Below are 288,358 nucleotides of genomic sequence, written 5' to 3'. Positions count from 1 at the left end.
TGCAATTTGGCTGGGGCTGCAAGAGTATATGCTGCAGCGCGCTGCTGGGAAAGAATGTGCGCTCTGTATCATTTTATCCCTCTAGCTCTTGCCTATATTTGAACCTGAAGACATCTACTGAGGCGAAACAGATGCTTTGTTCAGAGTTCAAAGAGGAGGCTGTTATTAGCTGGGCCCAGTGATAAAGCACTGGAGAAGGAATATGGACTGTACATCTCAGTTCTCTCACCACCACAGCCCAGTCTCAACTGACCTCCATCTGGTAGTGCTGCCAAGAGCTGTGGTCTGTGTGTGAGTTAGAGACATGAGCACTTATACTGATCTGATGCTACAAGGGACAAATGTCACATTTAAGAGCTGAACAGTAAGTCATTGAGATTTAAGAGTGGAAATCCTCAATGCAAGTTTTGCTTTGTACAAATGTGTGGTATGTGTGAATCTCTAAATGAGTAGGAACATTATAGAATATTACATTATACAGTTGGAAAGAAAAGAATGACAATACGGTACTGCAATGGCAACAACTTACTGTAACAGTCATCAATTTGTATGCTCTCCAGTTGCAGGGTGGCGTAGTGTGTGAAACTCTGTGTCGTGACACCATGGGCATTACAATAATCACACTTCACATCCTCTTGCTCACCACATAACCACAATACTAAGTTTGAATGTCTTACCTAGGTGGTTTCAGAGGTACTGCTTATTGTCCTGAGATAGTATGATGAAGTTATATAACTGAATGGAAAGACATAATAAAACTGTCACACAATTTGTCCAGCTGTATTTATTTCTCTTTCTTTCCCATCTCTCTCATTTTCCATCTATAGTCATGTGTACAGAGGGAGAGGGAGTTCGCTGGGCCTGGGTCCAGGGAGAGTGTGTTAACTGTGAGCCCCAGTCCTCTCCACAAACGTGACCTCCCTCACGAAGCATTCCAACCTTTTGTGCTGTTGAAAAAGGCCTCCTTCAACCATGCAAAGAGCGACACTGCAGGTTGAGGAATGAGTTTCACATATCTCCATCTGCTACGCTAGCAGAAACAAACTGTAGATGTATTAACACACACACACACTGAATCAGCCAGCTGAAAATGGTTAGTAGTGTATTATAATAATAATATTAATATTTCATAATATATAATAACAGTAATATTATCACATTCCCGTTGCATATGCATAGAGAGCGTTTATGCAATTCATGCATTTCAATGATATGTTGTTGTTATTCTTGCTGTACTTTCTGGGACCTATTTTGGGGCTTTCGTTCAAAGAGGGGTTAATCAATCAATCACATTTATTTATAAAGCCTTTTTTACATCAGCAGAAGTCACAAAGTGCTGTACAAATAAAATCTTAAAACTCCACACAGCAAGCAATGGAGAAGAACTCCCTAGAAAGGCAAGAACCTAGAGTAAGAAGACATCTAGAGAGGAACCAGACTCTGAGGGGTGGCCTGTTCTGGCTGTGCCGGGTGGTGATTATAAGAGTACATTCCCATTAATGTGTGTGTATTTTTTCTCTACATGCAGTCAGTAGGGTATCAGTTTGTTCCTAGCCTAGCGTTGACAGAGGGGACTCACAAGCCCCTGGCTTGCATCACAGGGCACCCATCTCCCTCCTTATGTCCCAAACAACTTATCCCGCCTCCTCCCTCCCCATCCTCCCCCCTCCATTAGCCCCTCAGCCCATCTCTCTGGTATATGCTCTCTGCAGGTAGCCAACAGTGGGCTACAGGAGGCTCCAGACCCCCTCGCCAACATAAACATAGTAGTGGAGCTCACACACAGAGACAGGTTGGGTCAGAGTTAACACTGGACTGATATGGCTGCTCTGCTGTAGTACTGTTGTACTTGGTGAAAAGCAGTGGCAGTCTTCAGCTTTTGCCTCTTTTGTGTTTATTGACACTCCATCTCCATGACAGTGGAGACAGCATGTACAGCATGCTATTGATTTATTCAATACAAACATGAATGCTGTATGTCTTGCTGTATGTGATACTAATGGGTTATGTCAGGGTGTATGTCAGGGGGTCCACTCTGGGTGTTGTTCAGGAGACATGCAGTAGTGGTAGGTGAGAGAGGTGAGGAGGGGTAGACCAGTTCTCTGACTTGCCCCTCCAGCTAGCTTGCAATCTGTTGCCAATTATCCTGATTGGACGGCTGCTGGCCTACAGACAGCCTGCAGTGTGAGCGTGATTAGCTCTCTCCCAATGCTACAGATACACCATCAGGTGTGAGGACCACATGGAGCAACGGTAATGAGAGATGGGTAGGAGCCATTTGGTGAGGTCCAGCTGTGTTCCACTCAGGCACTTTGGTCAAATAAGATTCCGGTGTTCACCACAGTTAAATCAATTTGGCTACACAATTAAAGGGATGTTCCACTCAAAATACAACCTTACTTTAAAGCTAATTTTGTAAGGCAAAAGGCTCATTGTGCATGAATTGATGGGAAAGAGAGGGGAAAGAACAGCAGGTCTGGTGGTGTAACATAAGAAGAGACCGGGTACTGAATGGAATAAGTCCTTAGAAAACAGTTTGAATAGCTTCCAGAATATTCAATTTTCACCATGGCCAAGTGCTATGTCTTTAATGATGAAGTATTTCACCATTGTTTTTAACGCATATTTGGAACACTTCCAGAAGGTTAGTCCATAGATTCTTACTGAATTTTATAGATGTTTTGATTGCTGTAGCTATATTTGTATTGGTTTGGTTAAGATTAAGATAATTTTATTGTACACAAGGTCCAACTGAAATTTGACTTCCTCTTTATCCCAACTCCTCCGAAAGACACATACATGTTGGAAAGGTTGGAGCAGTGGGCTGCCACACTGGGCAGTTGTTGTGGGGGGTTAAATACCTTGCTCAAGGGCACAGCGGTAGGCAATGGCAGCTAGGATTTGATACCAACACCCCTTGAGTTGCTAGCTCACTTCAACAGATTTCTCCCATCCGACCCGGGATTCGAACTGGCAACCCTCCAGTTTCTGGCTCGCCACTCTAACCGCTAGCCTACCTGCTGCCAATTTGGCAATATTTTATGCACATTATTAACTAATGTTAAGATGCATGATGATGTTAAGATGTCATAATATTTATGGTATGGTGTGGTTACAAGAAGCAGCATATGTAACCAAACATGATATTTGATGTAGAATAGAATATACTGTAGCTTCCTCTCCGTTTCCACCTCCCATGCTATTGTTTGGACAGGCCATTGTAAACATCTCCATCTCTGGGGAGGGCTATTAGTAAATTGAGTTTGTTGATATTCACTCATGACACTAAGGCTGCTCAAGACAAGAGCAGTATCCTTATATAGACTTGGAGCATCAGTCTGTCTGACTGCAGTAAACATCCTCCTCAACCACAGACTGTCCCATTCAGCCCCATACCTTCTCACTGATATCAGCCTGCTCTCCTCAGCCCCATACCTTCTCACTGATATCAGCCTACTCTCCTCAGCCCCATACCTTCTCACTGATATCAGCCTGCTCTCCTCAGCCCCATACCTTCTCACTGATATCAGCCTGCTCTCCTCAGCCCCATACCTTCTCACTGATATCAGCCTGCTCTCCTCAGCCCCATACCTTCTCACTGATATCAACCTACTCTCCTCAGCCCCATACCTTCTCACTGATATCAACCTACTCTCCTCAGCCCCATACCTTCTCACTGATATCAGCCTGCTCTCCTCAGCCCCATACCTTCTCACTGATATCAACCTACTCTCCTCAGCCCCATACCTTCTCACTGATATCAGCCTGCTCTCCTCAGCCCCATACCTTCTCACTGATATCAACCTACTCTCCTCAGCCCCATACCTTCCCACTGATATCAACCTACTCTCCTCAGCCCCATACCTTCTCACTGATATCAACCTACTCTCCTCAGCCCCATACCTTCTCACTGATATCAGCCTGCTCTCCTCAGCCCCATACCTTCTCACTGATATCAGCCTGCTCTCCTCAGCCCCATACCTTCTCACTGATATCAACCTACTCTCCTCAGCCCCATACCTTCTCACTGATATCAACCTGCTCTCCTCAGCCCCATACCTTCTCACTGATATCAGCCTGCTCTCCTCAGCCCCATACCTTCTCACTGATATCAGCCTGCTCTCCTCAGCCCCATACCTTCTCACTGATATCAGCCTGCTCTCCTCAGCCCCATACCTTCTCACTGATATCAGCCTGCTCTCCTCAGCCCCATACCTTCTCACTGATATCAACCTACTCTCCTCAGCCCCATACCTTCTCACTGATATCAGCCTGCTCTCCTCAGCCCCATACCTTCTCATTGATATCAGCCTGCTCTCCTCAGCCCCATACCTTCTCATTGATATCAACCTACTCTCCTCAGCCCCATACCTTCTCACTGATATCAGCCTGCTCTCCTCAGCCCCATACCTTCTCATTGATATCAGCCTGCTCTCCTCAGCCCCATACCTTCTCATTGATATCAACCTACTCTCCTCAGCCCCATACCTTCTCACTGATATCAACCTACTCTCCTCAGCCCCATACCTTCTCACTGATATCAGCCTGCTCTCCTCAGCCCCATACCTTCTCACTGATATCAACCTACTCTCCTCAGCACCATACCTTCTCACTGATATCAACCTGCTCTCCTCAGCCCCATACCTTCTCACTGATATCAACCTGCTCTCCTCAGCCCCATAACATTCTCACTGATATCAACCTACTCTCCTCAGCCCCATACCTTCTCACTGATATCAGCCTGCTCTCCTCAGCCCCATACCTTCTCACTGATATCAGCCTGCTCTCCTCAGCCCCATACCTTCTCACTGATATCAACCTGCTCTCCTCAGCCCCATACCTTCTCACTGATATCAACCTGCTCTCCTCAGCCCCATACCTTCTCACTGATATCAACCTACTCTCCTCAGCCCCATACCTTCTCACTGATATCAACCTACTCTCCTCAGCCCCATACCTTCTCACTGATATCAGCCTGCTCTCCTCAGCCCCATACCTTCTCACTGATATCAGCCTGCTCTCCTCAGCCCCATACCTTCTCACTGATATCAACCTACTCTCCTCAGCCCCATACCTTCTCACTGATATCAGCCTGCTCTCCTCGGCCCCATACCTTCTCATTGATATCAGCCTGCTCTCCTCAGCCCCATACCTTCTCATTGATATCAACCTACTCTCCTCAGCCCCATACCTTCTCACTGATGTCAGCCTGCTCTCCTCGGCCCCATACCTTCTCATTGATATCAGCCTGCTCTCCTCAGCCCCATACCTTCTCATTGATATCAACCTGCTCTCCTCGGCCCCATACCTTCTCACTGATATCAGCCTGCTCTCCTCAGCCCCATACCTTCTCATTGATATCAACCTACTCTCCTCAGCCCCATACCTTCTCACTGATATCAACCTACTCTCCTCAGCCCCATACCTTCTCACTGATATCAGCCTGCTCTCCTCAGCCCCATACCTTCTCACTGATATCAACCTACACTCCTCAGCCCCATACCTTCTCACTGATATCAACCTACTCTCCTCAGCCCCATACCTTCTCACTGATATCAGCCTGCTCTCCTCAGCCCCATACCTTCTCACTGATATCAGCCTGCTCTCCTCAGCCCCATACCTTCTCACTGATATCAGCCTGCTCTCCTCAGCCCCATACCTTCTCACTGATATCAACCTACTCTCCTCAGCCCCATACCTTCTCACTGATATCAGCCTGCTCTCCTCAGCCCCATACCTTCTCACTGATATCAGCCTGCTCTCCTCAGCCCCATACCTTCTCACTGATATCAGCCTGCTCTCCTCAGCCCCATACCTTCTCACTGATATCAGCCTGCTCTCCTCAGCCCCATACCTTCTCACTGATATCAGCCTGCTCTCCTCAGCCCCATACCTTCTCACTGATATCAGCCTGCTCTCCTCGGCCCCATACCTTCTCATTGATATCAGCCTGCTCTCCTCAGCCCCATACCTTCTCATTGATATCAACCTACTCTCCTCAGCCCCATACCTTCTCACTGATATCAGCCTGCTCTCCTCGGCCCCATACCTTCTCATTGATATCAGCCTGCTCTCCTCAGCCCCATACCTTCTCATTGATATCAACCTACTCTCCTCAGCCCCATACCTTCTCACTGATATCAGCCTGCTCTCCTCAGCCCCATACCTTCTCACTGATATCAGCCTGCTCTCCTCAGCCCCATACCTTCTCACTGATATCAACCTACACTCCTCAGCCCCATACCTTCTCACTGATATCAACCTACTCTCCTCAGCCCCATACCTTCTCACTGATATCAGCCTGCTCTCCTCAGCCCCATACCTTCTCACTGATATCAACCTACACTCCTCAGCCCCATACCTTCTCACTGATATCAACCTACTCTCCTCAGCCCCATACCTTCTCACTGATATCAACCTACTCTCCTCAGCCCCATACCTTCTCACTGATATCAGCCTGCTCTCCTCAGCCCCATACCTTCTCACTGATATCAACCTACTCTCCTCAGCCCCATACCTTCTCACTGATATCAGCCTGCTCTCCTCAGCCCCATACCTTCTCACTGATATCAGCCTGCTCTCCTCAGCCCCATACCTTCTCACTGATATCAGCCTGCTCTCCTCAGCCCCATACCTTCTCACTGATATCAACCTACTCTCCTCAGCCCCATACCTTCTCACTGATATCAACCTACTCTCCTCAGCCCCATACCTTCTCACTGATATCAACCTACTCTCCTCAGCCCCATACCTTCTCACTGATATCAACCTACTCTCCTCAGCCCCATACCTTCTCACTGATATCAGCCTGCTCTCCTCCGCCCCATACCTTCTCACTGATATCAACCTACTCTCCTCAGCCCCATACCTTCTCACTGATATCAGCCTGCTCTCCTCAGCCCCATACCTTCTCACTGATATCAGCCTGCTCTCCTCAGCCCCATACCTTCTCACTGATATCAGCCTGCTCTCCTCGGCCCCATACCTTCTCACTGATATCAACCTACTCTCCTCAGCCCCATACCTTCTCACTGATATCAACCTACTCTCCTCAGCACCATACCTTCTCACTGATATCAGCCTGCTCTCCTCAGCCCCAAAGCTTCTCACTGATATCAACCTACTCTCCTCAGCCCCATACCTTCTCACTGATATCAGCCTGCTCTCCTCAGCCCCATACCTTCTCACTGATATCAACCTACTCTCCTCCGCCCCATACCTTCTCACTGATATCAACCTACTCTCCTCAGCCCCATACCTTCTCACTGATATCAACCTACTCTCCTCAGCCCCATACCTTCTCACTGATATCAACCTACTCTCCTCAGCCCCATACCTTCTCACTGATATCAACCTACTCTCCTCAGCCACATAACTTCTCATTGATATCAGTATGCTCTCCTCTCCAGACAATCCCAGAGGCTTACTCTCTCTCTCACACCAGAACCTAACCCATGCTGGCCTTTGTGTCATAATGGGTCCCATTGTTTTTAAGAGTGTGATTGAGTCTCTCTACAGTGGTCACTTCTAGCCAAACGTCCAGTTAGGAGCAAACAATAATAAGCTACTGTCCCTTTGACCAGCAACAGAGGCTGACCCATTGTTTTAAAACTGCAGGCCACATTGATGCTCAGTCTGTCACAAGTGACCCTATTGACAACTTCAACTACTGGGACATCTGCTCTGTGCTAATTTACAGAGTTCTCATCTACAGGACAGACTGCTGCCAGGCTAATTTTCTCTCAAGTGTTAACTGACAGACCCAGAGGAAGAAGGAAGAGTGTCTCCCTTCACATTGTTCTCCTAACAGACACAATCTGAAGGGGTATTCTCTACATTTAATTTGCCACTGCACACCATTGTTCTGTCTCTATCACTGGTATTGAATTGTGAATTAGTGCATGATTTGTTGCAATGAAAATATACTCTCTGATTCAATACAATTGTCATAAAAAATGCACACTGTAACGCTAATCTATCTCTGTTGATCGTAGCTCCTGTGTGGGAAAACATAGGTGATGATGTCAGCTGTTCTGTGAGTGACCCAGGTTTGTGAGAGTGGGCTCTGCTCTGTGTTTAGCTCCTGAGGGTGGGACATAGTCGTTTCCGGGGTGGTGAGGACCTTCAGAGTGTCCATGGAAAAAGAGAGTGAGCAGATCACTGGGATTGAATGGATTCTTTCATACCTGGTATAAATGTCCAGTTGAGCAGAGTGTTAAGGGTGTGTTGATGGATTGTGGGTGCGGCCAGTACTCTGTGCCACATGTGGGCGGATCGGCTCCCGCCCCTCAGAGAGCAGACAGAGGGGCACACATCACCTCAGGGGTCAAGAGGAGTCACACTTCCTGTGGTCCGGGTCGACCGGTCGTCAGACCCCTGCTGTCAGACTCCTTTACTGGCTCCCTGATTGTTCTGATTTATCATCAGGCTCATTGATGTGGTGCCTGTTGAACACCAAAGAGTTTCACCCCAAACCAGATGTAGCACCAAACGACCTCTCTGCAGGTCATCACTGAGACTGATAAAACACAAGGAGGAGTGATGGCTCATATACCTTCACTTAGTCTATATGTACTAGGAACTATTTAATCTATAACGAGGTAAATCTCTAACTGTCCAGGCTGAGGTCAAATATAGCATTAGTCGTCACTCACCCCCAGTTTCAATGCATCATCTGAACTGTCAGAGCGAAACTGCACGGCTCATTTCTGGAGTTATTTTGGAGGGTAAATACCGGCCTGTAGCGTAGTTTAATGTTTGTGGTAGGGAGGAGTAGTCTGTCCCCAGAGGGAGAGAGACCAGCAGGGTGACGTGGCCCTGATCAGGGACTGGAGAAGGAGAAGTGGCCACCATGGTCCTGTGTTTATATGTCTGTGCTGATGGTACATGAAAGCCTACCGCCTCACTAAGGACCAGAGAAAGGATCACCGCCCTGCAACCCTGCTGCGCTCCAGAGAGAGGCAGGTAGTGGAGGCGGCCAGGGACTAATGTGATCACATCAACCCCATTAGGAGGGTCCCACGTGTGGCAGGGCCGAGTGGTAGAGGGAGTGCACACAAAGGGGTGCACTGTCCCCCCACCCTCCCCCACCATCGGCTGGGTGGAGGAACTGCCTCTTGCTAATGTGAAAATGAACATAGAGGCTAATCAGAGACAGCAGACCCGTGCACTTAACCACTGAAGTACAGATGATGATGCATATTTAAAGTATGAGGCCAGTGACGGTGGTTTCCTTTGGTGTAATGCAATAAGAGAGGGAGTGAGGCACATCTGCAGCCAGGGGAGAGAAGAGAGGCCTGGAGCTAAAGCTGTGGTGGGAAACCAGAGGAAAATTCTCTCCTTGTACATCACTGGGATTGTGTTCACATACTAACTATGTTCAGGGACATAGTGTTCCACAAACACAAGGCACAATAGCACACAGTTTTTCTACAAAAACTCTGTCTTTGGATTTATGGACCTTCAGAGTAGACCTACTACTTTATTTCCAATAGGCTTCCTTGATTAAATAAGAAAGATGAGTATAATTTATCTTTCACGGTTATTCTGGCTAAACATGATAATTTCCTCAAGGAAAAGGCACTGTTGTCGATCAATCAGTTATAGGTAAATGCAGCAATCAACACCTACATTACAGCAATTACATAGTCTATAGTGAGAGTAAGTAAACACTGACATAAAAACCCAATCAACAGAACCAGCCAGCTATTAACTAGCAACCAGCTACCAAACAACTATCATAGCAGCAATGCTCAGTGTCATATTTGGGCTTTTATAGGTTTTATTGCTGCCTTCCCTTCACAAAACATGTAAATAGATCATCTACAAGTCAATACTGCTGGTAATATAAAAAGTCTGGGAAAGACACAGCCTGGTCTCATAGACTAGATGTAACATAGTAAACGTAAATCCAGGACATTAGTATGATATGTTCCATTTGGTATGGTTACATGAGACAGAAGGTTACTTAAGGCAAAAACGGAAGGTAGGTGGTTGGTCGATGGATGGATGGATGGATGGATAGGCATTAAATGTGAACGTCTAGCATGGATGTATGGTTGGGCGTATAACACAAATTGTTATACGTCCATCAAATTGTAATTCGTAACATATCATACACAATGGATGATGGACATCCACAAATTAATGCATACCATACGAAATGTAACATATTAAATGGAGGGAGACAGATTTACATGTACTCTGTTACGTCTACCCAGTGCCTCGGTTGCAGTACCACACGCTAAGAGAATTAATGACTTCTGTAGACTCGACTGTTTACTGAGGTGAATTTATCAAACCCGAGTCTAAACCAATCCATCTTGACAAGTCACAGAGAAGATTGCCAAATTGCTGCAATAACACAGCATTGGACCGAAAACCAACGCGTGTTATTTTTAAGTGTAATTTAAAAGAGGATGAAAAGCATAGCTTTTCTGGAATAGCTTCTCTGGTTGTTAGGCTCAGGTTTAACACTCAGCAGGAATGTGAAAGTGAGGATCTTAACTGCAATCAGGCGTGTGTGTGTGTGTGTATGTTTTTGATCTGCACTGAGCAACACCATTAGTCACAATGACACATTCCCTGAAAACCAGCCAAGAAACCAGCCTGACTTCCACTGCGTAAACACTAGTATTATCAGGGTTTATTAAGCCTGGTTGGCCTGATGTATGTATGTGTGTGTATATATAAGCATATAAGGGTCATTCTACAGAAGTGATGCAAATTGGGGGTTGGAAAAAAATAAAATTTGTATTCTATTTTTCTCAAACTTTTAGCACATGTCTTCAAACATATGTCAGGTAGATATACTATATATACTACTCACACACTTTGTTTGTATTGCATATTTAAAATATTTACCTGAATTCCTTACCATTCCACGAAATTTGGCACTACCCAAACATAGAGGTAGAACAATGAATGTAGAACAATGATTTAGACATTGTTCATCGTTTTGATTAACCTTCTATTACAGATTACTTTTAGAAAATGTATTTGCATACCATATAAAACAAATTTTAAAACTTAATTTTAACCAGATTTTCAAAAACTAACATTTAATTTAGAAAAATATAATCTCTATTCTTCTCTGTAAAATGTTCAATGTTGGTTGTATGAATCTGAAAATAAACTAGTTGATTGATTGAATTACTTATAAATCTAATTAATGAGTGTTAGATGTTTAAATTATCACTTTACCTATCTTTATTTTGGTGTTTTCGGTGTCAAGTGTCAATCATAGAGATAAGTAGAAGACCAATATTTATACCAGGACATTGGTCCCAAGATCCAGACCCAGACCCAGTGAGTTGAGATCAAGACAAGTTAAAGACCGAATTTATGTTGTCCAAGACCACTAGATCGATAATTTGTAGGCCCTTTCTTCAATTGAAAGAAGCTCAAGTAAACTTGAGTACAGTACGATACATTATATTACAGTATTGCGCATTATAAACATCTACAGTATGTTTTGGCCAAAAACATGTTTGGGCTCTTGGAGGGTTGGAGCCCCTCTGCTGGCTATGGATCTCAAGACTCTACACTTTTCCCTGACGTGTGCAATTGACCCTTACCCACATGGTGGTCCTCTGTAACTTAGTTGGTAGAGCATGGCACATGCCACTTTAAAATGGAGATGCCCCCTATTAGATGTTCTGTAGGGACACTTCTTAAAAATACATGAAGATTTACCAACTTGCTCACTTATTTTCTCCAAAATGTTTGCAGACTACTCACCATGTGCCATGCTGGAGAGGGGTGCAATCTCATCACCTGGTGATATTTGTCGGGTGTGACATCAAAAGTTGTGACAGCATTTTTTTGGGAAAAGGTTTTAAAAATGTATCAAATATACTAATTAGATCAGTATCTTTCAATGTAATAATTTGCAACTTAAGATGTTCTATTGAAATAATGGTGTTAAAAAACGACTTTCACGTTTGGAGAACGTTGATGAACGTCTAATTCTGCTGTGAGACCGTGAGAGCTTGTTGAGTTTGCTACAGCAGGAAAATAATCCTGCAGCAACAGGATGTTAATTACTGTTGCAGTCAGAAGTTTACATACACTTAGGTTAGAGTCATTAAAACTCGTTGTTCAACATTTCCACAAATTTCTTGTTAACAAGCTAACGTGCTCTGTCTCCTAGAGATGAACATACTTTGGTCGAAAAGTGCAAATTCCCAGAACATGCTCTCCATCAGTGAAGAACAACCTCACTGAGCAAGCAAGGAGGCCTACAAACCTGACTCAGTTTCACCAGCTCTGTCAGGAGGAATGGGCCAAAATTTACCCAACTTATTGTGGGAAGCTTGTGTAAGTCTACCTGGACCGTTTGACTGGGTTAAACAATTTAAAGGCAATGCTACCAAATACTAATTGAGTGTATGTAAAATTTGACCCACTGGTAATGACTGTATTATGGGGTTATAATTAATGGACAATGTGATGAAAGAATTAACATTTCAGCTTCAAACTGATATAAAAATAATTGGGACACAATCATGAAGTGGAACAACATTTATTGGATATTTATTCTGAAAAACATTTCACATTTTTAAATTACAAAGTCACTTGGGGTATGTCTCTATCAGTTTTGCACATCGAGAGACTGAAATTTTTTCCCATTCCTCCTTGCAAACAGACAGTGAGGTTGGATGGAGTAGCATTTGTGAACAGCAGGTTCATTCAGGTCTGGACTTTGACTTGGCCATTCTCGATTGGAACCATTCCATTGTATTGGTCTCTTTTGACTGAGTACAAAAGTATCTATATCCACAGTAAAAATTAGTCCTATTTGACAACCTGGAAAGGCCGCAGCAGGAAGAAGGCTCCAAAACATAGAAAAGCCAGACTACGGTTTGCAACTGCACATGGGGACATAGATATACTTTTTTGGAGAAATGTCCTCTGGTCTGATGAAACAAAAATAGAACTGTTTGGCCATAATGACCATCATTATGTTTTGCAAGCCGAAGAACAACATCCCAACAGTGAAGAACGAGGGGAGGAATGGGGGTGGCTGCAGGTGGGACTGGTGCACTTCACAAAAAAAATTATGTGGATTCAGTCATCAGTCAGGAAGTTCTCGATGTGCAAAACTGAAAATCTGTGCACAGAATAGAGACTGTGCTATTATTCTGACATTTCACATTCTTAAAATACAAGGATTAACCCTTAAACTGTATTATGGGGTTATAATTAATGGACATTTTTGTAGGTGTTTTTGTAGAGTGCCTTGCGAAAGTATTCGGCCCCCTTGAACTTTGACTTAGGCTTCAAACATGAAGATATAAAGCTGTATTTTTTTGTGAAGAATCAACAACAAGTGGGACACAATCATGAAGTGGAACAACATTTATTGGATATTTCAAACTTTTTAACAAATCAAAAAGCAAAATTATTCAGCCCCCTTAAGTTAATACTTTGTAGCGCCAACAGCTGTAAGTCACTTGGGGTATGTCTCTATCAGTTTTGCACATCGAGAGACTGAAATTTTTTCCCATTCCTCCTTGCAAAACAGCTAGCTCAGTGAAAGTGAACAGCAGTTTTCAGTTCATTTATTCAGGTCTGGACTTTGACTTGGCCATTCTAACACCTGGATATGTTTATATTTGAACCATTCCATTGTAGATTGTCTTGTTGGAAGACAAATCTCCGTCCCAGTATCAGGTCTTTTGCAGACTCCATCAGGTTTTCTTCCAGAATGGTCCTGTATTTGGCTCCATTCATCTTCCCATCAATTTTCATCTTCCCTGTCCCTGCTGAAGAAAAGCATCAAATCATGATGCTGCCACCACCATTTTACGTTTTGGCCAAAAAGTTTCATTTGGTTTCATCTGACCACTTTGATTACACCCATCATTTTCAGTTTTTGATTTGTATGAGCTGAAAGTTTAGAGGGAAGTTTAGATTTGCAGTGGTCTGATACTCCTTCCATTTCAATATTATTGCTTGCACAGTGCTCCTTGGGATGTTTAAAGCTTGGGGAATCTTTTTGTATCCAAATCCAGCTTTAAACTTCAGAGACCTCTGAAATCCGGAGACTTGATTCAGGTGGATTGTATTTATCATCATTAGTCATTTGAATTGGATCATTCAGAGATCCTCACTGAACTTCTGGAGAGAGTTTGCTGCACTGTAAATGGCTTTCTTCTTGGGCCTGAATAATTTTGCACAGAGCGTCAGCTGTAATCTCTGCAGTTTTTCAGTTTTTGATTTGTTAGGGAAAAAGTTCTGATACTCCTTCCATTTCAATATCCAATAAATGTTGTTCCACTTCATGATTGTGTCCCACTTGTTGTTGATTCTTCACAAAAAATACAGTTTTATATCTTTATGTTATAAGCCTGAAATGTGGCAAAAGGTCGCAAAGTTCAAGGGGGCCGAATACTTTCGCAAGGCACTGTACATGTTTTGTTAAGACAAATCAAGTCTGACATTTTAAAGTGGCAATTACAAACTTTAGAAGCCTTGTTAAACCTCAAATACTCCGTTTGCATTTCTCTGCTGTGCAGGAAAATTCTCAGCAACAAAAGAGTGATCAAAATAAGGGCCTTTTTTCATAGACAAAAGTTTAAGGAGAGGAACCGCGATGACATTTCAATTGACATAACATATACGGAAACGTTTCAATTTACATTAGCAATGGAATGTTATGTGCCGAGAGAGGGTTTGGGCTTTGCAACTGACATTTACCATGAATATCCTAGTATATCCACTAGCCAGCAGCCTAACCATATTACATGTTTGACTAATGGAACCAAACCACATCACACTTTGGAATAATGCATTAATTCCCAAGCAAATGCAGACAATTAAAAAACATATATTTAAAAAATTAAGGGATTTATTTTCTCATCCGTACACTCATTACAATTTCGCTTCAAGATAAAAGTTCCTGCTAGCTAGCTAAAGTTAACAGCATGTCTTCATTAAGTAACATAGTCGATTAAAATTGAATGATTACCCCTCTCATTCGAATATATAAGTAGGCCACAGTAGGACTACCTTACAACTAAGGCTTTGTTTTTATCATTATCATGCAAATCATTACATGTGGTAAAAGCAAATTGCCACTGAAAAAGTGTGTAAGTTAATTAACTTGGAAGTTGCAACGATCTGTTTTGTATGGAAGCCGTTTTTTATGTCAATAGCTACACCAACAGAACAATTAGATAATACATCATTCATATAGGTTATGCTTCTTCATTTATGGCATTTTGTGGCAATTTCCATCTATCCACATTGCAGAGATCAGCACAGCAGGGCAACCGGCAAACGTATGGTGAACTGGCATTTACCCCATGAGTTTAGATTTTGGTTTAATAAAAGATCTAACACAAAAGCGTTGAAAAGATGGACAAAATACTTTTGTTTAGACTGATTTCTCGTGCACAAGTAATCTTTGCTTCAGTCTGATCAACTGTAGGCTATTCGGACAAAACAGAGATGATAGTTCTAGATGGCAAGAAACCCATCTCATCCAAATAGTTGACTCAAGGGCTTCCTGAGTGGAGCAGCGGTCTAAGGCACTGCATCACAGTGCTAGAGGTATCCCCACAGACCCGGGTTCAATCCCGGGTTGCACACTCGCAACTCCTTGTGGTGGGCCGGGCACCTGCAGGTTGAACCGTGTGTCTTCTGACACATTGGTACGGCTGACTTCCGGGTTAAGCAGGCGGGTGTTGTTTCCGGGGGACGCATGATTCAATCTTTGCTTCCTGACCCTGTTGGGGAGTTGCAGACAAGATCAAAATTGAAGAGAAAAAGTGTGTAAAATACAAGTTTGTCAAAAAGCACCTGGATGATTATCAAGAATCTTTGAAGAATGTTCTATGGACCGATGAGTCAAAATTAGAACATTTAGGATGAGATGGGTCCCATTATGTCTGGCGAAGCCCAAACACTACATTCCACAGTAAGAACCTTATACCAACGGTCAAGCATGGTTGTGGTATTGTGATGCTTTGCTGCCTCATGACCTGGACGACTTGCCTTAACAGAAGGAACCATGAATTCTGTTCTTTATCAGATAATTATACAGGGGAATATTAGGCCATCCTTCTGTGAGCTGAAGCTGAAGGGCAAATGTATTTGTTTTCTGAGAAAATGTAAATGTGGTGAAATTATATTTTTATTCAAACTTCTGGTGGCTAGGCTACCTACGCATTTTAAATCCAAAACTATTGACTGGAATTAATCAATCAACACAATAGTGATGACATAATGTGTGAGCTACTTTTTGAAATATAATTATTATGAACAAGTACAAGGTTGCTGCAGTTTGACAGGGTTTAAATATTTTCATCCTTAGAGCCAGGAGATTTTCCAGGAGTTTCTTTTTAACCATTACACCTGATTAGAAAAAAATCTGGTCCCATCATAGCCCATATAAAACAGTGTTTTACCTGGTTAGGTTAGCCTATCAGATCAGAAAACTATATATAAAAAAATAACTGGGTACTTGTGGTACCACCTTTGAAATCACCACACAATGTTACAAATGAAAAAACATATCCTATTTGTGTGATCTAATTTCTCTTTGAGATAGTGGAGCTCCTTTTTCTACATTTTGGTGTGTTACAGCCTGAATTTAAAATTGATTCAATTCAAATGATGTGTCACTGATCTACATACATTACCCCATAATGTGAAAGTCGAATTTGTTTGTAGAACATTTTAGAAAGTTATAAAAAAATAAACACTTTTGAATGAATACCTCATCTCTATACCCCACACATAAAATTACACATAAAATGATCTGTAAGGTCCCTCAATCGAGTAGTGGATAAAGAGTTTAATGGCGGTGATAGGAGTAAACAGAGGATGGATCAACAACTTTGTAGTTACTCCACAATACTAACCTAAATGAAAGAGTGAAAAGAAGGAAGCCTGTACAGAACGTTTGCAATAAGGCACTAAAGTAAAACTGCAAAAAATGTGGCAAAGAAATTTATGTCCTGAATACAAAGTGTTATGTTTGGGGCAAGTCAATCACAACACATCACTGAGTACCACTCTTGATAAGCATGGTGGTGGCTGCATCATGTTATAGGTATGCTTATGTGTATCATTGGCAAGGACTAGGGAGTTTTTTTGGATCAAAATAAACGGAATAGAGCTAAGCATAGGTACAATCCTAGAGGAAAACCTGGTTCAGTCCGCTCAGAGACAAATTCACCTTTCAGCAGGACAATAACCTAAAACACAAAGCCAAATAAACACTGGAGTTGCTTACCAAGAAGACATTTGATTTTCCTTAGTGGCATATTTACAGTTTTGACTTGAATCGGCTGGAAATCTCTGGCAAGACTTGAAAATGACTATTTAGCAATGATCTACAGTCAACTTGACAGAGCTTGAATATTTTTTAAAGAATAATGTGCAAATACTGTACAACCCAGGTGGACAAAGCTCTTAGAAAAGTACCCAGAAAGACTCACAGCTGTCACCGCTGCCAAAGGTGATTATAACATGTATTGACTCAGGGCTGTGAATACTCAAGACTGTGTAAATTAGATATTTCAGTATTTCATTTTTTTTATATAAATTTGCAAACATTTCTTATTTTTATTTATTTTTAGCATCGGCACCTGGTATTCCCAGGTGGTCTCCTGTCCCTGTAATACCAGGCCCTGAACAGGCGTATTCAGGGTGGCATGGCCGTAAATGTATTTTTTAATTCGGTCCCTTGGCTCTTGTCTGCAACTCCTCAATGGGAGAGGCGAAGGACGAGTCATGCGTCCTCCGAAACATGACCCGGCTGGCCGCCTACTTCTTATCACACTGCTCATTTAACCCGGATGTCAGCCGCACCAATGTGTCGGAGGAAACAGTTCGACTGACGACAGGAGTCAGCTTGCAGGCGCCCAGCCCTGTCACAAGGAGTCATTAGAGCATGATGAGCCAAGGAAAGCCCCACCGGCCAACCCTCCCGGACGGCGCTGGGCCAATTGTGCTCCGTCCTATTGGGCTCATAGTTACAGCCGGTAGTGGTGCCTCAGTACTGCAGTGCAGTGCTTTGACTGCAATGCACCCAGGACCCCTTGAAATTTGCTAACATTTCTAAAAACAGGTTTTCACTTTATAATTATGGGGTATTGTGTGAAGATGGGTGAGAATTCCATTTTGAATTCAAGGCATTATATCACTTTGTGGTGGCGGAAATGAGCTTCCATAGTTTTAAGTAGCTACTGTAATTGCAGCCGGCAGCTACTGTAACAATTTTGGGATGTAACAGGCTGTTACTCCAATTTCAGGAAAGAAATATATCAAATAAGTCTCAAATATAAGGAAAAAGAATATACATTTCAGCTTGTTGATAAACATTGCTCTGCTATTCCCATTTATACTGTAGTGTTGAGCTCAACGAGACAATTCTGTTTCCACCAACTGTCGGGCGTGTGTCATACGCTTCCTCTGGAGGTAGGGGTCGAGATGTAATAAGTTCACAAGGTTACATTATAGTAAAAAGTCTAACCGAGGAAATGACCTCAAAACCTCTAGAGAATCTGTTGTAGAGTGAAGACCTGCTAGAATCCTACATCTGTAGTGCATGGGACCACAAAGTGAGCTAATAGTACAGACTGAACTCACTAAAGAAGCAGTGCGTCCATCTGTCTGAAGATTGTTGAATTTTGAGGCAATGTCTTTTGAGGCAACATCTTGTTTCTGAGAACCAGGAGTTATTTTTGCTGTACTGTTTAAATTGCAGCTCAGGCCCTAGTCAGAATCTCAGCTGGGCTAGGGCATGTCTCACCCGCACAGCCACAAACTCTCATTCCAATCTAATATAAATACAAATGCAGTTGGAAATTGACTAAATGAAAGGCAGATTCCATGCTGGATGTGTTTGCAGTTGAAAGAGGACCTCTACTTTCACTTCTGTCACGAGTACAGTGGGGAGGGATGGTGGCTGTATAGTGGCTGGATGGTGACCATCAACAGGGGGTCATTGCCCTGTGGTCAGGGTGATTAGTCAGACAGTGGTCAGTCTGTGTGGTCAGATGTGAAGACTTGTCAAGTCCTGCCCTGCAGCATCACTGGTGCTGTGCGCTGAGGGACATGGCATCGTAGGTCAAAGATGTCCAGCACGGTCATCAAAGACAAAACAGCCATTCACTACCTCCATTATTCTCACCCTCTTTCGATGCCTGTGTGTGTGTGTGCATGTGTATCTGTATGCATGTGCATGCATGCGTGAGCAGTAACAATCATGCATGCCTTACCAGTTTTTACAACCAACGTTGAAAAGCTACATTGTTGAGGTGACAGTAAAGGTTATGACACCGTTTCACAGTTTCCCACGCTGCATCACGTTTGTCACTTCTCTCCGTCATGCTAAACAGCTGGACTGGTTCTGCCAGTCGGCCGTCTGAGGAGAGTTCCCATGTAGAGTGCCATGCCTCCCTGCCGTGCCTTGTGGCGTAGAGAGCTCACTGCCTTGTGGTGCTGCCTGCAATGACTGCTCTCACCGAGCAGTCTGGCCTTTTCCTTGACTCAGTCTTACTCACCTAGTTAGCCTCCGTTCACACAACCAAGTGACCCACTGACAGTTCATACACATATATTGTGTCCCTTACAGCTGAGAATCAAGATATCCCCTCAGTCAGTAAGGTGGTTTTCCTTGGGCCATGGATGGTTCCTGGGACAACTAGGCATAGGAAGGTTTGACAGCCTGGTGTGATTATATCTGAAAACAGGCTTGTGGCTATTGTGTGCCATGTGTGCTGTGTACTGTATTGTACTGTGCTGTGTGGCGTGTGAGGGGTTGGTTGAGGCTGGCTGGGCCTGGCAGGGCAGGGTTGACCTCTACATCAGACTAGGCCACAGCAGTCATTAACTCTAATCTATTTTCAGATCATGTCATCAGATGAGCTCAATCAGAAAGCATCATTAGATAATCAAAAGGACAACAATAACCACCCCATGACTGGCTAATAATCATGAACTGGCATGGGTCTCTTTATACAAAGATGTGATCTCCGTTAGGTGTTTCCCCTGTTTCACTTTAGCTTCAACCGTTGACTTCACATTGCCGATAAACAGTAACTGGCATCTTAAACCGAGAATAAACATAGGACCTGAAATTCAGGTCAAGAGTTTGACACTGCCATTGAGGTGGAATTTGTCCTGATAACTCATGTGTACTGCTGAGATAAACACCAAGAAAATCTAAGCATAGGCCTACTATAACATAATCAACCAAAGTAATGAATTGTGGTTCTTTTGCTTGTTATCTTGAAACTACTCAATAGGGCCTTTTAGTGTAGTAACTTATTATCCTAACTTTAAAAGTAGTATAGGTTAGTCACTTGTATTTAGCACTGTAGTTTTGGGGTCTGGGAGAGTGTGTTTGAACTGTGTGTGTGAGTTTAATATTTTACTTTAATATCAGTGACGCTGGGCTAGTCTCTTAGTTATACAGTCTCCATTACGATCTGAAACCTCTGTTAAAAATCAAGAGCGGTCCAGGAGCGTGGGCTCGGGGGCAGTGTCGTCATGCCAATAGGGGGCACAGGGGCATGTGCGCCCTCAGATTTGTCCTGTTTAAAAAATATATACAGGACCAGACAAACGTTTGGACACACCAACTCATTCAAGGGTTTTTCTTTAAGTTTTACTCTTTTTTTACATTGTAAAACTATGAAATAACACATATGGAATCATGTAGTAACCCACTTTTATATTTGATGACAGCTTTGCACACTCTTGGCATTCTCTCAACCAGATGTGTCTGTTACTTGAACTCTGTTAAGCATTTATTTGGGTTGCAATTTCTGAGGTTGGTAACTCTCATGAATGTATCCTCTGCAGCAGAGGTAACTCTGTGTCTTCCATTCCTGTGGAGGTCCTCATGAGAGCCAGTTTCATCATAGTGCTTGATGGTTTTTGCGACTGTACTTGAAGAAACTTTCAAAGTTCTTGAAATGTTCCAGTTTGACTGACCTTCATGTCTTAAAGTGATGATGGACTGTCATTTCTCTTTGCTTATTTGAGCTGTTCTTGCCATAATACAAACTTGGTATTTTACCAAATAGGGCTATCTTCTGTAAACACAACTGATTAGCTCAAACGCAATCGGAAGGAAAGAAATTCCACAAATTAACTTTTAACAAGGCACACCTGTTAATTGAAATGCATTCCAGGTGACTACCTCATGAACCGATTGGCAGGAGCCCGGACACGCTGGTTGAGAGAAGAGTGTGCAAAGCTGTCATCAAGGCAAAGGGTGGCTACTTTGAAGAATGTCAAATATAAAATATACTTTGATTTGTTGAACACTGTTTTGGTTCCATATGTGTTATTTCATAGTATTGATGTCTTCACTATTATTCTACAATGTAGAAAATAGTCAAAATAAAGAATAACCCTTGTAGGTGTGTCTAAACTTTTGACTGGTACTGTATATAATAATATTACTTTTGTTGCTGTTGTTGTTGTTTTGCTGTAATACTACTAGCCACCTAGCAATTTTATGAAGTTGGCTTTAGCTAGCCCAGATAGGTTCCCAATCTTCCAACCTCATAACTAGCTACCAAGAAGAATTTCATGGTATCAATCAAATTAGAGTAGCTAACTTGTCTAACTATCTTAGCTGGCATACCTGCTGGCAAGGTTCAGTAAAATAACTAAATGTACTGAAGAAGACTCACATTTCTTTGAAATTCTTGACTTGATTTTCCCTAACAAAAAATACATCAACTCGTACAGAAATGCCCATAAATTATAATACACATAAGAATTCACATTTCCTGTTGCTGCACTCTGTAGCCATACAGCCTGCTACGCACTATGAACACACCAGCCAGGCCATCAGCAAACCACTCTCTGATTAGGGGCCTTTTCTAGGATTTCACACTGTTGCCCTGTGGGGCTGGGCGATATGCATTATTGCACATTAGACAACCTACATTTCTTCTGATAGAGGATGGTTATTTAACCCATATTGACTTCTCATTAACCAATTGCCAGTAATTACACTGGAAGGGTAGAATTAAAGGCCGCCGTAGGCAGACATGGATCTCAAGAGAAGACAGGCTATGTGCTCACTGCCCACAAAATGAGGTGGAAACTGAGCTGCACTTCCTAACCTCCTGCCCAATGTATGACCATATTAGAGAGACCTATTTCCCTCAGATTACAAAGATCCACAAAGAATTCGAAAACAAATCCAATTTTGAAAAACTCCCATATCTACTGGGTGAAATTCCACAGTGTGCCATCAGAGCAGCAAGATTTGTGACCTGTTGCCACGAGAAAAGGGCAACCAGTGAAGAACACGCACCATTGTAAATACAACCCATATCTATGCTTATTTATTTTATATTGTGTCCTTTACCATTTGCACATTGTAAAAACACTGTATATATATATATAATACGACATTTGTAATGTCTTTATTGTTTTGAAACTTCTGTATGTGTGATGTCTACTGTTAATTTTTATTGTTTATTTCACTTTATATATTATATACCTTACTTGCTTTGGCAATGTTAACACATGTTTCCCATGCCAATAAAGCCCCTTGAATTGAATTGAATTATACAGCACTAGAATGATGCGCATGATCAGTGATCACGAAGTGAAACGGAGGAGAGGAACATCCAGTATTGTGGAAAACAATAATAATTGCAGGACATTTTCTGCTGTTCTATCTCACATGCAATAACGTCTGAAGGGAAAAAAAGTGTTTGTTTGAAGTAACTTCTTTGTTGTAATATGCCAAGCGGACATGGCAGTTTCATTAAGTATGGATTCCAGCATTAACTGGTCCATCATGTGATAAGTTGACCATTGAAATCAAGAGAAGGGTGCAATTGAGGCCTGCAATTTGGGGCGTGCCTGCATGTGGTCCTTCCTGCATCTGCAGGAACCCCTCTTTGAACTTACAGTGCATTCAGAAAGTATTCAGACCCCTTCACTTTTTCCACCTTTTGTTACATCACAGCGTTATTTTAAAATTGATTAAATAAATACAAATCCTCATCAATGTACATACAATAACTAATAATGACAAAGCAAAAACTGTTTTTTATAAACTTGTGCAAATGTATAAAAAAATATGCATAATTTACATAAGTATTCAAACTCTTTGCTATGAGACTAGAAAAACCAAGCCATGAGGTCGAAGGAATTGTCCGTAGAGCTCAGAGATTGGATTGTGTCAAGGCACAGATCTGGGGAAGTGTACCAAAACATTTCTCCAACATTGAAGGTCCCCAAGACCACAGTGGCCTGCATCATTCTTAAATTGAAGAAGTTTGGAACCACCAAGACTCTTTCTTGAGCTGACCACCCGGCCAAACTGAGCAATTGGGGGAGAATGGCCTTGTCTGGGAGGTGACCAAGAAACCGAGTTCCTTTGTGGAGATGGGAGAACCTTCCAGAAGGACAATCATCTCTGCAGCACCCCACCAATCAGGTCTCTATGGTAGAGTGGCCAGACGGAAGCCACTCCTCAGTAAAAGGCACATGACAGCCTGCTTGGAGTTTCCCAAAAGGCACGTAAAGGACTCTCAGACCATGAGAAACAAGATTCTTAGGTCTGATGAAACCAAGATTGAACACTTTGGCCTGAATGCCAAGCGTCACGTCTGGAGGAAACCTGGCACCATCCCTACGGTGAAGCATGGTGGCAGCATCATGCTATGTGGATTTTTTTCAGTGGCAGTCTGGATCGGGCGACTAGTCTGGATCGAGGGAAAGATGAACGAAGCAAAGTACAGAGAGATCCTTAATGAAAACCTGCTCCTGCTCTCAGGACCTCAGACTGGGGTGAAGGTTCACCTTCCAACAGGACAACGACCCTAAGCATACAGCCAAAACAACGCACGAGTAGCTTCGGGACGAGTCTCTGAATGTCCTTTAGTGGCCCAGCCAGAGCCCAGACTTGAACCCGATCAAACTTCTCTGGAGAGACCTGAAAATAGCCACTCCTCATTCAACCTGACAGAGCTTGAGAGGATCTGTAGAGAAGAATGGGATAAACTCCCCAAATACAGGTGTGTCAAGCTTGTGGCGAGGCTATATTCACTGCCAAAGGTACTTCAACAAAGTTCTGAGTAAACGGTCTGAATAGTTATGTAAATGTCATATTTCTATTTTTTATTTGTTAATACATTTGCAAAAATGTCTAAAACCTGTTTTTGCTTTGTAATTATGGGGTATTGTGTGTAGATCTAGGGGGAAAAAACAAATTAATCAATTTTAGAATAAGGCTTTAATGTAACACAATGTGGAAAAAGTGAAGGGGTCTGAATAGTTTCTGAATACATTGGTCCAATACATTGGTCCATTTGTAATGCTAACAATAAGGATAAACCCCACTTGGTACAACAGGTGGGAGGTAGACAGTGTCCTTTGCCCCTGAAAAACTCTAATAATTTAATTTCCCTTTTGGCCAACATTTTAATTACATAGACAATCAGTGGAAGGTGGCGGTAATGTACCATAACAATAAGCACCATAACCACCGATAAACCTCACTTAAGAAGAAGAGGTGGCGCCGACAACAGTAGCTAGCTAGCTAGGACACAGGTAGACAGTGTCCTTTGCCCCTGAAAAACTCTAATAGTTTTATTTCCCTTTTGGCCATCATTTTAATTGCATAGACAATCAGGGGAATCCAAAATATCAAGTGACACACAAGCATGAAGATGTTAACCTCGAGGGGGCGTTCATGCAGGAACCAATGGGATGCTTTAGCGGGGGCAGTCATGCAGGAACCAATGGGATGCTTGGGGGGTACAATTCCTGCAAATTCAGGGGCAAAAAGGCTGTGTGAAACCAAATGTTTCTTCACTGCAAAAGGCAGCGTGACAGCCTTGTAATTAGTTCTGTAAACCCTCTGTGTCATGTCATTGTTTGGAAAGAGGAAAAAAATAATCTCCTGTTTTTTTGTTGCATAACAAGGATGAATCTAATGATATCTTTAGTCCTAGCTGCTGGCTCTGCTGACTGATTTAAAGACAGTAACTGTCAGTAGGTCAGGCCGAGGAGTCTGATTTGTGTGTCTGACCCCACATACCCGCCTTCACCACCATATTCTCACTACATCAACATCTGCTTGTGTTCCCACCATTTATATGTACAGCTACTCAGCTCTGCTCTAGATCAAGACAGGAGGTCATTTAACAGATTCTGCCCTCATACAACAAACTATGCTCCAACACTGACAGACCAAGGATAAAACAGCAGCCAGTCGCACAAGTCTAATGGAACATTAGGAAAAATATAGTGATGAATATTCTCTGAACTGCAAGTCTGAGAACCAACCATGCATTTGCCAGGAACAAAGATAATAATAATTTGACAATTTAGGTTATATTGTAACCAATAGTTTCAACTGTTTGATAGGATGATGAAATGTTGTAGGAAGTCAGGATGACACAGGGAACAGAGCAGGAGGAAGTGGGTCAGTGAGAGCACATTGACCACATTGAGACAAACACTGCCTGTCCTCTCTATGGCTGTCTCCTCAACACAGTGCCTGTCCACTGCTTGTCCACTCAACACAACGTGTCTGGGTCTGGAAAATGGCCCCTTTGTTGTAGACTGAAGACTGTGGGAGGGCCTTCTCTATGGAGCCATGGAGGGGACAATTTGTGACACAGCCATGCTGGGTTCCACTGTGGTCCGCGACAGGAAGACAACTTATCAAGGTCACTGTTCTGACCTCAGCTTCCTGCCTGCCAGAATGACCCATTGTGCAGCTCGTAGACTGACTTCATCACTGCAGTTTGCCCACACTGCTGTAACAGCCTGGTCCAAGTCAGTGGGTTCAACATTTGTATTTAATCCTCACGTCTAACTAACGCTGTCAGGCAGGCCATACATAAGAACAACAGTTAGAGCAGTTGATTCAACTTTAAGCATTACTGATCTCAGACCAGGATACAATTTCTCTCTTTCACACATCCCTGTGGTGTTTCACCATCATACAGCTTTTCCTCCTCAGCTCAAACAACCCACACTCCCCCTCTCTTCTCCTCACAGAGCTGGCTTTGTGTTCATCCTCGGAGCCTCTCCTTATCTCCCCAGACCTTGGGTTCATCTGACCACGAGCCAGAAGTTGCTCCGTCCCTCCTCACTCCCCCAGTCCAAGACATTTCCTGTGTCTCGAAACATTTGTAGAGCTGCGGTTATTGCTCTCCCACACACCCATGTATATTCTAATATAGTCGCCACAGTGGTTAAAGGTGATGTATGTCATGCTTACATGCCACGCTTGCTCTCTGATGTTGTGTTAAATGGGAAATAGAATTTCAATGGATGTATAGTTGCATATGGTTGTCAGTAAGGCTTTATATGTTGTAGGGATGGGCATTTTACATTTTTTTATTGTCCGAGTACTCGCATATATATTTTTTTGAGCACTCGAATGAAAAAAATATGTACATTTTTAGAACACAAGGCCCACACTGGAACAAAAATGTATGCATTTATCTATATGTCAACAGATCGCAACAATGCGTAGTTTATCATAGATTTGACAGATAACAAATCCTAATTGCTAAATGCCCCATATCAGCCTGGTCTCATAGACCTCATTGTGCTATTGTGTTTTGTTTTTCGTTATTTGTAACTTATTTTGTCCATAATGTTTCTGCCACTGTCTCTTATGACCAAAAAGAGCTTCTGGATATCAGGACAGCGATTACTCACCTCGTACTGGACAAAGATTTTTTATTTAACAAGTCGGACGCGAAGTATTTACTTCAGACACCCGACAAGGCCCAAATCCCCGTCATTCGCATGAAGAAGAGACAGAGATATTGGGGACATAGGTCAGGGGGCCTTGTAAGAATCCACCGGCAAGTGAGTAATCCCCTTCTACCATCAGTCCTATTATTCAGATAACAAAATCATTGGATAACAAAATGGATGAGTTCCAATCAAGACTATCCTGGGACATTAAAAACTGTAATATCTCATGTTTCACCAAGTCAAGGCTGAACTACAACATGGATAAGTGGCTGGCTGAGTTTTCAGTCCATCGGCAAGATAGAACAGCTGCCTCTGGTAAGACAAGGGGTGGCAGACTGTGTCTATTTGTAAATAACAGCTGGTGCACAAAATCTAATATTAAGGAAGTCTCAAGGTATCTCATGACCATACCACACTATTTACGAAGAGAGTTTTCATCTATATTTTTCATAGCTGTCTATTTACCACCACAAACCGATGCTGGCACTAAGACGCAACTCAACGAGCTGTATAAGGCCATAAGCAAACAAGAAAATGCTAATCCAGAGGCGGCACTCCTAAATGCCAGGGACTTTAATGCAGAGAAGCTTAAATCCGTTTTTCCTCATTTCTACCAGCATGTTAAATGTGCAACCAGAAGAAATAAAACTCTTGACCACCATTACTCCTCACACAGAGCTCTCCCTCGCCCTCCATTTGGCAAATCTGACCATAACTATATCCTCCTGATTCCTGCAAAAACTAAAGCAGGAAGCACAAGTGACACACTCAATAAGGAAGTGGTCAGATGACGCTGATGCTAAGCTACAGGACTGTTTTGCTAGCACAGACTGGAATACTTTCCGGGATTCTTCCAATGGCATTGAGGAATAAACCACATCAGTCACTGGCTTCATCAATAAGTGCATCGATGACGTCGTCCCCACAATGTCCGTATGTACATACCCCAACCAGATGCCATGGATTACAGGCAACATCCGCACTGAGCTACCCGGACCCTTATAGAAATTCCGCTATGCCCTCCGTCAAACAGGCAAAGCGTCAATACAGGACTAAGATTGAATTGTACTACACTGGCTCCGATGCTCATCGGATGTGTCAGGGCTTGCAAACTATTACGGACTACAAAGGGAAGCACAGCCACGAGCTGCCCAGTGACATGAGCCTACCACACGAGCTAAATAACTTCTATGCTCGCTTCGAGGCAAGCAACACTGAAGCATGCATGAGAGCATCAGCTGTTACGGACAACTGTGTGATCACGCTCTCCGTATCCGATGTGAGTAAGATCTTTAACAGGTCACCATTCACAAGGCCGCAGGGCCAGATGGATTACCATGATGAGTACTCCGAGCATACGCTGACCAACTGGCAAGTGTCTTCATTGACATTTTCAACCTGTCCCTGACCAAGTCTATAATACCAACATGTCAAATCAAATCATATTATATTGGTCACATACACATGGTTAGCAGATGTTAACGCGAGTGTAGCAAAATGCTTGTGCTTCTAATTCCGACCGTACAGTAATATCTAGCAAGTAATCTAACAATTTCACAACAACTACCTTATACACACTAGTGTAAAGGCATGAATAAGAATATGTACATATAAATATATGGATGAGCGATGGCCGAACGGCATAGGCAAGATGCAGTCGATGGTATAGAGTACAGTATATACAGTGGGGCAAAAAGGTATTTAGTCAACCACCAATTGTGCAAGTTCTCCCACTTAAAAAGATGAGAGGCCTGTAATTTTCATCATAGGTACACTTCAACTATGACAGACAAAATCAGGGGGAAATATCCAGAAAATCACATTGTAGGATTTTTTATGAATTTATTTGCAAATTATGGTGGAAAATAACTATTTGGTCACCTACAAACAAGCAAGATTTCTGACTCTCACAGACCTGTAACTTCTTCTTTAAGAGGCTCCTCTGTCCTCCACTCGTTACCTGTATTAATGGCACCTGTTTGAACTTGTTATCAGTATAAAAGACACCTGTCCACAACCTCAAACAGTCACACTCCAAACTCCACTATGGCCAAGACCAAAGAGCTGTCAAAGGACACCAGAAACAAAATTGTAGAGCTGCACCAGGCTGGGAAGACTGAATCTGCAATAGGTAAGCAGCTTGGTTTGAAGAAATCAACTGTGGGAGCAATTATTAGGAAATGGAAGACATACAAGACCACTGATAATCTCCCTCGATCTGGGGCTCCACGCAAGATCTCACCCCGTGGGGTCAAAATGATCACAAGAATGGTGAGCAAAAATCCGAGAACCACACGGGGGGACCTATTGAATGACCTGCAGAGAGCTGGGACCAAAGTAAGAAAGCCTACCATCAGTAACACACTACGCCACCAGGGACTCAAATCCTGCAGTGCCAGACTTGTCCCCCTGCTTAAGCCAGTACATGTCCAGGCCCGTCTGAAGTTTGCTAGAGAGCATTTGGATGATCCAGAAGAAGATTGGGAGAATGTCATATGGTCAGATGAAACCAAAATATAACTTTTTGGTAAAAACTCAACTCGTCGTGTTTGGAGGACAAAGAATGCTGAGTTGCATCCAAAGAACACCATACCTACTGTGTAGCACGGGGGTGGAAACATCATGCTTTGGGGCTGTTTTTCTGCAAAGGGACCAGGACGACTGATCCGTGTAAAGGAAAGAATGAATGGGGCCATGTATCGTGAGATTTTGAGTGAAAACCTCCTTCCATCAGCAAGGGCATTGAAGATAAAAAGGGCTGGGTCTTTCAGCATGACAATGATCCCAAACACACCGCCTGGGCAACGAAGGAGTGGCTTCGTAAGAAGCATTTCAAGGTCCTGGAGTGGCCTAGCCAGTCTCCAAATCTCAACCCCATAGAAAATCTTTGGAGGGAGTTGAAAGTCCGTGTTGCCCAGCAACAGCCCCAAAACATCACTGCTCTAGAGGAGTTTTGCATGGAGGAATGGGACAACATACCAGCAACAGTGTGTGAAAACCTTGTGAAGACTTACAGAAAACGTTTGACCTCTGTCATTGCCAACAAAGGGTAGATAACAAAGTATTGAGATAAACTTTTGTTATTGACCAAATGCTTATTTTCCACCATAATTTGCAAATTGATTCATTATAAATCCTACAATGTGATTTTCTGGATTTTCTTTCCTCATTTTGTCTGTCATAGTTGAAGTGTACCTATGATGAAAATTACAGGCCTCTCTCATCTTTTTAAGTGGGAGAACTTGCACAATTGGTGGCTGACTAAATACTTTTTTGCCCCACTGCCCCACATAATGTAGGGTATGTAAACATTAAAGTGGCATTGTTTAAAGTGACCAGTGATATATTTAGTACATCCAATTTTTAATTATTAAAGTGGCTAGAGATTTGAGTCAGTATGTTGGCAGCAGCCACTCAATGTTAGTGATGGCTGTTTAACAGTCTGATGGCCTTGAGATAGAATCTGTTTTTCAGTCTCTAGGTCCCAGCTTTGATGTACCTGTACTGACCACGCCTTCTGGATGATAGCAGGGTGAACAGGCAGTGGCTCAGGTGGTTGTTATACTTGATTATATTTTTGGCCTTCCTGTGATATCCGGTGATGTAGGTGTCCTGGAGGGCAGATAGTTTGTCCCCAGTGATGCGTTGTGCAGACCTCACTACCCTCTGGAGAGCCTTACGGTTGTGGGTCGGAGCAGTTGCCATACCAGGTGGTGATACAGCCCGACCGGATGCTCTCGATTGTGCATCTGTAAAGGTTTGTGTGTGTTTTTGGTGACAAGCCAAACATCTTCAGCCTCCTGAGGTTTAAGAGGCGATGCTGCGCTTTCTTCACCACGCTGTCTGTGTGGGTGGACCCTTTGAGTTTGTCCGTGATGTGTACGCCGAGGAACTTAAAACTTTCCATCTTCAAGCAGACCACCATAGTCCCTGTGCCCGAGTACAACAGGGTACTGTAACCTGCCTAAGTGACTACCGACCCGTAGCACTCACGTCTGTAACCATGAAGTGCTTTGAAAGGCTGGTCATGGCTCACATCAATACCATTATCCCAGAAACCCTAGACCCACTCCATTTTGCATACCGCCCCAACAGATCCACAGATGATGCCATCTCTATTGCACCCCACACTGCCCTTTCCCACCTGTACAAAAGGAAGACCTACGTGAGAATGCTAATCATCACTAAGCTAAGGAGCCTGAGACTAAACACCTCTGTCTGGACTTCCTGACGGGCCGCCCCAGATGGTAAGGGTAGGTTACAACACATCTGCCAAGCTGATCCTCAACACAGTGGCCCCTCAGGGGTGCGTGCTCAGTCCCCTCCTGTACTCCTTGTTCACCCATGACTGCATGGCCAAGCACGACTCCAAAACCATCATTAAGCTTAGCAGATGACACAACAGGGGTATGCCTGATCATCGACAACGATGAGTCAGCCTATAGGGAGTAACGGTACAGAGAGGTCAGAGACCTGGCAGTGTGGTGCCAGGATAACAATCTTTCCCTCAACGAGATCAAGACAAAGGAGATGATTCTGGACTACAGAAAAAGGAGGACTGAGCATGCCCCCATTCTCATCAACAGGGCTGTAGTGGAGAAGGTTGAAAGCTTCAAGTTCCTTGTTGTCCACATCACCAACAAACTATCATCAGTCATGAAGAGGGTACGACAACGCCTATTCCCCCTCAGGAGACTGAAAAGATTTGCCGTGGGTCCTCAGATCCTCAAAAGGTTCTACAGCTGCACCATCGAGAGCATCACCGCCTGGTATGGCAACTGCTCGGCCTCCGACTGCAAGGCACTACAGAGGGTAGTGCGTACGGCTCAGTACATCACAAGCTTCCTGCCATCCAGGACCTCTATACCAGGCGGTGTCAGAGGAAGGCCCAAAATATTGCCAAAGACTCCAGCCACCCCAGTCATAGACTGTTCTCTCTGCTACCATGCAACAAGCGGTACCGGAGCGCCAAGTCTAGGTACAAAAGGCTTCTTAACAGCTTCAACCCCCAAGCCATAAGACTCCTGAACAGCTAATCAAATGACCATCCGGACTATTTGCATTGTCCCTATCCCACCTCCATTGTTACTCTGCTGCTACTCACGGTTTATTGTCCATGCATAGTCACTTTACCTCTACCTACACGTACATATTACCTCAATTACCTCGACTAACCGGTGCTTCTGCACATTGACTCTGTCACACCCTGGTCTAAGTATTTTGTGTTTTTCTTCATTTATTTGGTCAGGCCAGGGTGTGTCATGGGTTTTTGTATGTGGTGTGTTTTGTATTGGGATTGTAGCTTAGTGGGGTGTTCTAGATAAGTCTATGGCTGTCTGAAGTGGTTCTCAATCAGAGGCAGGTGTTTATCGTTGTCTCTGATTGGGAACCATATTTAGGCAGTCATATTCTTTGAGTGTTTCGTGGGTGATTGTCCTTATGTCCGTTTGTCTGTCGTGTATTAGTTTGCACCAGTATTAGGCTGTTTCGGTTTTTGTTACGTTCATTGTTTTTGTAGTGTTTGTATTTTGATTCGTGTTTCTTCAGTTCATTAAACATGGATCGTAATCTACACGCTGCATTTTGGTCCAACTCTCCTTCACACCTAGAAAACCGTAACAGACTCTGTACCGGTAATCCCTGTATATAGCCTCGCTACTGTTATTTTATTGTTGCTGAATTGTGATTTATTTTCTGTTTAATTTTTTCCCCCAGTTAAGTTATGTTAATACTTTAACACTTTTTTTCTTAAAACTACACCTGTTGTATTCGGCGCATGTGACCAATCAAATTTGATTTGATTTAACCTAGCTCCTAACCCTAACCTCATGCTAGCTAACCTTAGCTACCTAAGAAAACGTTAGCAACCGAGCCACCTATCTAACTTTAGCCACAACAAATTGGAGGTCGTAACATATCATACGTTTTGCAAATTCGTACCATATTGTACATAATACAATTTGTAACATACACTGAGTGTAAAAAACATTAGGAACACCTTTCTAATATTGAGTTGCCCATGTTGACGCTAATGCTTCCCACGGTTGTGCCAAGTTGACAGGATGTCCTTTGAACCATTCTTGATTCACACAGGAAACTGTTGAAAGTTTTAAAAAAACAGGAGCGTTGCAGTTCTTGATACACGCAAACTGGTGCGCTAGGCACCTACTACCATACCACGTTCAAAGGCACGTACATTTTTGTCTTGCCCATTCACCCTATAACTGGCACACATACACAATCCATGTCTCAATTGTCTCATAGGTTAAAGATGGATTTTAAGCCAGTCTCCCCCCTTCATCTACATTGATTTGAAGTGGATATAACTAGTGACATCATTAAGGGATCATAGCTTTCACCTGGAATCACATGGTCAGTCATTTAATGTTTTGTACACTCAGTGTATTGTACGAATTGCAATTCGTAACATACATACAAAATGGATGATGGACATCCACAAATTAATACATACCATACGAACCTTAACATATCAAACTAATTGAAATATACCGGATTTACATGAACAATGTTACAATTTTCAAAATGGATGAACTATTCCACAATGAACACTGCATGGTGATGAATTACGGCCATGGCATCTGTTTGGTGACAAACTAATGTTTTTGCATATTTTCAGTGTGGAACCTGTATGTTTAGGGGGGTTATAGCGTAGGCTAACCAATTCTAAACGGTACTAGCAGTTTGCAAAGTACCTTCAGCGGAAAATAGATTGGACACAATTATTCAAAAATTGCAGTTCATTGTTGGATCACATATTTTCTTACTTCAATCAACCAGTGCACATAGAATTTGTAATAAAACTGTCGTCATTTAGGCAAGGAATGTTGCTTGTGTATCCCATCAGTTAAATATGTTTTTATAGGCATTTATTTCTGGAGCTTGTGTGCTCACTTAGCAAACATGATCGAATGAAACAAAGAAGGGAAAGGGAATTTAGGAAGAAAAATGGTGTGATACTCGACTTGGTTTCCTTTTTGTTGTACCCTGCAAATGCACATATACAAATGGAACACTAGAGTCAAAGCAAATGAACGGTGTCTTCAAGACAATTTAACTTGCCCGTTGGGGCAGCCACAAATCACATTCCACCAAATAGTTTTACAGTATTATTATTATCGTTTAAATCTCTGGTTAAAAGATCGAGCTTTGATGTCCGTTCGAGTACCTGATTACTCCTGCCCATATGTTGTGATTGGAGAGGGAATGTTTATAGTGGTATGGTGGCTGCAATAATACAACATATTCTGGAGCTCAGTTCTACAGGTCCTGCTGGGTATAAAGACAAGAACTAGGGAGAAGAGGCTGATTTATTGATTTTACCCCTCAGAGTCTGTGTGTTTTGGAGAGAGAAAGCATGTGAGGATTCTGGTGACTCTGTTTGTGTGACTAAGAGAATGTGGACATTTGTGTTTGGCAGTGAGAGTGTGTCTCTCCAAACAGTATGTCTTACAGTTTGGTCCTTTCCTGTTTGAGCACACACACAGAGCGACACACAGACAGCAGCTTCTTCTTATAGCAGGGGCATGGAGGAATGCATAGAACTTCTCTCCATATGTGTTTCACAGCTTTCCATGCTTGGGTTGAGGTCTCTTTGTGACTCTCATTATGTTACTGCAGTTGATCATTGTATAAAATGCACCGAATTCCTACATGTCAAACTGTGATTTCTTACTATATTCAATGGTCATTTGGCATTGATACTGCATGGGCCAATTGCCGTCAATAAGCTTCCCTTTACAAACAAACAAAAGCAGACGATGTGATATGTTCTGCTTGTGCCATTGTTTCCAGCAATCATCTATTATTGCATGACAGTCTTACTTGGACGTCTCTTTTCTTAGACAAAGGGGAACTGGGCTCTGTTTTATGCAAGTTTAGAAACAAGAGATCGAGCGGGAAACAGAAAGGGCATTAATTGTCTCCAGAGAAGTTCATGTTTTTCCGTTCTCCTCTATTGTGGTGTTTTTTTTCTCTTTTTCCGATGCTTGGAGACGTCGCGGTTGTGGCTGGCAGCGGCTGTGCTTTAGTCTCTGTTCGTGACTGCTGGGGTTTTTGGAGAAGAGCGGCCCACATCTAAAAATCTAAATAAAATCAAATTGTATTGGTCACATACGCCGAATACAACAGGTGTACACTTTAGAGTGAAGAGTGTGAAAGTGAGCATGTGTTGATCCTGAGTAAATCTGACCATTCTCACACTGCTAATTAAGCATCTACTGTAAATCAGAGGAGGCTGGTGGGATGAGCTATAGGAGGATGGGCTCATTGTAATGGCTGGAATGGAATAAACAAACATCAAACTTATGGAAACCACTTGTTTTACTCCGTTCCATTAATTCCATTCCAGCCATTACATTGAGCCTGTCCTCCTATAACTCCTCCCACCAGCCTCCACTGTTGTACATGCAAACATATTATAATGTCCATCATGCAAGTGTTCCTACATGAATCTACTCACTATAACACAAAAAAACACTGCACTGCATGAAAACACACAACCTTCACCTGATTTATAGATTCCTACATCAACTGTGATTCGACCTTTTGCACGGCTGTACATGCAGAGGTCGTATTTATACTGAGCCATGTCTTATTTGCCTGTGAAAGAACCTGTTTGGCCCAGCAGAGGAAGAGGGGTTTGACCCCAGGGGTCATGTTTGGCCTTCATTGCGTTACGACCATGAGAACCCAGGCAGGCTGGCCGGGCTCCGTGCAAGCCAAGGCCTTGTGGGATGCTCCCTCTCTCTGTGTGTGTCAGCCCCTCTTACGTTTCCCATGAACCTCATAGTTAAGGTTTAAGACACATCATGACATGTAGAGGAGTACAGCTGTGTGTTGTCACGAGATCATAAAAGTAGAACATATTAAAAAGTCTGCTCTTTTACAAATGGATTAGGGCTATTTCATTATGCAACATTTAATCCTCATGAATAAGATAACGTTTTTTCTTATTTGATGGCAAGAAAAATAACCATTTACATGATTTAAGACTATATAATAAAACTAAAGGCACAATTTCAGGCTGAAAATTAGATATACCACACTCCTCTAGTCCTCCTGACAATGCTGTGAAGGCTGTGTCTGTGAATATGTGGAGTGATTACTGTGTGCTGAGTGAGGACTCATTGCTGACTGCACCTTCTGATTGATTTTATTTACCCAGTCCTCTCATAGAGAGAGATGGGCATTAATCATTTTCAGCTTTTGTCATCCTTTCTCAGACTCCAGCCTTGACTGACTCCACCCACACACACACCCCCCTCCCCTGCTCCCCCTCCACTTCCTGCCTACCACGCTCTCTCCGTGGAAGATTAGCTAGTGAAGGAGTTGTGTGTGTGTGTGTGTGTGTGTGTGTGTGTGTGTGTGTGTGTGTGTGTGTGTGTGTGTGTGTGTGTGTGTGTGTGTGTGTGTGTGTGTGTGTGTGTGTGTGTGTTTAGGTGTGCTCGCTTGCATGTGTTTTTAGGTGTGTGTGTCACTGTGTGTGTGCACTTCTTCTCATGTGGCACCAAGACAGAAGGGAGCGAGAGAGGGAGAAAGAGTTGATTATACCTTCTATCAGAGACAGAAGTGGTCTAGCCCAGTGGCAGATATATGCTTAATCCTCAGTCTGTCTGAGTCTGGGTCTGATAGTGGGAAGCTCACCACTGGGCAGGGCTCCAACACATTTTTTATCCTTATATTGCTTTAGAGTCTGCAAGCCCACTGTGGTCATCATTATTTTCTAGCATTCAAAAGCTAACTCTTCAACTACGTTGTCCTCAGTGACTTTTTCTCTAATATAACAGACATCCTGTGAGATCATTACTGTACATATGGTGTTGTTGTTGTCCACATGTTTGGCCACAGGATGTTTTTTGACCCTCCTGAGTTCACTGAACGATAATGATTCTCACTGAGGAACACTGCTGCTACACTTGGCTGATTCATTTCCATTCCAGAGGGACGTTTATGAACGGTTGGTTAAGGGGTAGATAATGAATTTAATAGAAGCATAGACAGTAGGATCAGACTTTCTATAGATAAGTATTCTGGAGAAAGAGCACGACAAACAGCCAGGCTCATGTTATTATTTAATTGTAAATGTAACCTTCATTTAACTAGGCAAGTCAGTCAAGAACTAATTCTTATTTACAATTTACCGGGGAACTGCCTTGTTCAGGGGCAGAATGACAGAATTTTACCTTGTCAGCTTGGGGATTCAATCCAGCAACCTAGACACTAGGCTACCTGCCACCCCAATGTTGAGACAACTGCTTAGCCTAGCTCTAGTTTGTTGACACCCAGTAGCCAGCACAGTGGGATGAGTTCAGACATGCTCCTTTATCCCCCTCATGTTCCCTCTATCTCTGATCCTGACACCAAGCCACATTCCCTGGAAGTGGTAAGGAAAACCAGGGCTTCTGACAAAAAATGTTACCACCATTATGTTTTTTTTGGCCAGTCAGACTTCTAGGTGACATATTTTAATAATGTGCATAAAATCAATAATCTTCGGTGTAATCAGCATCTGCAGCTTCCAATGTACGGTGAAATGTAAATACACCATGACTGAACTGTTTTATTACTTCTTTCCACTCTCATTTGGAAATCGAGAAAGAAACGGCGGTCCCTGTCTTCACAAGATATCAACTGCTGTTTTGAAACCCTTCCTGGGGTGTGATATTAACCACGGCAGAGCATTTAGAGCGTTGGGCCAGTAACCAAAAGGTCGCTCGTTTGAAGCCCCGAGCCAACAAGGTGAAAAATGTGTTGATGGGATCTTGAGCAAGGCACTTAACCCTCATTGTGCCGGGGTCACCGCTGATAATAGGACACCCTCGCCATAATTCTCAGGGGGAGTTGGGATATTCAAAAAAAGAAAAGAAATACAATACACACTTGTACATGTGTTAAATATAATCACCCTCTAAATTATTATATTGGTTTTCTATGAAAACCACACATAGCGAGTAGAATCTAAATGTTGTGTTTTGAATTGAGTTTCGAACTAGGCAAAATCCTGAGCACACGACATAGACTGCACAGATGTATGAGACAAAGGTATGCTAAATGCTGACTATGGCCTGACTACGGCCTTCACACCTTTATCCCAGCCTACAAGTGGTAACAATCATTACCATGGCTGAGCAGCTCTAGGGCTGATTGGAGGGGCTGTTTGGCAGGTACGCTACAAAGTTCTTTGTCACCATCCACCCCAACTCCTCTCTTCTCATTTCTAGTCTCTCTGTGAAGAGCATGACCAGTGCTTGAATTGAGCGGGTACAAACTGTTTTATACTGCCTGACTTCCGGCTCCTCTTATAGAATACTGACTCTACCCGCACCTAACTACATAAAGAGTACCAGCACCCACAACGAATATCAGTACCTATTTCAGTCCACTTTAAGCACTGCACATCTCCATTCCCTTTGTAGTAGTTAGCCCCCTGCCCAGTAGTTACCCCCCTGCTGCTCACACCTCTCATCTGAGCCCCCATCCACTCTGCGACATTTGTCCACTTGATGTCACAAAGACAATTCGTCCACCCCCTGCTCAGATAGCCCCTATTGAAGCCATTCAAATACAGAGCCCGTTTAGGATCCGGTCTGTGTCTATACTGTTCCCAGAGTGTTGGTGCATTTCAGGTTTGGGGGTTACTGATTATACCTGGCTTTCACCCTTTTCTCTAAACTGATCTACTGCAGTTTAGAAAAGCTCTGCGTGAAATAGGTCTACCAAGACACTGTAAAGCCACAAGAATGAGGAACATGCCAAACTTTAACAGAGGTCTGTCTATTTGTCTGATTCAGGCTTGCTGCCTCAGATCATCTACCCGAGTTGATTGCTCACTGCCCTCATCCTCTCACCTGAATGGCATCGAATGATCTCTAAACCATCACACCTCCGGCATCCACACGCCTTTCTGTCTGCCCGCCTGGCTGTCTCACTGACAGTCCTCAGAACCCCAGTAATGATAAAGCTGTGTAGAGAAGCTAGAGTTGACCGCTCATAAGTCTTCTTAGGATTACTATGATATTACTATTGTAATCACAGATCTCTAGGGTCTTATTAGGGCAGCAGGTTCTAGTAGTTAAGAGCGTTGGGCCAGTAACCGAAAAGCAGACTAGGTGAAAAATCGATAAACGTCCTTGAGCAAGGCACTTAACCACAGGAGGTTGGGGGCACCTTATTTGGGGAGAACGGCTCGTGGTAATGGCTGGAGCGGAATAGGTGGAATGGTTTCAAATACATCCAAAAATTGGTTTCCATGTGTTTGATGCCATTCCATTTGCGCAGTTCCAGCCGTAAATATGAGCCGTCCTCCCCTCAGCAACTTCCACTGCACTTAACCCTAATTGCTCCTTAAGTTACCCTGGATAAGAGTGTCTGCTAAATTACTCAAATGTAAATGTTATTAAAGATATTCAAGGATAATTTAATGGTGTATTGTTGAAATGATTGCATTTGAACTACATTGGATACTACTATTCATTGGACCAGAGTTCATACAGTAGAGTAGACGCCTCTGGTTGTTACCCAACCCCGGTGTGAGGGAGACACGACACGACAGCTTCATCTCAGTTTAGTAGTTGTCATCCACTCCTGTGTGAGCCCCCTGTGCAGCATGGCACTATAAGGACTGGGATAAGAGGACCAGGCTCATTAGAGGCACCTTTAATGACTTCTACAATCAGCACATAACACTTTTTTATTCTGAATGAGCAAAAAACACAACACCTCAAGCATCTACCTACTCAAACTATGATCTATAGACCAAGTCAAGTGGAGGAACAAAGAACAACTTTTTGGAACCTGTATGTTGGTGTAAAGTATGCTCAGTAAAATGTGCTTGCTCCACAACTCTACAGCTTTGTCTCTCTATATCTCTTATCCCTCTATAAATGATTCCCAGAGTTGGAGACAGATTGATGCACTTAGTAGCCGGTGTACCCAATATTTCTAAAAAGTAAGCTATACGCACTCAGAATACTTCCATACAAACTTCTAAGTTCAAACCCTCATTTCTTCAAATACGAGACAAACCACTCTCATCCAGCCTGTTCTTTGTTGAGCATGTTTCTATAAAAATATTTTCTTAGCCATCATAAGTTTTTCCGTACTCTTTTTCAATGTAGAAACTTAAGGCATTGGAGGATAAGGGTTCACCTCATCACAGCTGCCTCAGGTAGAATGGGCCTGGCTGGCTTTCTTGTAGGAAACCTAGATAAACAGGCAAAGATAAACGACACCCTGAGAGAGTCATCTCTCTTCTCTAATCCCCCGAGTCCTCCTTATCACATGTGATTGGTGGAGCTGTTTGCCCCTATGGAACTCTGGGAGAATGTGTGAGAATCTATGCTGGAAGCTCTTTTCGTCTTTACTTCTTAATGCTGTCAATGTACTTTTATCATTCAACTGGACATAATAATTATAGAGGAAACCCTAAATTAGTGTATATCTTATTTTGGTGTAGATTTCCTCTCTCTGTATCCTGTCTGAGTGAGTTAGTATTTTCTACTGAATGAGTGGAAACAAATGGTACCTTCCATTAGCCAATGACTGTGGATGAGTGGTCACTACCTGTCCAGCAGCCAAGTGACTATTAGAGCTGGATAAAGGAGGTGGTGGGCTGTTAGTTTGCTAGTGAGAGCCCTGTTTAGTAAAGCGAGGGATGAGGAGAAGAGTAAACTTATGCTCAATCTGAACACAGCTGCTCTGCTCAACTTCTCCTCACATAGCTCTGTTTAGACATATGAGACATTTGCTCATAAGACAGATGCAGCTGGGGCTGAGGCAGGCAGATATGTGTTAATACTCCCCACAGTCTGTAAATAACTTGGTCCTCTTTACGCTCTCTGGGATATATTCAGATATATTCAGTCCCTGTGGGTAGGGTAATATAGTGGAGTGGAGCAGTGAGACACAGGAGGTTGGTGGCACCTTACTTGGGGAGAACTGGCTTCTGCTAATGGCTGGAGCAGAATGAGTAGAATGGTATTAAATACATCAAACTCCGTTATCAGCCTTCCTCCCCTCAGCAGACTCCACTTATGTGAGGACATTGTGTTTAAACTGAGTCAAATATATGCCCTGATGGAATACATGAAAAATATATATATGCAGTGAAATGTGTGGTTTTACAAGGTTAGCCATAGCAGTACAGCACCCCAGGAGAAAATCAAGGTTAAGTGTCTTGCTCAAGGGCACATCAACAGATTATTCACCTTGTAGGCTCAGGTATTCTAATCAGCAACATATTGGTTACTGGCCCAACACTCTAACCGCTAGGCTACCTGCCACCCTACAAATGAGGGCAAATTAGATGAGAAAATATAATTTATTCCAACTTTTGTAAAGAAATCTTTGTGGTCTTTCATTTTATCATTCAATTATTTGATAACGGGAATGATGAAAACGGTTTAAAAAAACAGTATTCTGGTGACTAAATGGTCCAAATGGTTACTCAAGCTGACATGATTTCTACCACTCTTGATGCAACTTGCCTTGAGTTCTAGATGTTTCTAATTAACAACATAGGGTTGTTCAATTTGATTTCAATCTTTTTTTGACCGCACCCTTTTTATTTGAACAAAACTTTCTATACATATTTTTCCATGGTAGAAGTGTTCAGAAAGTAACTTTTTGGACCTGAATGCCAAAACATTTAGGAGATAGAGGTGCTCCAAGTTTTGCATACCCCACCCTACCATGAGACGTTCATGTCTTCATCACTGGAAAAGATAAATGGTTGAGGATGATATAATTTAAAAGCTTAAAAACAGGTTTGGCAAACTATTTATAATTTCTAAAATATTATATTTTTTTAACTGTCACTTTTTAACCATTAACGCTAATTATCTAAAAACACGTAAACACAGATTTTGTTTGTGTGCCTTTGACTATATTTCACATAATCGGAGGTGTTTGTGTGCCTTTGACCATATTTCACATAATCGGAGGTGTTTGTGTGCCTTTGACCATATTTCACATAATCGTGGTGTTTGTGTTGTGCCTGCCATCGGTTGAGACAACATGTTCTTGAAAACAGGGTGGGTGTCATGTTTTGGCTGATAAATGTACTGAAATGGGAATACATTTTTAATTTCCTCTTTCAAATGGTAGCAACTTGGTTGACATAGCTTTTATTAAAAAACATTTATTTCAAGAAATGACTAAATAGTTTGACAACCCTGTTTGTAAGCTTTTCAACTATATCCAACTCAACCATTTATATTTTTCAGTGATGAAAACAAGGATGTCTCACAGTAGTGTAGGGTATGCAAAATGGGGTAACTTTCAGCACCTCTATCTCCTGAATGTTTTGGCACCAAAAAGTAACTTTCTGACCTCTTCTACTATGGGCAAATGTGTTTGGAAAGTGTCATTCAAATCAAAAGGGGTTCGGTCAAAACGTGAAATCTTTGACATCAAATGGAACAACCCAGTAATTAAACCCTGCTGTGCGTTCAAAGTGGAATTATATGTTTTTGTTGTTGAAATTTTAACTAATTAATTAAAAACAAAAAACTGAAATGTCTTGAGTCAATAAGTATTTCACCCATGTTTTAGGGAAAGCTCAGTTCAGGAGTGAAAAATATTCTTAACAAGTTATGTAACCGATGTGAAATGGCTAGCTAGTTAGCGGTGTGCGGGCTAATAGCGTTTTAATCGGTGACGTCACTCGCTCTGAGACCTTGAAGTAGTTGTTCCCCTTGCTCTGCAAGGGCTGCGGCTTTTGTGGAGCGATGGGTAACGATGCTTCGTAGGAGGCAGTTATTGATGTGGGCAGAGAGTCCCTGGTTCGAGCCCAGGTAGGGGCGAGGCGAGGGGCGGAAGCTAAACTGTTACATTGATGCTGTTGACCTGGATCACCGGTTGCTGCGGAAAAGGAGGAGGTCAAATGGGTGGTGAGTGTAACGGATGTGAAACGGCTAGCTAGTTAGCGTGGTGCGTGCTAATAGTGTTTCAATCGGTGACGTCACTCGCTCTGAGACCTTGAAGTAGCTGGTCCCCTTGCTCTGCAAGGGCCGCGGCTTTTGTGGAGCGATGGGTAACGATGCTTTGAAGGTGAATGTAGTCTGTGTGCAGAGGGTCCCTGGGACGAGGAGAGGGATGGATAGCTATACTGTGACAGTTACATAATAAGTTGCATTGACTCCGTGTGCAATAACAGTGTTTAAAATGATTTTTGAATGTCCCCCAGTCGAGCAGTGAATTCAAACACACATTCAACCACAAAGACCATGGGGGGTTTCCAATGCCTCGCAAAGAAGGGCACCTATTGGTAGATGGGTAAAAATAAAATAAAAAGACATTGACTATTTTGAGCATAGTGAAGTTATTAATTACACTTGGGATGGTGTATTACACCCAGTCACTACAACGATACAGGCATCCTTCCTAACGTTGCGGGAGAGGATTCACCTTCCAGCAGGACAATAACCTTAAACACAAGGCCAAGTCTACACTGGAGTTGCTTACCAAGAAGACAGTGAATGTTCCTGAGTGTCCGAGTTAAAGTTTTTACTTAAATATACTTGAAAAATCTATGGCAAGACCTGAAAATGGTTGTCTAGCGATGATCAACAGCCAATTTGACAGAGCTTAAAATTAATATTTGGGCAAATGTTGCACAATCCAGGTGACTTAGACTTACTCAGAAAAACTCACAGCTGTAATCACTGCCAAAGGTGCTTCTACAAATTATTGACTCAGGGTTGTGAAATACTTATGTAAATTAGATATTTCTGCATTTCATTTTCAGTAAATTGCACAAAAATGTAAATACATGTTTTCACTTTGTCTTTATGGAGCATTGTCTGAAGATGGCTAAAAAACAACAGCAATTTCATCCACTGTAAGTCAAAGGGATATGAATACATTCTAAAGGCAATGTATTTTCTATGAAAGAAAATCGATGGAAAAGTTGATGGAAACATAGCTAATGACACAACAAATATTTCCAATTTCAAATAATACAATGTTTTATTTTTGGCAGCTTATAGTCAGAACATAGTGATAACAATAAAAAAATTGTGAAACATTGTCTATTGTTCAGAATGAGAGTCTGTTAGTGGCTGACCTGGAGTCAGATGTAGCCAATGATGTCATTACAGATAATAGGCTGTCTGCTGCCAGTCTGCATGAGGGCAGTGAATTGATAGAAGTCTGTGTCTAGATCATGAAGGCCAGAGTGGGACTGGTGGAAGAAGGGGGACTGGCGTGGGGCAGGGGCCTGCACCCCTAGGGGGCAGGAGAGTCGTTTGGGGGCCATAGCTGTCCTACTCACACGAGAAGAAGAATCTGAGGACCTCATCCTCACCCTCTCCTCTACACTCTTTGACATGCCAGCTATTTTCCGCCTCATGTTGACCAAGAAGCCTCGAGCCAGTCTGCACCCAGAGCTGGGCTTCAGTTCTGCTGGTTTGGGGAAGTCCGGTAGGTCCATCCAGTTCTGTATGAGGTCAGCAAAGCTGTTGTCCCCCAGTACCAGAGGTTGTCTGTTCCGTCCCCGCGTCAGCAGCGATGTGGTCCAGTCCTCAGGGTCATTGGCCTCGAATGAGGTCCAACTCTCCAGGGATGCGTCTGATGTGGATTTGGGTCGGACCCGGCCACTGGGGGCCAGGTTGGTGCGGAGGCAGGCAGAGGAGGACACCCGTACATTCCTGGTCCTCCTGAGCACTACGCCCTCATCCTGCCAGGAGGCCTCAGAGTAGCCAGAGTCAAACTCCAGACTTTTCTCACTACTGGGGGTGGTCAGACCCAGGCCAAGGCCCAGACCCAGCCGGCTGCCTGCATCCTCCTCCTCCTCCAGAGGACTGGCCAGACAGCAGGCTGAGTCGTAGGTGCTGGCCGTACTGGCGTCAGAGATGCGCAGGCGGGTACGGCGCTCCAGCTGAAGTGCCCTCTGATAGCAGGCTCGTGCCACTGCAGAGCGGTGGGCAGGGGTGATTGCAGGGGCAGCAGCAGGGCAGGTCCTTCTAAAGTACTTCAGGTCCTGCAGGGACCTCATCATGTAGTGCATCTGGTCCCGCAGGCAGCCTCCAGAATCACGCAGACACAGCTGGAAGGAAAAGAGAGTACACAGAGTCAGACACAGGCTGGTACACACACACTATGACACATTACCATGTTCACTTAAAGAAAACAAAGTTAGAGGTTGAGTGCTATTCTTTTGTTGTTGCAAATATTTTTTATTAAGCCGGTGAATACAAAATGATATAATGCATGTTGTAAATAATGTCCAGCCTGCAGCAGATGTTTGATAGACTGAACATTCTTTATGAAGTCTGGTGAACTCTTTCTAATAAGCACACTGCATTTGTTGGTGACTATAATAGAGACCGGCTCTGTCGGACAGGCTCAGACTTGCTGATTGGGTGACTGCTGCTACGTTTCAACTGTATGAAAGAGCGACACCTCTTCTCTAATGTTGAACTTTCACATCAACACACAGCCACAATAAAACATGCCCTACCTGTCCTGCTGTATCACACCACACTTGACCAGTTTTCATATAGATCCACCCACACCAAATGTAATATCAAAGTTACCTCCCACCACACCTACTGTATGTTCATTTACTTCACCACACCTGTGCCTAAATGTGTGTAACACAACCATCACCCGCCCACACCATAATGTATTTGAGGTTTCATTTTAACAATATTAAACAACAAGTCTCCCTTCTTCCTAACACTGCAATATAAAGGCTGAAGTCTTGTGGAAATGATGGCTACTTTTCTGTAGGGGGATCTTCAGGGGGATTGAGGTTTCTCTGATGTAGTTCAAGGCACAGGATGTAGGTATAATGGTGTGTGTCTCTTTAAGAGTGCTGTGTGCCTGCATATGAAAGTCAGCTGTGACATACTAAAGACCATATGCTCTAAATTCCTCTCCCTCTGATTCACAGGGACCCACTCTGATTGGTCCAAACCAACCAGTGAGCAGCGTCAGCTTACACTCAAAATCAAACAGGGTTGACCGAGCATAAAAGTGTGTGAACCACACAACATTACCTCTGAAGGAATAAGGTGGGCTACAAAACATACACAACAAAACACACACACTGATACTTAAAGTGGGATCGAAGAGTAAATCATGTGGCCCTGGAAGAGATTGTAACTGTTAGTTAAAAATAAAACATTGAGAGGATCCATTAACTCTTTTTCATGTCAGTGATAATACCATATGACAGTACCAAATGGCATTAAAATTGTCATGATCGCATGTGACCTTCACCTTCAAGCCCTTTATTGGGGGGGGGGGGGGGGGGGGGGCTGATCTGACAATGAGGTGAGAAATGTTTAGCAGACCAGAGGAGGAGAGACATGAAGCCCCCTGAGACACAGGTTAATGTGCCAAGACCTTCAGCCTCTGTTTGCTCTCATGACAACACTATTAGCTGCAACAGGACCTGGAGTCCGCAGCCACAACACAGGTTGTGTGGTACTCTCATAAAGACACACCACTGCCTTTAAAAGTCAGACTTAGATGAAACATTGTAATTTAGCTATAGTATAATAAACTTCCTGCAGGGATGCAAAAACGTGTGTCCAAAAAGGACAAAGTGATTAAACACCATATCTACTTTCAAGAGTAAAGTTAAATACAACTAGGAAGGAAATGATGATGGAGCCCTTTCCATACAGAGAACGTTTAAATCATCTCTAGCAAATTCAACAACCATATGCCTCCTAAATTTAGAACACATTTACAAACTGCTATTTCTTTGTTTACCCGACACATGGCATAGCCAGCAGCGGATAGCACCACTCAGCAGAGGCATTTGGGCATGGGCATCTATAGTCATTATGCGGGACAACGTCGTCTGTGGACAGAGCGTTGCCCTGCAGATGTTGTGTCCGTATGCTGGTGTATAACGCCATTATTTCAGGGACTGACAGTTAATTTAGCATTTATAAATTCATTGCGCCTATTTAATTTAAGATGTGGCAAGCCTGTAGTTTATATAATTCATTGTCGTTTTACGCACAGAATAATGTCAATTTGATAAGACTGTGCATAAAACAATTAAAATGGCATTGTCCACTACTGTACTGTATTGCATGATAATATATGCTTAGGTTACAGAAGGGAAAAATACTTACCATTTTATTTATTTCAGCATCACCGTGACAATTAACTTCTAAAATAGGAAAAAGAGGATATTAATTTCTGTACGTTTTAGTCTTGAAGTATAGTAAGAGCAAACTCCTTCAGAATTGTATAATTAGTCTGTTGATACTCACATTTGATATGGCACGTTGAATCCAGTTTGACATTAATCCCTGAAGGGTTGATGTCTTCCCATAAAGTAAATTTTGCGCACAGCTGTTGGTATGAATCCTCGTGACTGAAGGCGCACGGTAAAGTTGTAGTGATTTTATCTGTTTCGTTTTCTCCAGCGTGCGCTCTCCAGCCAGTTATAGAGCGTCGCATCTCTGAAGCAGTGAAGCAGCCAATCAGAGTTTGAAATCTGATCAAGTGAATAGTTTGCTCGTCGCCACCTCTTTGCTACACACATCTGTATCATAATCTTCGAGACATTCACACACCATGCGCTTGTCATCGGTGGCCTAAATTTAATTTAAAATGGACTTTGTGTCACTGTTCTACACACACTACCCCACATTTAAAAAAAAATACTTTGTCATAAAAATGGAGCCTATGCATTTACTAAAACAATGTTTTTATCAATGACAGATGTGTATACATATTTGTGTCATGTTTTGGTACTAAACATGCCCGTTTTTTTTTTATTTTTTTTGTTTTTTTACCCCTACTATAAATATAGATTGAGAAATTCTTCGGGCGTCTCTGAGGTCACGAGTTCAATTTGTCACGACGATTATTCTCTGGAAGACCCCTGTGGAACCAGCAATCCCAAATGGGAAACTGTTCAATCTTTAAAGTATGTGAGGCTGCAATGTGCTTTTGCCGATTATTTTAGCTTGAAGGTATACAAAGCTTTTACGGTATTCCAGCAAATGGAACACAATTCGCTGGTAAAAATTAAATCAGCCCTAAATTAAATGTCAAATCTGGCCTATATGTTGTGGAGGATCCAACGGAATGTAATCTATAGTCTAAGTACATTAAATACATAGCTAAGTGCTTTAAGTATATTGCGTACAAACATGACTGAAATGATTAAAATTACAGATTAATTAAATGTTTGAAAATTAAAGCACGAGGGCTGCCACAGGGATAGAAATGTATAGGGCCACATTTGTCGCCATCTAGTGAGATATATGCTGAAAGCCACTGAGCAGGTGATAATCACCTACAGTCAATGGTTCGTCACCCATTTGCACCATTTTGTCATGTATTGTTATTCATGTCCGTGTGAAGGTTCCTGATGTACAACTGTTCACTGTTAATTGGACAAATCCAAATTTGATGGTCTACTATTCATGTGCAGATGTTTTCCTCTCCTCAACCATGATGTGACCAGATCTGTGTAGGTGCATCATATTCCCTTGACATGTCTCAACCTGCTTCTACAACTTATCCTTTTTCTGGAAGTGAGTAGTTCAACACATTTATTTAGTCCACACATATTTTTTCATATGGTGCAAAATCCAATGTATAACCTAGTTCTCCAGATGCCCAACAATTCCGTCCTCTAATGCTTATTCTAATGTACTAAAACCAGCCACAGCTACCTCAATGACATCTTGTAATGTCCATGGGGCTGATTTTATAATGATGTGCCATGTTTTAATTAAGTAATTCCATCATCATCATTTAATGTCTCTGAAAAAATGTCCATTAACAACTGTACACTTCAATTATAAACGTTTTTACCTGTGTAATAGCAGCTGTAAATGCCACTGCATCTACATTTTGGATCAATTATGTCTGTTTTCTTTAAATGTATTAGGCCTAAGTAATTACACTGTTCCACTTCTTTTGAATGGGTTTGTGGCCATTACTGCATTATGACCGATCGAAATGTGAATTCATTTTAGGAACATCCAGGCCTTTCTTTCTAATGGATTATATATACAGTATACATGAATTAATATGCAGTTTTCATGTTCCCAATCTCTTTCCTGTTCATGTGATTGTTAGATAATAGAACATGTTATCAGTTAATCTTGATTTTAGGATCATAAATGTGGCAAGACCAGGCAGAGTTGATGTGGTCCTGTACTGTATATCTGAGGTGGAGTACAGTGCATTCAGAAAGTATTCAGACCCCTCGACTTTTTTTTCACATTTTGTTACATTACAGCGTTATTCTAAAATAGATTAAATCATTTTTTTCCATCAACCTACACACAATAAACACCCCATAATAACAAAGCAAACTGGTTTTTAGACATTTTTGCAAATGTATTAAAAATAAAAAACAGAAATAACTTACATTTGTATTCAGACCCTTTGCTATGAGACTCAAAATTGAGCTCAGGTGCATCCTGCTTCTATTGATCATCCTTGAGATGTTTCTACAATTTGATTGGAGTCCACCAGAGGTAAATTCAATGGATTGGACATTATTTGGAAAGGCACACACCTGTCTATATCAGTGGCGATTTTAGCATGTAAATCTTGGTGGGGCAAACACTTTTTTTTTGGGGGGGGGGGGGGGGGGAGGTGCATGCCAGAAAAGCCACTACACTACACAGCACAACACTAAACAATACATTAATTGCACTATAACGGTGACAAACGGTGCGCACAAACTGTTGGGGCTTACATAAAACTGTCCCAACAGCAGTCCCAACACCTTACCAGTGCTACACCTGGCTACCAGCGGAGCCTTGTCTGGCAGCGGAACAGTTCATTCAGCCTCATTTAAATCAAATCAAATGAAATAAAATTGTATTGGTCACATACACATGGTTAGCAGATGTTATTGCGAGTGTAGCGAAATGCTTGTGCTTCCAGTTCTGACAGTATCTAACAAGGGATATCTAACAATTCAACAACAACTACCTAATATACACAAATCTCAGCAAGGAATGGAATAAGAATATATAAATATATGGATGATATAATATAATGCCTTTAAAAAACATAGCTCATATGGCTGACTTGCTTCAACAAATGTGGTTTCTACTGACAATTGAGATGTGCAAACTATGGCATAAGGGGACGACAAGCAGATAAGAGGCAATCCGTAATTTCAATTAAGACATTCACGAGGGAACTAGGACAGATGTAGTCAATATAGCTATTTGTTCAACACTTTTAAAATGTACAGCGACAGAATTCAGAACATGGGCAGTTCTCGCAGTGTTCTCCCTGTACACCATGTCCAAACCGTAGGATAAATCAAGGGGGCATATAAGCAGACAATGAAAGCTCTTACAATATTCAATGATTATATTTATATTTAGGTTATAGGCTACATGTGCACCACCAAGTCAGAACAGTAGGCAAAATTAATAGGGATTCCGATGAGGCACATGGGTTACTAACATCTTACTACACAAAATACACTTAGTATTACTTTCTTAGCTACAGTATACATATCTCCCTGGCATATTCCATAATTTATGCAGCAGCATACAAGACATTTTTGGACTCACCTTGTTGTGCTGTGCTGACTTGAACAGGAAGGTGGTGCGGCTGTAACGGCGTTCTTCTTTTGTTGAAGGAGAGTCGGACCGAAATGCAGCGTGTAGGTTACTCATGTTTATTTAGTGAAGACAAACAAACAAACTATACATGAACAACTAAATAATACAAAACAACAAACGGAATGTGAAACCTATTACAGCCTGACTGGTGAAACTAACACAAAGACAGGAACAATCACCCACAAAATGTAAAGCGAAACCCAGGCTACCTAAATACGGTTCCCAATCAGAGACAACGAGAATCACCTGACTCTGATTGAGAACCGCCTCAGGCAGCCAAACCTATTAAACACACACCCCTAATCAGCTACAATCCCAACTACTACAAACTCCAATATGAAACTACAATACAAAATAAACCCATGTCACACCCTGGTCTGACTAACTAATAAACTAAAACACAAAATACTAAGACCAAGGCGTGACAGCGGCAGTCCTTGAGGGCACATTTTGTCATCAAACATTGTCATCAAAGTCTGTCATTCTCTGGATTTATGGTGCTTTCAAGACAACTGGTAACTCTGGAAAACACTAGGTCGAATCATGATGACGTCAGTGATCTTCAGGTCGTAGCTCTAGAAGGAGGCTAGATTTCCAGACTTACAATTCCGAGTTGGATGACGGTTCTAAACATATTTCCCAGTCAGATCTAGTTTTTTCCTGAGTTACCAGTTGTCTTGAACTTGCTGAAGTCAGATTTCAGTTATTTTGAGCACGGTAGAAATTATGCTGGATTGACAGCAAAAAATATGCACACTGAAAATAATTGTATAGATTTGCCTGCAACATTTTATACCTGAATCACATGGCACTTCGAAATAACTATTTTAGTCTTCACATTTATCCAGAGATATTAGAGAGTAATCAGATATTTAGCATTTTGCTTCTAACAACGATCACACTCACAACCACCACAACCACCACTCCCACCACACAGGGGCGGATTTGGAACAGAAATCGGCCCTGGCATTTCTCCAACACTGGCAAAAAAAATTCCATGATGCCCCCACACTGGCCCATTTTTCTCGAGGCCCTGACACCGGCCCATTTTTTCCGTGTCCCCCCATTAACCAAATGAGCAAATCCTCCTCCCAAGTTAGACAGGCTCCCTGGGCCAAAAAGGGTCCAGTCCATCTGACATTTGCCAGAAATGCCAGATAGCCAGTCCACCCCTGCCACCGCACCACAAGCCATAACACTCAGCCCAGGTGAACAAGAAGAGTATGTTACGCTTTTTACTCCTCACGTTCTAAAATCACACATATAATATGCCAGTATAATATATCAGTAGCCCTGCCCTATGTATTTCTGTTCTGTGCAATAACCTCGTGCTGTATTGTCGACACAAGCTCTGAATGTTCTGTTTAGTATTTAGAGCAGTGGTCACTGTGCTGTGGCTCCCTCTAGGGTTCATAGACCTCCCTGCCTCTGTGTCTGTGTCAGAAAAGTACCCCCTCCAGGAGTGTGGTGGTAGAGTTTCTGGTGCAGAGCTCCAGTTTTCTCCCTACAGTCAACATCCTCTCTTTTCACTCCAGAGTTAGCAGTGTTTGAGACGCCCATCGTCAACCCTATTAACGTCTCTGGTATCTTCAATGTCCAGGTCAGAACAGACAATTTAGTCAAATATCAGTTTTCATGTCTCTTCAACCCTAACTTTAAACCTAGCCTCTAATCCCCACCCCTGCTTAACCCTAACCCCTGTTATCCACATGAACAAATGAGACATTAGTGAAGAGAAATATTTTGTGACTAATATTGTGTACGTATAGATAGTGTTGAACGGTTCTCTGGACTATGAGAAGGCCAGCAGGGTGAGTGTTTGTCTGGGCCTGGTCACTGCATCAGGCCATGTAGAGCAGACCTTCCATATCAGTGTGTTGGATGAGAACACGTCACAGTGTGAACCTCTTTTCCAGCTGCCTGGTAACACACCCTCACCTCAATCACTACACATACATTATACACAGTGTTTACATGGCTATCACATGTTTATTGCAATGTTATTACAAGGGTATAAGGTTAATGTATTGTTAAGAGGGACATTGTAATTTATTGATGGTCTGATGAGTGTTTGTGTACAGTTGAGGTTCATGTCCCAGAGAACCTGCTCCTGTGACTCTCTACACTGTCCTGGCCTCCGGCCCAGTCCGCAATGACACACTCTCTGTAATATACACACAACTGTATTACTGTACCAATACATAGTCCTATTTGAATGAATGCATTCAGCTGTGTAACTGACTAGGTGTCCCCTTTCCCTTCAGTACAGGTTTAGACAGTGAGTGTTGATACCTTTTCCGGTTTGTGTGTTTGTGCTGCAGTTTTCTATCAGTCCTAACCAACTCCAAAGAACCGTTCCACATCACTGGAGATGGCAACATCATCTCTATCAAACCCTTTAACTACCGCAGAGGGCCAAGGGTGAGGGAGTGACATGGTTGATCTTTACGTTATAATGGCAGGTTTTAAAAGTTTGTTTTATCAAAATGATTTCCTCCTCGTGTGATGTTGTTGAACAGAAGTTGATGCTGTCTATGATTGTGAGAGACAGACAAGGGGCTAACTACACCGGAACAGTAAGGATCAAGACCTTGCCTTCTGAATGCTTATCTATTATTTTTTTAACCTTTATTTAACTAGGCAAGTCAGTTAAGAACAAATTGTTATTTACAATGACGGCCTACCCCGGTCAAACCCAGATGACGCTGGGACAATTGTGAGCCTCCCTATGGTACTCACAATCATGGCCTGTTGTGATACAGCCTGGGATCAAACCAGGATGTCTGTAGTGACGCCTCAAGCACTGAGATGCAGTGCCTTAGACCTCTGCTCCATTTCAGAAGCCCTATCACTCCCATTTATATGTACATTTACATCATTTAGCAGAAGCTCTTAGCCAGAGCGACTTACAGGAACAATTAGGGTGAAGTGCCTTTCACCTTGTCGGCTCAGGAATTTGAACCAGCAACCTTTTGATGACTGGCCCAACGCTTTAACCGCTAGGCTACCCGCCGCCCAGTCTTAAGAAGTTTCATTTCTAGGGTTTATGATACAATTTTGAGTTCGTCAGATGTAGAAGTTGTAGAAAGTGTGTTTAACCAAAATCTCTTATGTCTAGTTGTAACGGTTGTCTTGGGTGGAAGAAGGAGAGGACCAAAGCACAGCGTGGTTAGTGTTCATCTTATTTAATAATAATCAAAACTGAACAACAAAAACAACAAAGTAACAACCAAAACAGTTCTGTCTGGTGCAGACACACAAAGACTGAAAATAACCACCCACAAAACACAATGGAAAACAGGCTACCTAAATATGGTTCTCAATCAGGGACAATGATAGACAGCTGCCTCTGATTGAGAACCATATCAGGCCAAACACAGAAATAGAAAATATAGAAAAACTAACAGACAACCCACCCAACTCACGCTCTGACCATACTAAACAAAAACAAAACAAAGGAACTAAGGTCAGAACGTGACACTAGTTTCACAGAATCTTTGAAAACCAAGGACCCTATATAGGATATTATAGCCACTGTCAGTACTAACCTCACCAACCCTGATGTACTCTATAGTTTTGTGAAAGATCTAACTTTCAAGATTAGATTTGTCAAATTTTTATCTCTCCGATATTATGTCATGAAAATCAATGTTTTATAATATCCTCGATGCTTTGAAAAAAAGAAAGAGCTGAATCCTAAATTACGTTCTCCATGTTTAACTGACATTTTCACTTAAATCCGTCTCTCTTCCTGTCTCTTGTCCTATCAGAGGATGGTACCATATTTAAGCTATGGTATTATACTGTATGTCTGAAGGATGTATTCTGTTATACTGTACTAGATAAATGTACAAGGGTGCATTAGCTCTTTGCCCATTCATCACCTCCACTTGTGGTTGGTACGGTCCACACCCTTGTCATCGTCCTCAGCCTGAACCCCCACTACATACACCTGTTGCTGCTCAAAGTCCAGCTCTCCACCCAGATACAGCTCTCCTGGAGAGAGAGAATAGGTCACTCTACAGGTTGGTACATGCAACATATGGATGGATGTTAACTGTTGGACTGTTTCTATGGAACCTAAGAATCTTAGGTTATGGTCCATGTGTGCTCAGCTGTAGCCTCACCTCCCTCAGGGTCCATAGTGAACATGGCCTCTCCTGAAGTGATGGAGTAGCGGATTATGTCAAAGGGCCAGTCTGTCTCTGGCCCCCACCATCCCCTCTGCCATACCAGGCCCGGTGCCATCTGAGACACTGAAACACAGTCAGAAACCCTGGGTCAAACTTATTGAGTGGGGTCACAGTCACCAGCACCTGGGCTGGATACAGATGAAAGGACTGGGTTACATCATTGCCATCATATGACCTTGATGTAACCTTCCACATAGATGATGGAGTACTGTGTACAAGACACACCCAGGGATCATGCGAGAGGAGGGGTGCCTGTGTCTATAGCCAAGATGGTGGCCTCATACTGGAAGTTATTGGCGTAGTCTAGAGTGTTGTTCACCTGGCAGGAAGATTCACTTGATTTATCAAGACACAACATATTTTAAAAGCACAACAATACACACCAATAGTCATAGAACATCAAATGTTATGCATTGTGTCATTATCAGGTTTACCTGGAGCTGTCCACTGATTCAAAGCAGTTCTAAAGTAATTCAGCTAAGACCATAGGTCCCAATTATCCCCAACCTTTGTCCAATAACACAGATCATTGATAATTAGGTTGTGGTCTGACAGGGATATTGATGGTGGGTATGATGTAGACCATACAGACTCTGGGTGGTCATTCATCTGTAGTGAAGGAGATCAGACTGTATGAAGTAGACCATACAGACTCTGGGTGGTCATTCATCTGTAGTGAAGGAGGTCAGACTGTATACATAAGAAACATAAGGGTTATTTGGCTAAGTCTAGTGCCCAGTGATCCAGTGAAGTCGTGTTACTTAAACAAATACTTAGGGGGAGTAGAAAGGTGGGAACTCATTGGTGTCCAGTATATTGACCGTGACGCTGGCTGTAGCGGAGTGTTCCAGGTTCTGACCAATAGAACACTGTGGGCCAGGGCGAGCTCCGCCTCCAGATCTAAGTTATCAGCTGTTCTGATGATAATGTAGTTTTGGATGTAAACTGTGAAATCTACTGTGTATTCATTTTCTCCTCACCTGCCAGAATGTAAATGATAATGCTACATTGTGTGACCCAGTGTCTACACTGCTCCCCATGCACTCACTCAGCTGCACTGATGCAGACAACAACTTTCTAAACCACCATCACTAACGGTACACAGTGTGCGTATGTAACTACAGAAGCGTCATGTTCATACGTGTCACAGGGGCACATCCCCCCCCCTTCAGATTTGTCTTGAAAAAATTAATTATATATATTTTTTTGTTTTGTTTGTTTTTTCTCTCTCTGTAATGCTTCTAGTCACTTAGCAATTTTATGAAGCCCAGATAAGTTCCCAGTCTCCCAGCCTCATAACTAGATACCAAGAAGCCATTTCAGGGTATCAGTCAAGTTAGAGTAGCTAGCTTGTCTAATTATCTTAGCTGGCATACCTGCTGGCAAGTCTGGTAGACTTTAGAAAAGCAAGCAATAGCTAAACACATTGAATTAGGCTCACATTTCTTTCAAACTTTTACTCAGATTATAGTAGAGTTGCAAAGAAGAATTATTAGTTTCTTTAAAAACAAAAAACCGTCAGGTGGACAGACAGCTCAAGAGGTGTGCTTAAATATGCAGAAAAAAAATAAAAAAATTAAGCACAATGGTCCTTTCTCTAGATTGCAGGAAATCTGTTTCATGTGTTTGAAAAATGGAACATTTCTCCCCGTCCAGACCACCCTCCAGCCACTCACATACTTTGTGCCCACTCATATTTTTGGGTTACATGATGCCCCTGTGTACGGAGTTTACTGTTTACACCAACATTCCCCAGTACACTCTCAGGCTAAATCAGTTTCAAATTTTTTGTTAATCTAAAGTATATTATTTGTTTGCATATCTGAGCATGTATGATCGCATTCATCACAGATGCTGCAGTGGACCGTTTTCTGATGACTGGGATGAGTCTGTTCTCCAGGAATGTGTTCTCCTATGTGGTGGATGGGTTCTATGACCACACCATGTTTGAGATCACACTCTCTGTGTCAGATGGCAGCATCACACGGAGGCTGTGGCCTACATCTATGTAGTCCCCTGGACCAAACAGTGTTCCTACTGCTACAGTAAGATCAGCCCTGTGGAGACATGGTACACACCACTGTAACAGAGCTGTATGTGAAGGAAAACATTTTACAATAGGAGACCCATAAGAGACTATCATCTCTCTGCTGTCCCTCCTCAATGTAGAGTTCACAAGATCTGCTCTCCCATGGAAGCATCAAGGTTTTCCGCAGGTCCATGATAAGTATATTATGTTAATACCTATGGTTAGGGACCAAAGGAGACAGACGTAAGTGCCATTAGAGAACCAAGTTGTGAATTACAAGACATACTTGTTAAAAAGCAACGTTTACCACTAACTCACACCTTACTGTGTATTATGTTATCTGAGCATGGAAGATATGAACAAACTGAGCACAGAAGGGAGTCAAAATGGAGCCAAAGAGAAGACCAGGTACATTTGGGTCGATGGTTTCCAATTGCATTCAACCAAAGATTATCTATTATATTGACAAGATAGCCAAGTGACCGCTCTAACAATGGAAATGTCCTTAATGATTGAAGGCAAGTGAGATCAGGTGAGACCATTCTAGCCAATAAGAGGGCAGATACACGTGTGAACAACAGGCACAACTAAGTAGTTTTTCTCAAAGTTGCCAGAATGCCATGTGCATCCACTTATATCAGTACATTTGTAACAGACTAAACATTACAAAACTTCTATTATATCAAATAAGCCTCATTTGATTCAACATTCTCACATAGACCTCCATACAAAAAAAGGGTTTCTCACACGGAGAGATTTTGGGCAGAGTAAATCCTCTCACTTCGCCTCTTCCTCTCTGACCCTACTAAGGATGTGGAGCAGCATGGGCTTACTTTTGAAAGTGTTTCTCCTAGGCCTCACTAGATGGCACCCTCGGTCTGTCTAAAGTCAGCATACAAGACAAGCTGATGGTTCATTGCTTTGGAAAACTCTATAATGGGTTACAGTATAGTCTCAGCATAAGGCACAGGCTTGATAGAGATGTAACCCGTCAATTCTGTTCTCTCAGAGATTTGATGGGAAGGCACAAGATCCAAGAAAAAGCTGTGCTTTAATATTCATATTAAACAAATAATCTTGTAAAATTAATGAAAATATATTAATTCACCCAATGTTTTCAGGCCTAAATGTGAAGTAAATCTAAAACATGTTTTTGGTTAGTTTCAGGCTGCTGTTAACTGTTCAACTCTACCACAGGATAACAGTTGGCTGTAGGGGACGTCCACCATCAACGACCTGCAGTCATCTATCTGCTGTTTACACCATCTGGTCCTGCCTGAAGAGGATTCATATGTTTGCAGTCAGGCATTTTAGCATCATTTTGATTTCAATTACAGGTCAATGTGAAGTTTGTAATATTTGAAAATATATACCGTATTGAATACATAATCATGCTGACATCCTGTGTTGGAGGCTAAAGGACTATTCCTTGCGTAATTGGTCAGTTGCTCGATTAAGTTCTGGGCCCATACATGTTAAGAGAAGGGATCAAGAATTGCTAGAACGAGGTGCGGAACAATAACCAGTTTGTCCAAATAACCAGTGACGGAAAACCCAAACACCGGAACTATTGCTGCTCATTATCCTAAGCATCACGTTCAGTCAGATTCTCCGTTATGTTTGTGTAGACCTCTCCACAAGAGATTACTGTGTGTATTCATGTAGCTCTGCTCAGCAAGTTGTTTTGTCTCTCTTCCTTTCTGCTGCTTTTTTCTCCATTGTGGGTTAAGGATTTATTTTGGTTGTATTACACCAATAGTTCAAACATGCCTTTAATGATCTGGTTTGGTGGAATAAAACTATATTTGTAGTGTTATATGAACAACTTGTCCATTAGTATGTGAAAATTAATTAAACAATGTGTAGGAAAACACAAGCAAGTGTGTCAGGTGCTATTTTTATTTAAATTAAATAATCATAAGGACTTTTAAAGCATTTAAAATTTGACCAAAAACCCTAACCTATCTCTCAATTAGATTTTGTCTTTCCTTATGACCTATTTATCCTTAAGATGGTTTGATGAAAATGGAAGAAAAATGTATGCATACAGTCGGTCAAACAGTACTGATAAAAGTATATCTAAGAATCAGTTGTAAACTGAAGTGTAGGCACAAACATACTGCAAAAGACATGTAAATGGTACTATAAAAAAATACAATGTTAAGTACATATTTTAACTATCAGTTAGAATTTTTGCTATTCTTTCCCATGGTTGTGAAGATTTTTTTTCGTTTTACTTTTCTATATTTTTTTTATTTCGATTTTCTAAAAGGAATGTTAAAATATTCTGCGCAGATTACAGAGCTAATATATCTTATGTCATGTATGAATATGCGGTTCGGCTATGAATGAGGAACATATGTAAACATTATTTTAAAAAGCACTCCTTTTTCGATTGATATTCTCTATTCATGCCTGTGCTTCTTAAAAAAAATGCCTTATGTGATTAAAAGTTTAATGGAATTTGCACATTAGATTTTGTAAAGTAACATGAAAGCATTTAATAAAAACTTTTCCATTTTCTCCTCGAATAATTGAAAATAAACAAAGAAAAACAAAACAAAAAAAGACAATAAATGTTTGATTCAAGGTCTTGGCTGAAAGAGTTAACAATTATGAGCAACTGGATCAGCAATCGTTGAAATTCTGCAAGGCTCTCCAAGTTCTCAGTCTCTTAGGTGTCTTTAAAAAAAGCAGATAAAAGCATAAATGGTGGTTGGCCAGTGCAGTCTGTCTTCCCCATCCTTCCTTCTGGTCATCAGAGCTGTTCAAGTAATCTGAGGGAAGACTGAGAAAGGGAGAGGTTAATGTATACAAGACTCACCTTTAAGTTGCATTCAAAGAACATTAAGTGGTGCTTTTTGTACATTTACGAACACATATATATCCATGTGTGCATGCGTGTGTGTGAATGTGTAGTCCATGAGCATGTGTTTGTAAAATGTGTGTGCTCTATTCTATGTGTAGCAGCTCACCTTGACTCTTCCTCAGGCTTCGCTCTAGAAGAGACCACAGTCCTTCAGGTTGTTCTTGATGATGACGTCGGTGACGGCGTCGAAGACAAACTGAACGTTCTTGGTGTCGGTGGCTTGGGTGAAGTGGCTGTAGATCTCCTTGGTGTCCTTCTTCTTGTTCAGGTCCTCAAACTTGGTCTGGATGTAGGCCTGTGCCTCTTCAAATTTGTTGGGACCTGGGTATAGGAGAGGAGGTTAAGACAGGAGTGTTGTGCCCATAGAATTAGATAGGTTGTTCTACTGAGTCTGCACGAGTCATGCAAGGAGAAAACTAGTTTCAGGTGGAGAAGTGGACCTGCTCTACCGATGGGATTCATGGGGTTTGTCAAGCTACACTATATATACAAAAGTATGGACACTACTTCAAATGAGTGGATTCGGCTATTTCAGTCTCACCAGTTGCTGATAGGTGTATAAAATCGAGTACACAGCCATGCAATCTCCATAGACAAACATTGGTAGTAGAATGGCCTTACTGAAGAGCTCAGTGACTTTCAACGTGGCACCGTCAAAGGATGCCACCTTTCCAACAAGTTAGTTCATACAATTTCTGCCCTGCTAGAGTTGCCCTGGCTAGAGCCCCCCCGTGCTGTTATTGTGAAGTGAAAACGTCTAGGAGCAACAACGGCTCAGCCGCGAAGTGGTAGGCCACACAAACTCCCAGAATGGGACCGGTGGGTGCTGATGCACATAGCGCATAAAAATAATCTGTCCTCCGTTGCAACACTCACTACCAAGTTCCAACCAGCTCTAGAAGAAGCAACTTGATGAAATGGGTTTCCATGGCCGAGCAGCCGCACACGGACAAAATCGGGTTTGGCGGAAGTCAGGAGAACGCTACCAAAATGCATAATGTCTACTGTAAAGTTTGGTGGAGGAGGAATGATGGTCTGGGGCTGTTTTTCATGGTTCGATCTAGGCCCCTTAGTTCCAGTGGAGGGAAAGCTTAACACTAAAACATAAAATGACATACAGTGCCTTGCGAAAGTATTCGGCCCCCTTGAATTTTGCGAACTTTTGCCACATTTCAGGCTTCAAACATAAAGATATAAAACTGTATTTTTTGTGAAGAATCAACAACAAGTGGGACACAATCATGAAGTGGAACGACATTTATTGGATATTTCAAACTTTTTTAACAAATCAAAAACTGAAAAATTGGGCGTGCAAAATTATTCAGACCCTTTACTTTCAGTGCAGCAAACTCTCTCCAGAAGTTCAGTAAGGATCTCTGAATGATCCAATGTTGACCTAAATGACTAATGATCATAAATACAATCCACCTGTGTGTAATCAAGTCTCCGTATAAATGCACCTGCACTGTGATAGTCTCAGAGGTCCGTTAAAAGCACAGAGAGCATCATGAAGAACAAGGAACACACCAGGCAGGTCCGAGATACTGTTGTGAAGTTTAAAGACGGATTTGGATACAAAAAGATTTCCCAAGCTTTAAACATCCCAAGGAGCACTGTGCAAGCGATAGTATTGAAATGGAAGGAGTATCAGACCACTGCAAATCTACCAAGACCTGGCCGTCCCTCTAAACTTTCAGCTCATACAAGGAGAAGACTGATCAGAGATTCAGCCAAGAGGCCCATGATCACTCTGGATGAACTGCAGAGATCTACAGCTGAGGTGGGAGACTCTGTCCATAGGACAACAATCAGTAGTATGTTATGGAAGAGTGGCAAGAAGAAAGCCATTTCTTAAAGATATCCATAGAAAGTGTCGTTTAAAGTTTGCCACAAGCCATCTGGGAGACACACCAAACATGTGAAAGAAGGTGCTCTGGTCAGATGAAACCAAAATTGAACTTTTTGGCAACAATGCAAAACGTTATGTTTGGCGTTAAAGCAACACAGATCATCACCCTGAACACACCATCTCCACTGTCAAACATGGTGGTGGCAGCATCATGGTTTGGGCCTGCTTTTCTTCAGCAGGGACAGGGAAAATGGTTAAAATTGATGGGAAGATGGATGGAGCCAAATACAGGACCATTCTGGAAGAAAACCTGATGGAGTCTGCAAAAGACCTGAGACTGGGACGGAGATTTGTCTTCCAACAAGACAATGATCCAAAACAAAAAGCAAAATCTACAATGGAATGGTTCAAAAATAAACATATCCAGGTGTTAGAATTGCCAAGTCAAAGTCCAGACCTGAATCCAATCGAGAATCTGTGGAAAGAACTGAAAACTGCTGTTCACAAATGCTCTCCATCCAACCTCACTGAGATCGAGCTGTTTTGCAAGGAGGAATGGGAAAAAATTTCAGTCTCTCCATGTGCAAAACTGATAGAGACATACCCCAAGTGACTTACAGCTGTAATCGCAGCAAAAGGTGGCGCTACAAAGTATTAACTTCAGGGGGCTGAATAATTTTGCACGCCCAATTTTTCAGTTTTTGATTTGTTAAAAAAGTTTCACTTCATGATTGTGTCCCACTTGTTGTTGATTCTTCACAAAAAAATACAGTTTTATATCTTTATGTTTGAAGCCTGAAATGTGGCAAAAGGTCGCAAAGTTCAAGGGGGCCGAATACTTTCGCAAGGCACTGTACTAGACGATTCTGTGCTTCTAATCTACTGGCAACAGTTTGGGGAAGGCCCTTTCCTGTTTCATCATGACAATGCCGCCGTGCACAAAGTGAGGTCCATACAGAACTGGTTTGTCGAGACCGGTGTGGAAGAACTTGACTGGTCTGCACAGAAGCCTGATCAATACTCCACCGAACACCTTTGGGATGAATTGGAACGCCGACTGCAAGCCAGGGCTAATCACCCAACATCAGTGCCCGACCTGACTAATGTTCTTGTGCCTGAATGGAAGTCCCCGCAGCAATGTTCCAACATCTAGTGGAAAGCCTTCCCAGATGAGTAGAGACTATTATTGAGGCAAAGGGGGGACCAACTCCATATTAATGTCCATTATTTTTGGAATGAGATGTTTGATGAGCAGGTGTCCACATACGTTTGGTATTGTAGTGTATACATCTTGCCACTAGATTTCTTCTACTGGTAAAAACTATTCCTCCTCGTCTAACATGAGAATGTCAACATACAAACACTGCCAACTACAAGAGAATATGGAACATTCAGGGGATGCAGAGTTGTGTTACGGTCATACCAGAGTACTCTGGGAAGCAGATGGTCAGGGGACTGTGGGTGATCTTCTTCTCAAACAAGTCCTTCTTGTTGAGGAACAGGATGATGGAGGTCTCTGTGAACCACTTGTTGTTGCAGATGGAGTCAAATAACTTCATGCTCTCGTGCATCCGGTTCTATGGAGAGATGGAAAGAGAGAGAGAGAGCAAGGGAGGGAGGGAATGAAAACATTATTTAATTCCAGTTGATCCAGACAAAATCAAAATGAATGTGAAGCAATTTCCTTTCGAAATAAAATATAATTTAAAGTGATAAGAGAGATCTAGTTAGTGGCACTTAAAGGACAACCGTGTTCTGCCTCCTCACCATCTCCTCATCCTCAGCCAGCACCAGATCATAGGCACTCATGGCCACACAGAAGATGATGGCTGTGACTCCCTCAAAGCAGTGGATCCACTTCTTCCTCTCAGAACGCTGGCCACCCACGTCAAACATCCTGCAGGAACACAAGGACACAGTTAGGGTCACCCTTTTACTGCTGTTTACTAGTGGTGCTGTATGCCCACCCCCAAATCAACCTCTCGTCTAGCCCTGTCACTCCTTTGATGTGTGCAGATTTGGAATAAGTGGATAGGTGTAAACAATATGGTGCTGGCTCCCCCTACATTTTTTACGGGAGCCTCCCCAATGTTGCTTAAACCTATTTGGTCTATTTGGATCTGGAAACACAGGAGGGGATGTTTTCTGCAGGGCCATTCATGACCTCCGTATTGGGATCTATAATTATACCAAAAACATGTAAGCACCATGATGATTTGACATTCCTGGAGGATCTCCCACTCTCCATTAACTCAGGCTGGGCCTGAGGGTATCTCTGTAGTCCGATCAGCTAGCCTTCCTCTGGCAACCTTCTCTCTCCATGTGCACTGCATTCAGTCTGCCTCCTCTGTCTCTACCGCAGGCTGCAGACGGATGGGTCTGAGGCGCTGAGAGAGGCAATCTAGTAATGTTTGTTTGTTGACACGATTGAGCCCTGCATTACTTTTCATGAGGACATTGACCAACCCACCGACCGGGCATGTGGGCGAGATGAGAGGATGCCCACTTCCCAGTTCCAGTCTGGGTTGTGGAACCCATCTGAGATATTTACTAATCACCACCACCAAGGCATTTCAAAACATGGAGAATAATAATAAATACTGAGACAGTGGCATGGAAGTCTGATGTTTGTCAAATAGCAGACAGACTGTCAGTTTAGTTGTTGTACCATCAGCCCTGCTAGAAATTCAGCTGATATTTGTGTGAAGTTCCTATGTAATGGAGTGCTACTATGCTATGTGTTGGCAGGCTGAGTAAGTACAGCTCATTACCACAGGGCTGTAATGTTCAGGGCTGTAATGAGTAGTACTCACCTCAACAGGGCTCTCATCAGCTTTAATATCACTCACTGTAACCTGATTCATCAGACCAGATAAACACTAGCTAACACTGCTGCAGGGCAGGCAGCGGAACATTCTGTTATTTGTGTTTGTGTAAAAACACACCCAAATACCGTCTGTCTCGACAGACAGACGGACAGACAGACACGCAGCCTTGTGCACGCACACGTTTTGATTTCCAGTGCTTTGAAAATAGTGTATCCTGACTCCATTTGGAAGCTTATATTCCATTTGATGTGTAAAGGTGGTGGGGGTATTGAGATTTAAACAGGAATTTCCTCAGTATTTTATAATTAAGACATGGATAGAGGACTGAGAAATAGTTCTGTTATCAAGGATAAGGAGTAATGGAGGCATGGATCCAATTCCCACATTCAAATAAACATGGATTTCTGAAGCCACTGCCAGTGAATACATCAACCAGTCCATCAACACTCACACAACCTCCCCACCGATGCACACACAAACTAACAGCACACACAGAGACACACAACCTTCCCACCATACACACCGATACACACACAAACTAACAGCACACACAGAGACACACAACCTTCCCACCATACACACACAAACTAACAGCACACACAGAGACACACAACCTTCCCACCATACACACCAATGCACACACAAACTAACAGCACACAGAGACACACAACCTTCCCACCATACACACCGATGCACACACAAACTAACAGCACACAGAGACACACAACCTTCCCACCATACACACCGATGCACACACAAACTAACAGCACACACAGAGACACACAACCTTCCCACCATACACACACAAACCAACAGCACACACAGAAATACAGAGACAGAGACACACAGAGACACACAACCTTCCCACCATACACACCGATGCACACACAAACTAACAGCACACACAGAAATACAGAGACAGAGACACACAGAGACGGAGACACACAGAGACGGAGACACACAGAGACGGAGACACACAGAGACGGAGACACACAGAGACGGAGACACACAGAGACGGAGACACACAGAGACGGAGACACACCGATGCACACACAAACCAACAGCACACACAGAAATAGAGACAGAGACACACAGAGACAGAGACACACAGATACAGAGACACACAGAGACACAGAAAAGACAGAGAGAGAGAGAACCAGACAGGGTTTAGTCAGATGGAAATTGTCTTTTCAAAGTAACAACCAGACAAAATGGTGCTTTGGAGGAATGAACATCGCTACCTTCACTCCGAAAGACAGAGAGGAAAGAAGAAACAGAGAGGTTATTTTGCGTTTGGGCAATGGTACGAGCAGGGGGTTCAAAATGAATCACGCACACACTAGTACGTCAGCGGTCCACTCACTTAAAGTGCAGGTCTTTGAAGGTGAAGTGTGTCTCCACGATGCCGGTGGTCTTGACTCTGGTCCGCAACACATCCTGCTGTGTGGGGATGTAGTCTGCTTTGGCTATCCTCTCTAGATCATTCAGGTAGCTGACAGGGACAACACACACACGTCAGAATACAGATACACACAACTGTCAGATTAAAAACCAGGTGGACCCTCACAAAGCCTAGGGTTACAGGGTTTCAGGGCTCCAACTCTGCACCACTGGTGTGGCCATGTTGTTAATGGTATTGGTGCTATCTGTTTATTTAACCATCATCAATATAAACTCACCACTAAGTGGATAGAGACTCATCAGTTTCTATTTGCTTGACTATCTGAATTGCCCAATCTATAGTGGATATGATACACATCAGCACTCAATCTGCCAGGAGATGCCGACAGCCTTACTCAACACATTTACACACACAAATGATAATGGCATTTGATCCCTGGAAAACCATCTGATTGCGCCTGTTGAGAGAGAAAACAATTGTGCTCGTCATGGCGCTGCAGACAGCCAGGGCAGCGGGCCCTGTCAGATACTGTCAGATTCCTCTCATGTGGTGTCAGCCAGTCAGCCAGAAGGTAATTCAATCTTTTTTAAGGCCTTAAATTCATGGCAATAAATCTTTGTTTGGAAACAGCTGTCTGTTCATTTATTTCGCAGCAGCGGCCCGTTATGTTATTTGAATATAGAGGACACTTCCTGGCTGTCTGACGCCACTTCCTGGCCCTCTGACACCTCTTTCTGAATGGCTGGGTGGAGATGAGGGATGGGAGGCTGGGACTAGTGGGTGATATTGGCTTCACAATTTGGATCAAATCAATGGCTCAACATTTTAATCACACAGTTATTCTTCTGCCTTACAAAGATGTTCTGGATGGTGTGCCTTGTCACTGTATGGTACCATCAGACTGACACGATTTACCACCCTCAGATTCTCATGTTCCCTCTCTGTGTTTATACCTGCAGAGGTTGAGTTCTAGAGACTGTTCTATAAACTGTGTGCCCTGAGCTGAAGTTTACACAGAAGATTGTACATCAATATCGTGGCACAGCGTTTCATCACAAAACAAAGTGTTCGTGTTCGCTATAATCCTGCCTAAAACAAGTCTGTGCGTATATTAAAAGTGTTCTCCACACACACTCCTTCCTTCATCACAAACCAACGTCTCTGATTGAAGGATTCTAATCCCACGCCACACAGAGAAAGGCCTCCTTTGTTGTGAGGGATTCACTTATTGAAACATTGCTTAATATTGTGCTTTCGATTTCTAGTATCCAGAGCTTAATTGAATCCTGTGGGCTTACAGTTACAATTTACAAACCCTCCTTCTTCCCCTGTACCTCCTCCCTCTAGCAATGGTTAAACATTATTGTGGTTATTAGCTCTATGCTTTGATTCATTTGCTCATGGATTTGGCCTTTGGAGAGGAGGTGAGTTACAGTAGTGGAGCTGTAGGAGTGATTCTAGCCTGCCGAGAGGGGATCGGGCCTCTCCCTGTGCTCTGAGATAGATGACAGTCTGGAGGCTGATATTGTTGAAGCACACAGGAAGTTTCTCTAACTACAGTAGTCAAAGTGCTCTGGAGAGGCCTGATAAAATAATGTAAATCCTCATCACCGCCTTCACAACCTCTTGGGGGTCATCACAACAGTACGCTTGCCAGAAAGCCAGAGCTTTAATAAGAGCAGAGCGAGTGAGCGAGCGAGGGATTAAAAAGTTATGATTAGATTGGTAATACAAAAAGGGGGAGAGAACAATATCGCTCCCTCTGCTCGTTTAATATTTAGTGGATGCCAGGCAATCATTTTGTGACACACTATCCTGTTGTGCATTTTAGAGCCCATTTCCCTGGCACCATGCAATCTCACCAAGAGGCCTTGTGTCTAATGGACACGCCTAAGAAGAAGTACAACACTCTCCCTCTGTTGCAGGTGGGGATACATGCACAAGTGGTTTTCCAGTCACATAGATGGTGTATCAGGAATCGTGGAATCAGGAGATGTGTTGTGTTTGCTCAAAACTTCAATATAGAGTGATTGAGGGGCCCTATGGGGCCCGGTGATAAGGGACTCTAACCTACACCACGCTACAGCAGCACTGGGGAGAGAGAGCCTTGCAGTATTAGTGTGTTTTCTTTCATCATTAGGCCAACAACTTAGCACTACATTACACTGACGGAGCACTACATTACATTGACTCAGTTAAAGGCCTCAATGTTAATGAGCGGCTCTGTGGAGAGGCTCCAGAGAGAGCTGACAGCCTGCGGCATGCAGAATGGCTGTGTTGGGGTCAGACATTAGAAGCATGACTAGACCTAAATGGAAGTGACATGAGACCTGTTGTTGTTCTACATAGAGGAATACTTACAATGGGAGTCACTATAAAGGACTAACCTGGGACAATAGCCTTACACTGTAGCATCTGTTGACTGGTCGCTGGGAGAACCAGAGCACAGAACCTTGAATCTGGGCGCAAAGATGCATAGCGCTGCTGGTTTCAGGGACAGAGTCAGAGCTGGGACACCAGGTGAGTGATCTCTCTGGCCAATCAATGACGTCAATCAAGAGCCAGGTAGAGTAGAAAAGAAAAGCAGCAGTACTGCAGACCCCGAGCCAGGATTTTAATAGCCCTGGACTAAAGGCTGCACCCAGGCGTGACATGGTCAGTGCCAACCACAAACTGCCACCAATCCCTGGAAACCCCAGTGACTCCCTCATTCAGGCTACATTTTCCTGATGGCTGCCTCATGGCCAGCCGAGAGGGAGGAGGAGGAGGGAAAGAGGGAGTGACTGCATATGTGAGCAGTCACTGTGAAACCACACTGTCCTCCACCCTGACTTCAGAGCTCCCGCTGCTATTCGGTGGCATTTCCATGCTATTTCCACACACAGTGGGACAGGACAGGACAGCTCTACTAGTGTGGGAGCTGAGCAGGCTGTCCCAATGCAGTCAGACTTTGGACACAGAGAACTACACAGAGGTTTCAGAACAGAACTAAAACTACATTCAGACCCATCTCCAGAAATATTGTTGGTAAGCTAAATCAAAGGAAAGACATTTTAGAACAACAAATTTAACTATTAAATGAACACTAGCGGCAGTTAGACAATAGCATTTCCTTGTCTGTTATCACCTCTAATTTGTCTTGGCCATAAAAAAAACCTTACAGGAAAACAACAACATAGAAAACATATTCAGGCTGGGGACTATACAGGTGAATTAAAAACCGCTCTCTAAACAAGCGAAAGTCATCTGTTTGTAAACAACATGTTGGTTGTTTCTTAACTCCCATCATCAAAGTGGATTGATCCAATCTATTATGTCAGGAACTGGTCCTCTCTTCAGAAATTGATTCGGGGGAAATTAGGTTTGTGAAAATTCCTGGAAGTTCAGAGTCAGACTAACCCCCATTAATAAACCAATTGGTTCCTAAACAAAGTGATAACACATAACGCATGCAGCCTTGATCTCTTAATCCCCTTAAGATAGAGATGGGAGACCGAGGGGGGACGGGAGGAGGGAATTTTGGAGTCACTGTGGTGTGAAGCCATTAGAATCAGAGCCTGCTGATCTAGTGTGATGCTGCTGCTTCTCCAAAACTCCCCCTGATTGCTTTGCCCCAGATTCAGAAGGTAAATCCAGTAAAATCACAGCCCAGCCTACTTTAACAGAACCCATTAAGTTTTGTGATCTAGGAGGGGGACATGGAGAGTGGCTGAGCTAATGGTACTATGGCATTGAGGAGCACACCACATCAGTCACTGCCTTTATCAATAAGTGTATCGAGGACGTTGCACCCACAGTGACCGTACGTACATACCCCAACCAGAAGCCAAGGATTACAGGCAACATTTGCACTGAGCTAAAGGGTAGAGCTGCCGCTTTCAAGGTGCAGGACTCTAACCCAGAAGCTTATAAGAAATCCTGCTATGCCCTCTGACGAACCATCAAACAGGCAAAGCACCAATACAGGACTAAGATTGAATTGTACTACACTGGCTCCGATGCTTGTCGGATGTAGCAGGGCCTGTAAACTATTACAGACTACAAAAGGGAAGCACAGCCGCGAGCTGCCCAGTGACATGATCCTACCAGACGAGCTAAATCACTTCTATGCTTGTGTCCAGGCAAGTAACACTGAAACATGCATGAGAGCATCAGCTGTTCCGGACGACTGTGTGATCAAGCTCTCAGTAGCCAACATGAGTAAGACCTCTAAATAAGTTAACATTCACAAGGCCGCTGGGCCAGATGGATTACCAGGACATGTGCTCCGGGCATGTGCTGACCAACTGGCAGGTGTCTTCATTGAAATGTTCAACATGTCCCTAATTGAGTCTGTAATACCAACATGTTTCAAGCAGACCACCATAGTGCCTGTGCCCAAGAGCACTAAGGTAACCTTCCTAAATGACTACAAACCCGTAGCACTCACGTCCGTAGCCATGAAGTCCTTTGAAAGGCTGGTAATGGCCCACATTATAACCATTATCCCAGAAACCCAAAACTCCCTAATTTGCATACCGCTCAAACAGATCCTCAGATGATGAAATCTCTATTGCACTGCACACTGCCCTTTCCTACCTGGACAAAAGGAACACCTATGTGAGAATGCTATTCATTGACTACAGCTCAGAGTTCAACACCATAGTATCCTCAGCTCATCACTAAGCTAAGGATCCTGGGACAAAACAATTCCCTCTGCAACTGGATCCTGGACTTCCTGACGAGCTGCCCCCAGGTGGTGTGGGTAGGTTGCAACACATCTACCACGCTGATCCTCAACACTGGAGACCCTCAGGGGTGCGTGCTCAGTCCCCTCCTGTACTCCCTGTTCACCCACGCCTGAATGGCCAGGCACGACTGCAATACCATCATTAAGTTTGCAGACGACAGTGGGAGGCCTGATCACCAACAACGATGAGACAACCTATAGGGAGGACATCAGAGACCTGGCAGTGTGGTGCCAGAATAACAACATATCCCTCAACGTGATCAAGACAAAGGAGATGATTGTGGACTACAGGAAAAGGAGGACCGAGCACACCCCCATTCTCATCGACGGGGCTGTAGTGGAGCAGGTTGAGAGCTTCAGGTTTCTTGGTGTCCACATCACCAACAAACTAGCATGGTCCAAACACACCAAGACAGTCGTGAAGAGGACACAACAAAACCTATTCCACCTCAGGAGACTGAAAAGATTTGTCATGGGTCCTCAGATCCTCAAAAGTTTCTACAGCTGCAACATCAAGAGCATGGTTGCATCACTGCCTGGTAAGGCAACTGCTCGGCCTCCGACCACAAGGTACTACAGAGGGTAGTGCGTACAGCCCGGTACATCATTGGTGCTAAGCTGCCTGCCATCCAGTTCCTCTACACCAGGTGGTGTCAGCAGAAGGCCCTAAAAATTGCCAAAGACAAAATGCTTCTCAAAAGCTTTTATCTCTGAGCCATAAGACTCCTGAACAGGTAATCAAATGGCTACCTGGACTATTTGCATTACGCTGCTGCTACTCTGCTCATCATCTATGCAGTGTCACCTTAACTATACATTCATGTACATACAGTTGAAGTCGGAAGTTTACATACACTTAGGTTGGAGTCATTAAAACTCATTGTTCAACCATTCCACAAATTTCTTGTTAACAAACTATAGTTTTGGCAAGTCGGTTAGGACATCTACTTTGTGCATGACAAGTAATTTTCCCAACAATTGTTTACAGACAGATTATTTCACTTATAATTCATTGTATCACAATTCCAGTGGGTCAGAAATTTACATACACTAAGTTGACTGTGCCTTTAAACAGCTTGGATAATTCCATAAAATTATGTCATCGCTTTAGAAGCTTCTGATAGGCTAATTGACATCATTTGTGTCAATTGGAAGTGTACCTATGGATGTATTTTAAGGCCTACCTTCAAACTCATTGCCTCTTTGATTGACATGATGGGAAAATCAAAAGAACTCAGTCCAAAACAATTGCAGACCTCCACAAGCCTGGTTCATCATTGGGAGCAATTTCCAAACGCCTGAAGGTACCACGTTCATCTGTACAAACAATAGTACGCAAGTATAAACACCATGGGACCACGCAGCCGTCATATCGCTCAGGAAAGAGATGTGTTCTGTCTCCGAGAGAAGAACGTACTTTGGTGCGAAAAGTGCAAATCAATCCTAGAAAAGCAGCAAAGGACCTTGTGAAGATTCTGGAGGAAACAGGTACAAAAGTATCTATATCCACAGTAAAACAAGTCCTATGTCAACATAAGCTGAAAGGCCGCTCAGCAAGGAAGAAGACACTGCTCCAAAACCGCCATAAAAAAGCCAGGCTACTGTCACACCCTGACCATAGTTTGCTTTGTATGTTTCTATTTTTTGGTTGGTCAGGGTGTAATCTGAGTGGGCATTCTATGTTAAATGTCTAGTTTGTCTATTTCTATGTTTGGCCTGATATGGTTCTCAATCAGAGGCAGGTGTTAGTCATTGTCTCTGATTGGGAACCATATTTAGGTAGCCTGTTTGGTGTTGGGTTTTGTGGGTGATTGTTCAGGTCTTTGTGTTTGTTGCACCAGAGAGGACTGTTTTGGTTTTTTGCATTTATTGTTTTATATTATGTTCATGTTTGAGTTTTTCCTTTATTAAAAAACATGAACAACAACTACGCCGCATTTTGGTCCGATCCTTGCTACACCTCCTCTTCAGAGGTGGAGGAAGAAGAGAACCGTTACAGCTACGGTTTGCAACTGCACATGGGGACAAATATCGCACTTTTTGGAGAAATGTCCTCTGGTCTGATGAAACAAAAATAGAACTGTTTGGCCATAATGACCATTGTTATGTTTGGAAGAAAATGGGGGAGGCTTGCAAGCCGAAGAACACCATCCCAGCCATGAAGCACGGGGGTGGCAGCATCATGTTGTGGGGGTGCTTTGCTGCAGGAGGGAGTGGTGCACTTCACAAAATAGATGGCATTATGAGGAAGTAAAATTATGTGGATATATTGAAGGAACATCTCAAGACATCAGTCAGGATGTTAAAGCTTGGTCGCAAATGGGTCTTTCAAATGGACAATGACCACAAGCATACTTCCAAAGTTGTGGAAAAATGGCTTAAGGACAACAAAGTCAATGTATTGGAGTGGCCATCACATATCCCTGACCTCAATCCCATAGAAAATGTGTAGGCAGAACTGAAAAAGCGTGTGTGAGCAAGGAGGCCTACAAACCTGACTCAGTTACACCAGCTTTGTCAGGAGGAATGGGCCAAAATTCACCCAAGTTATTGTGGGAAGCTTGTGGAAGACTACCCGAAACGTCTGACCCCAGTTAAACAGTTTAAAGGCAAAGATACCAAATACTAATTGAGTGTATGTAAAGTTCTGACCCACTGGGAATGTGATGAAAGAAATAAAAGATGAAATAAATCATTATCTCTACTATATCATTCTGACATTTCACATTCTTAAAATAAAGTGGTGATCCTAACTGACAGGGAATTTTTACTTGGATTAAATGTCAGGAATTGTGAAAAACTGAGTTTAAATGTATTTGGCTAAGGTGTATGTAAACTTCCGACTTTATCTGTAATCCCTCAATTAGCACGACTAACCGGTGCCCCCCGCACATGACTCTGTACCGGTCCCACCTGAAAATATAGACTCGCTACTGTTATTTTAACTGTCATTTATCTTTAAAAAAAAACATTTTAAAAAGTTCTTTACCTATCTAATATTCACCTAATACCTATTTTTTCCTAAAAAATTGCACTGTTGGTTAGGGCTTGTAAGTAAGCATTTCACTGTAAGGTCTACACCTGTTGTATTCGGCGCACATGACAAATAAACTTTGATTCAATGGTCTTCCAAAAGTTCCATTCTACAGAGTGTGAGTAAGTTACAGGCAGGCCATTTATGTTTTTGTAGTTTCCCAAAAATGTTTTAAAAGTTAGAAATCACACATCAAAATTGCATATCTTGCATATCTTTGGGTACAGCCTTACAGGTACTATATGGTAACATGGTAAAGAGTAGGACCATGACAAAGTAGACTATGAGCCTGGCAGAGGTACGTAGCCAAGTGGGCAGAGTGGTGTTGGTCGTTACTCACTAGGCAGCCGAGTCGTTGAGCTGGTACTCGCGGGCGCGCGTAAAGCAACCCTGCACCCCTCCGTCGCCCCACAGCCTCTGCATGGCGTTGGACAGGTCGTCTGGCAGGATGCCCTGCTCCTCAGCAGCCCCTGAGAGGGCAAACAGCTGGCGGGCATCATCCTGGAGGCGACACAGACACACACAGGGTTAGGAATGAGTCAGACCAAGTGGAACAGACAAGAGACCTTGACTAATCAACTTTAATAAACTTGGCCATGGTAAAGCAGACAGTAATAGATCAGGTCTCACAAGGTCAATTAGACTGGAGGACACAATTAGACAGTCTGCACTACAAACAGAAGAACCATTAAACACAGTAATCATACCTATCCACTGGAGAGACTGTCCTCACTTTTCTCAGAGCTCTGTGTGTGCGCGTGTGTGTCTGTGTGTTCGGGCCAGCCATACAGGTGACTCATCATTCAGAGTAGCCACAGGGGAGCACCCCAGGGCACAGCACCCCTCTGGAAGGGTCCATGAGAACAGGATGACTGAGGTAATTATACCTGTAGACACAGGCAGGTTTCCGCCAGGTCTCAGCCCTGAGTTACACACAGAATGTGGTGTATAGCTTTCCCCTAGCATGGTCCCACGCTGACTTACGCAAGTATGTACACACAAACACACAGAGCATCAGAAGGGCCGATTACACAGCTCCCACATCACCTTAGTGCACTGCCCACAAAACCCTCTTGACCATCCCTCCATGCATCGATGCTTCCCAGGGAAAAGATGGACAAACTCCTAAAGCTGCATTGACATGACCGAATACAAACAGTGCAGCTATTCCCTCCGGAAGGCTATCAAACAAGCTAAGCGTCAGTATAGAGACAAAGTAGAATCTCAGTTCAACGGCTCAGACACAAGAGGTATGTGGCAGGGTCTACAGTCAATCACGGACTACAAAAAGAAAACCAGCCCAGTCATGGACCAGGATGTCTTGCTCACAGGCAGACTAAATAACTTTTTTGCCCGCTTTGAGGACAATACAGTGCCACTGACACGGCCTGCAACGAAAACATGCGGACTCTATTTCACGCAGCCGAGGTGAGTAAAACATTCAAACGTGTTAACCCTCGCAAGGCTGCAGGCCCAGACGGCATCCCCAGCCACGCCCTCAGAGCATGCGCAGACCAGCTGGCTGGTGTGTTTACGGACATATTCAATCAATCCCTATCTCAGTCTGCTGTTCCCACATGCTTCAAGAGGGCCACCATTGTTCCTGTTCCCAAGAAAGCTAAGGTAACTGAGCTAAACGACTACCGCCCCGTAGCACTCACTTCCGTCATCATGAAGTGCTTTGAGAGACTAGTCAAGGACCATATCACCTCCACCCTACCTGACACCCTAGACCCACTCCAATTTGCTTACCGCCCAAATAGGTCCACAGACGATGCAATCTCAACCACACTGCACACTGTTCACTGGTCACGATGGCAACACCCATCCGTAGCACGTGCTCCAGCAGGTGTATCTCACTGATCATCCCTAAAGCCAACACCTCATTCGGCCGCCTTTTGTTCCAGTACTCTGCTGCCTGTGACTGGAACGAATTGCAAAAATCGCTGAAGTTGGAGACCTTTATCTCCCTCACCAACTTCAAACATCAGCTATCTGAGCAGCTAACCGATCGCTGCAGCTGTACATAATCTATTGGTAAATAGCCCACCCATTTTCACCTACCTCATCCCCACAGTTTTTATTTATTTACTTTTCTGCTCTTTTGCACACCAATATCTCTACCTGTACATGATCATTTATCAATCCAGTGTTAATCTGCAATATTGTAATTATTCGCCTACCTCCTCATGCCTTTTGCACACATTGTATATAGACTCCCCTTTTTTTCCTACTGTGTTATTGACTTGTTAATTGTTTACTTCATGTGTAACTCTGTGTTGTCTGTTCACACTGCTATGCTTTATCTTGGCCAGGTCGCAGTTGTAAATGAGAACTTGTTCTCAACTAGCCTACCTGGTTAAATAAAGGTGAAATGAAATAAAAAATAAACTGCCCTAACCCATCTGGACAAGAGGAATACCTAAGTGAGAATGCTGTTCATCGACTACAGCTCGGCATTTAACACCATAGTACCGTCCAAGCTCGTCATCAAGCTCGAGACCCTGGGTCTCGACCCCGCCCTGTGCAACTGGGTACTGGACTTCCTGACGGGCCGCCCCCAGGTGGTGAGGGTAGGCAACAACATCTCCACCCCGCTGATCCTCAACACTGGGGCCCCACAAGGGTGCGTTCTGAGCCCTCTCCTGTACTCCCTGTTCACCCACGACTGCGTGGCCACGCACGCCTCCAACTCAATCATCAAGTTTGCGGACGACACAACAGTGGTAGGCTTGATTACCAACAACGACGAGACGGCCTACAGGGAGGAGGTGAGGGCCCTCGGAGTGTAGTGTCAGGAAAATAACCTCACACTCAACGTCAACAAAACTAAGGAGATGATTGTGGACTTCAGGAAACAGCAGAGAGAACACCCCCCTATCCACATCGATGGAACAGTAGTGGAGAGAGTAGCAAGTTTTAAGTTCCTCGGCATACACATCACAGACAAACTGAATTGGTCCACCCACACAGACAGCATCGTGAAGAAGGCGCAGCAGCGCCTCTTCAACCTCAGGAGGCTGAAGAAATTCGGCTTGTCACCAAAAGCACTCACAAACTTCTACAGATGCACAATCGAGAGCATCCTGGCGGGCTGTATCACCGCCTGGTACGGCAACTGCTCCACCCACAACCGCAAGGCTCTCCAGAGGGTAGTGAGGTCTGCACAACGCATCACCGGGGGCAAACTATCTGCCCTCCAGGACACCTACACCACCCGATGTTACAGGAAGGCCATAAAGATCATCAAGGACAACAACCACCCGAGCCACTGCCTGTTCACCCCGCTATCATCCAGAAGGCGAGGTCAGTACAGGTGCATCAAAGCTGGGACCGAGAGACTGAAAAACAGCTTCTATCTCAAGGCCATCAGACTGTTAAACAGCAACCACTAACATTGACTGGCTGCTGCCAACACACTGACTCAACTCCAGCTCACTTTAATAATGGAAATTGATGGGAAATGATGTGAAATATATCACTAGCCACTTTAAACAATGCTACCTAATATAATGTTTACTTACCCTACATTATTCATCTCATATGCATACGTATATACTGTACTCTATATCATCGACTGCATCCTTATGTAATACATGTATCACTAGCCACTTTAAATATGCCAATTTGTTTACATACTCATCTCATATGTATATACTGTACTCGATACCATCTACTGTATCTTGCCTATGCTGCTCTGTACCATCACTCATTCATATATCTTTATGTACATATTCTTTATCCCCTTATACTTGTGTATAAGACAGTAGTTTTGGAATTGTTAGTTAGATTACTTGTTGGTTATTACTGCATTGTCGGAACTAGAAGCACAAGCATTTCGCTACACTCGCATTAACATCTGCTAACCATGTGTATGTGACAAATAAAATCTGATTTGATTTGACTGAGAGGAGACATGCTGGCCTAAGTTCCATGCAGCTGGTTAACCTGTGTCTGCCCAGTCCACCCCCAGTCTAACCCAGTCCAACCCATGAACTGGTTAATAAGTGATGGAGGCAGTTCTAAGAAGAGGAATCAAAACAAATACACCAGGTGATCAAGGCCTCTTTAAAGTAGCTCACAGGAATAGAGTGAGTGCATTGTGTTGTAATTAAAGTCTGTGATAAACAGACTAGTTTTATGGCGACTGAAGGAGGATGACCTGTATCGTGTCAAGACTATGTCACCTGAGCCCACCTCCTCCCTTCAAGAGCCCTTAAGGTGTGCACAATAAGAGAGAACAGTATGGTGTGAATAGGTGGCAAAATTACATTCCCTGGTTTTCCAGTAATCCTGGTTGGAGGATTAAGGTTTTCCGGATTATTCCCTCCTCATTGCGGAAATCCCCCTATCCGGATTTCTGGAAAACCTGGGAATTTTTAAAAACGTGACCGGAATTTTGCAACACTATGTGTGTAAAATGAAAACTAGCACAGATCTCTGTTGTTACATTAAGTCAAATACTTTAAACAGCCAATCTACAGAACATGTAATACATTAAACTATCTGTCACAACCTGACCATAGTTTGCTTTGTATGTTTCTATGTTTTGTTTGGTCAGGGTGTGATCTGAGTGGGCATTCTATGTTACATGTCTAGTTTGTCTATTTCTATGTTTGGCCTGATATGGTTCTCAATCAGAGGCAGGTGTTAGTCATCGTCTCTGATTCGGAACCATATTTAGGTAGCCTGTTTGGTGTTGGGTTTTGTGGGTGATTGTTCCGGTCTCTGTGTTTGCACCAGATAGGGCTGTTTTGGTTTTGCACATTTCTTGGTTTTGTTAGTCTATTCATGTATAGTTTCTTTATTAAAGAACCATGAATAATCACCACGCTGCGTTTTGGTCCGCCTCTCCTTCGACACAAGAAAACCGTTACACTATCAGGCCAAGGGAGTAAGACACCAGAACATTTTGAGTAGCACTCCCTCTTACAGTCTCACCCCTGGGGAGCTGCTTTGTAAGCATGGCTGAATTAGCCGCTGCAGCAGTGAATACACCTGATAGATATACTGCAGTGGGGGACTATAGAGAGAGCCCTGCCCCCTTCAGCACTACAGTCACTGGGAGTGGTATTAGATGAGCAAGCGTGTGTGTGTGTACAGATAGTTCTGAGACAGGAATAAGCCTACAGCTTATTCCTACTCCATCATTATTAACACCTAAATGACTTAACAAAAGGCCTCAATAGGCATGGGTGCTGTACATTGGTAGTGAATGAGATGCATTAGTCCCATACAATGTAAATCACTTTATCAACCACCATGTATAGTGGGGCAAAAAAGTATTTCGTCAGCCACCAATTGTGCAAGTTCTCCCACTTAAAAAGACTGAGGCCTGTAATTTTCATAGGTACACTTCAACTATGACAGACACAATTAGATTTTTTTCTTCTTCAGAAAATCACATAGTAGGATTTTTAACCATGGCTCTGTTAAGAGCTAGTAAAGCAGCATAATCCACAAAGCCCATTGTTGGAGAATGTAGCCCGTCTTACGGTGTACAACATCATCATTACGAATTCATTATGTCAAATCAGGTTAGGTTATAATATAACACTGGTATAGTTTCACAGCTGTGAAGTTCTGATTTCTGTTTTTTTTATCATTTTGAGAGACACCGACAGACCTGCAGAGATTTGTAGCAGGAATATGTCTTGCAGAGCAAGTTACCTCCAATAAACCAACTGTGACACATACCAGCGGGAGAACACTCTTCCCTCTCCATACCTCCTCTGCACAGGAAGTAGTACAAAATTAGGTCTTTATCTCAACACTTGATCAAATCCAAAATTGGACTTGGTCGAGAGAGTGAGCAGATCGCTCACTTAATAATACTTCTGTTTGGTTGGTAATATGAAGAACAGGAAAATATTTCATAAGATTCCTATTTGCATAGAGAGGAACTGTAAATCTTGTTTGGGAGAGACATGGGGGGCATGACTATAAATGGCTCTTACTAGGAACACATGGATAGTTTTTTATTGTTGTGTCATATCTCTCAGTAGTTCCCACTGGGGAGACAGGATGGAACTCACTCACTCCGCCTCATACAAGGTCTGGGAGGCTAAACTACTCGAAACTCTAATCTGTCTGGAGGCAATTGTCACATAGCACTTCAGGAAGAAGAGATACTTGAGCATTGATCATTTCCCCATCTCACTTCAGACAGATTAGAGCTGGACTAGAGAAGATGGATAAAGTGGAGAAGTCTGTTTTGTGAGAAGAGTGGGAGCGGTTCAAGGGCTGGTTGGCTTTTAGAGCAGCAGTGGGTGGTATGCAGAGAGAACAGTGGCTGCTCAGGTGGATGCACTCAGAGGCGCGTGTGTGTGTGTCTTACCGCTCGAGCGGCCTCTTCGTAGTCGATCTTGAGGTTAGCCATTGCCTTGATGATGGCCATGATTGACTGGATGGTGTTGCTGTAGACCACAGCTCTGTACTGTTTACACTCTTCTTCTGAGTAGCCATCCTCATGGATGATCCTGACAGACACAGGAGAGAGAGAGTCGGAGGGTCATTTAAACAGGAGGGAGAGAGGAGTTGGGTCATTTAAACAGGAGGGAGAGAGGGGTGGGTCATGCAATCTCCATAGCCAAGCGTCAGCTGGAGTGGTGTGGAAGAACTTGACTGGCCTGCACAGAGCCCTGACCTCAACCCCAATGAACACCTTTGGGATGAATTGGTGGAGGCTCTTATAGCAGCAAAGTGGGGACAAACTCCATATTAACGCCCATGATTTTAGAATGAGATGTGCAACGAGCAGGTGTCCATATACCTTTGGTATCTAGTGTATGTGCAGATATTTGCACCATGTCATTGCTCGCTCTCTCGCTCTACTGTGAGTGCATAATGAGCCTCTTGCTAGGTTTCACTCATATGGCGAGGGGTTGAAGCTTATTGGCTGAAACTCAAATTGCTAAGGGGCTGGGCCCACATGTGGGAAAATGTAGGGGAAATGGTGCATCACAGCTTCCAGAAAACAGTCACTTTTAAACTAGGGATTTCGTGGCTAATTGAGGTTAAACAGTAATTCTGCTCATATATTATGCATGTGTGAAAGCTGGAGGTTTACTTGTCGCCAAAGTTCCGGAGCATGTATTTAATAATTGAAACAAGTACTATCTACTTTAATCATTGGCTGTACTATGCATACTAAATACTTCATTCCAGACTGATGTTACTGGTCTGTGGGGGAAGATCCAGTCTCTGCTGAGAGAACACTACAACTAAAACAAATAGACTATAGTATATGGAGGAGGGAGATGGAACAAATATGTTGATAGTAAAAAGTGGCCAGGCCAAGACAGGAGCTCCTACGCTATGAAACAAATATTTTACCCCGTCGAGTCACACCAATTCCCTCTGGGAGCATGGATTGGGCCCTGCGGTGAGGCATTCTCAATCAAACTAATTGGATAAAAGGGAGCCTGCTAGGATGAAGGCCAAATGGGACTGAAAGAATTAATTGAATGTTTTTACCTTTATTTAACTAGGCAAGTCAATTAAGAACAAAATCTTATTTTCAATGGCGGCCTAGGAACAATGGGCTAACTGCCTTGTTGAGGGGCAGAACAGCTGATTTTTACCTTGTCAGCTCGTGGATTTGATCTTGCAGACCTTTCAGTTACTAGTCCAAATCTCTAACCACTAGGCTACCTGCCGCCCCATGAGCTCATAAAGTGTTTATTCTCAATCACAATTCAGTGAAGACAACACACCAAAGAGCCACGCTGGCTGGGGAGGTTGGAGGTGAACCAGGGAGACTTGTTTGAAGTCATGTTCAATTTCCCCAAAATGTAAAAAATAATTAGATTTCATGCCGAAACAGACATTTTCCTAGATGAGACCAGATGAGACTGCAAATTCATAATAGTAATAGTCAAGAAGAACCATAGATTTCAGAATTAAAATTTATTCTGCTAAGTTAAATTTTTTAATTCAGAGCAAATCATGATGAAGCCTTTTCCTTGTTAGTGGAGCCCTCAAGTTATTTATACTAAAGACAATTATACTGATTTAAAGTTCATATAAGGAAATCAACTGAAATTAATGAATTAATTAGGCCCTAATTTATGGATTTCACATGACTGGGCAGGGCATAGGCCCACCCACTTCTGAGCGAGACCCACACACTGGGTAGCCAGACCCAGCCAATCAGAATCTTTTTTTCCCCAACAAAAGGATGTTATTGCAGTCAGAAAATCCCGCAAGTGAAGAAGCCGGATGTGGAGGTCCTGGGCTGGCGTGGTTACACGTGGTCTGCGGTTATAAGGCCGGTTCTCTAAAAAGATGTTAGAGGTGGCTCATGGTAGAGAAATGAACATTAAATGATCTGGCAACTGCTCTGGTGGACGTTCCTGCAGCCAGCATGCCAATTGCATGCTCCCTTAAAACTTGAGACATCTGTGGCATTGTATTGTGTGACAAAACAACACATTTTAAAGTGGCCTTTTATTTTCCCCAACACAAGGTGCACCTGTGTAATGACCATGCAGTTCAATCAGCTTCTTGATATGCCACACCTGTCAGGTGGATGGATTATCTTGGCAAAGGAGAAATGCTCACTAACAGGGATGTAAACAATGTGTGTCACGCCCTGGTCGAAATATATTATGTTTATTCTTCATTTATTCGGTCAGGCCAGGGTGTGACATGGGTTATTGTGGTGTGTTTTTGTCTTGGGGTTTTGTGGGATGTCTAGCGTTAGTCTATGGCTGCCTGAGGCGGTTCTTAATCAGAGTCAGGTGATTATCGTTGTCTCTGATTGGGAACCATATTTAGGCAGCCATATTCTTTGTGTGTTTCGTGGGTGATTGTCCTTAGTGTCCTTGTTCCAGTCGCTGTGTTAGTTTACATAAGTATAGGCTGTTTCGGTTTTCGTTACGTTCATTACGTTCTTGTTTTTGTAGTATTTGTATTTAGATTCGTGTTACGTTTTTTGATTAAACATGGATCGCAATCTACACGCTGCATTTTGGTCCTACTCTCCTTCACCTCATGAAAACCATTACAGAATCACCCACCACAAACGGACCAAGCAGTGTGTTAACAGGCAGGTGCAGCGAAAGGAGGAATGGACATGGGAAGACGTTTTGGATGGCAAAGGTTGTTACACTTGGGAGGAGATACTGGCTGGAAGAGATCGCCTCCCATGGGAACAGGTGGAGGCACTTAGGAGAGCAGAGGCAGCCGGAGAGAGGAGCCAGCGATATGAGGGAACACGGTTGGCAAGGAAGCCCGAGAGTCAGCCCCAAAACCTTCTTGGGGGGAGGCTCACAGGGAGTAGGGCTACGCCAGGTAGGAGACCTGTGCAAACTCCCTGTGCTTACCGGGGGGCTAGAGAGACCGGGCAGGCACCGTGTTATGCAGTGGTGCGCACGGTGACCCCAGTGCGGGTGCATAGACCGGTGGGGTATATTCCAGCTCCTCGTATCGGCCGGGCTAGAGTGGGCATCGAGCCAGGTAAAGTTGGGCAGGCTCGGTGCTCAAGAGCTCCAGTGCGCCTGCACGGTCCAGTCTACCCAGTACCACCTTCACACCCCAGCCCTCCGGTGGCAGCTCCCCGCACCAGGCTTCCTGTGCGTGTCCTCGGCCCAGTACCACCAGTGCCAGCACCACGCATCAGACCTACTGTGCGCCTCGCCTGTTCAGCGCAGCCAGAGCCTTCCTCCTATCCTGCGCTGCTGGAGTCTCCCGCCTGTTTAGCGCAGCCCGAGCTGTCAGTCTGCATGGAGCAGCCAGAGCTGTCAGTCTGCAAGGAGCTGTCAGTCTGCATGGAGCAGCCAGAGTTGTCAGTCTGCAAGGAGCTGTCAGTCTGCAAGGAGCTGTCAGTCTGCATGGAGCTGTCAGTCTGCATGGAGCTGTCAGTCTACATGGAGCAGCCAGATCCGCCAGTCAGCCAGACTCTTCCGGATCCGCCAGTCAGCCAGACTCTTCCGGATCCGCCAGTCAGCCAGACTCTTCCGGATCCGCCAGTCAGCCAGACTCTTCCGGATCCGCCAGTCAGCCAGACTCTTCCGGATCCGCCAGTCAGCCAGACTCTTCCGGATCCGCCAGTCAGCCAGACTCTTCCGGATCCGCCAGTCAGCCAGACTCTTCCGGATCCGCCAGTCAGCCAGACTCTTCCGGATCCGCCAGTCAGCCAGACTCTTCCGGATCCGCCAGTCAGCCAGATCCGCCAGTCAGCCAGACTCTTCCAGATCCGCCAGTCCGCCAGTCAGCCAGACTCTTCCAGATCTGCCAGTCAGCCAGATCTGCCAGAACCGTCAACCAACCAGGATCTGCCGGATCCAACTACCTGGCTGAGCTTCATCTCAGTGCTGAGCTTCCTCTCAGTGCTGAGCTTCCTCTCAGTGCTGGGCTTCCTCTCAGTCCCGGGCTTCCTCTCAGTCCCGAGCTGCCCCCCAGTCCCGAGCTGCCCCCCAGTCCCGAGCTGCCCCCCAGTCCCGAGCTGCCCCCCTGTCCCGAGCTGCCCCCCTGTCCCGAGCTGCCCCCCTGTCCCGAGCTGCCCCCCTGTCCCGAGCTGCCCCCTGTCCCGAGCTGCCCCCTGTCCCGAGCTGCCCCCTGTCCCGAGCTGCCCCCTGTCCCGAGCTGCCCCCTGTCCCGAGCTGCCCCCTGTCCCGAGCTGCCCCCCTGTCCCGAGCTGCCCCCCTGTCCCGAGCTGCCCCGCTGTCCCGAGCTGCCCCCTGTCCCGAGCTGCCCCCTGTCCCGAGCTGCCCCCTTGTCCCGAGCTGCCCCCTGTCCCGAGCTGCCCCCCTGTCCCGAGCTGCCCCTCTGTCCCGAGCTGCCCCTCTGTCCCGAGCTGCCCCTCTGTCCCGAGCTGCCCCTCTGTCCCGAGCTGCCCCTCAGTCCAGTGGGGTTCTGGGTGGGGACTACTAGGCCATGGTCGGCGGCGAAGGTGGACTATCCTAGGACGCGAGGAGGGGGGACTAAGACATTTATAGAGTGGGTTCCACTTCCCGCGCCGGAGCCGCCACCATGGACAGACGCCCACCCGGACCCTCCCTATTGTTTTGATGTGCGTCCGGGAGTCCGCACCTTAGGGAGGGGGGGAAACATTGAAACATTGGACCAACACTTTACACGTTTTGTTCATATTTTTGTTCAGTATAATACAAATCATTTAAGTCAAAACAAGTTACTGGCTAATGGGTGACGTAGAAAGAGATTTCATCATCAGGATGGTTTTGACAGTGTTTCGCCCATGTATTACAGGGGTGTGTGTGTGGTGTGTATGTGTTATTAATCCAGTGTGAAATGGTTTAATAGCGTCAGTTGAATTGATCTGTGTGAGTGGATGAAAAAGGGATTGAAAGCATGGCACGACGAGAATGTGGAGGAATAATTCAACCATTGAAGAGTGTGTGTGTGAGTGTGTGTGTGAATATATAAAGGATAATTGTGTGTGCTTGCATTGATGTGTATGTGGGGGGAAGGTGTGTGTGTGTTTCGTTATTCCAGGCAGTAACGTCTGTGTTTGTCTTCAAGAATGTCTGTGAGAGGGATTGAGGGTTTAAATGTGCGTGTGTTTTCATTTGTGAGATTGAGCAGTGGGGTTATACAGAGACAACATTGCCTCCAGAGCCAAGGTGCTCATAACCATCAGCTTAAGTCCTACAGATTTACCCCAGCGCTCCTCAAAACACTGCATGGTTCAAGAACAGGTGAAGTAGGTGTTATAGTACACCCAGCCAGAGGCCACACAAAACAGGGGTGTGTGTTTGGCTGGATATTCAGATGCACAGGGCACCAACCAGTAACTAACCTATTCAATGTACTTTCCAGTTTGTGCATACATGTTTGGCATGAAAAACATGACAAAAGAGTAATGTGCTACAGAACATACAGGTCCAGATCTGCTACCAGGTTAACCTGTATCTTCTCTATATGTTTTAAATGATCCAGCGTGTCTAGTAGGAAGCATCCTGTACAGCGTAGACTTAAGATAACTGTATACTCTATTGTCAGAGTAGCTCCTTGGAATATGAGCTAGCAGGGACGGAGTCAATGCATTAATCATGGTGAGAAAAACTCCTCTGGTCCATACTTTTTTGTGTGTGTGTGTGTGTGTCCATTCCCGGGGAGACCTCAAACCCATTAAGTAACAGTTGAGAAAGAAACAGGCTTATGACTGTAAGTATAGGAAGTATTATGCACTTTATAGATCAAATCAAATCTTAGCTTAAAAATCACAAATGATCTTATCTTAAATCACATGCTTCGTAAACAACAGCCGTAGACTAACAGTGATCTGCTTACTTACAGGCCCTTCCCAACAATGCAGAGAGAAAAATTATAACACGAAAAATAAATACACAATGAGTAACAATAACTTGGCTATATACATGAGGTACCAGTACAGAGTCAATGTGCAGGGGTATGAGGTAATTGAGGTAGATATGTACATATATAGGTAGGAGAAAAGTGACTAGGTAACAGATGGAGAATAAACAGGAGCAGCAGCGTATGTGATGAGTCAAAAAGGTTAGTGCAAGATGGGTCAATGCAGATAGGGTTCTGCAATAGGCAGCCCGCAGGCCAAATGATTGGATTTGGCCCCCCAAGTTTTCTGAGATTGTTCGGGGAGGGGACATTAAAGACTGTAAAATGACCAGGAAATCAGCTCAAAGTGATTTTAAATGAGAAAATCTATTCCCAAGTATTCCCATGCATAGATAACGAGGCATATGTGATCGTATCCCAATGTAATCAAGGTTTTAAATTATTATGTTTTTGTCAAATGTGACATCTGTTTGGGCTTCTTGTGGTCAATTTGTAGTGTAAAAATGATTTCTAATTATGTTCCGGCCCCCCTATCATCCGCTGAAGAATAAAATTGGCGGAATATAATTGGGGACACCTTGTATAGATTATAGCATGAGAAAGGATATGTAGAGGATTCTGGGTAACTAGTTTAAGAATGTACTGTCCCTGTCTGCTTGTGTTGACAATGACATCAGAGTCAGGTTGTGATATTGGGTTAATTGCTCATGCTTGACGGGAACAGCAGCAAAACAAAACAATGCGGAGACAGCCAGACAGGCATGGAACTTACTTCATCTGTTTCACAATGGTGCTCTTCCCTGACTCTCCAGCACCTGCACAAAGAACAAAAACAGCCAGAGGTTAAAAATACACTCCCGTTAGTGGAGAAATGTAAACAGGCAGCAAGCAAGGCCACCTCACATATAAACCCCCTCCTCTTCCTCAGGCCTTAACGCTTACATGTATCTCTCCCTCTCCTTCCTTTCTGAGTAAATCCATCTCTTTTCATATTCCTTCCAGTCGCCCCCTATCCAGTTACAGCCTAACAGTCATGTCAATCTACAGTAGTGCATAATATAAACGGTAGTATCGTTATGCCTGGAGGCCCCCTCTCCACTCAGTGGGTGCCTCACTCTGTCTCATAGGGGTTCACAGAGTTTCCTACACCCAATAACTCCTGCGTCAACAGCACGGCCTGTGTGTTAACTTCAGAGGAAGCCGTCGTATTGTAACCCTCCCTCTCCACAGCCGCTGAGACAAGGCACTTCATCATCATTAGCGTTAAATTAAAACGTTGGAGTGCTTTCACAAACAGGATATGGGCCTGTTCTTTCAGATGACGTCATGTTGCTTGTTTCATGTTCAGGGTCCATAAGAAACTCATTGGGATATATTCCACTGCTGTACTGTTATGTTAAATAGTTGGCTGTCTGGATTAGAGGACAGCAGCACTGAGCAGTTAACTAATCACACAGCGCTAAATGACCCGCAGTCCACCACTAGGGTCATGGTCACTCTGACCCAACAACACTCACTGTTTATATGAAGTGTGTGTCTGTGTGTCAGATCGCACGTTACCCAACAGCAACCATAATCTTCCACCAACAACACACGCCACTGACATTCTACATTCCATCACAACAGTGATGTGAATTCAGAGCACAGAGCAGACACACAGTCAGACTGGGTGAATTCTCTCCATTTAAAACCTCCTTATAGTCCCCATGCTAACCGGCCAATCTAAGAGACGCATCCTCTGCTCCGTTACCCATTCTAAAGAAGCCACTCTCTCAGCTCCCAACAGTTAGAAAGTCACCCTGCACTGATCTGCTCCAGTAGGTGGGCTGAGTTGATAAGCTGAAATAAAGAAAGATGAGGGGAAATGGAGGCTTCAAGCCTTGAGCGAGAATTGAAATTGTAATTTTATTCCTAACTGAACACAGAGGGAAGTGACTCAGAGACACAGTGGAAAGTGTGTGTGTATACACGTTTGGGCACTTGCCCATTGTGTGTGTACACTCTATACTGATTCATATCTGTATTTTCTCAAGTGCATGGTGGGGTTGAAGCAATAATACGTTATGAATAAATCATATGAGATGTGAGCCTAATAACCCATGGTTCTGTCTGAGCATGTTCACAATCCTTCAACAATAACATATTGTCTAGAGTAGATTAGAGCCACAGGCTTTGTACACAGGCAGGCACTATACAATCCACTGTAAGGAAACTTTATAAAAAGCCGATTCCAATGTTGATTTTTTGACAGGATATTCTATAGAAATAAATGGGGGGGACAGAGAGACAGAATGCTACCAGGTTGCCTATAGAGAGTCCTACAGACTGTGGGTCCAGTGGTTACATAGAGCCAAGCTGGAAACACACTCCCAGAGAGTTCATAGACCTGTTAACATAGAGGCGTGATGTGACTGAACCCAGCTAGGCCTCCCCCCCCCCCCACCCACACACACACACACATATACACACAACATATTTTTCGCCCTTCACTTGCTCTTGCCCCATTTCTTTCTCTCACGCTGTCCCTCTCCCTCCCGCCATGTTGACGATGGTAAATAGAACCTTTGGAGTTTGTCCAGTAAAGCGGAGAACATTATGAGCTGTAATGACAGTACAACACTGAGGTTTATGACAACAAGAGAGGATATCTATTGACTGGACACACAAGTATCTCCTATAGACGGATACCTTCCATACTGACCTCTGAAAACCAGATTAGTGTATATGAGTACGAGGTTAGTAAGTGTGTGTGTGGGTTTGATAGATGAAAAATGTGTGTGCCCTCCTGCTATAATACCCCTGCATTGCTTGCTGTTTGGGGTTTTAGTCCATCAAGGTCACTTGGCATACAGGCTCTATAAACTGACATAAAACAACAACTGACACATCAATCGGTTCTTTCCAATTTAAGCTATTCTATGTGGGGCATTGAACAGTCAGCCTTGTGCAGACTCTGCCGCTAGGAAACAGAATCAATAGAACATATTTTCTGGTACTGTCCATCAGTTGCTTGCTTTTTATGTCACAATATCAGGGTTCAGATCTGCAAACTGTATTGTTAGGGGATCTTAAAAACCATGATCAGTCAATGGGAAATATCATTATACTCTTGGGTCAATTATTTCTTTTTAGGGCAATATCAGCAGAAATGTTACGAATAGGGAGGTTCAGGATCCTCATAACACATCATAGTAAAATGGGGGGATGTATTGCAAAAGGAAATAGCAAAATGGCACTATACTGGGGAAGATGGGTTCATCTGTGGACATCAGAGGGTTGTAGTTAAGATCACAATGAATGGTGTATTGGCCGCAGTGGGTGGAAATCCAGAACTTGAAGAGGAAATTATGAATATGTCAATTCTTTAACGACAGGTACTGTAGATGTGAGCCAAAATAGCTGTAAGCAGCAGTAGAAGTATTGTCGTCTGTTAGCTTACTCCAATCTGGGTAGGGGTGGTAGTGTAAAGGAAAAAAGTTTGAGAAACATTAAAGCCCCCCCCCCCCCAAAAAAACACTCAACGTTTACGTTGCCTTACTTGCTTATGTGGAAAAACAGCAAAATTGCCTACAGGGAATGCCAGTTGATGACAATGTAAACTGCCTAACTGGTTAAGCTGGAGGTAGCTAGTTCCTGCACACACACTCTCAGACATGGTGGTGTGTTATCACACTGCTGCTCCTGAACCATTCCTCTGCATTAATAATGTACGGACGCATGCGCAGGCGAGCCAGCGCTGCACTGAAGACCTTGAATATTTCATGTACCTGCCAACATGCAAAAGACCACTATGATGTTCACAGCACATCGTTGCATGCACACATGCAGTTGAGTCATACACAGGCATCCGTGCAAGCACATAATGTACACACAAACAAAACATTACATTAGACTAGTGCAAACACACACACTTAACCAAAGTAATTTGTGCTTCATTGTAAGCCACATCAACCTATTCAAGCCTTGTGGTATCTGATTTTTCAACTAGAACAGGTCTTTTGAATGGTAAAATGTAATAGAATTCAATTGCATCAAATTCAACAGATTCAAGTGTGGGTTTCTATCAGCACGGACTCTCAGAGCTGTGTTATGGCTGTTGTTGAAGACTGGCCTGCAGATATCATTGCTCTACCCATCTCTCTCTCTCTCTCCCACCCTCCCCCTCCCCCTCCCTCTCTCCAGATGGAATGCCAGGGACAGCCCCAATAGGGGACTACTCCCTCTCTCTAACACAACAAACACCCTTAATCCCATTCCGACTATATTCACTTTCACTCTACAAAGAGGAAACAATCTGAGCCTGGGTTCTGACCGCCTCTTTTCGACACAGCAGCCTTTGGTATTTGAGCAGATTAAAGCTGTGCAGAGGGAAGCCATTATGAGGAGGATGTTTAGTCTTCCTGCCTGACAGAGGAACTCAGACTGGAGGATAAGTGTGAGTGGATATAGGGCCATTGAGAGCGTCCCTCCACTGTAATAAAAGCATGATGACAGTAGCACAGACACACACTGTATCCCCCATATGGTGCTTCCACAGCCCAGAATCCTTCCAGACACAGTGTGGAAACTCTCCCTGCAGGACAGCACAATTGTTCACTGTGTGCTGAGTGTAAGACTGGGAGTGTGTGTTTGGGAGGGTGGGGGTGGGGGTGCATCGCTTGACCTCACATACTGACAGGGAAAACCTCCTATGGTGTGATATTGAGATGTACTGTATCACTATAAACAGTCCATTCATCCACTGCTCTAATGAAGATTTTCAAGAGCGAGGGGAGCTGACACACCTGTAGGGTTTCTGAGCCGCAGGGGGACAAACCCCTAACCAGAGGTGACAGCATTCCCTCCATTGTAATACTGAAGTTGTAAACTTGGCAGTAGAAAACCTGAACAGTATATTTGACCTCTCAGCTTCCCTATCAAACCTAAAAATGTCAAGCAGACAACCTCAGAAAATGAACAGCAATGACAAATGAGACCCAATTCGGGAAACTAGGCGCAAGTCACGACTTCACAGGAGAGATGTTTGAACGGGAAAAAATGTTTGTTTTTTTATCAAAATGCTTTTTTTGGGCAGAAATGCCTTCTTGAATAACTAACTTGTATGCCATCTGTAAATACAAATATGATTGTTAAATTATGAACCTTCTTGGTTAATAAGGCACAGAAAAAGCTAGCAACCTTCCCACTAGTCATGATTGGCTGAGATAATGAGTGGGCTGGACATGCCGAGAGAGGAGTTCGGTTTGGTCTACCATATTGAAGGCTGCTGTTTATTTCAGCTGATATATATATCAACAAATTGGTGGGGGCACTAGAACAGTCTACAGCACCCTACTAGAATTTGAAGTCAAACGTCTACTGTTTGTTGATAATATGATGCTTCTGTCCACAAGCAAGGAGGGCCTATAGTAGCACCTCGATCTTCTGCACAGATTCTGTCAGACCTGGGCCCTGACAGTAAATCTCAGTTAGACAGAAATAATGGTGTCCCTAAACATCAGCACCTCAGGTAACTTCCACAAAGCTGTAAACGATCTGCGAGACAAGGCAAAAAGGCCCTCCTATGCAATCAAAAGGAATATAAAATTTGACATACCAATTAGGTAAAGAAACCGCCGTAGGCAGACCAGGAAGACTGGGCAGTGTGTGTAAAATTCTGTATTTATTTTCTTAGTCAACCTTGAGTTCTGTTTCGTTGTGAACTTGATCGTAGCCCCGTCTTTCATTATTGTTCATTGATTTCACCTGTGTTGGTTACTCACCTGGTCTCATCAGCTCCTTAATTAGTTCAGTTCATTCTGTTAGTTCAGTTCACTTTGTTTGTGTCTTTCCTAGCTCGTTTGTGAGAACCAGTTATAGCCTTCAGTCCAAGTTGAATCACCTGCCTGTTTGCCTACCTGTGTATGAACATTGCCTGTGCCCATGGTTCCTGCCTTCTGCGAAGGTGAAATAAACACCTGCCGCGCTCTGCACGTGAATAACACCTTTTTCTCCCTGAGTATTCATTACAGTGTGCACAGACTGTAGCCTCAAAATGAGGTGGAAACTGAGCTGCACTTCCTAACCTCCTGCCAAATGTATGACCGTATTAGAGACACATATTTCCCTCAGATTACACAGACCCCAAAAAATGTAAAAACAAATCCAATATCTATTGGGTGAAATACCACAGTGTGCAATCACAGCAGCAAGACGTGTGACCTGTTGCCACAGGAAAAGGGCAACCAGTGAAGAACAAACACCACTGTAAATACAACCAATATTTATGTTTATTTATTTTCCCTTTTTACTTTAACTATTTGCACATTGTTAAAACTCTGTATAGACATATGCCATTTGAAATGTCTTTACACTCACAAAAGTTCCAAAATAATGTTTGCTGTTCATGTTTTATTGTTTATTACAGTGAGGGAAAAAAGTATTTGATCCCCTGCTGATTATGTACGTTTGCCCACTGATGAAGAAATTATCCGTCTATAATTTTAATGGTAGGTGTATTTGAACAGTGAGAGACAGAATAACAACAACAAAATTGTTGGCAATCACAGAGGTCAGACATTTCTTGTTGTTGGCCACCAGGTTTGCACACATCTCTGGGGGGATTTTGTCCCACTCCTCTTTGCAGATCTTCTCCAAGTCATTAAGGTTTCGAGGCTGACGTTTGGCAACTCGAACCTTCAGCTCCCTCCACAGATTTTCTATGGGATTAAGGTCTGGAGACTGGCCTTGCCACTCCAGGACCTTAATGTGCTTCTTCTTGAGCCACTCCTTTGTTGCCTTGGCCGTGTGTTTTGGGTTATTGTCATGCTGGAATACCCATCCATGACCCATTTTCTAATCCAAGATTTGACGGTACATGGCCCCGTCCATCGTCCCTTTGATGCGGTGAAGTTGTCCTGTCCCCTTAGCAGAAAAACAACCCCTTATCATAATGTTTCCACCTCCATGTTTGACGGTGAGGATGGTGTTCTTGGCGTCATAGGCAGCATTCCTCCTTTTCCAAACACGGCGAGTTGAGTTGATGCCAAAGAGTTCCATTTTGGTCTCATCTGACCACAACACTTTCACCCAGTTGTCCTCTGAATCATTCAGATGTTCATTGGCAAACTTCAGATGGGCCGTGCTTTCTTGAGCAGGGGGACCTTGCAGGCCTTCACGGTGGAGTGTGTTACCAATTGTTTTCTTGGTGACTATGGTCCCAGCTGCCTTGAGATCATTGACAGATCCTCCCGTGTAGTTCTGGGCTGATTCCTCACCGTTCTCATGATAATTGCAACTCCACGAGGTGAGATCTTGCATGAAGCCCCAGGCCGAGGGAGATTGACAGTTATTTTGTGTTTCTTCCATTTGCGAATAATCGCACCAACTGTTGTCACCTTCTCACCAAGCTGCTTGGCAATGGTGGAGAGTTTGGAATCTGATTGATTGATTGCTTCTGTGGACAGGTGTCTTTGATACAGGTAACAAACTGAGATTAGGAGCACTCCCTTTAAGAGTGTGCTCCTAATCTCAGTTTGTTAACTGTATAAAAAGACACCTGGGAGCCAGAAATCTTTCTGATTGAGAGGGGGTCAAATACCTATTTCCCTCATTAAAATGCAAATCAATTTATAACATTTTTGACATGCGTTTTTCGGGATTCTTTTGTTGTTATTCTGTTTCTCACTGTTCAAATAAACCTGTCATTAAAATTATAGACTGATAATTTCTTTGTCAGTGGCAAATGTACTTTTTTCCCTCACTGTATCTATTTCACATGCTCTGGCAATGTAAACATAAGTTTCCCATGGGGGGGGAGAGAACAGTGGGATCAAGCTCCACTTACAGAGGCCAGAAAATTCCAGGGATATGAGCAAAACAAATACTGCCCGCTGCCTAGCAACCAGGCAATGGAGGAGATAGTTGTGGTTACATCCATTGACTGAAGCTGAGTAGGGAGGCCCTTTTCCAAAAAGCATGAAAGAGGGGAAAAAAGAGTTGGGGGTGAGGGAAAAGGACCAGGACCCAGGAAATTGCCTCATTATCAATCAGGCCCAGTGTGGACTGGCAGGAGAGGAGGGTGCAGAGGCAGAAGCAGAGAGCACAACCAACAGAGGAGAATGTGCCAGGGGTGGATGTGCTATGCCAGGGGTGGCTGCGCCAGGGTGCCCACTGGAATAAATGAGACCCAGCTGCAGCAGTACAAACCCAGGGCCAGATCTATGAAGGGTAGAGAGAAAACAACACGGAACACTGACATTACCACAGCAGCCAGGGAGAGGCAGCTCACCAGTTTCAATCACATTTCATTCTGAAAATATTAGTCTAGCTAGGAGCTGTTCTACAGAACATGGGTACAATCCAGACATACAAACAGCCCCACCACACAGAAACAAACAAACAAGCTCATACTCACACACCCACTTAAATCATCTGTCCTGGGGGGGGGGGGGGGAACTAATATTGTATACTTTTCAAAACAAATATCCATGTCTTATGAGAAGAACTTGAGCTGTCTGTATATAGGAGATGTTTAAATCACGAGGTACCTGATAGCACACAGGTCCCCTATGAGCACCCAGCCCACAGAGCTACACCACTAATCGCAAAATAAGGGGAGAACGCATTGATCCCGAGTAGAGCTGGTGCGGTGACAGTATTACCGCCACACTGGCGGTCACGAGTCATGAAGGCAGTCAAATTCCACGTGACCGTTTAGTTACGGTAATTAGGCTTCTCCAAGCTCTGATGCTGCTGCTGGTCAATAGCAGCCTACCAAACTTGCTAACTGCCTGGTACTCAGCACTCTATTGTCCCTCTAATCACGCTGACATAAATGCAAATGTTTTCAAAAATCTGATCAAACACTTAATGAGAGCCCATGAGCTCATGTTGCGCAACATTTCTATAGGATATGCAACTGCGTGAGCAAACAGAGTGATGGCCAGAGTGATCCCATCAGCTTTTTAAAGCTCGGCCTACTATATTTTTACTCAACTTTCCTAATATTAGGCACATTGCTTATATTTACAACAGGATTATAGCCCACCTGGCTGGCATGAAAATGAACCACGGAAAAAGCATCCTCCATTTGCTATTTAAGTGCATAGATTATGCATTTTTTCCACTGCCCCTGTTTCGATACAGCTGTATGTATATGTAAAGGTATATGTAAAGTATATATGTAATGACAAGATTAAATCAAGAATAGTCTGATGGGTGTTAATATTAGCACATCACTTATATAGGTCTTGTGAATGATGCCCAGCATAAGAAACAACAACATTTGCGAATCATTATTGCACACCTCATCTAGCCTAGCACATAGGCCTATTTGTTTTGATAAGGTTCATATCACAACTACAGTGAACAAATAACTTCTTAAAATGAAGCACATTAATCCGCTTTACAAGGGGTGTAGAACCTAACTGGTACACATAAACAGCACAAGTTTCAATTTTGGGGAAGATTATTTTCACCATAAAAATTCACCTTTATAATAAAAGCATTACATGCATAATCACATTTGCGGTCACTTTTGATAATGGTGTTTTTCCTCTAATGGAACCACTTATAGCCTATAGTGCACATTGCTGCACTTATAATGTGAATAAATAGCCTACTAGTTTATCAACATTTTAAGCTAAACATTCTGATCTGTTGCGTCAGCCACATTTCATACATTTTTGTGGGGATGCTAGTGGTTGTATTAATTTGGGATCCATCGCATCCCACAACTGTCCCAGACTATGTTTGGAATATTTATTTCTTGCACAGAATATAATAGGTTGACTTTTGTACTATGGGGGATAGTAGATTAACATAGGCTAGTGTTTTTCTTGTTCATTAGGCCTACCCATCTTGTTGGCTGGTGAAAAGTAAAATGTGGACAGTTCTTCCAATATCTTCAATATGCACCTTGGAATTGGATAATGTGTCTGTCTTCACTTGTAGCCTGTGAGAAAGACCCGATCATGTGATGGAAAGCCATGTGAGAGAGGTGCTTCCAAGCATGCCGCACTCAGGGAGAAGGGCACAATGGCCACAAAAGGCATGGATTCTTTTAGGGTCCATTACGGCCACACAAAGAGGATTCCTCCATGAAAGTGCTTGTGAATGAGAGACTGATGAAGTGTGTACAGCCTGCGCAAAAAAAAACAAAGCAGAGCTCATGCCTTTTAAACAACTTTTTTCAAATCATTAGAGTCGCATCATACAGCCTTACAATGTATTAACATTTGTAGAACAACTAAAGTTACATTAATATCTATAAATTAAGCATATAGGAATACCTATTTCTTTGTTAACCTCTCAACACATAATAGCTACATGTGCGCACTCACTCAAATCATTTGGAGAAAATATCCTTCTATTTTATTCAGCTATGTTCAATTGTATTCTTTGTACTTTAAAATAATGCCACAGAATTCTAAGCAAATCTTGTCTGCTAAAATAACTAGTGTAGCCCACAGCCATATGGCATAGCCAGATCAGGACCTCACATAAGGACAACTCAGAGTATGCTATTCTGTTCTTCTGAAATAGACTACATTTTCTTCATATCATGCTTCTTTAGACCTGTCTAAAATAAATAATGGATTTATTGTGATGGTGTAGGCTATATTACATGGATTTATTAGACTTTTTCAAATGTAGATGTTCCAAAGGTCTGCATTCATGTCTTGTAGGCAAGGAGAAGCTAAATGTGTTTATGTTAATTAACGGTCAATTACCGTGAGACTGACAGTTATGTGCTTGACAATCACCGACTGATGAGATTTCGTGACACCCGCAGCCCTATCCCTGAGGTAGAGGAAGAAATCAACAACAATCTATGTATTTGACCCAAGGGAGGGAGGAAGCAGGCTTTCATTAATTAAACTGTTTCTACTGGGTGGTTAGGAAGAGGCTACGGTCCTTATTATTGGCCTACATGGGACTCATTGATTAGTGCTCTGATGATGCTGAATAACAGTAATTGGCCATGAACAGCAATAAGAGCAGGGCTGATGAGGCCTCAGGTCTTGGTAAATAAGGATTATATCATAGGATCAACTGTAGCTAGAAAAGTCAAGAAAAATATGGCCACTTGTGTTGCCATCCTGTGGTTCGCTACTGCCAACAGGCTGCCGGTATAACCAATAGGTTGACCGTTGTAATTAATGACAAGTTGCCAGTAATGCTAAAAGGTTGCTGGTATTTCTGACAAGTTGCTAGTAATGCCAACAGGTTGCTGGTATTGCTAACTGACTGCTGGTATTGCTAACTGACTGCTGGTATTACCAACAGGCTGCTTTTGTTCTGTTACAAATCATCCAGCGTTGGATTAATTTCAGAATATCCATATCCACAAGGTTTCTAATAATAGTTCATTGCTATGGGTGTTAATAGAGGGCAGTGAATTACTCAACAGCACTTAAAATCAATTCACAGGTTTGATGAAAGGAGGAATAATAGCAGTGATGTAGTTTCAATGCCAGATGTACCAAGGAGACACGGTCTGTCCTGCTTGTCTGTTCAGTCCAGTGAACTTACCAGGAGCTAACAGACAAATGATTGTGGGGGAAAGTATTGTATTGATGGTGACCTTCCTCAAGCTCTGAGCAAAGTGTTTTTCAAAGACTTGTTCAACATTATACTGCACCTGCAAGTACTACTATAGTTATTTATCGCATCCAACAATATGCCTGGGAAAAGGTTTTCACTTCGAGGCAGCGAGAATGTGATCGAGTTGTTCATCTCTCAGATCTTTCAGGGGAGGGTCATTCAGATTGACTCGCTATTCCATTGATATAGCAGAGAGCATCTCAGATGGAAAGATGGTTGTGATTGAGTCAGCAGGAGAGGAGCTGATAAGGGATTCATTTGTTCTGTACAGAACTCTGTAGTGGACTGGGTTGAACCCCCTCTTGGCACTGCCTGTGAATGAAGCCTATACTAGGCTTTAACTGTGGGTCTGTTAGCCTAGCATTTCACTAGCTCTGTGAATGAAGCCTATACTAGGCTTTAACTGTGGGTCTGTTAGCCTAGCATTTCACTAGCTCAGTGAATGATGCCTATATGCCGGTGGGTGATGTTGGCATGTAGCTAGCTCTGCAGCATGATGACAATTGGAGCTGAACACCTTCACATCTGCCACAGGGTAGCCAGGTTCCCTCAATACTCTTGTACTGTGACTGGTCCCATGCATCCTCTGTCTGTTGTTTAGTGTGACACAGCATTATACTCTGTCTAAACAGCACATTACTACATGAATAGGGCAGGAAAAGCTCCAAGCCTTTTTTTTTGGTCAAGTCAGGTTGTCAGGAGAGAAAAAAAAAACTCTGGGCCCTCTTATATGTAACCCAGAGAGTTGTGTTTAGTATGGCCTGGCATTAGGAGTTAAGTGCCAGAGCTTCCGTTTATTTACAGAGGGATGATGTAACACAGGGCATGGGCACAAAGGAAACAAAAAAGCTCTTCCCTTTTTGTCCCACTATTCCAAGGCAAGAGGATTTAGAGTTGTGCTTAACACCAACTGCTTTCTCTCATATCTGTATCACCATCCTAAACTCAGCAAAAAAAGAAACTTCCCTCTTTCAGGACCCTGTTATTCAAAGATAATTTGTAAAAATACAAATAAAATTTACAGATCTTCATTGTAAAGGGTTTAAACAGTGTTTCCCATGCTTGTTCAATGAACCATAAACAATTAATGAATATGCACCTGTGGAACGGTCGTTAACACACTAACAGCTTACAGATGGTAGGCAATTAAGGTCACAGTTATGACAACTTTGGACACTAAAATAGGCCTTTCTACTGACTCTGAAAAACACCAAAAGAAAGACGCCCGGGGTTCCTGCTCATCTGTGTGAACATGCCTTTGGCATGCTGCAAGGAGGCATGGGGACTGCAGATGTGGCCAGGGCAATAAATTGCAATGTCCGGACTGTGAGACGCCTAAGACAGCGCTACAGGGAGACGGGAGAGACAGCTGATCATCCTCGCAGTGGCAGACCACGTGTAACAACACCTACACAGGATCGGTACATCCGAACATCCCACCTGCAGGACAGGTACAGGATGGCAACAACAACTGCCCGAGTTACACCAGGAACGCACAATCCCTTCATCAGTGCTCAGACTGTCCGCAATAGGCTGAGAGAGGCTGGACTGAAGGCTTGTAGGCCTGTTGTAAAGCAGGTCCTCACCAGACATCACCGGCTACAACGTCGCCTTTTGGCACAAACCCACTGTCGCTGGACCAGACAGGACTGGCAAAAAGCGTTCTTCACTGACGAGTCACGGTTTTGTCTCAACAGGAGTGATTGTCAGATTCGTGTTTATCGTCGAAGGAATGAGCGTTACACCGAGGCCTGTACTCTGGAGCGGGATCGATTTGGAGGTGGAGGGTCCATCATGGTCTGGGGCGGTGTTTCACAGCATCATTGGACTGAGCTTGTTGTCATTGCAGGCAATTTCAATGCTGTGCGTTACAGGGAAGACATTCTCCTCCCTCATGTGGTACCCTTCCTGCAGGTTCATCCTGACATGAACCTCCAGCATGACAATGTCACCAGCCATACTGCTCATTCTGTGCGTGATTTCCTGCAAGACAGGAATGTCAGTGTTCTGCCATGGCCAGCGAATCTCAATCCCATTGATTGATCTCAATCCCATTGAGCACGTTTGGGACCTATTGGATCAGAGGGTGAGGGCTAGGGCCATTCCCCCCAGAAATGTCTGGGAACTTGCAGGTGCCTTGGTGGAAGACTGGGGTAACATATCACAGCAGGAACGGGCAAATCTGGTGCAGTCCATGAGGAGGAGATGCACTGCCGTACATAATGCAGCTGGTGGCCACACCAGATACTGACTGTTACTTTTGACTGTTACCCCCTTTGTTCAGGGACACATTATTACATTTATGTTAGTCACATGTCTGTGGAACATGTTCAGTTTATGTCTCAGTTGTTGAATCTTATGTTCATACAAATATTTACACATGTTAAGTTTGCTGAAAATAAACACAGTTGACAGTGAGAGGACGTTTCTTTTTTTTCTGAGTTTATATCCTCCAACATTCAAATGATGCCTTGGTTGAGTGCGTTTGCTTCCCATGGCAGGATGTTGGTGTTGGCTCTGGCCTGTGTGTCCTGTGGGAACTGAGAGGGACATACAAATGCAGTAGTGTGGGGACCCATGCTACTGTTGATTGTCATTTAGGCCAACGCCTTTACTAATAAAGCCGCCTCGCCGAATGACTCTGCATCACTTAGTGGCCGACACAGAGGTGGACAAAACATATTAGTTATTTACAAGTCTGGAACAGGGAGCGCAATGAGTTGACTTTGGGCCAGTTTCCCCAGACATAGATTAAGCCTAGTCCTGGACTAAAAAGCTATTTCAATAGAGAATCTCCATTTAGTATGCTTTGTAGTCCTAGGCTTTTTTTAAATGTATTTTTCCTTCAGTTAAGAACAAATTCTTATTTTCAATGGCAGCCTAGGAACGGTGGGTTAACTGCCTTGTTCAGGGGCAGAACGACAGATTTTTACCTTTTACCTCGTCAGCTCGGGGATTTGATCTAGCAACATTTCAGTTATTAGTCCAACACTCTAACTACTAGGCTACCTGCCACCCCAAATCAATGTCAGGGACACCGGTCCTAAAATGAAGCAGCATTATAATCTGAATGGCATTGGAAGGAGAAGCACTACAGCACATATGTCAGAGTCAAGGCCCGCGGGCCACATCCGGCCCGCGAGAAGGTTTTTTACGGCCCCTGGGATGATCTTGATTTATTATTAGAACCGGCCCGCAGACCGCAGCAAGCCGGCAGCCCGCAGATCTTTTACACGCACCAATACTACATTTCCCACAATGCAACGGTGACGCACCGAGCAGTAGGCTGCTTCATTTCAATATTTATTGGCACAGCAGTCGTCAGCATCACAGTAAAATTAACTTTCAGATACCCATCAAAAATGGCAAAACGGAAGGTGGACACTGAGAACCGGGGGTTTCAAACAAGGTGGGAGTCGGAGTATATGTTCACGGAGGTAGCTGGAAAACAAGAATATGGACATGGAACAAAGGCTACAAAAGGCAGAGGAATTAAAACGAGGCCTCAAATCTCGACAGGCTCTGTTCAAAAAAGCCAAATCACAAGGCCAGGCTGCTGTCAAGGCCAGTTTTATTTTGGCAGAAGAGATCGCTAAATCAGCCCGGCCATTTACGGAGGGGGATTTCATCAAAAACTGCATGATTAAAGTTTGTGACGAAGTTTGCCCAGAAAAAGGCAACTCTTTTTAAATGTGAGTCTGAGCAGAAACACCATTGCCGAGAGAGTAGACCAGTTGTCCATCAATCTAAAAGAGCAGCTTGTGAAAAAGGGAAAAGATTTCATTGCATATTCCTTGGCTGTGGATGAGAGCACCGACATTTCTGACATTGCCCAGTTGTCAATTTTCATCCACGGAGTGGACTCCAGCCTAAGCGTGACAGAGGAGTTTTTGGCTTTACGTCCTATGCATGGCACAACTACGGGGCATGATTTGTATGAAGAGGTGTCAAGATGTGTAAATGAGATGGAGCTGCCTTGGGAAAACTCGTGGGTTTGACAACCGACGGAGCACCTGCGATGTGTGGACACAGGAGCGGACTGGTGGCGAAGATACGGGAAAAGATGCAAGAGGAAAACGCGACAGGTGAGCTGACAGCTTATCATTGTATCATACACCAGGAAGCGTTGTGCGGTAAAGCCTTGAAAATGGAGCATGTAATGAGCATCATCACGCGCACAGTTAACTTTATCAGAGCCAAAGGTTTGAATCACCGCCAGTTCAAGGCATTTCTGACGGAGTTAGAAACGGAGCATGGTGATTTGCCTTATCACACAGAGGTGCGATGGCTAAGCCAGGGAAAGGTGCTTCAAAGATGTTTCGAGCTTCGTGAGGAGATTTGTCTGTTCTTGGACAGCAAAGGGAAAGACACAACACAACTCCGAGACGAAATGTTTCTGTGTGAAATGGCTTTTCTGTGTGACATTACGAGTCATCTGAATGCAATGAACTTGCAGCTGCAGGGTCGGGATCATGTCATCTCTGATATGTACAGTACAGTGAAGGCATTTAAAACCAAACTGACTCTGTGGGAGACGCAGATGCGGAAAGAAAATTTGAGCCACTTTCCCAGCTGCCAGACCATGAAAGAGAAGCTCTCTACCAGTGCGTTCCCGAGCGCACAGTTGGCTGATAAAATAGGTATGCTTGCCGCTGACTTTCGACGCCGATTTGCTGACTTTGAAGCACAAAAAAGCAGGTTGGAACTGCTCGGTAACCCATTTGCTGTTGACGTGGAAAGCTCACCACCAAACCTCCAAATGGAGTTGATTGACCTCCAATGCAATGATGCACTGAGGGCAAAATATGCGGCAGTGGGTGCTGCGGAGTTCGCCCGTTTCCTCCCCGACACAATGCCCCAGCTGCGCATCCAGGCTGCTCAAACGTTGTCTATGTTTGGCAGCACATACCTGTGTGAACAACTTTTTCTTTGATGAACCTGAACAAAACATCACACAGAAGTCGACTTACTGCTGAACACCTCCACTCAATTCTGAGGATTTCCTCAGCTCAGAGCCTTACCCCGAACATTGATGAACTTGTGGAAAAGATGGGACACCACCAAGTATCACCCTCAACCTCAAACAAGTGAACATTACTGTGCAATCACATATTTAGAGTTTTTACTCAGTTCAAGTTTAAAAGTTAAAGTTTAATATTTGTTTTCACTGCATGTTACTTCTCCTTAAACAAAGTGTTGTTTTTGATTAATAGATTTTTGCACTTTATTTTATTGTATTTCAATCCAATTATATTTTAAAAATATTTCAGTTGAGTGGATGATAGAAAATTGCTATTATTGTTTTTTTCTTTGAAGTAAATTTAGCCCACTTTTGCTAAAATAGAAAATATAGGCTACTGATGGTGCCTTGAATACCGGTTTCTTTCATTTAATGTTCATGTTATGGGGATTTTTATATAAAGGAAATTTGTCTTTTGTGTCTGTTGAAAATTAAAGATTACTGACAGAGCCATAAGAAAATATTGCTTTATTTATCTGATCATATTGGAATATATTTGTTAGGTTTTCAGTAGGTTCAATTAGGTTCACTAGACTATATGCGTCATTTAAAAATTTTTCAATGAACATTCGAACAGTCCGGCCCTCGGCTTGTAGCTACATTTTTTATTTGGCCCTCCGTCCATTTGACTTTGACACCCCTGCACTACAGTTTTTGTTGATTGCTTCGGTCTTTCTTGTTACAGCTCTCCCTTGTGAAACGTTTTCAGTGGGATCACCTGTATAAACAAAGAATAAATACAAATACAAAACAAACCATGAACATGAACTGTACTACTGTGATAGCACTCTAATATAATCTGTTTTCATCTCACACTATCCAAGTTTATGCGATTAAACCAATTTCCCATTGTTGATTGAATAACTTCTAAGAGGACAATTTATTTAATTTTTTTAAACTTTATTTAACTAGGCAAGTCAGTTAAGAGCAAAATCTTATTTTCAATGGCGGCCTAGGAACAGTGGGTTAACTGCCTGTTCAGGGGCAGAATGACAGATTTGTACCTTGTCAGCTTGGGGATTTGAACTTGCAACCTTTCGGTTACTAGTCCAACACTCTAACCCTCCCGCCCACAATACTTTCAGTTCAGAGTCATTTTCTAATTCTGATTTGATCAGTTATTCGATCAGGCTTTTCTGTGAATTCAGTCAAATGATCCAATATACTAAATAGTAAAAGCTTTTTATGCAGCAATACTGTTAGGCTTGGGATATATAATGTGTTTGTTATCCCTATGGATGTGAACAATAAACAGTTGGATTTCAAAATTCCACAACACTCTCTGGACATGCCCAAACATGTTAAGCCTAATGTTGTTGTAACCACTTTACCTGAGTAATATTTACTAGGTCGCCTTACTGCAAACAAGAGCTAACCTTCTCAAACTGACAATTTATTGAACAAAAGAGCTGCTTGTCTCTCATCCTTAGCGCATACTGTGGTATTGTGTAAATGATCGTGATATGGGATCCTTTTTACCCAGCCCTTTAAATACACTGTGATGGTTCTTCCATTTACAGTATTTAAACTATCTTCATACTGTCTGACAGGACTAGCCAGCTGAGCGGAGTGTGTTATTGAGGTGATGTCTGGCTTGTTATTGTAGTAGCAGTAGAGATGAGTTCTGCAGTGCTCGGGGACAGTGGATTGGATAGTTAATAAAAGCTAGACTCTTGTTGGTCAAATAATTAGTGCCACAAGGAAGGAAGGCTGGATGGAGGCAGTTATTCAATCTTCATGTTTAATATGACATCGACCTTTGTTATTACTGACACACAGTAAGGCAATAGCTGAAAACAGACTTGAATATTGACGAGCCACTCTTTTGCTATTTCCTTTGAATCCACTATGGGATGAAGGTTCCCTTCGGTCCTATCATTTCTGTCTCAGAACTGGGGGTGAATTTACAGGTTCTGGTTGTAAAGAAGCCCAGCACTCCTAAAGGAGATTACTCTAATGTGAAAACTAAAGGATGGGTAATGATCTGGTGATTAGATCTAAAGGATGGTGAATACAATATCTGACCTGCAGCATCTAAAGGATGGGTAATGAGATTAGATCTGGTGAATACAATATCTGACCTGCAGCATCTAAAGGATGGGTAAAGGATGGGAATACAATAATGAGATTAGATCTGGTGAATACAATATCTGACCTGCAGCATCTAAAGGATGGGTAATGAGATTAGATCTGGTGAATACAATATCTGACCTGCAGCATCTAAAGGATGGGTAATGAGATTAGATCTGGTGAATACAATATCTGACCTGCAGCATCTAAAGGATGGGTAATGAGATTAGATCTGGTGAATACAATATCTGACCTGCAGCATCTAAAGGATGGGTAATGAGATTAGATCTGGTGAATACAATATCTGACCTGCAGCATCTAAAGGATGGGTAATGAGATTAGATCTGGTGAATACAATATCTGACCTGCAGCATCTAGCTGACCCATGGAACACCTCCAATGATATTTTATAGCTACTTTCAAATGCCCTGTGATTCAAAGAACCAATCAATCAGAGGGATGAGGAGAGAAAGAAAGCCCCAGGGTTATGAAGTGTTACCTCGATATCCACGCGAGAGAGGACTGAATGCTGTTAGGCTCATCTGAGGCCCATTTATTGTGCCTCTCTAAAGCGCTGACTGGTGAATACTGGCGTCTCTGCGGAGAGTGAAATTTGAATGTCATATTTTACTTACCAAGCGCTGTGTTATGTAAGGATGTAACGATTCACCAATATCGGGCCCAGGTTCAAACGTTTAACGCGGGAACCCAATCCGATCCAAATGAAGCATGCATCCGTAAGAAAACCGATTCAAACTTTACGAATCGCCGGTTCACTAATTATTTTGTCCTATTATATTTTTCTGCTTTATTCCGAAAATACCTCTAATATGTTGTGGCTGAATTGACGCGTCTTCTCCTTCAACCTACCAAACTATTATATCGGTAACTGCATATGACATTGATCTACAAGTCAGATAACTGTGTGCACACTGCGGGAAATGCAGCTGTTTACGCCAACGAGAGGTACAGTAGGCCTACCCCCTATCCCTGTTCTAATATTCATAGGCTACATCTGCACGGCACCTTCAGCATTCAGTTGCTTGTAAAATGGCTTTGCAATATTAAATCATAGGCTTTATTAATTGATGGACAACCAATATAATTTGCTGTGTCATTGTTATCAAATGAGCTGTATTTTACCAGTGGAGCTGTGTAGGGCAGGTTACCGGAGTGGACACAACTCACATCTTGCTGATTGCACATCTATCTGCTGATTGGGTCTTTTCGATTGCCATGTTCACAGTACTAAATATTTTGGGTAGTTCTGCTTTAAACAAAATCTGTGCATTTAGTCATTTTTACATGAACAGGGTAAAGGTGTAATTTCTTAACAAGGACAGCAATAATATTTGCTCCCTGGTCAGAACGGGAGAAGAGAGCAGCTCTCCAGTAAAGTTCCAAACAGGCTTTTGAGACAGGTTGAAATCCAAAGCTGTGTTATATTAATTGGCTATGCATGTCATTGATAATTTTTTTGAATAAAATAATAATGACATGAATAGCTCAAAATATTTTAATCTGTTATATGATAAGTTAGTCAGTGGGTGATGAGAATTTCTGATAAAAAGTGAGGGGACAAAAATAGAAATTGCACACATACACAGCCATTCAGCTTAGAGAATTCAGCTCAGACAGACCTAGATCAGCTCCAAAATCCATCAGTATCAGATATTCACTTAGAATGGAAAATGAATTGGTTCATGCAATAATTGTTAGTGCATTGAGTCATATAGAACCGCATCGATACGTTGGACTAATCAAATCGAACCCACAGTAGAAACTAGTAAGTTCCTCTCTCTAGCACAGGCTGTGTACCTTCCTGCCCAGAGTGGACGGAGGTCTGTGAAGTCACCGGAGGCATACAGCAGCAGCAGACCTGTGAGGGAGACATTTTCTCTCCCTGCTTCCCTCCCCTCCTGGATGGATGGCTCAGTGCCACTTCCTACTCCAGGCTGCAGGGAGGGAGGAAATGGAGGGAGGGAGATCCTTTGTTGAATCTATGCTGTAGGCCATCAATACACACACACACACAGGGCTGGGGCGTGGCTGCTGTGACCCTTCTGAGGGCCAGAAGGAGGGAGACGTTCTCTCTCCTCCGATGGCTACAACACCCCGGGCCAGCAGAGAGCAAGTCTGGACAGCACACTGACAACTGCTGCTGGAAAGGATGACAGGAGAGGGACTGGAAATGGGTGTAAATGAGAGTAAGCAAGAAGAGAGAGAAAGATGATGTATATGTGACTGTACATGCAACACTCCTGACAGTAATGTTTGGTCATCAACAGGAAGTCAAACACAGACAACCCACAAACATCGTCCTCCCTCACAACTCTGGAGCAGTCAAAACACGACATCCACCCATCACCCATCTCATAAAGTCCACAAGATTTACAGACAGGGCCGGCTCTAGGCTTTTAGTGGCCCCCTTCTTGACGGCGGAGGGAAACATTTAAGTTTTAAAGTTCATTTCCTGTAATTCTACACATATTGCCATGGGGGTGTAGGGAAAATGTTGCCGTTTTAAAGCAAGTTTTCCCCGTGTGTGAGTTGGAGTGTCCCCGTGTGTGAGTTAGAGTGTCACTGTGTGTGAGTTGGAGTGTCCCTGTGTGTGAGTTGGAGTGTCACTGTGTGTGAGTTGGAGTGTCACTGTGTGTGAGTTGGAGTGTCACTGTGTGTGAGTTGGAGTGTCACTGTGTGTGAGTTGGAGTGTCACCATGTGAGTTGAGTGTCCCTGTGTGTGAGTTGGAGTGTCCCTGTGTGTGAGTTGGAGTGTCACTGTGTGTGAGTTGGAGTGTCACTGTGTGTGAGTTGGAGTGTCACTGTGTGTGAGTTGGAGTGTCACTGTGTGTGAGTGTGTAGGGTCCTGTGACTGTACATAGAGAAAATAAGGCTCAACTCAAGGGTCTGTGTAGAGATTTTGTTCGCTATTTAGCGGCTTTATGGTTTAGGGATAGAAGCTATTGGTATCAGACTTAATGCACCGGGACCACTTGCCGTGCGGAAGCAGGGAGAACAGTCTATGATTTGAGTGGCTGGAGTTTAACGATTTTCCGGGCCTTCCATTCACACCGCCTGATATAGAGGTCCTGGATGGCAGGGAGCTTGCCCCGAGTGATATACAGGGCTGTCCGCACCACCCGCTGTAGAGTCATGTGATCAGGGGTTGTGCTGTTGCCATACAAAGCAGTGAACTTTTGGAGGATTTGAGGGCTCATGCCAAACCTTTTCAACCTCCTAAAATGTGGGGATTACAGATTGGGACAAGGAAAGGTTGAAAATGACAGTGAATATGCCTGCCAGCTGTTCTGCGCATTCTCAGAATGCACCCTGGGATATAGTCTGGCCCCGTGGCCTTGCAAGTGTTGACCTGATTAAAGACTCCTTGTCGGCCTCGTGGGGCGAGATCACCCAGTCTGTGTTGGTGGGGGCCCTCCCACAAGGCATGGTGTTATTGTCAAAGCGCCCATAAAATGCATTGAGTTGGTCTGGTAGAGAGCCATCGTTGGGCAGATCACCGCTGGGTCTTCCTTTGTAATCTGTAATGGACTGTAGCCCCTGCCACATGAGTCGGTGGTGGAGCCTGTGTAATATGATTCCACCTTATTCCAATATTGTCCTTTTGCTTATTTGGTGAGTCTGCGGAGGTCCATGGCTTTTAATTGGGGAAGCAGCGAACCTTCACTGTGGGGACAAAGTCGAAGATGCATTTCCTAATGAAGCCGGTGACTGAGGTGGTTAGCTCATCAATGTTACCCCATCCTGGCTCCACCACTCTCTGCCTGATACATCCTGCCTGCCTCCTACACACTAAACTAGCACTACTGTAAATGTACAGTACAAACATCAACACTATAATTACTCTATAATCACCATTATATAGGCTGCTGTTGGCTCAGGAAAAATAGTACTACTTAGTCGGTGTTAAACAAAAATTGTATTTTCATTATCTACATCATATTTTAAGCTCTCTATACTGATGTGTCAAAGTTAAGAGTTTTTCCTGACGACGTGAAAACAGAAGCAAGAACAACTCTGGAACCTACTCATACGGAGTGTTTTGAAGTGACTGACTTAAACATAGACCTAATCTCATGTCTCATGTCTAATCTACCATCCTGCCCCTGTGCTAGAGATAATTAAAACAATTTACATAAGCCGACATTGCCTTCGAATGCAATTTTTCTTCTGTCGGTAACTTTGGTGATTAGGCTACCCAACGTTCCTGCAGATTTTTTGGGTTCTAAATTTTTTATTTGGTCAACAGTAATGTGCATTAACTGGCTTCCTGCAATGAAAGTATTTGCCCTGTCCATTCTTCGCTTCAGGATCACTCCCGCTCGCCCCTTTCACAGAGTGAGGGGAGAGAGTTCTGATAAGCGCAAGCATTTCAAAATGTAATTGCAGGAAAGACACTATTTTTGGAACAACTACTGTTACTATTGTTAGCAAAGAGGAGAGTCAACTTTATATGAGTAGAAATGTTTTTTCTCAACTGTCAAATGGAGTATGTAAATGAGATGTATCATATTTAGAGTTAGCAATATTGATCATGTGTTTTATGTTCCTACTTCCTCTGTGTTAAATTATGTAACATATATCCTAGGCCAATATGCACAAAAAAGCATGCAGGCAAATGAATCTCTAAAGAGCCAAAAAGAGAGATGATTATTCCAGATCCTATTGTGACATGTTGTACATAAAAATATTCATCATGCAATCCATGAACATTTACATGAAATAGCTAACTTTTTTAAATGTATTACTTGGTACTAGAAAAAGTCTGTCTAGAGCCCTTCCACTAATGGGCGGCAGGTAGCCTAGCGGTTAAAGCATTGGGCCAGTAACCAAAAGGTCTCTGGTTTGAATAACCGAGCTGACAAGGTGAAAAACAAATCTGTCGAGGTGCCCTTGAGCAAGACACTTAATCCTAACTTTCTCCAAGGGTACTCCAACCGTACTGACCTTGTCTGACCTTGTTAAAACCACACATTTCACTGCACCATACCGGTGTATGTGACAAAACATATGTATTTATATTTAAAGAAAAATTTGTCAATTTATCGCAATGTAACTTTTTGTCCATATCGCCCAGCTCTACCCTGTGCCCTCAGGTCTAATGTTAAGTACGATATAACTTCTACAGCGATCTCAGTGCTGTAGCTTCATCAATAAGTGCATTGATGACGTAGTCCCCACAGTGACCGTACGTACATATCCCAACCAGAAGCCATGGATTACAGGCAACATCCGCATCAAGCTAAAGGCTAGAGCTGCCACTTTCAAGGAGCGGGACACTAATCTGGACACCTATAAGAAATCCCGCTATGCCCTCAGACGAACCATCAAACAAGCAAAGCGACAATAAAGGATTAAGATTGAATCCTACTACTCCGGCTCTGACGCATGTAGGATAGGGAAGGGCTTGAAAACTATTACGGACTACAAAGGGAAACCCAGACGCATGCCGCCCAGTGACGTGAGCCTACCAGATGAGCTAAATGTCTTTTATGCTCGCTTCGAGGCAATCAACACTGAAGCATGCACGAGAGACTGTGTGATAATGCTCTCGGTAGCCGATGTGAGCAAGACATTTTAAACAGGTCAACATTCCCAAAGCCGCGGGACCAGATGGACTACCAGGACATGTACTCGAGGTGGTAGGTAGCCTAGTGGTTAGAGCGTTGGACTAGTAACCGAAAAGTTGCAAGATCAAATCCCAAGCTGTCAAGGTACAAATCTGCCTTCTGCCCCTGAACAAGGCAGTTAACCCACTGTTCCAAGGCCGTCATTGAAAATAAGAATTTGTTCTTAACTGCCTTGCCTAGTTAAATACATTTAAAAAACTGAAAGCATGCGTGGACCAACTGGCATGTGTCTTACCTTGACATTTTCAACCTCTCTGAGTCCAATACCGACATGTTTCAAGCAGACAACCATAGTCCCTGTGCCCAAGGAAGCGTAGGTAACCTGCCTAAGCACAAGTGCTTCGAAAGGCTGGTCATGGCTCACATCAACAGCATCCTCCCGGATACCATAGACCCACTCAAATTCACATACAGCCCCAACAGATCCACAGATGACGCAATTTCAATCGCACCCCACACTGCCTTTTCCCACCTGGACAAAAGGAACACCTATGTAAGAATTCTGTTCATTGACTACCTCTCAGAGTTCAACACCATAGTGCCCACGAAGCTCATCACTAACCTAAGGACCCTTGGACTAAACACCTCCCTCTGAAACTGGATTCTGGACTTCCTGATGGGCCGTCCCTAGGTGGCAAGGGTAGGCAACAACACATCTGCCACGCTGATCCTCAACACTGGGGCCCCTCAGGGGTGTGTACTTAGTCCCCTCCTGTACTCACCGACAATGATGATACAGCCTATAGGGTGGAGGTCAGAGAACTGGCAGTGTGGTGTCAGGACAACATCCTCTCCTTCAATGTGAGCAAGACAAAGGAGCTGATCGTGGACTACAGGAAGAGGCGGGCTGAACAGGCCCCCATTAACATCAATGGGGCTGTAGTGGAGCGGGTCAAGAGTTTCAAGTTCATTAGTGTCCACATCACCAACAATCTATTGTGGTCCAAACACAAGACAGTGGGCACAACAAAACCTTATCCCCCTCAGGAGTCTGAAAAGATTCAGCATGGGTCCCCAGATCCTCAAAAAGTTCTACAGCTGCACCATCGAGAGCATCCTGATCGGTTGCATCACCGCCTGGTATGGCAACTGCTTGGCATCTGACCATAAGGCTCTACAGATAGTAGTGCGTACGGCTCAGTACGTCTCTGGGGCCAAGCTTCCTGCAATCCAGGACCTATATAATAGGCGGTGTCAGAGGAAAGCCCATAAAATTGTCAGAGACTCCAGTCACCCAAGTCATAGACTGTTCTCTCTGCTATTGCACGGCAAGCGGTACCGGAGCACCAAGTCTAGGACCAAAAGGCTCCTGAACAGCTTCTACCCCCAAACCATAAGACTGCTGATGGCCACTGGATTATTTACATTGACCCCCCTCCCATTTGTTATGTGCACTGCTGCTACTCGCTGTTTATTATCTATGCATAGTCACTTCACCCATACCTACATGTACAAATGACCTCTAACCTGTACCCCCGCACACTGACTCGGTACCGGTAGACTCATTATTGTTATGTTATTGTGTTACTTTTGATTATTTTTTACTTTAGTTTATTTGGTAAATATTTTCTTAACTCTTCTTGAACTGCACTGTTGGTTAAGGGCTTGTCAGTAAGCGTTTCACTTTAGGGTCTACACTTGTTGTATTTGGCACATGTGACAAATAAAGTGTGATGTGATTTATTAAGACCACACCGCTAATTAGAGAGAAACAGATGGAAAAGATTCATCCATAATGGATGCTGACTAGCTCAATGTTTGTTTGTGAGACCGGACCTGTCGGAGTAATAACATAAACATCTGGAGCAGGCATTTCAGGCCAACGTCGGCTCTGGAGACCTGCTACAGCAAATAGACAACTTTCATCTCAGGGTAAAGTGTTACTACCAAATACAGTGGGGACGACATGTTCCGGCACAGAACCCAAGAACCCAGCACAACATGTCACAATCACAACAAAGAAGGCGTTAGTGTGTACGTGCATGCTTTTGTAAAAGACCACTGTGCTTTCTGTGACATTCACAATCATGAGATCCCAAAAACCTTTAATCAATTGTGAGTGCTGGGCTTTAAAAAAAAAAGTGCATACCTTGAGATTGTTCCCTCGCTTATAGAAGCCTTTTAACGATAGTTCATTGAAGAAAATAAGGGTTGAACATGTTCCACTGTCCTCTATGCATCAGGAGTGATCTGACTTTGAGCTTCCTCTTTCTGTCTGGTCTGGGAGGGGTGGACAGGTAACGCTACTGTAACAACACTGCACATCAACTGACATGAGAGAGAGGAAGGAGATGATACACTATGCTCTGGATAAGAGCATCTGCTAAATGACTCAAATGTAATGTAAATGGGGAGAGAGAGAGACAGAGGAAAAGAGAAATGCATTCACTGGAGGCTGCTGATGCATGATGGGCCACTGCAAATGTACAACTGATACATACCTCCATTAGCAGTCTCTCTCTTTTTCTCTCTCAAGAGACCATCATGGGTATAGCTCTTCAAAAGGCAATGATCTATGGTGATTACACTTGGCTCATATGACAACATTTCCCATCAAAACACATATAACCTGTCCTACAGTACAGTGTAACCAGTTCAAATTAATCTAGAGCTCAGATAAGCTATCTGATAATCAGTCAATCAACTGTGTAATACCTTGACGTTAGAGTGCGTAGTAATGGTGAACACTGAACTGAACTCCCCAAGACCCTGCAGTTCTGTAACTAGCACAATAATGAAGAAGAAAGCAAAAGCTGCCATGGCTGATCTCTGAGGACAAACTCCGGAATAGTCCAACGACATATAGTATGAAGTGCTTATTAAACATTATGGCCCACTGACGTCTGTGATTAGTGAAACCAAAAGGTTACACATATCAGAAAACTAAAACAAAAGATAGGCATTCTGGCAGTACTCAGACTGTGGATCATAAGTGGCTAAATTTTGACTGTTTACTGTCCTCGTTTCTATAATGTTGTTGCCTGTCTCCAGATTCACAGACACCCAAATATCACCCATGTATATTTTGACATGGCCTATTGATTAACCAGACACGCTATTTATCTTATTATAAATATTATTGTGTGCTATAATTTGGAATTTACCTATTTACATATCATTATTATTTTCTTACATTGTTGCGTCTCAATGGGACACTACACTCTGAGGCAGATGTCAGCTTGGAGTTGAAACGTCAGTTGCCTGTTTGCATCCTGTATAATGGATTAAAGTGAGCTTTTGTTGAGAGCTCCAACTCCCTTTTTAGCTCAAACTAGTCCTTCTGGGAGTTTTTCTTGGTAAGCACTTCTCATGATTTTTGTCATTTGTCTGTTCAAGTTTGAAGGCCCACCTGAACACATATCAGAAATTGTTGCTACTTTAATGCAAGGTAGTTCCAGAAATGTGATCTGACATTAAAGTGGTAACCGGTATGTTGTCTTATGTTAGGACAACATCTACCAGAAGAGGCAAAATCTGACGTATGGTGAAAACTGACATGCCTTTGAGACTGGGGGAATCCTGTCAGCAATAATAAGAGCTCGCCTTCCTTTACTCCACTTAGGTAGACAGGTGGCAGCTGAGAAGGTGAAAAGCTTCAAGTCTCTCGGCGTACACATCACTGACAATCTGAAATGGTCCACCCACACAGTGTAGAGGCTGAAGAAATGTGGCTTTGCCCCTAAGACACAAACTTTTACAGATGCTCCATTGAGAGCATCCTGTCAGACTGTATCACTGCCTGGTATGGCAACTGCACCGCCCTTAACCGCAGGGCTCTCCAGAGGGTGGTGCAGTCTGTTCAACGCATCACCGGGGGTGCACAGCCTGCCCTACTAGCCGGCTACCACCCGGTTACTCAACCCTGCATATTAGAGACTGCTGCCCTATGTACATAGACATGGAACACTTGTCACATTAATCATTTTTACATACTGTTTTACCCATGTCATATGTATATACTGTATTCTAGTCAATGCCACTCCAACATTGCTCATCCTAATATTTATATATTTCTTAATTCCATTAGTTTACTTTGAGATGTGTGTATTGTTGTGAATTGTTAGATATTGCTGCACTATTGCTAAATATGTGTATGTGACCAATAACCTGTTATTTTATTTGATAACAGGAGCGGACCATGTGTTAAGAATTTTGTGTAACAGCAGACATTGTGTTCGGTACTAAGTTGTGTTACAGTAGGTTTGTATATGCTGACAGTCAGAGTAGGCTTAGTGGGAGGCGATATCATCTGTTTACCAGACATACACCATGGTTGTCTCTGTCAGGAAAGAGGTCAGATGAGATTAAGGACCCGTCTGTATGATATAAAGACTGGAGTTAAGCTATTAGGAAAGACCACACCTCTACCCGCTCACATTCGCCATATAAAACTCTTCATAATCCCTAACTCAATTATATCCATAAACCTTTTCATGGCCATTGTGGAGGGAAAGTTCAAATCAACATGTTAATTAAATATCCCACAGGACTCTGCTTTAAGCAACAGCTGTAAGGGCAGGGCATTGACTAAAACATTCCCTGCAGATTCCCTTCAGGTCTTCCTTAGTAATGACTGTATGCCGTCATTGTAAATAAGAATTTGTTCTTAATTGACTTGCCTCGTTAAATAAAGGTTCAATTTAAAAAATAGTCCACAATGCCTTACCGACAGATGTCACTTTGGGCACTCAATCGGACCTCTCTTCCTCCATCATCGTCATTCCTGTTATTTCTCAGATTAAATCGGCTAGCTAGAGCTAGGTGTTTATTTTTTTTACCTCTGTCAAAGTACTGTGTGACATTGTGCCTGACATTGGGAGTGGTTTAAAGCAGTGCAGTGGCCAGTGTTCACTGCTGTAAACTGTCAGGAAGAGGGAAGCAGGGCGGCAGGATTAAATTCATGGAAAATGAAAAAGTCTAATGGTCTATTTTTAGATAAGACACTCAGCATGCCCACACATTGTGGCCCTTTTTGAAACAGGAAAGTTGTACTGGCAGTGCTTAACATAACGCTCTCGGTCATATCATAAAGTCTCATACTGGAGAAATAACAGTGGGAAGTGGCCTGGTGACAAAGCTGAGTGAGACGACCTGTGATGTATAAAAAAAGGCTTGTTTGTTAACAGAAAGACTACATCAGAAAAGCCCCCTCCATCGCTGTAGCCCAAGAAAATACTCTGAAAAGTAGAGATCATTTATCTTCTGCAGGCGTTTAACTCTAGGCTACCACCATGAAATTAAATAGAGCTATATGAAAAGAAGGTCAAGCTGTCTTACTGGTACTGACCTTGGGGTCATGAACAAGAGCGAATCTATCCATTTGATACTCATCAAAAGCAAAACACAAGAGAGTCTAACCAATGCATTCGGCACAGTGCACATTCACTGTGAGGCAGAAGTATGTAGCATAATCATAACATAAGCACACACTAGACAGAGGATGGAGATGCTGATGAGCCATACAGTGTGAAATCAATGTTAGAAGAGTACAATGACGCTTCTGAGAAGGATCACAAGAGGAGAGGAGCAGTCAACCACAGGGTAGGGCAGTGGTGGTCATTACATTTTGTCAGCTGGTGATTGTCAAGCAAATAACTGCCCGTCTCACAGTAATTGACCGTTAATTAACAAACACATTTAGCATCTCCTGGCTTCCACACATAGCCCACAAACCATTGATGACTGATGCATACCTTTGGAACATCTACATTTTAAAAAGTCTAACAAATCCATTTAATATAGCCTACACCATCACAATAAATCCATTATTTATTTTAGACAGGTCTAAAGAAACATGATATGAAGAAAATGTAGTCTATTTCAGAATCATTTTGGACTATTTATTTTCTTACTGCACACAAGCTGGGCATCCTTCACAAGTGATAGGCTAATATTGTCACCCATCAGACTATTCTTGATTTAATATGGTCTTTACATATACTAAATAATGTGTGTGAAATTTGTTTTCATTTAGAATGGACCATTATCATGCACCGGTGTCGAAACAGGGGCAGGGGGAAAAAAATAAGTCATCTATGCACCTAATTAGCGAATGGAGGACACTTTTCCTGTGGTTCATTTTCATGCCAGCCAGGTAGGCTATACTCCTGTTGTAAATATAAGCAATGTGCTTAATATTAGGAATGTTGAAAAATAAATATAGTAGGCGTAGTTTATAAATAGCTGATGAGATCCTCCTCTTTTTAATAGAGGCCATCACTCTGTTTGCTCACGCAGTTGCATAGCCTATAGAAATGTTGTGCAACATGAGCTCATGGGCTCTCATAAAGGGTTTGATTTGATTTTTGATACATTTGCACTGATGTCAGAGTGATTAGAGGGACAATAGAGTGCTGAGTACCAGGCAGTTCACACGTTTGGTAGGCTGCTAATGACCATCAGCAGCATCAGAGCTTAGAGATGCCTAGTTACAGTGACTAAACGGTCACGTGGAATTTGACTGCAGTCATGACTCGTAACCTCTGGTGTGGCGGTAATACGATCACCGTAACAGCCCTACCACAGACAGGAAGTTGATTTTTTACTGCGTGTTGCTGTGGTAACACCCTCCATGTGAAGTCGGTTGAAAAAAAAAAAACACAGGAAATAAAAAGAGGTTGGGAAGATTTTCAAATGGCTCAAATATCTCCCTCAGAGTATACAGGACTGAGGTGGCTCACTAACACATTTTGTTGAATTAAATAATTCATTGTTGAGACGTGTCAACATCATGAAAGCTGCGCAGGGCCAGCCAAAGCCACTGAATGAAAAAGCATAAGTCTGGTCAATAAATCACGAGGTCAAATTGAACTGACAGAGGAGTTAGATATTTCTCTCTGCAGTATCTATCCTCCGGGGCTGTTTCAGTGAGTTTTCGTTTGAGTGGGTTTGAAACCCTCTATCCCTCCTTCATCATGTGTCATGTTCAGGAGGGTGCAGTGTTCACAACTTTGCAGATAGACATGTCAAGGAGAGAGCTTGTCTACACACAGAGCAATATGCTCTTATCTGAACTTTCTATGATGCCGTTTCCTTCTGAACACGACCCTGACTTAAACACACATCATGACCACTTTGTTTCAAAGAAGCATAAAACACTTGTCATGGTGGTAAATATGACTAAAATGTCATTAGTGTTAGAAAACAGCTTCTCAGAGTTCACAATTTCAATGTCACAGAACCCAACTGGATCATGGCACAGCTCTTCAGCATGCACAACCATCACAGTTGACCCTTACATGTACATGTATCCGAATGGACACCCTCCAAGATCAGATCTGTGCGTGACTGCAGACAGCATTGCAGGACAAAGCAGCGAGGTGTGTGACTGCAGTCCCAGACTGTTGGACTGTCTCCCCTGCCTGCTCCGTCACATTGGCTGGGGGTTGAGAATAAAAGGTCCATTCCACCTATGAGGCTACTGGGCACACGGCTCAGTCACACTGCTGGGGTGCCCTGTTTTGCCTCGCTTTGTCCCCTCAGGCCAGGCCACTCTGCCTGCCTCATCCCCTTTCCCTTCCTGGGCCCAGGCCCACACTTGGCTCCACAACAACAGCAGTAACACCATATGCTCCACTCCCACTCCTATTTTCACTGGGTCAACTGCACAGCACTAAACCCCTGACAACACAACCGTGATGCAACACATTCCAACGGCAACCAATCCTCTCGCAGACAGAAAGTCCATTTCATTTCACCCCACGGATGTGGTTCAAGATATAAAACTGCACCTTTAAGTCATCTTCTCAGCCTTAGAGAAAAGTTTGTTTTGTGAACTTGGTGAGTTGTTTCTGAGGCAGTCTCCTGGCTGGTGTTTTCCTGGTCATTAGTTGGTGTATACCTTCCCTCTGGGCCCAGCAGAGGCTTAGTGGTTGGAGTAATAAAGCAGAGTGGAATAAAACAAACGTTGGTAGCAGGTTAGTGTTTATGGATATAAGCCCCCGTTACTGTTCCCTCCGGTCCATGAGAGCGAGAGAGAGAGAGAGAGAGAGCAATTAAGTGCTCAAAGAGGAGCCCCGAGGGGGCAGGATAGAGATACTACTGATCCTGGATCTGCTATAGTTGTATAGTCCTCTCTCTTCCCAGCTTGGCAGGATGACGCAGAGCTTTAGCATGTGTGCTGTGTGAAAGCCTAGCCACCTGCATCAACAATACTAGGAGTTACTGGTGGATTCCCCAGCAGTAGGGAGGAAGGGAGAGCCAGTCCAGGGCTAGAGAGGAACTTAGCTCAGCAGAGCGGCATATTAGGCTAACAGAAGCCAGGGTGTAATTCAGCTTAGGTTAAGTTTGGGGCCTTTATTACAGCTGTGTTCATGGAAACAAGCTGCCCATAAAGGAAGTAACAACTTATCAGTGTTAAAAGAGTAATAACACTTAAAGTAGCCTGACGGTAAGTGTGTTGCTAATGGACAGGGGGAGAGATGTCAATTAAGAAGTATAAGAAGCTGTGTTGGTCATTCAGATAATCCACCCCCAGAAATACAAATCATGAAATCCCTGTCAATTTGGTGAAAGCCTATGTTCTATCAGTGATTTAACTTCTAAGTGTCTGTCTGTGAAATCGGGAAATCCTGTAGGAACGCGTCATAGATACATGGTTCTCGTCACTGGAGATAACACATTTCATAACACTTTTAAAACAATTACCTGCACTCCAGATCACCAAATCAGTGAATAGACGGTATGCGCATAAATGTCGAGAACACATTCATCCCTTCATAACAAAGTATATATTTTACTTAGATGAACTCAATCTAAACATTGTACCAAATTATTCAACGTACTCGCCACTCGCTCTTGGCAGAGAGGAACTGCAACTTGAACCCGGTGAGATGAACTGAACTATCAATTTAGGAGTCTGTTTAGGCAATTCTACAGCTAGCTAGCTACTACACGTGCTGATATTGACTATGGTATTATTATGTGTAGCTAAGTTTGCTAACTAGCTAACCAGCCCAGAGAGAGCAATGCATTGTGGGGTTTGAAGTCGACTTGCGCTGCAACAGATTTCCACAACGATGTTCACCTTGTCATAATGACAAAATTAAACATTTGTTCATCAAAAAATATAGTTCACATATTAGTGATATGTAACACTGAAACACAAATATCTTTCACCGTGCTCATCTCTGGTTACTCAATGTTTAATTTCATGTCTGTGTGTGTGAGAGAGCAAGTGAATAAGTGTGTGTGTAAGCCCTGCGGCGTGTGTGAGTACTCTACAGGAATACGGAGCGGGTTGTGCCACCACTTTGACAGAGAGCTCTTTGTGTTGAGCACACTGCCCCTGAACCGCCTGGACCTCTAAAGCCTCACAACTAGCTGCATCTTTGTTTGATTTGCTTTTGTTCATTCCACTTACTTTAGACATCCCTCTCTACCTGCAGCTGTAACGCCGGCCCTGGCCTCAGACAGAGTCAGAGACAGAGATGGACTCCGTAGAAAAGCCAAGGCAGTGAACACACAGTCCATGGTGAATTCTAACGCACACCAAAGTTTAGGACAGTGGTTCACTACAAAAGACACCACAGCACTAGGACTACGGTGGAATACATGAAGTGTAAAAATATCCCAAATGCAGGTCAGATCTCAGCGCAAGTAACCATGGGCTCTTTGAAGCTCCAGACCATTAGGCTTTTATATAGCTGTTAGCTACTGCCTGCTCTCCACACAACTAATACCAGATGTGTTCTGGGCTGAGGAGCAGATGGGGACTCTACACTTTAACTACAAAGGCCAAGGGCTGAGAGGATAGTATGGCCCATTCTTACACACATCCTGCAGCTGACCTTTAGTGGCTGTGTGACTCAGTGTGAGCACAAGGGTACATCTTGAAATGTTATGAGGAAGTGGAACAGGCATGGATATGAAATGTCACGTGGCAAAAGTAAAGCTACGACATTCTACAAAAAAAATGATTGTGTGTGTGTGTTGTGTTTATAAGCCTATCAGCTGCGACAACAGTAAGTTGTATCAGAATAACCTTTATTTGCCAAGTGCATTTACACATACCCAGAACTTGCCTTCGTGAAAGGTGCTGCCTGCAATAGACAATACAAAAAACAGAATACAGTCCACATAGACATCATATAGAATAGACAATATCGAAACAGTAAACATACAATTCTGGAGCCTTCAGAAAGCATTCACACCCGTTGACCTGTTCCACATTCTGTTGTGTTACAGCTGGAATTCAAAATGGGTTAAAGAAAAAATAAATACATTCTCACCCATCAACACACAATACCCCATAAGGACAAAGTCAAAACATGGTTTTAGATATTTTTGCAAATGTATTGAAAATGTAAATATTCTCACCCCCTAAGTCAATACTTTTTCAACGTTTCTTTAGCAGCGATTACAGCTGTGAGTCTGAGAAACCCACTAAGAGCTTTCCACACCTGAATTGTGCAACATTTGAACAGTATTCTTTTCTGGAATCTTCAAGCTCTCAAATTGGTTGTTGATCATTGCTAGACAACCTTTTTCAGGGCTTGTCAGATTCAGCCACTCAGGAACATTCACTGTCTTCTTGGTAAGCAACTCCAGTGTAGATTTGGCCTTGTGTTTTAGGTTATTGTTCTGCTGAATGGTGAATTCATCTCCCAGTGTCTGGTGGAAAGCAGACAACCAGGGTTTCCTCTAGGATTTTGCCTGTGCTTAGCCCCATACCTTTTATTTCTTAACCTGAATAACTACCAATACCTTAACAACTACCAGCATTTCCATTACTTTATGCAACCTCCACTATGCTTGAAAATATGGAGTGTGGTACTCCGTAATGTGCTGTATTGGATTTGCCCAAACATAACACTTTGTATCCAGGACAAAAAGTGAATCGCTTTGCCACATGTTTTGCAGTATTACTTTAGTGCCTTGTTGCAAACAGGATGCATGTTCTGTACACACTTTCTCCTTTCACTATGTCAATTAGTTTAGTATTGTGGAGTAACTACAATGTTGTTGATACATCCTCAGTTTTCTCCTATCCCAGCCATTAAACTCTAACTGTTAAAAAGTCACCATTGGCCTCATGGTGAAATCCCTGAGCGGTTTCCTTCCTGTTCGGCAACAGAGTAAGGAAGGACGCCTGTATCTTTGTAGTGACTGGGTGCATTGATACACCATTCAAGGTGTAATTAATAACTTCACCATGTTCAAAGGGATACTCAATGTTTTTTTACCCATCTACCAATAGGTGGCCTTCTTTGCAAAACATTGGAAAAACTCCCTGGTCTTTGTGTTTGAATCTGTTTTTAAAATTCACTGCTCCACTGCGGGACTTTACAGATAATTGTATGTGTGGGGTACAGAGATGAGGTAGTTATTCAAAAATAATGTTAAATACTATTATTGCACACAGAGTGAGTCCATGCAACTTATCATGTCATTTGTTAAGCACATGTTCACTCCTGAACTTATTTAGGCTTGCCATGACAACGGGGTTGAATTGACTGAAGACAATTCATCTTTATATTTTTTATTTAAAAAAAAATGTAAAAGTTCAAAAACATAATTCCACTTTGACATTATGGGGTATTGTGTGTAGGCCAATAACACAACGTCTCAATATAGTCCATTTTAAAAGGCTGTAACACAACAAAATGTGGAAAAAGTCAAGAGGTGTGAATACTTTCTGAAGGCTGCTGCTACTGCTTATTATCTACCCTGTTACCTCAAATCAAATTCATTTGTCACATACACATGGTCAGCAGATGTTAATGCGAGTGTAGCGAAATGCTTGTGCTTCTAGTTCCGACAATGCAGTAATAACCAAAGAGTAATCTATCTAACCTAACAATTCCACAACTACTACCTTATACACACAAGTGTAAAGGGATAAAGAATATGTACATAAAGATATATGAATGAGTGATGGTACAGGACGGAATAGGCAAGATGCAGTAGATGGTAGAGTACAGTATATACATATGAGATGAGTAATGTAGGGTATGTAAACATATAAAAGTGGAATTGTTTAAAGTGGCTAGTGATACATGTATTACATAAAGATGGCAAGATGCAGTAGACGGTATAGAGTACAGTATATACATATGAGATGAGTAATATACGGTATATAAACATTATATTAAATGGCATTGTTTAAAGTGGCGAGTGATATTTTTTACATCAATTTTTCCAATAATAAAGTGGCTGGAGTTGAGTCAGTATGTTGGCAGCAGCCACTCAATGTTAGTGGTGGCTGTTTAACAGTCTGATGGCCTTAAGATAGAAGCTGTTTTTCAGTCTCTCGGTCCCCGCTTTGATGCACCTGTACTGACCTCGCCTTCTGGATGATAGTGGGGTGAACAGGCAGTGGCTTGGGTGGTTGTTGTCCTTGATGATCTTTATGGCCTTCCTGTGACATTGGGTGGTGTAGGTGTCCTGGAGGGCAGGTAGTTTGCCCCCGGTGATGCGTTGTGCAGACCTCACTACCCCCTGGAGAGCCTTACGGTTGTGGGCGGAGCAGTTGCCGTAACAGGCTGTGATACAGCCCGACAGAATTCTCTCGATTGTGTATCTGTAAAAGTTTGTGAGCGCTTTTGGTGACAAGCCGAATTTCTTCAGCCTCCTGAGGTTGAAGAGGTGCTGCTGCGCCTTCTTCGCCATGCTGTCTGTGTGGGTGGACCAATTCAGTTTGTGTACGCCGAAGAACTTAAAACCTACTACCCTCTCTATTACTGTTCCATCGATGTGGATAGGGGGGTGTTCCCTCTGCTGTTTCCTGAAGTCCACAATCATCTCCTTTGTTTTGTTGACGTTGAGTGTGAGGTTATTTTCCTGACACCACACTCCGAGGGCCCTCACCTCCTCCCTGTAGGCCGTCTCGTCGTTGTTGGTAATCAAGTCTACTGTAGTGTTGCTTCCTCCTAGTCACTTTACTCCTACCTATATGTACATATCTACCTCAATTACCTCATACCCCTGCATATCGACTCAGCATCATTACTCATTGTGTATTTATTCCTCCTGTTATTATCCTTCTATTATGTTTCTCTCTGCATTGTTGGGAAGAGTCGTAAGTAACAATTCACTGTTAGTCTACACCTGTTGTTTACCAAGCATGTGACAAATACAATTGGATTTGACAGACAGAGACAGACATCTTCATGAAACAACTGTCCCACTGTCACCTTCTTACCCTTCAGCTGGTAAGGGCCAAAACAGACCTGTTTGCTTTCAAAACACAAATCAGTCACAGTGATAAATGCCATGGCAACCACATGGAGTGAAACCCATTGGTGCCAAAGCCTTTCCACACCTCCAGAATAACACCCCACTGAATAGGAGACTGCACACAGGCACTGTCAGCTAGCACTCTAATATTGAAGAACAGATGGGCGGACAAAGCAGATGTATTCTTCCTTGACAACCTGTACTATGAGCATTCTGGACACATGGAGGGGAACATGTAAGAGAAAGGCTGTGATAAGAGACATCTTTGTTGTCCTTAACTGACAGCCTTATCAATACTGTTCATCAGTGTTCCTAATGAGCTGCACAGCCCAGAGGTTCCATAGGCCTGATACTGTGTCGGACAAAGGAGTGAGTGAACTGTACAGTAGTCTCAAAGAGAGAGAAGATAGGAAAGTGAACAAAGACAAGTGAAGTACTCATCTCAATTGTCTCTGGTTTTACATGAAGATACTGTTATACACACAGGTACAACACTCAAGAAGTCAACGCGTTCTGCCAGCTCTGAACTACTCACTCAGCCCACTTTATTTTTCAGAACAACACCTCAGTGGCCCCAAACAAACTTATCCGAGAGGCTTAATTCAGTTGAGAGTTTGTCATAGAGGCTCTAGTCTATGTAGTTCTACATCCTCTAAAGTTGGTGTTGTGTCTCTTCAAGAGGAACACAGACCAGTCTGTAGTGCTGGCCTGGCACACTGTATCTCACTGCTGAGGGGAAGTGGAGGTTGGAAAAGAAATAACACAGAAGTAAAATAAATACATTTTTGGCAAAATCTTGAAACTATGCCTGGATAGAGCACAGTTCAGAATGTATCAGAAGCCTGGACATAAAGCACATGCCAACATCAATCTAAAGATTTGACTTATGGAAATTTCAGAACATCTAATATATTGTACCTGTACACAGCCCATCTGTAAATAGCACACCCAACTACCTCATCCCCATATTGTTATTTATTTATTTTGCTCTTTTGCACCCCAGTATATCAACTTGCACACCATCATCTGCAAATCTATCACTCCAGTGTTAATGCTAAAATGTAAGTATTTCGCCTCTGTGGCCTATTTATTGCCTTACCCCCCCCAATCTTACTATATTTGCACAAACTGTACATATACTTTTTCTATTGTGTTATTGACTGTATGTTTGTTTATCCCATGTGTAACCCTGTGCTGTTGTTTTTGTCGCACTGCTTTGCTTTTATCTTGTCCAGGTCGCAGTTGTAAATGAAAAATGGTCTCAACTGGCCTACCTGGTTAAATAAAGGTCAAATAAAAAATAAAATAATATGACATTCTAATAATGAGCTGGCTTACAATAGGCTTGTGTGAGACCGATGAATTGGAGAAGAAATTATAAGACAAGCTTGTGTCGTTCTGAGTGATATGGAGTTTTAAGACACACTCTCCAACCGTCCCCTCCCTTTTCTGGCATAGTCAACAGGAAGCAGAGTACACTGCAGTAGCAGTCCCTCTGTGGGACTTTAAATTGGGCATTGCTTAAACACCTACACAACAGACAGCAAGAGCATGATACAACTGCAACCCCTCACAACATTCATGGAGAGCTCTTAAAAGGTTTTACCCCATATTAGTTTAGAAAATATTCAGCTCTCAGAAAGGGAGTAGAGAAGTAGGTTGTCCAAAATAAATAAGGGAATATATGTCTAAAATACAGTAAGTATCTATACTCCAGATCTCTCGCAACAATGTAATTGTCCTGGGAAAAATGGGGGAAAAGAAGTCAAACTTATCTTATATCTATCACTCCCACCTTGTAAATGACACATGCTAAGGCAACGTTGAGATCACCGTTTCGATTGACAAACTTCATGTAAAACACAAAACAGTGCATGAAGCTATTGAGCCAAGGCACACATATTCCCAAAACATACTCCAGTTCTCAGCACATAATCTCTCTGTCAGACTCAGACACACACTTGTTCTGGTCTGGTGTGTGTGTCTGTCCCTCTCATTTAATGTCAAGTAAGCATCTGAGTCCCAAGCATCGGAGTAATCTCTGCTCTCTTCCTTCCTTCCTCCTCCTTTCTCCCTCCTCCTCTCCTTTCATTCAGAAGGTCACAGACAGCTTGATCCGCCAACAAACTAATGTCAAGTTAGATCCCTACTGACAGTGTCATTTCTGTCAAAAGGTGGTGAAATGTTAATGTGGTAGGCCTAACGTGAGCACACTGGAATGAATACATAAATTGTATTTGTGTTGCCAAATGAAATCAGTGTGCCACTGCCACCCCTAGATGTGTGGTGTAAACCTGGCATCATCCAGGCTCAGCCTATTGATTAATATCACTCCTAATAGACACTGGGTCTCAGTGGGATGCCATACTGTTGCATCATTGTGGCTTCCCGTCAGAATCAAGTGAACTCAGCAGTACGTACAATCAAAGGGAATGTGTCGAACCACTTTAAGGTGAACAAACATTTGAAGTAATATTGTTTAATATGAATGGCTTCAGTCTCTCCGTGTGCTCATTTCCCTCCCCTTTCTTTGGGTTCAGTCAGTGTTTAAGTCAAGTGTGAGTGATGGGTCAAGCGTCAGCAGGGTGTCAAGGGATAACTTACAATTCAAAGGGTTTTATTGGCTTGGGAAACATATTTACATTATCCACTTCACTTCGGCACTCTCTCTCTCGGCTCAGCCCTGCTCTTCCTGCCCCACGGCTCAGTCAGACACCACTGTCATACTTGTCTCGCTTCATCTTTCTTTCCTCTCTCTCACGTTCTCTCCTAGTTCCCTCAATTTCTCTGCAATCTACATTAGTTCTTTCTACTTTCACTCCTGTATCATTAACAGTTGTGAACACTATATACTGTAGCCTTCTCTCTGGTCTACTTATCGAGGTAGGATCCAGCCCAACACCACAGCCCCCTAGCCTTGGTAGTTAAAACAGGACTCTAGCCCCTTGCTTCCCTTGCCTTCGGGCATCCAATTCCCAACCACCTAGCCTTGGCTGCTAAACCACCGAGACACGTGGCTCATCTCATCTTCTGAAATTCTGAGGCAGACAGAGCATTGAAAAACATCAGGGTTACACATTGCCTGGGTGGAACTTCATGCACAGGGCTGTAATTGCATGGTGACAATGTTAACAAACACTCCGTCTGTAGGGAGGAGGCGGCCTGTATTTAGAAGCTGGGGGAGACGAGGAAGGGAGGAGATGATGATTGGGGAGGTGGAGAAGAGAGGGAGGGAGAGGCACTCCCTAACTCTAGTATAGCTTTAACTCAATTGTCTCAATGGTACATTTCTCAGTCTTTAAATCAACCTCCAGTGCAAAGAGCAGTTAATTTGTCATCCTGTGTGTCTGGCCTAACGCAGGGTTCTGTTCTGGTGGGGTCGGAGTCTGACACTGCACGGCTGTGTGTCTCCATCACATAGAATCAATGATAACCGCACATCAGCACTTCAGAAAATGTACTATCATCTACTCTAAAGAAATAAACCACATCACCGGCTGTGAAGTAGTGCACATTTGTGTGTCTGTGTGTGCGTTTAGCAGAAGGTCTCACGCAACAGCAATAAGTTGGAAAGTTTAGTATAACAGAGAAAACAGACACTTCAATCACTGTCTGAAAAGTTCAAAACAGGTACGATAGGCACTACAACCACAGAACTGAAGAAAAACAAGAAATCAAACATCTATAACTGCCAGGGGTTGGCAGACAGACTACACTACACTCAATGCATACTACTGCATCTGTCTGGACTTTGCTTTATTATCGAATCCAGACGTTTACATGGAGGCTATTCACATCAGATTATCAGTTTACCTTTGACGCACTCACTAGCTGAATGAATGGCTTTGTTGTAGGATACAACACTGCCTCACAGACTGATACAATACTGCAGTTGAATATATGATGGAGGTCAGTGGGACTTCAGACCACAGAGCCAGTCCAGAGCAGAACAAATGGAGCAGCTATCCAGAACCTATAGGACATTTTGGCTATGAAGCCCAGCAGACCACAATTACACTGGCATGAGTGGACTTGAAGCCAGAGACAGTACTTTGGAAAAGTCCATGGAGACCAGCTGTCCACTTGCCTCAAAACAGCTAGCAGCACTGACAGACAGACCAACAAAAAGACAGACCACACCACAAGAAACCAGCATTCCGCAAGCCATATGGCCCCTCCTCCACTCCCCTCCCGTCTTTCCTCCACCCTTTCTATTTCCTGTTTATTTGCAGTTGGGGAACATTGATTTGGCCCCTCTTTCCCTCCCCATCTTTCTTGCTCTCTCTCAACCCCTCAGTCGCTCTCTCGCAGGATGGTAAGGCGATGCCTGTGTGGGTCTCCTAAGGAAGTACAGAATGAAAGAGCCATTTCTCAGTCAGCATGGGCCCGGGAAACCAGAGCCTTTGGCCAGTGCACTTCCATCAGTCAAACAAACAGTCACAGACAGCACAAGACCTGACCCACTCAGTTCAATGTCCTGCCTCACACACATGCACCCACACACAAATGCATGCAAATTAATACAAATCTATTCAGACACATACATGTAGATATGCAAATAAATAAACAGAAAACATTCCAAGAACACCAAAAATGTCACTCAAACAGAAGAGGGAACTAACAGTCACTGACCAACAACCAAAACATGTGGGGAGTATTAAGAGGGGTTCTGAAAGACACTCATGGGGGTGTCCTCTGAAAGTTCACTAGCAACAACAACTGGAACCTGAAAGACACCCACCATGAGCGCCCACTAAATATGCCCAAGAAGAAGTAAACAAAAGAAAAACCAACACCAAACTTAAAGACAGGAAGCAAAACAAAAAGGTGGAGCAAAACAGAAAACAGGGAAATCCAAATAAAGGATTGTTGTTCTAGAAATCAAAATAGGGAAAGCCAACTCAAGGTGTTACCCTCCACAAACCTCAAGACAACTGGAGCACTGTGCCAGCTGGACCATCACAGGTGTAACACATACTGACTAACAAGGTGACACCAGTCAGTGTGCTCTACATGCTAACGAGCTGTACGTGCTAAAGTCCAACCTAAAAAAATAAATGAAAAAAAACCTGCAACCCCTTCCCCCTTTAAGACAACAAATATATCCTATATTTGGAGAGAGAAAAAACTAAGCCTGTAACAAAACACACAAACAGTAAGCAATGTGGTCGTTAAGATGGCTAATGATGTGTGTTGATATCAGGTGTCAGCCCATAGTCCTACAGTCCCGATGGGGAGAATGCAGCAGATTTACCAAGCATAGCAGGAGATCTATAGTACTCAGTGGGGCCATCCGGCTCTACACATTCAATAAAACATACAAGTCATACAGCACGTGTCTGTGCTTATGGACAGGAGAACCAATTTAACTGAATGCCAACATAATTCATAACCTTCATATATGACTTCATCACAACCAGTGGGTGACAAATCTATTCTGTCCTCTAAACTAAACCTTGGTACCCCATGTCCCTTCACTCACACACTCAGATGCTGAATTCCAAATGTACCCCTAACCTTACCCACTAACCCTAGGTACTTCATGAAAGAGGTTGGATAGGTAATATCAGCAACATATCAATACATAGTTCCACCTTGCCCCCTGATAAGGTAGTTGGGATAAACCGGCCTCTACACAACAGGCTAGAGGTCCATTTGGAATTCAAAAAAAGGCTCTGTAGTGTTCTCTAAGGGTGAAGCTGCCTGGGAGAGTTAAAGCCACCTCCCTCCTCGCTCTTCCTTTCTCTTTCTCTCAGTTCCCCCCTTCTTTGGGTTTCCCAGTATCCTCCTGCTAAAAATAGCCCGTGTGGGAGAGCAGCAAACAGTAAAACCACATGATTACAAATCACAATAAAGCCCACGGTGCTGTGTGCCTGCCTGGCCCAGAAGCTCAGCTGCACCCTACCCCGCACCAACACTTGCCCCCTTTATCCCTCCTCTCCCCTCCTTTCTCTCTCTCTTCCATTCGCAAATGCTGCCTCTCTCTCGTCTCAATGTGAGCCAAGGCTGGTGCCGGTTAATTTTTTTTCACCTTCATTTAACCAGGTAAGCTAGTTGAGAACAAGTTTTCATTTACAACTGCGACATGGCCAAGATAAAGCAAAGCAGTGTGACGCAAACAACAACACAGAGTTACACATGGAATAAACAAGCGTACAGTCAATAACACAATAGAAAAAAAAGTCTATATACAGTGTGTGTAAATGGCGTGAGGAGGTAGGCAATAAATAGGCCATAGTAGCAAAGTAATTACAATTTAGCAGATTAACACTGGAGTGATAAATGAGCAGCTGATGATGTGCAAGTAGATATACTGTGTGCAAAAGAGCAGAAAAGTAAATAAAAACAATATGGGGATGAGGTAGGTAGATTGGGTGGCAATTTACAGATGGACTATGTATAGCTGCAGCGATTGGTTAGCTGCTCAGATAGCTGATGTTTAAAGTTAGTGAGGGAAATATAAGTCTCCAGCTTCAGCGATTTTTGCAATTCGTTCCAGTCACTGGCAGCAGAGAACTGGAAGGAAAGGAGGCCAAAGAGGTGACCACAGAGTCCTTCAATTTAATTTCAACAAGCCATGACAGCCACCAGATTGTTCTGAAATTGTTTCTGTAGTTAGAAACATAAGATAAGTATTCAGAATATATATATTTTTTTTGGGGGGGGGAATATAATTTGATCTCTGAGAAATTAAGTTAATTGCTTGCACTCAAATTGTCCATTTTAAATTTATAGGGTTCATATAATATTCAATCATTATATTATTTGGACCAAATAATATTATTATTACTACAACAACAACAACAACAACAACAACAGAGTAAGACATGAGGAATCCAAAGAAATGGTCAAAAGCCATCCACAGAACCCCCACACCAATCCCACCCCAACAACAACTACATAGTATAACTTCTATGTCTGACAAGTAGTATGAAACTGTGGCTTGGAGTATTGTTTCTTCATCCTATGTAGCGTATTCTCAGTGAATTTGGTGATGTTTCCCCCCCTGTTCAAATACATTTGGCATGGAAGTTGTTGGGTTTATGTCCACTAGATTGTGCTGTTCCTGCTATTAGGTGATTTTTGTTAAAGGGATTGTCCTCCCAAATTACATATTGGTTTCCTTACCCTGTAAGCAGTCTATGGACCAAGTATCAGAAACCCATGCTTATTTTATATTTTTTTACTTGGCCACTGTGTAAAAATGCTAACTTTTTTGCATTTGTGGCACAAATCCAATGCAAGACAATGGTACCTATATTAGCAACTTATCTATAAGTAACATCATTGAGTTAAACAATACATTTTTGTTTCTTTAGGATGAATTGGACATGTGTGAAAAATGCTAATATAGGTTCCATTGACTTGTATTGGATTTGTGACAAATGCAAACAAGTTAGTATTTGAAACAGTGGCCAGGTAAACAAAACCAAAGCATGGGTTTCTGTAATACCTGGGCCATAGACTGCTTACAGGGTAAGAAAACTAATATATAATTGTGTAATTTGTGCAACTATCCCTTTAACAATTGGGGGGATTCTTTAAAAAAATGATCACCTAACAGCAGGAACAGCACCATCTAGTGGTCAGAACCTGGTAAAATCAGAATGTAGGACAGGACAAAAACCCATTATTCATCTGTTATTTTACCAGGTAAGTTGACTGAGAACACGTTCTCATTTTCAGCAACGACCTGGGGAATAGTTAAAGGGGAGAGGAGGGGGATTAATGAGGAGATTATTAGGTGACCGTGATGGTTTGAGGGCCAGATTGGGAATTTAGCCAGGACACCGGGGTTAAAACCCCTACTCTTACGATAAGTGCCATGGGATCTTTAATGACCTCAGAGACTCAGGACACCAGTTTAACTTCCATCTGAAAGACGGCACCCTACACAGGGCAGTGTCCCAAATCACTGCCCTGGGGCATTGGGATATTTTTTTAGACCAGAGGAAAGAGACCACGTTCATTCCTTAGTTCATCACGTTCATTCCTTAGTGACGTGGACAAAGAGGAAATGAACACTCTCAACCCTCCCCACTACAGTGGGGATGGGGGTGTGCTTGGCTCTCTGTTTTCTGGAGTCCTCCATCAGCTCCTTCATCTTGCTGACATTGAGGGAGAGGTTGTTCTGGCACTACACTGCCAGGTCACTGACCTCCTCCTAATAGAGTGTCTCATCGTCATCAGTAATCAGACCTACCAACATCATGTCGTCATTAATGATGGTGTTGGAGTCGTACGCGGCCACGCAGTTGTGGGTGAACAGTGAGTACAGGAGCAGACTAAGCATGCCCCTGAGGGGCCCCTGTGTTGAGGGTCAGGGTGGTGGATGTGTTGTTGTCTACCCCCACCACCTGGGGGCGTCCCAGTTACAGAGGGAGGTGTTCAGTCCAAGGGGTCCTGAGCTAGGAGGGAACTATGGTGTTGAACGTTGAGCTGTAATCAATGAACAGCATTCTCACATAGGTGTTCCTTTTGTCCAGGTGGGAAAGGGCAGTGTGGAGTGCAATAGAGACGGCATCATCTGTGGATCTGTTGGGGCGGTATGCAAATTGGAGTGAGTCTAGGGTTTCTGGGATGATGGTGTTGATGTGAGCCATGACCAGCTTTTGAAAGCATTTCATGGCTACAGACGTGAGTGCTATGGGTCGGTAGTCATTTAGGCAGGTTACCTTAGTGTTTTTGGGCACAGGCATTATGGTGGTCTGCTTAAAACATGTTGTTATTACAGACTCGGACAGGGAGAGTTTGAAAATGTCAGTGAAGACACTTACTAGTTGGTCAGCGCATGCTCGCGGTACACGTCCTGGTAATCCGTCTGGCCTTGCGGCCTTGTGAATGTTGACCTGTCTAAAAATGTTAGTTCCAAGTGATGACCCGTCGTTTAGTAACATCTCCTTAGAACAAGTAGAGACAGAGCTATGTGTAGAGAGAGACGTCATACTTTAAAGTCTGCTCAATGGGGGTAACTAGTCTGGAGAAGCCTGGGGGACGATGATGTATATGCTGGCTGGGTTAGAATAAGCGAGCAGAGAGGAGAGTGGTGAATGAGTATGATGGCACTTAAAAGCCCAATTCTGATATTTTTTTCACTAATTGACCAATCAGATCAGCTCTGAAAAAGATCTGATGTGTAGAAAACAATTAGTGGAAAAAAATAATCAGATTTGAGCTGCCTGTGTAAACACACACACACACGGCCTGCCTGGCATGGCTCAATACTGAGTTGTTACCAAAATCTGTGTAACTTAAAGCGGTGTGTTCACAGTAAATGCACGTCGAAAGTTGCACAGATTTTTCACAACTTTCAACAATGGCCAAGTAGGCGACTGTGGCTATGTGATAATAATGTAGGCCTACCAGAGAGAGCTACCATAAAAAACAAGGGAGAAAATGCATTGCATAACATTTTAACATGGAAATATACAGTCGAAGTCGGAAGTTTACATACACATTAGCCAAATACATTTAAACTCATTTATTCACAATTTCTGATGATTAATCCTAGTAATAATTTACTGTTTTAGGTCAGTTACGATCACCACTTTATTTTAAGAATGTGAAATGTCAGAATAACAGAAGAGAGAAAAGAAAATACAGATTTTATTTCATTCATCACATTCCCAGTGGGCCAGAAGTTTACATACACTCAATTAGTATTTGGTAGCATTTGCTTTAAATTGTTTAACTTGGGTCAAACATCTCGGGTAGCCTTCCACAAGCTTCCCACAATAAGTTGGGGAAATTTTGTCCCATTACCCCTGACAGAGCTGGTGTAACTGAGTCAGGTTTGTAAGCCTCCTTGCTCGCACACGCTTTTTCAGTTCTGCCCACAAATTTCCTATGGGATTGAGGTCAGGGCTTTGTAATGCCCATTCCAATACCGTGACTTTATTGTCCTTAAGCTATTTTGCCACGACTTTGGAAGTTTGCTTGGGGTCATTGTCCATTTGGAAGACCCATTTGCGACTAAGCTTTAACTTCCTGACTGATGTCTTGGGATGTTGCTTCAATATATCCACATCATTTTCCCCCTCATGATGCCATCTATTTTGTTTAGTGCACCAGTCCCTCCTGCAGCAAAGCACCCCCACAAAATGATGCTGCCACTTATAATTCGCTGCATCACAATTCCAGTGGGACAGAAGTTTACATACACTAAGTTGACTGTGCCTTTAAACAGCTTGGAAAATTCCAGAAAATTAGGTCACTGCTTTAGAAGCTTCTGCTAATTGACATAATTTGAGTAAATTGGAGGTGTACATGTGGCTGTATTTCAAGGCCTACCTTCAAACTCACTGCCTCTTTGGTCGAGATAATGGGAAAATCAAAAGGAATCAGCCAAAGACCTCAGAAAAAAATGTGAGACCTCCACAAGTCTAGTTCATCCTTGGGAACAATTTCCAAATGCCTCAAGGTACCACGTTCAATAGGTACCACAAACAATTGTATGCAAGTATAAACACTATGGGACCACGCAGCCATCATACCGCTCAGGAAAGAGATGCGTTCTGTGTCCTAGAGATGAATGTAATTTGGTGCAAAAAGTGCAAAACAATCCCAGAACAACAGCTAGGGACCTTGTGAAGATGCTGGAGGAAACAGGTACAAAAGTATCTATATCCACAGTAAAACGAGTCCTATATCGACATAACCTGAAAGGCCGCTCAGCAAGGAAGAAGACACTGCTCCAAAACTGCCATAAAAAAGCCAGACCACGGTTTGCAACTGCACATGGGGACAAAGATCGTTCTTTTTGGAGAAATGTCCTCTTGTCTGATGAAACAAAAATAGAACTGTTTGGCTATAATATCCATTGTTATATTTGGAGGAAAAAGGGGAGGCTTGCAAGATGTTACTCAACGATGTTAGTCAACTCCTGCAGTATAATGAGTAAGTGAGAGAGAGACATTTCATGGTTGGTTGTAATCCTGAAACGCCAACATCTAGATTAAAGAAGAAAAGCAAGTGTAAAGTCCAGATTCAAAGAGCTCAGCTACTTTAAAGGATGACGCATAGTTTTCATGACATGTAGTGGATCACATTTCTGTAGCTCTCAACTGTTTTGGAGGGAGTGAGTACTAGTAGTGATCTGTGCTCAGAGTCAGAGTCAATCTCCAGTGGACTTCCCATCGCAGTTCTGACCCCTTCACCTCCTATCCATGGCAAACGAGAAAAAGTGGGTTAGGTTTCAACCTGGGGCCTATAGGACAGGGGCCCAGCCTGGGTTGGAAGGTTTCTGTGTGTGTCCATTTGAGGCTGAGATCAAAGAGGAGACATTACCGATAAACCGGAGCACACAGAAAAGGGGTTTGTCTGTGTGGCCCTTACACACCTCTGGGTGGCCCTTACACACCTCTGTGCGGCCCTTACACACCTCTGGGTGGCCCTTACACACCTCTGGGTGGCGCTAGCGGGGGACAGGCACGCACACAGCTGGGTTGGCAGAGTACCTGTAGCCCCCTGCCTGCCAGCTCGTCTAATTAAAGCCTTCCTAGGACGACACATAATCTGTGTAGATAACGCTGCTATTCAGACACAGATTCAGCCTTTTCTACCTCTCTCTTCACCACCAAAACTCAGGCAATAACACACAATTATCAGCAGTGCTTCTCCTTAAAAATGTCTCTCTAACCAACTCAACATCATCCAACAAAAGTGTGTGTGTGTGTGTGTGTGTGTGTGTGTGTGTGTGTGTGTTACACAAGGCATCACATGCTTCAGACTCAGAGAGACTCTTCTGTTGCATCTCCAGATGTCCAGAACTCAGGCCAATACTGACCATGCAATGTGTGGAGGAGTTTTGACTGTCTGGATCAGTCACTGTCAGACTGCCATCCGACCCTCCCAAACACACACTACACACTCTGGGCTGGGCCAAATGGGGGAGCAGGCCCAGCATGGGGCCCTCCCACGCAGCTCCCTACAGGCTCCCCACCGTTTTAAGAGCTGCTTTTATGGGGTGGAAAACAAAAGAGCAAACCCAAGGACAAAAACTCTTAGGGTCCCAACATTCTTTCCTAAATCATCAATAGCCTGGGGGGAGTTCTCATTAAAGGAACTAAAGACTAAGCTCTCAATTTTGGGCAAAAGAAGATTTGTTAGTAGACTTCTCACTTGTCAAACTACATGTTAGGTTCTATACACAAAATGACTGGAGAAGCCTATACATACAGTACTGCCCACAGCCCTGGCTATATATGACATAGTTCATGAATCATGAGCGAGCGCATGGAGGCAATGGAAAACAATTAGTGCAAAAGACCAGGGGACAGGAGAGTTCTGTGTGACCTCAGGGTCAAGAGTTTAGCAAAGCACATCTAGGAAGTTTATCCAGCTGTGGTCCGGCCATTGACCCTAAGTAATACACACACATATTAACACTGGAAACGAGACAGGCGGGCAGTGACAACGCTGACAAAGAGGAAGAGATGTTTGGGGTTGACATGTCAAATGTGAGTCTACTCCAAAGATGGGAGAATAGAAACAACTAAAGCAGACACTAAGGAAGAGAAGCCAGACAGCTGTTTCAGACTGGATAGAGTCATTGGGTGTTTTATGTGAGTGCTAAAAAGCTAATGGCTCTTAAAACACTCTTTCTCCTTTTAATTGTAGTTGTGTCTGTCAGTCAGAGCCAGCCTGTAGCTCTGCATGGCTCAGCCAACAGACACAGGATGGGTGTGCTGGTTTCCTGAGCCAGCGGAACAAAGGATAAGCATCTACTTCTCTTACTGCAGCCAGCCGAAAGAGGAAGTCAGACATGGGGGAGGGGGGTTGGGACAGGAAATGACATCACTCCACTGGCTCCACAAAATACTCTGCTTTGGGCTATAGCCTTTAAATCTCATGTGGAACAGAGAGAGAGTGAAAAGCCTTGAAGGTGGTATGCAAGGCTGATAAAGAACATAATCCAAATGAAGGGGGGATGTAGAGGAAGCTTACTACTTGAGATTAATATTCAGGTAATAAAGCAGAGTGCTTTCTTATCGGCATCTGGCCTGGGAAGATATTTCAACAACCTTAATTAAGAGTTTAAAATAGCTTCCATGTGAGTCAAGGCGAACAGAAAAAGAACGTAGTGAAAAGATGTGCTCATGCATGCGGATGGTTTGGGGCTTCTTTTCCTCTCCATATGTGCACATCTTACTCTACAACCATGACATTGAAAAGTATCCAGGGAGGACCTTAATTCACAGTGCAAAGGGGAGCTCCTTTTGGAAGGCCAACATAATGTTTGGATGTAGCAAGTCATTTACACATAGAAAATCCCATATTTAATTTCAACCAAAGTAAAATGTTGTGCCCTTAAATCGATGTATTGCAGCCTCAGTGGAATATTTATAATGATTAGGTCATTTGGCAGGGGTGCATAACCAGTGGGTGTTTAGCACAAGGAGGGAAACACTGGCCAGAGCACACACAGCCCCACAGATCTAGTGTCCTATACTATAATCTTCTAAACAGAAGAAAGTGACAAGTCAGGAAAGTGATTCTTCTGGTTAACATGAGCTGGAAGGAAAGGTATGATGAGCGGCTAACATTAAAATGCTCCCTCAGAGGGGGTTGAGGGGAAGGAGGAGAGAGAGCACATTACGAACTCCTCTGTTAGGTTTCTGACAGGTTCATCAACATCATGGGCCCACCAAGACAGTAGAGGGGAAAGAACAGATATACACTCACAGTAAGACATGTTTTAAAATGTTTCCAGAGGTTATCTAAGTGAGCTGTTCTGCTCCATTATAAAGTCGACAGACAGAACGCAGCCTGGCGGCTACTTAAACTTTCTCTCCAACCTCCCCTCCCTCTAGCCCTCTCTGACACAGAACACACACACATTTAAAGGAGTTTCAGAATGATTGTGTTGGAGGGGGAAAAGACAACACTAGAGGAGATCAGATTAGGCCAGAGCTGTGAACAATGGCAGCAGTTTGACAAAGCCACCCTGCTGATAAAACAGTGCAGCTCACACCCCGGGCCCAGGAGCTATACACAGGAATACTGACCACTCCTCTCATTCTCCTCTTCCTCCTCACCTACCCTTTCCTCCTCTCCTTTTCCATCCTCTCCTCTATTTCTCAGTTGGTAGAGCATGGCACTTGCAATGCTAGGATTGTGGGTTTGATTCCCATGGCCACCCATACGTGAAATGTATGCACTGTAAATCCTGTGACTGTAAATCGCTTTGGATAAAAGGTGTCTGCCTAGTGGCATTATCCTACCCCATTCACTCCCATCCTGTACCAATGGTCTCCTGAAGACAGTGTTCTTATCAGCCTGACAATTGGCAGAACATATGTGGGCTGATTCCCACTTGTACTTCTACAGGCATGGAGGAGCACACAGAGGGCAGTGTGACCTGAGGGGAACCCAGGACCACATTAAACATCCTACATCATATCTCCATGCAGGAAATCAAACTGTGATGATATGAGTCCAATGAGGGGAGGAAGTGGAGGGAGCTTATGTCATTTGGGGGTTTCTACATGTGTTTAATGGCATGGACACACATGCAGAGAGAGCGACAGAATGTAAACAATCTGATGAGGAAACGTTTGCTGTGACGCTAAAGAGGTCTTGGACTTGGGATTCAATGGTGGTTTGCAGCTATTGGCAAATCTGTTTTGATTTCAGAGTGGTCGGCAGATTGAAAGAGTCATGCTAGTTTATGGTGGCAGGCAGGGCAGCCAGGGATATATCTGGAACAGACAAATGCTTATTTCGTCCTAGGGCCAATGACAGAACACAGAACAGTGAGTAAAGCAAAGTTTTAGTAGAGTGTTGCCTATGGGCCAAGCTAAATCTATTCTTCTTGCTCTTGTAACAGATGTGATCTTTACTCTCCCTTGCGTTGTGTAATATATAAGAATGCCAACCAGCGGTCCCAGTTGATTGCTAGTTTATTTTCTGACAATAGAAAACAGCACATTACATGGGAAGAATTGACATTCACAAGCTCCCCCTCTCTGTAAGCATGACCAAGTAAATTCATCCAACCAATAGAAATACATAAATGTCCAATACATATCTCTGCAGTGGTAAGTGGACATAACCACTCTCCCACACAAATGCACGCATGAATTAATTGCATTTCCGTGTCAAATTGCCAGTTAGCAACCCCTCCTTTACGGGATTAACTGACAAACAAATAAACATTGCAATAATTCAGTGATAATTCATCCAGTGTTCAGCACATAAAGAATGAAAAATAACTTAATACATAATAGTAAAAAAGGTTATCCAAGCAATAATAATAACCCCAGAGCAGTCAAAATATTAATACAAATAAATACAGACAAATACAGAAACACTTTACGGAAGGCATTTGAACCCAGTCTGACACAAAGAGAAGATTCAAGATGTGTAATTACTCAACTTGAACCTGTACAGGCTTGTCTGTGTGTGCCCTCACACACAGACAGTATTAGAGATAAAGGGCATTGCCCTGTGATCTGTCTCTGCTTGTTCCTTCCTCTCACACCACCTCACATACCAGTGTGACCAGAGTGTGTGTTTAGTACAGATCCTGCTGCTGCTTTCCCACGTCTTTGCATAGTGGCTAAACAGCAAGCCCAAATTGTCCCAGTGGCCTATTCTCATAACTGAAATAGTGAGGATGGTATTCTGGTGTTCTTATGAAGCAGCCAGGGAGACCAGTGAGGATATGGTGTAAGTTGAGGCAGAGAGAGGGAAGGAGAAGTTGAGGGTGAAGGAGGAGAAGAGAGTAGGGGATTCAGCTGTAATGTATCCATCCTGTTATCAGTGCTCTTAGAGGGAGCAGGGTGGATGGTGCTGCCTGCGAGATCCTAGTGGACCCACACTGAGACCTAGTGTTTGCAGGACCAGGCTTTATTCTTACAGCTTGCACTGTATCCCTTCTGGAGCTTATTTGATGGTGAACAGGTCTTCCCCTAAAGCATTATAATTTCAGCGCCTGGCTGTGAACAGTAATAATGTAACATTAGATTAGACTGATTTCACTAGATCTTTATTGTCATCTCTGCTGGTGCTCGCAGTCATGGCTGAGTCGCTGAGAGCAGCAGACATACTGAGGGACTTTTGTTGATGTCGGCAAATAGAGTCCGACCGACTCCTTCCAGAGAAATACTGCTCCATCTGTGTAATCAGTGTCCTGTAATTACGCTCCAGCCCACAGAACTCTGCTACCAACTGTAATGAGGGGGACTAACCTGGTTATGAAGGGCTCTAACAGGTTCAGTGCCTTCAGAAAGTATTCAGACCCCTTGACTTTTTCCACATGTTATGTTACAGCCTTATTCTAAAATTGATTAAAAGTTTTTTCTCCCATCAATCTACACACAATGACAAAGTAAAAACAGTTTAGACATCTATATAAGTATTCAGACCCTACACTCAGTACTTTCTTGAAGCTCCTTTGGCAGCGATTACAGCATTGAGCCTTCTTGGGTATGACGCTACAAGCTTGGCACACCTGTATTTGGGGAGTTTCACCCATTCTTCTCAGCAAATCCTCTCAAGCTCTGTCGGGGTGGATGGGGAGCATCGCTGCACAGCTATTTTCAGGTCTCTTCAGAGATGTTCGATCGGGATCAAGTCCAGGCTCTGGCTGGGCCACTCAAGGACATTCAGAGACTTGTCCCAAAGCCACTCCTGTGTTGTCTTGGCTGTGTGCTTAGAGTCATTGTCCTGTTGGAAGGAGAACCTTCGGCCCAGTCTGAGGTCCTGTGCGCTCTGGAGCAGGTTTTCATCAAGGATCTCTCTGTACTGCTCCGTTCATATTTTCCTCTATCCTGACTAGTCTCCCAGTCCCTGCTGCTGAAAAACATCCCCAAAACATGATGCTGCCACCAGCATGCTTCAGTCTTTCGGTGCCTTTTGGCAAACTCCAAGCGGGCGGTCATGGGCCTTTTACTGAGGAGTGGCTTCTGTCTGGCCACTCTACCATAAAGGCCTGATTGGTGGAGTGCTGCAGAGATGGTTGTCCTTCTGGAAGGTTCTCCCATCTCTACAGAGGAACACTGGAGCTCTGTCAGAGTGACCATCGGGTTCTTGGTCACCTCCCTGACCAAGGACCTTCTCCCCGGATTGCTCAGCTTGGCCGGGCGGCCAGGTCTAGGAAAAGTCTTGTTGGTTCCAAACACCACTGTGTTCTTGGGGATCTTTAAAGCTGCAGACATGTTTGTTTAAATCTGACATGCACTGTTAACTGTGGGACCTTACATAGACAGGTGTGTGCCTTTCCAAATCATGTCCAATCAATTGAATTTACCACAGGTGGACTCCAATCAAGTTGTAGAAATATCTCAAGGATGATCAATGAAAACAGGATGCACCTGAGCTCAATTTCAAGTCTCATAGAAAAGGGTCTGACTACTTATGTAAAGACGGTATGTTTGTTATTTTTAATACATTTGCTTAAAAATTAAAAACCTGCTGATGAGGAAATACATTTCAGAATAAGGAAGTAACATAACAAAATGTGGAAAAAGTCAAGGATTCTGAACACTTTCTGAAGACTCTGTATAATACATACACAATAATCTGCAGGTTTATGGTCAAAATGAGGATGGCAGCCATGCCTCGGAGTCGCTACCAGTCTGCTCAAAAGATCACACCAATGTCGTTTCTCAGATTTTTGGTACTTGGCTGGTGTAGTGTTTTCACAGCGATAGATAAGGGAGTGCACAGACTTGGTCATAGATAGGGAAATAAGCCACATGCAAATGTCAGCTCAAGCTGTCAATCAGTTTGAGGGCAGAAATCAATGCCTGCTGAGGCATGGAAAGTGGCAACTATTTCTGGTATTAGGCTTGAGGGATTTCCTCTAGGTTGTCGAGGGTTGTCCTTAGATTACTTTGATCAGTGATCTGGAATTCCAAGATGTAGGCTAGTTTTACACCGTTCTGCATTCTATAAATATCAGTTCTTGCAATCTAGAAAAACACCAAACTATCAGGCCCACCCACTGGGGAGCCAGGCCCAGCCAGCCCGAATGAGTTTTTCCCCACAAAAGGGCGATCCCGCAGGTGAAGAAGCCAGATGTGGAGGTCCTGGGCTGGCCTGGTTACACATGGTCTGCGGTTGTGAGGATGGTTGGACGTACGGCCAAATTCTCTAAAACAACGTTCTCTGGCAACAGCTTTGGTGGACATTCCTGCAGTCAGCATGCCAATTGCATGCTCCCTCATAATTTGAGACATCTGTGGCCATTTATAGTCCTCAGCACAAGGTGCACCTGTGTAATAATCATGTTTAATCAGCTTCTTGATATGCCACACCTGTCAGGTGGATGGATTATCATGCCAAAGAATAAATTGTTAAGAAACAGGGGTGTTATCAAATTTGTGCACAATTTTCTTAAATAAGCTTTTTGTGTGTATGGAACAGTTTTGGGATCTTTTATTTCAGCTCATGAAACATGAGACCAACACTTTACATGTTGCATGTATATTTTTGTTCAACGTAGATGCCCTGGCCTCTTAAGAGCCCATAGAGAGCCCATGAATCCACATTGTTTACAGCACAGAGGTTTACCTGAGTGAGGTCAGACCATGCAGGAATCCACATTGTCCATTTCAAAGCCCCAACTACGGCTTCCTTAGAAATCAATTACTTAGTGGTTCTCAATTGTTTACAGCACAGAGGTTTACCTGATGGGTTGGTTGAGTCCATTTCAAAGCCCCAACTGGACAGTGCTTCCTTGAAATCAATTACTTAGTGGTTCTCAATTGTTTACACTGTTTACCTCAGACAGGGTTAGTCCATTTAATAATAAGTCCATTTCAAAGCCCCCACTGGATCATCAGGCTTCCTTAGAAATCAATTACTTAGTGGTTCTCAAACTTTTAAAACTCCCCAAAAAGGAATTTTTCAAAGCTTGTGACCCCCTACTCAAGCAAGTGGAAGCACACACAACTGTAGCCTGTCTTTACAGACGTAAATAGGGATGCATTTTCAAAATGCAAGATACTGAAATAAACTGTGTTTTACACCTGCATTTTAGCAGGAAGCCATCCATGTTAACAGCCAATATCAACTATGGATATCATGCTACATCTCTGGAGTCCAGAGCAAGCAGGAGATTAAGAGATCAGATTAAGATCATTTTATTCGTCAATTGTACACGAGGGCCAACTGAAATCTGACTTCTGCTTTTAACCTAAACCCTACAGAAGACACACACATACATAAACATTGTTTTTTTGGAGAGGTGCCACATTGGGCACGCAGTGGAGGTTCTGTTGTGAGGGGTTAAGTGCCTTGCTCAAGGGCACAATGGCATCTAGGATTTGATATCAGCAACCCTTCGGTTGCCTGCTCAGTTCCCACCAGAGTTTTTCACATCAGACCCGGGATTCAAACAAATAACCCTCCAGTTGATGGCTCACCTCTCTAACAGCTAGGCTACCTGCCACAGTGTGATGTTATATCTATCTTTTGAAATAGCCAGTAGCCACCCAAACTAGGCTTATCTGAAATATGAAAAATGATCAATGAAATCGCCTGGCAGCCTATTGTTCTGGCACAGATGTGTCCGTTGCAGTTTACTAAACTGGATAAAATGAAACAAGTGCTTTTTGATCACTAATTGGGATATTCGCAACAGTCATTGGTCTAAAGTCAAGACGCACAACTTTATGGTTCTGAAGCACAGATTGGATGTTGAGGCAAGAATGTGGTGCAATAGCATAGGCCTATGTTAGTAACCAGATCGAATAGGCAAAGCTATACATATAAAACAGAAATGGTATGTATTATCATGTTTTTTCCCCTAATCAGAAAGCCTCAGAAACCCAGAGATGTTGTAAAAGGCTGGATAAAAATAGGAAGAGAGAATGAATGCTGACTTGGTGTCATGTGTTTTTTCCCTGTCTGTGGGCAGGAGAGTCAGGGCTGGGGAGGAAGAGAGAAGTAATTGCTGCTTGAAGCAAGCTTACATCAGATGTCCCCCCCCCTTCTTGAGCAGCAACGGTGGCCTGTAAAAAAATCTCAGCACCGGTGCATATACTCACATCTCTAAAACATGGACGATCAGCGCTGCAGCATAAATTGAGTCCCATCACCACAGAACTCGCACACAGAACAGAAGGCCTGATACATTTGGCCTAGAAGCACAAAAGCCCGGTCAAGTTAGTTTCAGTCCTTATGGTGTACTATAACTAATGAGCACTGAGTCACGTAGTGTCATTGCAGAGGCAATACAGTATAGCAACCTTACATTGTTACTATTAGTTGCCATGTTAACGTGTATCATGTCATAAAAGTAACAATCCTTTCAAAAAATAACAGGGCTGCCTATCAGTTTTTCTTCCCAACTCTAAATAGACAAGGTTTCTGCCTCGAGAACGTGATCTGCATTCCTCGTCCAGAGTCCAATAAAACAACTTTTGTCATTCCCTGTAAAGAAGCCATCCTTTGTTTCTGCCCTGTTTCATTTATCATATCATCCCTGTTAAGCAGACAGCTGGGGAGGAACGTGGATGTACACAGCACACAACTTCAGACCTGCATCTTTCTCTGACGTACACAAACACACACTTTTTAAACATTCTTCAGCATTAAATACACATGACATAACATCACTTACTATGCCCTACACATATGGTGTGGGCATGCAACCATGTGTCTGTGTTTTTACATAAATTCATGGCTAAGCATGCCTATAAGCAATGTGTGTGTGTGTGTGTTATATATATATATATATATATAAATAAATAAAAAGAGAGAGAGAGAGAGAACCGTGTTTGTGTCTACAGTCAAACCAGTGAATTGTACAGATGTTCACGAAGACCAAGCTGCTGCTCTCACACACAATTTAAGGGAGAGGAAGAATCTGTCAAGGGAAATGTCCATCCCAGTTGAAATGAAAATGTGAGGTTAGAAAAATCGAAGTACAAGAAAAATAAACAGAGAGAGAATGACAGAATTCACAGAGACTCATGTTGCTGGAGGGAGGAGATTGAACGTCGATCAAAGTCCAAAATCTGAAGGGAAGTCATTAAATGTGTACTTCCTGTTAATGAACACTGGAGCGGCATAAACTCTCTCTGTTGCATTAAATCATGCATGCGAACACCCATGTCACAGCTGAGGTTATTTAGTAACGTAGTAGTGTCTGGTTAACGCTCCCTGCTTCCTCCACAGCCCTTATGCCCAGTTCTAGCAGGAAAGAGATCCATAATTCTGTTCTATCTGCCATAGGTCCAAAAATAGCAGCTGGCTCCATCCATCTCCAGCCCCACAGCTCTCCTAATCTCAAAAAGTTTGCTTTGGGGGACGGGAAGGGATGGGATAGACGGGGGGAGGGTAGTTCAGAAGACATATCACGGACAGACAGGCGGAAGAGGTTTCTCCCTGGCGTCTTCAAGCAAACAGGCTTATCTCAGCTGTTCTGTAAGTTACCACGGCAGCAGATTTGGGAACTAAAAAGGGCTTCTTGGAGGGTGACGAGATGTTGCACTTCTGAGAGGATGCCACACATATTCCTCACTGACAGGCCAACTGCACACTGCCTTTAATTTATAAGTCCAAGCCGAGGAGGGAATGTGTGATTGTAACCTGTCAAGAATTGATCCAACACACTTTATCCTGCAGATTCATTTAGCAATATCTCTTGAATAAAGACAACCTTACATACTTTGGGACCGGGATTCAATCTGATCGCGCTTTGTCAGCAATGCACCTTTTAAAAAGGCAATGTTCCCGCGTACACAGAGATCGCATTCATGGTAAACGTTGCATATGTCAGCTCAATTAGAAATTACCTTTAAATGCTGCATTGTCCACAAAGTAAAATTGTATCGAACCCCATCCTAGAACTCTATTCGATCAGGTCCAGTACCTCATATTTGGGATTAGGTCAGATATAGCATTCTTCCTCTACAGCTAGAATGGATGTTTAAATTAACATTTAGCCAAGTTAATTTTTTTAACATTGTAAACATTGCTTCGTTAAAAGCATTCATCCAAAGAACACAGGTAGTGTGTTTAATAATACAATTGACAGGGCCCTTGACCATGATCTCCCTGAAGTGATTCAATCTCAAATCTGCTAAATATTCACCTCTCTAGTCTCACACGGTGCAACAGATTTTTACATTGGATAAAAATACAAACTCATATACTACAGTTGAATAGAGGATATACCACTGTGTGCGTGCGACTGTGTGCGTGCGTGAGACTGCGTGCGTGCGTGAGACTGCGTGCGTGCGTGAGACTGCGTGCGTGCGTGAGACTGCGTGCGTGCGTGCGTGAGACTGCATGCGTGCGACTGCGTGCGTGAGACTGCGTGCGTGCTACTGCGACTGCGTGTGAGACTGCGTGTGAGACTGCGTGCGTGCGTGCGAATGCGTGCGAGACTGCGTGCGAGACTGCGTGCGACTGCGTGCGTGCGACTGCGTGTGTATGCGACTGCGTGTGTGAGACTGCGTGCGTGCTAGTGCGACTGCGTGTGAGACTGCGTGTGAGACTGCGACTGCGTGCGCGCGACTGCGTGTGAGACTGCGTGCGTGCGACTGCGTGCGTGCGACTGCGTGCGTGCGACTGCGTGTGAGACTGTGTGCGTGCGACTGCGTGCGTGCGAATGCGTGTGAGACTGCGTGCGTGCGACTGCGTGGGTGCGTGCGAGACTGACTGCGTGCGAGACTGACTGCGTGCGAGACTGACTGCGAGAGACTGCGTGCGAGACTGACTGCGTGCGAGACTGACTGCGTGCGAGACTGACTGCGTGTGAGACTGCGTGCGTGCGACTGCGTGTGAGACTGCGTGCGTGCGACTGCGTGGGTGCGACTGCGACTGCGTGGGTGCGAGACCGCGAGACTGCGTGCGTCTGAGACTGCGTGCCTGTGGGTCTGCACGTGTGTGTGTGTCTGTCTGTGGGTCTGCACGCGTGTGTGTCTGTCTGTGGGTCTCCACGTGTGTGTGTCTGTCTGTGGGTCTCCACGTGTGTGTGTGTGTCTGTCTGTGGGTCTGCACTTGTGTGTGGGTCTGCACGTGTGTGTGGGTCTGCACATGTGTCTGTCTGTGGGTCTGCACGTGTCTGTCTGGGGGTCTGCACGTGTGTGTCTGTCTGGGGGTCTGCACGTGTGTGTCTGTCTGGGGGTCTGCACGTGTGTGTGTGTCTCTCTGTGGGTCTCCACGTGTGTGTCTCTCTCTGTGGGTCTGTGTGTGTCTCTCTGTGGGTCTCTGTGGGTCCACGTGTGTCTCTCTCTGTGGGTCTCCACGTGTGTGTCTCTCTGTGGGTCTCCACGTGTGTGTCTCTCTGTGGGTCTCCACGTGTGTGTCTCTCTGTGGGTCTCCACGTGTGTGTCTCTCTGTGGGTCTGCACGTGTGTGTCTCTCTGTGGGTCTGCACGTGTGTTGGGGCTACAGTCAGTGCTGGGAACAGTGTACAAACAGCAGCCCACTCAGTCATAATCAGGGCAGTCATTATCATCCAGGCACACACAGCCATGTCTTATACAACAGCACTGTTGCCCATGCCCTGTGGCAGTTAGCCACACATCCACCGACAATTAATGGACTGATTTGACACAAGGTTCATATGTAGATTATATGTCATTTATAAACATGGTTACAAATATTTGTTGAAATCTATGAATTCATGGAGGGCGGGATCCCATCTGTGATGATGGTCCTATGATCTAAAGACATGCCTTATATCAATAATAACACATTGCAAACGGTTCATGTTTATGATAAGCACACACACTACCGTTAAGTTTGGGGTCACTTAGAAATGTCCTTGTTTTCGATAAAAAAAAAAAAATTGTTGGCCATTAACATCAAATTGATCAGAAATACAGTGTAGACATTGTTAATGTTGTAAATGACTATTGTAGCTGTAAATGGCAGATTTTTTATGGAATATCTACATAGGCATACAGAGGCCCATTATCAGCAACCACCTGTGTTCCGAAGGCATGTTGTGTTAGCTAATCCAAGTTTATCATTTTAAAAGTCTAATTGATCATAAGAAAACCCCTTTGCAATTATGAAAACTGTTGTGCTGATTTAAAAAAGCAATAAAACTGGTCTTTAGACTAGTTGAGTATCTGGAGCATCAGCATTAGTGGGTTCGATTACAGGCTCAAAATGGCCAGAAACAAAAGACCTTTTTTGAAACTCGTCAGTCTATTCTTGTTCTGAGAATTCCATGCGAGAAATTCCATGCGAGAAATTGCCAAGAAACTGAAGACCTCACACAACGCTGTGTACTAATCCCTTCACAGAACAGCGCAAACTGGCTCTAACCAGAATAGAAAGAGGAGTGGGAGGCACCGGTGCACAACTGAGCAAGAGGACAAGTACATTAAAGTGTCTAGTTTGAGAAACAGACACCACACAAGTCCTCAACTAGCAGCTTCATTAAATAGTACCTGTCTCAACGTCAACAGTGAAGAGAAGACTCCGTGATGCTGGCCTTCTGTACGCCTATGTAGATATTCCATTAAAAATGTGCAGTTTCCAGCTACAATAGTCATTTACAAGATTAGCAATGGCTACACTGTATTTCTGATCAATTTGATGTTATTTTAATGGACTTTTTTTGTACTTTTCTGTCAAAAACAATGACATTTCTACGTGACCCCAAACTTTTGAACGGTAGTGTATATTTATTAATGGTATAATGTGGGGTTAGCGATGTCCTTTTGGTCAATTATTACCTAATATTTCCTCATTGATTGTAGAGGGTTGTCTGTTAATTTTCTGTTCAGTGAATTGACGGGCAATGGGATGGGTTCAAGAGCGAAATAGTTAATCAGGGTACAGGAAAGCAGAAGTTTCTTATCCCGTGTGGACGTACATGTTGATATTCCAGATACTATTTATGCTACAGCACGTGTGCACCGTTACTGAAGTGTATGTGGATGATAATATCTATGTCAATGACCTGAACAGGGGAGTGTTGTAATATAGCATGTATGTTCATTTTTTCATATTGTCATGTATTCTCATTGGTCAGATGGCTTTCTTAAAAAAAATATAATAATAATAAAAAAAGAGTTTGTGACGTTATGATTGGTTGAAAATGGGAGTTGAAGAAGAATACAGAGGGACCACCCCTTGTTTCTAGTTTACTGCTAAACAACATCCCAGGATGCTCTTTTACTTCAGTGTTCAGTTCCCAGGAAGCATTTTGAGTTATACGCTTATTTTCTGGGGCTCATGCCACCATGTTAACAGAGTATTTTGTTTTGGCTCAAGCACATGATTTGGTCGGCTGTTTGGGCTGTTTGGTCGGCTTATTCAAAACATTCCCAACAGGAGCCCTGTGTTTCTGTCAAAGCAATACAGAGAAAGGGAGCAAAGTACACAGCAAGCAAGACTTCACTGTTCAGCATGGGGGGTTGTGAGGGTGGCTATGATATGACCTCTGTCAAAAACCTCTCAGAGCAGAGTCATGCAAAAGTTGACTCAAAAGAGGATCCAAATGACTTGTCCTCCACGACAGTCCCTACTCTGTCACGCTCAGGAAAGTCCTCTAAGAAGGGGATAAAGGAGTTCAAGTCCTTTCAACAGCAAACACACCCACTCACTTATCGTTAATGAAATATTTTATTACAGTGCCCCAAGGTGGCCACAGCTTTATTTCACTCTGTAATTCCCGAAGCACCTGACCTACAACCACCAACGTCACTGTCAATAAGCTTTGACAACTTTAAAACCATGCGGCTCACATTGATTACAACAAGTGGTGGTGTTATGAGTTAGAGAGGCAACTTGAACAGAACAATGGTACAGACAATATTACAAAATCTTGCCTGAACTAAAGTGACTTATAAATGGTTCAATTCTCTGACTTAGTGAGCACTTTACAGACTGCAATACTGTAAGCCAGAGTCTATTGCTTGCCGTTAATCATTAATTAATAGGACCAACATAGACAACATAAGGTGAATGATCTGCCATTGCTTAGAGGTCTGAAAACCTCATTATGGATGTAATGGCTTCGTCATTAATAGGCACAGCCGGAGAGCTATGAAAGCAATTTAGAATATTCTCTTCATTAGTTTAAAATGTTGAGTGGAGGCAAGACCTCATGGGGTCGTTCCACATCAAAAAGCACGAGAAAGAGTATTTCAACGGCCACCATCTCAGATTATCAATCCTGCAACATCATTTTGTTGAATAGAATTTGATCTCTGAGAAATTAAGCTAATTGATTGCACAATTTTTCTTCATTTTAATTTATTGGATTAAAAAAAATGTTAACCTTTATTTAACTAGGCAAGTCAGTTAAGAACAAATTCTTATTTTCAATGACGGCCAAGGTTAACTGCCTGTTCAGTGGCAGAACGACAGATTTGTACCTTGTCAGCTTGGGAATTTGAACTTGCAACCTTCTGGTTACTAGTCCAACACTCTAACCACGAGGCTACCCTGCCGCCCCATATAAATATAAATATATATGGAATCCCCAAAAATACTACCCCAAGAACGAGTATATGGTTTTTAGCATTTGTGGCACAAATCCAATGCAATTCAATGGTACCTATATTAGAATTTTTACTCTTCATGTCCAAATCATCTTAAAGTATCTACAAATGTATTGTGTAGCTCAATTATCTTACTTATAGATACTTTGGATATGAAGCACAAAAAGACTTCAAATAGGTACAAATGACTAGTGCCACAATTGCAACAAAAAAAACTGTGGCCAGGTAAACAAAACCAAAGCATTGGTTGCCATCATACCTGCTCCATAAAATGCTTACAGGGTAAGAAAATAAATATGGCATTTTTGTCATTTTGGTTAACTATCCCTATGAATCACCATAATAGCAGAAAAAGCACCATCTAGTGGTCAGAACCTGGTAATATCAAGATGTACCTAACAACATCAATTAATAATTTCTCTGAACAAGACAGAAAAAAACTAACAAATTCACTGAGAATACATTATATTGGATGAATAAAAACACACAGAGCCGCAGCCCCATTCTACTTCCCTACAAACAAACAAAAAGTGCAGTACCTGCAGTCGACAGTGGAATTTTGGACGCAATAATTGTAAAATATCTGCTGCATACTACATTTGAACTGCAGTTATTCTGCAGTTATTTTGGAGACAACATTTGCATCATACTGCAGTTATAATGCAATCTTTTTCGTGAGGGTTGTCAGACAGATAACTGATATTATATACTCGTTGTTGGGGTGGGATGTCCATAGATATATATTCCTAATTTCTTACTCATTGTTAGAAAAGGTTTTGGTCCAAAATGTTAGGTACTATAATTATTGAATATTATATACATTTTATAAATTAAAATGGCCAATTTGGGTGCTAGCAATTAGCGTAATTTCTCAGAGATCAGATTATATTTCATCAAAATAATGTTGCCAGAATGCTTATTTTATCTGTTTCTAACTACAGAAACGATTTCAGAACAATCTGAATTGGTGGTGTCATGGTTTGCTGAAATGACATGGAACGATCCAGTTGTTAGTTGTAGGCTAGTGATTGATTACACCTTTAGGCTACATTATGGGAATCAATCAGCAAACACTTTTTTTGAAGGCATTTTATGATAGGCTAGATTGTATTGCCTGCTACTTGAGTGTAATTAAACATTGACATAGCCTAAGTAGCCTATTGTGCGTTGACAGCAAGTTTTCTGTTTTGAATACTTGGAGAGTTAAGACAATCCCCGCGGTGAGAGGCAATCCTCTGATTTATAACAGAAGCAGCAGCGCAGGCTCAGATTTATGTTTACTGGTTCTGATTAATCTGTTCCAGTTGTGCACTGGAGGCTAGAAAACCTCCACTGAAATGGGACAAAGTCTCGGGCATGTAGCTACATCAAAATGGCTAATGAGGGAGATTAGTGAGTTTACCTAGCCTACTCCTCGTCACACACACACTCTACCTCAAAGCTTTTACCATGAATCATTTCCTCTATGTCTCGCAACATTGCAACAAATTAGATTGCCAGTTCACGATCGTAAAGCTGGATACAATGCAACGTTCATGCGAATCTTCATTGAATGGATTTCGATTTAGACAAGGAATATAATGTTGAGTGGTACATACCCAAAAGGAGCAGTTTCACTTCTCTCGCCGCCTTCTCTCCATCTTCTCGAAGGTTTTTGTCAATCATTTTGGACCTCTCGGCCGCGGCTTTATCTTCCTGACTCACTGTACACCCCATGGTTCCAAGTGCACGCTTCAGGACTGCTGTTTATCGGAACGATATCACACAAAAATGATGCAGCCTATTTAGGGCTCTATTTCTGTGAGTGTTTATTTTTGTTTAAATAGTTCCCAGTCCAGTGTTGTGGGGTTGAGAAATGCAACTTCCTCTTTGAGAAATACGACTGGAAAACAAGTTTGATTCACCCACAAACCAGCATCCAAATGATTTATTAAATTTAGTCCGAATTCACTTTTCTATTCCTGATGTTTCCTCGTTTGTAAACCAAGTTTAAGGCCTATTTTTGAACATTCTATCCAAGCCGACAGAAAAAATTCATTTGTTTGTCATTACGAGGACACAAACTTTGAGTAACAACAATTTATTTTGAGGGCGCGTCAATAAAATCAGTTAAGTTCACGTTTTAGACCAAGAAAAAGAGTCACGGAACCTCAGCAAAAGTATTCCAGCTGTGAAGACCGCGGAGCAGATCGATTTCCGATTACAGTTTGCAATGAACCAAAATTCAATAAACCACTGTGACGCAGAGCTATGTTGCTCCTCTTCCTCTGAGTTATAATTTAGTCGTTCAGTGTGTGAGGGATGTTATGCACTATTCTCTTCGTTAAGATGTATCACGTTAAAAACCACACCCGTAGCAGCTGTGAAGTTCCTCTCTGCCCAACAAACCGAAGACAGTTCAGTTACCTCCCAAGTCAGCAAAGTGCCAGGGTTTCCACTATAGATAACACAGCCACAAAGGATATGCTAGAAATTTGATTTTTGTCTTAATTTAAATGTAGGGATAGGCATACGATTAGCAGTGTGATTAAGGTTAGTATTAAGATTAGGGTTAGGTTTAACATCAGATTTTAAGAAGAAACATTGTAAAAATAGGCGGGGTTTATTACTTTATGGCTGTATTAACTAGTGACGCCCCTGTGCGAATCGCCCACCTACTTTGCTTCATGGGAAATGTAGTGTTTCATGAAATTGTCGTCAGTGATAAATTTAAAACATGATTAATACAGTATTAATACAATATCTAATTTACTCATTCATCTCATTTAATTTATCACAGCCTATTCGTTATTGCCAATTACATTTTGCTCATGTCAATGGATAGTATAAGGCCAATTTCATTAGGGTGAAAGTTTCCACAAGGACAAATCGATTGAGTTAGTCTTGAAAACATAATACATTATTGTAGGGGAAATCAAATTAAACTAGTGATTCAAGGCTTTATAACAAAAAAACATTTTATGGACTCTTTAGACGCACATTGTTAGGTCTACCTAGCAAGTCTTTTCAGTCTTTTCGGGAGTATTTAAACTAAACAAAAATATAAATGTAACAAGTAAGGTGTTGGTCACATGTTTCCTGAGCTGAAATAAAATATCCCAGAAATGTTCCATACGCACAACAATCCTATTTCTCTCAACTTTAGCGCACACATTTCTTTACATCCCTGTTAGTGAGCATTTCTCCTTTGTCAAGATAATCCATCCACTTGATTGGTGTGGCATATCAAGAAGTTGATTAAGCAGCATGATCATGACACAGATGAACCTTGTGCTGGAGACAATAAAAGACCATTCTAAAATGTGCAGTTTTGTGCCTCAACACAATGCCACAGATGTCTCAAACTTTGAGGGAGTGTGCAATTGGCATGCTGACTGCAGGAATGTCCACCAGAGCTGTTGCCAGACAATTGAATGTTTATTTCTCAACCATAAGCTCTCTCAAATGTCTTTTTAGGGAATTTGGCAGTATGCCCAACCGTCCTCACAACTGCAGACCACGTGTGTGGCGTCATGTGGGCGAGCGGTTTGCTTATGTCAACTTTATGAACAGAGTGCCCCATGGTGACTGTGAGGTTATGGCATGGGCATGTGTCAAGCCCTGACCTGAGTATTCTTTGTTTTCTTTATATTTTGGTTAGGTCAGGGTGTGACATGGGTGACGTATGTGTTTTTGTACTGTCTAGGGTTTTTTGTAGGTTTATGTTTTTTTTACCATCTAGGTGTTTATGTATGTCTATGTTTGCCTGGATTGGTTCTCAATTAGAGGCAGCTGTTCATCGTTGTCTCTAATTGGGAACCATATTTAGGCAGCCATCTTCTTTGGGTATTTCGTGGGTTATTGTCTATGCAAGTTGTCTGTACAAGTTGTCTGTGTCTGCACGTTTAAATATAGCGACACGTTCGTTTGTTGTTTTGTAAGTTTGTTTTAAATATATAATAATAATAATATAATATATTTTAGCTTTTGTCCTTTCTTCGGCTGGGGCCACTAAATATAGAACATGTATTCATACAGGACCCTTTTAGTGTTCTTTCTTCATTAAATATAGAACATGTATTCATATCACGTTGTGCCTTGGTCTCCTCCATTCGACGAACGTGACCATAAAAGGACCAAGCAGCATGGTAAAAGGCAGCAGCAGCGATCGCAGGACTCGTGGACTTGGGAGGAAATTCTGGACAGCGAAGGACCCTGGGCACAACCAGGGGAATATCGCCGCCCCAAGGCAGAGCTGGAGGCCGCGAAAGCAGAGAGGCGCCGGTATGAGGAGGCAGCATGGCAGCGTGGCTGGATGCCCGAGAGGCAGCCCCAAAAATTTCTTGGGGGGTGGGGGGCACTTGGAGCAGTCGGCAAAGTTGAGGGTTGAGTCGGAGATTGTCGAGGAGTTATTGGACAGATTGGAGGAGAGTGAACGGAGGGGAGATTATGAGACATTCGAGGAGTTGTTGATGAAATTGGAGGAGAGTGAAGAGAGACAGCTGTTGGTTTGTACGGCATAGTATGCACGGCATTCACCCTGAGGAGCGTGTTAGCTGTCCGATGCCACCTGTGTCAGTTCTTCGTACTCATCCTGAAACTTGTGATAAAGTTCCGGAAGATTTGATGCCGGCTCTACACACCAAGTCTCCAGTACACCTTCCCAACCCGGTGTGTCCTGTTCCTTCTTTCTTCTCACACTCATCCTGAGGTGCGTGTTCTCATCCCGGTACCACCAGTACCGGTACCACGCACCAGGTCTATAGTGCGCCTCGACAGCCCAATACGCCCTGTTCCTCTTCACCGCACTCGCCCTGAGGTGCATGTCCTCGGCCCAGTACCACCAGTGCCGGCACCACGTACCAGGTCTATAGTGCGCCTCGGCAGTCCAGTACACCCTGTTCCTTCTCCCGCACTCGCTCTGAGGTGCGTGTCCTCGGCCCAGTACCACCAGTGCCAACACCACGCACCAGGCTTCCTGTGCGTCTCCAGAGCCTTGTATGCCCTGTTCCTCCTCCCCGCACTCACCCTGAGGTGCGTGACTCCAGCCCGGTACCAACAGTGCCGGCACCACGCACCAGGCCACCAGTGCGCCTCCAGGGTCCAGTACTCCCTGTTCCTGCTCCTCTCACTCTCCCGGAGGTGCGTGACCCCAGCCCGGTACCACCAGTGCCGGCACCACGCACCAGGTCTATAGTGCGCCTCGGCAGTCCAGTACGCCCTGTTCATCCTCCCCGCACTCGCCCTGAGGTGCGTGTCCTCGGCCCAGTATCACCAGTGCCGGCACCATGCACCAGGCCTACAGTGCGCCTCGCCAGTCCAGAGCGTTTGGCGACAGTACCCAGTCCAGAGCGTCCGGCTACAGTACCCAGTCCAGAGCGTCCGGCTACAGTACCCAGTCCAGAGCGTCCGGCTACAGTACCCAGTCCAGAGCGTCCGGCAACAGTACCCAGTCCAGAGCGTCCGGCTAAAGTACCCAGTCCAGAGCGTCCGGCAACAGTACCCAGTCCAGAGCGTCCGGCAACAGTACCCAGTCCAGAGCGTCTGGCAACAGTACCCAGTCCAGAGCGTCTGGCAACAGTACCCAGTCCAGAGCGTCTGGCAACAGTACCCAGTCCAGAGCGTCTGGCAACAGTACCCAGTCCAGAGCGTCTGGCAACAGTACCCAGTCCAGAGCGTCTGGCAACAATACCCAGTCCAAAGCGTCCAGCAACAGTCTACAGACCGGAACCTCCTACGATGGGTCGCAGTCCGGAACCTACCACGACGGGTCGCAGTCCGGAACCTACCATGATGGGTCGCAGTCCGGAACCTACCAGTCCGGATCCGCCAGTCTCCCTCCAGTCTGGATCCGCCAGAGTCTCCCTCCAGTCCAGATCCGTCGGAGACGCCAGTCTGTCCTGAGCCGTCGGAGCCACCAGTCTGTCCAGAGCCGTCAGTCATCCAGGACCCGCCAGAGCCGTCAGCCAACCAGGAGCTGCCAGAGCCGCCTGTCATGCCGGTCTCCTCAATATGACGATCATGACAGCAGGCATAAACTATGAGCAACGAACACAATTGCATTTTATCGATGGCCATTTGAATGCACAGAGATTCTTTGCCATTCATCTGCCACCATTAACTGATGTTTCAACATGATAATGCACAGCCCCATGTTGCAAGGATCTGTTCAAAATTCCTGGAAGCTGAAAATGTCCAAGTTCTTCCATGACCTGCATACTCACCAGAAATGTCACCATGTTTGGGATGCTCTGGATCAATGTGTATGACAGCGTGTTCCAGTTCCCGCCAATATCTAGCAACTTTGCACAGCCATTGAAGTGGTGGAACAACATTCCTCAGGTCACAATCAACAGCCTGATCAACTCTATGCGAAGAAGATGTGTCACGCTGCATGAGGCAAATGGTGGTCACACCAGATACTGACTGGTTATCTGATCCATTCCCCAACCTTGTTTTTTAAAGGTATCTGTAACCAACAGATGTATATCTGTATTCCCAGTCATGTGAAATCCATAGATTAGGCCATAATGAATGAATTTCAATTGACTGATTTCCTGACATAAACTGTAACTCCGTAAAATCTTAGAAATTGTTGCATGTTGCGTTCATACAGTATTTTTGTTCAGTATACTTGTCAGCTTGTTAAAGACTAACTCATCATGTTAAGAGACCTGTCAACATTGCTCTCACTGTTTACCATTTGTAAAAAGCAAGTAGAGAAAGAATAATTTCCTTTACTGTCACAGCTCTTATTCAGAGTATGCATAAGCAACCCACTTATGGCTCTTGAGTCTCCCCTTGTGGTTTTGGCTGTGCACACGATTCTGATCAGAATGAAAATACTTTTTTTTAAAGAACAAATTTTTTATTAATTGGCTCAGGATGCATTATTGACCTTAATCAGTGAATCGGAACTCAGAACCTCAAGACATTGAATGTCAGCTATTAAGATCATATCAATTAGATGCTATATTCTACACTGGCGTATGCCTACTGATCAGGTGACTCCATTTCCTCTTAGCTAACTGATATGGCAGGTACTGTATCTGAAAGTGAGTGAAACATATTTCTGCACACTGAGATCTTTGACGAAAGGAATATCAAATCAAATCAAAAAATATATATAAAGCCCTATATAAAGCCCTTCTTATATCAGCAGTTGTCACAAAGTGCTGTACAGAAACCCAGCCTAAAACCCCAAACAGCAAGCAATGCAGGTGTAGAAGCATGGTGGCTAGGAAAAACTCCTTAGAAAGGCCAGAACCTAGGAAGAAACCTAGAGAGGAACCAGGCTCTGAGGGGTGGCCAGGCCAGTCCTCTTCTGACTGTGCCGGGTGGAGATTATAACAGAACATGGCCAAGCTGGTCATCTATGAAAATTTGAACATCAAAGTCAAATAATAATAATCACAGTGGTTCTAGAGGGTGCAACAGGTCAGCACCTCAGGAGTAAATGTCAGTTGGCTTTTAATAGCCGATCATTCAGAGTATGTCTACCGCTCCTGCTGTCTCTAGAGAGTTGAAAACAGCAGGTCTGGGACAGGTAGCACGTCCGGTGAATAGGTCAGGGTTCCATAGCCGCAGGTAGAACAGTTGAAACTGGAGCAGTTGCATGGCCAGGTGGACTGGGGACAACAAGGAGTCATCAGGCCAGGTAGTCCTGAGGCATGGTCCTAGGGTTCAGGTCCTCCGAGAGAGAAAGAGAGAGAGCATTCTTAAATTCACACAGGACACCGGATAAGACAGGAGAAATACTCCAGATATAACAGACTGATCTTAGGAGGCTGAGACAGGAGGGGTCGGGAGACACTGTGGCCCCATCCGACGATACCCAACTGACTTTACTTTCACTGAACATTTCTGATTACAAGATAGCTTAATATTAGTTAACAACTACTAAGCATTCTTTGCCAGACTTGGCCTCAACCTCTTGGTTGACAGCAAACGGACCTTTCTGCCACACCATCAGGTCAGTGTGTGACAGAGATCAGCCACAGTAAGTTACTGTGAATTTTACAATAATTAGTTACAGCAAGCTGACAGTAACTTATTGAAAAATAACCAGGAACTTCCTGTCGCCAACTGCTATTAAGTTACTGGTAAAGGCACAGTGTCACGTTCTGACCATAGTTCTTCTGTGTTTTCTTTGTTTAGTGTTGGTTAGGACGTGAGCTGAGTGGGCATTCTATGTTGTGTGTCTAGTTTTCCCATTTCTATGTTTGGCCTGATATGGTTCTCAATCAGAGGCAGGTGTTAATCATTGTCTCTGATTGGGAACCATATTTAGGTAGCCTGTTTTGTGTTGGGTTGTCTTCCATCTTTGTGTCTATGCACCAGATAGGACTGTTTCGGTTTTTCACTTTTGTTGTTTTGGTATTTTGTATTGTTCATGTTTATGGTCTTTATTAAACATGTTGAACTCTAACCACGCTGCGCTTTGGTCCGATCCTTCGTCCACAGAAGAAAACCGTTACACACAGTTATCTAAGAGTGCAGCTCTTGATTTTCACAAGCTTTTACAACAATTGTATTACTGGAGTGGACAAACGAGTGGACAAACAAGTTGGTCAACCTTCATCAACATAATGATAAAAACACTTTCATTAATGGTTGGCAGAAAAATAAGATATTTTAGACCATGCCTCCACATATGCTAATGAATCCCCGTCAGCACATTGCCACCACCTACATTTCAAAGTACGGTAATGATTGTACCTTATATTGAATATATGGAGTGGCTACTGATAGAGTTATCTGTATTGGGATATGGATATTTCTAAGAATGTGCAGGATTTTGTTTCATATAGTTGAGTGCCCACTCAACTGTCTAGGTAGAGTGCTCTGCTTTTTTTATTTTTTCAGGAGGCGAGTAGGCTACATGCAGCTATGTACATGTTTTACACAAAATACACTATCAATATGTTGGTACAAACATAGTTGTCAGTATTGCAAACATAAACAGGCAGTCTAGTGATTTCATGTTCTTCTCAGCTGCTGAGTTACACGCAGCTATTCACTCTCACCATGATATTAGCATATGGCATAACTATGGCACCGGCAATGCAAAAGAAACACCCATTGTCAGACTCTTTTTACTGGTCCGGATACACGCTCGGCTGCCTAGAATGTTCGGCTGCCCAGATGTGGAACACAGCAAGACACAGGCTGTGTTCGAGAGCATCACAACCGTGATGTATCATGGCTAAATTATGACTGACTGACTGATCTACAAATACCAATAAGTCATTATTTATGATGCAAGGTGATTTGTAGATCAGTTAGTCGGCAGTTGCCTGCACTGTCGGCTGCAATGTCAAACAAGCCCACAGACACGCGGTCTAATTAGTGTTTGAATGTTATTTTTTCATCATCATAGCAAACATTGGCTAAGCGGTTCAGGAGACAGACAGGCAGTCAAAGTAGTGTTCTTTTTGTGGAACTACGATATGACAGCAACTATAAAGAATAGCCTACATCATTACACAAAACATTTTTTTTGACGAGATTCATGTGTACGTTAAATATATACTTGAGGCTGATATTTGAGGCTACTCTTTACCAACTTCATCCTGCCATAACCCTAATGATAGATTTGATTTCTGAAGCCAATGTGGCATGTTTCATTTATTTTCTTTCTATGAATTTGGCTGTATTCTTAGACTCTCTGGAACACGAGTGCATGGATCCCCAATCTACCTCTGTTGCACTTTCATTAAATGGGGTGCACAAATCTGTCTGCTTTGTTTGCCACAAAAACTGTTACTGTTCTGCAGTAGGCCTGATTTCAAACCCAGGTAGTTATATTGGTGCTGTGACATGCAGGAGACCTGGTTCGAACCCAGTGAGTCACAAGAGCAAGATTAAATAGGGAGTGATGACAGGGCTATTCAACTATTTTCTTTTGGGGGCCAAAATGCCCTTTTTGTGACACTCCCTTTTAACATGTCCTGCGCAGCCTTTGAGGGGTACAGAAGGCACGTCCATGTTCCAGAGAGTCTATACGTTCAGGAATAGCTTATAGCCAAAACGGTTCAAATGCTGTGTAGCATTCAACATGCTACATTGGCTTCAGAAACCGCCGGAAGCTTATTTTTACCACAGAGACCCTTTCATTCTATCTGATCTTCTCTACCTTTCCTGGCTGGCAAAGTACCAGAGAACTGAATTTGAAAATGTAATCTGGATGAGTGGCACAGCGGTCAAGGCACTGCATCTCAGTGCTAGAGGCGTCACTACAGACCCTGGCTCGATTCCAGGCTGTATCACAACCGGCCGTGATTGGCATGCACAGTATGAAGCAATATGTGTATTATACCTTTTATTGTACATAGCGTCATAGTGAGGGACAGATTTGGTGCAATAGGACAGATTTAGAAGTTCCAAAATCATGATGATGAAAAATAAAAATAATAATATTATTTTATTGTTTTTATTGCAACATTGTTTACAGTACAATAAATGCCAGCAATGTATTCAAATATATTGACATACAATAAAATAAAGACAAAATTAAGGGCAAAATAGTTTAAAAGCACTTTAAAAATGATTACATTTCTCTTTTTAATTATCTGACTAAAACTACATTTCTGGCTTTTTACATTATACAAACTAGATATGCATATTGAATATAAAGGGTTTACATTTATATACATTATTTAGAAATGCTGGTTGAAGTCAATATTTCATGAACTATACCAATTTCATTAAATCACACAAGGAAATGAGAGAATTGTATAAGGAGCGTTACCAGACAGTCAGATATCATCTCAGCCACTTTCAGAATGTCTCCCCCTGGTGTTACACATGGTATGTGTAAGGCTGATTTGTCAGAGAATAACATACCAGTTGTATATGAAATCAGAATAACACAAACATGTTGTTAAAATATGACTTTAAACATGGATCTTTATTTAAATAGAAACAAATTCATCCATTAAGCTATTAAATAAATGAGTAATAGATAGAGAAAGCAGAGCTGGCTGATCCTGATGTACTGTATACCGGCTCATGCAGACTGGTTATTCTTTAAGGAAACATGTATTAATGATTGATTGAGAGAAGAGTTTGTTGCGCTTTACAACCAAGTTTGACAGCACAATGATACAATACTCATATACAGAATTACAGCACTCACTGTGGTGTGGAATCTGTAACTGCATCACAAGGAAAACAACAGAGAGAGACAGGTGACATTCCATCTGACTACTGTATCAAACCTGCTCAACACCTGCAAGAGTTGGCAGACAGTCCCCAAAAGCAGCTCCAGGGATGCTTAGAAACTGACCAGAAATACTATTCCACTCATACCTGACAACAGAGCAGTCTGAGATTATGAAAGGTTCATAGTCAGGCTTTGAATCTTATTTGACTAATTTGGTAAGAGTCAATGGGATTCATAAGCCTAGGATTTACACATTACACTTATGGTTCATGTATCCATTGATCGTTTCACAATGCAATAGTGTATAAGTAAGTACCACAATTAAAAGACAGTAGAGCCATGTTTCATTTCAACAACACAGACACACTCACAATCCTTACAGTACATCCACTGTACATAATTGGGTTCGCTCCATACTGGAGCAGACGAACAGACACACAGCATGATCACACACCATGTTCACACACCATGTACACGCCATGTTCACACACCATGTTCACACTTAAATCACTGCAGGGCTGCTAAACACTATGCAGACAGAACAGGAGAGAAAGAGCTTCAAGTAGTTGGAGGAAACGTCTTTGTACCATGTTAGACCTTAAATACATATTGTTTTGTACTGTAACATACATAGGATTATACAATTTACTTAGGCTTTAGACGTTTAGATTTTTCATTGACATTTGTATTATAAAGGGTTGTCCCTTAAAATCATATCTATAAAACGTATGAGTATCTTACAAATAAATTGTTTGCATTTCAATTGATTAATGGCTATAGGAAGAAGTTGTGCATATCAGATGACAGTGTTATAACTAACCACCTACTTCGCAGTGATGTCAGAGAGGCGTTGATACCACATTGTGTGCTTATCATGGCACCATGTCACTAGACTGAACTTTAGTTAGGGGAAAAAACAAGCTTGTTTGGAAATAACCAAATTTACACACGTCATCCTTGATTCTCCACATAATGAATTGACACCGTGAGTTTTCTTTATATTTTTGAGTTATCTCTGATCACGTTCAGTAAATGTTCAGAAACAACACAACAACAAACCCAGGTAGAGAGCCTCCTCCATCACTAAGGACACTGGTCCTAGTGAGTGCTCAAATGATCTAAACACGACAATGCAGAGTTATACACCCCCACCGATCCAGGACCAAGTTAACGATAACCTCCACCTCTAAAATAGACCCTCATACTGAGATTATAGCCAGGCATTCCTTCAATTTTAGACATCAGAGCTGCTCCTTGAACCATGAAAAAGCTATTCTGATATGGTTCAGTGCAAGTAACAAAGAGACACACCAATGTGATATGATAGCCTTGATACTGTTGCTGAGGATAGACTCAAAGGGTCCATATTATACCCATTATCAAATAAAAATGATAAAAAAATAAATCTCTCTGTATATATATATCATACTCTACTGTACTGGTAGAGTCAACCTACTGTACAGTCGCATATCAGTTGTATGGTTCCATCCTCTGATATCTGTGAGGACTGAAGCCGAGCTTCTAGTAGGACGACACCTGGCCACCAGGGTGACAGCAGCACGGGTCACTGGATGATGCCACTGTTCAATACCTTTTAATGCCACATTTCCTCAGCTATTGCACAGAATCTTGCCATTACCTAATTTCATGAATAAATTAATACAGTAGACTTTGGCTACAAATATAAAATAACTGTCCAGCCCCCAACGATCTGTTGTGCCTTCTTCTCCCCTACTGTTGAAGAAAGCTACATGGTTGTTTAGACTAAAGTTCTTGCTGTGATTCACAGAGTACAAGTTTATAGGGTAATGGGTTATGGGTCTGGTCTGGGGGCAGGGCTGGAATGGGAGGTGGTGGCAGATTCAGCTTGACTTTACATTTGTTTCGAATGCACTATCTTCGTCCAGCGGGGAGCAGAAACCTCCAGAAGACTGAACTCCCCATTTCTAGACACTCTGGCCCACTCTTTCTGGAGGAAGAGATAGTACATCCTCTACAAAATATGATCCATGAAAACACAGAGAAAATACCATACAGGTCTAGATTTACAACATAAAAACTGAAGTCGGTAGAAGCCGTCTAGTGACCGCTGCTGGCTTTGCTACTCCCCGACGTCCAATCAATGAGGATAAAGCTCAGGCTCATTATCATAAACAGGAAGCCTATTCCAGCGAAGCAGGCAGCCTGCGAGAGAGAGGTAGATGAGAGGGAGAGCGAGAGAGTGAGAAAGAGGGAGGGAGAGAAAGAGAGAGGGGGAGAGAGTAGAGGAGAGAGAGTGAGGAAGGATGTGAGAGGGGTAATGCACATAGTTGATGACTCTGTCACTGAGTTTCAGCCTTAATGCACTCAAAGCTATTAAATCATTATTATTGTAGTCTAGAGCTTGTGTATACATTTCTGAATTGTAATTATGATATTAGAGTGGCATGACATTAAAACTGCCTTACTCACTCAGCAAATATATATCAAAAGGATTCTGAATGGACGAGTGAATAAAATGGATCTGCATCGTCTATATTTAGCAATTCAAACATTGTTTCAGCAGATAATCTCCAGGCACACTCTCTGTAGTTATTCTTATCTAATTGAAAGCTCACAGTCAAATTCCTATTATGTTATATTCTATTATGTTATATTCTATTATGTTATATTCTATTATGTTATATTTTGTTATATTCTATTATGTTATATTATGTTATATTCTATTATGTATTATTCTATTATGTTATATTCTATTATGTTATATTCTATTATGTTATATTCTATTATGTTATATTCTATTATGTTATATTTTGTTATATTCTATTATGTATTATTCTATTATGTTATATTCTATTATGTTATATTATATTGTTATATTCTATTGTTATATTCTATTTGTTATATTCTATTGTTATATTCTATGGTGTTATATTCTTTTGTTATATTCTATTATGTTATATTCTATTGTTACATTCTATTATGTTATATTCTATTGTTATATTCTATTGTTATATTCTATTATGTTATATTCTATTATGTTATATTCTATTATGTTATATTCTATTATGTGCACTTATGCTTAATTGTTTACATGCTCATACTAAACAAACCGGAAAGATATTTGTCATGTGGGCTCCCAAGTGACACAGCAGTCTGAGGCACTGCATCTCAGTGCTAAAGGCGTCACTACAGACCATGGTTCGATTCCAGGCTGTATCACAACCGGCCGTGATTGGGAGTCCCATTGGGTGGCGCACAATTGGTCCAGCATCGTTAGGGTTTTGCCAGGGGGTTGACGTCATTGTAAATAAGAATTTGTTCTTAACTGACTTGCCTAGTTAAATAAAATATGTGTAAAAAATACATAATCTTTAAAAAACAATATTTAACAGTAATGAGTTCCAGTAAGACATGACAGTAGTCTTTGGCGCTAGGGGACATTGCTCACCAGGATTTTGGGGGTGGAGCGCATGGGCTCCTCCTCTTCGGGTACGATGCGGATGTAGAAAACGGCAGGGAAGATGAAGATGAGGCAGGGGGCAGATGTGGCACCTGAGCGAGGAGAGGACAAAGACACTCTTTAGCCATTGTGTCAAACAATGAGCTTCACAGAACTGTAGAATAACAAGAGCGCAATTTAACAGTGAGGAGGTAGCCTAGCGATGTCACGACTGTCAGAATGACACCAGCAGAAACTAAATAAATACAATTCAAAAGGCTTTATTGGAATGAAAGTCTAAAACTTAGTGTTAAACACAACAGATTACTGTTCATTCAAAAATACAAATGAAACTACTCAGAGTAGGGGACAATAAAATGCTAAAACTAAGGCATTATATAATCCTTGAGGAAATGATTGAACGTTTCAGTTGCATAACGATCACAAGACTTCGATTAAGGTTTATAGTATGCATTCCTGAGGTGATTTAAGAGCTTTCCCCTAAAATGTCTCCAAATCCGTCATTGAGGATTTCATGTATAGGGGATCAAAAGGTCTAGGGCGAAATTAAAGATGCTATGATCATTAAACTGTGGGGTGGCAGGTAAACTAGAGGTTAGAGTGTTGGACAAGTAACCGAAAGGTTGCAAGATCAAATCCCCGAGGTAAAGATCTGTTGTTCTGCCCCTGAACAAGGCAGTTAACCCACTGTTCCTAGCACATCATTGAAAATAAGAATTTGTTCTTAACTGGCTTGCCTAGTTAAATTAAGGTAAATAAACTGTGAGGGCACTTGGTTTACTGTAGAGTATGTGAGGACAAATAGATCTCTGTCTGTCTGTATAATGACATCTCCTCTTAGTAAAGTCATGATGATAGTGCAGAAGATTAGACTGCTTCATTCCAAAAGGGTCTGAATTAAAAGTATATTCCTGAAGTAAAGTTAATAATTGTTTTACATTTTGGCACAAATTGTAATTATGCATTCTACTGTATATTATATAAATCAATGTCCTACCTCGATAAATCACAAATCAAGTACCAAACGTTGGATTTGTCTTTTACAAATCATCTTAATTCCTAAGCTTTCGCTTATAGGCAGTTGTGCCCTTTTCTATCCAATGAAGTCCAATTTCAGGTAGCCTTGCGTCATAAGGAATAGTTTCTAGAGATGTGCATTTGAAAAATTCCTACCAATGATGCCGAAGATGCCCAGGATGTTAGGCGCGAAGATGACCAGCATGTTGATGAGAGTGAGCAGGGTGACAGCGATGGCAATGTGACGGGGCCAGTAGAATGTCTTGTTGGGGAAAAACAACTGCTGGATGGCTCTCCTTACCTGATGAGAACATGAGGAGATGAGCACAGTCACAGCACTATTCTTATTCACAGACACACCCCCTCATCAAAGAGGAGCAGAAAGCACTGCTTTAATATAATAATATGCCCTTTTTACAGATGCATTTATCAAAAGTGACAGCCAGTTTACATTTTAAGTAAACATAATACACAGTGCATTCGGAAGGTATCCAGACCCCTTCCCTTTTTCCACATTTTGTTAAGTTACAGCCTTATTCTAAAATGGATTACATGTATTTGTTTCCTCATCAAAGTACACACAGTATCCCATAATGACAAAGTGAAAACAGGTTTTTAGACATTTTAGCAAATATGTTACAAATAAAAACAGAAATACCTTATTTACATAAGTATTCAGACCTACGAGACTCGAAATTGAGCTCAGTTGCATCCTGTTTCCAATGATCATCCTTGAGATGTTTCCACAACTTGATTGGCTTTCACCTGTATTAAATTCAATTGGTTGGACATGATTAGGAAAGGCACACACCTGTCTGACAGTTGATAGTGCATTTCAGAGCAAAAACCAAGCCTTGAGGTTGAAGGAATTATCTCTAGAGCTCCGAGAAAGGATTGTGTCGAGGCACAGATCTGGGGAAGGGTACCAAAACATTTCTGCAGAATTGAAAGTTCCCAAGAACACAGTGGCCTCCATCATTCTTAAATTTAAGAAGTTTGGAACCACCAAGACTCTTCCTAGAGCTGTCCGCCCGGCCAAACGGAGCAATCGGGGAGAAGGCCCTTGGTCAGGGAGGTGACCAAGAACCCGATGGTCACTCTGACAGAGCTCCAGATTTCCTCTGTAGAGATGGGAGAACCGTCCAGAAGGACAACCATGTCTGCAGCACTCCACCAATCAGGCCTTTATTGTAGAGTGACCAGACAGAAGATACTCTGATACTGGGAGACAAGTCATGATCAAGAGAAAGATGAATGGAGCAAAGTACAAAGCGATCCTTGATGAAAACCTGCTCCAGAGTGCTCAGGACCTCAGATTGGAGCGAAGTTTAACCTTCCAACAGGACAACGACCCTAAGCACACAGCCAAGACAATGCAGGAGTGGCTTTGGGACAAGACTCTGAATGTCCTTGAGTGGGCCAGCCAGAGCCCGGACTTGAACCCGATCGAACATCTCTGGAGAGATCTTAGAATAGCTGTGCAGCGACGCTCCCCATCCAACCTGACAGAGCTTGAGAGGATCTGCAGACAACAATGGGAAAATTCCCAAAATACAGGTGTGCCAAGCCTGTAGCATCTTACCCAAGAAGACTCAAGGCTGTAATCGCTGCCAAAGGTGCTTCAACTAAGTAATGAGTCTGAATACTGGGGCGGCAGGGTAGCCTAGTGGTTAGAGCGTTGGACTAGTGACCAGAAAGTTGCAAGTTCAAACCCCCGAGCTGACAAGGTACAAATCTGTCGTTCTGCCCCTGAACAGGCAGTTAACCCACTGTTCCTAGGCCATCATTTAAAATAAGAATTTGTTCTTAACTGACTTGCCTGGTTAAATAAAGGTAAAATAGTTTGTTATTGTATAAATTTGAAACAATTTCTAAAACACAGTTTTTGCTTTGTCATTATATGGTATTGTGTGTAGATTAATGAGGAAATACATGTTTTCAATCCATTTTAGGATAAGGCTGTGACGTAAAAAATGTGGAAAAAGACAAGTGGTTTGGATACTTTCTGAATGCACTGTACATCTTTACTTACACAGTTTCATTGAGCCAGACACCATTTGTGCTGAGTTAACTAGGCTACTCACAGGGAAGAGCACTATGGGGACGGTGAGTGTGACAGCAGTGAGCACGGCCAGACGGACACACAGGATCAGGGTGTCGTACGGGTCCAGACGGCTGTAGGTGTGCAGCAGCTCTGACTCCACCTCACCTATAGGGGGCAGACACACAGGAGGAGGGCTTAGAGAAGCATCAATAACCACCAACTCCAGTAAGAGCAGACAATGTAGTACAAATTATATGCAACATATCATTCACAACAATGTTTTTTCCATCAGAAGGCATACAAAATCTGTCTTACACGTTAGATGCTGCTCATCATTTTGCTCAGAGGCTTATACTGAGATATAGGTAACTGCCAAAATAAAGGAAACACCAACATAAAGTGTTTTAATAGGGCGCTGGACCACCACGAGCCAGAACGGCTTCAATGCACCTTGGCATAGATTCTACAAGTGTCTGGAAATCTATTGGAGGGATGCGATGGTGATGGAAAACATTGAGATCTGGAGATAATTTTCATGCTCATCAAACCATTCAGTGACCACTCGTGCCCTTTGGATGGAGGCATTGTCATACTAACGCAGCATAGCCATGGTAGCCAAAATAACGGCCTGCCCAGAATTATACCCTAAGCATGAAAGGATGTTAATTGTTTAATTAACTCAGGAACCACACCTGTGTGGAAGCACCTGCTGTCAATATACTTTGTATCCCTCATTTCCTCAAGTGTTTCCATTATTTTGGCTACCATGGCTATGCTGCCATAGTATGACAATGCCCCCATCCAAAGGGCACGCGTGGTCACTGAATGGTTTGATGAGCATAAGTGTTTCCGTTATCTGTATATACTACAGTAATATACTGCTCTGACTGTGCTTATAACAATGTCATAGAATAGAATCACTGGGATATTACAAACCGGTCTGTCATGAACAATGGACACTAGGAGGAGTAGTTACTTCATTATGTTTTTCTACCACTAACTAAACTTCTGAAGCCACATGACATGACCCATCGTCCCATCTGAGACGAACTAACTGATTTTATAACAGCCTCTCAAGCCTAAAAGAGCTGTGTCCATGCAAATGAATGGCAAACGTGAGAAGTGGCTTTGCTGTTAGCGAAATGAACTAGCCTGAAACTCATGTAAAATTGGCCTGAGAAAAAGCATGAGATTCAGCAGCAGTGAAAAGAGGAGAGAAAAAGCATGAGATTCAGCAGCAGTGAAAAGAGGAGAGAAAAAGCATGAGATTCAGCAGCAGTGAAAAGAGGAGAGAGAGAGAGAGAGAACAGGGGAGAGGGAGCGAGAGAGAGATAGAGAACAAGGGAGTGGGAGAGAAAGAGGTAATGACATGGAGGTGAGGTGCCTCACCATAGAAGGTCAGGTATCCAAACAGAGCAGCCAGGAAGTACATGGTGTACATGACTACAATGGAGATGTTGGACACATGCTGCATCCTTTGCTTGGTGGGGCTGAAATCAGAGAATATTGCATGATGTGATGTCACACACACTTACACACAGCATACACACAGACACACCAACATACCCACAAAGACACAAACAAAAAAGGCCAGTTTCATCTTTTGTCATCATACTTTACTTAGACTGAGATTGTTTCAGAAGATACATAAGATCCAAGACTCAAAGGAATGTAATATTGTGGCTGAACACGTCAGATGAATCTAAAGAGACAGATGTTATAGTGGGTTCAACAAGGCAGCAGGATGATTATCCAGATGATGACCAGGCTAGCCATGTGTATTTACACATGACATTACTGAGAATGCAAGGCAGTGTGCTATATGACACAAGCATATGAGTAGCCAAGCACATAGCTGACATAATGATGTTCCTATCTGCAGTGTGACTGAACTGAATTCAGGGTCCAATAGTAAACAGCTACAGCGCTGCATCTTGTTGCAAGTGGGGCACCTACTTTTTGAGCTCGGTGTAGATGGGCAGGACCTCAGGGTGGCAGACAAAGGCAAATGCCAGGATTGGGATGGTGTAGGCTGTCTGGAAAAAACAGAACACTATGAGGTATGTTTGGACATTTTATTAGGATCCCCAATAGCTGTTGCAAAATCAGCAGCTACTCTTCCTGGGGTCCACACAAAATATGAATCATAATACAGAATGACATAATACAGAACATCATTAGACAAGAACAGCTCAAGGACAGAACTACATACATTTTTAAAAAGGCACACGTAGCCTACATATCAATGCATACACACAAACTATCTAGGTCAAATAGGGGATAGGCGTTGTGCCGCGAGGTGTTGCTTTATCTGTTTTTTGAAACCAGGTTTGCTGTTTATTTGAGCAATAGGAGATGGAAGTTCCATGCAATAAGGGCTCTGTATAATACTGTACGCTTTCTTGAATTTGTTCTGGATTTGGGGACTGTGAAAAGACCTCTGGTGGCATATCTGGTGGGGTAAATGTGTGTGTCAGAGCTGTGTGTAAGTTGACTATGTAAACAATTTTGGGATTTTCAACATATTAATATTTCTTATGAAAAGAAGTGACGCAGTCAGTCTCTCCTCAACTTTTAGCCAAGAGAGACTGGCAGCATAGCATTTATATCAGCCCTCTGATTACAATGAAGATCAAAATGTGCCGCTCTATTCTGGGCTTCAGCTTAATAACTAGGTCTTTCCTTGCAGCACTCGACTATAATCAAGATAAGATAAAACTAGAGCCTGCAGGACTTGCTTTGTAGAGTGTGGTGTCAAAAAAGCAGAGCGTCTCTATTACAGACAGACCTCTCCCCAACTTTACAACCATTGAATCTATATGTTTTGACCATGACAGTTTACAATCTAAGGTAACACCAAGTCATTTTGTCTTAACATTTTGTTCAACAGCCACACCATTCATTACCAGATACAGTTGAGGTCTAGAAGTTAGGGAATGATTTGTACCAAATACAATGCTCTTAGTTTCAGCAGTTCAGGACCAGTTTATTACTGGCCACCCACACATTCACCATGGATAAGACTGCACCAGCCCCAGCAGTCTTATCCCCAACCCATCGTTTTACTAGCCATTAGGGCCTTGACACACACATCACACAGAGCTAATTGTTTCCCTGTGATTAACTTGGAACTACTGACCAGCTTTAGCCGGCTAACCGATGCCTGGGCTGTAAGCTGATCAGCAGGAGGGATTGGCCTAACTAGCCTGGGTGACTAAGGAAATCTCACACATCTTTAGGGATGCTAATAACAGGATTATATATTTATAACAATAGGATTATATATATACTAGTCAATACTCTACTGCTAATTCTTCAGTGTATGACTGACTACAAAAGACCACAACTATACTGTTACTATTAGTACGGCATAATATGTATATCATATATAATGGCAATTGATGTATTTAACCACTTCAATAGCCCTAGAGTAGAATAGGCGTAGACATTGCCATAGTCAGACAACATGAGTCACAGAAATGCCAGGACTTTCCATCAGGGCCATTTACCTAGAATTAACCCACAGAGAGAGGACTGTAACTGTGTCTGATAACCCTAACCCAGAGAGAGAGGACTGTTACTGTGTCTGATAACCCTAACCCAGAGAGAGGACTGTTACTGTGTCTGATAATCCTAACCCACAGAGAGGACTGTTACTGTGTCTGATAACCCTAACCCAGAGAGAGGACTGTTACTGTGTCTGATAACCCTAACCCAGAGAGAGGACTGTTACTGTGTCTGATAATCCTAACCCACAGAGAGGACTGTTACTGTGTCTGATAACCCTAACCCAGAGAGAGGACTGTTACTGTGTCTGATAACCCTAACCCAGAGAGAGAGGACTGTTACTGTGTCTGATAACCCTAACCCAGAGAGAGGACTGTTACTGTGTCTGATAACCCTAACCCAGAGAGAGGACTGTTACTGTGTCTGATAACCCTAACCCAGAGAGAGGACTGTTACTGTGTCTGATAACCCTAACCCAGAGAGAGAGAGGGGACTGTGTCTGATAACCCTAACCCAGAGAGAGAGAGGGGACTGTGTCTGATAACCCTTACCCAGAGAGAGAGGACTGTTACTGTGTCTGATAACCCTAACCCAGAGAGAGAGGACTGTTACTGTGTCTGATATCCATAACCCAGAGAGAGAGGACTGTTACTGTGTCTGATAACCCTAACCCAGAGAAAGAGGGCTGGGACTGTGTCTGATAACCCTAACCCAGAGAAAGAGAGGGGACTGTGTCTGATAACCCTAACCCAGAGAGAGAGGGGACTGTGTCTGATAACCCTTACCCAGAGAGAGAGGACTGTTACTGTGTCTGATAACCCTAACCCAGAGAGAGGACTGTTACTGTGTCTGATAACCCTAACCCAGAGAGAGAGGACTGTTACTGTGTCTGATATCCCTAACCCAGAGAGAGAGGACTGTTACTGTGTCTGATAACCCTAACCCAGAGAAAGAGGGCTGTTACTGTGTCTGATAACCCTAACCCAGAGAAAGAGGGCTGTTACTGTGTCTGATAACCCTAACCCAGAGAGAGGACTGTTACTGTGTCTGATAACCCTAACCCAGAGAGAGAGAGGGGACTGTGTCTGATAACCCTAACCCAGAGAAAGAGGGCTGTTACTGTGTCTGATAACCCTAACCCAGAGAGAGAGGACTGTTACTGTGTCTGATAACCCTAACCCAGAGAGAGAGGACTGTTACTGTGTCTGAGGGCTGTTACTGTGTCTGATAACCCTAACCCAGAGAGAGAGGGACTGTTACTGTGTCTGATAACCCTAACCCAGAGAGAGAGGGCTGTTACTGTGTCTGATAACCCTAACCCAGAGAAAGAGGGCTGTTACTGTGTCTGATAACCCTAACCCAGAGAGAGAGGACTGTTACTGTGTCTGATAACCCTAACCCAGAGAGAGAGAGGGGACTGTGTCTGATAACCCTAACCCAGAGAAAGAGGGCTGTTACTGTGTCTGATAACCCTAACCCAGAGAGAGAGGACTGTTACTGTGTCTGATAACCCTAACCCAGAGAGAGAGGGGACTGTGTCTGATAACCCTAACCCAGAGAGAGAGGGGACTGTGTCTGATAACCCTAACCCAGAGAGAGAGGACTGTTACTGTGTCTGATAACCCTAACCCGGAGTTGGCTCACAGAGAGAGGACTGTTACTGTGTCTGATATCCCTAACCCAGAGAGAGAGGACTGTTACTGTGTCTGATAACCCTAACCCAGAGAGAGAGGACTGTTACTGTGTCTGATAACCCTAACCCAGAGAGAGGACTGTTACTGTGTCTGATAACCCTAACCCGGAGTTGGCTCACAGAGAGAGGACTGTTACTGTGTCTGATATCCCTAACCCAGAGAGAGAGGACTGTTACTGTGTCTGATAACCCTAACCCAGAGAGAGAGGACTGTTACTGTGTCTGATAACCCTAACCCAGAGAGAGAGGACTGTTACTGTGTCTGATATCCCTAACCCAGAGAGAGAGGACTGTTACTGTGTCTGATAACCCTAACCCAGAGAGAGAGGACTGTGTCTGATAACCCTAACCCAGAGAGAGAGGACTGTTACTGTGTCTGATAACCCTAACCCAGAGAGAGGACTGTTACTGTGTCTGATAACCCTAACCCAGAGAGAGAGGACTGTTACTGTGTCTGATAACCCTAACCCACAGAGAGGACTGTTACTGTGTCTGATAACCCTAACCCACAGAGAGGACTGTTATTGTGTCTGATAACCCTAACCCACAGAGAGGACTGTTACTGTGTCTGATAACCCTAACCCACAGAGAGGACTGTTACTGTGTCTGATAACCCTAACCCAGAGAGAGGACTGTTACTGTGTCTGATAACCCTAACCCAGAGAGAGGACTGTTATTGTGTCTGATAACCCTAACCCACAGAGAGAGGACTGTTATTGTGTCTGATAACCCTAACCCACAGAGACTGTTACTGTGGACTGTTATTGTGTCTGATAACCCTAACCCACAGAGAGGACTGTTACTGTGTCTGATAACCCTAACCCAGAGAGAGGACTGTTACTGTGTCTGATAACCCTAACCCAGAGAGAGAGGACTGTTACTGTGTCTGATAACCCTAACCCAGAGAGAGAGGACTGTTACTGTGTCTGATAACCCTAACCCACAGAGAGGACTGTTATTGTGTCTGATAACCCTAACCCACAGAGAGAGGACTGTTATTGTGTCTGATAACCCTAACCCACAGAGAGGACTGTTACTGTGTCTGATAACCCTAACCCAGAGAGAGAGGACTGTTACTGTGTCTGATAACCCTAACCCAGAGAGAGAGAGGGGACTGTGTATGATAACCCTAACCCAGAGTTGGGACAAAGAGAGAGAGAACTGTTACTGGGTCTGATAATCCTAACCCAGAGAGAGAGAGAGGACTGTTACTGGGTCTGATAATCCTAACCCAGAGAGAGAGAGGACTGTTACTGTGTATGATAACCCTAACCCAGAGAGAGAGAGGACTGTTACTGTGTATGATAACCCTAACCCAGAGAGAGAGGACTGTTAATGTGTCTGATAACCCTAACCCAGAGAGAGAGAGGACTGTTACTGTGTCTGATAACCCTAACCCAGAGAGAGAGAGAGGACTGTTAATGTGTCTGATAACCCTAACCCAGAGAGAGAGAGGACTGTTACTGTGTATGATAACCCTAACCCAGATTTGGGCCAAAGAGAGAGAGAACTGTTACTGGGTCTGATACAGCCCCAGAGACTGACGTGAGTCCCTGAGAGGTTCTACTCTCTAGTCAGACGGGAGCTGGCATTTCAGTCTGGTAACACAGACAATAAATCAATCAAATGTATTTATAAATCAATTTTTACATCAGTAGATGTCACAAAGTGCTGATACAGAAAACCAGAAGCATGGTGGCCAAAAAAACTCCATAGAAAGGCAGGAATCTAGGAAGAAACCTAGAGAGGAACCAGGCTCTGAGGGGTGGCCAGTCCTCTTCTGGCTGTGCCGGGTGGAGGTTATAACAGTACATGGCCATTAAGGCCAGATCGTTCTTCAAGATGTTCAAACAGCAGGGTCAAATAATAATCAGAGTGGTTATTGGGAGTGCAACACGTCAGCACCCTAGCTGAGCATTCAGAGGTTGAGACAGCAGGTGCGAGAGAGAGAGCGAGAGAGAGAGCAAGAGAGAGAGGGAGCGCTAGAGAGAGAGCACTGAGAGGCTGAACCCTAACCTTCACATGATGGATAATCCTATTGCATCCTATTCAGACGTGCATTACTCTTTCTGGAGCACAAGGGTCTGATGAATGCAGTGTGACTCAACACAGTGGGATTGTTCATAGCACAAACAGGTTAGTGTAAATTATAGACTCTTCCCATTGTCATTAGCAACATGCTACATTTTTACTTGAATAACAGGGCTGGAATGGATGGACTGATGGAGCTGACTATACAGGAACCCACCTGTGAGTTGAGGTTGACCATTTTTGGAATGCAGGCTGGGTTGTAACCAGTGTCATTGGTAACAGAAGTCACACTGGCTGTGCTGTTAAAGGTAAAGTCCAAAAAGGGACAGTGGGTGTGGAACTTCTTATAAATGACCTGTGGAGAGGAAAGAGGAGTTGGGTGGATGAGAGGAGGAGCCTGGAGGAAATGGGCCTGCATACATAATACTAGTCTACACAGAAAGGCTGGAAATATGTTAGGGCCCAGCCAGGGACAGAGAACAGTGGGCATGTATTAGAGCACAGCACTAAAACTAGGTCAGAGAAACACACACTCACATATGGGCACACACACACACACACACACACACACACACACACACACACACACACAGACTAATGCCGTTTGAAACTGCTGGTTACACAACTTGTCCACAAAAATCTGAGAGGAGAGCGGAATATTAAAGAGGTTGAACTGCTGACCAAATCAAATCAAATGTTATTTGTCACATATACGTGTTTAGCAGATGTTATTGCCGGGGGTAGCGAAATGCTTGTGTTTCTAGCTCAAACAGTGATGTAATATCATTCATCAATGTTTATGATGAGTATTTCTGTAATTTGATGTGGCTCTCTGCACTTTCACATGATGTTTGTTTGAGATAATGCATTTCTGAACATAACACACCAATTTCAAATGAGGTTTTTGGACATAGAAATTAACTTTATCGAACAAAACACACATTTATTGTCTGACATGGAGTCCTGGGAGTGCCATCCGGTGAAGATTATCAAAGGTTAGTGATTCATTTTAATGCTATTTCTGTTTTTTGTGACACCTCTCCTTCTTTGGAATATGGCTGTATGTTTTTCTGTGGCTAGGTGCTGACCTAACATAATCGAAAGATGTGCTTTCGCGGTAAAGCCTTTTTGAAATCAGACACTGTGGCTAGATTAACAAGACATTTATCTTTAAAATGGTGTATAATACTTTTAATTATGAGATTTCTGTTGTTTTGAATTTGGCACCCTGCAATTTCACTGGCTGTTGGTGAGGTGGGACGCTACCGTCCCACATATCCCAGAGAAGTTAAATGCGGTGGTATGCACTTTCAGCTTTGCGCGAATGCTGCCATCAATCCATGGTTTCCAGTTTGCATAAAGTCCAGTGAAGTTCCTTGATGGCCGTCTTGGTATCCGCTTGGATGTACACGGCTGTGACGATAACCGAGGAGAGTTCTCTTGGGAGATAATACATTTGGCATTCGATTGTGAGGAATTCTAGATCAGGTGAACAAAAGGACTTGAGTTCCTGTATGTTGTTACAATTACACCATGAGAGTTGTTAATCATGAAACATACACCCCCGCCCTTCTTCTTACCGGAGAGATGTTTATTCCTGTCGCCGCGATGCACTGAAAATCTTGTTGGCTGTATGGACTCCGACAGCATGTCCTCAGCTAGCCATGTTTCTGTGAAACTGAGTATGCTACAATCACAGATATCTCTTGCCCAGATTTCATCAACTTTGTTAACTAGGGACTGGACATTAGCGAGCAATATACTCGGGAGCGGTGGGTAGTGTGCGCGCATCCAAAGCCTCACTGGAAGACCGCTCCGGCACCCTCTCCTCCGGTAGTGTCGTTTTGGGTCGGCCTCTGGAATCACTTTGTCTGCCCTGGGAGATGCAGACAAAGGATCCACTTTTGGAAAGTCGTATTCCTGGTCGTAGTGCTGGTTGTGCTGGTAAGTTGACATCTCTCTGATATTCAATAGTTCTTCCCGGTTGTATGTAATAACACTTAAGGTTTTCTGGGCTAACAATCTAATAAATAGCATATAAAAAAACAAAATACTGCACAGTTTCCTAAGGACATGAAGCGAAGCTGACATCTCTATCGGCACAGCACAACAAAGTGTGTCCAAGCATGTCTTGTATGCTGCTGCATAAATGATGTAATATGGCAGGGAGATATGTATACTGTAGCTAAGAAAGTAATACTACGTGTATGTTGTGTAGTAAACTGTTAGGAGCCCATGTGCCTCACCCTAATAATTTGGTCTATTTTCCCCTCATCATTTGTCTACTGCTCTGACTTCGTGTTGCACAAGTAGCCTATAACCTGTTTTTGAGAAATGTAATCATTGAATATTGTAAGAGCTTTTATTGTCTGCTTATATGCCCCCTTTATTTATCCTACGGTTCTGACTTGGTGGACAGCAAGAATACTGTAAGAACGGCTCATGTTCTGTATTCTGTCGCTGTACATTTTCAAAAGTGCTGAACAAATAGTTATATTGACCACGTCCGCCCTAGCTCGCTCATTAATGTCTTAATCGAAATTACGGATTGTCTTTAATCCGCTTGTTGTCCCCTTATGCCATAGTTTGTACATCTCAATTGTCAGTAGAAACCACATTTGTTTAAGCAAGTCAGCCGTATCAGCTATGTTCTTTTTAAAGGCTGAATTAACCGTTTCGCTGCCAGACAAGGCCCCGCTGATAGCAAGGTGTAGATGTGGTATATTGCAATTCATGTGTTGTTTATTGTTTTATTGTGTAGTGGCTTTGCTGGCATACATCCCACATTCCCCCCCCTAAGATTTGCAAAAAAACATGCTAAAATCGCCACTTGTTGACACACATGCATATTGAGATCCGTGCACGTAACTCGGGCTGTTGTGTAACTCATGCATTAATGTCAGTGGGAGATTTGCATACAAATGATGTTACACACAGCGTTCCAGATAGGGTTGGGTCCATTACAAGAGCACTGCAACAGGTGGAGGTCTACAGCTGTATAATATGACAGTACATACCGAGATGAGGAAGAAGACCATGCAGGTGAGAGAGAAGCCACTGGTGTAGCCCAGGTACCCTGAAACAACACAGTGACAACATCATAACTACTCACATCAGACATCACCCTGCTATATCCTCTGAGAAAAGTGATGTGGGAGGTTAGAAGGACTCTCGATATTTCCTCAATCCCAATGCTAACTATAGGAACATATACAAACATTCCCAGTTTCATGACAATGTGTTTGGGTGTGAGATCCTAAGCGTGTATGTTCTTAGAAGGCCCAGTGGACTAAACTAAACAGGACTGCATCTCATTACCTTACCCTGGCAGCATGGACTCTCTTTCTACTCTCTGCTCTCTTTTCTCTCTCTCTCTCGCTCTGTCTTCTCCATCTTTCTCTCCTCTCTCTCTCAGCTCAATTCTCTGAAGGAGAGAACCGCTTAACAAGAGGTCAGTACTTCTCTCCCAGCCTCCCACCCCTATCTCTGCATCTCTCACCTTTCTCTACTCTGTCTTCCTCTCCATCTCTCTCCGTCTCGCTCTTCTCTCTCTCTCTCTTGTGTAATTGTATAATGAGCAGTTTTTGTCACTGCTATCCCAGTGACATGGGCACTAAAATACATAAACAGACAGAGCAACACGTACGGGAGAAAAACACAGAGACTCTTACTCTGTCACTTGATGAAAGATTTGTAGACATGTCACTTTATTAAACGAGAGAGCTCATTAAATGGACATGAAGCCAGGGAATTCTGAGCTGGGTAGTTTTACATTTCCATAAGACTGCTGAGAGTAACATTATCTGAAATGACACAGTTTAGCACATATATCTACTTTGAGTCCATCCTAAAACAGTGGGGGAGTGTTTGCCATCTAACACAAGAATAAAGACAAAAATGAGAGGGGGCAAGAGAGGGGGATTGGGAAAGAGAAGGAGGAAGAGAAGGAGGGGGAGGAGAAATGAGACAGAAGAGAGGACGGTCACCGGTTCTACTCCATTATATCCCTGGAAGGGTTATGGAAATCACAACGAAGAAATTAAATGACTGTTCAAGATGAATTTAAAAAAATATATATATATATATATATTTGAAAATATTGAGGCATTTTTCACATGTAAGCCGAAAAATAAATTTGGAGAACCTTCATTTACAAAACATAACACAAAATGTCACTTATGATTATAAAATTGTTAATTAAACAATTATTACGGTTTTCTCACCGAGCTGTTTCATCAAAGCCAGAGGCAGGATGACACTGATGGACACCATGATGACCAGGTAGTTCCCATTCAAGTACCACTCACTGGAGGGAGAAGGGGGGAAGAGAGAGAAAGAGAAAAGGGGAGGAGAGGGGGTGAAGAGAGAGAGAGAGAGAGATAAAGGGAGACATGTTATATACATAACTCTGTTAAAATAATTTATTACATCTTTAGTCCTTATTTGTAAGGGAAATGTTCAATGTCTCTGCGATGTTAAATGAAAGGAGGAAAATTCCTTGCCAGTTAAGCCATCAGGGATGAGGATAATATTCCCAATGGACTCACCCCCTGAGGAACTCACAAACTGTTCCCTCAATGACACAGTTGGTAGAGCATGGTGCTTGAAACGCCAGGGTAGTGGGTTCAACTCCCATGACCACCCATATGTAAAATGTATATACGCATGACTGTAAGTCGCTTTGGATAAACCATCTGCTAAATGGCATACTGTATATTATAGGGATATGACAATTCACGATATGCACCCGGACCCTGATTTAAATGTTTAAAATATGACAGCATTGGTCTGCTGACCCCATTCCAAATATAGCATCATAAAATTGATTCAAACGTTACGAATGGCTGATTCCTTAACATTTTGTTTCTCATATTACTTTCTACTTTCTGAAAATAACTGATATTTTGTGACAACTGGTGCGTCCTCTCCAATAGTGTCGAACTAAAGGCATGTAACTGTGTTGACAGGCATTGATCTACAAGTAATTTTGCATTCCGTAATTTGCTTGGATATTGTTATAAATACGCTGTTGAAAACGATGTTACATGACCTAGTGCATGGTTATATCCTTCCTGTTTGGCCCTGTCCGGGGGTGTCATCGGATGGGGTCACAGTGTCTCCTGACCCCTCCTGTCTCAGCCTCCAGTATTTATGCTGCAGTAGTTTGTGTGTCGGGAGTTCCTCTCCTGTCCTATCCGCTGTCCTGTGTGAATTTAAGTTTGCTCTCTCTAATTCTCTCTCTCTCTTTCTTTCTCTCTCTCAGAGGACCTGAACCCCAGGACCATGCCTCAGGACTACCGGGCATGATGACTCCTTGCTGTCCCCATTTATGAACATTTGAACATCTTGGCCATGTTCTGTTATAATCTCCACCCGGCACAGTCAGAAGAGGACTGGCCACCCCTCATAGCCTGGTTCCTCTCTAGGTTTCTTCCTAGGTTTTGGCCTTTCTAGGGAGATTTACCTAGCCACCGTGCTTCTACACCTGCATTGCTTGCTGTTTGGGGTTTTAGGCTGGGTTTCTGTACAGCACTTTGAGATATCAGCTGATGTACGAAGGGCTAATAAATACATTTGATTTGATTTGGTCAAGCACGTTAATGTTTCGGACATTTTCGGACTGCTAAACAACTATTGATTTAGAACCACAGAGCATTACCACAAGTCGCAAAGAAAACAGGAGCTCCCTCCACTATTCCAGCACCATTTCAACATAATCAAATCACCTCTGCTTAGTCTAATACATTGACAACTTAAAGATACCAAAAACAATTTAGTCCAATCAACGTAAGTTAAATACGATGTGGCTGTCCATGGTTCTGATTTCTGCGTGTGTGTGCGTGAGTGTTTGTGCTTGTAGAGTAAAGCCTATGCCATCCTCCTCTATTTCATGTTGACTGTCACACCCTGATCTGTTTCACCTGTCTTGTGCTTGTCTCCACCCCCCTCCAGGAGTCGCCAATTTTCCCCATTATCCCCTGTGCATTTATACCTGTGTTTTCTGTTTGTCTGTTGCCAGTTCGTCTTGTCAAGCCTACCAGTGTTCTTTTCCGTATTTGACTTTCTCATTATTTCCTGTTTTCTAGTTCTCACGTTTTTTGACCGTTCTGCCTGCCCTAACCCTGAGTCTGCCTGGCGTTCTGTACCTTACGGACTCTGCCCTGGATTACCAACCAACCTCTGCCTGCCCTTGACTTGTCGTTTGCCTGCCCCCTGTTTTGTAAATAAACATTTGTTATTTCGAACTATCAGATCCCAGGATAAGACCCAGATGCAGACATTTCAAAATAACAAATGTTTATTTACAAAACAGGGGGCAGACAAACGACAGGTCAAGGGCAGGCAGAGGTTGGTAATCTAGAGTAGAGTCCGTAAGGTACAGAACGGCAGGCAGACTCAGGGTCAGGGCAGGCAGAACGGTCAAAAACCGTGAGAACTAGAAAACAGGAACTAACGAGAAACAGGATTAACCGGAAAGAACGCTGGAAGGCGTGACAAGACAAGACGAACTGGCAACAGACAAACAGAAAACACAGGAATAAATGCACAGGGGATAATGGGGGAAATGGGCGACTCCTGGAGGGGGGTGGAGACAAGCACAAGACATGTGAAACAGATCAGAGTGTGACATTGATGAAACAGTCTGTCATACAGTACACACGTTTTTTGTTGTCCTAGGCTACCTGGCTAAAATGCTTGCTCGCTAGCCTAACTTTAATTCATGGGTAACATGAACTTCCGGCGCCGACAGAGATGGCCGCCTCGCTTCGCGTTCCTAGGAAACTATGCAGTTTTTTGTTTTTTTACGTGTTATTTCTTACATTAGTACCCCAGGTCATCTTAGGTTTCATTACATACAGTCGAGAAGAACTACTGTATATAAGATCAGCGTCAACTCACCATCAGTACGACCAAGAATATGCTTTTCGCGACGCGGATCCTGTGTTCTGCCTTACAAACAGGACAACGGAATGGATCGCATGCAGCGACCCAAAAAAACGACTCCAAAAAAGAGGGAAACGTGGCGGTATTCTGGTCAGACTACGGAGACGGGCACATCGTGCCCCACTTACTAGCATTCTTTTTGCCAATGTCCAGTCTCTTGACAACAAGGTTGATGAAATCCGAGCAAGGGTAGCATTCCAGAGGGACATCAGAGACTGTAACGTTCTGTGCTTCACGGAAACATGGCTCACTGGAGAGACGCTATCCAAAGCGGTGCAGCCAACGGGTTTCTCCACGCATCGCGCCGACAGAAACAAACACCTTTCTGGTAAGAAGAGGGGTGGGGGTGTATGCCTTATGGCTAACGAGGCATGGTGCGATGAAAGAAACATACAGGAACTCAAATCCTTCTGTTCACCTGATTTAGAATTCCTCACAATCAAATGTAGACCGCATTATCTACCAAGAGAATTCTCTTCGATTATAATCACAGCCATATATATGCCCCCCCAAGCAGACACATCGATGGCTCTGAACGAACTTTATTTAACTCTTTGCAAACTGGAAACCATTTATCCGGAGGCTGCACTCATCGTTGTTGGGGATTTTAACAAGGCTAATCTGAAAACAAGACTCCCTAAATTTTATCAGCATATCGATTGCGCAACCAGGGGCGGAAAAACCTTGGATCACTGTTACTCTAACTTCCGCGACGCATATAAGGCCCTGCCCCGCCCTCCTTTCGGAAAAGCTGACCACGACTCCATTTTGCTGATACCTGCCTACAGACAAAAGCTAAAAAAAGAAGCTCCCACGCTGAGGTCTGTCCAACGCTGGTCCGACCAACTGACTCCACACTCCAAGACTGCTTCCATCACGTGGACTGGGACATGTTTCGTATTGCGTCAAATAACAACATTGACGAATACGCTGATTCGGTGTGCGAGTTCATTAGAACGTGCGTTGAAGATGTCGTTCCCATAGCAACGATTAAAACATTCCCTAACCAGAAACCTTGGATTGATGGCAGCATTCACGTGAAACTGAAAGCGCGAACCACTGCTTTCAATCAGGGCAAGGTGTCTGGTAACATGACTGAATACAAACAATGCAGCGATTCCCTCCGTAAGGCTATCAAACAAGCTAAGCGTCAGTACAGAGACAAAGTAGAATCCCAATTCAACGGCTCAGACACAAGAGGCATGTGGCAGGGTCTACAGTCAATCACGGACTACAGGAAGAAATCCAGCCCAGTCACGGACCAGGATGTCTTGCTCCCAGGCAGACTAAATAACTTTTTTGCCCGCTTTGAGGACAATACAGTGCCACTGACACTGCCTGCAACGGAAAAATGCGGTCTTTCCTTCACTGCAGCCGAGGTGAGTAAAACATTTAAACGTGTTAACCCTCGCAAGGCTGCAGGCCCAGACGGCATCGCCAGCTGTGCCCTCAGAGCATGCGCAGACCAGCTGGCTGGTGTGTTTACGGACATATTCAATCAATCCCTATACCAGTCTGCTGTTCCCACATGCTTCAAGAGGGCCACCATTGTTCCTGTTCCCAAGAAAGCTAAGGTAACTGAGCTAAACAACTACCGCCCCGTAGCACTCACTTCCGTCATCATGAAGTGCTTTGAGAGACTAGTCAAGGACCATATCACCTCCACCCTACCTGACACCCTAGACCCACTCCAATTTGCTTACCGCTCAAATAGGTCCACAGACGATGCAATCTCAACCACACTGCACACTGCCCTAACCCATCTGGACAAGAGGAATACCTATGTGAGAATGCTGTTCATCGACTACAGCTCGGCATTCAACACCATAGTACCCTCCAAGCTCGTTATCAAGCTCGAGACCCTGGGTCTCGACCCCGCCCTGTGCAACTGGGTACTGGACTTCCTGACGGGCCGCCCCCAGGTGGTGAGGGTAGTTAACAACATCTCCTCCCCGCTGATCCTCAACACTGGGGCCCCACAAGGGTGCGTTCTGAGCCCTCTCCTGTACTCCCTGTTCACCCACGACTGCGTGGCCACGCACGCCTTCAACTCAATCATCAAGTTTTCGGACGACACAACAGTGGTAGGCTTGATTACCAACAACGACGAGACGGCCTACAGGGAGGAGGTGAGGGCCCTCGGAGTGTGGTGTCAGGAAGATAACCTCACACTCAACGTCAACAAAACTAAGGAGATGATTGTGGACTTCAGGAAACAGCAGAGGGAACATCCCCCTATCCACATCGATGGAACAGTAGTGGAGAGAGTAGCAAGTTTTAAGTTCCTCGGCATACACATCACAGACAAACTGAATTGGTCCACTCACACAGACAGCATCGTGAAGAAGGCGCAGCAGCGCCTCTTCAACCTCAGGAGGCTGAAGAAATTCGGCTTGTCACCAAAAGCACTCACAAACTTCTACAGATGCACAATCGAGAGCATCCTGGCGGGCTGTATCACCGCCTGGTACGGCAACTGCTCCGCCCTCAACCGTAAGGCTCTCCAGAGGGTAGTGAGGTCTGCACAACGCATCACCGGGGGCAAACTACCTGCCCTCCAGGACACCTACACCACCCGATGTTACAGGAAGGCCATAAAGATCATCAAGGACGTCAACCACCCGAGCCACTGCCTGTTCACTCCGCTATCATCCAGAAGGCGAGGTCAGTACAGGTGCATCAAAGCTGGGACCGAGAGACTGAAAAACAGCTTCTATCTCAAGGCCATCAGACTGTTAAACAGCCAGCACTAACATTGAGTGGCTGCTGCCAACACACTGACACAACTCCAGCCACTTTAATAATGGGAATTGATGGGAAATTATGTAAATATATCACTAGCCACTTTAAACAATGCTACCTTATATAATGTTACTTACCCTACATTATTCATCTCATATGCATACGTATATACTGTACTCTATATCATCGACTGCATCCTTATGTAATACATGCATCACTAGCCACTTTAACTATGCCACTTTGTTTACATACTCATCTCATATGTATATACTGTACTCGATACCATCTACTGTATCTTGCCTATGCTGCTCTGTACCATCACTCATTCATATATCCTTATGTACATATTCTTTATCCCCTTACACTGTGTATAAGACAGTAGTTTAGGAATTGTTAGTTAGATTACTTGTTGGTTATTACTGCATTGTCGGAACGAGAAGCACAAGCATTTCGCTACACTCGCATTAACATCTGCTAACCATGTGTATGTGACAAATAAAATTTGATTTGATTGATTTGAACATTAGCTAGTTAACATTAGCCTTCTACGTACATCTAGCTAAATATTGAACTTCCATCCTCTCAGCCCACAGATACAACAATGTATGAATTAAAAGTTGGATTGTAACCACAGAATTGTGGTTATAATCATTGGCCACTACAGAGTATTAACAACAAAAAACAAGTCCAAATCCCTATCTCTATCCATGGCTAATTTAGGAAAGGGCCAAGTTTAGTTAGCTGGCTAGCTAGCCACCGGAGAGGACAACAACACAACAAGACAAAACAAAGTTTCTCTGTCAATTGAATATCTTGGGATTTGATAGGAGTGATGCCAAATCCATTACACTCTTTTTTGGAGCGCCTGGATCATTCACAGTTTAGCTCAACATTAATTGACACATTTTTTATACTTTTTTTCCATGGAAGGCCAGATGTCCGCTGGCTTCACTTGCCTTTAATGCTATGGGTGGCAACAATGTCATACTCATTTGGACCAGACAACATCAGAAAGATGGCCTACAGGCAAAGAGACAGAGGGACACTGTTTCGCTCGCTCTGTTGCTTTCTCCTCTGAAATATATTCAGCTTCTTGTGAATTGAAGGAAAATGATGAAAAAGAGAGACGAAATCTAAATTATTTAATGTTTATTTATTTTTTCTTGGTCAATTTTTTGAGGAAGCCTGGCTTCCCTTGGCATCCATGAATACATAACGAGAAATCTCTTTTGCGAGACACACCTCATGACTATAGCGGGAGGAGAAACGCCTGGAAAAGAAAGTCATTACATTTGCAAACGGTCAAAACCATTCAATTTCGAGATGGGGGTGAAATGGAAAGTGTGCTATTCATTGGCTATGTCATAGCTAATTTGTAAGCAACAAATATTGATACACAAACATCCAGCTCAGAGAGGCCCAGCTCTTGAGCTCTATCAGCAGAATGGACAATGAATGGACAATGAATGTATTTATGCAACAAATGTTTGAGCATCGAATCGTATCGCATCAATCCGAATTGCATCAATTCAATTTGTTCTCCAATCAAACCGAATGGCACCGAATTGTTTCAAACTAAAACGTATAGTTCTGTATCGTATCGGAGCCCATGTATGTAGATACGTATTGAATCGTCTTGAAAGGGAATGATGCACATCCCCAATACATTTTATATATATTTTATATATTATTTTATATTTATATATATTTTAAGCCTTTCCAGAACCATTAGACCAGGGATCATCAACTAGATTCAGCTGCGGATTGATTTTTTCTTGAGTGCATGGTCCGGGGGCCAGAGCACAATTACAAATAATTTGTAGACTGCAAACTGATCGCAAGAAGCCTAAACAGATATAATATTTAAAAACCTTGCTTACGTTTGCCATCTTATCGGCTCTTAACCAACCATGCCATTTGGTTCGTTTTTTTGCGTTGTTTGTAACATGTTTTGTACATAATATTGCTGCTAACATCTCTTATTGCTGAAAAGAGCTTCCGGACATCAGAACAGAGATTGCTCACCTCAAACTGGACGAATAGGTTTTCTTCAATGAGCTAGACGGGAGGGATATAAACTCAGCAAAAAAAGAAATGTCCCTTTTCAGGACCCTGTCTTTCAAAGATGATTTGTAAAAATACAAATAACTTCACAGATCTTTATTGTAAAGGGTTTATACATTGTTTCCCATGGCTGTTCAATGACCCATGAACAATTAATGAACATGCACCTGTGGAAAGGTAGCTAAGACACTAACAGCTTACAGACGGTAGGCAATTAAGGTCACAGTTCTGAAAACTTAGGACACTAAAGAGGCCGTTCTACTGACTCTGAAAAACACCAAAAGAAAGATGCCCAGGGTCCCTGCTCATCTGCGTGAACGTGCCTTAGGCATGCTGCAAGGAGGCATGAGGACTACAGATGTGGCCAGGGCAATAAATTGCAATGCCCGTGCTGTGAGACGCCTAAGACATCGCTACTGGGAGACGGGACGGACAGCTGACCGTCCTCACAGTGGCAGACCACGTGTAACAACACCTGCCTTTTACTGAGGAGTGGCTTCCGTCTGGCCACTCTACTATAAAGCCCTGATTGGTGGAGTGCTGCAGAAATTGTTGTCCTTCTGGAAGGTTCTCCCATCTCCACAGAGGAACTCTGGAGCTCTGTCAGAGTGACCATTGGGTTCATGGTCACCTCCCTGACCAAGGCCCTTCTACACCGATTGTTCAGTTTGGCCGGGCGGCCTTCCCCATATCTGTGCCTCGACACAATCCTGTCTTGGAGTTCTACGGACAATTCCTTCAACCTCATGGCTTGGTTTTTGCTCTGAAACGCACTGTCAACTGTGGGACCTTATATAGACAGGTGTGTGCCTTTCCAAATCATGTCCTATCACTTGAATGTACCACATGTGGACTTCAATCAAGTTGGAAAAACATTTCAAGGATGATCAATGGAAACAGGATGCACATTAGCTCAATTTCGAGTATCATAGCAAGGGTTGTTTTTAAATGAATTGTACATTTAAAAAAATAATAATAATAACTGTTTTTGTTTTGTCATTATGTAGATTGATGAGTAAACATTTTTAGTTACTACATTTTAGAATAACAAAAATGTGGAAAACGTCAAGGGGTCGGAATACTTTCTGAATGCACTGTATATCTAATAACCTGAAAATGATCCACATCATATGGGTAGACAAATAATGTCTACTCGGCTATCATTTTTTTTAGGACGCAAACCAGCAATATGAATCACTGTTAATTGCTCCTGTTTTAATCTAATGAAATGGATGTAGGATTTTCTACAGCCTACAATCAAGGCCTTTGCCTTAATAGGGGGATACCTAGTCAGTTGTCCAACTGAATGTATTCAACTGAAATGTGTATTCTGCATTTAACCCAACCCCTCTGAATCAGAAAGGTGCGAGGGGCTGCCTTAATCAACAGTTAACAACAGTGGGTTAACTGCCTTGTTCAGGGACAGAACAACAGATTTTTACCTTGTCTAGACCACTAGACTACCTGCCGCCCCAGAAGCTAGGCCCCTCTTGATTCTCATTGGCGAAGACTGAACTCAAGTTAGGGGTTATATATCAGACTCTCCTATACCACTTTGCCCAACATGTTGTACCCCAGAGGTTGTAAATAAACCCTTTCTAAGCTGATATAACTTGTATCATTACTATAGGGCTGTGAAACCCATAGCCGAATGGCTTCAGTCTGAGCATTTCTCACTGGAAATTTCTGCTGACATTGAACATAGCTTAGGGTTAAGGTATTTAATTCATTACAGACTGTCCTATACCAGTATCCCCAACATCTTATACCCCAGAGGTTGTAAATAAACCCTTTCTAAGCTGATATAACGTGTATCTTTCACGGATGTCTTCGGGAGAAAGAGAGGAGGACCAAAGCGCAGCGTGGTAAGTGTTCATAATGATGTTTAATTAAAACTCAGAACACGAAACAATAAATGACAACGTGAATTTACAAAACCGAAACAGTACCATGTGGCACAAACACTCACACGGAAACAAACACCCACAAACCAGAAGTGAAACCCAGGCTACCTAAGTATGATTCTCAATCAGGGACAACAATTGACAGCTGCCTCTGATTGAGAACCATACTAGGCCGAACTCAAAAACCAACATAGAAAAACAAACATAGACTTCCCACCCCAACTCACACCCTGACCATACTAAAACAAAGACAAAAACAAAGGCACTAAGGTCAGAACGTGACAGTATCATTGTAATAGGACTGTGAAACCCATTGCCAAATGGCTTCAGACTGAGCATTTCTCATGATTTATTTACGGAGAGAGTTTTATAACTAGTGGTGTGCATTTATTTACAGTAGTGAGTTGATTAATTATTGCTTTCTTCAGTGGAAATAGAGAATATGTATAAAAATACCAAATATACTAAAAGCTGAATCAAGCAGAGATTTATGACTATTTAACCATGTTAATCTTTACTGAAACATGCTAACTACAAACATTTAACCAATTAAGATTCATTCATAAATAAAAACGATGTAAGACTACAATTATATTATAATTATTTCAGTGATAACCTGTTTGATTTACAATACTGGGTTGTTAACACATTTGTTTTTTTCGAAATAAATGCGGTACACAAAAAAGTCAGTGTAGAACACCATAGCCCATCATGCATTGCTCTAATAACTTTCAAAAGATTGTTTGTCCCCCAAAAATGTATTTTCCTACAAATGAAGTCGCACAAAAAATGTGTCTTTTCCCATGGATTAAGCTACACAAAAATGCACAAAAACACACGAAATCGGCTGAAATAGTTTTTGTACATCTTTGCATGAATTGAGTGTGAGATTGTGTTTATACGATCACATACCTCTCTATTATGCTTGGGAATAGATTTCCAAAATTAAAATCCCTTTGGGGGCCAAATAAAATCACCTGTGGGCCAAATTCAGCCTGTGGGGGAACCCTGCGTTAGAAATTTATGTCACGTTCTGACCTTTATTCCTTTGTTTTTGTCTTTGTTTAGTATAGTCAGGGGTGAGTCAGGGTGAGTTGGAGTGGGCAGTCTGTTTGTTTTTCTATGTTGGGTTTTTGTGTTCAGCCTAGTATGGTTCTCAATCAGAGGCAGGTGTCGTTAGTTGTCTCTGATTGAGAATCATACTTAGGTAGCCTTTTTCCACCTTTGTTTCGTGGGTGTTTGTTTTCCGTGTCAGTGTTTGTCGCCACACGGGACTGTTTCGTTTTGTTCACAACGTTTATTGTTTTGTTCTAGTGTTCAGTTGTTTTGGTTAATAAATCATTATGGACACTTACCACGCTGCGTTTTGGTCCGATCCCTGCTACACCTCCTTAGACGAGGAAATTCGTTACAATTTAACCCAGGTGGTGCTGGTATCATTTTTTTAAACATAAATTAATGATAATTACCCATTGATTATTGAAGACTATAGCTTAGACTATAGCCTCATGATTAAGTGTGTGTGTACCCCATCAGAACCCAAAATATTAGCTTGTTTTACTCCAATATTTGTAAACAAAGTAAATCTAAACAAACACTATATAACCTCAAAACATGGCTAAGAGTATAATTTTGAGTATAATATCATGGATGGTCAGTCCTTGCATCCATAGCTCTGTCTCTGAATTAGAGATGAGTTACATTTCTCCAGCCACATCATTCAGCTTTTTACTGAAAGAGGGGTAGGGATTACACTTTGTTATTGTTATAACTGCTGACTACCGCTTTAAGCATGCCTGCTACTCCTCTTTCTAAACAAGACCCACAGCAAACTGAGCTATCCAATCAGTTTCAAAGCACCCAGACAGCACACTCATCAGAAGGCTCTGTCAAATCTGTCACACTTACACATTATCATGCTCTACATAAATAAGAGAGCTTATGAGAGAGAGAGAGAGAGAGAGAGAGAGAGAGAGAGAGAGAGAGAGAGAGAGAGAGAGAGAGAGAGAGAGAGAGAGAGAGAGAGAGAGAGAGAGAGAGAGAGAGAGAGAGAAGAGAGAGAGAGAGAGAGGAGAGAGAAATAGAGAGAGAATGAGAGTGAGGGAGTGTGCTTGCGTGCATACACGAGTGTGTTTGAGACCAAGAAAGAGAGAGCATAATAAGAGAGCTTGGCCAAGTGAGCCACAGTGATATCCTTCCTCACGTTCCTCACCAGTCTCCCCCAGGACTCTAGTGACCACTGAGGGCTATTTATGCTGCAGTAGTTTATGTGTCGGGGGGCTAGGGTCAGTTTGTTATATCTGGAGTACTTCTCCTGTCATATTCGGTGTCCTGTGTGAATTTAAGTGCTTTCTCTAATTCTCTCTATCTCTCTTTCTTTCTCTCTCTCGGAGGACCTGAGCCCTAGGACCATGCCCCAGGACTACCTGACATGATGACTCCTTGCTGTCCCCAGTCCACCTGGCCGTGCTGCTGCTCCAGTTTCAACTGTTCTGCCTTATTATTATTCGACCATGCTGGTTATTTATGAACATTTGAACATCTTGGCCATGTTCTGTTATAATCTCCACCCGGCACAGCCAGAAGAGGACTGGCCACCCTACATAGCCTGGTTCCTCTCTAGGTTTCTTCCTAGGTTTTGGCCTTTCTATGGAGTTTTTCCTAGCCACCGTGCTTCAACACCTGCATTGCTTGCTGTTTGGGGTTTTAGGCTGGGTTTCTGTACAGCACTTTGAGATATCAGCTGATGTACGAAGGGCTATATAAATACATTTGATTTGATTTGATTTGACTGGACTGGAGGGTGAGAACGAGGGGTCTCCAGTGACCACTGACTAAACTGGAGGGTGAGAACGTGGGGTCTCCAGTAACCACTGACTGGACTGGAGGGTGAGAACGTGGGTAGCACAGCCCTGTTTGAGGCTGCAGGGTCTGGACTGGACAGTCACTGGGGTGGGGACACACCATGCCCTTAGCATACTGGGACAGACCAATCATAGTCTACTACACCCAAGGTGTACTCCACCCAAGTGAAATAGGCCAATACATGACACTGTCATTACATTGCCCTCTTTGGGTACAGCGAGCACCATCCCCCTCTCTCTCCTCATACACTCAGGCTGCTGCGACCTCAGGTCGTAAATTCCTGGAGGAGATTATCTCCTCATGGCCACAGTATATAGAGAGAGTGAGTTTTCATAGAGAGAACAACATTTCATAGAGTCTGAACAACATTTATGTTCTGGAGAAGGTATAAAAGATCGGTGAAGAATCCAGCTATGAACTGGTCTGTTTGGTACAATTTTGTGAAACTCATGGGAGACAATATGGCCTGTTTATACAGTAGCCTCAGATATGAGGCTTATATCGAATTGTTGTATAAGATGAATGAGTGAGGATGATACTGTTTGTGAAATTGTGTAATGTGATTTTGGACTGTTTAATGAAGGAAACTCCAATTACCTTTGGAGTTTAACTAAATCAGAGGACCGCCCATGAGCACAGTTATGGTCTGGCGTCCTGGGACAGTCCTTTCTGCTCTTCCGAATAAAACCCCCACCTTGAGAATTTCTCAACAGACCATGTTTCTCTCAATTACGAGAGGATTACCAGCTTACCTCGAAGACTATAAAACTAGGGTTTGAGTAGATGGCTGAATCTTTTAACCAAACCACGTGGTTAAACTCTTAGATTATCAATACCGACAGAATAAGAACAAGTCTTTGATATTAATTACTAGTCTGCAGCTAGGAATTCGGTATCATTGAATGTGAAGACCGACAACGGCTGAAACATTATTATTTTTCAATGACGGCCTAGGAACAGTGGGTTTACTGCCTGTTCAGGGGTAGAATTACAGATTTGTACCTTGTCAGCTCAGGGGTTTGAACTTGCAACCTTCCGGTTACTAGTCCAACGCTCTAACCACTAGGCTACCCTGCCGCCCCAATGAGGAATGAGACTAATGAGGAAAATAATTAATTAATTTGAAGACTATGTGATCAGATATTCAAATATCTGAAAGTTATATCAAGGAAAAGTATAACTTTATAATCTGAATATTTTCCTTGGTGCCCCAACTTCCTAGTTAATTACAGTTACATGATCAGTTTAATCGCGTAATAATAATTACAGAGAGTTATTTGATAAATAGTCTTCAGTTTCAATGATGCCAAAGACACGACAACACATAGAATCCACTGGATTACTAATACTAACCAAATCTACCACATCTGAGACAGTGGAGGAGGTTCATCTCATATTTTCTCTATGACAGCATCTGTCTCCTAGAGTTGTAACCTGTGAGAGTGGTCCATTTGTTGTGCTGTCAGTGTCAAGCTGCCCCACCTACACCCCAGCCAACCATCTTGCCATGTGACACAGTCACACATCATCACAGAGACGGGCAGAGAGGACTGACCTTCTGAACCACACAGAACACACAAACACACACTCACGCATGCATACACACACAGCACACCACAGCAATTCCAGACACAAACATCAACCACAAAATACTCACACAAACAAACTCTCAATCCACATACAGTATCAACACTCCAGGCAAAGAGCAGATATCTGACAGCCTGGTTGGTAAAACACACACACAGCTTTGGGCGCTGATTGATCTATGGCTCCTTCTGTGGAAAGCTCACACACACACAATGTCATTCAGACTGAGAATATGAGGTGTTCTGTGTAGCTGGAAAACACTTCCTGGACATCATTCAGTTCAGTCAGCATCATAAACACACTGACAGCTGGCCATAACACAAGCCAGGTGGGCACCATATACCAGAGTATAGACAGTGCATAGAGGCTGCTACAGTATACTCAGTCTGTTTCAGGGTAAAGGCCATTGTCTTTGTGCTATCAGGCAACCTGCTCTAGTCTACATAGTGTTATCTTCTGGTTTACGTTTCAGCCGTGGAGCCTGGCTGTGTAATGATGTGTGTCTGTATCAGCGTGGCCAGGCTGCCCTCTTCTCCCAGGGTTGTTCTCACACACAGCTGTTCTCAGGCCAGCTGCTTGGCATGGGGCATGGTGACAAAAGAGGGCTGCAGACCTGGCAGTGCCAGTAACACCTTAACAATAGATTGGCTCAACCTGCGAGGAGGTTTCCCCTGTGGTGGTTTAACACTGGCTCAGGATCACTGGAGGAATTCACATGCCGTTGGATCATATCTCCTTCTGCTGAACTTTAATGTCCATCCATCCAACTGGATGAAAACACAGGCAGCCACCTTCCCCTCCCTGCCTGATACATTAAGAACTGTTTCAGAACAGTGGCCCTCTATGTTACTGTTGTAATATGTAAAGAACATGCTTTATGTTACTCACCCTGATGGCTTGTCGACCCCCAGGAAGGCCTGGATGACCAGAGGGAACTCATACTTCACGATGTACAGGTAACTGGACATGGCTGTGGGAGGGACACACAGAGAGACATAGCTATTAGTAATAGTATCACACATTTGTATACTGTATACAGACATACACACACATGCACACACTCACACGTATACACATGCAGTATACACACGCAGTACACACACACACACAGTATATACACACACACACTTAATCCTTGTGCAGGCTGTGCATATTATCCTGGACAACAAATATTACAATATACAAGAGAGACAATCATATTCCAGCAAATCTAAATATATCTTAAAACACACACTGACACACACGCTAATCTCTTTTATCCCTTTCGTATTGAATACTTTGATGTTGTGCTGATATATCCCCTTGAGAAAACAATAGATAACATAACTAAAACAGTGAATTCAGTATCTCTGGTAATCTCTGTGTGGCACAGGTTAACATGGTGACAAGAATGCAAAATGAAGTTCTTGCTATGAGATATCACAGGCACAGAAAGTAGATTTTTCCTCAATGAAGTAGAGAGAGCTAGAAAGTTGAGTATCTGCCAGGCATGCAGAGATGCGTGTCACCACCTGGGTGTCAGAAGGGAGGGAAGGAGAAAAGTAGTTGACTGTCATCCTCATAGCAATGATGGAAGAGACCATGTGAGGATATGACGGAGCCGAGTGACTTGGTGTATAAGAGGAGAGGGCCTAGATTACTGCCCGGTCTTTCCTCCATCCCCACACAGACTCAGAATCTCCTCACCTTCCCTATACACACATCAGGGAGAGAGAACAGAAGAACAGCAGGAATGGAGAGATGCAGAAATAGAAAGGGGCATTACTAATAGAGCCAGGCTGCTCTCAGGGGTACCCACAGACAAGGTCATATGATGATGATTATGGTGACACATCCCCAGAGAGACACTGTGTGTGTGTGTGTGTGTGACAGAGACGTCACCTCCGATGTTCTGCAGTGTGATTGCGATGCCGGCAGCCATCTTGCCTGGCGTTCCAAATGCCCTTTGGCCCAGCTGCTCATAAGCCCGGATACCTGAGGCACAGTCATAAAACACATTCACATACAGAACTGTGGCGCAGAGCATGTTGGGCACTGGGGAGGGGGATGTGAATTCCTAGTGATCAGTCTAACTAAGCATATGTTGAATTTTTTGCAGAAATGCCTTCTTGAACATGTACACTTTCACGTGTATGAGTAACAAACTTGTATGTCATCTGTAAATGCAATTACAATTGTTAAATTACGAGCCTAGTTGGTTTAACCATGGAAAAAAACAGGAACCTTCCTGATAGCCATGGTTGGCTGAGATAATGGATGGGCTGGACATGCTGAGAAATGAGTTCTGATTGGTCTGCCATGTCGCAGGCTGCTCAGTATGTGTAGATAATCTTTGCTACCGTTTTTATTATTTTATTATTATAGCCATAGAGAATTGCAAAAGCATTGCTATTGCTCTCAACAACATTTCCGCCCTGAATTTAGCAGGTGCCAGATATGTAGGAAAAAGTTGTAATGGATTACTTTCTGGAGGACGATTTTGCCATGCTGACCCTCTCTGACCCTGAAACTGATTCCGACGCTGAGTAAATCCCTGACTTAGGTAAAAACATTTTTATTGAACCAGACATTGTAGTCTTCTGATGACAATGATTGGGAAGAAACTGAGATCAACAGTGTTGTTGTCATGGAAGAAGTTGACTGAGTTTGGAAATCAGTGGAATGCCTGGTGGAAGCAGAGCATGAGAACAAGGTGAAGAAAACTCTGACGTTTGATTACGGAGGGAGTTGAAAAGAGAACACAGAAGGCTGTTATATAAAACACCTGTGTTCCAGATTACATCTTCAAACTAAGGGAAACCATGGCATCCATGACAGAGAGAGATCTAAAGTTCTGATGATTCTTATGGCATTGCACACAGTGAGTGTGAACTGGAGTGACTTGACTCAATGGCCCAAGCAAGCTGTATAAACAAAACGTAAATGACAGAGACTTCTTACTTAGTGAAAGGGGTTCCAGTCTTCCGTGAAGCATTCCATGTATATGGGTAAGAGTCTAGCTACATTTTCACATATGATACATTTCAAATGTTGTCAAAGTTGTTTTCATTGCAAGTTAAAGCATAATGTTAGCTAACTAGATAACGTTAGGTGGCTGGCTAGCTCGCAAGCTACGTGTATGACCTACGTAGTAATATTATTTATATCTCAGAAATCTGTTTGCATTGCTAGTTATAGCCTACTATTAGCTAGCTAGCTGACATTGAACCTACAGATGTTGGTTAGCTTTTGCTACCTGCAGATTCATACCACATCCTTTCATGCATGGTAGCTAGCTATGACAATCTATTTGTATTGTTATACTGTATTGGTTGGGATTATGGTTTATTGTTTAGCTAGCTTGCTAGCTACATGTCTAAACAAAAGACTCCACTTCGCCAAATGATTACATGACCCATCAATGTAGCCAAATGTGTCTCGGGGTGATATGGCCTATTGTATTTCTTGAACATGTGAACAGGTCTAGCAATAGAGACCCATCGACTTAGCTACATTAGATGTGGCTGGGGCCTCTCGTTTACCATAAACAGTAATGTGAAGAGCAACATCACCTGCACCAAAGTCAGATTAGAATATAGGCCAAGGACTAGATAAAGTAGATTTCTACCTGCCGTTTTTCCTAATTGTGGACTACTACTTTCACCACTTTTAGTCTTGAAATCTTTGGTTGTTAACTACATTACCTTACTCACTCTGTTTAGCACATGGCCTTACATGTGAATCCTTAAAAAGATGGGTGGGCTTAAGGCTTAAGAGGGTGTGAACAATGCTAAGCGGGTGTAAACAAAGAAGAGCTCTCTAGTAGGTGTACCAAAACATTTAAGGTCCATTTTCTCAAAAGTGGGGTTACAGGTTTATCAACTTTCAAATCAGCATTACTTTCCCATTCTTCCTTAACTACAATGTATGATATAACATTGTGAAGCTCTGAGTCTGTACTTTTATCCAATGTAAAAACCACAATTTAAAACTTGGGAAATAAGACCAAAAAGAGATGGTGGGTCACATATGCTAAAGAGAAGAGGCAGGCTGTGAGGCTATGGGATGTTAACATGACATTAGTCTTCCTGACAGGGGCTGTAGGGGTTGACTGGTGTATGGTCTCCAACAAAAGTCCTGCTCATGGTCTGAAGACTACGTACCCACAATGCCAGATGACTTGAGTAGTAAGTGGATGGAGTAAGATGAGAGGACAGCCACTACTGTCAGGAGCACCCTGCAGAGTAGAGAGGAGAGAGCTTCATCATCATCTTCCTCATCATCATCAACACCATCATAATCACAGGGACTTTTCTGTCATTGAAATCCTTGGGCCGCCTAAGCAATTTTTCAGGTCGCCTAAATACATTTTTGGGATGGAAAAACACTTTTAGTGTTAACTTAAATGACTAAAACAAGATATAAAATATGTAGAAAAGATAATGGACCTATATTTTTTTTAAATAATATAATCTTTGAGAACTAACAATCTGCAAAATGAAAGCTAGACAGTCAGGGAGAATTTGAAATTCCAAAAACAATTAATTTAGCAGTATATATTTAACACAGTATTAGCCATGGCAAAATGCATTGAATTGCAGGAAATTTGCTTTAAAACTGCTAAATGTTCTCTTACTGCGGCAGAATATGTAAAATTGCATGAAAATTAAAACTGCAAACAACAAAAAAATCAGCAAATAGCAAAATGTGTAGAATTGCAGGAAATTCGCTATAAACTTCACTAATTTCTCACAGCTCCATGGAGAACATTTTCTCTAACATTCAGCTACGCTGACGGGGAGAATACCATGCCCCACTGCCACGCCACACTGCCACGCCCCCCACTGCCACGCCCCCCACCTAAGCTCCTTTATTATTCAGAAAAAACCCTGTTATCCTCATCATTATCATATTCACCATCATCCTCATCATCAACACCATCATCACCACCACCATCATCCTCCTTAACACCATTATTGTCATAATGATCATCATCATCAAAATCATCATTATTATTAATGATCATCATCATTATTATCATCATCATCCTCAACACGATCATTGTCATAATGATCATTATCACCATCTTCCTCATCCTTATTGAACTTGATATCCCAGCACATTCTGGTGCAGTATGACTGTAACAGCTGTCCTAATCCATGGCTCTACAGATAACATTCATCCATGTAAACCATTGATTCAGCTGGATGTACAGCTGGGTGTTGGGTTATAGGGTCTTGAGTCTTGGGTTATGGGGTGCATTCATAAACAGCAACCCACTGACTCAGGTTCACCCAGGGTTAGCCTCATACAGAGCCTCAGCCTTACAGAGCATCAGTCTCACTGGCTGCATTAACTACACATATCTCCACCATTCCCCCACCACGAGAAACAACCACAAGGACATTAGGGGCGTTATTTAGAGGTGGAAATATTTACAAAGCAAAGCTGACATTGACATTAAGCTGAAGAAAAACCTCAGAGTTAACGAAGAGGAAAAGTAAAACACTCTCTGGTCCAAGATCTCCCAAAATACTGCTGCATGCCCCAGCGGCCAACATCTGGCCGAACAGACCAATCTTATCTCCTACTCCTCCTCTCTCCAACTTTAACTTTTTTTTCTTTCACATTTCTTTCAAATTGTTACTCTTGGCAACTGGAACTGGGCTTGTGTCAGAGAGACAAAGCACGTCTTTCACCTCAAATTCAACTATGTTCCATTTCACATTGTTCTGTGTCTCGGGCAGCGTAGTGGAAGAATGCTGCAGGGCTGATTTGTGGTGGAGGAGAAGTTATCCGGGAACAGTGTGGGAGAACTGTGGGACAGTTATACAGACTGGCAAACGGAGACAGACAGACAGACAGACAAACTGCATTCCCGTCAGGGCCAGTGCCAGGGCCCGGCTGAGACCTCTGTGTGTGCCAACTTAAGTCTCCACTATAATCTGAAATGTTAGACCACTACAACGGGGCAAAAAAGCTACATGGGTTTCAAATGTGAATGGGTTGCTGTATTGGGGAGGTGCACAGCTACCTCCCCAATACAGCCTCTGAAAACCCTCTTTGTTCAGCTAAAGCCCACATGACACAACAGTCAGGCCCAGAGGTGTGAAACAGAGCCAGTGCCGGCCTCAGCTAAGGCCCCTTTCCTTCCAGTAAACACAGAAATCTCCTAACAGCATTCCCACCAGTTGTTATGCTGGGTCCCAGCAGCAGCTATAGGCTACTGGTCCCATGAACCCCCTGGCCCTACACTCATACATAGGCAAGAATGGTGTCAGTTGCGAGTCTGACGCACCATGCCTCAGACTATTTTATTTTACCTTTATTTAACTAGGCAAGTCAGTTAAGAACAAATTCTTATTTTCAATAATGGCCTAGGAACAGTGGGTTAACTGCCTGTTCAGGGTCAGAACGACAGCTCGACATATTGACTGACAGCCCTTGTCAGCTCGGGGGTTTGAACTTGCAACCTTCCAGTTACTAGTCCAATGCTCTAACCACTAGGCTATCCTACTGCCCCAGAGCCATACCAATAGTGGGTGATTGGAATGCTTGTCAGTGCTGTAATGCTCCATTGGACAGAGCAGGTGTTACAGTAGGTGAGGTCAAAGGAAATGGTAGGATAGGATAAAGTACTGGAGGGATTGGATGCTAGTCTGGATACCAGTCTGTTTAGCTCATTCCACTCCTTGCCACTTCTGTCATGATAAGCTGATCTTTGGCATATGACATGGAATACAATGCCACAGTGTTAATGTGATGTTAGTTTGGTGTGTTGTTGAGTTTCCCTTTGTTTTTCTGTGTTCAGAGAAGCGTGTGCTGCTGCTATATAGGTCTGTTGTCCCCCTTGGGAATGAGCAGCTAAGATTCAGACTGACAACGTACGCTGGCAGAAAGAATTGAGAGGAGAGGGAGGTGCACCCTGGAGGCTGGAGCACAGCACACAGTGGTCCACTGAAAAGTTGCTTGACTGGCTGTCTCCCTCCCGAGTCCCTCTACATCAGGATTGGGAAACTTTAATGAGGGTGGAGGCCACAAAAAATATGAAGTCATCATGAGGGGCAGCTGTTGCTCGCAGGTCTGCGACCATGATTACAAATGTAGATAGCTGGCTGCTAGATTAACTTTCGAAAAGGAAAATAAATGCTGACAAGGGCTAATTGAGTGATTATCAGTGACTGATATAACAAGAGAAAAACTGCTGATGTAAAACCAAATTTAGAAATTGCACCTTGTGTATTCTACTACTCTAGCTTGCAACAGTAAGTTAAGACCCTAACTGAGTTTCCTGTGCAACATAAAACTAAACACGCTTCACACACTGTTTATGTGAAATGTCCAGATTGATCCGAGGGCCTTCAAAAGAAGGGCCGCCGGCCTCCCATCCCTGCTCTACAGTACATGTTTCTCTCCCTCTCTTTCTCTATCCCTCTCGCTACATCTGTGATACCAGTCAATATGGCTGCTTGAGAGCATAATGATTTGAGGCACGTGGATCTAAGTCATTTGTAGTAGATACATAGTCATACTGTAAATGCACACTGGTAATTGCTACACTGTGTGTCACTGTGGTTCTATTACAGGTGTAGGATCGACATTTGATCACTCTTGTTTCAAACTTGTAGTATATTTGAGTTTTAAAAAGGTTCTAAAGTTTGTAATTTCCACTTTGACATATCAGACTTGATTTGCCCTGACAAAAAAAATGTATCAACCCTAAAGAAAACTCCATGAATTATAATCCACGTAATAATTCAGATTTCCTGTTGCAGCAGGACTATTTTCCCGCTGTAGCAAACCGGCTCAAATGAAGATCCTACATCTGTACATTTCACATGAACAGTGAATCATGTTTAATTTTAGGTTGCACAGGAGCAGTTAAGGTTGTATATACTGTAAGTCAGGTGACACAGACAGACAAACAGACAGTGTAGTAACCCAGGGTTCAGCTGGTCCAAATCAGTCCAGACCAGACAGAAGACAGGTTGAGAAACCACAGTTACACCAACCAGCTCAAAATAAATAGCTGTTTTCAGTGTGGAAAAAACTCCTCTAGACATGTCTCTAGCCAGAAAGCTTGGATACAGTCTTTTGGATAATATTTATGTCGGTCATGGTTGTCTTAAATAGTATCAATGCTTCATTTTAGTCACAGTTGGTAAGAAATGTGGGCATGCTGCCAATAAGACAAACACATAGTACCTCTAGTTAGGAAATAAAATTGTGTGTCACCATACCTACAATTCCACTGACTCTAAAACCTGTGCTACTGCTAGTATACAGTCAAAGGGTTTGGCATTACTACACACATCCAAAACATTACTTTACCTCGAGCAGTGGTGGAAAAAGAACCCAATTGTCATACTTGAGTAAAAGTAAAGATCCACCACATTTTTGTAATTTAGCAGACAGTTTTATCCAGAGCGACTTAAAGTAGGGAGTGCATACATTTTCACACTGGTCCCCCATTGGAATCAAACCCACAACCCTGGCATTGCAAGTGCTATGCTCTACCAACTGAGCCACATAGTATTCTACATGACCAAAGGTATGTGGACACCTGCTCGTCGAACATCTCATTCCAAAATCATGGGCATTAATATGGAGTTGGTCCCCCTTTTGCTGCTATAACAGCCTCCACTCTTAAGAGAAGGATTTCCACTAGATGTTGGAACATTGCTGAGGAGACTTGCTTCCATTCAGCCACAAGAGCTTTAGTGAGGTCATGCACTGATGTTGGGTGATTAGGCCTGGCTTGCAGTCGGCGTTCCAATTCAACCCGAAGGTGTTCGATAGGGTTGAGGTCAGGGCTCTGTGCTGGGCAAGTTCTTCCACACCGATCTCAGCAAAACATTTCTGTATGGACCTTGCTTTGTGCACGGGGGCATTGTCATGCTGAAACAAGAAAGGGCCTTCCCCAACCTATTGCCACAAAGTTGGAAGCATATATAATGTCATTGTATGCTGTAATGTTAAACATTTCCCTCACTGGAACGAAGGTTCCTAGCACAAAACATGAAAAACAGCTCCAGACCATTATTCCTCCTACACCAAACTTTAGATTTGGCACTATGCAGGTAGCATTCCCCTGGTTAGTCTGTCGGACTGCCAGAGGGTGTAGCGGGATTCATCAATCAAGAGAACGTGTTTCCACTGCTCCAGCATCCAATGGCGGGGAGCCTTACACCACTCCAGCTGATGCTTGGCATTACGCATGGTGATCTTAGGCTTGTGTGCAGCTGCTCTGCCATGGAAACCCATTTCATGAAGCGCCCCATAAACAGTTCCTGTGATGACGTTGCTTCCAGAGGCAGTTTGGAACTCGGTAGTGAGTGTTGCAACCAAGGCCAGATGATTTTTACGGGCTACATGCTTCAGCACTCCGATCAGTGAGCTTGTGTGGCCTATCACTTCACTGCTGAACCATTGTTGCCCCTAGATATATCCATTTCACAATAACAACACTTACAGTTGACTGAGGCAGCTCTAGCAGGGCAGAAATTTGATGAACTGACTTGTTGGAACAGTGGCATCCTATGACTGTGCCACGTTGAAAGTCACTGAGCTCTTAAGTAAGGCCATTCAACTGCCAATGTTTGTCTATGGAGATTGCATGGCTGTGTGCTCGATTTAAAACACCTGTCAGCAACGGGTGTGGCTGAAATTGCCAAATCCACTAATTTGAAGGGCTATCCACATACATTGTACATTTAATGTACCTTCATAGAAAATGACTCAAGTATGTGAATACTGAATGTGTATGAGTGAAAGTCACCCAGTACAATACTTGAGTAAAAGTCTTATTTGGTTTTAGATATACTTAAATATCAAAAGTAAATGTAATGCAAAAATATACAGTACTTACTTAAGGTTTAAAAGTAAAAGTATAAATCATTTCAAATTGCTTATATTAAGCCAACCAGATGGCACAATTTGTATTTTATTTTCTATTAACGGATAGCCAGGGGGACACAAAGCTTTTGTGTTTAGTGAGTCCGCCATATCAGAGGCAATAAAGATGACCAGGGATATTCTCTTGATATGTGTGTTAAGTGGACCATTTTCCTGTCCTGCTAAGCATTTAGAGCGTAACGAGTACTTTTTGTTGTCAGGTAAAAATGTATGGAGTAAAAAGTACATTATTTTCTTTAAGAATGCAGTGAACGAAAAAAAGTACAGATACCCCAAAAAACAACTTAAGTATTTTTACTTAAATACTTTACACCACTGACCTCTAGGTAGATCATATCTAAGGTCACTTGGTAAACACATCCCTGGGGCTAGGAGAGTTTTCTAATAAATGCAGCATGATAAAGTCTTACAGCACAGAGCACACACAGTGTTTCATGGAACAAGACTTAACAATCCAGATCCCATGGCCTCTGCCAGCTTGTACCCTAGCTGCTAGGGTTAGGAGGTGTGATGGTAATAGGAGGATGACAAGAGTGGGTGCTAAACCCACAAACACATTACATAACCCCTTCATGACTAATCTGACAGCTGTTAAACTAAGCTCTCTGTGACTCGTCCTGACAGCAGATGCCACCACAGCCCAGATTATTGTCCCTAGCTGGCATGGCAGACCCCTGAGAACACACTCATGCACATTCAGTATTCACACATTCAATCACAGCACAAGATAGGACATGCAGATGCAAGCACATTGAGGTTATTTCCAGCATCCATCATTGTAATTGCATTGGTTTAACACAGCAGCACAACGCTGCTATTAGCATATTAATGAGACTTCTCCATGCGGCCCCAATACATTTCATTGTTCCACACACGCTGCTATTAGCATATTAATGAGACTTCTCCACGCGGCCCCATTACATTTCATTATTCCACACCACGCTGCTATTAGCATATTAATGAGACTTCTCCATGCGGCCCCAATACATTTCATTATTCCACACAACGCTGCTATTAGCATATTAATGAGACTTCTCCACGCGGCCCCAATACATTTCATTGTTCCACACAACGCTGCTATTAGCATATTAATGAGACTTCTCCACGCGCGCCATTAAATTTCATTATTCCACACAACGCTGCTATTAGCATATTAATGAGACTTCTCCACGCGGCCCCAATACATTTCATTATTCCACACAACGCTGCTATTAGCATATTAATGAGACTTCTCCACGCGGCCCCATTACATTTCATTATTCCACACAACGCTGCTATTAGCATATTAATGAGACTTCTCCACGTGGCCCCATTACATTTCATTATTCCACACAACGCTGCTATTAGCATATTAATGAGACTTCTCCATGCGGCCCCAATACATTTCATTGTTCCACACCACGCTGCTATTAGCATATTAATGAGACTTCTCCACGTGGCCCCATTACATTTCATTATTCCACACCACGCTGCTATTAGCATATTAATGAGACTTCTCCACGCGCGCCATTAAATTTCATTATTCCACACAACGCTGCTATTAGCATATTAATGAGACTTCTCCACGCGGCCCCATTACATTTCATTATTCCACACAACGCTGCTATTAGCATATTAATGAGACTTCTCCACGCGCGCCATTAAATTTCATTATTCCACACAACGCTGCTATTAGCATATTAATGAGACTTCTCCACGCGGCCCCATTACATTTCATTATTCCACACAACACTGCTATTAGCATATTAATGAGACTTCTCCACGCGGCCCCATTACATTTCATTATTCCACACAACGCTGCTATTAGCATATTAATGAGACTTCTCCACGCGGCCCCATTAAATTTCATTATTCCACACAACGCTGCTATTAGCATATTAATGAGACTTCTCCACGCGGCCCCATTACATTTCATTATTCCACACAACACTGCTATTAGCATATTAATGAGACTTCTCCACGCGGCCCCATTACATTTCATTATTCCACACAACACTGCTATTAGCATATTAATGAGACTTCTCCACGCGGCCCCATTACATTTCATTATTCCACACAACACTGCTATTAGCATATTAATGAGACTTCTCCACGCGGCCCCATTACATTTCATTATTCCACACAACGCTCAAAATCCCTATTAATCTCAATGCAAAACAAGGTTTTACGCACCACCAGCGTGTCACTGCTGTAGTTAAGACAGCTATCACAGTAATGATGCCGTATTTGCCTTTTATCTAGTGACTAGTTACATACCGAGTTTACCACCTGGTTAATTGCCTTTACATAATTACAGGGCTATTTCTGTCCAGGGAGGAGCTCCAATCAGAGGGACTAAATGGAATGCAATTAAATCAGAGGAACATTTGTGGCTAATGTGCACATGTCTGACTGGGTTTAAATCCATGTACATACATTTACAGTACCAATTGATCTTATCATTCATCATATAGAACTGTTGGTCATCTATGTTCATCACAATCATGAATTCATTCATACACCCATTCATTAATCCATCCATCCATTAATTAATTCATTCATTCATCTATCCATCCATGTTGACTCACAGGAATAGAACGACCCCTGTGTTGGCCATGGCATACGACAATCCCAGAATTCCACTTCCCATGATGGCGTTGCCCAAGTTGAACACTGACATTCCAAAAGAGGTCTTCCCCTCAAACTGATTCCATGGAGAAACATATAGAGGTGAACACGCTTGTTAGCACAATGCTTACAACAATCAAAGTTGCTTTACAGAAGAAGAGAATGAACACGTTACAGATTCATCTGAACCATCCACAAGGGTGAAAGCAGCCTATAGGTTCCACTTACATCTGTGAAGCGTGTGGTCTTTTTGTCCTCCATGTTAGACAGGAACTCCTGACTCTCTGCGAGGTTGGCCTCTGGATCCTCACTTCTGTGGGGATTCATGGGAATAAAGCACAGTCATAAGAACATGAAGCAAGAACAATGTTATAAAACCTCAACTCAAGGACACTGAGAGAATATTGGAATCACATAGGATAACATTCAACTGCTATAGGAGTCTGGGGCTGGTCTGTCCTTATCACAACTCATGATTGTAATGGTGAGAAACAGTACACTGAAACATATCCCTTCCTTGTCAATGTCACATACCTGACATTTTGGGCACTATTGGGAACAATTTCCCTACAAAGTACCGTAGAGAAAGACGTTCCATCATCCAATGAAAGCACAAAGAGAAAAAACAACAAACACACCCTCAGAAAATGACACAGTCTTGGTAAACATATGTATTCAACTACTTAAGGGCACATGGGGAGACACTGTACATGTTAAACAGTTGACGTAATTTCCTGTGACTAAGGGCCAGGTCTGTTCCGTGCTGATAGAGGTGACCTCATGATTAGTAGGGCAAAGGAACGCAGGCTCTGACGCTAGGTAGTACTAGGTACGCATGACACACATTTCCACACACATATCCAAGGTAGTTGACAAAGAGTAGTGTTGTTGTTGTGGGGTGTGTGAAGGGAGACATGTGACACTCTCAGAGAGTAGTAGGTCACAGCCGTAGCCCGCCCACAGGACTAGGCAGCCAGTAGCAGCGCTCACCTTACCTCTCTGACACGATAAGGCTCAGTGAGGGAATACATCACATTCAACACTAATAGTTTCATTCTCGACCAACGTAATATATTGCCTAATACCTAGTACCTGAGAGTATACTTTTTTTTAGCTGAAAAGGTTTCTCTTGTCTGCTATTGTGTATCTAATCTTGTCCACCAGCCGTCTCTCTCTCTCTGTCAAACATGAAATGCGAAAGCAATTGAGTCTGGGGATGAGGTTATCTTCTATCTGAAAGAGTGTTTACTGTACCTTTAGAGATGAAAAGCCTGTGTATTCTTTAGTATGTTTGCAGTCTGCTATCTTGTACCTGAGTGTATACTTACTGCTCTGTGGTGTCTCCTGGTGGTGTTTTGGCTGCTGCTGTGGTTTCCTCCCCAGTCTCATGGCCTTTCCCATTGGGAATAGAGTTCATCTCTGCTGGTGCTGGAGCTGATACTGGCACTGCAGGAGCAGGTTCCACGCTTTCAGCTGCTTTATCTTCACTCATCTTTGCTCCAATGTATGTGTGTGTGTGTGTGTGTGTGTGTGGGTGGGTGTGTAAGTGTTTGTGTGTAAATGTGTGTGTGTGCGTGTTGGTGTGTAAATGTGTGTGTAAGTGTGTGTGCTGGTGCATGTGTGTGTAAGTGTATGTGTGTGCTGTGGCTGACGTCCTCTTTTCTTTTCCTTCAGGAGTCTGTGACAGAATAGACACGTGGCAGTTAGACTACAACTGATGAGTAAATCATGTTCATAATCACTGGAATATTACAAACAGTTCATTAAATACAGATAAGCCTGCTAATCTTGCACAGCCATCTATCTGGGGATACAAATTGTACAACTTGAGTACAAATCTATTACAATAATACATTCAGCGATGCTTAACGACTAATACTGCATACAATCAGGCAGGTGGACGTTTATTGGGATGAGTCTTGTCCTAGAGGCAGAACTGAGAGATTTCCGATAGATATGCCAGCAGCAAAGTCAATATTGGCTACATTGTAAAAAATGTATGAAAACTAAAATGTGCTTTTTGGTCTTAATTTAAGGTTTGGGTTAGGCATTTGGGTTAGCAGTGTGGTTAGGGTTAAGGTTTAGAGCTATGTTTAAAATCTGATTTTATGACTGCGGTTGTGCCTGCTAGTGACCACTCTGCAGAGCTCCCTCCAGAACAAGATTCATGACGAAAAACACTAACCTGCTACAATCAAGGTGCCAATGCAGTAGTGTTAACAATGACTTGGCCTAAGAGGCATGTTGAAAGATAAATGAGGCCTGTTCTTAGCAGATATATTGAGACTGTCTGTGTCTTCCTGGTAGGCCCCAGGTGAACGTGCAGACCAGCTGGCTGGATGCTTTACGGACATATTCAATCTCTCCATATCCCAGTCTGTTGTCCCCACTTGCTTCAAGATGTCCATCATTGTTGCTGTACCTAAGAAAGTGAAGTTAACTGAACTAAATGACTATCACCCCGTTAGAACTCACTTCTGTCATCATGAAGTGCTTTGAGAGGCTAGTTAAGAGCCATATCACCTCCACCCTAGACCAGGGATGGGCGACTGGCGATCTGGCCTGCGTCCCTTATGTAGGCTTGCGGATACATTTCCAAAGACAGAACAAAACTCAATCTGGGTCTCAACTTACTCTTAAGAGTTAGAATAGTAGAATACACAAGGTGCAATTTCGACATTTGGTTGTGCATCAGCAGTTTCTCTCTTGTTATGTCAGTCACTGAACATGTCAGCAAACATTTTTTAGATTGGTATGTTAGATTGGTATGTTAGATTGGCATGTTAGATTGGTATGTTAGATTGGTATGTTAGTTGGTATTTTAGACTAGCAACCAGCTATCTAATAATATCGTAATCATGGTTGAATTACTGACCATGGCTCCCCCATTGATTTTGTTTGTCAGTCTCACTCAGATATCATATTAAAAACGGCAAACATTTCTCTCCATCCTATGGCAAAATGTGTAGAATTGCAGGAAATTTGCTGTAAAACTGCAACATTTTCTCTACAGCCCATATCAAAATGTGTAGAATTGCAGGATATTAATTCTAAAGCATAACATGTTTTGCTCACAGATGGGGGAAACAAAATTTCACTTAGGGCTCCCAAAAGGCTCTGACTACATGTTTGGGTGTGGATGTGGGTATGCCCCCCATGATAAGTTCCGATTTTTTGGTGTTTCCCACCCACATCAAAGTTGCCCATCCCTGCCCTAGACCAACTACAATTCGTGTACCGCCCCAAAAGATCCACGGATGATGCAATCACCCTCGCACTGAACACTGTTTTGTATTGCTAGGTATTACTGCACTGTAGGAGCTAGAAACACAAGCATTTCGCTGCACGTGCAATAACAGCTGTAAATGTGTCTAAAAGGACAATATAATTGTATTTTATTTACTTATAAAGCACTTTCTAAGAACTGGAGGAGTTGACAACACAAACACTTTCTATTGTCAGCTTGTCAAGCGTAAGATAAAAGCACCAGCCGTCATCATTGAAGTCAGAAAACTAAGTTGATAAACAACCTTTGTTTCTGGGGAGAATCTCCGGCATTATTTAGTTGTCAGCTGACAGGTATTTCCCTCTATACTGCTTATGAGAGGAAAGGCCCCAGTTAGCTGTGACACTCCAGGCTTTGGGAGGGATGGTTCGGGCCCCTTTGTGAGGGGCCCCTGTATCCTAGGTCCCCTACTGTGGTGTATAAGAAGAGCTGCTGGTGTACAGGCCCTGAAAGGCCCCTGAAAGGCTCCTGTGATATGTCTCCCTGTTCCTGTCAACCTCGGCTCCCTGGCTGTCCCTGAAAGCCCCCACAACTAATTTCCCCATTAGCTATGCAGCGTAAACAGGGGTAAAGGGCAGATGGAGTAGGGGGACAAGGTGGCACACACACAGTGCAAATCACAGAAGGAGGAGATGAAAGGCAGAAGAACCAGTTACGACCAGCTTAGAACCAGTTCTGGACCTAATTTCTTTTGTTATAGCTTGCCATTTCTTTCTTTAATCAGGAAGGTCTTAGTGTAGCGGCAGTGCTCACTCTCAGTGCTCCAGCCCTCTTCACTGACCCTGGTCCCCTCAGATGACCCTGGTCCCCTCAGATGACCCTTGCTCCCACCACCCCCACTTCCCTTCCCGCTTTTCAAAAGTACCTTTTTGTAAAATTATTTTAGCACATCAAACACAGAGGGAGATGTATAAACCCAGGGTCTCCATCGAGCAGTAGCCCCTCATGGCCTGTGTTACTGTGTCACCAGCCTCCACCAACCACATTGGGCTTCTCTGTCTCTCTGGCTAATGCGGGGCAACGTGGTCAGCTAGCAAAACATGGCACACAATGGCGCATGTTGTGTGGTTTCCTGGGAATGGGCTGGAGAACAGTGGCGCTATTGTGCCAGGCATCATTATACCACCGGCGCCCCCTTGGCTGCAGCTCCCAGGGCCACTCGATTGGCTGAAAAGGTAATTCATTGCGCCCTAATTGAAAAGACGGCACCTTGAATTCGACAGCTGCCAGGGTCCCATGCTCACGCACATGTGTGGCAGGGGTCGGGAAGGAGACAGGCAGGGTATGGTGCCACACACACTAGGACCCCATCACCAGTGAGGAGTCTCTCTGTCACTCAAACAGCCCACCATTCATAGACAGACTGGGCACTCAGAGGAGGACCTGCAGCTAAACCGACGTGTGATTGGCTGGCTGGAACACAGTGGGATCTCTGGGATGACGTCACAGGGTGGCGCTTCTCCACGACTTAGCTGATTGGGCAGAATCACATCTCAGGGAAACATTGTATGAATGAACTTCCTTCAGCTAACTGGTGTGAAAACACAAACACAGTGTGTTTTCATTCAGAAAGAATGCCTGGAAGATAGCTACCCACAGACACAGGGAATGTGGCATGAATACAGTTTGTTTGAAGACTTAGTTGATTGTTCCTCTAAGTCCCTGACAGAGTGAGCCACTGAAGATGAAAGAGAATGGCAATGAAGAAGAGGATGCTTACAATGGGGAATGTAGGACAGTCACCATGTTATGTAAGCAGCAAGGATACACACAGATCTCCATGTGAAGGACTAGGAGACTTCCCACCAGCGTTATACACAGATACACTATTAAATATAGTATGAAACATGAGAGAAAAGGTTGTGTATTGATGAGAACAGGTCTATCCAGGTCCAGTCAAGTAGCAATGAGATCATTCACATCCTGAATAGCATATGGTATGATGCCATCCTCACATCCCCTCCATGCACAATTAAAAAAGCCTGCCTGCCCAGCCATTATCACTTAAATCTCAACACCTCACTTTCCCAGATTAGCCTCCTAAAAGTGTGTGTGAGCAGTTTGACTGGAATTGGATTGTTGGGAGAACGTCATGCAGGCTTACTCAACACCTTTAGGGAGGTGTACATGTGGCGTCAGGTAATTACACCGAGAGCGTTTAATTAAATTCTGCATGCTGTTATTTTAAAGGTCTTTCCATCTATAAATAACTATTAATAGATAGGTTTATTTGCTCTGGCTCTGCATGCAGCATTAGTATACACATGGAAAGGCTGGCAGAGAGAGAGAGCAGCAGTCATTTGGCAATCATCCCTATTTTACTCCCTAAACCAGTGGATGTTGTGGATGCAGTGGTTTTATAATCCACCGTGTTCTGTTCTCTCAGGGTTTTATGTGTGTATTTGTTGGGTTGGGTCTCGGTTTTGTGTAGACGGAAGGCAGTGTCCCCAGGGGAAAGGAGCTTGTTCGGTAAGGGTGGGGGTTAGGGGTGGAGGAGGGGGCAGAATTATGCAAGAGCACGTCACATTGTTACGCTTCAGTTTGGGAGAAAATCAATGTCCTCATTCCCTGTCTAATCTGTCAGACTTGCTGTTTATCCATGCCCTGCAGAGCCCCAATCCCCAAAAACCTCAATTTGTCACCCTCCGACCAGCGTCTGTGCTGCTGGGCTTATGCTGCTCTGACGTAGGATGCACAGCTAAGAGACGTCATCCCAGGAGGGGGGTGTATGAGGGAAAGACATGTTTAGCTGGCCCTGATCCACATAGCACATTTACCAACACTGATTACTTTTACTGCCATGTGTGTGTGGAGGTGTCATGGGTGTCATGCCCATATTGTTTCTCTCTAAGACTACTATACACCTACTAATTGTATGGAGTTGGCTTTAGCTAGCCCAGATAGGTTCCCAATCTCATACAACCTTGTAACTAGCTACCAAGAAGCCATTTCAGGCTATCAATGAAGTTACAGTAGCTAGCTGCAGGCAGGGAGAAAATAAAAGTGCCACTGCCACACTTTTTCTAACCCATGTGGCTACACACATTTAAATTTATTTTTTCCTTACAACCCATAAATTATAGCACTGTATTGTATTTGTGTGTGCGCGTATTTTGATTAACTGCTTAACCTTTTCACTCGTGAGTTCCAAATATCTCGCACCAGTGTGAGTTTTTTTATGCGTGTCATGGCACTGTTCCAAAATGTGATTGTTACACAACAGGACGGTGCCTCAAATCAAGACACACTGCCTGCTAATTATCTTTCAACTTGTAAATTTCAAATTATTTTCTAACAAGGTTAATTTTCTGACAACATTTTGAATTGAGGTGTGTTCTGCCACCTCATTAATGCACAAGAAGTGTGAGGACAATTGTTGCAGACAATTTATGTTTGACGCTTAACTGAGCCAGACAAACTTCTCTCTTCAATGAGAGCCCAAGCACATCCCCAGTGTTTCCCCAGATCAAATAAGCAGAGATTTGTGCATCTCCAGTCAGAACAGGCCTTGCAGAAACTTTTCCCCCTGGCACATTTTCCGGCTGGCGCCCGCATTGCCTTCGTTGTTGTTTTCCTTACAAATAATAACTTTGGACATGTGTGCATTCCTATCAAAGCAAGTGCCTTATTTTCTGGATATCGTGTGGTTGTTTCTACTGTAGTATGCCATAGGTATGTATGGAGCATAATGTATTTACTGTTTTATTCACGTTTTCAAGTACTGGTGACAAATCATTCATTCCGATTCCTGCATGGATTTTAACTTCTTGATGCACCCATCCCGTAAGCGGGATCATTTGTCAACATCCTCTGAATTGCAGAGCGCTAAATTCAAATTAAATTACTAAAAATATTTAATTTTCAAGAAATCACAAGTGCAATGTAGCAAAACACAGTGTAACGGTATTCGTTGTCGGAAGAAGAGGAATCATCGGACCAAAGCGCAGTGTTCATACTTTTATTTCAACTGAACACTCAATAACAAAAATAACAGAGAATGAACGAAAACCGGAACAGTCCTGTCAGGTGCAGAAACACAAAACAGAAAATAACTACCCACAAAAACCCTGTGGGAAAAAGTTACCTAAGTATGGTTCCCAATCAGAGACAACGATAGACAGCTGTCCCTGATTGAGAACCATACCCGGGCAAAACAAAGAAATACAAAAACTTAGAAAAGGGAACATAGAAGGCCCACCCAAATCACACCCTGACCAAACCAAAATAGAGACGTAAAAAGCTCTAAGGTCAGGGCGTGACACACAGCTTAGCTTGTTGTTAATCCACCTGGCGTGACAGATTTCAAAAAAGCTTTTCGGCGAAAGAATACCAAGTGTTTATGTAAGGACATCTCTCTCAGCAGACAAAACATTGCAAACAGCTAGCAGCAAAGTAGATTGGTCATGAAAGTTAAAAAAAGCAATAAAATGAATCGCTTACCTTTGATGATCTTCGGATGTTTGCACTCACGAGACTCCCAGTTACACAATAAATGTTCCTTTTGTTCCATAAAGATTGTTTTATATCCAAAATACCTAACAAATGTTTATGTCATCTGTAAATATGAACACAGTTGTTAAATTACGAGCCTAGTTGGTTTAGCCATGGAAAAAGAAGAGAAACTTCCGCTAGCCATGATTGGTTGGGATAATGGTTGGCATGGACATGCAGAGAGATGAGTTCTGATTGGTCTGCCATGCCTATAACATGAGCTGCTCAGATAATCCTTGCTGCTGTGGATTTTTCGAAAGATATAGCCTTTGAGAACTGCAAAAGTGTTGCTACTGCTCTCAACAACATTGCTGCGATCATGCCATGCTGACTCTCTCTGACTCTGAAAATGAATCAGATGATGAGGAAATCCCTGACTTAGGTAAAAACATTTTAATTAGCCTGTTTGCATTGATATTTATAGCGTACTGTTAGCTAGCTGGCCAACATTGAACCTAGTTGGTTAGCTTAAGCTACCTGCAGATTCATACTACATCATTTCATACATGGTGGCTAGCTATGACAATCAGTTGTATTGGTACTGGTTGGGATTGTGGTTAATTGTTTAGCTAGCTAGCTACATGTCTAAACAAAGACTTCACTTTACCAGATGATTACATGGCCCATCAACTTAGCCAGGTGCCTCTGGGGCTGATTACGGCCATTTATTGTATTTCATGAACATCTGAAGAGGTCTAGACAATATAGACACATCAACTTAGCTAGATGTAGCTGAGGAGGGGGCTATTTTAGGCCTCTATTTCACATGACCCACCAAGTGTTTCTGGGTAAGCCTCATCAAGACCCTGCCCAAACAAGCATAGGTTACACCTCAAGCATGAGAACTTTCAGCGAGTTGTGAACATCATCAACAACTATGCAGAGGATAATGCAATAGTATTACCAGGAAGCCACACAGGACACAAACATTTTGGTGGGAAGCTACTGCCATCTCATGTGGCAAAAGCAGCGATGTGGAGTCTACAAGGAATCGATGAGAACACTTGTTGTGTAAAACAATAACAACACATATTTTGATTATTTAACATGATTGGCACTACTCTTATTGATCTTACATTCTTTATAGATTGTATTTTTACCTGGAGTTTTTACTACTTTCATAATTTTAGTCTTGAAATATAAAAGGTTTTACTACGGTGCCGGTCTAGCACATGGAGATGGGTGGGGCTAAGGCTTAAGAGGGTGTGATGCTGAATGGGTTTGAACAAAGAAGTGTAAAAACTGACCCAAACCACTTTTCAAGGCCCAGAGCTTCCAGTGATGATCCATGACACGAAGGCTCCAGCAATGATCCATGGCACGAAACCTCCAGCGATGATCCATGGCACGAAGCCTCCAGCGATGATCCATGGCACGAAGCCTCCAGCGATGATCCATGGCACGGAGCCTGCAGTGACGGTCCCCAGTCCGGAGCCTCCAGCGACGGTTCCCAGTCAAGAGCTTGCAGCGACGATCTACAGTCCGGAGGTCCCGGTGTGACCTAATAGAAAATCTATGTTTTCTATTTCTTTGTTGTTTTTGAGTGTGGTTCCCAATCAGAGGCAGCTGTCTATTGTTGTCTCTGATTGGGGATCATATACAAGTTGTGATTTTCTGTTTGGGTTTTGTGTGGTGTTATTTTCTGTTTAGTGTCTGTGCCTGACGGAACTGTTGCTTTCGTTTTTGGATTTGTTATTTTTGTTTGAGTGTTTCTTGAAAATAAATATCATGAACACTTTCCACGCTGCGCTTTGGTCCACTCTTCCTTCCACCGACGACGAGAGCTGTTACACAATCATTTGAAACTGCAGCTGGAAAGACTGCAAACTTGCTGCACTTGAACGTTTCATTTGACATTTTTTCAATTTACCTTTCTTTGTATATATCCATAAAAATGATGGCAGCTGATTCATGATTTCGACTGGCTGAAAAACGCTGCCTGCCTGTCTGACTCATACCGACACGTTCATTACCATGCCACAACTAATTTGAATGTTGAAAATGTCGGCGAGACAGACAGCAAGGTTGATACAAATTTCTGCTGTTGAAAACTAAATGTTAGTCTTAAAGAAATGTGATATAATGTCTAGATGATTTTATAGTGGATATCAAGTTTATAAAGTGCCTGGCTGGGCTGATGAGACAACGTATTGCACAGTCAGGTGGAACAGAGTAAATAGGCTTTTAACGTCACAGATTTAGCCGGTGGTAACTTGTGAAAAAGACACTGGATGGAATGCGGTTTTAACCAATCAGCATTCAGGATTAGATCCACCTGATGTATAATGTATAGCATTTTGAATATCTGTGTCTGTACATTTATCCAATATACAGTTGAAGTCGGAAGTTTACATAGACTTAGGTTGGAGTCATTAAAACTTGTTTTTCAACCACTCCACAAATTTCTTGTTTACAAACTATAGTTTTGGCAAGCTTCTGTTAGGCTAATTGACATCATTTGAGTCAATCGGAGGTGTACCTGTGGATGTTTTTCAAGGCCTACCTCAGTGCCTCTTTGCTTGACATCATGGAAAAATCTAAAAAATCAGCCAATACATTAGAAAAAGAATTGTAGACTTCCAAGTCTAGTTCATACTTGGGAGCAATTTCCAAATGCCTGAAGGTACCACGTTCATCTGTACAAACAATAGTACGCAAGTATAAACACCATGGGACCACGCAGCCGTCACACCGCTCAGAAAGGAGACCCATTCTTTCTCCTAGAGATGAACGTACTTTGGTGCAAAAAGTGCAAATCAATCCCAGAACAACAGCAAAGGACCTTGTGAAGATGCTGGAGGAAACAGGTACAAAAGTATCTATATCCACAGTAAATCGAGTCCTATATCGACATAACCTGAAAGGCCGCTCAGTAAGGAAGTAGCCACTGCTCCAAAACTGCCATAAAAAAGCCAGACTACGGTTTGCAACTGCACATGGGGACAAAGATCGTACTTTTTGGAGAAATGTTGTCTGGTCTGATGAAACTGTTTGGCCATAATGACCATCGTTATGTTTGGAGGAAAAAAGGGGAGGCTTGCAAGCCGAAGAACACCATCCCAACCGTGAAGCACAGGGGTGGCATCATCATATTGTGGGGATGCTTTGCTGCAGGAGGGACTGGTGCACTTCACAAAATAGATGGCGTCATGAGGAAGGACAATTATGTGGATATATTGAAGCAACATCTCAAGACATCAGTCAGGAAGTTAAAGTTTGGTCGTAAATGGGTCTTCCAAATGGACAATGACCCCAAGCATACTTCCAAAGTTGTGGCAAAATGGCTTAAGGACAACAAAGTCAAGGTATTAGAAAGTCCTGAACTCAATCCTAAAGGAAATTTGTGGGCTAAACTGAAAAAGCGTGTGCGAGCAAGGAGGCCTACAAACCTGACTCAGTTACACTAGCTCTGCCAGGAGGAATCGGACAAAATTAATCCAACTTATTGTGGAAAGCTTGTGGAAGGCTACCCAAAACATTTGACCAAAGTTAACCTCTCTAGGGTATGCTAGCGTCCCACCTCGTCAACAGCCAAATTCAGCAGGGACTTTTTACTAGGATTAAATGTCAGGGATTGTGAAAAACTGAGTTTAAATGTATTCGGCTAAGCTGTATGTAAACCTCCGACTTCAACTGTATGTATGTATGTATATATATATATATATATATATATATATATATCAGTGCCTTGCGAAAGTATTTGGCCCCCTTGAACTTTGCGACCTTTTGCCACATTTCAGGCTTCAAACATAAAGATATAAAACTGTATTTTTTTGTGAAGAATCAACAACAAGTGGGACACAATCATGAAGTGGAACGACATTTATTGGATATTTCAAACTTTTTTAACAAATCAAAAACTGAAAAATTGGGCGGGCAAAATTATTCAGCCCCTTTACTTTCAGTGCAGCAAACTCTCTCCAGAAGTTCAGTGAGGATTTCTGAATGATCAAATGTTGACCTAAATGACTAATGATGATAAATACAATCCACCTGTGTGTAATCAAGTCTCTGTATAAATGCACCTGCACTGTGATAGTCTCAGAGGTCCGTTAAAAGCACAGAGAGCATCATGAAGAACAAGGAACACACCAGGCAGGTCCGAGACACTGTTGTGAAGAAGTTTAAAGCTGGATTTGGATACAAAAAGATTTCCCAAGCATTAAACATCCCAAGGAGCACTGTGCAAGCGATAATATTGAAATGGAAGGAGTATCAGACCACTGCAAATCTACCAAGACCTGGCCGTCCCTCTAAACTTTCAGCCCATACAAGGAGAAGACTGATCAGAGATGCAGCCAAGAGGCCCATGATCACTCTGGATGAACTGCAGAGAACTACAGCTGAGGTGGGAGACTCTGTCTATAGGACAACAATCAGTCGTATATTGCACAAATCTGGCCTTTATGGAAGAGTGGCAAGAAGATATCCATAAAAAGTGTTGTTTAAAGTTTGCCACAAGCCACCTGGGAGACACACCAAACATGTGGAAGAAGGTGCTCTGGTCAGATGAAACCAAAATTGAACTTTTTGGTAACAATGCAAAACTTTATGTTTGGCGTAAAAGCAACACAGCGCATCACCCTGAACACACCATACCCACTGTCAAACATGGTGATGGCAGCATCATGGTTTGGGCCTGCTTTTCTTCAGCAGGGACAGGGAAGATGGTTAAAATTGATGGGAAGATGGATGGAGCCAAATACAGGACCATTCTGGAAGAAAACCTGATGGAGTCAGCAAAAGACCTGAGACTGGGACGGAGATTTGTCTTCCAACAAGACAATGATCCAAAACATAAAGCAAAATCTACAATGGAATGGTTCAAAAATAAACATATCCAGGTGTTAGAATGGCCAAGTCAAAGTCCAGACCTGAATCCAATCGAGAATCTGTGAAAAGAACTGAAAACTGCTGTTCACAAATGCTCTCCATCCAACCTCACTGAGCTTGAGCTGTTTTGCAAGGAGGAATGGGAAAAAAATTCAGTCTCTCGATGTGCAAAACTGATAGAGACATATCCCAAGCGACTTACAGCTGTAATCGCAGCAAAAGGTGGCGCTACAAAGTATTAACTTAAGGGGGCTGAATAATTTTGCATGCCCAATTTTTCCGTTTTTGATTTGTTAAAAAAGTTTGAAATATCCAATAAATGTCGTTCCACTTCATGATTGTGTCCCACTTGTTGTTGATTCTTCACAAAAAAAATACAGTTTTATATCTTTGTTTGAAGCCTGAAATGTGGCAAAAGGTTGCAAAGTTCAAGGGGCCGAATACTTTCGCAAGGCACTGTATATTTGAACATAAGTCCAACAACAGGTGGGGGTCACATATACCTATTGATTCTTGAAGAGTATACCTTGTCAATGCCTCGTGACTTTAGTTCAACTGTCTAACCCCATCAGAACCCAAAATAGGAGCTTGTTTTACTTAATTGTTTGTAAACAATGTAATTGCAAGAAAACACTGTATAGCTTCAAAGCATGGTTAAAACTACAGTATTATTTTGATCTCATGGATGGTCCTTGCATCCATAGCCATGTCTATGAATTTGAAAGTAGTTATTTTCTCCAGCCACATCCCTAAACTGTTTGCCCAAAAATAAAATCTCATATTGTGCCACTGAGGTATTTCATTTTTTCCGTCTAGCTACCTGTCAAACTGAAATCCCCTGGGCCCTGAGTGACAACATGTCTGACTAGAAAACATCTCATCTCTCTCTAGCGGGCTGAATGTTCAGTGTGGAGAGATTTACAACAGATTAAGAGATTACACTTTTCCACAAAATGTCTCTTATGAGCTGCTAATAGGCATCTCTCCCTGTGTGGCCGGCCATGTTTAAGAGGAAACCGTGGAGAGGAGAGTCTAGGGGTTTCTGACAGCCTATCTATGTCTGTCCCTAGGATGACTAGATTAGACCAGAGCCACTCTCACTCAGACGGGAAATCGGGATTTAACTTCCCATGCTTGTCACACACACACACTATGCTGCTAAAAATAGAATAGCCCCTCCATGTCACACACAGAGGCCTTTTGAGCAGCAGCAAAAGCAAGTGTGAATGGATGGATGGATGGGTGGGATGGATGGATGGATGTAGAGGACTCCTAGAATAACCCTGCTTGGTAAACAGTTAGTTATGAAACGTGCTGGTAGACATGGTGGATGGGCTGAACAGCCATCTGTTTATTCTCGTTCTACACACACAGCAATCAGAAGGGTGTGCTTCACACTCATCCACATTACTATATTCATTTAATTCCACAAATACTTATGTGCGAGGGGGATACGCTGGCACCAGCTGTAATCGCCAGCTTTCCTTTCAACCTACTACTTGGCCTTATTTCAGCAGTATAACCATGCTCTTGTGACTGGACTGCTAAATTAAGTACTTAACCAACTGAAACAATCTACAGTACACATGGAACCCTTCAGCTCCACTCTATGTATATGTGCCTTGAATATTTTGTTTCAAAGTGTAGTCCCAGTCAGTCACCGACCAATATATTGAATGACAGGTGAGGTTGCTGACATTAACAGAACACAGAGCCTCAGAGTAAGACACTTCTGATGCTGTAACAGACATCCTCTCACCCTTTCAAATCACAGACCTGTGCCCCATGGCTACTGCTCTTGCTATTACATGCCTCTGACTCCCAGTGTGATCCGCCATCTGTGTGAATTGGAGATTAACTGGGAACTCAATTTGTCAGTCTGAGATGCTCCTCATCGCTCTCTCTCACTCGTATATATTGAATACTCCCTCCTTTTTCTGTTAATCTGATACATCACACATTACTCATAGAAATGAAGGCTGGAATATAAACATTGTGATGAAGAGAGTGGGAGATACACAGTATTGCAACCACAGCAATAGCTTGGAATCAGGCCCTTATCTGGAAAACAGGCTTCTAACAGGCACACAGAAAATCTGCGGCTGCTTGGCCATGGAAACCCATTTCACGAGCTCCTGACGAACAGTTCCTGTGATGAAGTTGCTTCCAGAGGCAGTTTGGAACTCGGTAATGAGTGTTGCAACTGAAGACAGGCGTTTTTATACTCTACGCACTTCAGCAATCAGCTGTCCCGTTCTGTGAGCTTGTGTGGCATACTACTTTGTGGCTGAGCCGTTGTTGCTCCCATACGTTTCCACTTCAAAATAGCAGCACTTACAGTTGACCAATTTGATGAACTGACTTGTTGGAAAAGTGGCATCCTATGATGCTGCCACGTTGAAATTCACTGAGCTCTTAAGTAAGGCAATTATACTGCCAAAGTTAATCTATGGATATTGCATGGCTGTGTTTCCAATTTTACACACCTGTCAGCAATGGGTGTGGCTGAAATAGCCATGTATTGCATCTTTGCTGACATACCTGCTTGCAAGGTCGGTAGACTTTAGAAAACCAAGCAATTACTAAATGTACTGAATAAGACTCAAATTCCTTTCAATCTTTTACCCAGATTTTATCAGAGATGCAGGCAGCTCAATAGGTATGCTTAGATATGCAGAAAAATATACATATTTTTGACATAGAATTAAACATAATTATTATGGCTCTAGATTACAGGAAATAGCTGTTTCAGGTGTTTGAAAATTGCAAAATTGTCCATCTTCTAGGCCTAGCCCCCATCCAGACCATCTGCCGGCCATCCTCACGTACTTTGTGCTCCCTCAGATTTTTGGGATGCATGACGCCCCTGTATATGTGCGTGTGTGTATGCGGCCTGTGGGCTCAGGGTGTCGGCAGTGTGTGTTTGTGTGTGTTTGAATAGGTGTGTATCTGTGGATGAACTCTAATGCAGCGTGGAGGTGTTTGGAAGGGAGTAGAGCTGAGCTGTGTGGTTCCAGTGTCCTACGGCTGGCTGGCTGGGCTGTGTGAAGAAGGAACTGCAGCTGGGTGACTGGAAATGTGATTTATTTATAGAGCAATCCGCATCACATCCTCACGCTAGCTCACATTCTCACAATTTACACCCCACAGGGAGGAAGTGACACTGTAGAATGCTACATCACACTGGTAACAAGACCACAGCACAGCTAGATCAAATAATCAACCAGGAAATGGAGGACACAGGTATGAGGGTCAGCATGTAGAACACAGGTAGAGAACACTGGTAAGAAACATAGGGGTAAATCCTAACGTCCACACTTGGTTAAATAAAGGTAAAAAAAAAATGTAACTGCCCCAATGCCTAGGCTACCTAGGCTACCTGCCACCCCCACTCTAGCACATGGATAAGGAGAGAGATTATCTCAGGGGCAACCATCCAGCTGGAAATTCAGCGAGTGGCCTCCACCATGGTTCAGCAGCGTGGACCCAGCTACATCACATGGACAGGTACAGGATGGCAACAACAACTGCCCGAGTTACACCAGGAACGCACAATCCCTTCATCAGTGCTCAGACTGTCCGCAATAGGCTGAGAGAGGCTGGACTGAGGGCGTGTAGGCCTGTGGTAAGGCAGGTCCTCACCAGACATCACCGGCAACAACGTCGCCTATGGGCAAAAACCCACCGACGCAGGACCAGACAGGACTGGCAAAAAGTGGTCTTCACTGATGAGTCGTGGTTTTGTCTCACCAAGGGTGATGGTCGGATTTGCGTTTATCGTCGAAGGAATGAGCGTTACACCGAGGCCTGTACTCTGGAGTGGGATCGATTTGGAGGTGGTGTGTTACAACATCATCGGACTGAGCTTGTTGTCATTGCAGGCAATCTCAACGCTGTGCGTTACAGGGAAGACATCCTCCTCCCTCATGTGGTACCCTTCCTGCAGGCTCATCCTGACATGACCCTCCAGCATGAACATGCCACCAGCCATACTGCTCGTTCTGTGCGTGATTTCCTGCAAGACAGGAATGTCAGTGTTCTGCCAAGGCCAGCGAAGAGCCTGGATCTCAATCCCATTGAGCACGTCTGGGACCTGTTGGATCGGAGGGGGATGGCTAGGGCCATTCCCCCCAGAAATGTGCGGGAACTTGCAGGTGCCTTGGTGGAAGAGTGGGGAAACATCTCACAGCAAGGACTGGCAAATCTGGTGCAGTCCACGAGGAGATGCACTGCAGTACTTAATGCAGCTGATGGCCACACCAGATACTGACAGTTGTTTTTAATTTTGACCCCCCCTTTATTCAATTTCTGTTAGTCACATGTCTGTGGAATTTGTTCAGTCTATGTCTCAGTTGCTGAATCTTGTTATGTTCATGCAAATATTTACACATGTTAAGTTTGCTGAAAGTATACGCAGTTGACAGTGAGAGGACGTTTCTTTTTTTGCTGAGTATAGTACCAGATCAATGTGCAGAGGTACAAGGTATTTGAGGTAGATACAGTATGAACCTGAAAGCAGGGTAAAGTGACTAGGCATCAAGATAGATAGTACTAAGAGAAAAATGATGAGTGTATGCATGTGTGTGTGTGTATGTGTCACGCCCTGGTCGTAGTATATTGTGTTTGTCTTTATTTATTTGGTCAGGCTGGGGTGTGAAATGGGTTTATTGTGGTGTGTTTTGTCTTGGGGTGTTGTTAGGTGTTGGGTGTGTGGCTTAGTGGGGGTATCTAGCATAGTCTATGGCTGTCTGGAGTGGTTCTCAATCAGAGGCAGGTGTTTATCGTTGTCTCTGATTGAGAACCATATTTAGGCAGCCATATTCTTTGAGTATTTCGTGGGTGATTGTTCCTGTCTCTGTGTTTGTGTTCACCAGATAGGCTGTATAGGTTTTCACGGTCGGTCTTTGTTTTGTTCGTTATTTTCATGTCTAGTTCATTTCATTGAACATGAATAACCACCACGCTGCATTTTGGTCCGCTTCTCCTTCGACAGACGAGAACCGTTACAGTATGTGTGTTTGTGTTGTGTCAGTATGCATGTGTGAATGTGTGTGGGTTTTGTTTAGGAGTGCCAATGTAGTGTGTGTGAGTGAATGTGTATATACAGTGTATAAACCTCACGTAATTCTGCCTAAAAACAATTACTATTTTTCTCTATGAGTGGCATATGGGCTTTTTCGGTGAGAGTTGATGTCGCCCTGTGATAAGAAGTGGCCACTTTGTCAAAGGCAGGGGAGCAAAATATTTTGATTGTCCATTCCCAGCACGCCTCTCCGGGGTGCTGTTGGAGAGACGCATCGCTGTGGTGCTCCACCAACGTTCCGTCACAAAATCATGGAACAGAAATGTACATTTTAGTCATTTAGCAGACACTCTTAACCAGAGTGACTTACAGGAGCAAAAGGGAACATCAACAGATTTTTCACATAGTCAGCTCAGTGATTCAAACCAGCAATCTTTCAGTTACTGGCCCCGTAAAGCAGATATAGCCTATGGTAGAAAGAGGATGTGGTTTTTCCTGGAGATAATGAGTCAGACACTTTTCACATGTAATGAGACAGACGCTACAGACACTTTTTACATATAATGAGACAGACGCTACAGACACTTTTTACATGTAATGAGACAGACGCTACAAACACTTTTTACATGTAATGAGACAGACGCTACAAACACTTTTTACATGTAATGAGACAGACACTTTTTACATGTAATGAGACAGACACTTTTTACATGTAATGACAGACACTTTTTACAACAAGCACATTTCTCAGATCAAATAGCCTAACCTAAATGGCGCCCAATCATATAAAACTGACGTTGTGTGCTGACGCTAACAAACACCATATCCTAAAAACAGGACTGGTCAAAGTAAAATAGACAGTATGGAATGGACAATCAGGCTACTCACAACTGTTGTCCAGGAGTTTCACCCTGTGGGCTAAATTGTCATGATCAGTGGTTTCAAGTTTCTATCAGTCACTTTTTGTTGAGCTGGTCATAGCGGGGGGGAAAGAATACTTCTGCATTTCCCGCTGTTCTCATTGGAAATAGGCTCAGGATAACTCCTGATAAACAGGTAGCTGATATTTAGAGCTTAAATAGACAAATTGATTTGTCACAGGAATCAGGATTAAAAAACTGCCTGTTGGCAAATGGTAGAACATTCATAAAATTCCATTGCAAGTGACACTGTAGGATACACCCCAGTAAGCACGGACTAACGCCAACTATTTGTTAGCATAGCTGAAACAAATAGATTAGTACCTCTCCTCACTGATGTCACAATGAGGCCATTGACATAGCAGAGGGGTAAGAGCATGTCTCTGAGTCTGGCCTCCTAATTCTAGCCCTGCATCCTGTGCCTAATAGACACCCTGATCACTGCTGAGTGAAAGAGCGTAACTCTGGATGTCCTCCATCAATGCACTCTTACGCACTTCCTCAGATGTTAAATTGAACAGATGAGTGACATAACTTGATACAAACACATGAGCTTTCCTGATGTAGTGGCCTCAATTTCCAAAACTCAGACAAGATTTAGCCCGGTCTATTAGACTGTGGTTATGAAACAGCTTTATGAAATAGAGGTTGTGACATTGTGTGGTGGACCCGGAGGCATTCCCACAACCAAATTAGACACATTTCATTTGAGGTTTTCATCATTTTATCTTTAGCAAATCTAAAAGTGTGTGTTCTGGGTATTCTAAGACTCTGTGAAAGTTAGTCTCAAACACTCTTTTAAAACTGCTCAAATAAGGCCAAAGATCTTTGAGTGGATGCTCTTACAAACCCGGACTGATGCCATGCACATTTCCAAAGAAAAGCTAACCACCTGTTCAAAATATTTTATTTGACTACCTCCCTAATCTTGGTAGCTCAGACAATTAAAAAGATTACAGGTAGTTTTCCCTCTCAGACTAGGGATTTACAAAGTACTTCAATGTACAAATAGAACTTATAAAAGAGTTTGGTTTTCATAGCTGAGGATTTCTCTAATGCGCCTTGACTACATCTGATCAGACATATTTGTAGGTTTAATAGGTTAGAATCCTGAGATGTTCCTTATCATTCTGGTACACTTTGAAAGCCCCTGAGTTGAATTGAACAGGAGCCCACAGTAAGCAGTGACTGGATTTAACTATGTGGGGAAACAAAAGTTATTAACATGTTATAACATATGTAATAACCACACCAATCGTAAAGCTCTCCAATGTAGTTTCTACCACACATCTCTGACCTGGCTGCAGGTAACCATCATATTACGGTGAGGGGGGTTGAGAGTATAAAATGAATTTGTTGTTGAAGTTGATGTTCCCATCATTTCATTAATTCAGCGAGACAAAGCAAATCACAGCATCAAAACACTTGACAAGACAGTGGCTTATGTCTTCCCACTGTCTACATCTCTGGGCCTCAAGTCTCTGTGGGGGAGTTCAGTCTTCCTGCATTGCATGAGTTCAAAAATGTCAAATGTAATTCATTTCATGTTGACTTGTTATTCCTGCAGAGGAATAGCAATACATGCAGACAGGAGGGGGATACATTACAAAGGTAGAAAATACTTTGATACAATAAGATAGGGTAGAGTGAACCCCTCTACTGAGCAGGCCATTAACTCTCACACCACCATAGTGAAGATGATACAAGGAGCTATAATGTGGGATTCCATTACATGAACAGCACAAACCAAATGCACTTAAGTTTGAGATTCAGAGAGAGCATGGAAAACCATCTGTGAGACAATTATCCTACTAAGGCACTCACTACTAGGTAATTATTACAATACTTGGACTGTGATTCAAGTCATACTGCAAATGTGTATCAAACAAGGTAAGAGAGAAAAACTGAAAAACACTTGTCAGCCGAGTTTAATTATGTCACATGGATAACAACTCACAAAATGAGAAAAGGATGACACTCTCTCTCAATCTCTGAGGGGGGGTGCAAATTAGGGTTTTGTAGGGGGGGGCTTGAGTGCCTTGCTCAAGGGCACTGACAGATTTTTCACATTGTAAGCTCAGGTATTTGAACCAGCTACCTTTTGGTTACTGGCCCAAAGCTCTAACCGCTAGGCTACCTGCCGCCCAGTCAGTTACAAAATTACAAAAAGTAATGTTCACAGTCAAACATGTCACTCTCAAAGGATGAAAATCAAACCACTGATCCAATAAGCCTACACACCAAATAAATTCATATTATATGCTACGAAGTTGAGCTCAATCAAAAAATGACGCTACATAAACACACACACACACACACACTTGTGTGAATCTGTAGTTCAAAGCACACAGCTCTGGCTGGAGCATTCAGTCCGCTCAGCAGTAAGCCAGTGTTCTGGAGTGGGGGTGGGGCTGGAGGGGGAGAAGGTGAAGGTGGAGAGAGTGAGACAGAGCATGACTCACTGACGAGCCAGCTTTTTCAAATATAGAAACAGTAGTCTTGACAAGCCGACAGAACAGTAACTCACGCCTGCTCCCTCCTGTCAGCTCCAGCAAACACAGTAGTCTCACCTGCTGCCCTCCCAACAAATAGCCCTCAGAAGGGGCTCCGCCCTCTGGGGCTTCTCAGCAACCCAGGTGTATCTAGAAATGCTTGTTATCTGTCTAATGCATAGTGACCCAGAGTTACAGGGTGGGGGTGTACAATAGATAATACAACTCAACACACCATATAAAAACGTGTTCCTAAATGGACTATAGGCTTCTGTTGTAGGCTATGTCAATTACAGGGGCCTGATTTGCAAGGGGCAAATTAAAACTTTATTGGACTGGCCTATATGATAATAACGGAATATCTGCCAATAATAAGCTATAGTATATGCTAGGTTTATGTAGTAAACGAGAAGGGGGATACGGATAGCCAGTTAAAAATGCCACAGCATCTATTGAAGTGTCGAAGAATTGTGGCAAATATGCCACATGCTGAATACAAACATTTGTATAACATAAACTAATGGCGAATAAAGTATGAACAATCACTAGCTGTCTTTTTCTGAACTAGAATTTGAAATTGTAGATGACGAAGGCATCATCACCCAGCGTGGCTGCGCAAGTTACTGTATAACCTGGCGAAAGAGCAAGATCCACGAGCACTGTCTGAGAACTGTTACTTCAGTAATATTAACGCCACAATAATGTAAGAATGTAACAGCACTCTTTAGGTAAAAGTAATTCGAGAAGATATGTCTTACATTTCAAAAAATGTTTCACAGTATTATTTTTCATTGGAGCGACCATTTGGCTCAAGGTGGCAATCCTATTCGATAACAGGTTCATAATATGAATAGTTGTGACAGTTTGATAGCTATATTTATTCTATATTCAATAGACCACAAAGGGAATGACGAGAGTGACGAATATCCGACTATGAATATGAAAATACATTCATTCCACTGAAAATTAACGTGAATAATAATCTTACCAGAGAGAACTAGTGAGCCACTGTGCCAACTCCGGATATCTCCACACGGATCTTGCCTCCGCTGCCTTACTGTTTTTCCTTCATCTAGTGGCTTCTCTTCTTTCTGTTACCTGTTAGATGGCAAAAAAAGTATATGTATATATATATCGTGATCCCTGTTCGCTCCTTCTCAAATGCTATGTAAATGTCATGTGTTCACGAGTAAAATTCTCCTGATCTCTTAAAAGTGGGATGTCGAGTGGGTCCAGGGTCCGCCTACTGCATGCAACCTCCAATCAATTGGTTCTCTCAAGTGCGGTTCCCAGAGCACAACAAAATTACATTCTTGCACTGTGCTTACTACATACAGTAGCAGCCTACATTTCTTTCTTTTTTCTGCACTTTAATTGGACGTTGAATAAACTATACAGAAATAATGATATCCATATGCATGGTTGTTTTTTTATACATTTTTCTATTTTCTCACCAATGTAGGCTAAATCAAGATGTAGTTGCATGATTACTAAACTGCATCGTAGATCATAGAGAATTTACCCAATAATATGGAAGAGAGCATATCACACACAATAGACTGGGTTTTATTTGATGTATTCTCATTCCTTTAATGATTTAGTTCTATTCTTATGCAAATCTACATACAGTGGGGCAAAAAAGTATTTAGTCAGCCACCAATTGTGCAAGTTCTCCCACTTAAAAAGATGAGAGAGGCCTGTAATTTTCATCATAGGTACACTTCAACTATGACAGACAAAATGAGGAAAGAAAATCCAGAAAATCACATTGTAGTATTTTTTATGAATTTATTTGCAAATTATGGTGGAAAATAAGTATTTGGTCACAAACAAGCAAGATTTCTCGCTCTCACAGACCTGTAACAACTTCTTTAAGAGGTTCCTCTGTCCTCCACTCATTATCTGTATTAATGGCACCTGTTTGAACTTGTTCTCAGTATAAAAGACACCTGTCCACAACCTCAAACAGTCACACTCCAAACTCCACTATGGCCAAGACCAAAGAGCTGTCAAAGGACACCAGAAGCAAAATTGTAGACCATCACCAGGCTGGGAAGACTGAATCTGAAATAGGTAAGCAGCTTGGTTTGAAGAAATCACCTGTGGGAGCAATTATTAGGAAATGGAAGACATACAAGACCACTGATAATCTCCCTCGATCTGGGGCTCCACGCAAGATCTCACCCCATGGGGTCAAAATGATTACAAGAACGGTGAACAAAAATCCCAGAACCACATGGGGGGACCTAGTGAATGACCTGCAGAGAGCTGGGACCAAAGTAACAAAGCCTACCATCAGTAACACACTACGCCATCAGGGACTCAAATCCAGCAGTGCCAGATGTGTCCCCCTGCTTAAGACAGTACAAGTCCAGGCCCGTCTGAAGTTTGCTAGAGAGCATTTGGATGATCCAGAAGAAGATTGGGAGAATGTCATATGGTCAGATGAAACCAAAATAGAACTTCTTGGTAAAAACTCAACTCGTCGTGTTTGTCCTCCAAAGAATGCTGAGTTGCATCGAAAGAACACCATACCTACTGTGAATCATGGGGGTGGAAACATTATGCTTTGGGGCTGTTTTTCTGCAAAGGGACCAGGACGACTGATCCGTGTAAAGGAAAGAATGAATGGGGCCATGTATTGTGAGATTTTGAGTGAAAACATCCTTCCATCAGCAAGGGCATTGAAGATGAAACGTGGCTGGGTCTTTCAGCATGACAATGATCCCAAACACACCGCCCGGGCAACGAAGGAGTGTCTTCGTAAGAAGCATTACAAGGTCCTGGAGTGGCCGAGCCAGTCTCCAGATCTCAAGCCCATAGAAAATTGTTGGAGGGAGTTGAAAGTCCGTGTTGCCCAGCAACAGCCCCAAAACATCACTGCTCTAGAGGAGATCTGCATGGAGGAATGGGCCAAAATACCAGCAACAGTGTGTGAAAACCTTGTGAAGAATTACAGAAAACATTTGACCTCTGTCATTGCCAACAAAGGGTATATAATAAAGTATTGAGATAAACTTTTGTTATTGACCAAATGCTTATTTTCCACCATAATTTGCAAATAAATTCATAACAAATACTACAATGTGATTTTCTGGATTTTTTTTCCTCATTTTGTCTGTCATAGTTAAAGTGTACCTATGATGACAATTACAGGCCTCTCATCTTTTTAAGTGGGAGAACTTGCACAATTGGTGGCTGACTAAATACTTTTTTGCCCCACTGTACTTGGCTATTCCATTCCTGTTCAAGGCGTGACCTGCTTTGAAGCAGGTGCCACAGAGATGCCATGCAGAATCATGTCTCAAGACTATTTTGTTTACACACACACACACACACAGACACATACACACACACACACACACAACACCATTTCTGGGTCATTGACTCTCTGCTATTCATGAGAATGCAAAGTGATGCCATAGGGCTTGAAGTGTCCTATTTCTCATGTTCACATTGGGAAGCTTCCTACCTGCATAGGCCTACTGGAAGCTATATCTAAATTCTACTTAGATTCAGTGTTTCTCTCCAAACAGCACTTTGGGCCCCAATGCCTTATGAATAGGATGATGATAGTGACACGCTGAAAGTGTTCTACAGAGGCTCAAATAGATGCATAATCACAGGGAGGATATACATTCATTATATATCTGAATTACAGCTGTTATATTTTTCTCCCTCATGTGGTGTCTTATATATGGATGAGCCACTCCATCTCCTTTGAAGTTGTCAGAGCACTACTGCAGGCCAAGTGAGTAGTGCAGGGGACATTTCCCCTCTGGAATGTAGAAGCCTAGCAGCTGTTCTTAGGGGGCCCAGTGGGGATTTGTTACCTATTGGGCCATGGAGGCGCAGGCAGCACCATGTGCAGTTCAAAGGTCACTGGAGAACCAGAGCAGATGTACACTATGACACAGTTCTGTCTCTTATTACAGAGCAGTCTATTTACAGTATACATTTGGACACTTGAAATACACTCAGGGGCCAGTTTATTAGGTACACCATCCTGTTTAAGAAAATTGTTAACACCTACAGACAGTAAGTCAAGTGGCTTGCTATACTTAGCTGGTAGACAGGCATCGAGGCATTCAGTTACTGTTCGATTGAATGGGCAAAATGAGTGACCTAAGTGACTTTGAGCATGATATGATCGTTGGTGCCCGGCGCGCCGGTTCCAGTATCTCAGAAACAGCTGGCCTCCTGGGTTTTCATGCCTGACAGTGTCTAGGGTTTACCGAGAATGGTGCGACAAACAAAAAACCTCCAGTCAGCAGCAGTTCTGTGGGTGAAAATCCGTGGTGGAAAAAGTGACCTTGACTTTGTTGTCCATTAGCCATTTTGCCACAACTTTTGATGTATGCTTGGGGTCATTGTCCATTTGGAAGACCCATTTGAGACCAAACTTTAACTTCCTGACTGATGTCTTGAGATGTTGCTTCAATATATCCACATAATTGTCCTTCCACATGACGCCATCTATTTTGTGAAGTACCCCTAGTCCCTTCTGCAGCAAAGCACCCCCACAAAATGATGCTGCCCCCCCGTGCTTCACGGTTGTGATAGTGTTCTTCGGCTTGCAAGCCTACCCCTTTTTCCTCCAATCATAACGATGGTCATTATGGCCAAACAGTTCTATTTTTGTTTCATCAGACCAGAGGACATTTCTCCAAAAAGTATAATCTTTGTCCCCATGTGCAGTTGCAAACTGTAGTCTGGCTTTTTTATGGCAGTTTTGGAGCAGTGGCTTCTTCCTTGCTGAGCGGCCTTTCAGGTTATGTCGATATAGTACTTGTTTTACTGTGGATATAGATACTTTTGTACCTGTTTCCTCCAGCATCTTCACAAGGTCCTTTGCTGTTGTTCTGAGATTGATTTGCACTTTTCGCACCAAAGTACGTTCATCTCTAGGAGAAAGAACACGTCTCCTTCCTGAGCGGTATGGTGGATGAGTGGTCCCATGTTGTTTATACTTGCATTCTATTGTTTGTACAAATTAATGTGGTACCTTAAAGCATTTTGAAATTACTTGTGTTATGCACAAAGTAGATGTCCTAACCGACTTGCCAAAACTATAGTTAATTAACAAGACATTTGTGGAGTGGTTGAAAAAAAGTTTATTGACTCCAATCTAAGTGTATGTAAACTTCCGACTTCAACTGTAAGTACTTTACCACATTGGTGAAAACAGCTTGGTGAAGGATAATTATAATTTAACGAGGCAAGTAAGTTAAGAGCAAATTATAGCAAATTCTTATTTACAATGACAGCCTACCCCTGCCAATGCTGGGCGCCGCCCTTTGGGACTCCCAATCACGGCCAGATGTGATACAGCCTGGATTTGAACCAGTGACTGTAGTGACACCTCTAACACTGAGATGCAGGTTCTGCTCAAATCAGCTATAAACAAGAAGAAGTGGCTCCAGTGGGTACAGGATCACCAAAAGTGGACAATTAGGTTTTGGAAAAACATTGCCTGATCCTACGAATCCCAGTTCCTGTTGCGTCATGCTGATGGCAGACAGGATTTGACTTGAGCAGCATGACTCCATGGCCCCATCCTGCTTGGTGTAAATGGTACAGACTGGTGGCAGCGGTGTAATGGTGTGGGGAATGTTTTCATGGCACACGTTAGGTCCCTTGATACCACTTGAGCAACGTTTCCATGCCCCAAAGAATTCAGGCTGTTCTGGGGCAAAGGGGGTTTGACCCAGTACTAGATGGGTGTACCGAATAACTGGCCATTACGTGTTTAAGTCATAATGCCCTCAAAGCCGGTGTTTGGAGGATATATTGGTCCGGGTGTTGTTAGGCCCGAGACGAAGTCGCAGGCAAACCGTGTCAATATATCCTCCAAACATCGGCTTCGAGGGCATTATTACTTTTATACATCAAAAACATCATTTTTATGAATTTATTCATATTATTTTATCCTTCCACAAGATATAGTCCCGACACAACTCTAGGGTTGCTACCCAAGCTGGCCGGTCGTTCGTTCTATCGGTTCGGTTGCTAGAGATGCGATCCAGTCGATCAGTCTTTTTGTTCTGTATCTATAGAAACGACATTTGGATACATCCATAACAATGAGCAAATGAGGTGTTTGATTTTGCCTGGCATAGAAAATGTGCTCACTCGTCAGGACTTCGTTGTTCAGGAGAGCTTGCCAACAACACAGCTAACATAATCACTTCAAACTGAAGCTGGAAAGACTGCAAACTAGCTGCACTTTGTTTCATTTTACCTTTTTTAAATGTAAATTTCTTTGTATATATCCATAACAATGATGCCAGCTGATTCATGACTTCGACTGGCTGAGAAACGCTGCCTGCCTGTCTATCTTGTCCTGACACGTTCATTACTATAGGCAGCTGGAGATCGAATTTGAATATTGAAACAATGTTGCAAATATCAGAGAGACAGACAGCAAGGTTTATACAAATCTCTGCTGTTGAAAACGAAATATTAGTCTAAAAGAAATGTGAGGTAACATTGCTTGGCTGGGCGGATGAGACAGTGGATCGCACAGTCAAATGAAACAGAGGAAATAGGCATTTTAGCATCATAGATTTAGCCAGTGGTAACTGTGGAATAGACACCGGATGGAATGCGGTTTTAACCAATCAGCATTCAGGATTAGACCCACCTGTTGTATAATCGCACACAATACACACACAATGCCTTTCACTTTCAGACAAGAACAATGAATGGGACACCTGGTTCTTGAAGATGCTGATATTTCCTTCCAGCAGAATCATCCAACTGTGTGTGTGTGTGTGTCTGTTGGTGTTTGCTCCTGGTTTCTGCTGCTATGCTGAGCCAGGTGTGTGTGACTTCACAGCTGTCTCCTTTAGTTGATTCTACTACAGAGGGACTCTCAACATTAAATAAAGTGAAGCCAATTCAGAAAAGGACCCCAAGTGCCTGCCAGAGCTGACACATCATCTGAGATTGCAGCCATTAGATGCTAGTAAAAATCTTATTTTGTGGTCTATTTAGCTGACCGTTCTGCTCACACATCCTGCTGCTGCTTGCTGCTACTGCTACCATGCGTTTTCTTCTTGCGTAACTGCGCTACGTCACCACCCCAGCCTCCACCAGTTAGGTTCTGTTTTCCTGCTGGGGGATTGGCATATTTTACCACGCTCACTGCTTGTAGGTAATTGTGTATATTGAAGCTTTGCTTGGACAGTAAGCTATCCTGAAGGGGCAGAGACTATATCGCCAAGACTTGCATTATTCCATCTTCAATAAATGGTTAAACATATTTCATTTGTGTTTAATTTCTGAATTAGGGCGACAAGTCCAACATGTAGGATATTTGATGTATATAGGCCTGTGGCGGTCAGTGCCTTGAAGATGAGGAAGAATGATTATTATTTTCATGAGCATGGTCTTCTATTATAGCATACTGGATGACTGTCATTCATATTCCATTCACCCTGTTCAATGTAACATCGATAGATCACCCAGTTCAATGTAACATCGATAGGTTTAGGCTACGACATGATACTCAAATTTTCCCTATACCCATCATGAGGTTGCTACAACCTAGCCTATGATTGAAAGTTTATAACGTACACTACCGGTCCAAAGTTTAAGAACACCTGCTTTTTAAAGTTTTTATTTTTTACTATTTTCTACATTGTACAGTCGTGGTCAAAAGTTTTGAGAATGACACAAATATTAATTTTCACAAAGTCTGCTGCCTCAGTTTGTATGCTGGCAATTTGCATATACTCCAGAATGTTATGAAGTGTGATCAGATGAATTGCAATTAATTGCAAAGTCCCTCTTTGCCTTGCAAATGAACTGAATCCCCCAAAAACATTTCCACTGCATTTCAGCCCTGCCACAAAAGGACCAGCTGACATCATGTCAGTGATTCTCTCGTTAACACAGGTATGAGTGTTGACGAGGACAAGGCTGGAGATCACTCTGTCATCCTGATTGAGTTCGAATAACAGACTGGAAGCTTCAATATGAGGGTGGTGCTTGGAATCATTGTTCTTCCTCTGTCAAACATGATTACCTGCAAGGAAACACGTGCCGTCATCATTGCTTTGCACAAAAAGTGCTTCACAGGCAAGGATATTGCTGCCAGTAAGATTGCACCTAAATCAACCATTTATCAGATATTCAAGAACTTCAAGAGGAGCGGTTCAATTGTTGTGAAGAAGGTTTCAGGGTGCCCAAGAAAGTTCAGTAAGCGCCTGGACCTTCTCCTAAAGTTGATTCAGTTTGCGGATCGTGGCACCACCAGTACAGAGCATGCTCAGGAATGCCAGCAGGCAGGTGTGAGTGCATCTACACGCACAGTGAGGCGAAGACTTTTGGAGGATGGCCTGGTGTCAAGAAGGGCAGCAAAGAAGCCACTTCTCTCCAGGAAAAACATCAGGGACAGACTGATATTCTGCAAAAGGTACGGGATTGGACTGCTGAGGACTGGGGTAAAGTCATTTTCTCTGATGAATCCCTTTTCCGATTGTTTGGGGCATCTGGAAAAAAGCTTGTCCGGAGAAGACGACAAGGTGAGCGCTACCATCAGTCCTGTGTCATGCCAACAGTAAATCATCCTGAGACCATTCATGTGTGGGGTAGCTTCTCAGCCAAGGGAATGGGCTCACTCACAATTTTGCCTAAGAACACAGCCATGAGTAAAGAATGGTACCAACACATCCTCCAAGAGCAACTTCTCCCAACCCTCCAGGAACAGTTTGGTGACGAACAATGCCTTTTCCAGCATGATGGAGCACCTTGCCATAAGGCAAAAGTGATAACGAAGTGGCCCGGGGAACAAAACATTGATATTTGCAAGGGGTGCGTAACTGGTGGCAGGGAAGTCAGATGCAGGAGAGCAGAACTGTGTAATAACCGGAGCAGTTTAATTATCAAAAACAACGGCATCCAGAAATAACAAAACATGGGTACTGTTACGGCGTTCTTCGTTTGTCGAAAAAGAGTCGGACCGAAATGCAGCGTGTTGGTTACTCATGTTTTTAATAGACAAATGACGATACATGAAATAACAAAAACAACAAACGGAACGTGAAAAAACCTATACAGCCTGTCTGGTGAACACTAACACAGAGACAGGAACAATCACCCACGAAATACAAAGTGAAAACCAGGCTACCTAAATACGGTTCCCAATCAGAGACAACGAGAATCACCTGACTCTGATTGAGAACCGACTCAGGCAGCCAAGCCCACACAACACCCCTACTCAGCCGCAATCCCAAATACTACAAACCCCAATACGAAAATACAATACATAAACCCATGTCACACCCTGGCCTAACCAAATATATAACGAAAACACAAAATACAATGACCAATGCGTGACAGGTACAAAACCCATCGCACACTAGTCAAAATGTGCAGAAGCACTTACAACAAACAATTTCACACAGAGACATGGGGGGGAACAGAGGGTTAAATACATGACAAGTAAATGAGGTAACTGTAAACCAGGTGTGAAGGAAAACAAGACAAAACAAATGAAAAATGAAAGGTGGATCAGCGATGGCTAGAAGACCGGTGACGTCGACCGCCGAACGCCGCCGGAACAAGCAGAGGAACCGACTTCGGTGGAAGTCGTGACAATATTTTGGGTCCATGGCCAGGAAACTCCCCAAACTCTCCAACATCACTACTCTGGACGGCTCTGACTTAGAATACGTGGACAACTACAAATACTTAGCTGTCTGGTTAGACTGTAAACTCTCCTTCCAGACCCATATCTAACATCTCCAATCCAAAGTTAAATCTAGAATTGGCTTCCTATTTCACAACAAAGCATCCTTCACTCATGCTGCCAAACATATCTTTGTAAAACTGACCATCCTACCAATCCTAGACTTTGGCGATGTAATTTACAAAATAGCCTCCAATACCCTACTCAACAAATTGGATGCAGTCTATCACAGTGCAATCCGTTTTGTCACCAAAGCCCCATATACTACCCACCATTGCGACCTGTACGCTCTCGTTGGCTGGCCCTCGCTTCATACTCGTCGCCAAACCCACTGGCTCCATGTCATCTACAAGACCCTGCTAGGTAAAGTCCCCCCTTATCTCAGCTCGCTAGTCACCATAGCATCTCCCACCTGTAGCACCCGCTCCAGCAGGTATATTTCTCTAGTCACCCCCAAAACCAATTCTTTCTTTGGCCGCCTCTCCTTCCAGTACTCTGCTGCCAATGACTGGAACGAACTACAAAAAATCTCTGAAACTGTAAACACTTATCTCCCTCACTAGCTTTAAGCACCAACTGTCAGAGCAGCTCACAGATTACTGCACCTGTACATAGCCCACCTATATTTTAGCCCAAACAACTACCTCTTTCCATACTGTATTTAATTTTATTTATTTATTTTGCTCCTTTGCACCCCATTATTTTTATTTCTACTTTGCACATTCTTCCATTGCAAATCTACCAATTCCAGTGTTTTAATTGCTATATTGTATTTACTTTGCCACCATGGCCTTTTTTGCCTTTACCTCCCTTATCTCACCTCATTTGCTCACATCGTATATAGACTTGTTGATACTGTATGTTTGTTTTACTCCATGTGTAACTCTGTATTGTTGTATGTGTCTAACTGCTTTGCTTTATCTTGGCCAGGTCGCAATTGTAAATGAGAACTTGTTCTCAACTTGCCTACCTGGTTAAATAAAGGTGAAATAAAAAAATTAAAAAATTGTCTCAAAAGCATTAAGAAGGAAAGAAAATCCACAAATGAACTTTTAAGAAGGCACACCTGTTAATTGAAATTGCATTCCAGGTGACTACCTCATGAAGTTGGTTGAGAGAATGCCAAGAGTGTGAAATGTCATCAAGGCAAAGAGTGTCTATTTGAAGGAACACTTTTTTAGTTACTACATGATTCCATATGTTTTATTTCGTAGTTTTGATGTCTTCACTATTATTCTTCAATATGGAAAATAGTAAAAGTAAAGGAAAACTCTTGAATGAGTAGGTGTTCTAAAACATTTGACCAGTAGTGTAGATGCACAGGTGACAGACAGTTACACAATCAATACCTGCATCTAGCTGATATATGGTGTAACCATTAGTCCAACATTTGCAAACAAGAGTATCTATTGGACAAATTCAGGTATGTTTATTCTCAATGGTACTCTTAGTCATGGTAACAGCAGTAGGTTACGCTGTTACTCCTCGCTGTTCCAGACAGGGTAGGTCGCAGGAAAGAAAACAACAACAACAAAAAGCAGGGTCTCGACAGCCACAAACCCGGGACAATCCGCGGTTCAAGCCCTCAAGAAAACCCTGCTAGCTTAATAGACAATAGGATCCTGTGTGTGTGTGTCGTAGGATCCAAAACCAAAGGTAGCTAGCTTTGAACCAAACTTTTTCAAAAGAGTTTCAAAACTTTCCAAAACAACAAACCGAGCTCTCCCTCATTCCGCATTCAACAGGAAGTGGTGAAGTGAATATTCTTATAGTTTTCATGTCCAATTTATTAATCTCCTTTCAAGCCATAACCTCTTCCCCAGGATCAATTGCTACTGCATATAGACAAAGAGAGAGCGGAGAGAGAGAGCTGGTGGATGAGATTATTCAAAACATAATCTAATGTCCTAAACTGGCACAGTTAGTAGATTGGCCCACGCCTAAAGTTTACAAAACTTTACTGAAGAGTTCATAATTATGACAGTATGGGTTAATTGTTTAGGATTTTTGAATGGACAAATACCTCAAGAGGAGATTTTCAGAGGAGACAGGCTGTATTGTGCAACGGCAACGTCAAAACTGCCCTCAGTCTGTTAGGGCTGCGTCTGCATGTCCAGCCTGTGGCCTGTGGAGGTGGACATGAACATGGGGTCTAGCAATCCTCTACCTTCAGTTCCCCTCCCCATGGCCATCCCTGCAGTCCTATCCATGCACATAATGAGAGGCAAGAGAAAGAAAAGGATCCCTTCACAGATCACTACACGCAATCAATTGGCTGAGTTCTGTTGGGAGATGTTACGATAAAACCCAATTAAGGTCAATGTTTTGGGCCCCCCTGGTTTTGTCCATCAGGGGAGGGTTGCCATATGAATGAGAGAGACTCACCATATTGTGAGAAATGTTTGATGCTCGGCTAAAGAGTGACACATCAGTACCTCTTCTTGTTAAGTTGGCGCCTCATAAATAAGAGAGGAACGTTTTAAGAAATAAGAGTCTGCAAACGCCCTAATTCTTTAATGAGTTTATGGAGTATATTATAATAATGTCATATAAGAAGAATGTGTAAAGTCAGCAGTTGTTGCAGTGGCTCACTAAAGCCTTGTGAAAACACCTCTAATGCTGAATCAGTTGGTCAGGGTCATTACATGGAATAATCATAGAGCTTTGCTTCTACTAAGAAATCAAATGATGAAACCTAAATCTTTGTGTTAATTCTCTTTCATGACATTCTGTGATGGTGCCTTGACAGACTCAGTAATCCCTGCACTGCCAATGACTCACTATTTTTTTGTGTTTTTTGGGGGGGGAATTTTACCCCGTTTTCTCCCCAATTTCGTGGTATCCAATTGTTTTAGTAGCTACTATCTTGTCTCATCGCTACAACTCCCGTACGGGAGACAAAAGGTTTAAAGTCATGCGTCCTCCGATACACAACCCAACCAAGCCACACTGCATCTTAACACAGCTTGCATCCAACCCAGAAGCCAGCCGCACCAATGTGTCGGAGGAAACACCGTGCACCTGGCAACCTTGGTTAGCACGCACTGCGCCCGGCCCACCACAGGAGTCGCTGGTGCGCGATGTGACAAGGACATCCCTACCGGCCAACCCCTCCCTAACCCAGTCTCTGGTGGCACAGCTGGCGCTGCAGTACAGCGCCCTTAACCACTGCGCCACCCGGGAGGCCTCCAATAACTCACTATTGAGAGTTGGTTGCCCTGTTGGTCCGCGGAGACCAATTATTGATCTCTCTGATTCTGGTGGCATGGGGGAGTGTGGTAGCCTTAAGGGGCAAAGTACATGTATGATGTACTGAGTGTACAAAACATTAGGAACACCTTCCTACTATTGAGTTGCACACCCTTTTCCCCTCAGAACAGCCTCAATTTGTCAGGGCATGGACTCTACAAGGTGTCGAAAAAGCATTCCACAGGGATGCTGGTCCATGTTGACTTCAATGCTTCCCACATTCTTGATACACACGGGAAACTGTCAACTGTAAAAAAAAACAGCAGCGTTGCGGTTCTTGACACACACAAACCGGTGCGCCTTGCAGCTACTACCATACTCTGTTCAAAGGCACTTAAATCACAATCAATGTCTCAATTGTCTCAAGGCTTAAAGGTCCTTCCTTAACCTGCCTCCTCCCCTTAATCTACAGTGATTGAAGTGGATTTAACAAGTGACATCAATAAGGGATAATAGCTTTCACCCAGATTTACCTGGTCAGTCTATGTCATGGAAAGAGCAGGTGTACACTCAGGGTATATGACTTCTGTCAATTATACATTTTGGGGAAAATAACTATCTAACATGGGCAACTGAATCATCCAGCAGATCTATTGGAGTGGCACCAATAGAAAGCATGAAGAATTTGTATCTGTTACATAATGCTTCTGTACCAGCCAGCCAGCCGGTGTAATCAGCCAGTCTCTGAAGCGTTCATCAACAGGAGACATCTGTCATTCCACTGAAATGTTGTTTGTTATTTCCTCAAGACTTCAAGGGACAGAGAAGGTTTTTACAAGACAAGTTCACAGAACACCCCCTATCATACACACATAAACACACAGGGACCACATGCCACCCCTCACTCAGGCCATCAGAGAACCTGTGCTGTGGTTCACAGACACTCTGCTGGAAATAAAGAACCCCTGAGCATTGTTCCTGCTGCAAGAAGAATTCCAGGAAGTGAGACTTGTGTGTCTTTTATCGTGTCTTTGGCTATGCCGGATTAATTGCTATGACATGCTATTCTATAAAATAATTTCTCCGTAATTAATATCACCTGATTGAGCTAATCATGTAAATATAATTAACTAGAGAGTCGGTCACCACTAAATAATATTTATAGAGCTGTTATCTTTCCGAATAGGCTCTTAAAGATGAGTAATTATTTTACATCCATAGCAGTCAACATTAATCGTCATTTTACTTCAGTCTCAATATCTGTAAATGGTAAATTCTTGGTTATCTGCAGGAATCCTGGCTAACAAGTTGAATCAGCAATACAAAATTGGGTTTAATGATTTATTTACTAAATACCTAACTAATCACACAGAATAACATATACAAAGAATGAATTATACCTGGATAATTCTTTACGTCATAGGAAACGTCCCTAGCGGGCGGAACAGATATGACAGCTTGTTACATAAAGGGGCTGGGTTGAGTGAAAGAGCGGGAGAACAAAGGGAAGAAGCTGTGCTATCGTAAATACAGTATCTTACGCATTCTAAATTACCATTACCGCCCATTTGGAAAAGGAAAATGCAATAAATATTTACTCTGAGCTGTGCTTCAGTAGGTTTTTGGTAGATGGAAGGCCGTGTTGCCAAACCGAGTCCTCTGACGAATGTCTCTGGTGGTCTCTTGAATAAGTTGTAGTAACCTCGTGTGGTAGATGGGATACTCTGTCTGTTCCTTCCTAACCTGCATTTGCAGCTGATGTCGCTAACTCAATGGCTAGGAGGTATCACTTCTGTCGTGAATAAGAGTTCAAGGTTCATACCATTCGCAACCAAAGCTCATGCTGATGTTGGCTTCGTTCTGTAGTTTTTGTCTGAACCATTCTGACATAAGATCGTCATCCTACCTCATGGAAACAGAAAGGTATGTTGTAGTCAAGAGCTTATATAGGAAGGAAGAGGAGGGTGTGTTTGAAAAGTTTTATAGCCTTTGTCCCTTCACAGGGGAGTGCCACTGATTGAGCAGCCCTATCTTATTGTTAAGGGAATTTTTATCAATGATGACTAATTATGTATACATTTCAATCAGGACTGACTAATCAGAATACTATTATGTTACTGTATATGTACTAATCAGAATACTATTATGTTACTGTATATGTATGAATGTTCTTTTTAATCTTAGTACTGAATATAATGTGTGCAAATATAATCAAGAATTAGAACAATGACTGTCTGTACCATGGTAGAAATGAACCAGACTGGCTAGAAGGCTTATCTACACCAGCTGTCCTAAGCTCAGTCATATATCATCTTAATAGGGAGAGACGATGTGAGAACCATAAAGCCTTTGTACTAGAGCGGAGATTACACGGGTTGGTACTGAAACTAATGATGTCTTTTTAAGTTTATAACCTGTGGTAAAATGTGTAAGGAGCAGTACTCTCGTGAATAAAGGCTACTGTTTGACTTTAAGACTGGGCTCTGTCCATTTTTATACTAATAAGGGTCTTACAACCTCTTATGAATTGACAGAGTGATTAATTTTAATTGGTTATTAAAACAGAGGAATTTAATTCCTGTAACACTTATGAAAATACAAATTTCACATTTTAGAAGCTAAAATCACATTTCATCCCATCGCAAGTAATTTCATATTCAAACATTTAAATTGAACAACAATTGCATGTGAAGTTTATGTCATCTTATCATTGATGAGAATGTCTCAGGTGACAACCGAACTGACATCATATTCATTAAGTACCACTGCATATGTTCAATTGTTCGGATTACCAAAATGTAGCTCATTTCCCCCCACATACTGATATTCCCAGAATCTCTATGTTAACCAAGTTTTTTTTAAAGTAACCTCAGTAGGTTAGAGAAGAGAAAGGAGGGGGGGAGAAGGTATTTATGACGGTCATAAACCTATCCCCCAGGCCAACGTCATGACACTCTCCAGGAGAGTCCAGACACAGAGGGTCGAGGCCCCAAGAGAGAGGAAGGTGGGGGTGGAATTGAAAGGGATGATTGTACAGAGATCAAGGCTCAAAGACATAACAGAATCTCACAAATCCTTAGAATACAGTTTTCTATTAGATCAGGCTTCACTTCGGTGTGAAGAACCTTATATTCTGTTCAGTATACACATCTGAAGTGTGTGTGTGTGTGTGTGTGTTGATGCAGTAGAAGTCTTCTGAAGTATTTTGTACTAGTACATGCAGGGATCTGTCCCTAGACAAAGGGACCGCAGCACTCACTGACCTCCCTATGGTACGGCTTATTGACCCCACTATGCTGGAGCTTCTCTTGAGGAGTTCCTCACATTCTCCTTATGAAGGGGTTGGAGCACAGTGGGCTGTACGAGTGTCATTTTTGCAGACTGCATGCTTGTCTCATCCCTGCCAACAACATCAGACGGGGGCAGGACTGCTGGGAAACTACGGGTCATAATACAGTCCTGGGGTCGGCCGTAGATGATAGACACACATGCTGAAGTCTCCAACTACGCCAAACTTCTGTTTTACAGTAAACCTGGTCATTCAGTCCACATACTGTAACAGCTAGGAAATGGATCTGGCCCTGTACAAAGAGAGTCTTTGATTTGGTTGGGTGTGGACATCCACAGTTAAATGGGGTTGTTGTTCGCAAACAGTCAGAGACAATAGTGGAAATGGTGCTCTGATGTTAAAAGGAACTGTGGGAAGCAGTAATCTACTATCATGTCAATTGTTTTTTTCTAATGTACTTTGCACTTATCCAATGAGCACCTCACAGGAGTCAACTGTAAATCGAAATGAAATGTGGTCTTAGTTGTCTTCGAGATCATCAAAGTAATCTCTCAGATATGAGGGTGAAAAAAATATGTCATGGCTTTTTGTTGGGAGGAATAAGAAGAATGAAAAGCATTCCTCTGCCTAATATGAATGCTGAAATCCCTATATAAATTAATGTGGCCATCATATGTTCACTACTCTTCAGTTATTGCCATTAGATGTCTTGTGTTTGTACAGATGGCCAGACTATTAAAAAGGTGCTTGCCTGGCTGCATGAAGCACTTGTATTACCAGTGTGTGTTTTTTCTTCTGAGAATTGCCTTGGTTGTATTTACCTCTAGGTCACTGAAGAAAATATGTTTCAAAATGTCTCCAGTAAAATGAGGACAAGAACTACAGTACACACTGAAGAGTGAACTTTACCACAATCGGAGAAAGGCCATACTGTTATTTTACTTACTATTCTTACATCAAACATATTTAAATGGTAAAGCGTTCACAGAAGACCAGCCTTCCCAGAAGAGGGGAGGCTGTTATAGCAGCAAACTCCATATTAATGCCCATGATTTTGGAATGAGATGTTAATGAGATGTTCGACGAACATACTTTTGGATAGAAAGGTTCAGCTGACCCTGTCTGTACCACAAAACCCAGAGCCTCTCCATTGCTGGGCCTCATGTTGTCCCAGTGGAACCAGGGCCAGATAACCCAGAGCCTCTCCATAGCTGGGCCTCATGTTGTCCCAGTGGAACCAGGGCCAGATAACCCAGAGCCTCTCCATAGCTGGGCCTCATGTTGTCCCAGTGGAACCAGGGCCAGATAACCCAGAGCCTCTCCATAGCTGGGCCTCATGTTGTCCCAGTGGAATCAGGGCCAGATAACCCAGAGCCTTTCCACAGCTGGGCCTCATGTTGTCCCAGTGGAACCAGGGCCAGATAACCCAGAGCCTCTCCATAACTGGGCCTCATGTTGTCCCAGTGGAACCAGGGCCAGATAACCCAGGTCCTCTCCATAGCTGGGCCTCATGTTGTCCCAGTGGAACCAGGGCCAGATAACCCAGAGCCTCTCCATAGCTGGGCCTCATGTTGTCCCAGTGAAACCAGGGAGGGATAACCCAGAGCCTCTCCATAGCTGGGCCTCATGTTGACCCAGTGGAACCAGGGCCAGATAACCCAGAGCCTTTCCACAGCTGGGCCACAGGTGGTTGGTGGCACCTTAATTTGTGAGTACTGGCTCGTGGTAATGGCTGGAGCGGAACCTGGTGGAATGGTATCATGGTTTCCATGTGTTTGATGCCATTCCATTTGCTCCGTTCCAGACATTATTATCAGTCGTCCTCCCCTCAAAAGCCTCCACTGAGCTGGGTCTCATGTTGTCCCTGTGGAACCAGGGCCATTGAACCGAGAGGAGTCACACCAGGACACTCAGGGGTCACAGCAGAGTCGCCAGAGGACACAGGGGATAACTCCTGTCTGGTTTGTCAAGATTCTCATCATCACAACAAATCAACTAAAGTCCCTGCAATTAGTAAGGGTTATTTAGGTGATAGGACAGGACAGTCTATTACGGGTGAACTGTGTCAAATATGCTTTCTTACATGCTCATGTTGTAGGGATGGAGTTGTGGGTAGTCTAGATGGTTGATTTAGTGTCACAAGGTTACATTCTTCATTCAAACCTTAATTTAAACCACACCACCGTTGTGATTTTCATGCAGACTCTCATGCCCCAAAACAAATTCACACTTTCACTCTTCTAGTTCACATCCCCACATTACCATTACAGATCTAAGAATAGCCTACTGAATAAATATACATATTTTTATGCAGAACTTTGAATGTACATTTTTTTGAAAGAAAATGAGTTGTGTAGTGTCTTAGCTCTTATTACTTATTTATATAATAAGAAAGACTCAATACAAGAAATTGAACTGGAGCTTCACATTTACTGAAACGAGTTAGTACCAGAATAACATAGAACAACCTGCGCATGACCAAGGGTGCTCCATTCTTAAAGGGGACATCAGTAATTAACAGAACATAAGTTGTATTCAAGCGAATTGGTTCGTGTTTGGGAACTAAACTGTATAAATACATACTGTATCTTAGTCAATGAGCGCTTTGCTGAGAGACATAGTGCCAGTGCTTTCTATCTGCCTTCACTTATCCTCCACTACTGTACAAATCTGCTACACAATCAGTCATTTGGTTTCAGAAAAATGGAAATAGGACATTTGTATCAATAACCCTCTGCCTTCTTGTAGTGGTTGTTATGGAAATACAACCGTGTGACTGAGATATATCCATTCATAATCATAGCCTGGCCCACTACCAGATGCAAGTCACGACTCACCTGGTACACAGCATGGGATTCAGTGGGACAGCTGGGATGACGGGCGCTTGGGCTTCTGGAGTGTGACTGGACCGTGACAGGAGGTGACAGTTGTATGGATTCTTCTGTTTCTCCAGTCTGGCGGCATAACCATATAGACCTCAATGTGTATAATCAAAATCCTTTAATGTCTGGAGAGATCACAGATCATGCTCTGGAGATCTGAGAAAATATATCAAGGCAAAATGTCACTAAAGAGAGCACCACATGTTACGGCTTTCGTTGTGGGAAGGAGTCGGACCAAAATGCGGCGTGGTAATTTTCATACATGTTTAATGAACGAATAAACACGAACAATACAACAAACGTGAAAACCTAAACAGCCTATCTGGTGACAACAAACACAGCGACAGGCACAAACGGCCACTAAGGACATAAGGACAATCAACCACGAAACACTCAAAGAATATGGCTGCCTAAATATGGTTCCCAATCAGAGACAACGATCAACACCTGCCTCTGATTGAGAACCACTTCAGACAGCCATAGATTCACCTAGAACACCCCACTAAGCTACCATCCCAATACATGTGAAAAAAAAAATACAAAACACATACAAAAACCCATGCCACACCCTGGCCTGACCAAATAAATGAAGAAAACACAAAATACTAAGACCAGGGCGTGACACCACACCCTTTCACCAGACTTCAAATCTACAGCCATGACTGCATCAATGGCTATTGTGTTGTATAAAACGCCTTGTAAACTGACATGATAAATTCCAGTAAGTCCCTACTCAGTTGTACTAAGATGACACAACTGTCAAAGTGTTCCATTTGACCTTCTACAGAAGAAATAGACACATCTAATTTTGTAGCTGTGGCATTAATCAACAAGGAGATTTTCATTTTATTTTATTTCACCTTTATTTAACCAGGTAGGGTAGTTGAGAACAAGTTCTCATTTGCAACTACGACCTGGCCAAGATAAAGCAAAGCAGTTCGACACATACAACAACACAGAGTTACACATGGAGATAAAAGCTGGCGGTCAATGTAGTGCCTTAATGTCAGTTAATCTGCCGAGGCCTGGCTGTCACTCGGTCACTTGGGGCTGGCTTGGGCCATAGACCAATCAGGTCACACTCCACCTGATGTGATTGAATGAAAATGCAGGGATTTGCCTGAGCTTTTTCCTCTTCTTCAACAAATAAATTAAACAGACTCAAATTAACCACTATTTGTGCTGCCTCTGAAAAGCCGAGTTACAGTAAAGAACCTGTGATGTCACGACCTGCCACCGATTTACACTAATCCACTCAATCCAGGAGGGAGACCGACTGGGCTACAACCAGGTCACAGGTGAGTAGGTGTTGGGGGACAGAGGGAGACTGGGCTACAACCAGGTCACAGGTGAGTAGGTGTTGGGGGACAGAGGGAGACTGACTGGGCTACAACCAGGTCACAGGTGAGTAGGTGTTGGGGGACAGAGGGAGACTGACTGGGCTACAACCAGGTCACAGGTGAGTAGGTGTTGGGGGACAGATGGAGACTGGGCTACAACCAGGTCACAGGTTAGTAGGTGTTGGGGGACAGAGGGAGACTGACTGGGCTACAACCAGGTCACCAGTGAGTAGGTATTGGGGGACAGAGGGAGACTGACTGGGCTACAACCAGGTCACAGGTGAGTAGGTATTGGGGGACAGATGGAGACTGGGCTACAACCAGGTCACAGGTTAGTAGGTGTTGGGGGACAGAGGGAGACTGACTGGGCTACAACCAGGTCACAGGTGAGTAGGTGTTGGAGGACAGAGGGAGACTGACTGGGCTACAACCAGGTCAACAGTGAGTAGGTGTTGGGGGACAGAGGGAGACTGGGCTACAACCAGGTCACAGGTGAGTAGGTGTTGGGGGACAGAGGGAGACTGACTGGGCTACAACCAGGTCACAGGTGAGTAGGTGTTGGGGGACAGAGGGAGACTGACTGGGCTACACTGGGCTACACCAGGTCACAGGTGAGTAGGTGTTGGGGGACAGAGGGAGACTGACTGGGCTACAACCAGGTCACAGGTGAGTAGGTGTTGGGGGACAGAGGGAGACTGGGCTACAACCAGGTCACAGGTGAGTAGGTGTTGGGGGACAGAGGGAGACTGACTGGGCTACAACCAGGTCACAGGTGAGTAGGTGTTGGGGGACAGAGGGAGACTGACTGGGCTACAACCAGGTCACAGGTGAGTAGGTGTTGGGGGACAGAGGGAGACTGACTGGGCTACAACCAGGTCACAGGTGAGTAGGTATTGGGGGACAGAGGGAGACTGGGCTACAACCAGGTCACCAGTGAGTAGGTGTTGGGGGACAGAGGGAGACTGACTGGGCTACAACCAGGTCACCAGTGAGTAGGTGTTGGGGGACAGAGGGAGACTGACTGGGCTACAACCAGGTCACAGGTGAGTAGGTGTTGGGGGACAGAGGGAGACTGGGCTACAACCAGGTCACCAGTGAGTTGGTGTTGGGGGACAGAGGGAGACTGGGCTACAACCAGGTCACCAGTGAGTTGGTGTTGGGGGACAGAGGGAGACTAGGCTACAACCAGGTCACCAGTGAGTAGGTGTTGGGGGACAGAGGGAGACTGACTGTGCTACAACCAGGTCACCAGTGAGTTGGTGTTGGGGGACAGAGGGAGACTGGGCTACAACCAGGTCACCATTGAGTTGGTGTTGGGGGACAGAGGGAGACTAGGCTACAACCAGGTCACCAGTGAGTAGGTGTTGGGGGACAGAGGGAGACTGACTGTGCTTCAACCAGGTCACCAGTGAGTAGGTGTTGGGGGACAGAGGGAGACTGGCTACAACCAGGTCACCAGTGAGTTGGTGTTGGGGGACAGAGGGAGACTGGGCTACAACCAGGTCACCAGTGAGTTGGTGTTGGGGGACAGAGGGAGACTAGGCTACAACCAGGTCACCAGTGAGTAGGTGTTGGGGGACAGAGGGAGACTGACTGTGCTATAACCAGGTCACCAGTGAGTAGGTGTTGGGGGACAGAGGGAGACTGACTGGGCTACAACCAGGTCACCAGTGAGTTGGTACGTGAGGGAGACTGGGAGAGTGAGTTGGTGTTGGGCTACAACCAGGTCACCAGTGAGTTGGTATTGGGCTACAACCAGGTCACCAGTGAGTTGGTGTTGGGAGACTGGGCTACAACCAGGTCACCAGTGAGTTGGTATTAGGGTACGTAGGGAGACTGGGCTACAACCAGGTCACCAGTGAGTTGGTATTAGGGTACGTTGGTAGACTGGGCTATAACCAGGTCACCAGTGAGTAGGTCCTGGGGGACAGAGGGAGACTGGGCTATAACCAGGTCACCAGTGAGTTGGTATTAGGGTACGTAGGGAGACTGGGCTATAACCAGGTCACCAGTGAGTAGGTGCTGGGGACAGAGGATGTCGTGCTCTTTCCTCCAACTGACAGTAGACTAATTTGAGAATGGTACAGTTTGGCTATAATGTAATGTGTCAGCACTTTGTGTGACAAAGGGAGAAGGAATGGAGGGAGGAGGTTGCTTGTCATTTCATTATTGCTGTCATTGGAGCACCAGTCTGCTCACATCATCCTCATCAGTATTTTAGACCTCATCATATGCAGATGTGTTATTTGCATTGTGTAAGGATGTCTAGGACAACAGTGGTCTGTGTATTCTGCAAGTAGGGTCCATCCATAGTTTTAAACCTGAATAAAATATACAATTGAACAAACTTGACCAATATTCAGAAAAACAACAACCCCAAAACAGCCATGCTTTTACTGCCATGCCTAACTTTAGCGTACCCTAAAATCTCAATGTTAATTATGTAAGCTGGCTAATGAATAGATCCTACTATGTGAAATGACCATGCTGACCACTGACCAATGCTGAACACAGTGATGAAAGCAACTAATACTGTTACTGCCCCCTGCTGATACGAAGATAAACATTTGGCAAGTGTGATGTTTGTTACCTCTTAGATCAGGCAGCTATAACACCACACACTACAATGTGAAGATAATATCAATTAAGCATTGTATTATTTGGTCTGACAGGGACCGGACGACACAGATGGATGACATTATGCAGAACATGTAAAACAACATGGCATCAAGCTCTATGTAAGTTCAGACTATGAGTAGTGGTGGTGGATGAGAGCAGGGACTGAGTGGCCTCATCGCCCAGGACCTCTCCCCTCCTCCTGGGACTGAACACTGAGGAGGATGGGTCCATGAGGGAGACCACCACCTGCCCACACCCTCCATTACCAGGCGACCCTGCACAGACCCAGCCTACCTCCCCTCACCCTGCCTGCCATCTGCACATTACACACTAGGAAGTGACAGAGGGGCAGGCAAACCAGTGCAAAGCCCAGCACACACAGAGAGGCCACTATGGGATACCTTCCAAAGTCCAGAACCTTGTAGATAGATGTAAGGCTTCCCAATGAGGTTGGTGTAGCCAGCCAGCAGGCCACAGCAAACAGGATGTAGAGGCAGCTAATGAAGAGCTGGTTGAGATAGTGGGCCAAGTGGACTGGCACAGCTGATAAGAGGAGGTCCAGAAGGTCCTGGGCAGAGTTGCCGATGTGCATGTTGAGGTTGAAGGGGGACAGAGGGTGGTGCTCCATGGGGGAGTCGAGACTCCAGTAGAGGAAGGACACCGTGAGGCAGAAGGCACACATCAGGCTGTGGAAGAACCACTGCAGTCTCAGGGAGATGGAGAGGAGAACAGGGAGGGGGAAAGGACCCAAGGGCTCTGCTCCATTTCCACACTCTCTAGTTTGGTCCCCTAAGAATGATGAGCAAACATCAGTCAGTTCATTGTTTTGACCAGTAAATTACCTCCAGGACAGGTTTCTATGGTACCTGAAGTGTTTCGACTATGGTACCTGAAGTGGCACCTGACCAGGAGCGTGGCACAGGACAGGTTACAGGAAACCACCAGCTGGTAGACCACCATCAGGCAGTAGGTTAGGTGGCTGAAGAAGATGAGCCACTTGGGATTGGAAAACGGCAGGCCAGAGTACATACACCAAATCAGGGTGTAAAGCAACACCCTATACAGGAGCCAGACCCAAGGGGCGAGAGAGTAAGTAGTCTAATTTTAAACAAAGACTACACCTGTTGCCCTTGGACAAGCTCGAGGGCCCTAAGCCTACTCACAGAGGAGCATTATGTGGTGGTGCTGTGTCAGTGAAAATTAGACTGAGTAGATCAGTATGAATGACATCTGTCTGTCTGTCCATAGAAACCTGTGGCTGCAGCAGGAGCTCAGGTGTTACGTTCACTGTCTTCAAACTCCCTGTCATAGATGAGCCAAGGCGCAGCGTGCATGTAATTCCACATCTTTTAATAAAGTGAAACTTTCACCAAAAAAACAGGTAAACAGAAACCGACCATGACGCAACCGTGGCGCACAAAAACACACACAGAAAATAAATAATTACTCACAACATAGGTGGGAAAAAGGATAGACAGCTGCCTCTGATTGGGAACCACACGCGGCCAAAAACAAAGAAATAGAAAACATAGAATGCCCACCCAAATCACACCCTGACCTAACCAAATAGAGAAATAAAACCTCTCTCTAAGGTCAGGGTGTGACATCAGGTCTAGAGAGCGAAAGGCAGAGTATGGTCAGGTAAGCTCTTCCTTGATCTCCTTCCAGCATCGTGTCCAGCTCAAAAACATATGGATCAAAGTCATAACAGGACTACCTATGCAGAAAGAGAATCAAAGGTCCCTTAAATCATTAACTCAAACAAGCCAAGGAGTGGTTTGATGCAAAACAGATAAGAATCAAATCAAATCTAATTTTATTAGTCACATGCGCTGAATACAACAGGTATAGACAGTACAGTGAAATGCTTACTTACTAGCCCCTAACCAACAATGCAGTTGAAAAAAGTATGGATAAGAATAATAAAGTAACAAGAAATTAAAAAGCAGCAGTAAAATGACAATAGTGAGACCATATACAGGGGGGTACCGGTACAGAGTCAATGTGCTGGGGCACCGGCCAGTTGAAGTAATATGTACATGTCGGTAGAGTTATTAAAATGACTATGCGTAGATGATAAAACAGAGAGTAGCAGCGGTTTAAAAGGGGGGATACAATGCAAAGAGTTTGGATAGCCATTTGATCAGGTGTTGAGGATTCTTACGGCTTAGGGGTAGAAGCTGTTTAGAAGCCTATTGGACCTAGACTTGGCGCTCCGGTACGACTTGCCGTTCGGTAGCAGAGGGAACAGTCTATGACTAGGGTGGCTGGAGTCTTTGACAATTTTTAGGGCCTTCTCTGACACCGCCATGTATAGAGGCAGTGGATGGCAGGAAGATTGGCCCCAGTGATGTACTGGGCCATTCGCATTAACATCTGTAGTGCCTTGCGGTTGGAGGCCGAGCAGTTACCATACCAGGCAGTGATGCAACCAGTCAGGATGCTCTGGTGCAGCTCTAGAACCTTTTGACGATCTGAGGACCCATGCCAAATCTTTTCAGTCTCCTGAGGAGGAATTTGTTTTGTCGTGCCCTCTTCACGACTGTCTTGGTGTACTTGGACCATGTTAGTTTGTTAGTGATCTGCTCCACTGCAGCCCGTTGATGAGAATGGGGGCGTGCTCGGTACTCTTGATCCTGCAGTCCACAATTATCTCCGTTGTCTTGATCACGTTGAGGGAGAGGTTGTTGTCCTGGCACCACACGGCCAGGTGTCTGACCTCCTCCCTATAGGCTGTCTTGTCGTTGTCGGTGATCAGGTCTACCACTGTTGTGTCATCTGCAAACTTAACGATGTTCTGGAGTCATGCATGGTCGTGCAGTCATGAGCGAACAGGGAGTACAAGAGGGGACTGAGCACGCACCCCTGAGGGGCCCCCGTGTTCAGCGTGACGGATGTGTTGTTACCTACCCTTACCATCTGGGGGCGGCCCGTCAGAAAGTCCAGGATCCAGCTGCAGAGGGAGGTGTTTAGTACAAGGGTCCTTAGCTTATTGATGAGCTTTAAGGGCACTATGGTGTTGAACGCTGAGCTGCACTCAATGAATAGCATTCTCACATAGGTGTTCCTTTTGTCCAGGTGGGAAAGGGCAGTGTGGAGTGCAATAGAGATTGCATCATCTGTGGATCTGTTGGGGTGGTACGCAAATTGGAGTGGGTCTAGGGTTTCTGGGATAATGGTGTTGATGTGAGCCATGATCAGCCTTTCAAAGCACTTCAATGCTACAGACATGAGTACTACGGATCGGTAGTCATTTAGGCAGGTTACCTTCGCTTCCTTGGGCACAGGCACTATGGTGGTCTGCTTGAAACATGTTAGTATTACAGACTCAGGCAGGGAGAGGTTGAAAATGTTAGTGAATACACTTGCCAGTTTGTCAGCGCATGCTCGCAGTACACGTCCTGGTAATCTGTCTGGCCCTGCGGCCTTGTGAATGTTGACCTGTTTAAGGGTCTTACTCACATCGGCTGCGAAGAGCATGATCACACAGTCTTCCAGAACAGCTGGTGCTCTAATGCATGGGCAGCTCTCGGCTATGCTTCCTTTTGTAGTCTGTAATGATTTGCAAGCCCTGCCACATCCGACGAGCACCAGAGCCGGTGTAGTATGATTCGATCATAGTCCTGTATTGATGCTTTGCCTGTTTGATGGTTCGTCGGAAAGCATAGCGGGATTTCTTATAAGCTTCTGGGTTAGAGTCCCGCTCCTTGAAAGCGGAAGCTCTAGCTTTTAGCTCAGTGCGGATGTTGCCTGTAATCCGTGGCTTCTGGTTGGGGTATGTACGTACGGTCACTGTGGGGACGACGTCATCGATGCACTTATTGATGAAGCCAATGACTGATGTGGTGTACTCCTTAATGCGATCAGAGGAGTCCCGGAACATATTGTAGTCTATGCTAACAAAAACTGTCCCGTAGCTTAGCATCTGCTTCATCTGACCACTTTTTTATTGATCTAGACACTGGTGCTTCCTGCTTTAATTTTTGCTTGTAAGCAGGAATCAGGAGGATGGAATTATGTTCAGATTTGCCAAATGGAGGGCGAGGGATATCTTTGTGTGCATCTCTGTGTGTGGAGTGAAGGTGGTCCCTGGTTGCACATTTAGCATGTTGATAGAAATTTGGTTGGATTTAAGTTTTTTTAAATGGATTTAAGTTTTCCTGCATTAAAGTCCCCGGCTACTAGGAGCCGCCGCCTCTGGGTGAGTGTTTTCTTGTTTGCTTATGGCGGAATATATCTCATTCAGTGCTATCATAGTGCCAACCTCTGACTGTGGTGGTATGTAAACACCTACGAAGAATACAGATGAAAACTCTCTAGGTAGATAGTGTGGTCTACAGCTTATCATGAGATACTCTACCTCGGGCGAGTAATAGCTTGAGACTTCCTTGGATATCGTGCACCAGCTGTTATTTACAAAAATACATAGCCCGCTGCCCCTTGTCTTACCAAACGCTGATGTTCTATGCTGCCGGTACAGCGTATAACCAGCCAGCTGTGTGTTGATAGTGTCATCGTTCAGCCATGACTCTGTGAAGCATAAAATATTACAGTTTTGAATGTCCCATTGGTAGTTTAATCTTCCGCATAGGTCATCAATTTTATTCTCCAAAGATTGCACGTTTGCTAGCAGAATGGAATGTCACGGTAGCGGCAATATTATGTACAAAATAAGTAACAAAATAAGTTACAAACAACTGTTGGGGAATAATCAGAATTGGTTGGTAACATAGGTAAGATGTTTTATATTCATCATATGTTTGCAAGTTACTTCTCATCAGAATGGTATTTTTGTATAATACTGTGGCGAAGTTGCAGTTATCTGTTCTTTGTCAAGACTAAGTTGCATGGACCGCAGAGAGGGGAGAGGTCAAGGGGTCATCATGTGTAAACATATCTTTTGCTCTTTTGCTCCACTGTGTCGGTGTGCCAGTCACTCCCTACTTTTCCCATCGGGGAAAGGAGGATGGCAGTGTCTGGAATCATTCTATGCTCTCCGTGAGTTTGTCCAGGATTGGTTGTATTTAGAATTGGTTGTATCTAAATGACAATTTGATATATGCCTGTTGATATGGAGGGTTGGTTTATGGTTCTGAGTTTGAGAAAGGAGACAAAGCTGAACAATGAATTATGCCGATGCTGTCTTATCCTGTGTATCTTTGCTATAAAGGATCCCATTTGCCATTATGTTGGGACTCTCAACTTTTCATTAGAGATACTGTACTGTTGAAAGTCAAAATGCTATTGCAAGGTGGAAGGGACTCTCAGAGAATTCATTGATAGACACTGAATTGATCTGAGAGTCACAGGGTTTGTGATAGAGCTCATATCATTAAAGATGGACTTTGATAACTAACTCTGACTTGTGTGTGTGGTTTGCTCCCATGATTTGGTAAATAGAGGAAATTTCCACGACACAACACAAATAAACAAACAAAAAACACAATCGGTTGGGGACACGTAAAACATCTGCCTTCTTCTCCGTCACCAATCACACACCAGGTCTAGTCTTAACTATGTTAGCTGTCAGTATTCAGTGCTCATGACTTGGCCCAAGTTGAGACATTCCTGCTCCCTTGGCTATTCCTGCATCATCTAATGAGTTATTACACTGATCTGTGTTACACTGTGACTGTTAAATCCAATATTAACCTGGTGGAAAACACAGACACACACACATGCTTTTGACTTTGATGAATTGATTTTGGATATAATACTCCTAGTCTATCAAGAGGAAGCCAGGTGATATCACATATATGTATAAAACATCATTGTCTCCAGCATCAGGAGCCTGCAGGAAATAGGGTTAGATTATATGCTTAAGCAGCAATGTTGCTGTTCCGCTGCGCTCCATAGACTTAATCATGTGCATTCCACACCTGTATACATTCAAGGGAACCTCTATGTCTAGTAGTCCAACGCCACAAACAACAGGTCAATTAGTCAAAACATTTCCATTAAGCACAATTTGTCAAATCTGTTCTGGTGGGTACACTCAAAAGCCAGGTGAGGTGAGAGATCAGCAGTAGTGAGGAGTAACGTTGTGGTCAGGGATCCAGCACACTGTCCCAGGAGGAACAGCTCAGTAATATCCAGTGAGTCAGACAGGCTCTGTGGAGGGGCAGCTCACATCACAGTACTCCTCCTAAGAACTCAAACTGCCTTATTAAATCATAGTGCCTATTTAGTCGCTACACTGATGGAACAATTTAATGCTCTCGGGACATAATGCAAAATATTGACTATAGTGCTCATCGGCATACTGTAACTTGCAGCATCTCTTCATGCGTCTGATTTGATTCTGTGAAAGGCATAGGATTGATCCCTATCCTTGTAATGAAAAACGTGCTCTAACATTTAAAGACCAGAAAACAATAAGCGCAGTTCTAGATGGAAGCACGCGAGTACACATCAGGTTTAATTCTGATCTGTTTCAGATAAACAACTAGAGAGAAGCTCAGAACAGCCACATCTGGACTCTGTACAAATGTATTAACTATACAAACGGTACAGAATGCTAATGACAGCATTTTATATGAACAAAAATATAAGCACAGCATGCAACAATTCCAAAGATTTTACTGAGTTACAGTTCATATCCCTAATCTATGGATTTCACATGACTGGAAATACAGATATGCATCTGTTGGTTACAGAGACCTTTAAAAAATGGGCCTCACAATGGTGCACCTGTGTAATGATCATGCTGTTTATTCAGCTTCCTGACATGCCACACTTGTCAGGTGGATGGATTATCCTGGCAAAGGAGAAATGCTCACTAACAGGGATGTAAACAAATTTGTGCACCACATTTTAGAGAAATGCATGTGGAACATTTCTGGGATCATTTATTTCAGCTCATGAAATATGGGACCAACAATACGTGTTGCATTTATATTTTTGTTCAGTATATATGGAAGGAAAAAAATACACGAAATGGACAAGAACTAGCTTGGCCTGTGGTTAATAGAATGCCTGATATCTTAATTATTTGTAGCTGTTGTACATGGCCACAGAAAGGAAGAACAAATCAAGTAAACCAAACAAAACACTTAAATAACAAATGTACATGCTCCTCTTGTTCTTATAATTTTCACAGTGGTGGGGATAATGGGATAACAAGGGTGTAGGGGTGAGGAAGGAGGGGGCGGCTGTAGTCCCTGTTCATGCAAGCTCTATGAAGCGTGCAAAGATGGCCTTGAGCACGGTGTCCTTGTAGGTGTCCGATGCGTAGAGTTCGTAGTTGCTTCCCTTGATGCCCAGGCGTGTGCCCTTGGTCCGTAATGATGCCTGTGGGGAGAGGGCAAGAAGATGCCTATTAAAATAGACAGATTGGGATCAGGCACCCCTCAGGTACACCTGCTAATTGACCACACATATACAAACTCAACACACCTTCACACACCAACCCCATCTGCCAGGAAACAGCCCAGGGACATGGAACTTCAAGCCATCTTTGCAAGTGAAAAGGCCTGTATAGTTTCTAGTTTTCTCTGACAGTGATGCACGGCTGGTTGCGGCCCTGGCCCTTACCTTCTTGCCAGCTCATTGCCTGCAGCATCTTGTTCCCAATGTTGTCATTAGTCAGACCGTCTTTGGTGGGCTGCTCATAGTTCCTGTGTGTCAGGTGGTTGAGAAGAGATGGGAATTAATCAAATTATATTAATCAAATGTAATTCATTTGTTAGTTCTGTTAACTTGAATTGATCAAGGCTATAGTTGGACAATAACATATGTTAGGGGAATATGAGACCCCTGCTTTTGAGATAGGGAGGAATAGGAGGCTAATAGAATTTCTTCTTCTTGGGCGCTGGTGGTTCAGGAACACCATTCTTATCCCTTCTTTCAGCTGCTCTGTCTCTGTATTTCAGCAACACAGAGAATCACAGAATAATATCAACATGATACAACTTAGAGGTGTCATTGAATATCTCAACTTTCTAAAAGTGTCCCTGTGAATGGTAGAAATCTTCAAAGAGTAGAGCCTACCTCTATATATTTTCTCTCCAACTCCTCCAGCTCGGCTTCCTATAGTTTGGATCGTCTGTGAATTTCCAAGTTTTGCTAAAACGATTAACAGAATAAAAAGGTTAATTCCCCCCGGGAACTATGCAATTCACACATTTAAAAGGCACGACCAGTCTTGGCATGAAAGTGCAACAGAATGTATGTTCTCACCTTGTTTATGCTAAAGGACAATTGCACACCCTGAGCAGATGGCAGGGCTAAAAATAACCCAAAATATTTCCACCCAGACTCATAGAGATTAAAGTGTCATCCTGCTGCTTGCCATCCTGCAGGTCTGAAGCTGTTGGTGCCGCAGCAGGGCGTCTTCGCTAGGGAACTGCCTGAGACAGAGCAGATAGGCCAACTTCCTCCAGTCTGTTAGCCTGTCTGACCGCTCATCACCTCCAACTCCCTGATCTGGGTCTGCTGCCTCCTCTGGGTGACTGTCCCCACTGTAAAATGCTACTCTGCAATACACACACAAACATTTTACTACTAAGTGAGAACCATGCTACAGTACACAAGCCACTGGAGAATCGAGGGCCGGGCTTTCCAATAGGGCTAGATACACAGTGACAAGAAATCTCACAACAAGATGGCCTCCAAGGAGCTAAAAACACTCCTAATCCAAACTGCAAATATATTTGTTTGCATCCTAAAACGCTTCATTGTCATCTAAAGGCGTCCGCATGCTTCCCAGACGAACAGCTCAGAAGAGTTTGTAAATATATTATGATGACATTTTGTGACGTTTTTGGACTTCGGTTAGGAATTTTTCGGCTGTTCGGGCACACAAAAAATGTTCTGGAGGCAAGTTGAAGTTCCAAGCCGCATTATACGCCCCTTCGTCAATGATTGGTCAACAGTAGGGTTCTTCAATAAAGTTATTGTTGTCATTCAAGGAGAGACAACTCGTTTTCATGCACAGAATGCGGCTCCGGCAGCTTAGGACAGACGGGCGGCTCCGGCAGCTCAGGACAGACGGGCGGCTCCGGCAGCTCAGGACAGACGGGCGGCTCCGGCAGCTCAGGAAAGACGGGCGGCTCCGGCAGCTCAGGACAGATGGGGGGCTCCGGCAGCTCAGGACAGACGGGCGGCTCCGGCAGCTCAGGACAGACAGGCGGCTCCGGCAGCTCAGGACAGACGGGCGGCTCCGGCAGGTCAGGACAGACGGGAGGCACTGCATCACTGTGCCACTAGAGATTCTGAGTTTGAGTCCAGGCTCTGTTGCAGCCAGCCGTGACCGGGAGACACGTGGAGCGGTGCACAATTGGGCCAGGGTCGTCCGGGTTAGGGAGGGTTTGCCGGCAGGGATGTCCTTGTCCCTTCCCACACTAGCGACATCTGTGGCTGGCCGGGCGCAGTGCACGCTGACACGTTCGCCAGGTGTACGGTGTTTCCTCCGACACATTGGTGCTGCTGGCTTGCGGGTTAAGTGGACATTGTGTCAAGAAGCAGTGTGGCTTGGTTGGGTTGTGTTTCGTACGGCTCTCAACTGGGAGTTGTAGCGATGAGACAAGACTGTAACTACCAATTGGATACCACAACAATGGGGGTAAAAAGGTGTAAAAATATATATATATATATATATATTATAAATAAATACAATTAAATGACAAAATAGAAAAAAGTTTCTGTAGACTGGGGTCTAAACCTCTAATGCATGTAAACCTCTAATGCAGAATATGGGAAATATTGGGAACTGCTGAAATTTGAAGGCATTACATTCCAGGCCAGAGAGAGCAAGATATCCCAACTGGCGGGTGACACCTTGACAAATGTGTCACAAGCTAGATTAGCATTGGATATTGTGAAGCAGTTCTCCAAAATCTCAGGTTTAGTATTAAATCCTTCCAAATGTGAGATGTTTGTTCTGAAAGGAGCTGTCAATCCAGCAGATGGTAACATCTCTGAAAAAGATACTGCAACCTATCTCGGTGTAAAGATCACCAAAAATCTTAAGGCTGTGAATGATCTTAATTTGAATCCTGTAACTGAATCTATCAAAAGAAGTATCCTCATGGTTAGGGAGGGATACATGTCTTCAAGGGAGGGTGCTTTTATCCAAAGCTGAGGGGCTATCTTGTGCATCCTATCTTTTTTAATCTATTGACATTCCAAATCCACTTGCTGTACCTTAGATAGGCCATTGTACAACTTCATATGGAAAAACAAGCCATGTAAGATAAACGGTGTTAAAAGGTACTTGAGAAATCCTCATAGTTTCTGGAATATTATACCTCATATGGTTATTCATAAGTTTGGAGGGCTTAATTTCTTACTACAATGTCCATATATTGTGATTAAACTTCCTGTGAAATTGGTGGCTTTTCACAAACAGGCTTTAATGTTCTGGGCTTTGCTGAAAAACACAACTTTTCACTTCATACAGTATTTGTTTTATATGGAATAAAATTATTATTTTACTGTAACTGGTTCTCTAAAAAAATTGTCCCAACATCTGCATAGTATGGAATAAAAGTGGGGCTTTTGATAGTCTTAAAGGGGCAATCTGTAGTTGTTACATCCATTTTTGGATTTATAAATGATATATATTAATGTAAAGATATAATGTAATCATGTTATTATATGTAGTAGAACATCCATATTTGGCCAGCTATGTAAACTTTAACATTGGTTTATCTTGCAATAGATGTTCAATTAGTAACATACATTTTTGTTTTCTTCTAATGCCTCTTAAGTGGAAATAATCTAAAAAGTAACTGAAAGGAATCAGTTTATGTTACTGAGTTTGGTTAATCCAAAAGTTGTGTTACTGATGACAATTTTGGAGAGGTAACTAGTAACTGTAATGGATTACATTTAGAAAGTAACCAACCCAACCCTAATGACAAAACAGTATGGCAGCAACACAACATGACAACAACATGGTAGCAACACAGCATGGCAGCAGCACAACATGGTAGCAGCACGAAACATGGTACAAATGTTATTGAGCACAGACAACAGCACAAAGGGCAAGAAGATAGAGACAACAATACATCACGCGAAGCAGCCACAACTGTCAGTAAGAATGTCCATGATTGAGTCTTTGAACGAAGAGATTGAGATAAAACTGTCCAGTTTGAGAGTTTTTTGCAGCTCGTTCCAGTCACTAGCTGCAGCAGATTGAAAAGAGGAGCAACACAGGGATGTGTGTGCTTTGGGGACCTATAACAGAATGTGACTGGCAGAACGGGTGTGTCAGATAGGGGGAAGTGAGTCCTAAGTGAGTTTTCTAAATAAGCATCAACCAGTGGGTCTTGCGACAGGTATACAGAGATGACCAGTTTACAGAGGAGTGTAGAGTGTAGTGATGTGTCCTATAAGGAGCATTGGTGGCTAATCTGGCCGAATGGTAAATTACATCTAGCCGCTCGAGACCACCCTTACCTGGCGACCTATAAATTACGTCTCCGTAATCTAGCATGTTAGGAGGTGGTAGGTCTGGTGAAGTCCTCGAAGGCCGAGGCTTGCCCGAGGGTCAGGATAAAGATGTGTCTGTGACAGTAGGAGTGAAGTTTTTGGAAAAAATGTACCCTTGCCTTTTGGCTGATCCATTTGTGGTTTAAGGGTGTGTGAAAACAGAGTTGGGTACTGTGGAATCGGTGAGGGTAACCAGAAGTGGTCTTGTGTTAATTGTTTGTGTTTCTGCTGGTCAGAGGGAGAAGGCGCTCTGCGTTATACGAATGTGGGCAAGAAATGGGAATTGTTTCACTCTCAAGAAAAGGGCGCCATCGAAAGGAGTGATTACTGGGGTAGCAGTAAATGTTAAAGTTGACCAACTGAAGGGGAAGATTCCTGCTGTTTGTGATGCTCATTGTTTGGTGCGACGCAGACAGGGTGGCAAAGGTGGTGAAACAGAAGAGTCATTGTCTGTTCTTTTGAGTTTTGATGTTGAGTCTTTGCCCGACAAAGTGATGTAAGGCTATATAAGTTATCCTGTACGAGATTTTGTACCGAATACATTATGTTGTTACAGGTGTCAAGCTTATGGGCATGTTGCAGTAGTGTGTAGGAGGGAGGTTCCTAGGTGTGAGAAGTGTGCAGAAGGGCATGAGACAAAGGAATGTGTAGCATTCCTGAGAGGAGTGGTGTGTGTAGTAGATCTGTACCAGTACAGAGAGATAGGTCAACAAGTGATATATGTTTCAGTAAGATTTGATTTTTAGCATTTATTGCAATGGTTACCAACTGTACGGAAGGGATGGCACATAAGTCACAGAGGCAGCAGGTAGCCTAGTGGTTAGAGCGTTGGACTATTAACTGAAAGGTTGCAAGATTGAATCCCTGAGCTGATAAGGTAAACATCTGTCGTTCTGCCCCTGAACAAGGCAGTTAATCAGTCTTTTATAGCCAAGATCCACCCCCTAGTCGACATAACAAACCAGATGTTTTGAACAGGTCACAGGTGAGACTTTTTAAATGAGAAAGGAGTATCCCATAGCCAGATAGCATTCGCTATAAATTATCGTTCAGTTTGGTCCCTAAGACGAGGTTTCAATCCCGTTCCTGGCACTTCATAGCACAAAAACACCAACTCATCAAATGGCATAAATCAATTGTCAACTCCAGATACTCCCATCTCAAGTAAAATCCCTTCTTGACCCCACTCCTGGACAAGCTCACTGAGGGGAGTGAGCCTCTAGGTCATACACTATCCCAGGAAAAGTGCAACATCAGAGGTGACATACAATGGTTCCAGACACTACCACACACATCCCCCAATGCCAAAGGAGGGAGTGACTGACGCACAGACATTGTGGAGAAAAGGAATTGGTTCCCCATTAATCACACCATTCCTTCACATGGTTTAAGAATAGGTAAAGACACATTCACATATGAAGACAATATTCCCTCCTGTCCTCTTCCATTTCTGATATTCTGCATAGCACCAGGGACATGTAAAAGACAAGCCTGACCTCTCCCCTCTCTGGGCCCCAGGTGACTGACCCCCAGCTGAGGGAAAAGTGCAACTGCCAACACCAGAGTCCAAAGGGATACATTCTAATGACAAGTATATCACATAAGCATATTATGCAGATAAGACATCTTAATTATCTATGACACACAACTAATTCTGATTCTTCCGCCACAGATGGTCACCTGAATTAGGGTTAGTTTGGCAGCTGGGGGGAAAGAGGAGTGATTACGATAAAGGAAACCAAGTCTAGATTTAACCTTAGCCTGCAGCTTTGATATGTGCTGAGAGAACAGTGTACTGTCTAGCCATACTCCCAAGTACTTGTATGAGGTGACTACCTCAAGCTCTAAACCCTCAGAAGTAGTTATCACATAGCTAAGGGATCAACCCTACTCCTCAGCCAGAGCGTCCAGTGTGCGCTCTGAATTTAGTAAGATTTTCGTAAGATGTCTAGCTAATAATTTGTTATGCTAGCAAGAGATTGCATAGCAACAGCATCAATTTCCGGTAGACAGGCAAAACGTTAGTAGGCTCAACTGAAAGTATACCGTTCATTTACAGGATACTAAAATGAACTAATAGTAAGTAGTATATACTCATGTAATATACAGTATGTTAGTATGGGCATTTGAACACAGCTACTGTCTGAAGCAGTTTGCAGAGGCAACGAACCGGGCGAGAAGCAGAGCTGCGCAGCATTGGCTGTATACTGCCAGCGCGAGTTTCTTGAGTTATTGTTTTATTCTTTCAAGTAAAAACTACCAGAATACAGTGGCTACAGCCCTACAATCAATAAAAACATAGCCAAATACAACTGAATTGAAAATGTGCCCCATATGTCTCTTCTGTGCCTAGGCGGAAATGATTTGCTGCAGTTTATCCTCCCATCACCAGAGTAACTCATCAACATCAAAAACAACATTACAATATAACCCAACTCAGATGTAGGCTTACCTTATAAGTAAGAAATGTTATTAGACTAGTAGCCTTCTGTGTTACAGTTCCGACTTAGCGAGAAGTGTGGGTCAGTGTTAAGCTATGTGTGATGTGGTGGGGGTGCTGTGTGAGTGTGTGGGGATGCTGAGAAGTGTGTCTGTGTAAGGCTGTGTGTGTTGGCGGCGGTGTATTAAGTATATAGTTTGCATAAAGTTGTATAAAAAGTTGTATTCTAATTTCTTTAATTGTTTAAAACTCTCAGTTTTGCATAAAGCATGAAAATGTGTTAATATGACCACTCTACCCTAAATTATTGGGCTTATATTACTGAAATATGTATTCCTTACTGCCTAATTTACATATGAAGTGCTTAATTTTGATTTGCATAATGTAGCATTTTAATTTAATATTTTTTATTTTATTTGAATCATCTATGTGTTCTACATCAGCCCAGAAAATGTCATAACAATATGACCATCCTATCTTGAGATATTGGACAAAACATGTTGAATTTAAGAATCCAGACAGGTGGTTTGGTACCATTATTGGTACCATTACTGCCATTATTGCTGTCACACCAGCCTTCGCTTTGGCTCCCCCTCCTGTCCAGCTCAAGCGTTCGGCATCGCCAAACTTCTAGCTGCTGCTAAACCTACTGCTGGCAAACGCCCTTCACTCATCAACCCTGGACTTGTCTCGTCATCATTACACACACCTGATTCCAATCCCCAGTCAATCACTGTATATATACTCCCTCTGCCATTTGTCATTGTCGGTCATTGTAAATGTCACTTGTTTTCCTGAGAGGAATCTCTCCTACTATTTCTTGAGTACTTTATATTTTGCACTTTGGGTTCACCCTGTGCCTTTTTGTTTATGATGATATACACTGCTCAAAAAAATAAAGGGAACACTAAAATAACACATCCTAGATCTGAAAGAATGGAATATTCTTAAAAATACTTTTTTCTTTACATAGTTGAATGTGCTGACAACAAAATCACACAAATTATCAATGGAAATCAAATTTATCAACACATGAGGGTCTGGATTTGGAGTCACACTCAAAATTAAGGTGGAAAACCACACTCCAAGCTGATCCAACTTTGATGTAATGTCCTTAAAACAAGTCAAAATGAGGCTCAGTAGTGTGTGTGGCCTCCACGTGCCTGTATGACCTCCCAACAACAACTGGGCATGCTCCTGATGAGGTGGTGGATGGTCTCCTGAGGGATCTCCTCCCAGACCTGGACTCAAGCATCCGCCAACTCCTGGAAAGTCTGTGGTGCAATGTGGCGTTGGTGGATGGAGCGAGACATGATGTCCCAGATGTGCTCAATTGGATTCAGGGCTGGGGAACGGACAGACCAGTCCATGGCATCAATGCCTTCCTCTTGCAGGAACTACTGACACACTCCAGCCACATGAGGTCAAGCAATGTCTTGCATTAGGAGGAACCCAGGGCCAACCGCACCAGCATATGGTCTCACAAGGGGTCTGAGGATCTCATCTCAGTACCTAATGGCAGTCAGGCTACCTCTGGCGAGCACATGGAGGGCTGTGCGGCTCCCCGAAGAAATGCCACCCCACACCATGACTGACCCACCACCAAACCGGTCATGCTGGAGGATGTTGCAGACAGCAGAACGCTCTCCACGGAGTCTCCAGACTCTGTCACGTCTGTCACGTGCTCAGTGTGAACCTGCTTTCATCTGTGAAGAGCACAGGGCGCCAGTGTCGAATTTGCCAATCTTGGTGTTCTCTGGCAAATGCCAAACATCCTGCACAGTGTTGGGCTGTAAGCATAACCCCCACCTGTGGACGCCGGGCCCTCATACCACCCTCATGGAGTCTGTTTCTGACCGTTTGAGCAGACACATGCACATTTGTGGCCTGCTGGAGGTAATTTTGCAGGGCTCTGGCAGTGCTCCTCCTGCTCCTCCTTGCACAAAGGCGGAGGTAGCGTCCTGCTGCTGGGTTGTTGCCCTCCTACGGCCTCCTCCACGTCTCCTGATGTACTGGCCTGTCTCCTGGTAGCGCCTCCATGCTCTGGGCACTACGCTGACAGACACATCAAACCTTCTTGCCACAGCTCGCATTGATGTTCCATCCTGGATGAGCTGCATTACCTAAGCCACTTGTGTGGGTTGTAGACTCCGTCTCATACCACTAAAGTGAAAGCACCGCCAGCATTCAAAAGTGACCAAAACATCAGACAGGAAGCATAGGAACTGAGAAGTGGTCTGTGGTCACCACCTGCAGAACCACTCCTTTATTGGGGGTGTCTTGCTAATTGCCTATAATTTCCACCTGTTGTCTATTCCATTTGCACAACAGCATGTGAAATTTATTGTCAATCAGTGTTGCTTCCTAAGTGGACAGTTTGATTTCACAGAAGTGTGATTGACTTGGAGTTACATTGTGTTGTCTAAGTGTTCCCTTTATTTTTTTGAGCAGTGTATTTTGAGCACAACAGCATTTGGTTTTCGTCCCGCTTTGTTCTATGGTGCTTAAATAAACTCAGTAGTTCTAAACCTGCGACATAGGCAGGTTTCCATTGACCCAGTTATATTCGACAAAACTAATGTAGCAAGTAATATATATTTTTTCACATGTGTAATGAAAATGGCAGGGGTGGATTTGACTTTTGTTAAACTTTAATTGCCGAATCATTTTGAAGGTACGCGGGGGGCATGTGATGTCATCACGTAACCATAAAGCGCCATTCCACATTTCATTCTAAATGCCTACTCTGCTTGCAAAGTCATTTTCAACTATAACAATTGTTTCTTTCAGGACAAGGATTGTCTTGAATATCAAGAATGCCTGAACTGCTTCGCCTTGCTTTTCTGGTTGGCTGGCAAGTTTCACCATTCAATTATTTCAGATCTACAGGAGTGAAAGTTTCACCATGGCACGGACCATGGCGATATTTTGCCACACGTGAGAATTATTATAATAGGGTCAAATATTAGTCAATTATTGCATTCCATTCATGCAGGCTTTCATGGGCTACCTGAGACATGAAATGGATGCAGTGCCTTCAGAAAGTATTTTGTGACACAGCTTGAATTCAAAATGGATTCCATATATTTTTTCTCTCTCACCCATCTACATACAACATGTTTTCAGAAGTGTTTGCTCATATATTGAAAATGAAATACAGAAATATCACATTTACGTAAGTATTCACACCCCTCGGTCAATACATGTTAGAATCATCTTTGGCAGCGAGTACAGCTGTGATTCTTTCTGAGTAAGTCTCTAAATATTGCACACCTGGGTTGTGCAATATTTGCACGTTGTTCTTTCTACAATTCTTCAAGCTCTGTGAAGATGGTTGTTGATCATTGCTAGACAGACATTTCCAAATCTTGCCATAGATTTTCAAGACGATTTAAGTCAAAACTGTAGCTAGGCCTCTCAGCAACATTCAATGTCATCTTGTTAAGCAACTCCAGTGTATATTTGGCCTTGTGTTTTATGTTATTGTCCTGCTGAAAGGTGAATTTGTCTCCCAGTGTGTATTGGAAAGCACTAAGAAGACTGAACCAGGTTTTCCTCTAAGATTTTGCCTGTACTTAGCTCTATTCCGTTCATTTTATCCCAAGAAAAACTCCCTAGTTCTTGCCGATGACAAGCATACCCACAACATGGTGCAGACACCACCAAGCTTGAAAATATGAAGACTGGTACTCAGTGATGTGTCGTTGTGTTGGATTTGCCCCAAACATAACACTTTGTATTCAGGACCTAAAGTTAATATCTTCACCACATTTTTTGCAGTTTTACTTTAGTGCCTTATTGTAAACAGGATGTATGTTTTGGAATATTTTTTATTTTGTATAGGTTTCCTTCTTTTCACTCTGTCATGTAGGTTAGTTTTGTGGAGTAACTACAATGTTGGTGATCCATCCTCAGCTTTCTCCTATCACAGCCATTAAACTCTGTAACTGTTTTAAAGTCGGCCTCCCGAGTGGCAAAGTTGTCTTAGGCACTGCATCGCAGTTGCTAGCCTTGCCACTAGGGATTCTTGTTCGAGTCCAGGCTCGGTCGCAGCCGGCCGCGACCTGGAGACCCATGAGGAGGCTCACAATTGGCCCAGCGACATCTGGGTTAGGGGAGGGTTTGTCTAGCAGCGATGTCCTTGTCCTCTAGCGACTCCTGTGGTGGGCCGAGCACATGCACGCTGACACGGTTGACAGGTGTACAGTGTTTCCTCCGACACATTGGTGTGGCTGGCTTCCGGGTTAAGCGGGCATTGTGTGAAGAAGCAGTGTGGCTTGGTTAGGTCGTGTTTGCATGGAAACCAACCTTTCAGGTTTATCCACGTTGGATAAAAAGAAATGTCAGGACAGGCCGGATGGCAACAGCAAATGTGTCAATAAACTTCCCAAATGTCTACAAAAACATGCTAGACAAGGTGGGATCTTTTTGTATCTGTAGAGTTAATTATGCGTTGAAAAAGCTTGTATGTGCAAATATTGATATAATAACCAAGTTAATTTGGAGCCACGCAATATTATGTAGACCTCCCACTACAACTCGGGAAAGCATGCCATTTTTTAGGCTACAGATGAAATTCACAGGGTCGTGAAATTGCACACCATTAGCTTGATGCTCCTTTCCAATAAATATCGAGGGGCTTATTTATTTTCACATGATGATCGATGCTTGGCTGAGCTTTTTTTAAATTAATTTTTTTACATTTTACATTTTTATTATCAACAAATCAATACAGAAAGTACATGAGGGAACACAAGTATATATAGATTGTATAGATTATATACAATGGACAATCGAGCTAGGGGGTTGTTAGTAGAGTATTTAACTGTCTTAAAATACAGTTACATTTATTTTTGTAGGGTAAGAAAATGTGTTTTTTTGTTTGTAAATTTACATTTGTGTATATGAAATTTGGCCAAAAGAATAATGAAATTAATTACATAAAAATGTTTCAGCTTATTTCTATTGTATGTAAAGACTTCAAGCAGTACATCTCCCCACAGTAGTGTAACATTTTCATAAATGTGTTCAATTATAAACCTACTGATGTCTTGCTACAGTTTTCTTACATGCATACAATGCCAAAAAAGATGCAACACTGTTTCTAGGTGGTCATTACAAAAGGAGCAATTTGAGCTGATGTTTTCCTTAAACTTCTTCATATAGTGGTTGGCAGGATAATATTTATGAATAATTTAAAAGGAAACTTCCTTAATTTTATTAACAAGTAGGTATGTGTGTGGCAACATCCAAACTTTTTTCCAACAGATATTATCAATAAATCCATTCCAATAAGGCATGACATAAGGTATAGATACAACATCCTGCTGAAACAAGGATCGTATCGCTCTGTTGTTGAATGGACCAAAAGAGAAACAAATCTTTCCTACTGATGAGTCAACAGGGTCAATAGAAGGTAGGCTCTGAGGGTCAGGTCTTGACATGTTCCTGAATAACAGAGCAACACCTGAGGGAATGGCATCTAAAACAATTGCAAAATCTTAGAGAACTTGTAAAGTGATAAGAATTCCTTATAACTGAGTAAAAGACCCTCTGCATTTACCAGTTGGCTCACCAATAGGATATTATTTCGGAACCAATATTCTAAAAATAAAGAAGTATTTTTATATAATATATCCCGATTATTCCATATATAATATCTGTGTGGAGAAAAATTGTGTTTATAAATTAAGGACCAGAACAAGAGAACCTGCCGATGTAAGGCAGAAAGTTTCACTGGAATTTTGTCAATATTATAATTGCAAAACAACATGAAGTTAAGGTCACCAAAAGTAGAGAAGACATGATGAGGAATACAATTCCAGATAGAAGTGGGTCTTCTTAGGAATTGTTTTATCCAATTGATCTTAAGAGTATTATTTAAAGTAGTAAAGTCCAGAAAATTTTGTCCACCATTCTCATAAGTGTTCATTACAACAGTTTTCCTAATGTAATGGGTACGGTTTCTCCACAGAAAGTTGAAAAGCATCTGGTCTATCTCCTTGCTTATTTTACTGTCAAGATATAAAGATAGAGCGCCATATGTTAGTCTAGAGATACCTTCAGCCTGGGTTATTAGGACTCTACCTTTTAAAGATAAGTCCCTCTGTAGCCATTGATTTAGCTTCTTCTGGGGTTTTTTAATAAGAGGGTTAAAATTATGTAAGCCTCTAGACTTTTGACCCTTTGTAATTGTAATGATGCTTGGCTGAGTTGTCGCCTAGAGCGCCAACCTGGTTGCGAGCACACATGCCAATACCAGAGTGGGCACATTCGCTATACAACGCAACATTTTATGACAAAACTATAAATTGAGTTGAAAATGTGCTGAAAACCAATTTAACTTGTATTTTTTATTCAGTACTTGGGAATGTAACAGCAAAGGTTATTTTTCACGTGCACAACATCATTACGCACAGCCTTGTATCCTCAATGAGTCAATTTGATAGAAATCTCTGGGGAGATTTTTAAAAATATATATGGATTTCAGAATATTTCAGGTGAAAATCTGTCGCCAATTGAATGGAAACCTAATGATTATTTTTTTCTACACAGAATATAATTACAAATTATTGCCTGATGAATACCTTTCTGATACATTTTAGCACAGGAGGCTGGTGAGGGGAGAACTGCTCACAATAATGGCCAGAATGGAGCTTGTGCTTGATGTATTTGATACCACGCCACTAATTCCGCTTTAGTGATTAGCACAATCCCGTTCTCCCCAATTAAGTTGCCACCAACCTCCTGTGCATTTCAGTCACTTCAAACCATGTTTCTTTCAGATTGAAATACTATCAAAAGTACTATCAGGCTGATTTGTAAGACTGTCATAGTCCCAATTAAAAAAGTAAACATGGGCCTTTGATTACATGAACATTTTTACATGGTGGGGTCACAACTTTTTTTTTATCAAAGAGGGGTCACAGGCCAATAAAGTTTGGGAACCCCTGACTTACCAGTTAAAAAGTATTGCTAACGGCCTGGCTTCCGTAGCCTGCTTTATAACACTAACAATTAAAATAGCTTAGAATATTTCCCCCTGCTTCCTTCTTTAGTTTTGGGCCGGCATACAGCTAAAGTCGTTAGCCATGTTGTGATTCCCAGGAAATGTTTTCTTTATGTGGATTCTAGAATATATATTCACATGAAACTGTCGCCAATTGGATGGAAACCTAGCTCCAGAAATCACTAGCCAGTATTGCCATTTTCCTGATGTTTTTGAGACAATCAACACAAAATGTGCATCTTAGAGTGCAACATGCACCTAATGTTGTGTTAAATATTGCTATCCTTCTGTGGTCCAATGATATTTGGTGAATTGACTGGGACACTTTCTGACCCTCAAAATCATGTTGATCAAAATAGATGTTAATCAGTCCCTGTGGCAAATGTATGGCTGAGGGCAGCAACCAGAGCCTATATTGGCAGATGTTATGTGTATGGACTAACTATGACAAAAGACAAGTCTTGATCCTACACATCCTATACTATATTCCAGTAACACCTTCAACCAGACATCTATGAATGCTACCCTTGAGCCAAACACTCTCAAGCCACTATGTCAAAAACATGGACAACTTACTTTTAAACAGTTTAATACAATTTGTTTGAACAATGAGGGAAAACACAATAACAACAAGTGAAAGACATAAGTAGACTGACCACAGTTAAAGAGCTGACGACTCATTTTGGCACTCCCTCTTCCTGAGGCTCAAATTATCCTGGCTCAGCCAAAGTGGAAGGATATTTCTGCAATGCATATTCTTTAAAATCTCCATAGGGGTGGGTACACTCCTTCACATAATCACTTTTGAATTAACCTTATAAAATAAACTTTCCCCTATTAGGATGTCCTTAACTAGTTTTGATTTGCACAAATACATTATGTTAGTCCGTGATCAAATAAATGCGATGCAGAGCTAGTGTGCAAAGTTTAAGCATTAAAGATTCAATCCATTGTAACATTGTGGGAGATGCTGTGGTATTATAGTCACCCTCCAGCAGCCAAATACACACAGTGTGACATGTATTTTGTGGTCCCACAGACCAAATACAAAATTGTAAAAATTACATAGCTAGTTCAACAAAAAAAAGGACAAACATGGAAATGGTCAGAATTGTAGTTTTCAACCCTCAGCCAAACTGCAACACCCAGTCCAGCACACCATCTTGGTTTAGGTCAATGTCTCTCCTTTTGTGACCTAAACAGAAAAAGAGGGTTAGAGAACACATTATGATGACATCCAGTACTGTACAGGCAAAACAAACTGGAAAAATTTAATGCATTTACAACGTAGAATTTGAGTGGCAATTCTGACACTTACCCTTGCTTCAATGTACTCAATTCTCCGCTCTAACGCTGTCAGCTTTTCGTTCAGGGTGGCCAAACGAGACCGGCAGGACATATCTAAAGCAAGAGAAATATATGTTCCACATATTTTCATTTCTGATCACATCAATGTTACTCATAAGAAAATATGGTTAATTTACTTATAAAATTGCATCAATATCATAGGTTATGAAGATAATGCACATGTTCATAATCTCCCAACTGTAGGCTAACTATTGCACTGTAGTTCAATAATGCAATCAATTTGTCTCAATTGACAGTATGCATGGTAGGTACCAAAGTACATAGAGGCTAGCTAGAGGCTAAAAAAGTACATAGAGGCTATTTTAAATGTGTTCAAGCTAATCAAATCAAAGTTTATTTATGATACAGAAGTGTAAACTGCACAATACAATGAAATGCCTACTCGCAATTAAAGCGCTCTCCTCAAACAGTGCAATGCTACTTGTATTTACATTAGGCTACAGCCTACAAATAACTATACCACTTAGTCAAAGCCCGTAACCAACAATTCCGTTAAGAAAATACCTAATAAAAAGCAAAAAGTAAGAGAAGAATAACAATTAAAGAGCAGCAGTAAATAACAATAGCAGACCTATAAACAGGGGGTACCGGTACAGAGTCAATGTGCGGGGCACCGGTGTCGAGGTAATTGAGGTAATTTGTACATGAAGGTAGAGTTATTAAAGTGACTATGCATAGATAATAACAGAGAGTAGCAGCATTGTAGAAGAGGGGAGGGGGGGGCAATGCAAATAGTCTGGGTAGCCAATTGATTAGCTGTTCAGGAGTCTTATGGCTTGGGGGTAGAAGCTGTTTAGAAGCCTCTTGGACTTAGACTTGGCGGTACCAGAGCGCTTGCCATGCGGTAGCAGAGAGAACAGTCTATGACTAGAGTGGCTGGAGACTTTGACAATTTTTAGGGCCTTCCTCTGACACCGCCTGGTATAAATGCAAGTAAAACTAAATGCATGCTCTTCAATCGATCGCTGCCCACACCTGCCTGCCCGTCCAGCATCACTACTCTGGATGGTTCTGACTTAGAACATGTGGACAACTACAAATACCTAGGTGTCTGGTTAGAATGTAAACTCTCCTTCCAGACTCACATTAAGCATCTCCAATCCAAAATTAAATCTAAAATCGGCTTCCTATTTCGCAACAAAGCATCCTTCAATCATGCTGCCAAACATACCCCCGTAAAACTGACTATCCTATCGATCATTGACTTTGGCGATGTCATTCACAAAATAGCCTCCAACACTACTCAGCAAATTGGATGTAGTCGATCAGTGCCATCCGTTTTGTCACCAAAGCCCCATATACTACCCACTTGATCCCGTTGAAGGAGAGGTTGTTGTCCTTACACTACATGGTCAGGTCTCTGACCTCCTCCCTATAGTCTCATCGTTGTCTGTGATCAGGCCTACCATTGTTGTGTCATCAGCCAATGCAATGGTGATGCTGGAGTTGTGCCTGGCAGTGCAGTCAAGAGTGAACAGGGAGTACAGTAGTACAGGGGCTGAGCACGCACCCCTGAGAGGCCCCCGTGTTGAGGATCAGCGTGGCGGATGTGCTGCTACCTACCATTACCACCTGGGGACAACCCATCAGGAAGTTCAGGATCCAGTTGCAGAGGGAGGTGTTTAGTCCCAGGGTTCTTAGCTTAGTGATGAGTTTTTAGGGCACTATGGTGTTGAACGCTGAGTTGTAGTAAATTAATAGCATTCTCACATAGGTGTTCCTTTATTCCAGGTGGGAAAGGGCAGTGTGGAGTGCAATAGAGATTGCATCATCTGTGAATCTGTTGGAGCGGTATGCGAATTGGAGTGGGTCCCGAGTGTCTGGGATGATGGTGTTGATGTGAGCCATGACCAGCATTTCAAAGCACTTCATTGCTACAGACGTGAGTGCTACGGGTCAGTAGTCATTTAGGTAGAATACCTTAGTGTTCATGGGCACAGGGACTATGGTGGTCTGCTTGGAACATGTTGATATTACAGACTCGGACAGGGAGAGGTTGAAAATGTTAGGTGAAGACACTTGCCAGTTGGTCAGCACATGCTCGCAGTACACATCCTGGTAATCCGTAATCCGTCCTTCCTGCGGCCTTGTGAATGTTGAACTGTTTAAATTGCCTTACATCGGATGCAGAGAGCGTGATCACACAGTCATCCAGAACAGTTGATGCTCTCAAGCATGTTTCAATGTTACTTGCCTCGAAGCGAGCATAGAAGTAGTTTAGCTCGTCTGGTAGGCTCATGTCACTGGGAAGCTCTCGGCTGTGCTTTCCTTTGTAGTCTGTAATAGTTTGCAAGCCCTGTCACATCCGACGAGCATCAAGTGTAGAACGATTCGATCTTAGTCCTGTATTGACACTTTGCTTGTTTGATGGTTCGTTGGAGGTCATAGCGGATTTCGTATAAGCTTCCCGCTCCTTGAAAGCGGCAGCTCTACCTTTTAGCTCAGTGCGAATGTTGCCTGTAATCCATGGCTTCTGGTTGGGGTATGTACATACAGTCACTGTGGGGACGACGTCCTCGATGCACTTATTGATAAGGCCAGTGACTGATGTGGTGTACTCCTCAATGCCATCGGAAGAATCCCGGAACATATTCCAGTCTGAGCCGATAAGGCGGCAGCCAACCCCTCCGGCTCCAACTTCCATAAAGAAGTCGTAAGCCTATTAGGCTATACTGCAACAACAATAAAATAATCATGAACTGGCCGAATGGCAGAGCTATGATTCAGCTATGCTTCAGCACCACAAGTTGGTTCAACTTCTCTAACATCATTGCTCGATCCTAGCGCTGTCCTTTCAGAACCACGAAGGGCACTCCGATAGTTTAAAATAACACTCAAGATATGTTGCCAATGCCTAATAGTTCTACTCATCACTTATTATTACAAATAAAATATTATTACTTCTCACAATTGAGTTAGATCAAAGCTGAAGCAGTCTCGCAAGATCACATAACGATTATTTCATATTTAACATAACCGAATATAACAGCATAGTTACTAAAAAAAAAAAGTGTATAGTGAGATTTTATGATTTTTATTTAACTGGGCAAGTCCATTAAGAACAAATTCTTATTTTTGGGACAATTGGCCCAACCGGACTACCCCGGACGACGCTGGGCCAATTGTACGCCCAATCACGGGCGTTTGTGCCTGGATTCGAACCAGGGACTGTAGTGACTCCAATTGCACTGAGATGCACTCGGGAGCCTTAATGGTTAGATGAAGCTGAATATTCACATTTTCTCATGCGCCAAAACACAACAGAGGGCGCCACTAAGCAGGATATATGATTTGATTGAAACAAAATACAAGAAAAGCTAATAGTTAACACCAACTGTCCTAATTTGCTCACAAAACAGTAATTCAAGAAGATCGAAATGCGTAGGCTATTCCCATTAAAATAATTGAGATCAATCAAATGATTGAAAGTGCATCTGCATGCCACTGGTAAAATTGAAAGAATTATCATTCACAATTGACAGCAATGGCCTATTTTGAAATTAACTTGGTGTTTGAGGGTATTAAAAATGTTTAAACTGTGTGGGCATAGGCAGACGTTGCAATCGTATGCATATTCTATAACAGGGCTCCCCAATCTGTTCCTGGAGGGCTACCATCCTGCAGGTTCATTCCAACCCTAATCTAGCTCACATGATTCTAATAATTAGCTGGTTTATAAAATGCATCAGGTTAGTTACAACTGGGGATGGAGTAAAAACCTACTGGAGGGTAGATCTCCAGGAACAGGGTTGAAGAGCCCTGTTCTATAATGATAGGTTTACTCAATACATTACATCTGTCGGTACAAACTATTATGCACCGCCAATGTCATGAGCTGTTGTAGTCTTCCGACGTGCACGGATGCATGTACATTTAAGTTTGAAAGTACATACCGGACTTAACGGGAGTAAATGGAGATAGTAGCTAAGTGATGCTCATTTGGTGAGTAAGGAAAGTATTTTAATTTCAACGCTTGCGGAGCTTCCTGGGCGTAGAAGAGACACGTCATATACTCATCGTCGGCATCGCACAGATACACCCCTCCTTAAATAATGCAAGTTCACACTCGTTGCAAACTGGTGCTAGCTATCCCATTTTAGAACACACAGATACAAAATCAGTGTTGGCTCACTTCATCTTATGTTAAGTTTATACTACATGTATTTACAAAATAAACATACGTGTATCGAGTTCTGTCCAATCTCATCGCAATTAGATAGCAAGCGCAGTGAACCTGTTTCATCGATTGCGCGAAAAAGTAAACGTAGCCATAACATTGCAAGTATAATTCTTAACCCGTGTTATACATATTAGTAAGAGTTGTACTGCAGGTATATTATATTATTGCTGTCTTGGATGGAAACCAACTTCCGTACTACGTTAGCCAAGAAGACCAGCAGGGCTGGAAGTAGGTTAGGCCTTCACATTGACAGCCTTTTTGTTGCTGTTGCCAAGTCATCCAGCTACTGAGTACTTACCGAAGGAATTTAGAAAATCTGCTATTTTCTTGATACTGCTCGTGATAACCTCAATGTATTCTCGATTTGCCCAGTCTTGGTGAATCTCCCTCTGCACAGGATCTTCTTGACCGGCCATTTTCTCTGTTTTGAGGAAGCTGTTAGCGCCAGCTACCAGCAGGTAGCGACAGTTCCCTGAAAAGTGAACTACTTCTTCTTTGGTGGGATTTATCGACATCCAACTTTCTGGTGCATTACCGCTGCCTACTGTATTGGAGGTTGGGCCAGAGACGGGAAGAAACTAAATCCGACCTGCCTGCCCCGTTTCTCTTAAAATATAACAAACTATTTGAGACTATCTAATGACGTTCAACTCAATATACCCTTTAAACGAATAATGTATCCCATTCATATTAGATCTATGCATACTGCCCACACTATCCATACATGCTCCACTGTCTGTTTCCTGGCAATAATTACACTTTCCTATTGGATGCTTTCTTATCACATTTCAAGTATTATTTAACCGTTTGTGTCCCACCCTTAATCTTGTAAAAAAAATAGCCTCCTCTCTTCTGTCCCTTCCTGCAAAATTTCCTGTCTTTCCCCTGTACTTGAAATAAATGCCTGCCCTTAGTATCTCTTCTGCTGCTCCTGCCATCTCTGCACCATGACTGTCCATATCACTGTTTGCCTCTGCCTTGCTAATTGAAGCAACAACATCAACATCCCCACTACTAAGTGCTTGTTTAGCCAGTACATCAACTGCCTCATTCCCCTCCACCCCCACATGGGCTAGGACCCAAGTAAATCCTATCTGTATACCCATCTGTCTAATCCTGCCATGGGTTTGTAGTACATCATAAAGCAGGTCTTGTCTGCTATTTGAGCTAAAGGACTACGGAATCATCAACAATACACATGAATCAGAGCAAATAACTACTCTGTCTGGGTTGGCTTCCCCCACCCACTGCAAGGCCAATAGTATGGCCATCAGCTCTGCCATATATATATAGACAGATGATCTGTAATACGTTTCCTGACTGCCATCCCACAATCCTGCATTACAACTGTTGATCCAGTATGTTCTGTTCTTGGATCTTTTGAAACATCTTTGTCAATGGCCACAAAATCCTGATACAGTATCCAGGCGTCTATTAAACAAATCAGATGGATCAACTCCCTCCCTATCTTTCCAGTAATCAGTTTGAGATCAAATACTGGAGGCGGGAGTAGCCATGGTGGGTTTACAGGAATAGCTACTGTTGGACTAAACTCCCTTCCATACAGTCCCATCTCCTTCGCCTGGATATTACACACCCTCCCGAAGCTTGTGTTCTGTCCTCACTCATGTTCCCAGCATGCCTGTAAAATCCCTTTCACAGGATGAGACACCCCATGTCTTGGGCTCCTGAGTGGCGCAGCGGTCTAAGGCACTGCATCTCAGTGCAAGAGGTGTCATTATAGTCCCAGGTTTGAATCCAGGCTGTATCACAACTGCCCGTGATTAGGAGTCCCATCGGGACAATTGGCCCAGCATCGTCTGGGGTAGGCTGTCATTGTAAATAATAATTTGTTCTTAACTGACTTGCCTAGTTAAATTATTAATTCCTAACTGCTGTCTCCTAATCTGCAGTGGCATATCCCTAATTTCCACCTGTAGTGCAGACACTGGAAACGTCCGAAAAACCACACTACATATTCTGAGTCCTTGCCCCTGTATGACACCTAAACTTTCCAATGAGGTCCGGGCTTCCGAACCATACTCTATACTGCCATAGTCTATTACAGATTGGATCAATACAACATACATGGTCCTCAATAATGAACACCCATCAGACAGCGCATTACATTTAGCACCTTCTTACACTTTCACACCACTCTGTGTGTTCTGCCCAGGTCAGCCTAGTGTCAAAGTACACCCGAAGGAACTTGAAGGCCACCAACCTCTCCAAGTTTCTCCCATATAACCTCAAGCATACCTTGAGGTATGCTTCCTCCTGGTAAAGAACACTGAGTTTTCGCTACAGAGAACCTGAATCCCCACATTAATGCCAACTGCTCTACCTCATCAATTGCTTCCTGACTATATATGGCACATTTCTTCCCCTCTTTCATAAGGCCATCTTCTGAAAATAACAACCTCCTAACATCCGGCCGTACCTGACAGTAAACATCATTGATCGTGATTGAGAACAACAAAGGACTAATCACGCTCCCCTGCGGTGTACCTTTATCCACCAGGTAGCTGCCGGATAAGAGACTTCTCCAATCTCACCTGGACAGACCTTCCAAACAGGAAATTCTTAATCCAGTTGTACGTTCCTTCTGCTACTGCCATAATATCAAGCTTGATTAACAACCCCTCCTTCCACATCATATCATACGCCTTCTCCACATCAAAAAAGAAAGCTACAACAGTCTCCTTGTTCACTGAGCCTTCCTGAACTTTGCTTATAATAAGAGCACTGGGTCCATAGTTCCCCTACCCTTCCTGAATCCACTCTGATGTGGCTATACTAGCCCCCACCCCCCCGGGAAGTAAGTTAGCCTTTCTGTAATCATACTTTCCATAACCTTACATACTTGTAATGTTAAAGCTATTGGCAGATAGCTTGTTTGCCTCATTTGGTCCTTCCTGGCTTCTGGATTGGTACCACTACTGCCTCTTTCCAGCTGCCTGGTAGTTTACACTTCTCCCACACTCTGTTGTACAACACCTATACCTTATCCTGTGCCTCATCACTAAGATGGGCCAACATATCATAGCACACCTCATCTTTCCCAGGCGAAGTTAACCCAGCCTTACCTATTGCCCTTTTCATCTCTGCCTCTGTAAATGGTGCATTCAACGCATTATTTAAATCAAATTGTATTAGTCACATGCGCCGAATACAACAGGTGTAGACCTTACAGTGAAATGCTAACTTACGGGCCTCTAACCAACAGTGCAGTTTCAAAAAAATATGGAAAAACAAGAGATCAAAGTAATTCAAGTGCAGCAGCAAAGAATAACAATATATACAAGGGGGGGGGGGGGTGCTGGTACAGAGTCAATGAGCTCAAAGCTCTCAACCTGCTCCACTGCAGCCCCGTCGATGAGAATGGAGGCGTGCTCAGTCCTCTTTTTCCTGTAGTCCACAATCATCTCCTATGTCTTGATCACGTTGATGGAGAGGTTGTTGTCCTGGAATCACATGGCCAGGTCTCTGACCTCCTCCCTATAGGCAGTCTCATTGTTGTCGGTGATCAGGCCTACCACTGTTGTGTCATCTGCAAATTTAATGATGGTGTTGGAGTCGTGCCTGGCCGTGCAGTCATGAGTGACCAGGGAGTACAGGAGGGGACTGAGCACGCAACCCTGAGGGGCCCCCGGGTTGAGGATTAGCGTGGCGGATGTGTTGTTAACTACCGTTACCACCTGGGAGCGGCCCGTCAGGAAGTCCAGAATCCAGTTGCAGAGAGAGGTGTTTAGTCCCGGGGTCCTTAGCTTATTGATGAGCTTTGAGGGCACTATGGTGTGAAACGCTGAGCTGTAGTCAATGAATAACATTCTCACATAGGTGTTCCTTTTGTCCAGGTGGGAAAGGGCAGTGTGGAGTGGAATATAGATGGCATCATCTGTGAATCTGTTGGGGTAGTATGCAAATTGGAGTGGGTCTAGGGTTTCTGGGATAATGGTGTTGTGAGCCATGACCAGCCTTTCAAAGCACTTCATGGCTACAGACGTGAGTGCTACGGGTCGGTAGTCATTTAGGCAGGTTACCTTAGTGTTCTTGGGCACATGCACTATGGTGGTCTGCTAAAAACATGTTATTACAGATTCGGACAGGGAGAGGTTGAAAATGTCAGTGAAGACACTTGCTAGTTGGTCAGAACATGCTCCCAGTACACGTCCTGGTAATCCGTCTGGCCCTGCGGCCTTGTTAATGTTGACCTGTTTAAAGGTCTTAATCACATTGGCTGCGGAGAGCGTGATCACACAGTCTTCCATGTATGACTGGCGCTCTCATGCATGTTTCATTGTTATTTGCCTCATAGCGAGCATAGAAGTAGTTTAGCTCGTCTGGTAGGCTCGTCACTGGGCAGCTTCCGGCTGTGCTTCCCTTTGTAGTTTGTAATTGTTTGCAAGCCCTGCCACATCCAACGAGCGTCTGAACTAGTGTAGTACAACTCTATCTTCATCCTGTATTGATGCTTTGCCTGTTTGATGGTTCGTCGGAAGGCATAGCAGGATTTCTTATAAGTTTCCAGGTTAGAGTCCCACTCCTTGAAAGCGGCAGCTCTAGCCTTTAGCTCAGTGCGGATTCTTCCTGTAATCCATGGCTTCTGGTTGGGGTAAGTACAGTTGAAGTCGAAAGTTTACATACACCTTAGCCAAATACATTTCAACTCAGTTTTTCACAATTCCTGACATTTAATTCTAGTCAACATTCCCTGTCTAAGGTCAGTTAGGATCACCACTTTATTTTAAGAATGTGAAATGTCAGAATAATAGTAGAGAGAAGGATTTATTTTAGCCTATATTTCTCTCATCACATTCTCAGTGGGTCAGACGTTTACATACACTCAATTAGTATTTGGTAGCATTGCCTTTAACCTCTTGAAACTCCCCATCCCGGATCCGGGATTGTGACTAAGCCTCAGGCTCATTAGCATAACGCAACGTTAACGATTTCTGAAAATCGCAAATAAAATTAAAATAATGCGTTTGCTCTCAAGCTTAGCCTTTTCTTAACAACACTGTCATCTCAGATTTTCAAAATATGCTTTTGAACCATAGAAATTGACTAATTTGTGTAAGAGTATGCAAAGCTAGCATAGCATTTTGTGTAGCATGTAGCACGCAACATTTTCACAAAAGCCCGATAACCAAATAAATAAAATCATTTACCTTTGAAGAGCTTCTGATGTTTTCAATGAGGAGACTCCCAGCCACATACCAAATGCGCAGTGTTTCCTGAAAGCGTCTGTGTGTAGGAGAAATCGTTCCGTTTTCTACATTGCGCCTGGCTACCGAAACGAACCGAAAATGCAGTCACCTACAACGTGAAACTTTTCCGGATTAACTACATAATATCGACCGAAACATGGCAAACGTTGTTTGGAATCAATCCTCAAGGTGTTTTTTCACATATCTCTTCATTGACATGCAGTTCGTGGAAGCTTGCTTCTCTCTCTGTGCCCCATGGAAAAATACTGGCAGGTGACTTTTGCGCACCAATTTCGGCGCAGGACACCGGGCGGACACGTGGTAAATGTGGTCTCTTATGGTCAATCTTCCAACGATCTGCCTACAAATACGTCACAATGCTGCAGACACCTTGGGGAAACGACAGAAAGGGCAGACTCATTCCTCTTGCGTTCACAGCCATATAAGGAGATCATGAAAGACAGAGCCTCAAAAATCCTTGTCATTTCCTGGATGCCAAGTCATCTTGGTTTTGCCTGAAGCTCACGTTAAAGGGCACGCACAGAGAAGATATTTGTATTTCTGGACACGTCAGAGTGTTTTCTTTCGAACAGTAGCAATTATATGCATAGTCGAGCATCTTTTTGTGACAAAATATCTTGTTTAAAACGGGAACGTTTTTCTTCCAAAAATGAAATAGCGCCACCATAAGTGTAAGAGGTTAAATTGTTTAACTTGGGTGAAACATTTCAGGTAGCCTCCCACAAGCTTCCCACAATAAGTTGGGGGGGAATTTTGGCCCATTCCTCCTGACAGAGCTGGTGTAACTGAGTCAGGTTTGTAGGCCACCTGCTTGCACACGCTTTTTCAGTTCTGACCACAAATTTTGTATAGGATTGAGGTCAGGGCTTTGTGATTGTCACTCCAATACCTTGACTTTGTTGTCCTTAAGCCATTTTGCCACAACTTTTCAAGTGTGTTTGGGGTCATTGTCTATTGGGAAGACCCATTTGTGACCAAGCTTTACCTTCCTAACTGATGTCTCGAGATGTTGCTACAATATATCCACAATTTCCCTCTTGATGCAATCTATTTTGTGAAGTGCACCAGTCCCTCCTGCAGCAAAGCAACCACACAACATGATGCTGCCACCCCCGTGCTTCATGGTTGGGATGGTGTTCTTCGGCTTGCAAGCCTCCCCCTTTTTCCTCCAAACATAAAAATGGTCATTATGGCCAAACAGTTCTATTTCTGTTTTATCAGACCAGAGGACATTTCTCCAAAAAGTACGATCTTTGTCCCCATGGGCAGTTGCAGGTCTACAATTTGATTCTGAGGTCTTGGCTGATTTCTTTAGATTTCCCCACAATGTCAAGCAAATAGGCACTGAGTTTGAAGGTAGGCATTGAAATACATCCACAGGTACACCGCTTATTGACTCAAATAATGTCAATTAGCCTATCAGAAGTTTCTAAAGCAATGACGTCTTTTTCTGGAATTTCAAAGCTGTTTAAAAGGCACAGTCAACTTAGTGTATGTAAACATCTGACCCACTGGAATTGTGATATAATTCACTGTAAGTAAAATAATCTGTCTGTAAACAGTTGTTTGAAAAATTGTGTCATGCACAAAGTAGATGTCCGAACCGACTTGCCAAAACTATAGTTTGTTAACAACAAATTTGTGGAGTGGTTGAAAAACAAGTTATTGACTCCAACCTAAGTGTATGTAAACTTCTGACTTCAACTGTATGCATCAAGAAGCCGTTGTCTGCCAAAAATCATGTCTCCAGATGTGAAGATCTTCTCAAACCCTGCTTTCTGGACAATGGCTTTGTCCGACAGATCACTGCAGTATGTTATCACCTCATTAGGTGCAACTCCCAGGAGTTGCTTGAAGGAGTGCATTGAATGCTACACGGAGTAGGTTTGCTTCTGCAACTTTTGTCAGTACAGTCAATGACCATCAGGCAGTTTTTGCTGGACCCCTGAAAAGATGCAGGCAAGCACATTTGGTTCTTCTCCCAACTTGGAACAGTCTTCATAATGCTGATGAAAAAAAAAACAAAAAAAACTTGTGGAATGCGCAAATGAAAGTGATGGAAACAATGCTGACAATGCTTGCACTACAATTGAATAGTTGAGCCAAGGGCAAGTTGGTGTAGCTGTGACGCAACTTCATAAGCGCCATAAACACTTGATCCTCAAATGACAGCATCTCAACCTTCCACTTGGCAAAGTAGACAACACAGTCCTTGTAATGTTCCATGTTAGGCTGGGCAATATGGCCATACCAATATGGTATTTTTCTAATTTGACAGTATAATGGTATTTTATGTTTTTGATTCATAAAAGTTCTAAATTTGCTTTATGAGTAGTGTGTGACCCTAGGGCGGCAACACATTCTAAATTATTTAAATGGGTCTTTCTCCATTTGGATTGTTTTATACTATCAACCTAAAATAGTTTCCTGCATTTCCTGCACTCATTTGAGAGCATTTCCACACTGCCACGAAATGGGCAAAAATACTAGGCCTTATTTTTAACCAAATGTTGAAATTGCAATTTATATCAAAATACTTGGGTGGACTTTTTTGGAATCATGGAAATAGAATATTTATTATAATTCTATAGTTAGAATGTAAATAGTGGGAACTTTGAATACAGTATTTAACATGACAATGAATGAAAATGCCATGGACGAGTTTTTGTGATAAGGTAGGAACCGAAGTGATGTTCAGTGTTTCCTAGGGGACACTAATCTTTGGCTACATGAAATCTTTATTCATATAGCCAACATATTCATATTTTGCCTATTCCGCATTGATTTAGAAAATACAGTTGCACAAACATGCTGATTTTAAGCCTCCAGCAGTACTTGCTAGCTACATTTGCTCTGACTCAGTACTCAGCTAGCTTGCCAGCTAACACAATTTAGCTTAGCTTGCTAAGAAAATACAAACTAGCTGTTTGCCGATGTAAGAAACAAACTAATATTGTAATTATAGAACGCTTGTGGATTGATATTAAGATCAAAGTGGAAACATCGTTGTCATCAACATTGTTGCATGTGTTGCATTGACCATGCAGACTGAACGAAAGTGTCTCATGGTCAAGCAACAACAAATCAAAGTTTATTTGTCTCGTGAACTGAATACAACAGGTGTAGACCTTACAGTGAAATGCTTACTTACAAGCTCTAACCAATTGTGCGGAAAAAAAGGTGTGTGGAGGTAAGTAAAGAAATAAAACAGTAAAAAGACATCTGAAAAAAGAGTAAATAGGCTATATACAGACACCTGTTAGTCAGGCTTATTGAGGTAGTGTGTACATGTAGGTATCGTTAAAGTGACTATGCATATATGATGAACTGAGAGTAGCAGAAGCGTAAAAAGAGGGGTTGGCGGGTGGTGGGACACAATGCAGGTAGCCCGGTTAGCCAATGTGCGGGAGCACTTATTGGTCAGGCCATTTAGGTAGTATGTACATTAATGTATAGTTAAAGTGACTATGCATATAAGAAACAGAGAGTAGCAGCAGCATAGAGGGAGGGGGGAGGCACACAATGCAAATAGACCAGGTAACCATTTGGTTAGATGTTCAGGAGTCTTATGGCTTGGGGGTAAAAACTGTTGAGAAGCCTTGTTGTCCTAGACTTGGCACTCCGGTACCGCTTGCCATGCGGTAGTAGAGAGAACAGTCTATGACTGGGGTGGCTTGGGGTCTTTAACAATTTTTAGGGCCTTCCTCTGACACCGCCTGGTGTAGAGGTTCTGGATGGCAGGCAGCTTTGCCCCAGTGATGTACTGGGCTGTACGCACTACCCTCTGAAGTGCCTTGCAGTCGGAGGCCGAGCAATTGCCATACCAGGCAGTGATGCAACCGGTCAGGATGCTCTCGATGTTGCAGCTGTAGAACCTTTTGAGGATCTCAGGACCCATGCCAAATCTTTTCAGTCTCCTGAGGGGGAATAGGCTTTGTCGTGCCCTCTTCACGACCGTCTTGGTGTGTTTGGACCAATCTAGTTTCTTGTTGATGTGGACACCAAGGAATTTGAAGCTCTCAACCTGCTCCACTACAGCCCCGTCGATGAGAATGGGGACGTGCTCGGTGCTCCTTTTCCTGTAGTCAACAATCATCTCCTTAGTCTTGGTTACGTTGAGGGATAGGTTGTTATTCTGGCACCATCTGGCCAGGTCTCTGACCTCCTCCCTATAGGCTGTCTCCTTGAGTGATAGGGGGTGGGACTAGGTCTGTATGGAAAGCGACATGGAGAGAGAGAGAGAGAGAGCGGAGAGGGATGACTCAAGTAGCGGAGTAAACTATAAAAATGACGTCACACACAGCACATTTAACACACCAAACATTAAAAATACCGTTATAAAAAGGTAAAGTAAAAACCCAAACCGGTCCTGCATTAATTCCGTTATATAGTAAAATACGGTATACCGCCCAGCCCTAGTTCAAAGTACTCAACAATGATGTTGAACATGTCTTTGTCTGGAAGTCATGTCTCCATCCTAAGTACCATCAGAACGCTGTGATGCTGAATACCGGTTGTGGATATACAACAAATTCACCTTCAACTACGCTAATGTTTCAAGATGCATCTCAATTAGAACTTTCTTCAACTGTGTATACAGCAGCCTCCTCCATTCTTCAGCTGCAGAGGGACCTGGATCTTCCTTTTCTGCTATGGTGGATGAGCAACCTTTTCTACTAAATACAGGGGTATTTCTCTTTCCCACCGGAAAATGGAAGCTGCAGACCCGAGTGTTGTCACTGGGTTTCCGGTCTAACCGGGGAAAAAAGTTACGATTTCTAGGGTAAAATGGAAACATATATTTAAATACCATAACCCACAGAATTGACTATAGTAACAGTTAAGTAGACTGGGCTTTGGTCTATCAGAACATCTAATATTGTACTATGTGGATGGGAAATTTCTGTGGGATGGAGGAATTATCTGGAATGCTCAAACAAGATGATCAGGACAGTCTAGGGTACCATTTGCCCGAAGAGGTTATTAATTAAGTATTGCGATGAGCTATACAGCTGTTCTTATTCTAATTCTAAAGAAAGTTAAAACCCTCTTCTGTGAGGTCCCTGAGGAGGACCAACAGTGGTAGGGGGAGCGTCTGAAAGGTACTGAGATGCAGGGATGGAACATAAGGATTTTGGGCACTGGCTAGAAGACCACAATTTTTCTTCTAGCCCAGGTAACATTCAGGTCATAAGTCTGTGGCATGCAATGTTTGCAAAGGCAACATTTCACTGCTGTGCCACACTAGTTTGGCATAGTCTACTAGCCCATTCTGAAAAGTACAAGCCTTGGGCTAGCTTACTTTCAATCCCAGGTTGACATTTCTAATGGACTTCACAAATCAAATTAATTTGTCACATACACATGGTTAGCAGATGTTAATGCGAGTGTAGCGAAATGCTTGTGCTTCTAGTTCCGACAATGCAGTAATAACCAACGAGTAATCTAACAATTCCAAAACTACTACCTTATACACACACAAATTTAAAGGGATAAAGAATATGTACATAAAGATATATGAATGAGTGATGGTACAAAACGGCATAGGCAAGATGCAGTAGATGGTATCGAGTACAGTATATACATATGAGATGAGTAATGTAGGGTATGTACACAAAGTGGCATAGTTTAAAGTGGCTAGTGATACATGTATTACATAAAGATGCAGTAGATGATAGAGTACAGTATATACATATGAGATGAATAATGTAGGGTATGTAAACATTATATTAAGTAGCATTGTCATTTGATTAGTCATATACAACAGATGCACTCGTGGAACAAAACGATTTCTGTATTTTGTATGGGGAAAATATTGAGCCCACAAGTCCTTTGTGAGCCAGCTAGCCACTTTTCCACGTGGTAACATGCTAGCTACTTTTAGACCACTAGGGTAGGGATAATTAGCTAACGTTTAGCTAGCTAGTTACGTTTGCTCATCATTCGTGTAGTCAGTCTTTTCCCCAGAACCCACGGGTGGTGACACGCTAGCTGGTCCAATGTTAGCACTAATCTCTAATTTTAGGCACATTCCCTAGTACGCCTGTCAGGAATGTCCAACTACACCACTGAGATACAGTGCAATGTTAGCTAGCTAATGTAGCCAACTAGTCAACCAAGGTGCCTAACTACCTAGCCCAACAAGCGATATTTAGCTAGGGGGCTAACGTTAGCTAGCATGTCACCATGTGAAAAAGTATGACTCCACAAACAGTGAGCTAACGTTAACTAGCTGGCTAGCTCACAAAGGACTTGTCAATAATAAGTTCACAACAGCCATTATACTAGCCTATGCAGATAAAAAAAAACTTTTAAGGAAGGTTACTTAACGTGAGTTAAGTACATGTATAGTTGAAGTCGGAAGTTTACATACACTTAGGTTGGAGCCATTAAAACTTGTTTTTCAACTACTCCACAAATTTCTTGTTAGCAAACTATAGTTTTGGTAAGTCAGTTAGGACATCTACTTTGTGCATGACACACGTAATTTTTCCAATAATTGTTTAGACAGACTATTTCACTGTATCACAATTCCAGTGGGTCAGAAGTGTATACACACTAAGTTGACTGTAGCCTTTAAACAACTTGGAAAATTCCAGAAAATTATGTAATGGCTTTAGAAGCTTCTGATAGGCTAATTGACATAATTTGAGTCAGTTGGAGGTGTACCTGTAGATGTATTTCAAGGCCTACCTTCAAACTCAGCAAATTTTTGCTTGACATCATAGGAAAATCAAAAGAAATCAGCCAATACCTCAGAAAAGAATTGTAGACATCCACAAGTCTGGTTCATCCTTATGAGGAATTTCCAAATGCCTGAAGGTACCACGTTCATCTGTACAAACAATAGTACGCAAGTATAAACACCATAGGACCACGCAGCCGTCATACCGCTCAGGAAGGAGATGCGTTCTGTCTCCTAGAGATGAATGTAATTTGGTGCGAAAATTGCAAATCAATCCCAGATCAACAGCAAAGGACCTTGTGAAGATGCTGGAGAAAACAGGTACAAATGTATCTATATCCACAGCAAAACAAGTCCTATATCGACATAACCTGAAAGGACACTCAGCAAGGAAGAAGCCACTGCTCCAAAACCGCCATAAAAAAGCCAGACTACAGTTTGCAACTGCATATGGGGACAAAGATCATACTTTTTGGAGAAATGTCCTCTGGTCTGATGAAACAAAAATAGAACTGTTGGGCCATAATGACCATCATTATGTTTGGAGGGGGAAAAAAGGGGAGGCTTGCAAGCCGAAGAACACCATCCCAACCGTGAAGCACGAGGGGTGGCAGCATCATGTTGTGGGGGTGCTTTGCTGCAGGAGGGACTGGTGCACTTCACAAAATAGATGACATCATGAGGAAAGAAGAGTATGTGGATATATTGAAGCAATATCAAGACATGAGTCAGGAAGTTAAAGCTTGGTCGAAAATGGGTCTTCCAAATGGACAATGACCCCAAGCATACTTCCAAAGTTGTTACAAAAAGGCTTAAGGACAACAAAGTCAAGGTATTGGAGTGACCATCACAACGCCCTGACATCAATCCCATAGAAAACTTGTGGGCAGAACTGAAAAAGTGTGTGCGATCAAGGAGGCCTACAAACCTGACTCAGTTACACCAGCTCTGTCAGGAGGAATGGGCCAAAGTTCACCCAACTTATTGTGGGAAGCTTGTGGAAGTCTTCCCGAAACGTTTGACCCAAGGTAAACA

The 288,358-nt window shown here is 43.1% G+C and overlaps 4 protein-coding genes and 1 long non-coding RNA gene across 10 annotated transcripts; all 5 read right to left on the bottom strand.

Annotated features, from left to right (window-relative positions):
- Positions 1-43,672: 43,672 nt before the first annotated feature.
- LOC135541904 (PAK4-inhibitor inka1-like) lies at positions 43,673-47,092 on the bottom strand. Of its 3 annotated transcripts, none has more exons than XM_064968398.1 (3): positions 46,965-47,092; positions 46,824-46,858; positions 43,673-44,776 (listed from the first exon to the last, which is right to left on the bottom strand). In XM_064968398.1, the coding sequence occupies exons 2-3, from the start codon at positions 46,824-46,826 to the stop codon at positions 43,802-43,804; spliced, it is 978 nt and encodes a 325-aa protein (XP_064824470.1). In that variant the 5' UTR covers positions 46,827-46,858; positions 46,965-47,092; the 3' UTR covers positions 43,673-43,801. The 3 variants fall into 3 exon arrangements, with proteins under 3 accessions (XP_064824470.1, XP_064824469.1, XP_064824468.1); XM_064968397.1 differs by having other exon boundaries at positions 46,824-46,861; positions 46,965-47,071; XM_064968396.1 differs by lacking the exon at positions 46,824-46,858.
- Positions 47,093-58,963: 11,871 nt separating this feature from the next.
- On the bottom strand, positions 58,964-151,958 carry LOC135541903 (guanine nucleotide-binding protein G(i) subunit alpha-2-like). Its single transcript, XM_064968395.1, has 9 exons — positions 151,033-151,958; positions 86,288-86,330; positions 79,574-79,715; positions 73,577-73,737; positions 65,435-65,563; positions 63,011-63,140; positions 62,667-62,820; positions 59,501-59,715; positions 58,964-59,313 (listed from the first exon to the last, which is right to left on the bottom strand). The coding sequence occupies exons 1-8, from the start codon at positions 151,148-151,150 to the stop codon at positions 59,525-59,527; spliced, it is 1,068 nt and encodes a 355-aa protein (XP_064824467.1). The 5' UTR covers positions 151,151-151,958; the 3' UTR covers positions 58,964-59,313; positions 59,501-59,524.
- Positions 151,959-160,303: 8,345 nt separating this feature from the next.
- On the bottom strand, positions 160,304-227,205 carry LOC135541902 (sodium-coupled neutral amino acid transporter 3-like). 3 transcript variants are annotated; one of them, XM_064968393.1, is made up of 18 exons: positions 226,953-227,205; positions 207,105-207,341; positions 206,248-206,597; positions 205,454-205,486; positions 205,148-205,232; positions 204,880-204,995; positions 196,561-196,634; positions 194,300-194,392; positions 193,307-193,388; positions 178,535-178,617; positions 177,329-177,387; positions 174,529-174,666; positions 169,037-169,116; positions 168,470-168,570; positions 167,121-167,245; positions 165,193-165,337; positions 164,008-164,111; positions 160,304-162,761 (listed from the first exon to the last, which is right to left on the bottom strand). In XM_064968393.1, exons 3-18 carry the CDS (start codon positions 206,535-206,537, stop codon positions 162,657-162,659), a joined length of 1,713 nt encoding a protein of 570 aa, XP_064824465.1. In that variant the 5' UTR covers positions 206,538-206,597; positions 207,105-207,341; positions 226,953-227,205; the 3' UTR covers positions 160,304-162,656. The 3 variants fall into 3 exon arrangements, with proteins under 3 accessions (XP_064824465.1, XP_064824463.1, XP_064824466.1); XM_064968391.1 differs by lacking the exon at positions 207,105-207,341; XM_064968394.1 differs by lacking the exons at positions 205,454-205,486; positions 207,105-207,341.
- A 28,226-nt stretch (positions 227,206-255,431) lies between these two features.
- Positions 255,432-259,814, bottom strand: LOC135541076 (uncharacterized). Of its 2 annotated transcripts, XR_010455913.1 has the most exons (4): positions 257,156-259,814; positions 256,967-257,041; positions 256,511-256,837; positions 255,432-256,267 (listed from the first exon to the last, which is right to left on the bottom strand). It is a non-coding gene; the product is annotated as an uncharacterized LOC135541076 (long non-coding RNA). The 2 variants fall into 2 exon arrangements; XR_010455912.1 differs by having other exon boundaries at positions 256,967-259,814.
- Positions 259,815-270,431: 10,617 nt separating this feature from the next.
- LOC135541901 (probable protein BRICK1) lies at positions 270,432-275,863 on the bottom strand. The gene is made up of 3 exons (XM_064968390.1): positions 275,706-275,863; positions 271,178-271,260; positions 270,432-271,054 (listed from the first exon to the last, which is right to left on the bottom strand). Exons 1-3 carry the CDS (start codon positions 275,821-275,823, stop codon positions 271,028-271,030), a joined length of 228 nt encoding a protein of 75 aa, XP_064824462.1. The 5' UTR covers positions 275,824-275,863; the 3' UTR covers positions 270,432-271,027.
- Between the last annotated feature and the right edge of the window lie 12,495 nt (positions 275,864-288,358).

This window comes from Oncorhynchus masou, chromosome 6 (genome assembly GCF_036934945.1).
Source record: "Oncorhynchus masou masou isolate Uvic2021 chromosome 6, UVic_Omas_1.1, whole genome shotgun sequence".
Taxonomy (NCBI): domain Eukaryota; kingdom Metazoa; phylum Chordata; class Actinopteri; order Salmoniformes; family Salmonidae; genus Oncorhynchus; species Oncorhynchus masou.
This window is presented reverse-complemented; position numbering and strand designations above follow the sequence as displayed.

Excerpts from the sequence above, each read along its gene's own strand:
- LOC135541904 (XM_064968396.1), bottom strand. The coding sequence starts at position 46,997 with ATGTCAAACTGGATTCAACGTGCCATATCAAAT. Across the intron at positions 44,777-46,964 it reads TTCAACGTGCCATATCAAAT|CTGTGTCTGCGTGATTCTGG; the intron begins GTGAGTATCAAC and ends TTTTCCTTCCAG.
- LOC135541903 (XM_064968395.1), bottom strand. The coding sequence starts at position 151,150 with ATGGGGTGTACAGTGAGTCAGGAAGATAAAGCCGCGGCCGAGAGGTCC. Across the intron at positions 86,331-151,032 it reads AGTGAAACTGCTCCTTTTGG|GTGCTGGAGAGTCAGGGAAG; the intron begins GTATGTACCACT and ends TTCTTTGTGCAG. Across the intron at positions 65,564-73,576 it reads CTCAACGACTCGGCTGCCTA|CTACCTGAATGATCTAGAGA; the intron begins GTGAGTAACGAC and ends TGTCCCTGTCAG.
- LOC135541902 (XM_064968393.1), bottom strand. The coding sequence starts at position 206,537 with ATGCACCAGCACACACACTTACACACACATTTACACACCAACACGCAC. Across the intron at positions 178,618-193,306 it reads GGGGTCGACAAGCCATCAGG|TGAGTGGTACTTGAATGGGA; the intron begins GTGAGTAACATA and ends TTCTCCCTCCAG. Across the intron at positions 177,388-178,534 it reads GGCTTTGATGAAACAGCTCG|GGTACCTGGGCTACACCAGT; the intron begins GTGAGAAAACCG and ends GTGTTGTTTCAG.
- LOC135541901 (XM_064968390.1), bottom strand. The coding sequence starts at position 275,823 with ATGGCCGGTCAAGAAGATCCTGTGCAGAGGGAGATTCACCAAGACTGG. Across the intron at positions 271,261-275,705 it reads AGATTTTCTAAATTCCTTCG|ATATGTCCTGCCGGTCTCGT; the intron begins GTAAGTACTCAG and ends CTCTTGCTTTAG. Across the intron at positions 271,055-271,177 it reads TTGAGTACATTGAAGCAAGG|GTCACAAAAGGAGAGACATT; the intron begins GTAAGTGTCAGA and ends TTTTCTGTTTAG.